Source organism: Crotalus tigris, unplaced genomic scaffold, assembly GCF_016545835.1.
Source record: "Crotalus tigris isolate CLP2741 ecotype Arizona unplaced genomic scaffold, ASM1654583v1 scf7180000023689.1477605, whole genome shotgun sequence".
Classification (NCBI taxonomy): Eukaryota; Metazoa; Chordata; class Lepidosauria; order Squamata; family Viperidae; genus Crotalus; species Crotalus tigris.
This window is the reverse complement of record NW_024100120.1, coordinates 16,625-304,982: the sequence shown is the minus strand read 5'-3', so window position 1 is coordinate 304,982 and position 288,358 is coordinate 16,625. Positions and strand designations below refer to the sequence as shown.

Here is a 288,358-nt window from a genome sequence, read left to right as displayed (position 1 = left end):
CCAAACAAACCCACTGGTCCCAGCATTTTCACCAGTTCCAATTTAAGCTCAAACATTTACCAGGAAGAAAGAACTTTCTGGCAGATGCAATATAACATGCCCCAATATAACAGAGCACGAACCACAGACTCTAGACCAATAATGGCAGAGTCACAACTGGCAGCACCAGTAACCACAAGAACCCAAGCCAAATTAAAACCACAACTGGACAGCCAAACTGGAATTGAATTCAGAAAAAGTGTGGAAACAGATGAATGGTTCCAGAAAAACAAAAATGTGTGCACAATGAGAGACGGGTTGCCTTGGGTAGGGGAAACGTTATATATACCAACAACTCAAAGAGTCACTTTCATGCAGCTTTGCCATGACACAAAATCAGCAGGGCATTTTGGATTTGTAAAAACTTTACATTTAATTAAACGGCAATTTTGGTGGCCATCCATGAAAAAGGACATCGAAAGTTATATAGCCAGTTGTCCAAATGTGTCACGGCAAAGAGGTTGCAAGGGAAATTGCCAGGACTATTGCAAACAGTGGCAAGTCCCTCAGCCCCCTGGAGAGAAATAGCCATGGATTTTATAGTGGAATTGCCAGAAAGCAATGGGAATACTGTGGTCTGGACGGTCACGGACTTGTTTTCCAAACAGGTGCACTTTATCCCTTGCCAAAAGATTCCCACTGCAAAAGCCTTAGCAAAACTTTTCATCCAGCACATTTACAGATTGCATGGGGCACCCCAACGCATCATCTCTGAAAGGGGGGTGCAATTTACGTCTGCATTTTGGAAGGAATTTTTATCCCTCTTAGGAACCACTCAGGGACTGACATCTAGCCACCACCCTCAATCAAATGGGGGGGCTGAAAAAATGAACTCAGTACTTAAGCAATATTTAAGATGTTTTCTTAGTTTCCAGCAGACCGAGTGGGCGGACTTACTCCCTTTTGCAGAAGTTGCCTACAATAATGCAGTCCACTCCAGCACAGGTTACACTCCTTTTCAAATAGCCACCGGTCAAAGTTTCAACCCCATGCCAGAGTTAACCCCAAACGAACCAACGATCCCTTCACTGAAAGAATGGATGGAAAAACTACAAAACACCTGGCCAATAGTTAGAAAAGCACTAGATGAAGCTAGGCAGGCATACAAAGCACAAGCCGATAAAAAAAGGGTTGAGCCTACACCATTCATTATAGGAGAAATGGTGTACTTATCTACAAAATACCTAAAGTCCCTACAGCTCTGTAAAAAACCTGGACCAAAATATATAGGACCTTTTCCAATTAAAAGAATCATAAATCCAGTAACAGTAGAATTAGAATTACCCAAAAATCTCAGGAAATACACCCAATTTTTCATTGTAGCTTGCTGAAAAGAGAGCATCAGTCACCTCTACGGCCAAAAATTCCCCCCCCACCACCACCACCTCCAATCATGGTGGAGGGCGAACAACACTTCGAAATAAAGGAAATCCTTGACTCTAGGAGATATCATGGAGCAACTCAGTACCTAGTTGCCTGGAAACACCTCCCTCCCTCACAAAACGAGTGGGTCCATAAACGTTATGTCAGAGCCCCGAAGCTATTGAAGAAGTTTCACACAGAGTATCCTAACAAGCCTGACTAATTTTTATACCTGTTTTGTTTTCTTTCAGGTGGATCTCTCTTATTTTTAAGGGGGGCCGGATGTCAGAATCCAATTATACTTCATCTCCAGTTATCAATTATAGAAAACCCCATTTCTGCCCTCTCTGGATTCTGCCATAAAGAAAGAGAGGGGGGTGAACAAAGGGGCTTTATGGCCCTCACTTCCTTTGGTACAACTTCAAAGGGTTTGAATGTGGTTAGCACCAAAAGGCCTTATCATAACAAAGGAGGCTATTTACCTTTCATGTAGTTTATCTGAAGTCTCCATCCCGACGGAAGAAAGGAAAAACGGGGTGGGATTGTGATGCCTGAAACTGTCACTGGAAGAGGGGGTTGATTGGGTGGGACTACTGGGGAACCCCTTAAAACCTCGAATGGGAGAGCTTGAACCCCAAGTCCTGTCTAGAACGCCTGCAACCATTTTCTCTTAATAAAGGATCCCTGTTGGAAGACTTATTCCAAGAGTTCTGTCTTCTTAAGATGCAAAGTGGGGTTGGTCCTTACACTATCATAAAATGCTCCAAGCTTCATAGCATCTTCTATGGGCAGAATCCTCACTGCAAAATTCTACACTGCAAAACAATCCATGCTAACCAAAAGACTTGGTCAGATGATGCCATGGAACCAATATACATGGTTAGATATGGAAGTATGCAGGTCTGCCAGGCTGGGTAGGAATCATGCAGAGAGCCACTAATCTAGGGATACTGAATGGGTTTCAAGTCAGGAGACAGCGTTTGAATAGTCTTCATAAAACTTCATTGATCCAGAGAAAAGGATATCAAACCAATGCTACTGACAATAGTCTGGGTCTATTACCTTTCATACATAGAGAGTCTATTTAAGCCAAACAAACAGAAGCCAGGGATATGCCTTTTGCATTATTTTCCATGTATATTCTTTGTTTTAAGTGGATTAATTGGAAGTATTATTGTAATCATGTGTAAATTCCCTATATCATCACTTGATTTTGTGAAATATTTAATAATTTCCAATCCTCTGTAACATCATCCAGAGAAAAAATTATTATAAAGAAAGTACAAGGACAGCGGAAAGAAAAGGAGGATTGTACAAGTTCACACCCACCCCTAGTTTGAATGCATATAATCAATAAATTTGGGTCAATATAAAAGGGAGAAAAAATAACATTGCCATAGATGTATACTGTAGGCCACCCAACCAAACAGAGGAAATAGATGAACTTTTTTTTTTTTTGCTAGTCAGTTAACTAAGGTATGTAGGAAGCACATCACAATAGTAATGGGGGACTTTAATTACCCTGACATCAGCTGAGAGACAAACTCTGCACCAAGTGGAAGATCAAACAGATTCCTGACAAACCTAGCAGACAATTTTGTCTCCCAAAAAGTAGAGAAGGGAACTAGGGTATCAGCCATATTGAACTTAATTCTCACTATCAGAGATGAAATGATAGAAGATGTTGAAACCACAGGAACCTTGGGGGGGGGAGTGATCATGCAATATTGGAATTCAACATTTTGCAAGCACAAGCAACAGAACACAGTCAAACTAGAGTCTTTGACTATAAGAGAGCTAATTTCAACAAACCTAGAGAGACGTTTGGGGAGGATTCCATGGATGAGAATCCTCAAGGGGAAAACAACTCAAGAAGCTTGGGAAATTTTAAAAAGTGAGATTATAAAAGCCCAGTCTAGCACAATACCAATGAAGAAGAAAAAAGCAACTCTCAAATGAAATCAGCATGGCTGCATAAAGAATTCCCTGATAAATTGAAAGACAAAAAAGACAAGTATAAAAAGTGGAAAGAGGAGCACATAACTAAGGCAGACTATCAGCAAATAGCCTGAGCCTGCAAAGATAGAATGAGGAAAGCTAAGGCTCAAAATGAATAAGGCTTGCAACAAAAGTAAAAAATAACAAAAAAGCTTCTTTCAACAAGTAAAAAAACAAGAAAAAAGTTAAGGAAATAATTGCTCCACTAGTGGGAGAAAGTGGCATGAAGGTGACAAGCAACAGGGAGAAAGCAGAACTACTCAATTCATTTTTTGCATCCGTCTTTACACAAAGGGAAAAAAACAGTCCAACATATCAAAAACAGTACTGTAAAAAACAGATTAGCAACACAAGTTAAGATAGGCAAGAAAATGGTAAGTAAGCACCTGCCCAGCCTAGATGAGATCAAATCACAAGGACCAGATGGACTACACCCCAAGGTTCTGAAGGAACTGGCACTGAACTATATCTTTCAAAGATCCTGGACAGTGGGGAACTACCAGAGGACTGGAAAAGAGCTGATGTAGTTCCCATCTTCAAAAAATGAAAAAAATGGATCCAGGAAACTACAGAACTATCAGCCTGACCTCAATACCTGGGAAGATCTTGGAAAAGATAATCAAGCAATGAATCAACAAACACCTAGTGCTCTTCAACATCTTCATCAATGATTTGGACGAAGGGATAGATGGGGAACTCATCAAATTTGCAGATGACACCAAGCTGGCAGCAGTAGCCAACACTCCAGAACACAGGCTTAAGATACAGAAGGATCTTGACAGACTTGAACATTAGGAGTATCTAACAAAATGAAATTCAATGGTGAAAAAAGTAAGGTTCTACATTTAGGCAAGAAAAATCAAATGCACAGGCATAGTATAGATGGTATCTTGCTCAATAATAGCAACTGTGAGAGGGATCTTGGAATCCTAGTGGACAATCATTTAAATATGAGCCAGCAGACAAAGAAGCTATTCTGCAAAACACCTGAAGGCAGGACAAGAAGCAATGGATAAAAACTAACCAAGAGAGAAGCAACCTAGAAGGAGAATTTTTCTGACAGTTAGAACAATTAATCAGTGGAACAACCTGCCTCCAGAAGCTGTGAATGCTCCAATACTGGAAGATTTTAAGAAGAGACTGGACAGCCATTTGTCTGAAATGGTATAGGGTTTCCTGCCTGAGCAGGGGGCTGGACTAGATGACCTCCAAGGTCCCTTCCAACTTGAATAATAACAACAACAACAACAACAACAATAATAATAAGTGGTTGTGGGGCTTGTGTACTCTGAGGAAGATGAGAGCTATGCTAGAGGTTCAAACATATTGGACAGGTCTCATCAGAGGAGTCAGACAAAGAGTGTCTCTCCCATAAAAAATATGGTGAGACGTAAATTTCAGAATGCCATACCGGCACAGATGTCACCCAGGTTAAAAAGGTCCGCACTAGGATGTGAAAGGAATAGAAGTCAATAAAAAAGAATATAAATTAAGGGCTTTTGCAGATGATTTGGTTGTTACTTTATCCCAACCAACTTATTCTGTAATGGAGTTGCTACAATTGATACATCAGTATGGACAAGTTTCAGGTTTTAAAATTAATAATAATAAGACTAAAATATTGCCTAAAAACATGACCAATTTGGATAAGGAGACCCTAGTTAGGCTGACAGATTTTGAGGTTGTTAATAAGGTAAAATATTTGGGGGTTATTTTATCTGTTTCCAATGCAAAATTGTACAAAAATAATTATGAAAGGCTGTGGGTTAAAATACAAAAGGATTTGGAAAATTGGAAGAAGCTGCAATTATCCCTATTGGGGAGAATTGCAGCGATTAAAATGAATGTTTTGCCAAAGTTTCTTTTTTTATTTCAAATGATACCTATCTTAAAGAATGAGACTAACTTAAATGAATGGCAGAAAGGTATCAATAAATTTATTTGGGCAGGGAAAAAACCAAGAGTAAAACTTAAAATTATACAAGATATTTGGGAGAGAGGTGGACTCAAGGTACCGAACCTGAAATTGTATTATGATGCTGTGGTGTTAACATTAATTAGTGACTGGGTTAACTTAACAAATGTAGATGTACTCCTCCTGGAGGGATGGGATTTACTTTTTGGATGGCATGCCTATTTAACTTTTAATAAAAAGATTGATAGGGTTTTTAAGTCTCACATTTTAAGAATTTCTTTACTTCGGGTTTGGAAAAAATATTATAAAAGTGATTCTAGAATTCCATTATGGGCTATCCCATGGCATGTGATAGAAGGGATAAGGAGAGGAGTTAAGATGGATAGTATTTCTTATACACAATTACTTAGATGGGATGGCAAAAATTGGCAACTAAAATCTATGGAAGACTTAATACAAGAAAATATTATTTATTCATGGTTTCAGTATAGACAACTATTGGAAAGGTGGAAGATAGATTGCAATGTGGGTTTGCTCAGAGAGGATGAGAATTTGTTAAAACAAATAAAAGATCAAAGACGAACCCATATTAAAAGAATTTATGGGGTGTTAGTGCAATTGGATTCAGAAGCAGAACTAGTTAAAGATTGTATGGTTAAATGGGCACAAAACTTTGATGAATCGGTTCCATTAGATACTTGGGAGACTATTTGGGTGAGGAATGTTAAATTCACACAAGCCCAAAACTTACGCGAAAACTTTTATAAAATGTTTTATAGATGGCACCTTGATCCACAAAAAATGTCTTGTATGTATCCAAACTTGCAGCCTAAATGTTGGAGATGTGGTTGCTTGGATGCTACTTATTATCATATTTGGTAGTCATGTAAAAATATAAAAGCTTTTTAGATTAAGATATGGTGGAATATTCAAAGAATTTTTAAAAGAAGGATAAAATTTACTCCACAATTGTTTTTGCTGGGTATTGTTTCTGATTGTGACAGTAGAAAAACTATATTATTGTTAAATTTAATTACAGCGGCTAGGTCAGGGGTAGGCAACCCAAAACACTTAAAGAGCCACTTGGACCCGTTTCCCACCAAAAACAAAACACTGGGAGCCGCAAAACCCTTTTGATATCTAAAATGAAGATAACACTGCATATATCCTTTTTTACCTTTATTATAGGTGTGTGTGTGTGTTTCTGTGTGTATCTGTGTGTGTATATATATGTATACGTGTATATATATACACACACACACACATACACAGGTAAAAAAAGGATATATGCAGTGTTATCTTCATTTTAGATGTCAAAAGGGTCTCTCTCTCTCTGTCTGTCTCTCCCTCCCTCCCTCTCTATCTACCCTTGGTCTGCCACTCCTCTTCCCCCGCTCTCTTTCTTTCTCTCTCTCTCTTTCCTCTCTCTCTCTCCCTCCCTCTCTCTTTCTCTCTCTCTCTTTCTCCCCCCCCCTCCTATCTGTTGCTCACCTGGCAAGCTTCAAGCTGTTGTCCAACAAGCAACCTCGTCTCTTTTATGACTCATGGACTTCAACTCCCAGAATTCCTGAGTCAGCCTAGCTGGGCTAGCTAGCTCTCTCCTGCCCTTCCTGCTTCCTGCTTCCTGCAGAGAGGCAGCAAAGGGAGGAGCTCCGCCCAGTAAGCTTTTCAGCTCCTCGGAGAATACTGTGAGTGCACTCTCTTTTACACATACACACAGACACACACACACACAAAAACACAAACACACAGAGAGAGAGAGAGAGAGAGAGAGAGAGAGAGAGAGAGAAGCAGGGAAGCGCAATTGCCTCTCTCTGTCTCTGTCTCTCTCTGCAAAGGCAGAGGAGGCTGGGAGCCACATGGGAAGGCTCAAAGAGCCGCATGCGGCTCCGGAGCCGCAGGTTGCCGACCTGTGGGCTAGGTTGTTAGTAGGGCAATGTTGGAAGAAGGAATCTTTGCCTACTTTGCAAGAATGGTTTCTTAAAGTTTCCTACTTAGCGGAAATGGCAAAGATTTCGGCTTTCTTGAAAGATCAATCACAAGAGAAGTACCTCTTGGTATGGAAAAGATGGATAAATTTTATACAATATAAATATGATATAAAATATTATTTAATTTTTGAATAATTTATATTTAAAGTTTAAGATTTTTTTTCTCCTTTTTCTTGTTTTTTTTCTTTTTCTCTTTTTGTTTTCTAAATATGGGTGTTAAAGTATTTTATAATTTGTTTAATTATTGTAATCAAATTTGTATATGATTTATTTGTGTTTAAAACTTTTTCTTTTAAATTTTAATTAAGCCTGTATTCAGCTCTGGGAAGGTTGGGGGAGGGCTGGGGTGGGTTGGGAGGGGCTGGGGAAGGGAAATTTTTTTTGTAAAATTTTAAAAATTTTCAATAAAAAAAAAAAGGTCCGCACTAGATGTTGGAGTTCCTGGATATCTGGTGAAAAATTGGTTACAGGACTCAGGGCTGTTTGCTGAGCAGCCAGGGCCAGCAGCTGCAGAACTACTGGAAGAAAAGATATTTACCCGTCGCAAATACACAATGATTGAAAACAAAGAAATATTGATCTGTTATTACCGATCAAGTCCAACAAGAAGAGGATATCTAAAACGAATGCACCAGTTCTGGAAAGAACAACATCCAGAATCAGAAATAACAGAACAGAGACTAGCAGATCAATGCTGATTTATAAACGAAATAAAGTATTCACAGAAACAGAATTGGACGAACTGCAAAGGTTTACCCACGGCAAAGAAATCAAAGCCTTGCCAGAAGTAATTCAGAATGTAGAGGCAAACCAGGGGGAGTTGCCAGTGAAGGAATCCAGCAGAACAAAGAACAAAGCCAAACATCAGCAAAATACATCGATCAAGAAAGATACTGAACAAAGGAAGAAGACTAAGGTGGAAATCAAGAAAATAGATGATGGGACTTATCAGAGAGAATACTTAAAAAAGAATAACAACAACAACAACAACCCCCAGTGAGGCACCACCTTGACGTGGTTGTGGGGCTTGTGTACTCTGAGGAAGATGAGAGCTATGCCAGAGGTTCAACCATACTGGACAGGTCTCATCAGAGGAGTCGGACAAAGAGTATCTCTCCCATAAAAAATATGGTGAGACGTAAATTTCAGAATGCCATACTGGCTCAGATGTCACCCAGGTTAACAAGGTCCATGCTAGATATTGGAGTTCCTGGATATCTGGTGAAAAATGGGTTACAGGACTCAGGACTGTTGGCTGAGCAACCAGGGCCAGCAGCTGCAGAACTTCTGGAAGAAAAGGTGTTTACCCATCGCAGATACACAGTGATTGAAAACAAAGAAATAATGATCTGTTACTACAGATCAAGTCCAACAAGAAGAGGATATCTAAAACGAATGCACCAGTTCTGGGAAGAACAACATCCAGAATCAGAAATAACAGAACAAAGACTAGCAGATCAATGCCGATTTATAATACGAAATAAAGTAATCACAGAAACAGAATTGGACGAACTGCAAAGGTTTACTCGGGGCAAAGAAATCAAAGCCTTACCAGAAGTAATTCAGAATGTGGATGCAAACCAGGGGGAGTTGGCAGTCAAGGAATCCAGCAGAGATATACAACTGTTCTCATTTGGAAACCAGGCATCTCTTCCTCAGGAAGAACAAAACCCTCTAACTAAAGAAATAAAAGAATTGAAACAAAGAATAACTGAGCATCTAGAACAGCACAAAAGCAACAGAATAAGGCTGCCTGCAATGAAGCTTGTTCCAAAGAAACAGCTAGCACAAGCATTAAAAGATGCAAATACTGCAATATCAAGTATAAGCACCAATTCACTGCAAAAAACAAACCAACTAATGTACGGCACATCTGCAGTTATAACTGAATACCTGGGATGCAAAATCAACAAAGAAGAAAAACAAACAAACAATGCACCACAAAAATGGAAGGTTAGGCTAGAAAATAAGATCAGCAAATTAAGATCACATGCAAGCAAGCTAGAACAGATGAAAGAAAAGAAGCTGAAGAACAAGAAGACCAAAGAATACCTAATCAAGAAATACCACTTAGAAACATGGAAGATCAAGGAAGCACTGGAAATAATAAAGCAGAAAATAACAGCTATAGCCAGGAAAATCAGTAGATACGAAGCTTGAATTGCAAAATAAAGGCAGAATCTTCCATTTCAATCCAATCAGAAACATTTCTACCAATCCATCAATGGAGAAACTGCAATGAATCAGTCAGTACCTGACAAGGAAGAAACAGTGCAGTTCTGGAAGCAGATATGGGATAACCCAAGAAATACAACAAGGATGCGGCTTGGTTAAAAGAGGTGGATGCAAATAAAACAGAAGTTGAAATGAAAGAACTAGTAATAACAACAAAAATGGTAGAAAAAAAAGCAAGGAAGATCAAAAATTGGTCAGCACCAGGTAAAGATGAACTGCATGGGTTTTGGTTTAAACATCTAACTGTTTTATACCCACTCATTGCTAAGCAGTTCAACAATATACTACAAGAAGGAGAAATTGAAAAGTGGTTAACAACTAAGAAAACCTACCTAATAATGAAAAATCCAGCAAAGGGGGCAAATCCAGGCAACTACAGGCCAATTACCTGCTTACCAACAACTTTCAAATTGCTAATTGGTGTAGTAGCTGATGCAGTACAACAGCGTCTAGTTGAAAACAAGAGAGCAGAAAGGAAACCGCCCCAATAGCAGAGGAACAAAAGATCAACTCCTAATAGACAAAATGATCTTGTAAAAGGAAGACTAATCTGAATGTGGCATGGATTGACTACAAAAAGGTATTTGACTCTCTGCCACATGACTGGATAATCAAGTGCCTAGAAATAACAGGAGTCAGCAGAAACATCAGAAAATTTGTGCAAAGATCGATGGCACAATGGAAGACACAGTTGCAGGTCAATGGTGAGAGATTGGGAGAGGTTAATATCAAGAGAAGAATATTTGAAGGAGATTTATTATCACCACTACTATTTGTTTCCTCTGTCAACAATACTGAATAACTCAGGACATGGCTATCAAACATCAAAAACATCTGCCAGACTATCCCATCTCCTTTACATGGATGATCTGAAGCTGTATGAAAAAACATCATCTGAAATAGAATCGCTGCTCAACACTGTATATATAGCCAAGATATTGCAATGGAGTTTGGCTTGGACAAATGTGCCACACTTACTATCAAACAAGGAAAAATAGTGAAAACTAAAGGAATCAAGATGCCCCACAAAAATAACATTAAGATCTGATGAGGAAGATTACTACAAATACTTGGGTATCCTTCAAGCTGACAACATCAAGCACACTGAAGTCAAGAAAAAGATTAGAGGTGAATACATCAAGAGAGTGAAGAAAATCTTAAAGTCCAAACTCAATGGAGGAAATACCATGAAGGCAATCAACACCTGGGCAATTCCAGTCATTATATACACAGCTGGAATCGTGGACTGGACTCAAGCAGAACTAAAAGCAATGGATAGGAAGACCAGAAAAATAATGACAATGAATCATGCCCTTCATCCATGGAGTGACACTGACAGACTTTATCTACCAAGGGAAATAGGTAGGCGTGGAATGCTTCAAGTACATCAGATGGTTGAAGAAGAAAAAATGGCTTTGGAAGAATATCTGAAGGACAGTGATGAAGATGCACTGAAATTAGTATATCAGGAAGGCTTACTGACTGCTGGAGAGACCAAAATCGCCTACAAGAAAGACCAAATGAAGAACAGAATAGAGCAGTGGTTCTCAACCTGTGGGTCAGGACCCCATTTGGGGTCGAACGACCATTTCACGGGGATCGTCAAACAACGCAGTCTGCCATTTTTCCCCCCTTTCCTTAGCTGTGCTACTCCCTTTTATTTATTGGCTTTTGAAAGCCAATAGAATAGACTCTCTTGAATAGAGTCTAATTCTACTGACTTTCAAAAGCCAATAGGAATTGTCCAGGCTGTCTCTGCCCTGCTGAGCCCGCCAAAAGTCCCATTCTGCAAACAGTGCTGCATCAGTTGAGTAGTCCTCGACTTACAACTGGTTGAGTAGTCCTCGACTTATGACCAGTTGGGGGTCGCGGCATTAAAAAGGTTGAGAACCACTGGAATAGAGGCATGGGAAGATAAAGCACTACATGGCCAATACACTAAAAAAATAGCTGGGAAAGCAGTTAATAACAAGACCTGGCAATGGCTAAGAACAGGAAAATTAAAGAAAGAGACCGAGGGACTAATTCTGGCTGCACAAGACCAAGCCTTAAGGACAAATGCATATAAAGTCAAAATTGAGAAGACAGCAACAAACAGTAAGTGCCACCCTTGCAAACATGCTGAAGAAACAGTGGACCACCTGGTAAGCTGCTACAAGAAGGTTGCACAGACTGACTACAAGCAACAGCATGACAAAGTAGCAACAATGGTGCATTGGAAGATCTGCAAGAAATATCATTTGCCTGTAAGCAAGAACTGGTGGGATCATAAAATAGAGAAGGACATAGAAAATGATAAAGTTAAACTGCTCTGGGACTTCAGAATTCAAACAGACAAGCACATAATTCTCGATAAGAAAGACAAAAAAGTCTGGATAGTGGTCATGGCAGTGCCTGGAGACAGAATGAACTAGAAAAGATAACAAAATACAAAGACCTACAAATAGAAATAGAAAGACTGTGGCAAAAGCAAGCAAGGGTAGTACCAATAGTAATAGGCTCCTTGGGTGCAGTCCCAAAACAACTGGAGCACCACTTGAACACCACTGGCATTGACAAATTCGCTATTAGTCAATTGCAAAAGGCGGCCTTACTAGGAACTGCTTCCATCCTGCGACGATATCTGTAATACCATCAAACATTCATATCTGCCTATCCCAGGTCCTGGGTAAGGACTCGATAGGTAGACAAAATGCCAATCCAGTCTGAACATCTGGCTGACTGTGCAATGATCCATAATACCTTTTAAGTATAGTGAATTCTATCTAACTTAATCGTATTCAGAAGAGGTCAATCTAAATCATCCTTCTAAGGGTAGTAATGCTAAATCCTGGATCATTTAAATTTGAAAACAGAAAGTAGTGCTTTTTTATTTTGTTTTGTTTTTTGTATATAGTTCGGTTCATTGTTCAAAGTCTCTTCAACTAATGTAAAACAGACTGTATGCAGTCAAACCTTATGGCTTCTAAACTGAAGCAGTGATTTAACACTGTCAAAGATCTTGCTTTTATGGGCAATATAAGCAGGATGATATGTCTTCTCCTTATGCTGGCCTCAGGTTCAAGACTGGCTCAAACATCATTCAGTAGACTTTTTAATATTTTTACTTGACTCCATATATTTCATGATCTTCTCTAATATACCAGCTTATGGGGCCATTTGCATTTGTGGAAGAGCACATAATTCAGTGGGGGTTGCTTTACAGAGTACTTAAAAAAAATGGAGCATTTCATTACTGCCTATACCTATGTGAATCCCCTTTTTGTGCTAGAGGATGCTTAATTGCCTTCAGACTTATACAGGGAGTCACAATTAGCAGGCCTGTTTCCACTTACCTTTTCAGTCACCTATCTTAAAATATTAGGGATAATAAAAAGAAAAACTGATGTGCCAGATAAAAATGGAATGAATGCAGTACTCCAAACTGAGAGAAATTAAGGGTAAAATGGAAATTATGTTCCTGATAGACAGGCCTCCACTAATGGAATTTGGATCTTTTACACATGTAAGAGCTGTCAACTTGGTTGTGTTCTCCTAATGTTCCCTAGGCAGACAGCAATCTTCATTTCTTTGGGACTGTTCTTTTCTTTATGATACAGCAACATTTTGGAGTTAGAATTTTGAAATTAAATCTCCTTCTTGTGTAGGCAGGGTGTCCAATTTTATTCTATCAAATGACACAGAAACAAAAGGAACAATCCATTTTTCCTGATAGAAGCAAGCAGATCATAAAAGGTTTGAGATGAGGGTGAGGATACAATTTGCCTAGAGAATGCCTGAGGATCAAGACAAACTGACTTCCCACGGAATGAGTCTGTCAGCTGGCATCTTGCGGTAATTGCTTCCCATGGCAGGACCTTACCAGCCGAGGGAGGGCTGTAAACGTCAAGTAAAGATTCCATTTTTCTTTTTCTTTTTTCTTTTCTTTTCTTTCTTTCTTTCTTTCTTTCTTTCTTTCTTTCTTTCTTTCTTTCTTTCTTTCTTTCTTTCTTTCTTTCCAGTCACTGAATGATAATTGTTTGGTAAGGCTAAGGGAACTTGTGGCCAAGTCAGGAAAAGAGGGGAAAAAAATCCACCAGGGCTGGGACTTTGATTGGCACTCATTAACCTGGGAATTGTACCTCATCATTTGCTCATTCAAAGCAAAAGGGAGAAGGAAGATGCTCTTCTGTTTGGGGAAAGCAAATGAGATCATCCATGCAATGAAAATGCAGAATGTCATGCCTCAAAGCAAATAACTATTCTATTCACACTAAAGGGAACCAAATAATACACACAATCATATAATTTAAATGTTTCCCTTCAAGAACATCTATCTCTTTGGAATTTATTTCTCTTCCAACTCTATTATAGTTTACTTGTTTTGTTCATTAAGAGACCCAGGTCTTATTCTACAGAATGTATTTGGCTATGCTGACCAACCATAGAATAAAAAAAAGGCCAAAAATGCCAATAAGGGCTAATAGGATCCTGTTGGACTGATGAAAACAATTGAGCTGTATACACAGGAGACTTTTTTTAAAAGACATGGTTTTCTGTATTATTTACTGTAATTAGTTAATGTTTCTGTTAAGAAATAGAGCAGTTCCCTTTGGCTTGATTGCAAATAAACCCTTTTATACAGTTTTAACAGTTTTTAACATTATAGTATTATTCAGTTGTAATAGTGGAAATAGCTCCTTTTAAATTTAAAGGTGCCATTGTCCAGAAGATTTCATTGGAATCTGATATGCTGATTTGGAAAACAGCCTAATTCAAATCTGGAGGTCAACCAAACATGAAGGCAGATTTAGAAACCTCTCATGGGCAATCATTGAAAATTTATAGATGAATGTAGCATTTTTTAAGTTTTAAAAAACTTGAAATTTGCAGATGATATAGATTTTCTGAGAACATTATATCTGCCCTGTTTAAAAGGACTGGTTGCAGTTGTTTTATGCTAAACTCATTAAAACATTGGTTGATTTTCAAAAGATGAAATTCCTGCAAATGTTTGGGTGTGTCTGTGCTAGAATTTGATGGTATTGGCAACTTTTGGAGGAAGAAATGATGGACTGAAGATGGCTCTGTGATAAGCGGAGCTGCAATCATGGCAAAGAACAAAGAACCAGTAAGTAGACTCACTTTTCAAACTACTTGGACAAAGAGACAACAGGAGATCACCCACAAATGCTCCGGACAGTTGCTCCTCATACGTCACCTCAAACAGAAACAACAATTTAATAAATAAATAAATAAATAAGGTGACTGTAAGACAGAAGTCTCCAGTAGGTTTTGAGCACTGGGAAATGAGGGAATAGCCATCTTGGTCAAATCATGGTTGACACCTTCAAAAGGATACTAAACTTGCATATTTCCTTTTCTAATTATATTAGAAAATTGCTTATTAACTACTTTTTGCCTATTAGAAACCTTTGGATTGACAAGTCTGAAAATATTATGTGAGTCTGCCTTCAGTCCTTTATGAAAATACTAACTATAAGCTTAAGAACTTCAAACAAAAATTAGACAGTAAAAAACTAATTAAGACTTTGATTTTAGAAAATTATACATAGTTTAGGGCCCAAGTAAATTTTAAATAACATTTTGGAGTTAATTATAAAGATTTCTTCCCTATTTTGATTTTAAAAAAATATAGATAAGATTTTTAAAAATTGGATACTGGAAAAACTAAATAGTTAAAGGAGAAGAACACAAAGCTGACAAATAGTTACAGAATTGCATTAAATATTCTAACACTAGAATTATTAAGCGTGCTTTTCAAAAATGTAGTCAAAAGTTAATATTAAAAATATCAACAGTGACATCCACCATCAATTCTGATTCTGAATGTAGCCAAATTAAAATACAGACCTACTTTAAAATTGATTTTCTATCTGTGAATATTCTGTCAATGTGATAGAAACTTTCTTTTCATCTGTGCTTTTCACACATTTCATTCAGAATAGATGTAAAATTATTTTAAAAAATCAATAATTTAAATCAGTATAATTTTCATGCTACTCATCCTGATAGACATTGTGCCTATGAAACATTGTGCCTGTGATTTGCCTCAATGAGCCATTTGAACCTAAGGACATAAAAGCAGTGGACCTTCTTGAGGTAAGGAAGAATGTCATTTGCTCTGGTGATGTGTTACGTGTCATTTTGCAGCTCCCTTCTCCAGTCACCCACCCTACAATATAAACTGAAGAGACCAAGTGAAACAATATTCTGCTTCACTTTGCCCTTCTTTTTGAAGAAAGAAGGCTGCTGAAGCAAAACAATCCCTTGGAGCATAACAGCCATGGATGAGGACAGAGCCAAAAGAGACTGGCCTCTGTGCCTCTTCTTTTGTTTGCTCAGCAACCATTGGAGGTCTGAACTGACAGCATGCAGAAAGCTTTGGTAATTAAATATCATTTGCTAGAGAATGTCTGAATGATTGTTTTACCTAGGAGAAGCAAAAAAAAAAAAAAAAAGGCAATTCAGAATTCCATTCAGTACTGAAGTCACGTTCAGGACAGAACTTCCAGATGTTCAGCAAAAAGTCTAAAAGGGAGCTGAAATACAGCACAGCTGTAAGCAAGCCCCTAGATTTATTCAAGTATTGTATCACACAGCATACCGTACTTTCAACTTTGCTTCTAATAACTTTGTCATTTTAGCATCATAGATTATTTTAATATATAATTTTAGTAGTATATTAATGCATAGTACATTGATATCTATGTATCAGTATATTAATTACATGTCTTTATATAACACTGCTTTTACTGTATAGATGATTTTGTAACCTAATTATATTTACAATTAGAATAATATGTTTATATTTGTGCTAGTACCTTAAATTTTAGTTTTAGAATAAACTATAGACAGAATGGGATGGCTTTCATTTTAGTACTGAATGTAAATTTAGTTGGTCAATCACCAAAACGAATGATGAAGAGATTATGATGACAAGTAGTGGTGAATACAGACACCCTTAAGCTGTCCCATCTGACCTCTTGAAAACTGGAGAGGGATGAGAATAGAGCTGCAAACAAACCCTATTCTTTCCTCACTCTAATTTCCCAGTAGTGAGCAGGCTCAGAAATGTTGCAAACGGTCCCAGGACCAGACTGGCTGTCACCAACCTTGTGCTCGTGCGCAAGGCGCGAAACAGCCAGCTTCCTATTGGCTGACATTGTCCGGGTTCAGGACTCTATAAAACGCCTGCATGCCTTTTGGCTTTTGCATGGTTGTAAGGAGAAGATTAATAAAGACATTACTTGTTCATCATGTGTCTTCGTCAATTCCCTAAGAACCGAATACATAAAACTGGTGATGAAGATGGGATCCTTGCAAGCAAAAGAAACAAATAGGACTCACCAATAAGGTCCTGAAGACTGGGGAGACGGTGTCCTGCATTCGTGACTCAGCCTGCCAGTACAGCATTGCTGGAAGTGAGCTCGGCAAAAGGACCCTTTCCCCAAATACTAGCTTGCAAGGAGGCAATTAGCAAAGGCCGTAAAAGTTTACGATGTCAAAAATTGGCCACTTGACGGACTTTGATGTCTCCCACCCAGAGAGATGGAATTCATACTTAGCAAGGGTGGAGAACTACTTTAGAGTGAATCAAATCAGGGAAGCGACCTGAAAGCAGCAATTCTTCTGTGCACCTGTGGCCAGGAAGCATTTGACATTGCTGAAAATCTGGTGGCCCCTGCACTTCTGGAGTCAGTAATGTACACTGACTTGAAGAAGATGCTGAAGGAACATTTCCAGCCTAAATTGTCTGTCATCACTTGGAGGCACACGTTCGAGCAGAGAGGCTGGGTGAATCTGCTGCGGATTTCATTGCTGCCTTAAGACAAGTGGCCAGGCCTTGTGAGTTCAAGGACCTGGAAGAGAGGCTGCGATATCGTTTCATGTGTGGCCTACGAAGTAGAGAACTGCAGAGAAGATCTTCGCGAAAGAAGGAGTATCATTTCAAGATGACTTAAGAGAGGTTGCAGCTGAGGAAGCAGTAGGTGGCACTGTGAAGGCTTTGCGGCTCACCAGGAACCTGGGAGCTATGGAGTACTGGGGCACTTCCACCACTCAGGCCACTCCAGCTGCTGGCCTTGGGCTCGAGGGACAGTGCTCCCAAGAGGAGTCCATTGTGGACTCGAGGACTTCCACCCTTTCCAAGGAACTCTGGCTTGGACTAAGAGGGTCCAGCCAGTCAGCATCTGGGTGGGTCACCTGGTCTGCCTAGCGTGGCAGGTGAGCAGGTAGGCCAGGCACACTCACCGGCCATTAGAAGGTCACAGCGGGCCAAGTGCCCACCCAAACATCTTGGAGACTATGTCAGGTTTCTGTCAATACAAAGGGAACCTTGCTAGTCTGTAACAGGATGTTGACTAACACTCAGTACAGAGTGTTATATATCATATATGATTTTGGGTGCATTTTGTTTAGTTAAAATAATTATTTTGAAGAAGGCTCTGCCTATGTGCAGGCCAGTGTTACTCCACTATTCCCGGTCCCTTGAACAAATGTACCTGTGCATACAGCTAAGGTGTGTTTTATCTATGGGGGAGGGGTGTTGTGTCCTAAGCCTGCTGCAGTAGTGAGCAGGCTCAGAAATGTTGCAAACCTTGTGTGCATGCACAAGGCATGAAAAAGCCAGCTTCCTATTGGCTGACATTGTCCAGGTTCAGGACTCTATAAAAGGCCTGCATGCCTTTTGGCTTTTGCTTGTTTGTAAGGAGAAGATCAATAAAGAGATTACTTGTTCATCATGTGTCTTCATCAATTGCCTAAGAACTGAATACATAAAAGTATTCTCTGTATCCTAACCTTGCTAGCAATTTATTCACATACAATACATATACTAATAAAATAACAGAATGTTGTCTATGACTACAGCTATGAATATATACAACTATTATGTGTCATGTCAGAGATGCCTCTGCTAACACTAGGTAGCAAATCATTAAATTTTATAGTCTAATCTCATGCACATTTTTTAAAATATATTCTAAAATAGGCATGATAAATCATTAGTAACTTCTTATTGTAACAGCCCTCCAAAAATCCTTCCCCAAAAAAGAGTAGAAATGCCAAAATATCCAGTTCTACTGGTAATGTCAGGTCATCATCATGCCCCCTGAAGTTCTCAGAGTCTGGCTGTAAAAAAGTAGTGAGGGCCTGCTGTCACCTCTTCTATGCAAATGCCCCTGAGTCATGTTCACTGTACCCTCCCTCCCTTGGACACTGGCAAGTAACACAGAATTGAGTTTCAAATGGGAAGTGGTTATGTAGCCACAATGAATCATTTTGAATACCCTAGATGCATAGATATAATTAATTCAATCCATCAGCCAAAGTTGATAAACATATAAAAGCCACTTTCAAGGTTTCCAGTTTTAAAAAAAAAACTTATCAGGTCTTAGTTTCTATTTCATGAAAATGAAAATCAAAGAGAATTTTAAAATATGGAACTTTAGCAGCAGCATAAACCACTTTATTTTGGATGAGAGACATTCCCTTCCCAATCCACCTGATTTAGCAACTATTACTAGTTTATTTATCAAGTTCAGTTTAGTTGGCTCCCCCAACATTCACTTAAGGATCTATGGTTAAATCATAGTCAGCAAAGACCAAATCTCCTTTTAAATGGCTTTCATAGCCCAAGTCACAATTCTTAGTCCTACTTAGGGTGATTTCTGTCAACCTATGTGTTCTATCTTCCGTTCTTTAGGCATTGAACGAGACAGAATGTCAAAACAGCAAACCAGTTTATTAACTCAGAACAGAAGCAGCCCTAAAGACTACTGCACAGCTATTTATACAGTTAGCCTCTAGGTGACAACCAATAGGTTTAAAGTAACAGTTTCCCGCCCCAAACCTCATTATCAGCTTGGAGACTGCCAGTCTGGCTTTCAGTAACAGCAACTGTTAAACAATACAGCAATGTAGGGCAGACATTAAGCAAGTGATTAAAAACAGTTGTGGCCAATACATTGCACTATCATTAACATCTACACCAACAAATATTACATAAGACTGTGTTTCAGGCTTGTCATACAGAACAAAAGTGCAATTTTATACCACCATGAATTACAGTGTGCAGCTATCATATCCACAATGCCTATACTATGTATCAGTTGGCAATACAGTAAAAATCTGAAGTGTTTGGGAACAAAGAGAAATTGTTTAGTCTAACTGTTGCTTTCTTGCTTTTTGTAATCAGCTTTTGCACCAGGGAAATCTCATGCAAGCATCGGAAATATGTACATGGATGGGCTGTACTGAAGGAGGAAATAAGGGAGTGTACAGGAATGACTGATGTCTTCCTTATGATATAATGGCTCTTTTGTCTTATTTTCATTGGCTAACAAAGTTTATAAAGCAATGCTACTAACTTTCTAAGGTGTGGTACTTCTGGATGTAACTCTGCCAGCATTCCAGATTGTTGGCCACCCAGCTGCTTAATTTGATCAAATAAAGTGCTGCTTGATCAAGAAGTCTCCACTTGCGTTATCTGATTAGATTGATATGATATCTCAAGTTCAAGTAAGGGACTGGGACATTACATTTCTGGCACCTGGAACAGTTCATTTCTCATTGAGACTCCCTGTGAATGAGTTCTGTTGTAACTCAGCAACCTTCAGACATGACATCCAGGAAAACTAGTGGGGCCAGAAAAAAAGGCCAAGAGCGCTCCCAGACTCTTTGTGTCTGGTGACTTTTGAACTGGCCAGCTGCCAGCAGACCTGAGTTTGTCTGAACCCTGAATGTTTTTTTAAAATATATTTTATTGGTTTTTTAATTTTAACAAAAAGTATTTAAGACACGCCGTGGTGTTTGGATAAACAAACATTCCAAAGTTAAAAAAAAAAACATATAAAAACAGCTCAACTTAATACATTCACTATCATCTCCCTATTTCTCACAGATAACATAATAGATTTAATATATTCCATTTCTAGCTTAAGTTTCTATTACTACGCAACCTGTTTTAAAGCTTTATCAATTTAGAATTACCATAATCAAATATTGTTTTACATCAACAAATTATCACTTCAAATATCTCTACCAAGTATATTGAAGTTCTTAATCTCTCTCAGCCCTCTTTTTATCATCAATCTCATTCATTTCTTCTTTCAATGATAACTAACTTAATTAAAAAAGGAACAATGTTAAACCTTAATTCCTTTCAATTCATTACACAAATTTCAAATTCCATTCAATTAATTATCATACTGTCAGAATCCAATTATATTTCATCTTTAAATTATCAAATATAGAAACTCCCAATTCTGCCTTCTCTGGATTCTGCCATAAGAGGGAGAGAAGGGGGAGAACAAAGGGGCTTTATGGCCCTCACTTCCTTCTTTACACTTCAAAGAGCTGAATGCTGAATGTGTGTTTATTGTAACCTCGAAGCGTTAACATACCAAAGGAGGGTAGTTGCCTTTCATGTAGTTATCTGAAGTCCCCATGCAGACGGAAGAAAGAAGAAAGGGGGTGGAATTGTGATACTTGAAACTATCACTGGAAGGGGGGTTGATTGGGTGGGACTACTGGGGAACCCCTTAAAACCTTGAATGGAAGAGCTTGAACCCCAAGTCCTGTCTAGCATGCCTGCAACCATTTTCTCTTAATAAAGGATTCCTGTTGGAAGAATTATTCCAAGAGTTCTGTCTTCTTAAGATGCAAAGTGGGGTGGGTCCTTACATTAGACAGGACTTGCAAAATTAATCCACCTGGAAGGGAGACCCTTGCCGGGGGATTTTGCAAAAAATTTACCATGTCAGACAATGGAGAAAGAGAGGGGGAAAACTCCCTGGAAAGAGAGCCGCTGACCCAGTTGGAACCTTGCCAGATGTTGGGATCTGAGAGGTCAGATTCCTCGGGAGAAGAAGTGGTGGAGACACAGGACCACAAGCCTCGCTGGTCGATGAACGTTGGAAAGAAAAGTGAGTGGAGAAAGGAATCAAGAAAGGTGACCCTGAGACGGGGGACCAAGCAACCAGAATGGAAGCAGGAGATGGAGAAATCCCTGCACGCAAGTGAAGAGGGAGGAAGCTGGGTACCGTACTCAGACTGGATCCTAGAGAAAGCTATTGACCTGATGAAGAGAACTCTCAGCTCCCTAGGAGAGGAGAATACTGAGCCCTACGGCCGCCCCAGTTCCTGGAGCCACAAAGGGAGAGACACCGAGGGGGACGTGGAACCTGCAACCCCAGGGACATCTACTGATCCAGGAGCCCCCACCCCCTACCGGACCACAGATGGCAATCTGGACGGAAGACACTACCACCCACAATGGAGGCACCGATCCATTCCAAGACGTCCACCATTGGAGGTGAAATTCAAAGGGGAGCCAACACGCTTGGGGTTTTTCCTAACCCAAGTACTCAGCTACATGGAGGAATATGGGCAGGACATTCCCAGCGACAAAGCCCGCATCCGGATCGTGCAATCTGCCCTGGATGGACCAGCTGCGGATTGGGTAGTGAACTTGCATGACTCCAATGCCCCAGAACTCAGTAACTTCAACCGTTTCATGTCCTCTTTGAGAAGACGATTTGAAGACCCCCTGGCTGATCGCAAAGCCCGTGAAAGAATAACAACGATGAGGCAAGGCAAACGCCCAGTGGCCGAGTATACACAAGAATTCCGGGCCATTGCCAGCAAACTGAATTGGCCAGAAGACATCCTCCTTGGCCATTTCAAAGACGGACTAAACTATGATCTATATGATGCTTGCCTGCCCCGAGGGGACCCACATCGACTTGAGGAATGGTACGTCTTGGCAGAGGAAGCAGAGATCGACATATTGAAGAGGCACCGCCGAGGAAAACAATGGAGCCGCCCCCCGCCTGAGCTGACACACCAACCGATGAAATCATCGGATACAGCCAAGAAGCAAATGGGGTGTTTCAAGTGCGGAAGAGAAGGGCATCGAGCTGTAGAATGCCGCTCAAAGGCCCCCCAGCACAACCCAGACAGATCCCCAATCAACAAACCCAGAGGGTATTCAGCTAAGCCAAAAGAAACAGCCATGAAAATGATGGAAATTGCAGAAACCCCCACCTCTGCTCACCAAGGGGAAAGGACTCAAGCCTACACCACAGGGACGGTGGATGCCTCAGATGACAGCTCGGAGGGCGAATGAGCTTCCCCCCCACCGACCCACAGACTGTACCATTGAATTCAAGCCTGGGGCAAAACTCCCGAAGCCCAGATTATACTCCATGAGCCCAAAGGAGAAGGAGGAAATGGAAAGATTTATTAAAAAAAACCTGGAGAGAGGTTTCATTGAGCCAGCCAAGCCTAAAGTGGCTGCCCCGGTCCTTTTTAGAGAGAAGAAGGATGGCTCTTTACGTTTATGCGTGGATTATAGGGCCCTGAATACAATCAGTGAAAGCAACCTATACCCGCTGCCCCTCATGAAAGACATGCTGTCACACCTATCGAAAGGGAAAATTTTTTCTAAACTAGACCTAAGGGAAGCTTACTATCGCGTGAGAATCAAGGAAGGGGACGAATGGAAGACTGCATTTAACTGCCCCATGGGGTGCTATCAATTCAAAGTCTTGCCATTTGGATTACAAGGGGGCCCTGCAGTCTTTATGCAATTAATCAATGACGTTCTAAGGGAGCACCTATTTAAGGGGGTCCTTGTTTACTTGGACGACATTCTTATCTTTACTGAAACAAAAGAAGAACACGTCAAACTTGTCAGAGCGGTTTTAAAGAAGCTGCGAGCCGCTCACCTATATGCCAAACTCTCAAAATGCGAATTCCACCAGGAAAGGATAGACTACCTAGGCTATCGCATATCCCCACAGGGCATTGAAATGGACCCGGAGAAGGTCAAAGCAGTACTAAATTGGGCACCACCCCGCACAAGAAAGCAACTACAAAGTTTCCTGGGCTTTGCAAATTTTTACCGCCAATTCATCCCCTCATTTGCACAGATAGCCTTGCCCCTCACTAACTTACTAAAAACGAAGGGAACATCCTCAGTAAAACCTAGCCAGCCACTAACATGGACAATGGAGTGCCAAGCAGCGTTTGAGAGACTAAAGAGACTTTTTTCTGCCGAACCAGTACTAAGGCACCCAGACATGGACAAGCCCTTCATAATACAGGCAGATGCAAGTGATGTGGCAGTGGGGGCTGTGCTATTACAAGAAAATGATGATGCAGTATTGCAACCCTGTGCATATACATCCAAGAAACTCACGGAAACAGAACAGCGCTGGCCCGTATGGGAGAAGGAGGCTTATGGGATACGTTGGGCATTACTCACGTGGCGACAGTTCCTGGAAGGCAACAAAATCCCCTTCCAGGTGTGGACTGATCACAAAAATTTAGAAGCCCTGAAAACTTCCAGGAAACTCAATCCCAAACAAGCCCGCTGGTCCCAGCATTTTCACCAATTCCAATTTAAGCTCAAACATTTACCAGGAAGAAAGAACTTCCTGGCAGATGCACTATCTCGCATGCCCCAATATAACAGCGCACGAACCACAGACTCTAGACCAATAATGGCAGAGTCACAACTGGCAGCGCCAGTAACCACAAGAACCCAAGCCAAAATAAAACCACAACTGGACAGCCAAACTGGGATTGAATTCAGAAAAAGTTTGGAAACAGATGATTGGTTCCAGAAAAACAAACATGTGTGCACAATGAGAGACGGATTGCCTTGGGTAGGGGAAAAGTTATATATACCAACAACTCAAAGAAACTTTCAACATGAGCACTAACTTTCATGCAACTTTGCCATGACACAAAATCAGCAGGGCATTTTGGATTTGTAAAAACTTTACACTTAATTAAACGGCAATTTTGGTGGCCATCAATAAAAAAGGACATAGAAAGTTATGTTGCCAGCTGCCCAACCTGTGCATCAGCAAAGAGGTTGCAAGGGAAATCGCCAGGGCTATTACAACCAGTGGCAAGTCCCTCAGCCCCCTGGAGGGAAATAGCCATGGATTTTATAGTGGAATTGCCAGAAAGCAATGGGAATACTGTTATCTGGACAGTCACGGACCTATTTTCCAAACAGGTGCACTTTATCCCTTGCCAAAAAATTCCCACTGCAAAGGCCTTAGCAAAACTTTTCATCCAGCACATTTACAGATTGCACGGGGCACCCCAACGCATCATCTCTGATAGGGGAGTGCAATTTATGTCTGCATTTTGGAAGGAATTTTTATCCCTCTTAGGGACCACTCAGGGATTGACATCTAGCCACCACCCTCTAGGAGATGGACAAGCGGAACGCTGCCAGTCGGTACTTGAGCAATATTTGAGATGTTTTTTAAATTTCCAACAGAGTGATTGGACGGACTTACTTCCTTTTGCAGAAGTTGCCTACAATAATGCAGTCCACTCCAGCACAGGCTACACTCCTTTTCAAATAGCCAACGGCCAAAGTTTCAACCCTATGCCAGAGTTAACCCCAAAAGAACCAACGATCCCTTCACTGAAAGAATGGATGGAAAACCTACAAAACACCTGGCCAATAGTCAGAAAATCACTAGATGAAGCTAGGCGGGCATACAAAGCACAAGCCGATAAAAAAAGGGTTTAGCCTACACCATTCATTATAGGAGAAATGGTGTACTTATCTACAAAATACCTAAAGTCCCTACAGCCCTGTAAAAAACTTGGACCAAAATATATAGGACCTTTTCCAATTAAAAGAATCATAAATCCAGTAACAGTAGAATTAGAATTACCCAAAAACCTCAGGCAAATACACCCAATTTTTCATTGCAGCTTGCTGAAAAGAGAGCATCAGTCACATCTACGGCCAAAAATCCCCCCACCACCACCTCCACTCATGGTGGAGGGTGAACAACACTTCTAAATAAAGGAAATCCTTGATTCTAGGAGATATCATGGAGCAACTCAGTACCTAGTTGCCTGGAAACACCTCCCTCCCTCACAAAACGAGTGGGTCCATAAACGTCATGTCAGAGCCACGAAGCTATTGAAGAAGTTTCACACAGAGTATCCTAACAAGCCTGACTAAATTTTATACTTGTGTTTTCTTCAGGTGGATCTCTCTTATTGTTAAGAGGGGCCGGATGTCAGAATCAAATTATATTTCATCTTTAAATTATCAAATATAGAAACTCCCAATTCTGCCTTCTCTGGATTCTGCCATAAGAGGGAGAGAAGGGGGAGAACAAAGGGGCTTTATGGCCCTCACTTCCTTCTTTACACTTCAAAGAGCGGAATGCTGAATGTGTGTTTATTGTAACCTCGAAGCGTTAACATACCAAAGGAGGGTAGTTGCCTTTCATGTAGTTATCTGAAGTCCCCATGCAGACGGAAGAAAGAAGAAAGGGGGTGGAATTGTGATACTTGAAACTATCACTGGAAGGGGGGTTGATTGGGTGGGACTACTGGGGAACCCCTTAAAACCTTGAATGGAAGAGCTTGACCCCCAAGTCCTGTCTAGCATGCCTGCAACCATTTTCTCTTAATAAAGGATTCCTGTTGGAAGAATTATTCCAAGAGTTCTGTCTTCTTAAGATGCAAAGTGGGGTGGGTCCTTACACATACCTTATCAAATCATAATATTATAAACAAAAATCACCTAATCAATATAAGCACTTCAAAGTTACATTCTCATGACTGAACATTTTTTTTCAATTCCAGAAAACACACACACACACACACACACACACACACACACACACACACACATATGTTTTCTGAGGTTTTCGCGGGTGTTTGTATGTAGGCCTTTGGTTATTCGGGTTTTCTCCCACGTAAAATTGGTGGGAGAATTTTACGTGGGAGAAAACCCGAATAACCAAAGGCCCACACACACACAAACACACACACACACACACACACACACACACACACACACACATAAATGGAATGAATAAAGCGCGTTCACCAGGAGAGTTTAAAGTTAAAATACTTTAATTAAAGTATTTTACTATATTAAAAGGTTGCCAAGCTTTCGTTGGGAAAACTCCCCAACATCTTCAGGGCTGAGAGACCGTTTCTAACAAACCTTTTAAATAGTTCCATACTTTAATTAAAGTATTTTAACTTTAAACTCTCCTGGTGAATGCGTTTATTCATTCCATTTATAATTTATGCCCGGGAGTCGCATTTTCACCATCATTATTGAATATATATATATATATATATATATATATATATATATATATATATATATATATATATAATCCTTGATACAATCCATAAAGCCAAGTGAACCCTGAATGTTTAAGGAGACTTAACTGAATGTAGGAGGAGATGAGAACATAGGAGAAACTTGGTAATTCAAAATAAACATTCTGGAATTAGGGGGAGGTGGGGAGTGCTGTTTGCATGAATGAAAGAATGAGATGGAAAAAGTCCTATTAGAGGTCTGCTCTGAAGCAACAGGGAGAGTGCTTGTTGAGTTTCAGGCTGGTATCAGGCAGGGTCTTGTCCAATATACAAAGGGGGGCCTAGCTAGCCTCAATCTTGATAAAAAAAAGACCTAAAAACCCTTTAAGGACAAGACAGGAGAAAACAATATGGGGAAAATAATCTTCAAGAGAGCAACGTTGCAAAATTTTGTACACCCCTATTTGGCTAGCTTATCTTTTTAACAACTTAAGCCACAGAAAAAAAGAAAGAAAAGAAAAATTCAAAGAAGAATACGTTTTTTCTCTAATCTGACTCTTTAGATGTACATTCAATTCCTTTTTGTTAGACAATGGTGCCATCTACTGTCGTTGGAAATTATCTCTATTGTCAGATGTGAAGAGAGGAGGCTGAATTTGTTGGGAAAAATTAACAACAACAACAACAACAATAATAAAGTTGGAAGGGACCTTGGAGGTCATCTAGTCCAACCCCCTGCTCAGGCAGGAAACCTTATACCATTTCAGACCAATGGCTGTCCAGTCTCTTCTTAAAAACTTCCAGTGTTGGAGCATTCACAGCTTGTGGAGGCAGGTTGTTCCACTCATTAATTGTTCTAACTGTCAGAAAAATTCTCCTTAGTTCTAGGTTGCTTCTCTCTTTGGTTAGTTTCCATCCATTGCTTCTTGTCCTGCCTTCAGATGCTTTGGAGAATAACTTGACTCCCTCTTCTTTGTGGCAGCCCCTGAGATATTGGAACAATGCTATCATGTCACCTCTCGTCCTTCTCTTCATTAGTCTACACATACCCAATTCCAGCAACGTTCCTTATATGTTTTAGCTTCCAGTCCCCTGATCATCTTTGTTGCTCTTCTCTGTACTCTTTCTAGAGTCTCAACATCTTTTTTATATCATGGTGACCAAAACTGGATGCAGTATTCCAAGTGTGGCCTTGACAAGGCATTGTAAAGTGGTATTAACACTTCACATGATCTTGATTCTATCCCTTTGTTAATGCAGCCTAGCACTGTCTTGGCTTTTTTGGCAGATACATAAATGTTCTCCTCCCTTTTTAGAGAAAAATTGAAAGGGAGGCCTGCTTTTGCCTCAGACCCCAAATTGATGTGTTTTAAATATTTGGCCATCCAGAAAATACTGAGTAACAATCTTCTCTTCTTCATTGACATTTTTGAACCTTCATGCAACTCCCATCCATCATTTCAAATGGGACAAGTCAAATTTTCCAGAGTTGAGGTCTGTGTTGAAATGGCCTTACCACTAGATGTCACAACCTGTCCAGCCATTGTGTACCATCCACAACATTGCCAAAAAACAAAACAAAACACATAACTCCTCCCCCTCTCAACATTCATTTCCTTTGTGTAACTGTGTGCCCTATTTCAATCTCCCATGTGCGTTCTCTCCTCTCAACTTTATGTGAGTAACTTTTTCCCTTTTACTATTAATCTTTCTTTCCAACTTTCATATTCCTCTTATATAGCCAATAGGCTTGAGCTAATCACAGGGGGAGAGAAAGCCCTCCCTCTAGCCTCCACTAACATTCTCTTCTCTATCTATCAACATATATCACAATGCTCTCCCTTCAGTTACTTTGCTAGGACCATAAACAAGTCAGACCAAACCTTTGTCTGCAATTCTATCACTTCATGTTCTAATCAGATTAGTTCAGTGAGCTCAAGAACTGGGCAGGTTTCAAATCAGCTGGTTTCTTTGTCCTAGCCCAGTCCTGAGATAAAAAAAAACCTTATTTTTCAGTGCAGCTTCACAAAAGAAAAAAAACTTAATGAGTTATTCTAAGTTAATGTACTGAAAATTTGCAAAGACTGAAATTAGAGCATCAAACTTATTGAAAACATTTACAAATCTAAGCAAAACAATTCAGAATCATTTTCCTAAGGCTATTCTTTTTGCAGTTGCCATTGGTTACATTATCTATCAGATTAGGTCAGTTCATTTTGCACACACACAATCATTGGCAACTAGGCCAAAAACTTTGAATCAAAGCCTCAGCAGAAAAAAATCCCGACACATTTGCAAGCAAAAGGAGGATGTTACAAATTCTGCATTTCTAAGCTCTGAACACAAAACAGCAGCAGGGAAATAAAATGATACATTTACAAAAAGAAACCATGCTAAACAAGTTTTTCTTTGTTCTTTGTCCCTGAGCAAAATTAGAAGCAAAAAACTACAATCTCAGACTACAATCCCTTTCCTCCTTTCCCTCTTTTCCCTCCTCCTTCCAGGCCAGAGTTAAGAAGAGAGAAAAAAGTTTTAAAATGATCAACCCAAACCTCCCCCCTTCTCCCTTTTTCTGTCTCTCTCTTCCAAAGCAAAGGAAAAAAAAGTAGCAAGGCTGAAAAAAAAAAAACTGCACAGGGATCTTGGCCCCTTTTGAATTTCTCTCACTTATATCATTCTTTCAACAAAATAATTTTCTCTCTTCAGATTCTCATGCAAACACCTTTTACTTAGTCCAGAACAACAACAAAATCTACAATTTACTGTTTCTTCTACAGCCCGGGGTGGGGTGGGGAACTCTCTCTCTCTCTCTCTCTCTCTCCCTCCCTCTCTCTCTCTCTCTCTCTCCCTCCCTCTCTCTCTCTCTCTCTCTCTCACACACACACACACACACACACACACACACCCAACCTCCAGGGGGGTTTCCTTAACAGTCATAGTTTTCATGAGTCCCAGAAGGTTTCTTAAACCTTTTCTTAGGTTTGGGGTGTAATTGAATTTCTCTCTCTAGACTACAATAACCACCCCTTTCTGTTTGGGAATCCCAGTTTCTTCCAGCAATCTCACATTGCAGACAGCTAAATTCCTGCCTTTCAGGCATTACACACACACATTTGCACATTCAGCATATTCACACATTCACTTCCATTGAAACTGCTTGCATAAACAATTTCACATACAGATATTTCATTTTCATGCTTTTTGCAGGCAAACCATTTATTTTTAAATAAGGCCTTTTTGTTTCTTATTATCAGTTTCTTATTATGTGTGTGTGTGTATGTATGTGTGTATGTATGTATGTATGTGTATGTGTATATATATATATATATATATATATATATATATATATATATATATATATATATATTTCAGTAAAAAAGGAAAGCGATCACCAGGAAGTAAAACAGTAAAAAAGGTTTTAATAAATAAAATCAAGCTTTCGATGGCTAACATCTGCCATCATCGTCAGGATACAAGCCAGTCAGTGAGGAAACCTGCTTATAAGCATGGCCACACCTAAACTCTACGCATGGACCTTGTAACAGGTCCAAGCCAACTAATCCTTACTTTACTTACAGCCTTCAGTGATTCTTTCTTTTAGCTCTTACTTACATCCACCTAGCTTTCAATGGCTAGCACCTGCCATCATTGTCAGAATACAAGCTAGCTAGTGAGGAAACCTGCTTACAAGCATAGCCACGCCTAAACTCTACGCATGGACCTTGTAACAGGTCCAGGCTGACTAATCCTTGCTTCACTTACAGCCTTCAGTGATTCTTTCTTATAGCTCTTACTTACATCCACACAACCACCCACTTCCTCCCTCCCTTTAGTTCCTGAGTCATATAGGCAATGTGTGTTTCTCAAAGTTGAAGGGTCCTCTGCACTATTGAATTGATTCTTCTTTCTGTGTTCCTTGGGACGTTTCTCTCCTCCACTCCTCCGGCACGCATCGCACTCATTTGCATTCCACCCCCATAATGGGGCGTAATACTCAAGAATAAGTACCCAATACTCAAGAATAAGAACAACAAGTGTCCCAATCAACACAAAACAAATTCACTACCCCAGTGACTATATCGGCTCCATTGTCCCCAATGGTGCCCCCGCTACAACGCATCTGGTCGCTGGCGCCTTGGAAATGGATAGGAATTCAAAAAAGGCAATACCTACGATGAGCGATGGCAGAATAACACCTTTGCTAGGCGGCCACACTGATCAGAGCCACCGAGACAGAGACATGCCTTTAATGGATGTACAGAAGATCAATACTTACAGCCGCCCCATTATGGGGGTGGTCACGCGCTCCCGGAGAGCGGCGTTACAGAAGACTGAAAGAGAGGCAACCGGATTGAGAGTCGCACCAGGTGGCATGAAGGAGGAGCATGGAGGATGCTATATGCTGGGAACAGTGGGGGGAAATAAAATTGTGGATGAGATTGGTGGCAAGGATTGTGGGGGGATTGAAGGAGTGACAGGATTGAAGAATGCAAATGAGTGCGATGCCTGCCGGAGGAGTGGAGGAGAGAAACCTCCCAAGGAACACAGAAAGAAGAATCAATTCAATAGTGCAGAGGACCCTTCAACTTTGAGAAACACACATTGCCTATATGACTCAGGAACTAAAGGGAGGGAGGAAGTGGGTGGTTGTGTGGATGTAAGTAAGAGCTATAAGAAAGAATCACTGAAGGCTGTAAGTAAAGTAAGGATTAGTTGGCTTGGACCTGTTACAAGGTCCATGCGTAGAGTTTAGGCGTGGCTATGCTTGTAAGCAGGTTTCCTCACTAGCTAGCTTGTATTCTGACAAAAAGGCCTTATTTAAAAATAAATGGTTTGCCTGCAAAAAGCATGAAAATGAAATATCTGTATGTGAAATTGTTTATGCAAGCAGTTTCAATGGAAGTGAATGTGTGAATATGCTGAATGTGCAAATGTGTGTGTGTAATGCCTGAAAGGCAGGAATTTAGCTGTCTGCAATGTGAGATTGCTGGAAGAAACTGGGATTCCCAAACAGAAAGGGGTGGTTATTGTAGTCTAGAGAGAGAAATTCAATTACACCCCAAACCTAAGAAAAGGTTTAAGAAACCTTCTGGGACTCATGAAAACTATGACTGTTAAGGAAACCCCCCTGGAGGTTGGGTGTGTGTGTGTGTGTGTGTGTGTGTGTGTGAGAGAGAGAGAGAGAGAGAGAGAGAGAGGGAGGGAGAGAGAGAGAGAGAGAGAGAGTTCCCCACCCCACCCCGGGCTGTAGAAGAAACAGTAAATTGTAGATTTTGTTGTTGTTCTGGACTAAGTAAAAGGTGTTTGCATGAGAATCTGAAGAGAGAAAATTATTTTGTTGAAAGAATGATATAAGTGAGAGAAATTCAAAAGGGGCCAAGATCCCTGTGCAGTTTTTTTTTTTTCAGCCTTGCTACTTTTTTTTCCTTTGCTTTGGAAGAGAGAGACAGAAAAAGGGAGAAGGGGGGAGGTTTGGGTTGATCATTTTAAAACTTTTTTCTCTCTTCTTAACTCTGGCCTGGAAGGAGGAGGGAAAAGAGGGAAAGGAGGAAAGGGATTGTAGTCTGAGATTGTAGTTTTTTGCTTCTAATTTTGCTCAGGGACAAAGAACAAAGAAAAACTTGTTTAGCATGGTTTTTTTTTGTAAATGTATCATTTTATTTCCCTGCTGCTGTTTTGTGTTCAGAGCTTAGAAATGCAGAATTTGTAACATCCTCCTTTTGCTTGCAAATGTGTCGGGATTTTTTTCTGCTGAGGCTTTGATTCAAAGTTTTTGGCCTAGTTGCCAATGATTGTGTGTGTGCAAAATGAACTGACCTAATCTGATAGATAATGTAACCAATGGCAACTGCAAAAAGAATAGCCTTAGGAAAATGATTCTGAATTGTTTTGCTTAGATTTGTAAATGTTTTCAATAAGTTTGATGCTCTAATTTCAGTCTTTGCAAATTTTCAGTACATTAACTTAGAATAACTCATTAAATTTTTTTTCTTTTGTAAAGCTGCACTGAAAAATAAGGTTTTTTTTATCTCAGGACTGGGCTAGGACAAAGAAACCAGCTGATTTGAAACCTGCCCAGTTCTTGAGCTCACTGAACTAATCTGATTAGAACATGAAGTGATAGAATTGCAGACAAAGGTTTGGTCTGACTTGTTTATGGTCCTAGCAAAGTAACTGAAGGGAGAGCATTGTGATATATGTTGATAGATAGAGAAGAGAATGTTAGTGGAGGCTAGAGGGAGGGCTTTCTCTCCCCCTGTGATTAGCTCAAGCCTATTGGCTATATAAGAGGAATATGAAAGTTGGAAAGAAAGATTAATAGTAAAAGGGAAAAAGTTACTCACATAAAGTTGAGAGGAGAGAACGCACATGGGAGATTGAAATAGGGCACACAGTTACACAAAGGAAATGAATGTTGAGAGGGGGAGGAGTTATGTGTTTTGTTTTGTTTTTTGGCAATGTTGTGGATGGTACACAATGGCTGGACAGGTTGTGACATCTAGTGGTAAGGCCATTTCAACACAGACCTCAACTCTGGAAAATTTGACTTGTCCCATTTGAAATGATGGATGGGAGTTGCATGAAGGTTCAAAAATGTCAATGAAGAAGAGAAGATTGTTACTCAGTATTTGCATAATCTGGCACAGGTTTTGTCTTTTATCTCAGTACAGGCCCAGGCTGCCCTATCACCTGTCTCTGACCATTTATTGCTCTTGGAGAGTGGGTTCAGGTGACCAGTCCTGAGTGGTCCCAACCATGTCAAGTCCTCCTGATCATAACTGCAGTGAGAGTGAAGGAATCAAGGCATGAGTCCATGGAAAGTCCCATCATTCCCTCTCCAGTGACAAGCTCTGCAGCTGGATGGCCTGAAAGTGAAATTTTGACCTGCCTCGCCTGTTGAACTGTTTCCATCTAACTAGGAGAAAACTTTAATGGACTGGACTACCCTGGAACTTGGGTTCATAATATATAGACTGTGTATTGCTACATTTTGTTTTTACTTTATTGCTGCTGTTTTCCCCCCACACTTTCTTCAGACCATGGGCACAATAATTAAAAGAACAAAAGGGAGTTGTGTTTATAACAAGACTATGTATTTCACTTTCAGGCCATTTGTTATGCTTCTGTCAATACAGTAAAGCCCTACCAACAACTTCAAACCTGGACATATGGAAGGACGCACAGACTATATCTCTTGAGAAGAATAACATGAGACTTATGGATAGTGCCAGAGTCTTCTTTGATGCATGTAAACCTATTGACTATAATCAAGCTAAATGGACTAAGTGTGGAGCAATGGGGTGGAAACAGGCCTACTCATTTCACACAAAATACGTTTATACATCCTACCCAACCTGACACAATCGAAGGAAAGAAAATTCAGTACAATTAAAGGAGTCAGAACTTACCAGTGCAATGCTGATTCCTGCAACCCAATGTGCTTCGAGATAACAGACCAGCAGACTTCTCAGCTTTATTTGGACCAGCTATCGATTGAACCGGACACAAATATGGGTTCAACTTGACACTATTATATCACCGTCCCAGAAACATTTTTGAGTTTTTCATTCTTTTTATGATGAACTGGAAACCACAATTGAAATTCTCTCAGCATCAAATAATCTTTTTATTGATCTGGCCCAAAAGAATTGCTTCATCTCTAAATGTGACTAACTGTTATATGTGTGTGGGTACTAAGATGGGTGAACAATGGCCTTGGGAAGCACGTGAAATAAATTTTACTGCCCTGATTAGTCAAAATCCCACTTGAAAAGCCACCAATATATCCAATATGTGGACTCTGACTGCTTCCATCGGGGAAAACCTCTGTCTTAAAAAGAGAAGGTTCTGGTAAAGACCTTGGGGAGACTTAGATATGAACATCTCTTATAGGTGAGCACCTCAGCATCCTTTTGGTGGATTACCACTGACTTGGCCCAACCCCAAAATCCCCTAGCAAACATTCCCCAACAGTCTACATTATGGACCAATCTAACAGATGCCACCCTCAACTGGGCTGCCCCAGACAGACCTACTACATGGCAAGAAGATGGAATATATAAGTTTTATGACTCTTGTTTATATGCTTAATAGAATTATTAGACTGCAAGCTGTATTAGAAATATTACAAATCAAGGGCATTTAGAATAACATAATGTCATTTTGCTTCTCTGTACTACACTTGCACAGAAACCTCCATTAGCCTGAGGCGAGAAGCACATGTACAGAAAGATAAAGAAAATTAATTGGTTCAAATAATACTACAAAAAAAAGTTTTGTGAAAACAAGGGGGGTATGACTTTCCTTTTACGTGCTACTGCCTGTGTGTGGAAGAAATACACCCAGCTTCTTTGGAAACCTGGACAGCTGCCATGGATACAAGCTTGTTTGAAAAAATCTTTGGTGATTGGCAAAGGGAAAATTTTCTGTTTGTGTTAGCTTTTGATGGTCTTTCGGTTTTGCCATCTTTGATTCCTGTTATCCAAAGAACAGTTACTTCTACCATCCTGGAGATGACAGTCATAGCATCCTCTGTAAATAGTGATAAATCCCGTAAGCCAGCCAAGATCCTGATTATCATCACAATAACAAAGGAATATACGTCATTGGTCACCAAGTATCAGAAAACATTCTGTTACAAAATTAAAAGGGAGGAAAATTAAGGGTTCAGAAACAAAGGGAAATTATTTAATCTAACTGTTGCTTTCTTGCTTTTTGTAATCGGCTTTTGAACCAGGGAAATCTCATGCAAGCATGGAAAACATGTACATGGACGGGATGTACTGAAGGAGAGACTAAGAAAGTGTACAGGAATGACTGATGTCTTCTTTATGATGTAATGGCTCTGTTGTCCAATTTTCATTGGCTAACAAAGTTTATAAAGCAATGCTACTAGCTTTCTAAGGTGTGGCACTTCTTGATGTAACTCTGCCAGCATGCCAGATTGTTGGCCACCCAGCTGCTTAATTTGATCAAATAAAGTGCTGCTTGATCAAGAAGTCTCCGCTTGCATTATCTGATTAGATTGATATGTTATCTCAAGTTCAAGTAAGGGACTGGGACCTTACAAATCCAATCAATATTATTATATTATGAACAACCTATGTGCAAAAACAAAAAGTGAGTTCTGCATTTTCTTAGTTTAAGGATTTGCAAACACTAATTTTGACTTCCTTTGGGGTCATGTAATATCCATAACTCTAATCAATGTTTTGTATCTTTTGGAATTCAAGTCTACAAAATCCCATGGACAACTATTATTGTGTCTGTGTGTGCACGCGGTCATGCACGAGCACACATCTTCTTCTTATCTGTGTTTTCTTGAAATAAATGTCAAAATAAACTTGCTTCTCTGATTGGAAATAATGATATGATTTGTTATAAAAGGATTTATTTATGCCAGGATTGGGGAACTATGGCCTTTTTATGACTTGTGGACTTCAACTCCCAGAATTCCTGAATTCTCAGGAATTCTCCACAAATCATAAAGGGGCCATAGTTCCCACCTCTGATTTATGCCATAAAAGGCATAGTCTGTGTTGGCTCTATTTGTTTTGTTTTGTATTATTGAATGAAATACAATGCAATACAATACAATACATGCAATTTCTAAAGTTTCCTTTTGCTTCCTGATCTGACCTATTTTGGAAAATGATTTCTGTAAGTCAGCATAAGATCTAAGTCTTATTTTTTTTGTTGCATATGAGAAACAAATATGCTGTTTAAAATTGGAATTGCCTATATATATCTTCATTTATTCTGAAGCTAGTGAATTTGTGTAAGATTCACTCAAATAAGCAGCATGAGACTTAACTTCCCAAGTGTCAAAATTTTATCTGAAATTACAAACATCTCCTTGATATCTTTAGAGCAACTTGTACTTCCTAATTTAATTATATATATTTTTAATTTTATATTTTTCAATTTTATTTCTAGGAGTAGAAATGGAGGCATCCAGCTGTTCTACATCCTTTCCTGAGAATGCCTCTGGGCTGCACATGGACTCAAAAGCATTGAAAAAAAAAGACTTAAATTGCATTTTGCTTTCTAGCCAACTGACTGTTCAACAGTCAGTGAAACACATAGAAAGTGGACTGACCTTCTGCTTTGTATACTTTGGAGATTGGAAAGGACAGAGCTCATAGCCCACACTTTGGAATGATTATTGAATTTATGTGTTTCTGGTTGCTTCAGAGTTTTGGTGTGAGTGAACCAGTATGTCAGCATAAGTTGCTGCTCCCCTCTTTCGTGTAGTCAGGAGTAAGCACTTTATGTTTTGTATATTCAGCTTGCCAACTGTGGTTCAGCAATAATTTCTTATATTAAATTTCTTGGGTAAGTAACTTACCTTTTGTGATGAGGCTACCATGACAGTATTTGTCATGGTATATCCATTATATTTTTGCAAATCTTGTAATATACCATGACCATAAAATGTAGCACCATTGTTTTCAATTACTTGGAAGTGATTAAGATTCCTTCATGAGAAAACGGTTTTATGAATGTATAGGTATAGAAATGGCTCTTTAAAATGCATTTCACATTTTTAATTAGCTTAATAGATTTATATTATCACAGAATACATGGCCTTCTCTCTTTTGATTTTTCCCCAAGCAATCATTCTGTGCATATCTTGGCTAATACACAACATCCAACCCAAATCACCTGGTGAAGTTCCATGAATGAGGGTCAACTTAAATAGGTCAGCTTGAACTCTGTCTCCCTAGTTTTAGTCCAACACTTTATTTATTTATTTATTTTTAATTTTTATTTTTCCTTTTTCTCTTTACAAACAACGAAATACACAAAACATTTTTTCTTTTTTCTTAACAATACTATGTCCTATATCTCTTACATTTATTTACATTTATTTACATTACTTCTCATACTTTTTATTCCTCAATTCTAACTGTTAAGTCCTGAGAGTAATGAAGAGTGAGGAGGCTCATCTTAAATACAACAGTCTTTATTAGTAACAGCTTTTTCCAATCTGGCAATCTACGAGGCATTCAGCCTCTTTTAACAACCCAGAGACCCGGACATAATGGCAACAATTATCGAGTGCTTTTGCGCCTTGTGCATGCGCACAAGGCCGGCATCACTCAGTCCGGTCCTGGGCAGCTTTTGCAATTGCCCAGGACCTTGCAACGTCCCGAGCCTGCTTTTGCAAGCTCAGGACACAACACCCCTCCCCCTAGAAGGCACATGCCTATCCAATCTCACACAATGTTTCTAGTGAGAGTGTTATGCACTCCATTAATCAAATGCAATGAATGTGGAATACCCGATGTTGAATTGGGCAACGCCCCATCGTTTTGGGAATACATGTATTAGAAACAAAAACAAAATACAATACTGCCCAGTTACTTTTGGCCCCCCCTACACAGTCCCCCTGGAACTGGACTGCAGGTTAACATATTCCCTCAGGTATTTGGGTGGGCGTTTGGTCCGTTGCGACCTTCTCAGACCTGGTGAGGGTACTGGGCCCACCTGTTCACCTACCAGGCCAGGTGAGCCTGTACATTGCTGCCCTTCAACCATAGATGTCCCTGGAGCTGTTGCCTGGCCTGCCTGTTCACCTACCAGGCCCCGCAGGCCAGGACTTTGTTGCCCCACGTACCCGGTCAACCTGCCCATCAGCTGGCTGGCCAGACCCTCTACGTCCAAGCCAGCATACCTTGGAGGGGTGGTAGTCCCCAGGTCCACAATGGACCTTCCTTGGGAGCACTGTCCCTCAGACCCAAGGCCAGCCGATTCTGGGTGCTGGGTATCGGAGTTACCCCAGTGCTCTGGAGCTTTCCCACCTGTGCCTGAGGTGCTAGAGTCAGGAGTCGCCTCCCTGGCCACCCCTTTTCCTGTGGACCTCCTTCTTGGAGCAATTGCGGAGTCGTACTCTCTGTTCACTGTTCCTTTGTGAGATGTTAGGGTACCCCCAGTCAATCTCCCTGTCTGGAGTGTTATCTGTTGAAATTGAATAATGTGGATACCCCCGATGTGACTCCCTGTCTGGAGTACTTGTGGATGAGTGGGGTAACCCTCTATACCCTGAATTCCCATACTGCATATTATCCTCCCCCTCCCCCCCCAGAGCAGAGCCAGGAGCGGAAGGGTGAGAGTTCAGTCTCCAATGCAGCTGATCTATTTGCCTGTGAATGACGTGGCCATCTTCCAGTGTCACTTTGTAAGACAAAAGTCCAGAGGCCTTGCAGACCACAGCTGTCACCCAGAGATGAGCAGGCCCATAGTTATGTGCCCAACCGGATCACCCACTTGGAGTCTCCTAGGTGCCCGTGGTTGTGACACCTGTGAAGCCACCCAGTCAGGGTGCAACCTGTCCAGCTTAGTGATGAGGCAGCGGCCCCAATGGAGTTCAACAGGGCTCTTCCCTGTGGCAGTGCATGGTGTGGTGCGGTATGCAAGAAGGAAATCTGCTAACCTGTGGTGCCAGTTACAGTAAGTCAGTTTCTTGAGGGCATCTTTGGTAGTGCGCACCATTCTCTCAGCCATTCTGTTGGATGATGGGTGGAAAGGAGCCGAAGTCGCGTGCTGGATCATGTTGGCTTGCAGGAAAGCCTGGAACTCATAAGAAGTAAATTGGGGACCATTGTCTAAAACCAGCATATCTGGAAGGCTGTGTGATGCAAAAATGCCTCTCAACACCTGGATGGTCCTGGCAGTAGTGGTGGAGGAAACAGGAACAACCTTTAGCCATTTGGAATGGCTGTCAACAACAATGAGGAAGAATTGCTCTGAAAGGGCCCAGCGTAATCAATATGCACCCTGGACCATGGGAATAGAGTTTCCTCCCACCTGTGCACTGGAGCCTGAAGCATTTCAGGCCAAGACTGTTGACATGCTTGGCACCCACGAACCTGGGCCTCGATGGCTTTATCGAGTCCAGGCCACCAAAGATGGCTGCACGCAAGCATTTTCATCCTTACTATACCAGGATGTCCTTCATGCAGAGAACACAAGATTCTAGGCCTCAATGAGGTAGGGATCACAACCTTGCTACCCCATAACAGGCAACCCTTGAAAGTGGAAAACTCATGCTTCTTTTTCCAGAAACTCTGAAACTCAGTATCAGGGCATTTTTCAGGCCACCCTGACAGCACCCATAACAGCACGCGTGTAAGCATGTGATCAGTGGCGGTTTCTGCAGCCACATCCCTAGCATTGAGGGGACACTCAGGCAATTCCTATATAGACAGAATATTAACTGCTGGAGCAGGATCAGGCTCCAATTGCTGCAGGGGCAACCTACTCAGGCCATCAGCATGACCCCTATCCTTACCAGGTTTATGAATTAAAGTCATATGCTGACAGAAAAATGGACCATCTCAGCATACGAGGAGAAATGATATGTGGGGTCTGTTTGTTTGTTCTAAACAACCCCAGGAGGGGCTTATGGTCAGTATAGACCGTAAATTTGCAGCCATATAAGAAATCATGAAATTTCTTAATGCCGGCCACTATGGCCAAAGCCTCTCTGTCAATCTGAGCATAATTGCGCTCAGTAGAAGACAGAGTCCTGGAATAATAGGCCACAGGGACCTGCATCCCATCAGCCATCAGGTGGCTTAGTACTGTTCCCACCCCCTAAGGAGTTGCATTGTAGGCAATGCAAACAGGCAGTTGCTCATTGAAATGAGCTAAAACAGCATTAGATGTGAGCAAGGCCTTAATCTCCTTGAAGCTTTTGTCATGGACCTTAGTCCACTGCCAAGGAGCCTGCTTGTCCAAGAGCCTGTGTAATGGCTCTGCCACAGCAGCCTTGTGAGGTAGGAAAGCATGGTAAAAATTTAAAAGGCCCAAGAAAGCTTGTAGTTCACCCTTGGATTTAGGGCTTGGGGCCTTTTGTATGGCATGCAATTTATCTTCAGCGGGGTGAATTCCCTGAGCATCTATTTTGAATCCTAAGAAGTCAGTAGAATTGACTCCTATTTTTCATTTTTAAGTTTAAGGCCTGCTCTTCTGAAGTGGAGCAATGCACCCTTAATCTCTCAGCTAAATTTTGTGCTGACTCCCCAGCAATGAGGACGTCATCAAAGTATGGGCAGACCCCAGGAATACCTCGAAGCGTGCTTTCCATGACGCTTTGGAATATGCCAAGGGCTACGTTTACCCCAAATTGCAGTCTCTTGACATTGAATGCCCCTCTGTGGGTTGCAATAGTTTGAGCCTCTGCAGCTGCATCATCAACAGGCAGCTGTTGGTAGGCCTGTGCCAGGTCAAACATTGGAAAGATGCGCCCCCCCCTTAAGGAAGGCCAGAATGTGACTTACCAGAGGAACTGGATAAGCACGCTGTTGTAATGCCTTATTTAGTGTGCACTTGTAATCTGCACAAATAAGTATATCCCCATTAGCCTTTAGAGGCATTACTATGGGGGTTTCCCATGGGCTTGAATCTACAGGTTCTAAAATTCCTTGCTGGAGCAATTTGTCCAGTTCAGCATCTGTCCTGGCCTTGAGGGCAAAAGGAACCCTCCTTGGCTTAATCCTGATGGGCATGATGATTGGGTCTAACCGTAGTGAGACTGGAGGCCCCTTGAAGGATCCCAGCTCTGGACTGAACACATCGACAAACTCCCTGCAGACTTCTGCTAGGCTCTGCATTTGCAAATTGTGCAGCCCTGTGACCTGGATTCCCAGGGCCTCGAACCAATCGAGTCCGATAAGGCTCATGCGTTCTCCCCTCACAACCAACACGTCTAGAGGACCTTCAACATCCTTGTGCTGTACATTAAGGGTGGCCTCCCCCTTAATACACACCTTAGAATTCTGAAAATCTGTTAGTATTATGTTGGATGGTCTTAATTTGGCTCGAAGGCCACTGCTGTTGCAGATTTTTCTAAATGTGTTGCTAGAAATAATAGAGAGAGCAGACCCAGTGTCCAACTCCATGGCTATAGGTACCCCTTGCAACTGTACCTTAAGGGACAGTTTAATGGCTTATGTGTGCCTGTCCTAAAAATACTTCTGGGTGATGCGCAGAAGCCCACCCTATTTTGGCTAGGGACCCTGGTACTTTTCAGATGCAATTCTTCCTGAAGTTGTACCTTCTGGTGGCTCAAACAGATGGCTGCAATGTGGCCTTGCTTTCCACACACTCTGCATATGGCGGAACGGAACCTGCACTCAGCTCTCTTGTGGCTTCCTCCACACCCGAAGCATTTGATGGCTGCAGTGGCCTTGTCCTGATGCTCCTTCTGCTTCCTTCCTGTTGGCAAGTAAAGTTTATTCACCTCATCGTCAGGATCCACATCTGATCCATCTTGGATGTCTTCCTGATGGACAGTTGCTGTCTCAGGAACGCTCTTAGTGGGCCATAGAGACTTTACAGCTGCTTCTTCAGCTGTCACCTCTCTCAGGACATCTTGGAATGAGACATCCTTTCTGGCAAAAAATCTTCTGCTGCAAATCTCTGTTCCTTAACCTGCACACAAAGCGATCTCACAGCCTCTCTTCCAAATCCTTGAACTCACATGGCTTGGCTGCTCTCCTTAAAGCTGCAATAAAGTCTTTACAGATTCACCTGTCCTCTGTTCCCTTTGCTCAAACGTATGTCTCCATGCAATCACAGACAATTTGGGCTGAAAATGTTCCTTTAATAATTTCTTCAAGTCAGTAAACATGACTGCCTCCAGAGGTGCAATGGACACCATGTTTTCTGTTATTTCAAATGCTTCCTGACCACAAACACACAGCAGAGTTGCAGCCTTCAAGCCATCTTCCCTTATCTGGTTCATTTTTCTGGGTGGGAAATATCAAACTCAGAAATGCGACCAATCTTTGCCATTCTGCTGTTACAGACTTCCCTCTCATTCCTCTACCTTCCTATTGGGGGGAAGGGTCTTTCAGCCGAGTTCACCCTCCAGCGACACTGTACTGGCAGGCTTGAGACACTGATTCCAATGCCAACTTCCCCTTCTTCAGGACTTCAAAGTGAGTCTTTGCAGAATCCCATCCTGATCGCCAGTGTTAAGTCCTGAGAGTAATGAAGAGTGAGGAGGCTCATCTTGAACACAACAGTCTTTATTAGTAACAGCTTTTTCCAATCTGGCAATCTATGAGGCACGCAGCCTCTCTTAACAACCCAGAGACCTGGACATAATGGCAACAATTACCGAGTGCTTTCGCGCCTTGCGCATGCGCACAAGGCCGGCGTCACTCAGTCTGGTCCAGGGCAGCTTTTGTAATTGCCCAGGACCTTGCAACGTCCCGAGCCTGCTTTTGTAGGCTCAGGACACAAGACTAACCAATTGTAATACATATCCTATATCTCATAAAATTCTGTAGCTTCTTTGTCCTTTATTTCTAAGGTAAGTTTGTTCATCTCAGCACAATCTAATATCTTACATATAATCATTGCATTTGTTGGTATATTCTCTCTTTTCCAACATTGTGCATATGCAATGCGTGCTGCAGTTATAATATGTATAATGATGTATTGAAGTTGTTTCTCTATTTTTGGGTTGATTATGCCTAATAAAAATATTTCAGGTTTGAGTTCAATTTGTTGTTTTATTATTTCCTGTAACCATCTTCTTATCTGCTCCCAATAGGTCTTTGCTTTGGGGCATTGCCACCACATGTGGTAAAATGTTCCTTCTTTGTTTTTACATTTCCAACAATCCGGGTTCATATTTTTGTATATTTTAGCCAATCTCGCTGGTGCTAAATGCCATCTGTAGAACATTTTATATTGATTTTCTTTGTATGCAGTTGACAACGTTAATTTGTAATTTCTGTTCCATATTCTTTCCCATTCATCTAATCCTATATTTCTGCTTATATTTTAGGCCCATGCTATCATTGGACCATTTACTATTTCTTCTTCCAATTCAATTTCTAATAAGAGTTTGTAGGTTTTTTTTTAAAAAAAAAATTTCCTTGTTTGTCAATATTTTATTCAATTGTTGTGATGTCCGACTTATTCCATACTCTTCCATATCTTTGTTATATTTTGATTTTATCTGTGTATATGGCTACCAATCAATAGTTATTCCCTGTTCTTTTAATTCATCTCTTGATTTTAGCTTCTCTTGGTTGTCTAATAATTCTTTGTACCTTATCATCTTTGTTTTATCTAATGTGTTAGGGTGAATCATCGCCTCCATTGGTGAGATCCAAATTGGAATTTTCATGTAATATTTTTTTTAACTTTTTCCATGTCCAGATTAATGCGTCCCTTATCTGATGCCTGTAGAAATATGTATGAGTTTTCTTATCTATTCCCCATAAGAAAGCATGCCATCCAGCCTGTAAATCATGACCTTCAATTGTTAGAACCCTTTTGTTTTCTAAGTTAATCCAATCGCTGATCCAGAGCAACCCTGCTGCTTGATAAGAGATTTCCCATTTTGGGAGCCCAAGGCCACTTCTACTTCTACTATCCTGTAATGCTTTAACATTTATTCGTGCTTTTTTACCTAACCATATAAAATTATTAATCATTTTATTTAATTCATCAAAAAAAATTTCCCCCAATTTTATTGGAACTGTTTGAAATAGATATAACAATTTTGGTAGAACATTCATTTTAATCACCGAAATCCTTCCTAACAATGATAATTGTAGTTTCCCCCAAATCTTTTTGTATTTGTAGTATCAATTTTTTAATAATTATCTTCTTTTATTGAGGAACATCTTACGGTGAGCCAAATTCCTAAATATTTAATCTTTTTTACAATTTGCAACCCCAATTTTTCTTCTAATCCCCTTTTTTGTTTTTCAGTTAAATTTTTACTAATATTTTAGTCTTTTCTTTGTTTATTTTTAATCCCACCACCATTCCATATTTTCCTATTTCATTCATTAAAATATTACCTCTTTCTAATGGTTCCTCTATAAAGAACACCAAATCATCTGCAAATGCCTGTATCTTGTATTCTTCTGTTTTAACCTTTAATCCTTTTATCTCCTTGTTGTTTTTAATTTGAGTTAATAGCACTTCTAATGTTAGAATAAAAAGTAGAGGTGACATTGGACATCCCTGTCTTACTCCTTTATTAATTTCTATCTTCTCTGTATTTTCCCCATTTATTATTACTCTAGCCTTTTGTATTCTATATATTGACTATCATTTGTTCAAACCTCTCTCCAAATTCCATATTTTCTATCTGTTGAAACATGAATTACCAATTAAGGTTATCAAATGCCTTCTGAGCATCTAAAAATACTAATGCAGCCTGTTTTCGAGGGTGTGCTTCGTAGTATTCCAGGACATTTAGCACAGTTCTCATATTGTTCTTAATTTGTCTGGTAGGTAGAAAACCATTTTGATCTGAATGTATTATTTGATTTAATATTAATTTTAATCATTCTGCCATTATTATAGTAAAAATTTTGTAGTCCAAATTCAACAGCGAGATTGGTCTATAATTTTTTATTTGTTTTGGAATAAGAGTTATGTTGGCTTCTGTCCAGGAGTCTGGTAATTTGGCTTTCTCCAATACATCATTATATACTTCTAATAATATCATTTCCAGATCTTCATACAGGGTCTTATATACTTCCCCTGGTAGACCATCTGGCCCCGGAGCTTTGTTATGTTTTTGCCTTTGTTCTGCCATTCTTAGTTCCATTGCTGTTATTTTTTTATTCAATAATTCTCTTTGTCCTTTTTTTACTTCCGGGAGACCATTGGCCTTTAAATATTGTTTTATATTCTCCTCCTCTGTTTCCTCTTTTTTATATAGAGACTCAAAGTATTTCTGAATTATTTTTTTCTTTTCATCTATTTTATATTGCAGCTCTCCATTTTTGTCCTGTAGTTTCTGAATAATTTTTTTTCCTTTCCTTTTTTTAATTTATAGGCAAGCCACCTCCCAGGTTTGTTTGCATGTTCAAAAACGTCCTGCAGCTTTGATTTTTATAGATGCTGAAAAAGCTTTTGATCAGTTAAACTGGCAATTTTTATTGAAAGTTGCAGAGAAAATGAGTTTTGGGGATAAGTTTTTATATGCTCTCAAGGGTATATATCAACAACAATTGGCTCAAATCATAGTTAATGGGAGGTTAATAGAGGTATTTAAAATTGAAAAGGGTACAAGACAGGGGTGTCCATTATCTCCGTTGTTGTTTGTTTTAACAATGGAAATTTTATTAATTAAAATTCGTGAATCAACTAAAATAAAGGGAATAAAAATAAATAAAAATGATTATAGATTGAGAGCTTTTACAGATGACTTGGTCATGACTTTATCTCAACCGACTTATTCGATTATAGATTTAGTAGAAATTATAACCCAATATGGGAAAGTTTCTGGTTTTAAAGTAAATAATAATAAGACTAAAATATTATCAAAAATATGATTATGAAGGAAAAGGAAATGTTGGTTAAGTTAACAGGTTTTGAAATAATGAAAAAGGTTAAATATTTGGGAGTATATATCACAGCCTCTAATGTAAAATTGTATAAGAATAATTATGAGACATTATGGGCAAAAGTGCAAAAGGATTTAAATGATTGGAAAAAATTACAATTATCTTTGCTGGGGAGAATTTCAGCGATTAAAATGAATGTTCTACCAAAATTTCTTTTTTTGTTTCAAATTTAGATGAATGGCAGAAGGGTATTAACAAATTTATTTGGGCAGGGAAAAAAACCAAGAGTTAAGTGTAAGATTATACAAGATGCACGGAAAAGAGGAGGACTTAAGGCACCTAATTTAAAATTGTATTACGATGCGGTGGTTTTAACTTTGATTAGTGATTGGCTTAACTTAACAGATAAAAATATACTTTCTCTTGAGGGATGGGATTTACTATATGGATGGCATGCGTATTTAATTTATAATAAAAAAGTAGATCAGGTTTTTAAATCTCATATTTTAAGAATTGCTTTATTGCGTGTCTGGAAGAAGTATTATTATAGGTTGAATTATAAAATTCCAAGTTGGAGGATTCCCGTACAGGCAATAAAGGGGGTATCTAGAGGTGTGAATTTGGATATGATTTCTTATAAGGAATTGCTTAATTTGGTAGGGAAGGATTGGCAACTAAAATCTTTAGTTGAGTTGAAACAAGAAAATATTGTATTCTCTTGGTTTCAATATAACCAATTGCTAGTTAAGTGGAATTTAGATCAAAAGGTTGGTATTTCCTTAGAGGATGTGAATTTGATAAAACAGATTAAAGATTAAAATCGAGCACATATAAAGAGAGTCTATAATGTTTTAATACATCTGGATTCTGAAACGGAGTTAGTTAAAGACTGTATGGTAAAATGGGCTCAAAATATTCAAGAACCAATTCTATTGGATACATGGGAGACAATTTGGGTTAGAAATGTAAAATTTACTTAAGCTCAAAATTTAAGAGAAAATTTTTATAAAATGTTTTATAGGTGGCATCTGGAACCACAAAAGTTTTCTTATATGTATCCTAATCTACAGCCCAAATGTTGGAGATGTGGTAGTTTAAATGCAACTTATTTTCATATTTGGTGGACTTGTAGAAATATAAAAGCTTTTTGGATTAAGATTTGGTGGAACATTCAAAAGATTTTTAAGAGAAAGATAAAGTTTATGCCACAATTATTTCTGTTAGGCGTTATTGAAGGTTGTGATGTTAAAGAAATTAATTTGATGTTGAATCTTATAACAGCTGCAAGATTATTGGTTGGGCAATATTGGAAGAAAGATTCTTTGCCCACTATGGAAGAATGGACTCTTAAGGTGTCTAATTTAGCAGAAATTGCGAAAATTTCTGCTTATTAGAAGGACCATTCACAAGAAAGATATATTTCGGTTTGGAGAAGATGGATAGACTATATTCAAAATAAATATGGGAATAAAAAGTTTCATTAACTTTTTGAATCATCGCACAGTCAGCCAGATGTTCAGACTGGATTTGGCATTTTGTCTACCTATCGAGTCCTTACCCAGGACCTGGGATAGGCAGATGTGGATGTTGATGGTATTACAGATATCGTCGCAGGATGGAAGCAGTTCCTAGTAAGGCCGCCTTTTGCAATTGACTAATAGCGAATTTGTCAATGCCAATGGTGTTCAAGTGGTGCTCCAGTTGTTTTGGGACTGCACCCAAGGAGCCTATTACTATTGGTACTACCCTTGCTTGCTTTTGCCACAGTCTTTCTATTTCTATTTGTAGGTCTTTGTATTTTGTTATCTTCTCCAGTTCTTTCTCGTCTATTCTGCTGTCTCCAGGCACTGCCACATCCACTATCCAGACTTTTTTGTCTTTCTTATCGACAATTGTTAAGTCTGGGGTGTTATGTTGCAGGTGCTTGTCTGTTGAATTCTGAAGTCCCAGAGCAGTTTAATTTTATCATTTTCTATGACTTTCTATATTTTATGATCCCACCAGTTTTTGCTTACAGGCAAATGATATTTTTTGCAGATCTTCCAATGCACCATTGTTGCTACTTTGTCATGCCGCTGCTTGTAGTCAGTCTGTACAATCTTCTTGCAACAGCTTACCAGGTGGTCCACTGTTTCTTCAGCTTCTTTGCATAGGCGGCACTTACTGTCTGTTGCTGTCTTCTCAATTTTGACTTTATATGCATTTGTCCTTAAGGCTTGGTCTTGTGCAGCCAGAATTAGTCCCTCGGTCTCTTTCTTCAATTTTCCGCTCTTAGCCATTGCCAGGTCTTATTATTATCTGCTTTCCCAGCTATTTTTTTTAACGTACTGGCTATGTAGTGCTTTGTCTTCCCATGCCTCTATTCTGTTCTTCATTTGGTCTTTCTTGTAGGCCAGTTTGGTCTCTCCAGTAGTCAGTAAGCCTTCCTGAGATACTAATTTCAGTGCATCTTCATCATTGTTCTTCAGATATTCTTCCAAAGCCATTTTTTCTTCTTCAACCATCTGATGTACTTGTAGCATTCCACGCCCACCTATTTGCATTGGTAGATAAAGTCTATCAATGTCACTGCGTGGATGAAGGGCATGATTCATGGTCATTATTTTTCTGGTCTGCCTATCCATTGCTTTTAGTTCTGCTTGAGTCCAGTCCACTATTCCAGCTGTGTACCTAATGACTGGGATTGCCCAGGTGTTGATTGCCTTTATGGTATTTCCTCCATTGAGTTTGGACTTTAAGATCTTCTTCACTCTTTTGATGTATTCACTTCTAATCTTTTTCTTGACTTCAGTGTGCTTGATGTTGTCAGCTTGAAGGATACCCAAGTATTTGTAGTAATCTTCCTCATCTAGACTCTTAATGTTATTTTCGTGGGGCATCTTGATTCCTTCAGTTTTCACTTTTCCTTGTTTGATAGTGCGGCACATTTGTCCAAGCCAAACTCCATAACAATATCTTGGCTATATATACGGACATGTTGAGCAGTGATTCTATTTCAGATGATGTTTTTCCATACAGCTTCAGATCATCCATGTAAAGGAGATGGGATAGTCTGGTAGATGTTTTTGATGTTTGATAGCCATATCCTGAATTATTCAGTGTTGTTGTTGTTGTTGTTGTTATTATTATTATTATTATCATTATATTATTATCATCATCATCAATAGTTTATTATAGTGGAATTTTTATTATATCGTATTGTTTAAGAATTAGGATATTAATTTGTTTATGTTATTATGCTTATTTAGAATTTGTTTATTTTATGTTAAAAGGGAGTTAAAGTGTATTATGGATTTGGTTTTTATATAGTTGGTTAATGTTATTTAGATTATGATTGTCATATTTGTAACCCTGTATTCAGCTCTGGGAAGTGTGGGAGGGGGAGGGGGTTGGGGGGTTGGGGTTGTTTTGTTGTAAACTTTTGTAAAACTTTTTAATAAAAAAAAGTTTTGTTTAGTTACTTTCAGTTCTCTTGCCAATTCCTCTTATTCTACTATATTTAATTTATGTTTGGCCAGAGTCATTTCCTCTTTAATCATTTCATCTTGTGGCTCCCGCTGTAATTTGGATTCTAATTTTTTAATCTCTTCCAAAAGTGTATTTTGTGTCTGCCTTTTCACCTTATTTTTCCTAGCCATATATGCTATTGCTATACCTCTGAGATATGCTTTTGCGGTGTCCCATATAATTTGTAATGATGTTTGTTGTTTAGTGTTCTGTTTAAAAAATAATTCCATCTCTTTTTTAATCCTGTTAATAAATTCTCTTTCCTTTAAAATTTGGGTATTAAGTGTCCACCTTTTATTTATTTTTTTTCTGACCTGTCCACACTATTTTCAGGGGGTTATGATCTGCCCATATATTTGGCATTATTTCTATTGTCTCCACTTCTTGTCCTATTTCCCCGTTCATCCATGCCATGTCCAACCTAGACCATGATTTGTGTAGATTTGAAAAAAAGGTATATTCCTTTTTCATAGGACTCTGTTTCCTCCATAGGTCAAATAAGTTGAATTCCTGTGCCATCTCAAAAAATGTTTTTGGTAGTGTTTTTCGCTTCTTTTTATTTTTCATATTGCTAATATAGTCAATTTTTACATCCATTATTGTATTATAATCTCCTATTATACAAATATTTCCTTGTCCAAATTCTATAAGTTTTTCATGCAGATCTTTATAAAATTCTTTTTGCTTTCATTTGGAGCATAAATTGTCACCAATAACCATGATTTCTGTTCCATTTGTAATTCTAGTATTAATACCCTTCCCTCTGTATCTAGATATTTTAAATTGGCTCTAATTCCTTTTCTGATATAAACTGCTATTCCTCTCTGTTTTTGTTCCATTAGTGATGTATATAATTCTCCTAGTTTCGGAAATTCCAAATATTTTCTGTGTAATTTTTTTATATGTACTTCTTGTAAACATACTATATCTCGTTTAACTAATTTAGTTAATATTTGTTTTCTTTTAGCTGATGCATTTAGGCCATTAATGTTGATTGATACTAATCTAATCTTCCCATCCATTATTTTACTTCTGGGTTTGTCTTGCTCTCAAACCTATTCCTCTTTCTTTCCCTTGTCTTTTTACCTCCTTACTTTCTCTCTTCTTCTATCTCTCTTTTAACTCTAGTTCCTGATCTTCCTGACTTTTGGATCCTAATTCTTCCCTACTGCTATTCTCTTCTTCTTCCGCTTCTAATTGTTCATAAAATTCTCTTGCCTTATCCAAGCTGTCAATTCTAATCCTTCTCTCCTGCCATGTTATCAACATCCCCTTGGGGATTAACCATCTAAATGGAAAGGTTTTTTTAATAAGATGTGCACTAAGAAATCTGTAGTCTCTTCTCGGTTCCCTCACTTTCCTTGGGATTTGTTTTAATGTTTGAATTTCTATGCCTTTATATATTATTGGATCTTCCCTTGTAATCCTGTATATTAGGTCTCTATTTTTTTTTCTGGCAAATCTTATATGTATCTTACATGGTAGTTTATTCCTTCGAGCATAATTTGTGTGGATTCGGTACACCTCATCTATTTCTGGCAATATTTCTTGCCAGAAATAATCCCCTGTCATTTCAATATGATTTTTTGACACTGTCTCCTGCATCTTTAACATTGTTTCTTGAATAGTTAATAGTGTTGTCTGCATGCTTTGCATATTTAATAATACATTTTGCTTCTCTGTCCCCAACATTCCCTGTCCAGGAGGAGATGAAGGTGTCAGCACTAAACCTCCTCCGTTCCCTTCCAACCTCACTTTCTCCGATCTTCTATAATGTGATGTTTCTCTGATCTCTCTAGAATTCCAGGCTTCACTCTATTCCCATCACTTTCACCTCCGTGTTACGTCCTCTCACCAATTCCTTCACTTTTCAAACTTTCTCCTCCTTTCTGCTCTGATTTCACCAGTCTCCAATCCTCTCCAATGTACTGCTTTTCCGCATTTGGCACACAGTCTCTCTATCTATCTTCTCTCCTTCTAATCGTTCCTATCACTTTTACTTTTGCCACTGCAGCACGTCCTCTTGCTGTTTCTTTCCTCCTTTCTCCTCCAACCTCACTTTCTACAATCTTCTACAGCTCGCTGCTCTTCCGCCCTTCTCAGATCGCCATTTTCACTGCCGTTTCAGCTGTCAACTTGCCGATCGTCTTCTGTCCTCCCAGTCACTCCACCTTCCACTCCGTCTCTGTCTTTCATCTCCCGTCCTCACCTTCCACAATCTTTCACCTTCTTCGTTCTGTACTAGAACAACACAAAACTTTTCTTTTCTTTTTATCTCACTCCTGTTAATCCTCTGGCTATTTTAATGCTGAATCACAGCTCTCTCCCACAGGGTCACTGCTTGTGCTAAGGATTCCCTCTTCTATTGAGCTTCCTTGCAACACCAGAACCAACAGACAGGTAGATCTTTTAGACTTTTCTAATACTCTGGAATATTTTTACAAATTTTTAACTCACACTATGACATAGTCCATTAAGAATGTCTTGCTTCTGCATCCTCTGTGGTTAGTCGAGGCCTCGGATCTGCCATCTGTTGAAAGCAGAATTTTTCAAGTTGGATTTAAGGGTTTTCCTCCATCGTAGTGAGTGCTTGCCTCTCACCTCACTACTTCCTAAGGCTTCACCCTTTTCGCACGTAGCCCTCCAGACTCTCCGTGCCCCCCAAAGGTCTCCAAACTTGAAAAAATCAGAGTTGGAGGACAGAGACTGTCCTCTTCCCCCTGGACCACCTCAACATCATCACCGGAAGTCTAGTCCAACACTTTAACCAGTATCCAACAGTGTCTCTCTTCCTCCTTTACTCATCATCATAAACTAATAACAAATAAAATTGATTAAATAAAATGTAATTGTGAATTATGTTATGTATTGAATATATATAAAGTTGTGTTAATCCCTGCCAAAGTGAAACTCACTTAACTCCAACTGCTTGTGAAGCTAAAATGAAACTAACCTTTAGATGACCCTGACTCTTAACTCCAACTGTTTTGGAGGGAAACTTTGAACATTCATTTTGGGGTGGGTTTTTCAAGTATTGTGATTGGTTAAGGCCCTGTGGGGTCAGAGTATAAATTACAGGCAATTGCTTGAAGTTCTCCAGTTCTAGTTTGAGTCAATAAATAATGTTGTAGCTATGCTGGTCTGCTCCTTGCCTACTGAAGCCCACTACACAATAGTGGCGACAAAGGCAGGATGCTGCAGAGGAGAGATGCTGCTAACCAAGAGACTGAAATCACTGGGTGATAGGCTGGGTAAAGAGCCCTTGCAGGCCTAGTTCTCACCCCCCGCCTACCAATAAGCCACACTGGAGGCACGCTGAAATCACTGGGTGTCAGACTAGGTAAAGAGTCCTGGTGGGACCACACTCCCCATTCTGCCTGCCAGTAAGACACATTGGAGGCACAAATATACCTGAAGGATCTGTCCCGAAAATTCCAAAGTGCAGCACAGCTCCAACCGCAGCAGTACAGGCATTAAACAGCATCACAGTGGCCTCCCCAAAATGGCTAAATTGGGAAGGCTCAATGAGTTCAGTATTATTCATCTGGAACAGTGGAGCTCATACATCTCCCAAGTAGACATCTCCAGGCTAACCAGATCACAGACGATGGCCTGAAGGCGGCAACCTTACTATGTGTCTGCAGACAAGCCACGTTTGATATCGCTGAAAACCTGATAGCACTGGCAAGTATAGAGACAGTGGCCTATGCAGACCTCAAGAAAAAATTAAGGGAACATTTTAAGCCGAAACTCTCAGTAATTGCCTGGCGCTATGCATTCAAGCAACGTGAGCAGAGATCCGGGATATGTGCAGCGTAGTTGTGGCAGCCCTTCAACAAGCTTCATGCCAATAAAAGTTCCCTGACCTGGAAGACTGTCTCAGAGACAGGCTCATTTGCGGCCTGCATAATAGAGAATTACAACAGTGCCTATTCACCATGGAGAAACTGACTTTCCAAGACGCATTGAAGAAAGTCATGGCAGAAGAAGTTGCCAGAGGTACAATGAAGACTCTCCAGCCACCTAAAACACACACCAGCCACACAGCGATCTACTAAGAGACCGCAGAAGGCTCGGGGGAGACCAGTGAGCATGATAGTTTGTGGAGAGAGCCACCTAGATGGCCATGCTCCACAAAGTAAGCAACTTCCCCACAGAGCTGTGCAAGCTGCGGGGGACAGCATGAAAGAGCAGACTGCAGATTCTGCACAGCAATGTGCCTGTGGAAAGCAAGGGCACCTTGCCAGACCTTGCAGAGGTCGTCAGTGGGAAATGAAACCTGCAACACAGCAGCACAAGGGGAAATGGCCCCCAGGACAGAACAGAGTTCAATACTGCTCAGGAAAGCATAGCATCCAACACACAGGGGCCCAATGTTCCATCAAAGAAAAGATAAGACTCCAACTAAGACTGCAAGGGGTCCTATGCTCCATGGAGCTAGATACTGAATCGGCCCTGTCCATTATCTCTTCCAGGACTTTCGACCACATTTGCAAACATAGCCGATGGCGGGTTCTTCTTAAATCATTGCGCTTAGTGCTAACAGACTTCCAGAATTGCCGTGTTCCTGTAAGGGGGGAAGCTACCATTAGAGTACAATTCAGAGAGTTCGAGGGTCCCCTCAGTGTAGTGGTCATAGCGGGACTGCACAACAACCTCATAGGAGTGGACTGGTTCGAGGCCATGGGCATCAGGGTGATGGGCATCCATCGAACACAAATAGCTGATCTAGCAGCAATATGCCAACAATATGCTGATGTATTCAGCACAGAGTTGGGACAATACAAAGGGGCACCCATTTCACTCAACCTTGATCCAGCAGTAACTCCAATCTGATTAAAACTGTGCAGAAGTCCTTTTGCATTGAAGCCAAAAATTGATGCGGAACTAGACAAGCTGGTATAGCAGGGAGTGCTCTAACCGGTGGACTGTAGCCAGTGGGGGACTCCAATAGTGACCCCATTAAGCCTAACGGGGATGTCCGCATCTGTGCAGACTACAATTGCACCATAAACAAGGCACTATAACAACATGCTTACCCTGTACCAGTAGTGAGCACATCCTTGTTTTGCTCTAGGGAGGCCAAATCTTCGCTAAGTTAGACCAGGCTTACCAACAGCTACCAGTTGACAACACTACCGCAGAAGCACAAACAATTGTCACACACAAAGGTGCATTCTGAGTGCGCTGCTTGCAGTTTGGGGTAAGCATAGCACCATGGTTGTTCCAAAGTATTATGGAATGAACACTGAAGAACATTCCTGGTGCCTGCCTGTATTTTGATGATGTCCTGATCGTGCAGTACTCCAACGTTTCCATGAGGCAGGCCTAAAACTCAAGAAGGAAAAGTGCCAGATCAGTATGGAATCCACAGAATTCTTGAGTTTCCACATCGATGCTGCTGGAATCCACTCATCTAATGCAAAGCTAAAGGCAATTCAGCAAACCCCCACACCAAAATCCAAGGGGGAGCTACAAGTATTCCTGGGCTTGCTCAATTTTTATCACTCCTTCTTACCACATAAGGCTGCCCTGGCAGAACTGCTAAACAGCCTACTGGACAAAAAAATGCCCTGGGTCTGGTCGCGTACCAAGACAAAGCATTCAAGGTGGTAAAATCATTGTTATCATCGGACTCCGTCCTAGCTCATTTCATCGAAAACCTACCAGTAACACTAGCCTGTGATACTTCACCAAGTGTTTGGAATGGCATCGGTCTCATCAATGACAACAACCGGGGTCATCCAAGAGTTGTGCCGGCTGTTCGCCACACATGGTAATCATGTCTGACAACAGGGCACAATTCACAGCAGGAGAGTTTCAATCTTTCCTCAATGCCAACCTGATTCAGCACATAACATCCCCTCCATTCCACCCCATGACCAACGGTCAGGCCGAACAGCCAGGACCACAAAGGAGGCACTCAAGCAAATGACGACTGGGGACTGGAATCACCACCTGGTGAACTTCCTCCTGTGTCAACACACAACTCCAGTACAGCAACAGGTCACAGCCCAGCAGAGCTGTGGTGGGGCCACCGGCTCACCACGAAGCTCGACTAACTTTACCCAGAGTAGCGGCAGAGACGGCTCAACCAAAGCCTCCCAGGAACTTTCAGCTGGGTGAATTGGTCTGGGCCAGGAACTATGGAAGTGGGGCACCTTGGGTGGCAGCTAGGGAACTAAGATAATGGGGCTCTTGTCATACAAGGTTATTCTGGAAAATGATTGTATGGTCAGATGCCACATTGATCAGTTATGGCATTGGCAGGCCAGGCCAATCCCAGGTGAGTATCCCGAGGTTTTATCAGACACACAAGAGAACTATTTTCCTCCAAATTTGCCTACATCACCCGTGGCCGCCTCCGGGGAAATGGAGGTACAAAGGGCCATAGAGTCGCCGCCACTCACAGGTGACATAAACGGCCATCATGACTCTGTTCAAGTGGAGATGGACTTGAACAGGACTCTCCAATAACATTGTGGTGGTCCACCAGGATCCATGGGCCCCCGGCCTATCTCAAATACTGAACAGACTGAGGATGATAACTATCCTAGGGGAAAGTGTGTTATGTATTGAATATATATAAAGTTTTGTTAATCCCTACTAAATTGAAACCAATTAACTCCAACTGCTTGTGAAGCTAAAATGAAACTAACCTTTAGATGACCCTGATTGTTAACTCCAACTATTTTGTAGGGAAACATTGAACATTCATATTTGGGCAGGTTTTTCAAGTGTTGTGATTGGTTAAGGCCCTGTGGGGTCAGAGTATAAATTACAGGCAATTGCCTGCAGTTCTCCAGTTCTAGTTTGAGTCAATAAATAACGCTGGTCTGCTCTTTGCCTACTGAAGCCCACTACACAATAAATTACATTTTGAATTAAGCTTCTAGAGAGAGCAGACATACAGAAGTGGGGATCTCCTGAATAATCTAATTAAAAATCTAAAAAAAAAAAACATGCACAAAATTGCAACCACAGGTAAAAAAAAGCAAATGGATGAAAAGACTGGACTTGGACTGGACCTGGGGAGAAGAGAGACCTTGGAAATCAAACATTTATTTGGATGCAAAGTTCCGAATTCTGGTGAGTTCTGCTTGTAGCTTAATCAGATTGCAGTGCCCTTGTTCCTTTGTTCTCCTGATGACATTGGGAAAATACCAGCATTGACAAAGTTTCTCAATAGAGAAAACTTTCTTTATATAGACTGAACTGTTTTTCTTCAATATTGACTGCATCGTTCTTTTTACATTAACAGAGCATACATACTCAGACATAATTGCAAAATGAATTACATACAGTTCTGATTGCATGAGTGTTCTTTTTCCCTCTCTCTATCTCTAATGAAAGAAGTGCAGATCTGTTGCAAGGGAGCTTTTACTACCCTTTCTTTTTCTTTCTGCATATTTATAAGGATTCCAGTCTTTACTAACTAAATAAGCATAAATGTATTGAACGCAATTTTTTAAATATATTGAATGATCCTGAGAAAACTGAGTGAACATTTTAAAAAGTTTGTTACAACTATTGTAAAGTTTTACAGCCGGATCATAAATTTTTATTACCTAGATCATAAATTCCCCAGAACTGCTTTTATTATCCCAAACTGCGATAATTATTCTAACTTCTTTTGTGGATTACAAATAGTCAGAGACTGAAAATTTTTTTAACAATATTTTTAAATTTCTAATACTTTTTTAAAAATTGTGGATTTTTGTGGGCTACCTTGTATTATCTATCTATCTATCTATCTATCTATCTATCTATCTATCTATCTATGTGTCTCTCTCTGTGTAATTCTTTTTACACTAAGCTGACATTTATTTTTGTGCTCTCAGCTGAGATACTAATTTTAAAATTCTTTTTTTAATTTTTATAAAAAATTAATTTTTAAATCTTTAATTTTATAGTGCTTTTTCATTTTTTTATAAAATCCTTTTTTAATTTTTTCAATTTTTTATTTCAATGAAACATTTGAAAAAAAATACTTATTTTAATTCTTTTAAAATTCTTAATGATCTAAAAGGAAAAAAAATAAAAAACCACAGAAAAAGGCAGACACTTAAAACAGGGAAGTTATTTATCAATTTTTCAAGACAGAGAACAAAAAGTCAAGAACTCTTGTAAACTATTGTAAACTGATACTTCGCAACACAGAAAATATTACATTTTTAGAAATTTTTAATTTTTAGCAAACAAAGAAAAAATCATGGAGATAGAGACTAACACTATAGTGACTTGTAAAGTGTGCAGTATGTTTCAGCTTATGCCCACAGAAGACCCAAACTATGTATGTATCAAATGTAATCTATTTGAATTACTAGAAGAAAAAGTAAAGGATTTAGAGACAACTATAGCCACTCTGAAACCCAATGAGCAAAGCAAGAAATCCCAACCTAAACAAGAAGACTATACTAATAAAACATAACAGGGAGCAAACAGCTTCTAAAAAAAATGATGACCCCATATATGAAAATAAAGAAGAAAACTGATACACCCAAATCTAACACAATAGGGAACAAACAGCTTCTGTAATAAACGAGCTGAGGAAACATGTTACTCTTAGAAGAAAACAACCAAGAGCAAAGCCCCTATTATCTACCCTAGCCCACTCCAGTAAAACCCCTCTGGAACTGAACAATCACTTTCATAGCCTCCCCCTGGAAGAAAATATACAGATACTCACAAAAGAGCATTCATCAATAGTTTCTAAAAAGAGAGGCACAACCCAGCATTCCTGCGACAGGAAGAAAAATATTCTAGAGTTCTCTAGGGGAAAAAAAGCAAATATTGGTGATAGGAGATTAAATTCTTAGGGGAACAGAAACTATAGTCTGCAGACCAGGCAGTCAATATAGGGAGGTATATTGTCTCCCTGAAGTAAAAAATCAAAGAAGTAGCTGAGTACTTTACTAAAATAATCAACCCCACGGATTACTACTCCTTTCTTCTCCTACATGTGGGGACCAATGACACAACAATGAATCTGAAAACAATAACAAGAACCAGAGAAAAAAGTTAAAGAATTAAGAGCACAAGTGGTGTTATCATCTTTACTTCCAACAAAAGGCCAACATCCAATGAGGGAGCAAAGGATTTTAGAAATGAACCACTGGTTTAAAATCTGCTGTCAACAGAACTTTGGCTTCCTAGACCATGGTCTGCATGACCTACATGAAGTGCTACTGGCAAGGGATAGACTGTACCTCACAAGAAAGAATATATTCGGAAAATGACTGGCTCATCTTATTAATAGGGCTTTAAACTAGAATTGGGGGGGGGCAATCTTCATAGCCTTTAGAACATAATTCTAAACAAAAACCAGTACATAACCAATCACATAAGGAGGTAGAGAGATGATGATGATGATGATGATGACAACGACAACAACAACAACAACAACTTTATTGTCACTTTGAATGTACACCAATCGGCATACATCAAAAGGGTCACCATCTCTGATATACACTCCTTGTTTGTGGCCAGTTCAAGTTTCAGAACATCCATTTTAGTCTCTAGGGAGCAAACAATGGCAAACAGGACAGATGGAAATGGATCTCCATGTGGATTAGCCCTCAAATTAGCTTGTAGTCCTACATGACAACCTCATCTCCTTTCCTTTTTCTGATCCTGTCTCTTCCACCTTTTCCGTAAAGGGGCCTTGCTCTTTTTTGCCTCTGAAGCATGTTGCCACCACCTCCAACTCCTCCAAAAGCCTCTCTCTCTTCCCCTGGGCCTGCCAACAGCCTCATTCAGTTTCTTTGCTCCATAAGCCCTGGGACCTCTCCTCTTCTGCCTCCTTTGGAAACAGCCCTGATTGGCAATAGAATAATTTCAAACAGTGCAATTGACTTTTAATAGTCTCACCAACAGTTCCAAAACAGCTAAAAACTCGCCATACCAGCAAAGACTGTTGGTCATTTGTTACCTTAGTCCCACCACATTGCTCAAACATATTAAAACCTTCCTGATCATGTGCCCTATATCCCTTATATCCCTCCAAAAACTTTTCACCTTTGAGAACCAATGCAGCTGCAGCTGATCCCGGCCCCGCCATCTTAGAACAAAAGAGAAAAAAGACATAAAAGAAAAAAGAAAAACATAATGAAATAGAGAGGGATGGAAACCCAGATACAAAGTAAGTGATATAAGAAACATACCCAAGACACATAATGGACTCAAATGCCTATACACTAACACTCAAAGTTTACACTGAATTTGAAGCATTACTACATGAAAGCAGATATGATATAGTTGCCATTACTGAATCTTGGTGGGATGAAACTCATGGCTGGAATGTACTATTCAAAAGAAACAGACCCAACAAAAGAATAGGTGAAGTTGCATTATATATAAAAGATCACTATATCTCTACAAAAATACACAAAACCAAGGATGAAAACCTCCTAGAAACTATATAGGTCAATATAAAAGGAAAAAAGATTGACATTGCTATAGGCGTATACTACAGGCCAACCAACCAAGCAGAAGAAATAGATGAACTCTTTGCTAATCAATTAACAAATGTATGTAGAAAACATACCACAGTAGTAATGGGAGACTTTAACTACTCTGATATCAACTGGGAGATGTGCTCTGCAGCAAGTGGGAGATAGAACAAATTTCTAACCAACTTAGCTGACAATTTTGTCATCCCAAAATTAGAGGAGGGAACTAGAAGAAAAACTATACTGGACCTAATTCTTACTAATAGAGAAGACATTATAGAGGGAGTTGAAATTATGAAAATTCAACATAATGCAAACACAAGCAATAGAATATAATCCAATCAGTGTCCTAAACTTTAAAGTTAAACTTAAACTTTAAAAGAGCTGGTTTTAACAAACTCAGAGAGCAACATTTCATGGATAAAAATTCTAAAGGGGAAAACAACTCAAGAGTGTGAAACACTGAAAAATATAATCATAAAAGCCCAGTCCAACACAATACCACTGAAAAAGAAAAACAAGAAAACCAAGAAGAAATCAGCATGGCTGCAGAAGTTAAAAAAATGGAAAGGGACATATAACCAAGGCAGAATATTAGCAGATAGCAAGAATCTGCAAAGATGAAGTCAGGAAAGCAAAGGCTCAGAATGAACAAAGATTTGCAACAAAAGCCAAAGTTAATTTAAAAAAAGTTTCTTTCAACATATAAATAGCAAAAAAAAAAAAAAAAAAAAAGATCAAGGAAATAGTTGGCCTACTAAAGAGAGAGGATGAACTGCATAACTCATTCTTTGCATCATATTCACACAAAAAGAAACTATAGCCCAATCTACCAAAAAAAAAAAAAAAACTGTAAAAACAGACTAGAAATAAAAATTAAAATAAGCAAGAAAATGATAAGAGAATATTTGTCTGATTGTGATGAATGTAAATCACCATGACCTGATGGCTTACATCCCAGAGTTCTGAATGAGCTGGCAGATTGTCAGTGTGTAAGAATTTATGAACTGGAATAGCCATAGCAACAAACCAGCCAATGAGAACTGGTTTTGATTAAGACACAGTATTGGCTGTGTGAGTCATGTAATCCAGCCTAGGTCTGGGCATGTCTTAGTCTTCTCTATGTTGTCCTGATCTCCTGAGTTAGTTGTTGTTCTCTACCACATTGCCAAGAACTGAATGAAACTGTATTATCATGTTTGTATATATTTTATAGATAAAATTTTTCTAAACTATGCCTCCTGCTCATTTTGAATGTGTGCTTATTTTTGGGGCTTATTTTTGCAATGGAGAGCTGTAAAACTCTAACAGGTTATTGTTATGTCCTGGGCCTGTGATTGACAGAGCAGGTGCATGAAGCTGCAGTGAGACCCGGGCAGACCATGTGGCCTGCCTGGGCCAGACAGGCTGTCTCCAGCCTATTGAGCATGCGCAAAGCAGGAAAATACGTTGCATTTATTGGCTGATGCTGTTCCCTGCAGAAGGTATAAAATGGGGCGGAGCCATTTTGTGTTGTTCTGTAAAAGCTGAAATAAAGAAGCATCTGTTGTTACTCCTGCCTTGTTTCAATGCCTTATCAACGCAAAGAACAGAACATTCATGACGAAGGTGGGATCGTGCTGCAAGAGAAAAAAGAATAATAGGCTGACTCACCATGGAAGGCCTGAAGTGCTTGGAAGTTCGGCGTTCCAACTTGTGCAACACTGCCTGCCAGTATGAAGACGCTGAAGGAGAGCTCGTCAAGATTCATCCTGGAACCCCTTTGCAAGCTTGAGCAGCACAAGGCGTTGCAAGAGGCCGCCAAGAATCAATCATGGCAAAGATTGGATCTCTGTCTGAATTTGACGTAACGCATCCAGAATGTTAGAGCTCCTAAGTTGCCAGGGTGGAGAACTACTTTAGAATCAACCAGGTTCGGGAGGACGGCTCAAAGCTGCAACATTGCTGTGTGTTTGTGGGCAAGAGACTTTTGACATTGCTGAAAACTTGGTTATTCCAGCACCTTTGGAATCTATCGCTTATGCAGAAGGGAAGAAAATGTTAAAGGAACATTTTGAACCAAAGCTATCGGTGATAACATGGCATCATGCATTTGAACAGCGGGACCAATGTCCAGGAGAGTCTGCTGTGGACTTTATTGCTGCTCTGCGTGAAGCTGCAAGGCCCTGCAAGTTTAAAGACTTGAAAGAACGGCTACGAGATTGACTAGTTTTTGGTCTGAGGAACCGAGAACTGCAGCAAAAGATTGGTGCAAAAGAAGCTGTTTTCTTCCAAGAAGTGAGATCACAACCGAAGAAGCAGCAGGAGGAGCTGTTAAGGCCTTGCGGCTTCCAAGAACTCTTCCTGCTCAGGCTCAGTCCATTAAGAGGTTGCTTGAGAGGTATCCAAACTAGAATCCGAAAATGAGGTCGATCATTTGCAGTAGCCATCGGAAAAAAGGCCCCAAGAGCAAGCTGACAAAGAGTCTGACAAGACAGTTCCATTCCCTCAGTGTTTCGGATGTGGATGCTGCCACAAACGTACCAACTGCCTTTTTCACTCTGCTACTTGCTGAGCATGTGGACAGCAAGGCCACATAGCCACCATCTGTTTGGGTTGCAAGAAAGACCGTCCATCGGAGGAATTGCCTCAGAAAGGTATCAGGGTTGCCAGCCAGAATAGGGTGGGTTTTTGCACGTCCAGAAGAAGCGTATTGAGAACAGGGGCCCACCGGCCATTGAAGAAGAAGTTGCATATTGATGTCAAATTGCAGGGGGTCCCCTTAATGATGGAGCTGGACATAGGCTCAGCTCTGTCAATCATTTCCCAGAACACCCTCAAGCAGATCTGCTGTAGAAGTGGCCAGAGAGTTAAACTCAGGCAGTCAGATCTTATTTTGACAGACTTTCAGAATTCCCGAATCAGTGTGAAAGGGGAGACCACACTCAGAGTGCAGCATAGGAACTTTGAATGGTTTTTGGACATTGTCGTGGTTGAGGGTGACCACACCAGTCTAATTGGACTCGATTGGTTTGAGGCGCTTGGAATTCAGGTGATGGGGCTTGGAATTCAGGTGATGGGGCTACACTGTTTGCAAATAGCAGGTCTTGTGGAAGTTTGCAAGGAGTTTGCTGATGTGATCAGCCCAGAACTAGGGTCGTACAAAGGGCCTCCAATTGCCTTTCGGTTAGACCCCTCCATTGCACCGATTAGGATTAAGCCTCGTCGGGTGCCTTTTGCGCTTAAGCAAAAGATTAATGCTGAGCTGGATAAACTGCTACAGCAAGGCATTTTGGAACCTGTGGATAGTAGTCCATGGGAAACACCCATAGCCATGCCACTCAAGGCCAACAGGGAAGTCCGCATTTGTGCTCACTATAAATGCATGCTAAACAAAGCGTTACAGCAGCACTCTTATCCGGTGCCTGTGGTGAGCCACATTTTGACCTCATTTAAAGGAGGCCGAGTTTTTGCCAAACTCGATTTGACCCAGGCCTATTAACAGCTGCCAGTGGGTAATGCAACGGCAGAGGCCCAAACAATTGTAATGCACCGGGGAACTTTCAAAGTCAGAAGACTACAGTTCGGAGTTAATGTAGCCCCTGGCATTTTTCAAAGCATGATGGAGCAAATGCTCCATAACATTCTGGGAGTTTGCCCATATTTTGACAATGTCCTCATCGCAGGGGAATCAATCAAAAACCTGTCTGAAAGGCTCCAGTCCGTTTTGCTGCGTTTCCACAAAGTGGGGCTGAAGCTCAAACAGGAAAAATGCAAAATTGGAGTAACTTCCACTGAATTCCTGGGGTTTCGCATAGATGCTGAAGGCATCCATCCTGATGAGTCCAAGCTCAAAGCAATTCAGCAGGCCCCAAGTCCCAAGTCAAAGAGTGAGCTTCAAGCCTTCTTTGGATTTCTAAACTTTTACCATTCCTTCCTTCCCCACAAGGCTGCAGTGGCAGAGCCATTACACCGGCTCTTGGATAAACAGGCTCTCTGGAAGTGGACAGAAGTCCACAAAAGGAGTTTTGCTGAGGTCAAAGCATTGTTGTCTTCAAATGCTGTTCTAGCTCATTTCAATGAGCAGCTGCCACTTTGTATAGCTTGCGATGCATCCCCTTATGGAATTGGGGCTGTCTTAAGCCACCTCAAGGCTGATGGGACACAAGTTCCTGTAGCCTACTATTCAAGGACTCTGTCTTCTGCTGAGCATAATTATGCACAGATAGACAGAAAAGTCATTGTGGCAGGCATAACAAAGTTTCATGACTTTTTGTATTGTCGCCATTTCATGGTCTTTACAGACCACAAGCCACTTCTGGGGTTGTTCACAATGAACAAACAAACCCCACACATAATTTCTCCTAGAATGTTGAGGTGGTCAATCTTCCTTTCTGCTTATGACTATTCCCTGGTTCACAAACCAGGTAAAGAAATGGGCCATGAAGATAGCCTTAGTAGGTTGCCTCTACAGCTCTTAGAATCAGATCCTGCTCCGGCCAACCATATCCTGGCTATCCAGGATTTGCCTGAGTCTCCCCTCAATGTAGAGGATGTGGTTGCAGAAACAGCCACTGATAACATGCTAACACACGTGTTGAACTGGGTGCTGTCAGGATGGCCTGACATGTGTCCTGGCACCAATTTCCAGAGTTTCTGGAAAAGGAAGAATGAGCTATCCACCTTTAAGGTTGAGTCCTGTGGGGTAGCAGAGTAGTGATCCCAACCTCATTGAGGACTAGAGTCTTGCAGTCTCTGCATAAGGGACATCCAGGAATAGTCTGGATGAAGGTGCTTGCGCGCGGCTATCTCTGGTGGCCTGGGCTTGAGAAAGAGTTTGAGACCCAGGTACATGGGTGCCACATTTGCCAACAGGCCAGGCCTGAAGTGCCACAGGCTCCCGTGAAAAATGAGAGGCCACACATGCTCCTTGATCGAGGGTTCATATCGACTACACTGGCCCTTTCAGGGGCAATTCTTCCTCATTGTTGTGGACAGTCACTCCAAATGGCTAGAGGTTGTTCCACTACGATGACTGCCAGGACCATCCAGGTGTTGAGGGGGATCTTCGCCTCTCATGGGCTCCCAGATGATCTTATCTCCGACAACAGACCTCAATTCACCTCTTTGGAGTTCCAGTCCTTCCTGAAAGCCAACATAATTCATCATGCTACTTTGGCACCCTTTCACCTGGCTTCCAATGACCAAGCTAAGCGCATGGTGCGCACCACCAAAGAAGCCTTGAAGAGGCTCACTCAAGGGAGCTGGCATCACAGGTTAGCTGATTTTCTCCTTTGCCACCGCACCACACCTTGCACAGCTACAGGCAAGAGCCCAGCTGAACTCCGCTGGGGTCACCTTCTTATTACCAAATTAGACAGATTACACCCAGACCGGGTGGCTTCACAGGTGTCACAGCCGTGGGCACTGAGGAGATTGCAAGTTGGTGATCGAGTTTGGGCAAGGAACTATGGGCCTGGACATCTTTAGGTGAAAGCAGTGGTCTGCAAAGTCACGGGGCCACTGTCTTATGAAGTGGCCTTGGAAGATGGTTGCACGCTGTATCGGCACATTGATCAGCTGTGATGGAGGTTACCTAGTCACCCTTCCGCTCCTGACTCTGCTCTCGGGGGGGAGGAGGACCACGATCACACTCGTGGATCTCAGTCTCTCTGAGAAAGTGGTGTTTTGCATTCTCCAAACAGGAGTTTTGCCAACGAGGCGGCTCCTGACTCTGGCACTGGGTCCATGGGACATTGCACTCATTTATTTATTTATTTATTTATTTATTTATTTATGAGACTTATATACCGCTTTAAGTGCAAGCACTCTCTAAGCGGTGTACACCAGTAAGCAATGTATATATATATTTACATTGCCCCCCAACAATCTGGGTCCTCATTTTACCTACCCCGGAAGGATGGAAGGCTGAGTCAACCTTGAGCCGGTGAGATTTGAACCGCTGACCTGCTGAACACAGTCAGCTAAAGTGGCCTGCAGTACTGCACTCTAACTGCTGTGCCACCTCGGCTCAATCAGCTTCTCATGCCACATCTACCTCAGACCTTGCACCTATGGGACAGTGTTCCCAACTGGGTTCTCCCGCCGATCCAGGGAATTCCACCGCACCAAGGAACTCTGGTTTGGGCTTACCGGACAGGGCCAGTCAAAGTCAAATGGACAAAGAGTTGGGCCTACCGGAACAGGCCAGCCAACAAGATCCAGGTTCACCCACATCAAACGGGTCTCAAAGTCCCAGTCTGCCGAGCCTGGCAGGCGAGCTTGTAGACCAGGCTCTTGCAGCAGCTCCAAGATGATTGGAGTGGGTCAGAGGCCCTCCGTAGTTCCTACAGGATTATGTGAGGTTCCTGTCAGTAAGCGGACAGGCCTAGTATTTCCCTAAAAATAAGAACACTCTCAAAATTTTATTATAATGTTGTTGTGTTTGAGATTTCATTAAATAGTAAGTTGTGTCTTATAATGTGGTGAGTGTCAGAGATTAATAATTGTGTATTATTGATTAATTAACACAGGAGACTAGCAGTATTGTAATATTGTAAAGTATTAAGTATTGCTATGGAGAAGTGACATTGTAGTAGACTAAAATAGCAAGTATCTATTTTTTTTTAACCAAGAGGGGAGGGGTGTTATGTTCTAACTGTGATTGACGGAGCAGGTGCAGGAAGCTGCAGTGAGACCCAAGCAGACCATGTGGCCTACCCAGGTCAGACAGGCTGTCTCCAACCCAACGTATTTTCCTACTGTGCAAAGTGGGAAAATACGTTGCATTTATTGGCTGACGCTGTTCCCTGCAGAAGGTATAAAAGGGGGAAGAGCCATTTTGTGTTGTTCTGTTAAAGTTGAAATAAAAAAGCATCTGTTGTTACTCCTGCCTCGTTTCAATGCCTTAGCAATGCAAAGAACAGAACAGTTATGGGCCCAGATCCCAGCCAGCCCTTGCACACAGGAGACTGGAAAAAAAAAGTTTGAGGCTCAACACGGAGTTGTAATTAAGCTGAAGGGCTGTCTAAATTAAACTAAGAAAGAAAAAGGCTGCTCAGCTGAAGGCTTGCAGGATGGCTGATTTAAAGGTGAGCTCTCTGCCTCGATTGGGACAAAAGAATTATCTTATTTGGGTTGCAAATGGAATGCTTCCTGAAGGCTAAGAAGCTCTGGGATATTGTGATTAATCCACCCCAGGGGCAATTAGCAGCTGCAGATCAATGGAGGCATGATAAGGACTGGCTTACATAATCTTAAATGTGGAAGATGAATAATTTTTTTTGTAATATATTTTATTAAATAAAAAAAATTACTTAATAATTGGTGAATAGTGTGTTGTCTCGGTTACATTTGTAAAACAATCATTAACAATTAATTTTTATAATCCATATTCCACATAATAATTTTAGTTGATTTCCTCTTTCCCCAAAATATCCTCGTTTGCAAACATTGAATTAATACAATTCTTATTATTTTGATAAATAACAATTGAACATATAATTTTTTCCCAATATTCCTAAAAATAATAAACATATCAGTATAATATTTCTTTTCTATTCAGTCATTCTGGTTGCCTTATCATAGATTCTGTTACAATCCTTATTTTAGTTTATTTCTTCCACACAATTCTAGATATTCTTATTGGTGAAGATTTTCTGAAAAATTAATTACATTTACATTTACAAATTTAACTCTATTTTTTCCATATAAGCCATCTCACACATTTACATTTCTTAAGAAATAGATAAAATGATGAAGAGAAAAAGAAAGGAAAGCAAAAGTAAAGAAAACATAAGAAATAATATACTACTTAAAATATATATCCCTCCTAGACTAATATATATTTATTTCCTCAATTTCTTAATCTTTTTAACCATAATTAAGAATATATTTAATCTTTAATCTTTAAACATTCCATTCAATACCTTTAGTCATCTAGTCCTTTAACTCTTATTCAAAACATTTTTTTCATAATTTTCTTAAATTCACATTTAAGTATCTAAAACATTTCCTTTATTTAAATCATTTCAACTTTTTTATTACTCATATCTAGAAAAAGAACACAAAACAGAAAAAAGCATACTATATTATTTAAAGAATTCATCCCTCTTAGATGAATCCCTCTTGGGTATCTCTAGTTTAATGAAGAGAAGGACGAGGGGGGACATAATAGCAGTGTTCCAATATCTCAGGGGCTGCCACAAAGAAGAGAGTGTCAAGCTATTTTCCAAGGTGCCTGAAGGCAGGACAAGAAGCAATGGGTGGAAACTAAGCAAGGAGAGAAGCAACCTAGAACTAAGGAGAAACTTCCTGACAGTTAGAACAATTAACCAGAGGAACAACCTTCCTCCAAAAGTGGTGAATGCTCCAACACTGGAGGTTTTTAAGAAGAGACTGGACAGCCATTTGTCCTAAATGGTATAGGGTTTCCTGCCTGAGCAGGGGGTTGGACTAGATGACCTCTAAGGTCCCTTCCAACTTTTTTATTATTATTATGGATTATCACACAGTCAGCCAGATGTTCAGACTGGATTTGGCATTTTGTCTACCTATCGAGTCCTTACCCAGGACCTGGGATAGGCAGATGTGGATGTTGATGGTATTACAGATATCGTCGCAGGATGGAAGCAGTTCCTAGTAAGGCCGCCTTTTGCAATTGACTAATAGCGAATTTGTCAATGCCAATGGTGTTTAAGTGGTGCTCCAGTTGTTTTGGGATTGCACCCAAGGAGCCTATGACTATTGGTACTACCCTTGCTTGCTTTTGCCACAGTCTTTCTATTTCTATTTGTAGGTCTTTGTATTTTGTTATCTTCTCCAGTTCTTTCTCTTCTATTTTGCTATCTCCAGGCACTGCCACATCCACTATCCAGACTTTTTTGTCTTCTTATCGACAATTGTTAAGTCTGGGGTGTTATGTTGCAGGTGCTTGTCTGTTTGAATTCTGAAGTCCCAGAGCAGTTTAATTTTATCATTTTCTATGACTTTCTCTATTTTATGATCCCACCAGTTTTTGCTTACAGGCAAATGATATTTTTTGCAGATCTTCTAGTGCACCATTGTTGCTACTTTGTCATGCCGCTGCTTGTAGTCAGTCTGTACAATCTTCTTGCAACAGCTTACCAAGTGGTCCACTGTTTCTTCAGCTTCTGTGCATAGGCGGCATTTACTGTCTGTTGCTGTCTTCTCAATTTTGACTTTGTATGCATTTGTCCTTAAGGCTTGGTCTTGTGCAGCCAGAATTAGTCCCTCGGTCTCTTTCTTCAATTTTCTGCTCTTAGCCATTGCCAGGTTTTATTATTATCTGCTTTCCCAGCTATTTTTTTCATGTATTGGCCATGTAGTGCTTTGTCTTCCCATGCCTCTATTCTGTTCTTCATTTGGTCTTTCTTGTAGGCCAGTTTGGTCTCGCCAGTAGTTAGTAAGCCTTCCTGATATACTAATTTCAGTGCATCTTCATCATTGTTCTTCAGATATTCTTCCGAAAGCCATTTTTTCTTCTTCAACCATCTGATGTACTTGTAGCATTCCACGCCCACCTATTTGCCTTGGTAGATAAAGTCTATCAATGTCACTGCGTGGATGAAGGGCGTGATTCATTGTCATTATTTTTCTGGTCTGCCTATCCATTGCTTTTAGTTCTGCTTGAGTCCAGTCCACTCTTCCAGCTGTGTACCTAATGACTGGGATTGCCCAGGTGTTGATTGCCTTTATGGTCTTTCCTCCATTGAGTTTGGACTTTAAGATCTTCTTCACTCTCTTGATGTATTCACCTCTAATCTTTTTCTTGACTTCAGTGTGCTTGATGTTGTCAGCTACCCAAGTATTTGTAGTAATCTTCCTCATCCAGACACTTAATGTTATTTTCATGGGGCATCTTGATTCCTTCAGTTTTCACTACTTTTCCTTGTTTGATAGTAAGTGTGACACATTTGTCCAAGCCAAACTCCATAACAATATCTTGGCTATATATACGGACAGTGTTGAGCAGCGATTCTATTTCAGATGATGTTTTTTCCATACAGCTTCAGATCATCCATGTAAAGGAGATGGGATAGTCTGGCAGATGTTTTTGATGTTTGATAGCCATGTCCTGAGTTATTCAGTATTGTTGACAAAGGAAACAGTGCAATAACAAATAGTAATGGTGACAATGAATCTCCTTGAAATATTCCTCTCTTGATATTAACCTCTCCCAGTCTCTCACCATTGATCTGCAACTGTGTCTTCCATTGTGCCATCCATCTTTGCACAAATTTTCTGATGTTTCTACTGACTCCTGTTATTTCTAGGCCCTTGATTATCCAGTCATGTGGCAGAGAGTCAAATGCCTTTTTGTAGTCAATTCATGCCACATTCAGGTTGGTCTTCCTTTTCTTGCAGTTTTCCAAGATCATTTTGTCTATTAGGAGTTGATCTTTTGTTCCTCTATTATTGGGGTGGTTTCCTTTCTGTTCAGGTGGAAAGAGATTGTTTTCAACTAGATGCTGTTGTACTGCATCAGCTACCACACCAGTTAGTAATTTGAAAGTTGTTGGTAAGCAGGTAATTGGCCTGTAGTTGCCTGGTGTTGCCCCTTTTGCTGGATTTTTCATTATTAGGTAGGTTTTCCCAGTTGTTAGCCACTTTTCAATTTCTCCTCCTTGTAGTATATTGTTGAACTGCTTGGCAATGAGTGGGTGTATAACAGTTAGATGTTTCAACCAAAACCCATGCAGTTCATCTTCACCTGGTGCTGACCAATTTTTGATTTTCTTTGCTTTTTTTTCTACCATTTTTGTTGTTATTACTAGTTCTTTCATTTCAACTTCTATTTTATTTGCATCCACCTCTTTTAACCAAGCCGCATCCTTGTTGTATTCCTTTGGGTTATCCCATATCTGCTTCCAGAACTGCACTGTTTCTTCCTTGTCAGGTACTGACTGATTCATTGCAGTTTCTCCATTGATGGATTGGTAGAAACGTTTCTGATTGGATTGAAATTGGAGGTTCTGCCTATAGTTGCAATTCGAGCTTCATATCTACTGCTTTTGCTGGCTATAGCTGTTATTTGTTGCTTTATTATTTCCAGTGCTTCCTTGATCTTCCATGTTTCTAAGTGGTATTTCTTGATTAGGTATTCTTTGGTCTTCTTGTTCTTCAGCTTCTTTTCTTTCATCTGTTCTAGCTTGCTTGCATGTGATCTTAACTTGCTGATCTTATTTTCTAGTCTAACCTTCCATTTTTCTGGTGCACTGTTTGTTTGTTTTTCTTCTTTGTTGATTTTGCATCCCAGGTATTCAGTTATAACTGCAGCTGCACTGTACATTAGTTGGTTTGTTTTTTGCAGTGAATTGGTGCTTATACTTGATATTGCAGTATTTGTATCTTTTAATGCTTGTGCTAGCTGTTTCTTTGGAACAAGCTTCAATGCAGGCAGCCTTATTCTGTTGCTTTTGTGCTATTCTAGATGCTCAGTTATTCTTTGTTTCAATTCTTTTATTTCTTTAGTTAGAGGGTTTTGTTCTTCCTGAGGAAGAGATGCCTGGTTTCCAAATGAGAACAGTTGTATATCTCTGCTGGATTCCTTGACTGCCAACTCCCCCTGGTTTGCATCCACATTCTGAATTACTTCTGGTAAGGCTTTGATTTCTTTGCCCCGAGTAAACCTTTGCAGTTCGTCCAATTCTGTTTCTGTGATTACTTTATTTCGTATTATAAATCGGCATTGATCTGCTAGTCTTTGTTCTGTTATTTCTGATTCTGGATGTTGTTCTTCCCAGAACTGGTGCATTCGTTTTAGATATCCTCTTCTTGTTGGACTTGATCTGTAGTAACAGATCATTATTTCTTTGTTTTCAATCACTGTGTATCTGCGATGGGTAAACACCTTTTCTTCCAGAAGTTCTGCAGCTAATGGCCCTGGTTGCTCAGCCAACAGTCCTGAGTCCTGTAACCCATTTTTCACCAGATATCCAGGAACTCCAATATCTAGCACGGACCTTGTTAACCTGGGTGACATCTGTATGGCATTCTGAAATTTACGTCTCACCATATTTTTTATGGGAGAGATACTCTTTGTCCGACTCCTCTGATGAGACCTGTCCAGTATGGTTGAACCTCTGGCATAGCTCTCATCTTCCTCAGAGTACACAAGCCCCACAACCACGTCAAGGTGGTGCCTCACTGGGGGTTGTTGTTGTTGTTGTTGTTGTTGTTATTATTATTATTATTATTATTATTATTATTATTATTATTATTCTTTTTTAAGTATTCTCTCTGATAAGTCCCATCATCTATTTTCTTGATTTCCACCTTAGTCTTCTTCCTTTGTTCAGTATCTTTCTTGATCAATGTATTTTGCTGATGTTTGTAAATGTTGCTGTAGATATAAAAAGTAAATCAAGTGGCTTCCAGTTTGTCTCGCGGCTGCCCTGAATGGCTGGGAGACTTGCTCTCTCTCCCCCGTTCAATTTTGTATTGCTGGGGGGCCCTGAAAAGGGCCAAAAGTCACCCCAAAGGAGCGACCAGCAAGGAGGGGCTTTCGCTGGATCGCGGGAGATCAGCAACTCTCCCGTTAGAGCTGGCAATCCCTCCAAACTGATGGACAAAAGGACTGGCCATAGAAATATGACTCATCCCTAGGCTGCTAACAGCCGAAGTCACATTTACCATCTGGCAACTCTAAATTAGCATGGAAGAGACTGGTTAGATCTACCTCTCTTACACTCACGTGCGTGTAAGCAAGGGGTGGAGACCTTAATTGAAGAGTTTAATTAAAAAGAAATAGAGTCTGCTGTGCATGAGTTCTCTCTCTCTCTCTCTCTCTCTCTCTCTCTCTCTCCTCTTTCTCCCTCTCTCTCTCTTTCTCTCTCTCTTTAGTCTCCCTCTCTCTCTTTCCTCTCCCTCTCTCTCTTTCTCTCTCTCTTTCTTCCCTCTCTCTTTCTCTCTCTCTTTCCTCTCCCTCTCTCTCTTTCCTCTCTCTCTTTCCTCTCTCTCTTTCCTCTCCCTCTCTCTCTTTCTCTTTCTCTCTTTCCTCTCCCTCTCTCTCTTTCTCTCTCTCTTTCTTCCCTCTCTCTTTCTCTCTCTCTTTCCTCTCCCTCTCTCTCTTTCCTCTCTCTCTTTCTCTCTTTCCTCTCCCTCTCTCTCTTGTCTCTCTCTTTCCTCCCTCCTCTCTCCTCTCTTTTTCTCTCCCTCTATCTCTCCCTCTCTCTCTTTCACTCTCTCTTTAGTCTCCCCCCTCTCTTTCTCTTTCCCCTCCCTCTCTCTCTTTCCTCTCTCTTTCTCTCTCTTTCCTCTTCCTCTCTCTCTCTTTCTCTTTCCTCTCTCTCTGTCTTTCCTCTCTTTCTCTCTCTTTCCTCTCCCTCTCTCTCTTTTTCCTCTCTCCCTCTCTCTCTTTCTCCCTCTCCTTCTCTCCTTCTCTCTTTTTCTGTCTCCCTCTCTCTTTCCTCTCCCCCTCTCTTTTTTTTCTCTCTCTCCCTTTCTCTCCCTCTCTCTTTTTCTCTCTCCCTCTCTCTCTCTCTCCCCCTCTCTCCCTCTCTCTAATCATCTGCTCACCTGGCAAGCTGGCTTCAGCCTCTTCTCCAACAAGCTGACACACATTATTGGGCTGGCTCTCTCCTGCCCTTCCTGCTTCCTGCAGAGACACAGCAAAGAGAGGAGCCCTGCCCAATAAGCTTGTCAGCTTGTTGGAAGAGCATGAGGCCACTCTGTTTTTTACACACAGAGAGACACACACAGACACACACACACAGAAAGGGGGGGAAAGCGCAAATGCCTCTCTCTGTCTCTGTCTCTGTCTCTTTCTCTGCAAATGGCAGAGGAGGCTGGGAGCCACAGGAGAAGACTCAAAGAGCCACATGTGGCTCCGGAGCCGAATGTTGCCAGCCCATGGTATAGACTGAAGATTATTGATGAATATAGAAAGGTATTTTTTGTTTGATTGATAGAATAAGAACTGTGTTGGTTCAAATATGAGACAGTAGATATTATGGGGGGGAAAGAGAGAAAATTAGTTGTTGTAATCCTTTGAGATTTGTACTGATGATATTCAAATGTAATGGAATTACTGTGCTCAGCCGCCATGCTATTTTTCAAATATGTAAATGTAATATTGGAAAATTAATTAAAAACTTGGGAAAAAATAAAAAAAGTAAATCAATATCTTTTTTAAGGGCATTTGCCCACTCATTTTTATTGGGAATCTTTTTCCTTCTTTTTCTCTCTGCTTCTCTTGTCACTTTTTGTCTCTCCAGTTCTAGTGTTTTCCCTGGTATCTCTGTAGTACATTTTATCCAGTCTTTTTTCTTGTCCTCAAGTTTATTTTGTAGTGTTGAAATTTAAATTGTTTTTTTTTCCAAACCTAGTATTTCTTGTAATTTTTTTTCCACTTGGATTAAATCATACTCCTTTGTTTTGTAGAATTTCATCTTTAAGTCTCTATCCTTGAATTTATGTTCAGTCATCTGTTTTGTCTGTTCCTTCTCTGCAGTATTTTCCTGAGGGGTTTTTGGTATAAAATTGAATTGGAGATGAGTTGATTTACATTTTCAAATTTATTCTGGATTTCTTTGGGATTTGAAATCATTGTTATTTGAATTAGTTGCAACATATCATATATCTCCTCTTGAAAAATATTCATTTTTTCTTGATAAGTATTTCCTATAAGTCTCTGATTTTCTATGTTGACCAAAAATCCAGATATTTTTCCCCTCTGGAAATAGCTTTGGATTCAGAGTTGAATAAATACTTATAGTCCAGAGAGTTCAAAAAAGTTATTCCCCCCCTCACTTTATCTACACAGCTGCTCTCTATTGTTAAAGCTTTGAAGGTCACAAGTAGAGATTAGTTTTTTCCCCAGATTTTACCATGACTGTCATAATCCTCATCCACCAGTAGGTGTAAACACTGGTTCATTTTTCAGATTTTATTCCTCCATGAAAGGTTCAATTCACCTCTTCCATTAGCAAAAGGGTGGGGCAAGAATCCTCCTCCTTCACTCTCTCAGAGGTTTTTTTTTTTTTTCTTGGGCATTTCTCCCCTTCGGGAAAGTTGATAGGTAAGATAGAGAAAATCAGTGTGCTTACGCAATTCAAGCACACTGTTTATGATCAGTTTAAAATAGTGCTTTTGACTTTGGTTGCTCACAGTTGCACTAGACTCTGGAGTTAGTCTAGCCTTTCTCCTGTTGGTTTCTGGAAGGCTTCTCCTGGACTAATTGGGTCAACCACCATCTCTCTGTGGTCCCTGGGACTTCCTTCCTTCATTGCCACTTCTCCAGGGCAGCTTCTGGCCCATTTGGGGTCCCCTAACAGGAAGAAACTCAGCTGGAGGGCATGGAGTCCCAAACCCTCAACTGCTTTGCTGCGCGCAGAACCAGAAGTCAGAAGATGAACAATTTTTAAATGTAGCTGACTTAAAAACTGCAAAATAGGTTTGGCTGAAGTTGAGAAATGTCCATGTGAGTGTGTCAGCATGCAATATAATGCAATTATCGAGGCAATTCTATAGAGCCCGGCTGCTGCCACATGAGAACATAGAAGAGCATTTGCTCCACATGCAGAAACTGTTTGTTGAATTAGAACAGCAGGGAATACAGATTCCTGAGTCTCAGAAGGTGCTGTTGGTCTTAAATAGTCTTGATGAAACATGGGCCGTTTCAGCTGTTTTTGAATGCAGACCAGAACAGGAATTAAGTATGGAAGGACTTAAAGCCTGTTTGATTTCAGAAGAACAGAAAGGCCATTTAGAAGCCACGAGGAGGTATTCCTGAGGTGAGGGTCCAAGGAGCAGAGAGAGCAGAGCATGACTGGCTGTCTGCAGAGATCGGATTAGATCTCAGGAGAGAATTACCAAGAAGAAAGCACAGGAGAAAAAGACATGCTTCATTTGTGGGGCTGAAACTTATTTAAAGAAAGGAAAAAACACAGCAAAAGGACAAGCTGCTGTTGCAAAAGATAGCTATTGTAATAGCAGAGACAAATAGTTAATAGATAGTGGGGCTAGTCAAACAATTGTTAATAATTCTAAGTTGTTTTTCAGATTGAATTCAACTGGAGGAGATGCAGTGGCATTAGCAAATGGCCAGAAGGCAAAAGTCATGGGAAAAGGCAGTGTGCTGATTTCATGTGTGGAGGAAAGATTTAATAATGTATTATGTGTGCCTGAAATGGAGCATAATTTACTGAGTGTCTCCAGTCTTGACAAACAAGGGTTTGAGACCACATTTGTAAATTTCTCATAAAAAGAAATGGAAATATATGTGCACAGGGCATAAAACAGAATAATCTTTATGTGTTGCAGAAACAAAAGGTTCAATGTGCCCAAACATTTGGTAATATGGCACAACATGATTCATGCATTCATCTCTTGCACACAAAGGTTGGCCATGCCAGCTTCAGAATGTTGCATAAGATGCCAAAGTTTGCAGAGGGATTAACCTTGAAAGGGTGTAAGGCATACTTAGAATGTGCAGTATATAAATCATCAAAATCTAAGGTGGTTCCAGTGAGCAAGAAGAGCACAAGGCAAACAACAAGGGTTCTAGAGCTGGTACATGCAGATTTGGTTGGCCCAATGCAAGCCAGCTTGGGAGGAGCAAGGTATGCACTGGTCATTGTAGATGATTTCAGCAGATTTGGTTTCTGCTATTTGCTTAAGAGCAAAACAGAGATGCTGCAGAAGTTCAAACAATGGGTGAGCTTCACAGGAAGAAGATATGGGCAACAGGTATGCCAGCTGCAAACTGACAGTGGTTCAGAATTCATGTCAGCAAGTTTTCAACAGTGGTTGGGGCAGCTAGGAATAAGACATAGATGCACAAATCCATACACAGCAGCTGAGAATGGCATGGCTGAATGATGGAATGGAGTCTTGCAGACCATGAAAGACTCACTGCTGGAGGATTCTGGTCTGAGCAGGTCGTATTGAGGCGAAGGCATATTGACTGCCAATTATTTAGTCAATAGGCTATGGAGTTCCTCTATAAATGATACTCCATATGCTGTGCTATATGGGAGAAAGCTATCTTTGGCACTTTTAAGGGTATTTGGAAGCAATGCATATTCCAAAGGCAATCAGGAGAAAAGGGCAACAAAAGGCTAGAAAGCTCAGATTTATGGGCTATGAGCCTGGCTCAAAGAGCTATCACTTTAGCGATGGAAGCAGAAGGATAGTAATTTCCAGATCTGCTAGCTTTGCAGAACAGAACTGGGGCAGAATTGATGCTAATTCTGGGGATGATCCACTTAGTGACGGTGACTCACTTAGTGACAGTGTCAGTATTCAGGAAGGAGAAGCTGAAAAAGAGCAAGAAAAGGAGTCAGAAGAAGATGGTGACTCTGGTGTAAAGCAGAAAAGGGTTGATAATCAAGAACAGTCAATGCCATGCAGGTCAGAGTGATGGAATAAAGGGATTCCATCTGACAGGTATTCTGCTGGGAAAGTAAAGGTGTGTAATTTGTGGTATGAGCTAAGAAACTATCAGGAAATATTGACACTACCCAAAGTGGAGCAAGTGAAGTGGAAAGAGGCCATGGACAAAGAAATGAAATCCATGGATGAACATAAAGTGTTCACCTCTATGACTTTGCCACAAGATTACAAAGCTGTAGGATGTAAATGGGTATACAAAAAGTAAGTGTTACCCAACAATGAAGTCCAATATAAGCAAGATTAGTGGCACAGGGATTTTTGCAGAAGAAAAATGTGCACTATTATATTTGCACCAATGGTAAAAAAAGTGAAACTGTAAGGTTGTGTCAGAATCCAATTATATTTCATCTCTAGTTATTGACTATGGAAAACCCCATTTCTGCCCTCTCTGGATTCTGTCATACGATGAAGGGGAAGGGGGGTGAACAAAGGGATTTTATGGCCCTCACTTCCTTTGGTACAACTTCAAAGGGATTGAATGTGGATACCACCAAAGGACTAAATCATAACAATGGGGCCATCAGCTTTCATCTACTCCTCTCTGAAATCTCCCTTCCACCAGCAGTGAGGAAAAAGGGGGTGGAAATGTAACACCTGGGATTGTCGCTGGAAAGATGGTGGGGTGGGGTGGGGCTGCTGAGGACCCCTTAAAACCTTGAACCATAGGGCTTGGACCCCAGGTCCTGTCTAGAATGCCTGCAACCATTTTCTCTTAATAAAGGATGCCTGTTGGAAGAAATATTCCAAGAGTTCTGTCTTCTTAAGATGCAAAGTGGGCTGGGTCCTTACATTAGACAGGACCTGCAGAATTAATCCACCTGGAAGGAAGAACCTTGCGGAGGGACTTTGCAAAAATTATCATGTCAGACGGCGGAGCAAGGAAGGGAGAAAACTCCCTGGAAAGGGAGCCGCTGCCCCAACTGAAACCCTGCCAGATGTCGGGATCTGAGAGATCAGATTTCTCAGGAGAAGAGGTGGTGGAGACATGGGACCACAAACCTTGGTGGTCAATGGGCATTGGAAAGAAAGGCGAAAGAAACAGCATGCTTGAAATTGGTGAGAGTACTGATCTTCTTTCTTCTATCTACTATTTGCATCCTTGAAAAAATTCCCAAAGCAAGAAAACCTCCAGAAGTGAATGGAGGGGACTATATCCCCATTCCCTTACAGATGTAAGCAGCGAATTAACATAAAAGGTTGAAAGAGATATACTAAAATTTGATTTAAAATATTTCAGTCTGGACAAACCTAGGAACTAAAAAACTGTCAAGGTTATACCATAAAAAATTCCTGATGGAATTATAAAAATATATAACAAAAATAACTTTTTGATGGAAAGAAAAACTGAAAAAAGAAATAACTGTTGACATCTAGTGGAGAATCAGAGAATAGAACACTAACAATAAGGACTCAGAAATTGGCAGAATGCCCAGAAACAAAGAAAAAGTTATTCCTTTGAATTGCATTCCTTTGAAATAACCTTGAAGACAGCTGGGAACAAAGGAAGATTTAAAAAGTGTTTGAAAGGAAAAACTAAACAAAACACCTGGACTGTTGCTTAATCTAAGAACTGTTTATGGGGGAAAAAAACATTGGCTTTCTGACTAATCTTTTAGGAAGGATTTAAAGTGGCTTAATATACTGAATCTGTAATTTTGACTGACTGATAAATTTGACTGACTGAATTAAAACATTTTTATAATGCATGACATAAAATATTGGGATGATGTACCTAAATAGTAAAATTTAGACAGTGAGATTACTAATATGAAGAAATTATAACTGATAAGAATTGGATTGAATATAGGGGAATCTAAGCGAACAAAAATTATAAAAATAGGATGTATGCTGAACTAATGAGATAATGGTTATGAGAATAATATAAGATGAAAAAAATTTATATGTAGAGATTATTATTTGTATAAATATAAAAAATGCCTATACCTAATCATTTATATATTGAAAATATTAAGAATTATATTTTGGCTAAGGTTGAAGAAGGAAAATACAAATGGGAGAAGGGAAGATCAAAGAAATATATTATTAATTAATATATTAATTATGGAATTATCAAATTTAATCATTATTGACTTAATTATTACTGTCCTTTTTTTCCTTGTTAAAATATAAATCAAGACAACATGCTATACACCAGGCACTGGAGACTGTTATAGTTAAAAACCAATAAAATATCTATTAGAATTACCAGATTCCATTTCTCTCCTATAAAAATGTTATTAACACTTCAGGTGTCTCTCCATTCCCTTTTTCCTTAACATAGTCAGTAATCATTTATTAATATCATTTCTTCTTTTTTCAAAAATCCCTCTTATTCTTCTCTCATTACAAAATAACTATCCTTTCTAACAACAAAAATATTACTCCAAAAAATACATTTCTATTCTATTTTTTTAAAATCTATAATCTATCAGTCAATCAATATCTAAATCAAACTACTTTAATCCCCACCCAAATTTACTATGTCCACAACAAACATATTGATACACAAGCAAACATCTTCTTACTAAATTCAGATATTCAATTAATTATTATTCATTCTGACGTCTTGGTTACCCATCTTAAACCATGAATCAATCCGTATCTAAAAAGCCTTTTAAACCCATTATATAAAGTTTTGGATCACACTCTTAAATCTTATTCTAGCTTTCTTTTTATGCCAAGTAGGTTTCCATAACAGAGCCTCTATATCAACAAATAAGTCTCTTTTTGTGCCTTGTAGTATCATTTGGGTCAAGAAAGAGTGTCCCCTTCCCTGTTTTGAAGACCTGACTCCTTTGTAGATAGTCCCTTGTTGTTTCAAAGGTTCAAGTCTCGACATTTGAATCTGTTGGATAGAACACTCAATTATATCCATTTTTGTAATTAGTAGTTGATTATCCAAGTTATCATAGTTCTCAATTAATTGTATTTGTATATCTGTTTCTGTTGGTTTTAAGATTATGAATGATTTAATTACAGTCATTTTTTGTTCATCAGAAATCTCTTTAAGTTGTGTATAAGATGAAGTAGAATCTTCTTTAATGTTGATTGGTTCTGCTTCTATTGTTTTTTGGTCTGTAGAATGCTCAGATAGAATCTGGAGGTCAGTTTGTAAGTTCAAAGTAGAATTTCTATTTTTTATTTCTATAGTACTCTCTTTTATTTGCAGACATATTTGCTCAGTGGCTTCATAAATTTTTTCCAATATAAATTTACAATTGAATTGTGAATAGGGTTTCTCCATTTCAACAGTGATTAGAAACAGTTCTGTTATCTTTTAGTGGAGGCTGTATTCAAAAAACATTTAGCAGTGTCCAACCCCACAAATGCAGCTGTTGAATTTCTTTGTCTTTTCCCTTTTATGATGATCTGAAGGTCAAAGCCAATCTCAACATCAAACAGGGAAAAAAGACAGTTGCAATTTTAACTTTCTCCACAAGGTGTCCTCAGTAGACTGTAAAATCTCTTCCCAGACACCAAAAAATGATGTTAATAAGATAAAAAAAGAAAAAAAATTCTTCACATGTAGATTAAATCCAGTAGAAACTTCAATAATAGAAGTTTTTTCAAGACCCCAAAATAGATGGAAAAGTCAGAAATAAGAAATAGTCAATTAAAGTTGATTTTCAGTCCATTTAAGCTTCTTTTCCCACACTCACAAATGCCACTTTCTTAAAGCAGGGAAATAAGTAGTTCCAGAAATGCTTTTTACAGGAAGCAAAAAAGAAAAGAGGACTAAGAGAGAGAAAAAAAATCTCACCCAGATCAACCATGGTGGTTCTTGTGCTTAGGTGTTCTTCTGTTCTTCTGGTTACAGCAGTAAAGTGATCGGCCATTTCACTGGCTGATCTTTCCTCCATCGGCCATAAGGAGCATTTCTCAGACTGTGGAAGGAGCTGCTGCCCTTCCATAGTCGATGACGGCCTCCTCAATGGTAGTCGCCCCTCCACGGCAACTTTTCAACCCGATTAAGGGTCTACCTGCAGAAGGAAAGCAGCCGCCAAAGAGAGCAGTCTTTCTGATCGGCTGTAGACACTGCAATCTGGAACCAGAAGTAATTGAAATGGTAATGGTAATTGAAAATAGTAAAGCTTAATACAGGATTTGGATTTATATAGATGCAATGTTATTGATGATTGCTTTGATTGACTTAACTTTATTGAAATACATTAATTTGAATATAATATATTATTAGAGGGAATAGAGAGGGAGTTTTTAATGATTTAATTTGAATTATATATGTATGATATTGCTCTTGGATAATTGATTACCCTGTCATCACGTTGTTTCTTAAGCACTTGTTTGTAAAAAGAAAAAAACAATAAAACTTGTTTTTTTTTTAAAAAAAAATCTATTAAAAAAAAGAAGAGACTGGACAGCCACCTGTCTGAAATAATATAGGGTCTCCTGTTTGAGCAGGGGGCTGGATTAGAAGACCTCCAAGGTTCCTTCCAGCTCTATTCTGATTGATTTAACTGCAGAGGAATAATAATAGTAACTGCATGAAATAATCTTTGTATGCATAGTTGCATGTTCCAACAGATGTACTCTTTATTATTTTATTCTATATTGGATTTACTTCCCCCAATCTCCAAATGCATTTGGAAAAACATCCACAAATAACATGGCCAATTCCTAGCTCAATAAATCTCAATAAATCAGCAGCCTAAGATTCTAAGAGAGATTGGTCATACTCAGAATGTTAACTGACATAAGCTTTGTTTGGATGCTATTAAATCTAAAAACTGGATAAATTCCATGGCTTGTCAACATCAGTCAAAATAACATTGCTTTCCTATAGACGTTTGTGTGTCCAGCATGAATATGTACAGAATAACCCTTAGCTTTCATAAAAACCAGGATTCTCTGATATCAGGATCCCAAATCACTTGGAAGCTATCATTCACATACTATTGAGTGGTTTGGATTAATAATGCCCAAAGAGAGTTCTACATAAAGTGAAATCTGTTAGAGTTTACAGCTTTCCAGCGTGAAAATAAGCCCAAAAAATAAGCACACATTCAAAATGAGCAGGAGGCATAGTTTAGAAAAACTTTATCTATAAAATATATACAAACATGATACATACAGTTTCATTCAGTTCTTGGGAACGTGGTAGAGAACAACAATTAACTCAGGACATCAGGACACAGGGAGAGACTAAGACAAGCCCAGACCTAGGCTGGATCACATGCCTTTTACAGCTAATACTGTGTCTTAATCAAAACCAGTTCTCATTGGCTGGTTTGTTGCTATGCCTATTCCAGTTCATAAATTCTTGCAAACTGACAAAATCCAAAATTACATGAGTAGATGTCTGCAATGAGATTGAAACTTCTTTTTCACAGCTATGGCTGTTCCTGAGCACTGCAGAGCACATTTTGTGGCTGTGCAAAGATGCTACCCTGCCAGACTAATTGTATCTCCTCATTCCAGTAATGGAAATTATTTCATCAGTAAAAGATATTAGCAGGATATTTGTTTTTGACATATAGCTCAGTCACTCATTTGTTACATTGAGCTTTCAGTTTGACACATTAATTGCCTAAAGTGGTTTTACGAGAGATATAGCAAAAGTGAATTTTGAGCTAGGCATATTATAAACCATTCAGTGTGACATGTGCTACATGGATCTGTTCAATCAACATGCCATGTTGAATCAATTAAACCTGCCTTAAATTTTGTTGCAATTCACACTAAGGTGAAAGCTTCATTAAACACTGGAAACCCATACAGATGGTCAAGAAGAATTGAAGAAAGTTAGTGAATGGTAACATCTCTTGAGAGAATTAAGCAAGATCCAAGGCTGAACCTGTATAAGTTATGCCTGATTTCCCAACAAATACCATACAAAGGTACTTAACTATAGCTATTCTTTCCAATTGTTCATAATAATCCACAATTTGTAACAATTAATCAAAGGAGACTTACTGCATTTTTTTGCTTTCAAAATAATTGTTAAATATGTGCAAAGCACTGAAACATGTTTCAGTTTTATTTTTAAATATGTGCATATCACAAAACACTTGCCAGAAGCAAATTAAAGCCAGTGGGGGAAAACATTACTATCAGGGCAAAAAAGCCAGTCTTGAGTGAAAAGAAACAGAAACTATTGACAAGAGAGGCATTGTGTGAATGCAAGAGAAATGAAGTTGTTTTAGAGTACAGTAGTAGTTGTTGTGATAGCTGTGGTCATGGAGGAGGAGGAGGAGGGGGGAGGGGGGAATACTTAGAAATTTCTTTCAAACATACAAGCAAACACCATTTGGTGTCAGCCTTTTTATGGCAATTCCATGCAAGCATCTTAGTAGATGCTGAAAACCTCAAATTCCCTAACTGGTATATGTAATAAGGATCTGCCCTCTTCCAAGATGTTGTATATTCCCACACAGTGGGTTTTACATTATCATTATATTCTCTCTCTCTCTCTCTCTCTCTCTCTCTCTCTCTCTCTCTCTCTCTCTCTCTCTCTCTCTCTCTCTCTCTCTCTCTCTTCCATAATGGAAGGAGAAAATGTTAGATTAGAAAACTTCAATTAAGCCTTTAAAAACACCATCTGCTGAATGCTGACTGGGGTTTCATGTAAACAAAATGCCTGTGCTGGTTACAAACAAATGATCTTATCTATTGTATTGTGTTACAAATTAAAATTAGATTAAGCCACCTACATGATACCACTGCTGAATCTTAAATTTCTTATGGAAACTGAATGTTTGCTGCAAGTGTTCATTCGGTCTGATGAGAGCCTCATTATTTCTGTACCAGCAGTACACACTGGGTATAGCATAATCAAAGCCTGGGGGTACATATTAATTATCCTTTTGAATAGTGATGAAATTTTAAAAAGTTCTCCTTTAGGCTCACATCATCAGCAGATGAAACAAAGCTTTGCACAGCTTGCGAGCAGTGGCTCACATGTGTTTTTACATCTGTTCAAGATATTTCAATTGGAAGCGCAACAAGCCAAGACTGGGATTAAAGGCTGGAATAAAAAAAGGGACAAGGAGTGAGAAAACTGCAGAAGCTAATGATCCATGCCCTGGGCAGTCCAGGAGAAGGTCTCTGGATATAAAATGAATATACCATTATTGTTGTTGATAATGATGATGATGATGATGATGATAATGATGATGATGATGATGATGATGATGCCTCTCCTTCCTCCTCTTCCTCCTCATCCTTCCAGGATTAATTCAGCAGATATTTGTGAGGCTTTTTGACTGGTGATCCAAACAAGATTTCCACCCCAAGCCACAAGGCAAAAAATCTAATCTTTCTAATTAGCTTTTATTTTCTCGTGACCACTTCAGGGATTGACATTTTAGTCCTGCATGAATTCACAAAGAAACTAATTCAAACTGATATTGTTGAAACATGTTTGGGATAGGAGAAGACTTGTTCTCTAGTACCTGAAGATATCATGGGGTGAGGATAGAGGTGCAATTCATATTTATGGGGAAAAAAATAAAATTTTTGGCTTAATTGAAGATGCAATGATATGTAGTCTTCACTGCATTTCAGAGGACAGAGCTTGGACCAGACTTACATAAGAATGCAGTAAGAATATAAATATAAATTTTCTAACCTAATTTTCTAAATATAAATATTTGATCTAACTTACCATTTCAATTGAAAAAAATCACTTTTGACTGGCAGGATAATTTCAAATTAATTTTGATTTTTTTTTCATTCTACTCATGAAGCCAGAAGCTACAGTTTGTTTAGGCCTAGGATTTGTAGAATATTTCTAGATGTTCTGTTGTTCCATCTATTTCTCATATCTGTTTTGTTTTGTTACAATTAGCATAGCAAAAAACTGAGTCTCATCCAGAAAATTGAGGCTCATATTTATTTTTCTTTGTTTTTGTTTTAAATATGCATATTATCTAGTGGAATTAAAGGTATTGAAACAACAATGGGAGCATAAATGCAAATTTTAGTGTTATTGTCTAACCAACAATTCAGTAAATATTTAGATCTTGTTTTTCTTGAGATACTTTCATCAACTGATCATCATCAGTTTCTTCTTTCCAGCTATTTGAATGTGGGATATTTAAACTGAGTATATTGCCTATAAGCATCAACTAATTTTCTCTGTAATATTAGAAGATGATTTCAATGGAGTATAAAAAAGAATAATTGTGGTGTATTGGTCATTAACTTAGTATTTCTAAGCAAGACAGCAAATATTCTGGAGTGTGGCAATCAACGGGTGGAGAAGTAATTCTAGAAATTTGCTTTAGCTTTGAATTGGCCTCATGATAAAAGCTGGCCTTCTTGAGTTGCAGTTCACTTTTAACAGTGCTAGGGAGCATGCATAACTGTTCATTGCAATATTCACAACAATTTCACAGTATTTTCAGTCCATCAATGACAAAGCCACCTGTCAGAACCCACATCTCTCTGATTTCATACTTCCCTTGCTCTCCTCTCATATTTCATAGTTCCCTTGCTCTTTTCTCTGACCCAAATTCCATTCTCTTCTCTCCCTGGGTTCTGCCATACTCTTTGAGGGGAGGGGGGAAGGATCGCAGGTTTATTGCTTTAGCTTCCTCTATCGCTACAATGTAACATTTCGCTTTCCTGCACTATTTCTCTCTGTATTTTCTTCTTTCTTTATTTTTTCCTTTTTTTCCCCTGCATTTTTTCTCTATTGAAGCAGGTCCTGACATTAGACAGGATCTGCAATAGTAGTCAACCAGACCTTGCCGGGAGACTCTGCAAAGTCTATCATGTTGGACACCAGTGCAGAGAAGGAAGAAGCCACCGTGAAGGAGGAACCCTCCGGTCAGAACCCTGCCAGCTGTCCAGCTCGGAGATGTCCTACACCTCGGAGGAAGAGGTGGTGGAGATGCGCAGCATAAGCCCCGCTGGTCCAGGGGTGTAGGAAAGAAGGATGAGTGGAAAAAGAAAACAAGAAGGGTGACACTGAGGTGAGGCAGCCACCAACCAGGATGGATGCAAGAGATGGAGAGATCTCTGCACCCCAGTGGGGATGAGGACGATCATGGGGAACAATCGAGCTGGATCCTGGAGAAGGCCATCGACCTGATGAAATCAACCCTTGCCTCCCTCAAAGATGAAAAGCCCCCCAGCCATACCATAACCTTGGGCTGCAACAAAAGAAATACCGAGGGGGAGTCCGAAGCCAAGGCCCCAGGAACGTCAGGCAGAGCAACCAAGACCGCAGCCATCGTGGCAGCAGCCCCCACACCCCACTGCGTGGCAGCTGCTGATCGGGATGGACAACACCATAGACAACGATGTAGGCATCAATCCATCCAGAAGTTCCCGCTGCTGGATGTGAAGTTTTAAGGAGAGCCACAGCACTTGGGGTTCTTCCTAACCGAAGTCCTCAGCTAAATGGAAAAATACAGCCAAGACATCCCGACTGACAAGGCTCAGATTTGCATCATGTATATAAGAACTTGGAGAGGGTCTTCACTGAGTCAGCTTTCCCAAAAAAGGTAGCGACCCCAGTCCTGTTCAAGGAAAAGAAAGACGGCACGTTGTGCATGTGTGTGGACTATCATGCCTTGAATGCCATAAGCGAAAGCAACCTGTACCCTCTCCCCCTCATGAAAGACATGTTGTCCCATCTATCGAAGGGTAAAATCTTCACAAAACTGGACCTAAGGGAAGCCTACTATCACGTTAGGATTAAAGAGGGGGATGAGTGGAAGATCGTGTTCAACTGCTCTATGGGATACTACCAATTTAAGGTCTTGCCATTTGGGCTGCAGGGAACCCCCGCGGTCTTCAAACAGCTGATCAATGATGTATTGAGGGAGCACCTGTACAAGGGGGTCCTCATCTACCTGGACGATATCCTTATATTTATGGAGACTAAGGAGGAGCACATAAAATTAGTCAGAGCAGTTTTGAAAAAAATGAGAGCAAAGCTGTCAAAGTGCGAGTTTCACAAACAGAGAATTGACTATCTGGGCTACTGCATATCAACCGAAGGCATAGAGATGGACCCTGAAAAGGTCCAGGCAGTACTAGAGTGGGCGCCACCTGCACGAGAAAGCAGCTCCAAAACTTTCTGGGATTCGCTAACTTCTACTGCCAGTTCATCCCTTCCTTCACTCAGATAGCCTGCCTATCATGAACTTATTAAAGACAAAAGGGGGAGGATTGGTAAAACCTTGTCAGCTACTAACCTGGACTATGGAATGTCAAGCCGCATGTGAGAGACTAAAAAGGCTTTTTGCGGGAAACCGTCAGATCCTGTCTAGTATGCCTGTTATCAGCTTCTCCTAATAAAAGTTCCTTTTGGAAGAGCTGCTTCCACGAGTTCTGCTTTCTTGGGATGAGGTATTGAAGCGGGTCCTGACACCACCCCTGACTGTGTTGGAGATAGTGCTGAGCTATTTCACCAATTGTAATATAATGCTACTTAACTCCCATTTTGGAAGACAATATGTAAAGAGAAAAAAGATAGAAACACAACAGAAAACCCCAAAACCACCCAATGAGGATAAAGAATAGTGGGAGACAGTAACTCCACCAAGTGCCCCTATATATTGATTCTGGCTCCCTGAATATGACTGAAATAGATAGCAATAGCACACTTATATACTGCTCCATAGTGCTTTACAGTACCCTCTGGGCAGTTTACAGTTCAGCATATTGCCCCCAACAATCTGATCTTCATTTTACCTACCTCAGAAAGATGGAAGGCTGAGTCAACCTTGAGCCAGTCAGGACTGAATTCCAGGCTGTGGGGAGAATTAGTCTGCAATGCTGCATTCTAACCACTACACCACCACATTCCTGTGTGTTGCTCTCCAATTGTTGAAAACTGTAACTCCCAACACAGCTCAATATTAACCATGATGACAGGGATTGCTTAACATTGTGGAGGAAGAGGTTGGAGGACCATTTAGAGTAAATGGAGCAATATACTCCACTCATCTTTTTCATGACTGGCATATCATATGATTCAAGATTTTATGAGTCATGATTCAAAATTTTATATCAGGTTTGTCAATCTTTTTGAGTCATAAAGAAAGATTCATATTATGGGGCAATTTTTTATGAGAAATCATATTCACAAAGCCTTCAATTTTTCTTATATGCAAAATAAAATTATAATGAAATAAGAGTTCCATACTAAGAAAGATAAGACAGAATCCCAATCCAATCTAATTCATGCTAGAAAAACTATGTACCTTTCTGTTTTTGATCCTTATTGCTGTCATCAACTCCAGACCACAAACATTTGCTGTTGTCATCCATATGCTTGAGAGTCTAGAGCTCACACTCCAAAGTCAATCACTGCTCAGCCCAAACTGACCATAGCTGAGATAAAGGATGAAAGTCAACTAATTGCAACTACCTCTCCCTTCAGTCTTCTAAGGTGAAATAATAAATAACTTTTCCCTTTTTTATTTCTTATTGTTTCATAAACAGCAAATCAAAAAAGGAAAAGTTCTTAGGATATCCCAATACAAAGATTATGTTAAGATATTTAAAATTTAATATCTGGAGCAGTGAAGGGTTGGACAATGTGTACGAACACACAATTATAGACCTAATTTATTGTCCATCGGAACATAAATAACATAAATAACATAACTGTACTCTAACTGCTGCGCCGAGGTGGCGCAGCAATTAGAGTGCAGTACTGCAGGCCACTTTACCTGATTATGTTCAGCAGGTCAGCGGTTCAAATCTCACCAGCTCAAGGTTGACTCAGCCTTCCATCCTTCCGGGGTAGGTAAAATGAGGACCCAGATTGTTGGGGGCAATGTAAATATATATATACATTGCTTACTGGTGTACACCGCTTAGAGAGTGCTTGCACTTAAAGCAGTATATAAGTCTCATAAATAAAATAAAATAAATAATAAAATAAAACCTCAGGACAAAGTCATTGGGTATACAGAAACACAAGGATCTTGTGGAAAAACTTGGTGTAATGTTGTATTTAATGGGTTGAATTATAGCAGCAAGTTAGAAAGCAAAAGCTGGCTCTAATGAAAAGGCGGGAAGTGGTTAATTAAATGAATCATTCTCCTCCTCTCTCCTCTGACCGGAAAGGTCACAATGTCCAATTGAAACACAACTGTTTGCTATAAGAAGCATTCTCTATTCGCCAAAACAGACCTTTCACTTCTCTGTTTTCTCACAAAGATAAGCTACCTATGGATTCCACTCTATTTCTCCATCATCCTCTCTGCTCTGTAGGCAAGTTAAAAGCACGCAGTGGTCTTAAAGGCAGCCAGATTCATAGCCTGGAAAATAAAACACATCCATCAGAGTCCATTATTTGCTTCTTTATTCAGACCCAGTCTTTGGGGTATCTAGCATGAAACTGTTTTACTAAACAATCTGCGTGTACAAGTTGTGCCATCACCCATCTGGATTCTGACATAGGATATCCATTCCATTGAATTAAATATTGCAGTTTCCCTCTGTGCATTCTAAAATCAAGAATCTGCTTAACCTCATAATGTATTTCCCCTCCCCTTTCACTATTGGGGTGGGAGCTGCCGTCCCAACCAGTCGCAACATGGATTCTTTATAAGGTTTTAACAAACTGCAATGAAAAACAGGATGTACTTTCCCCAACCACTTAGTTAGTTCAATTCCACCATTACTGGGTTTATCACTTTCACTATGGGAAAGGGACCTATGTACTACAGCCCTAATTTCTTGTAACTTTTTCTAAGGTTTAGATACTTTGTAGATAAATATACTTTTTCTCCTATCCGGAATGTCTTCTGCATGGCTTATTTCTTATCTGCTTGTTTTTTCTGACTTTCAGCTGCTTTGGCTAGGGCTCTCTTCATGTTATTTCAAGCTTGCTGGAATGAATTCACCCAGTCACTCAGAGTGCTCAAAGAGGGGGCTTCCTGGGGGCATTTGGGCATTGGCATGAACTCCACTCCAGTAGCCAAGTTGAATGGAGTAAATCCAGTGCTACTGGGTACTGCATTGTTGTATGCTACTTCTGCAAATGTCAGTAACTCTGCCCAATTTGTTTGCTTATAATTAATATAGCAATGCAGGTATTGTTCTACTATTGTGTTAGCTCATTTTGCCAATCCATTAGTACTCAGATGAAAAGCCGAGGAGAGGCCCTGGGAAGACCCTATTAGTCTTACAAACTCTCTCCAGAACTTAGCAGTGAACTGAACCTCCCAGTCTGAAATTATCCACTTGGGTAAATGTGTTGTAAGAACAACTTCGACAGTTTCTGAATTGAAGGAAGTCCAATACAAGTGATGAAATGAGCTTGCTTGGAGAACAGGTTGACCATCATCCAAATTGCCATATTCCCCCCACTCTCGGGCAGCTCCACAATAAAATCAATGGCTATCTCCTCCCACAGTTTGAAAGGGTCAGCCACTTTCTGTAAGAGCAATAGAGGTTCCCTAGCAACCTCTTACTAGCTGCACATGTCACACAACTCCCTACATAGTCCTCAATGTCTTTCTTCATCTTTGGCCACCAGAATTGACAGTTTACAAAGTGCAGGGTCTTCAGGAAGCCAAAGTGGCCTGCTTGCTTGGCATCGTGGCCCTGTTGCAGGACCTGCAACCTAAGGCTGTCTGGGACATACAATTTCCTCCCCTTCCATGCCAATTCATCTCTCAGAGTTAACTCTGCCTGCTGTGCTTTGAACCATGCATCAGCATGTAGCTCCTGCTTCAGCTGCTGGGTAAACTCATCAGTGGGGCTTAAGCTTCCTCATTTCTTCTGCTGCTTGGTTGTTGCTTGTGCTGCTAGCTGTCAGTCATGGGTGACAGAGCTTACCACCTCCTGCCTCGAGCTCTTGTACTGAGGCATGTGGGATAGAGCATTGGCTAGGAAGTATTTCTTCCCCAGAATATATTTTAGTTCAAAGTTAAATCTTTTGAAGTATTGTGCCCACCTGACTTGCTTAGGGGAAAGCTTACAGGGGTTTTTCAAAGCTTCCAAGTTCTTATGATCAGTCCATACCTCAAAGGGGTGGTTGCCCCCTTCAAGTAACTGTCGCCAGGTTAGTAATGCCCATCATACTGCAAAAGCCTCCTTCTCCTACACTGCCCATCTCCACTCTATCTTGCTCAGCTTACAGGACGTGTACACACACGGCTGCAGGTTTCTTCCTTTGTTGTGTTGGAGGAGTACAGCTCCCATTGCCACATCACTGGCATCCACCTGGATGATGAAAGGCTTCTCAGAATCTGGATGTTTTAAAACTGGCTCTGCAGCAAACTTCTCAAATGTCCATTATCCTTTTTAACTTCTCAAATGTCCATTATCCAGTTCAAGAGTTGGCTTGGTCAGGGCTTCTCCCCCCACTCCCTGTTTTCAATAACTCAGGAATTGGCAAGGCAATTTTTGCAAACCCCAAAAAGCTTTGTAGTTGCATCCGAGTCTGGGGGGCTCGCCACTCCAATATAGATCTCATCTTCCCTGGGTCCATTTCTATTCCTTAGCTCATGATGCGGTAGCCCAAATAGTCCAATTTGGATTTGTGAAACATTTCGATAACTTAACATACAGTTTAGCATCCAATAGTTTTTTCATAGGAGTTTCACATGTTCTTCCATGGTTTCAGTGTAAATAAGGATGTCAGCAAGGTACACCAAAACTCCTTTGTAGAGATGCTCATGCAGCACCTCATTTATGAGCTGTATGAACACTGCAGGGGCTCCTTGCAGTCCAAATGGCATCACCTTGAACTGGTAACTCCCCATGGGACAATTGAAAGTAGTCTTCCATTCATCACCTTCTTTAATCCTCACTCAGTAATATGCCTCTCTTAATTCCAGCTTGGTGAACAACTTACCCTTGGCTAGGTGACCCAGTATGTTCTTCATCGGGGTAAAGGGTACATATTTTCCACAAACACACCCCATTAATCCATGCACAATCTCAGTGACCCATGTTTTTTTTCTTTAAATAGTACCGGGGTGGCAACACTTGATTTCATGGCTTGGATGAAACCCCTTGCCAAATTCTTATCAATATAAGCTCTTAGCTCTTTCATTTTCTTTGGAGTCATGGAGTACATTTTCAGTTTGGGCAGTTTTGCCCCAGGCAAGATTTCAATCGCACAGTCTGTGGGGTGATGGGGGGGGATTATGTCACATTTCTCCTCAATGAACACCTCCACAAGGTCTCTGGGAACAGTGTGTTCCTCCTCCCCTCTCTCTGATGCTCTCTGGCTGCACTCAGCTGATTTTTCTCAAGTTGCTTTCCTCCCCTGCTGGACTTTCCTCAGACTTGCTTTCTCATGACCATCCATTCTATGGATCTCTTCCAATAAATTCTGGGGCCCCATTTTGCTAACCAGGCTATGCCTAGGATCATCTCTTCAGTCATCTTTGGGGGGCACCACAAAGCAGATGGCTTTCCTGTGTCTCCCCATCTCTAGCTGTACTGGTTCGGTTAGGAAAGAGACAGCCTTTCCTCCAATTAGTGAGACATCTACCTGCTTGAACCTAAAGGGTTTCTTTAACTTCTTTATGCATAACCCCAATTTTGAACTACAGCCTTGTTTATTAGGCAGCAAGAACATCCTGAAGAGGACTTTCACTACTCCCTCCACCTCCCGCTGGGGAGATTTCATGCCTACTTTGACCTCAAGGTGATTTACAAGTCCACTCACCATTGGGTCATCTTCTCCCTCACTCTCACTGTTGTGCAGGATCATTTGAGGTGCCTCTTCAGTCAGAGTTCAATCCCCTCCACTACCCAGAGGGGAGTCCTCAATGACTCTAATTGCTGCACATGATTACTCCTTCCCCTTTTGGGGCAGCTTTTTTGGTTTCTCAGGGGCTGGTGTGGCTAAAGTCGCTCAAGGGGCCAGCACTGGACACATTGCAGCATGATGGCCTTCCTGACCAAAACAGAAGCACAGGATAGGTGCATGCTCTGGTTATCTTGCAGGTGCACTGACAGCAGTTGTTGGCAGCTTCCTTCCAGGCATCACCTCTCTTGGGTCTTCTTGGGATGGGGTCCAGCTCTCTCTCTATACTTGCACAGGATCAAATTCACCTCTACTGCTGCGACCAACTGGTACCAGTCATCAAGCTGATTTGAAATGCCCCCAGCCAGGCATAGCTGGAATAGATCATGACTCAGCCCTTCCCAAAAGAATTGAGTCAGCAGCTGCTCTGGCCAGTATCTCAATCTCACCGTGAACCTGCAAAACTCACGAATGTACTCAATCACTGGTCTGGTCCCTTGCCTGAGTCTTCTGACTTCGATCTCCACCCACCGGTTCTGTGCTGGATCTCCAAAACATGTCTAAAGACTCCCCAGTAATGCATCTGGAGTGACTAGTTTAGGGGCATCCTCATCGTGGAGGATGGTCATACACTCTGCCACCTCAGCTTTGAGGTTAGCCATGATTAAATCTACTTGAGCTGCCTCATCTGAGTAATTATCCCTATAGCGATCAAGGTGTGACCAGACCTGGTTCAGGAAAAATGCCAGCTTCTCCGGGCTCCCGTCAAACATTGCTCTCAATGGGGGTTTCTGAGGTGGTCAGTGGGGAAGTGCTGGCTGAGGAGCTAGTAATCCCCTTATCAATCCATTGCTACCCCAGTTGAGCCCCAGGTTGGGGTCTTGGCTGTGGCCATCCCCCCAATGTCCTGAGATAAGGTCTGCCGCTGACTGTTGCAGTTGCCAGCCAATTTCCCCCAGTTGGGGAGCAGAAACCTCTGGCATGCTGTAGAGTGGTCAATTTGAGCTAAGGCTCATCAGTGCAGTCAATCCAGTGGGCTGATCCACTCCTATCATCACTGCAACTGTAGTGCCCATTGGATACAGGGGCATAAGTACCAGTGCCAATGTCAGGCTAGGAGAGGTACCCACTTATGGTGTCAATCTGGCTGCATGGTCAGCTCTCCTCCCCTGACATCTAGTCCACTGAATTTGTCTCTCAGTTGCTCCATCGACTGAGTGCCACATTGGGTCAGGTATTAATCCACCTATCCCCTCACCTCAGCAGTCCTCAGCTTCCAGCAGTCCACTTCTCCTTCCCACTCAGGTTGAGGGTGATGTGATCGGAATTCAGCTTCCAAGGTTATCTGTACCACCACCCTCCTTTCCATTTCTGGCCAGTTGAATGCAATTGCTTCCCCCACCCATTCCAAGGTCAACTCCTTGTGTTCAACCCAATTGCTTCCCCCATCCATTCCAAGGTCAGCTCCTTGTGTTCAACCCATTCCTTGGGTCAAGTTGTGGGAGGAGGGATCATTCCAGCAGGAGTCCCCCTGGCAAAATTGCCACAGATGGGGTTTCCCCAGGTGATCTCAGCTTCCCTGGGGTTCCACTGGCTGATCCTGAACATGATCCAGACATCTTTTCCTGAGTCTTCACCACCCCTTCCAGTAACTATTGGAGAGGGGCAGGGGCTCAGGACACCTTTTTATGTTGTTAGTTTAAGAGAGCCAGCTTAGTACCAGCCTCTGCCTAAAATCCCCACCAAGAAACACACCTGTCAGAATCCAATTATATTTCATCTTTAAATTATCAAATATAGAAACTCCCAATTCTGCCTTCTCTGGATTCTGCCATAAGAGGGAGAGAAGGGGGAGAACAAAGGGGCTTTATGGCCCTCACTTCCTTCTTTACACTTCAAAGAGCTAAATGCTGAATGTGTGTTTATTGTAACCTCGAAGTGTTAGCATACCAAAGGAGAGTAATTGCCTTTCATGTAGTTATCTGAAGTCTCCATCCAGACGGAAGAAAGAAGAAAGGGAGTGGAATTGTGATACTTGAAACTATCACTGGAAGGGGGGTTGATTGGGTGGGACTACTGGGGAACCCCTTAAAACCTTGAATGGGAGAGCTTGGACCCCAAGTCCTGTCTAGCATGCCTGCAACCATTTTCTCTTAATAAAGGATTCCTGTTGGAAGAATTATTCCAAGAGTTCTGTCTTCTTAAGATGCAAAGTGGGGTGGGTCCTTACATTAGACAGGACTTGCAAAATTAATCCACCTGGAAGGAAGACTCTTGCCGGGGGATTTTGCAAAAATTTACCATGTCAGACAATGGAGCAAGAGAGGGGGAAAACTCCTGGAAAGAGAGCCGCTGACCCAGTTGGAACCTTGCCAGATGTTGGGATCTGAGAGGCCAGATTCCTCAGGAGAAGAAGTGGTGGAGACACAGGACCACAAGCCTCGCTGGTCGATGGGCGTTGGAAAGAAAAGTGAGTGGGGAAAGGAATCAAGAAAGGTGACCCTGAGACGGGGGACCAAGCAACCAGAATGGAAGCAGGAGATGGAGAAATCCCTGCACGCAAGTGAAGAGGGAGGAAGCTGGGCACCGTACTCAGACTGGATCCTAGAGAAAGCTATTGACCTGATGAAGAGAACTCTCAGCTCCCTAGGAGAGGAGAATACTGAACCCTACGGCCGCCCCAGTTCCTGGAGCCGCAAAGGGAGAGACACCGAGGGGGACATGGAACCTGCAACCCCAGGGACATCTACTGATCCAGGAGCTCCCACCCCCTACCGGACCACAGATGGCAATCTGGACGGAAGGCACTACCACCCACAACAGAGGCACCGATCCATTCCAAGACGTCCACCGTTGGAAGTGAAATTCAAAGGGGAGCCAACACGCTTGGGGTTTTTCCTAACCCAAGTCCTCAGCTACATGGAGGAATATGGGCAGGATATTCCCAGCGACAAAGCCCGCATCCGGATCGTGCAATCTGCCCTGGATGGACCAGCTGCGGATTGGGTAGTGAACTTGCATGACTCCAATGCCCCAGAACTCAGTAACTTCAACCGTTTCATGTCCTCTTTGAGAAGACGATTTGAAGACCCCCTGGCTGATCGCAAAGCCCGTGAAAGAATAACAACGATGAGGCAGGGCAAACGCCCAGTGGCTGAGTATACACAAGAATTCCGGGCCATTGCCAGCAAACTGAATTGGCCAGAAGACATCCTCCTTGGCCGTTTCAAAGACGGACTAAACTATGATCTATATGATGCTTGCCTGCCCCGAGGGGACCCACATCGACTTGAGGAATGGTACGTCTTGGCAGAGGAAGCAGAGATCGACATATTGAAGAGGCACCGCCGAGGAAAACAATGGAGCCGCCCCCCGCCTGAGCTGACACACCAACCGGTGAAATCATCGGATACAGCCAAGAAGCAAATGGGATGTTTCAAGTGCGGAAGAGAAGGGCATCGAGCTGTAGAATGCCACTCAAAGGCCCCCCAGCACAACCCAGACAGATCCCCAATCAACAAACCCGGAAAGTATTCAGCTAAGCCAAAAGAAACGGCCATGAGAATGATGGAAATTGCAGAAACCCCCACCTCTGCTCACCAAGGGGAAAGAACTCCAGCCTACACCACAGGGCCGGTGGATGCCTCAGATGACAGCTCGGAGGGCGAACCCCTGGTAAGTGGATGCATCACACCCATCTTCAAAACAGTGACTATATTAATCCCCCCCATGCCCGAAGCTGTGAAGGTGAAAGCCTTAATAGACTCTGGCTGTACCCGCTGCCTCATTAGCCCAACACTAGTGGGGAATCTGGGCATCCCATCCAGGAGACTGGAACAACCAATCTCATTTGGCCAGCTAGATGGATCCATAGCAGGGGGGGTGCCAGCTACCCTAGCCACTTTGCCAATACATCTCTCCCTGGGCAACCATGAAGAGGACTTAACGTTTGTGGTGACCCCAGGTATGGAATGCCCAATGATTCTAGGGATGGAATGGTTGAAAAAATGGAACCCCTGGGTAAATTGGAGGACGACAGAAATCAAATTCCCGAAGGGGGACCCTATGGACTTAAAACCCCAAGGGAGGCTACCAGAATCAAGAATAGAAAAAGCATCCATAGGAGAGGAAAAAAGATTAACAGAAATACCAGAGGAATATAGGGACCTTGCTGAAGTCTTCAGTGAGGAGAGGGCGAATGAGCTCCCCCCCCACCGACCCACAGACTGTACCATTGAATTCAAGCCTGGGGCAAAACTCCCGAAGCCCAGATTATACTCCATGAGCCCAAAGGAGAAGGAGGAAATGGAAAGATTTATAAAAAAAAACCTGGAGAGAGGTTTCATTGAGCCAGCCAAGCCTAAAGTGGCTGCCCCGGTCCTTTTTAGAGAGAAGAAGGATGGCTCTTTACGTTTATGCGTGGATTATAGGGCCCTGAATACAATCAGTGAAAGCAACCTATACCCGCTGCCCCTCATGAAAGACATGCTGTCACACCTATCGAAAGGGAAAATTTTTTCTAAACTAGACTTAAGGGAAGCTTACTATCGAGTGAGAATCAAGGAAGGGGACGAATGGAAGACTGCATTTAACTGCCCCATGGGGTGCTATCAATTCAAAGTCTTGCCATTTGGATTACAAGGGGGCCCTGCAGTCTTTATGCAATTAATCAATGACGTTCTAAGGGAGCACCTGTTTAAGGGGGTCCTTGTTTACTTGGACGACATTCTTATCTTTACTGAAACAAAAGAAGAACACGTCAAACTTGTCAGAGCGGTTTTAAAGAAGCTGCGAGCCGCTCACCTATATGCCAAACTCTCAAAATGCGAATTCCACCAGGAAAGGATAGACTACCTAGGCTATCGCATATCCCCACAGGGCATTGAAATGGACCCAGAGAAGGTCAAAGCAGTACTAAATTGGGCACCACCCCGCACAAGAAAGCAACTACAAAGTTTCCTGGGCTTTGCAAACTTTTATCGCCAATTCATCCCCTCATTTGCCCAGATAGCCTTGCCCCTCACTAACTTACTAAAAACGAAGGGAGCATCCTTAGTAAAACCTAGCCAGCCACTAACATGGACAATGGAGTGCCAAGCAGCGTTTGAGAGACTAAAGAGACTTTTTTCTGCCGAACCAATACTAAGGCACCCAGACATGGACAAGCCCTTCGTAATACAGGCAGATGCAAGTGATGTGGCAGTGGGGGCTGTGCTATTACAAGAAAATGATGATGCAGTATTGCAACCCTGTGCATATACATCCAAGAAACTCACGGAAACAGAACAGCGCTGGCCCGTATGGGAGAAGGAGGCTTATGGGATACGTTGGGCATTACTCACGTGGCGACAGTTCCTGGAAGGCAACAAAATCCCCTTCCAGGTGTGGACTGATCACAAAAATTTAGAAGCCCTGAAAACTTCCAGGAAACTCAATCCCAAACAAGCCCGCTGGTCCCAGCATTTTCACCAATTCCAATTTAAGCTCAAACATTTACCAGGAAGAAAGAACTTCCTGGCAGATGCTCTATCTCGCATGCCCAATATAACAGCGCACGAACCACAGACTCTAGACCAATAATGGCAGAGTCACAACTGGCAGCACCAGTAACCACAAGAACCCAAGCCAAAATAAAACCACAACTGGACAGCCAAACTGGGATTGAATTCAGAAAAAGTTTGGAAACAGATGAATGGTTCCAGAAAAACAAAAATGTGTGCACAATGAGAGACGGGTTGCCTTGGGTAGGGGAAAAGTTATATATACCAACAACTCAAAGAGTAACTTTCATGCACCTTTGCCATGACACAAAATCAGCAGGGCATTTTGGATTTGTAAAAACTTTACATTTAATTAAACGGCAATTTTGGTGGCCATCCATGAAAAAGGACATTGAAAGTTATATAGCCAGTTGTCCAAAATGTGCCACGGCAAAGAGGTTGCAAGGGAAAGTGCCAGGACTATTGCAAACAGTGGCAAGTCCCTCAGCCCCCTGGAGAGAAATAGCCATGGATTTTATAGTGGAATTGCCAGAAAGCAATGGGAATACTGTGGTCTGGACGGTCACGGACTTGTTTTCCAAACAGGTGCACTTTATCCCTTGCCAAAAGATTCCCACTGCAAAAGCCTTAGCAAAACTTTTCATCCAACACATTTACAGATTGCATGGGGCACCCCAACGCATCATCTCTGACAGGGGGGTGCAATTTACGTCTGCATTTTGGAAGGAATTTTTATCCCTCTTAGGAACCACTCAGGGACTGACATCTAGCCACCACCCTCAAGGAAATGGGGGGGCTGAAAAAATGAACTCAGTACTTAAGCAATATTTAAGATGTTTTCTTAGTTTCCAGCAGACCGAGTGGGCGGACTTACTCCCCTTTGCAGAAGTTGCCTACAATAATGCAGTCCACTCCAGCACAGGTTACACTCCTTTTCAAATAGCCACCGGTCAAAGTTTCAACCCCATGCCAGAATTAACCCCAAACGAACCAACGATCCCCTCGCTGAAAGAATGGATGGAAAAATTACAAAACACCTGGCCAATAGTCAGAAAAGCACTAGATGAAGCTAGGCAGGCTTACAAAACACAAGCCGATAAAAAAAGGGTTGAGCCTACACCATTCATTATAGGAGAGATGGTGTACTTATCTACAAAATACCTAAAGTCCCTACAGCCCTGTAAAAAACTTGGACCAAAATACATAGGACCTTTTCCAATTAAAAGAATCATAAATCCAGTAACAGTAGAATTAGAATTACCCAAAAATCTCAGGCAAATACACCCAATTTTTCATTGCAGCTTGCTGAAAAGAGAGCATCAGTCACCTCTACGGCCAAAAATCCCCCCCCCACCACCTCCAATCATGGTGGAGGGTGAACAACACTTCGAAATAAAGGAAGTCCTTGACTCTAGGAGATATCATGGAGCAACTCAGTACCTAGTTGCCTGGAAACACCTCCCTCCCTCACAAAATGAGTGGGTCCATAAACGTCATGTCAGAGCCCCGAAGCTATTGAAGAAGTTTCACACAGAGTATCCTAACAAGCCTGACTAAATTTTATACTTGTGTTTTCTTTCAGGTGGATTTCTCTTATTGTTAAGAGGGGCCGGATGTCAGAATCCAATTATATTTCATCTTTAAATTATCAAATATAGAAACTCCCAATTCTGCCTTCTCTGGATTCTGCCATAAGAGGGAGAGAAGGGGGAGAACAAAGGGGCTTTATGGCCCTCACTTCCTTCTTTACACTTCAAAGAGCTAAATGCTGAATGTGTGTTTATTGTAACCTCGAAGTGTTAGCATACCAAAGGAGAGTAATTGCCTTTCATGTAGTTATCTGAAGTCTCCATCCAGACGGAAGAAAGAAGAAAGGGAGTGGAATTGTGATACTTGAAACTATCACTGGAAGGGGGGTTGATTGGGTGGGACTACTGGGGAACCCCTTAAAACCTTGAATGGGAGAGCTTGGACCCCAAGTCCTGTCTAGCATGCCTGCAACCATTTTCTCTTAATAAAGGATTCCTGTTGGAAGAATTATTCCAAGAGTTCTGTCTTCTTAAGATGCAAAGTGGGGTGGGTCCTTACAACACCAGAGTCGAAAAGTCCTCTAATGTTGTCTTTAATGGGTTGAATTATAGTTCAACCCATTAAAGTTAGAAAGTGAAAGCTGGCTCTAACAAAAAGGTGGGAAGCAGTTAATTAAATGAATCATTCTACTCTGACCGGACAGTCAATATCCAATTGAAATACAACTGTTTGTTATGAGAAGCATTCTTTGTTCGCCAAAACAGACCTTTCATTTCTCTGTTTTCTCATGAAGATAAGCCACCTGTGGCTTTGTTTCTCAATCCCCCCTCCCTGCTCTTTAGGCAAGCTAAAGGCATGCAGTGGTCTTAAAGGCAGCTGGGTACATAGCTTGACACTTGGTTTAAATGCTGTCCAGCTATAAATTGGAGGGGTGTTAAGATATTTAAAATTTAATAGCTAGAGCAGTGAAGAATTGGACAATGAGTAGGAACACACAGTTATAGCTAATTGGTTGAAGAGAGCTGGCCACTACATGAGACAACCTAAGCTGGGCTTCTTCCTGGCTCATGTATTCACTTACATACAAGTGTATGGGAGAACCCTCCCCAGTGAGGAAGCCAGAGTCAGGATCGTCATCCTAGCCCTGGAAGGAACTGCAGCTTGGTGGATGGTTACCATGCACAACTGCAACACACCAGAGTTCCGAAACTTTAATAGTTTCAGACTGCCCTGAGTCGGAAATTCAAAGACCGCCTGGCTGATCAGAAGGCACAGGATCAAATAAAGGCCGTGAGGCAGGGGCATCGACTGGTGGCTGAGTACACAGAGGCATTTCGAGACCTGGCATGCCACCTTAACTAACCTGAAGACATCTTAATCAGCTGTTTCCAGGATGGGCTGAATGATAACCTGTACAATGCATGTATGGCTAGAGGTACCCTGCTTCGATTACATGACTGGTGCCTTTTGACTGAAGAGGTGGAGATCGACCAGCACTGCAGCCTATACTGTTCTGGAAAACCATGGAAACAGTCCCCACTGGAGAAGAAGAAAGAAGCAACAAAAACCTCAGCTGTGCCTCCCCCTCTCAACAGCCTACTTCAAATGCAGCAAAGAGGATCATTGTGCCATGGAATGCCACAGCAAAACTCTGACCAAAAGAGGCGAGCAGCAATCTAGAGGAAAGCTGACCAAGCCCAGCAGCCAACACCAGAAAGACATGGCCCTGAGGAGCGTGGAAGTCATGGAGTTCCATCCAACCCCAAAACCAGGCGTGGAACTCCAACCACTCCAGAAGATGAACCTGGGACACCAGAAAATGATTACAATGATGACCCATTGGTAAGTGGGTTGATCATGCCAATGACCATGCCCATAGAAGTGTTAATTCCAGGCACAGAAGGAAAAGTGATCATGACCACCTTTTAGGATGCACCAGATGCCTGGTCAGTCCAGCCCTGGTCAGGAAATTAGGGGCCCAGTTAAGGAGGTTAAGAAACCCCATCTCCTTCTGCCAACTTGACAGATCTGTATCCCAGCCATGCTAGCTACAGAACCCCTGGAGTTAAACATAGGGAGCCACTCAGTGACTTTAATCTTCATCATGGCACCTGGAATGGAGTGGCCTCTCATTCTGGGGTTGGTGTGGCTGAAAAAATGGAACCTGCTGATAGACTGGAAAGAGGGACGTTTGAAATTTCCCAGAGAAAAGAACCCCTTACCAAGCAAACAAATCTGCCCAGGAAGGAAACAGATCAGGGAAATAATGGCCACTTTGAACAGCAAGGCCATGCAAACTATACCCAGGGAATACTGGGATCTGACTGAAGTTTTCAGTGAAAGGGGTTCAGAGGAACTGCCCTCCCCACCGGCCCATAGACTGTGCTATCAAGATTGTTCCCGGGATGGCTTCCGGTTCTGGTCGTCAATGCTGGCACTCTCCTCGCTGTCCGGTTTTTCTCCTTCAGAAAACCCTGGAAAGCGTTGAAAGTTGCCCTGGAGGGGCAACCACCGTTGGGGAGGACTCCCACTGAATTATGGAGAGGGTCGGCAGCCTCTCCGTTTGATTTGCAGTAACTCCTCAGGACTGAAGAAGAAAAGAGCGGCCATTAATATGGCCGCTCACTTAGTCGAACCAGCCCAAAGCACTAACTAAGCATGAAGAAGAAACTGGAGGAGTTGGGTGAGACCCTATTTTTCCTTTTCTCCCTCCCAACTAATTTCCTGTAAAAACTCTTGAAATACCTTTTCCCCCAGCTTAATTCCGTGGCTTTTACTTACTCTGGGAAAATAAATCTAAGAAACAAAAAAAGAACAATAAGATTAAATGATTACATACCTGGACTTGTAATATCTGGATATCTGGGCTCCCCAAAAGCTCTGTACCTCTACAAAAACTTACTGCTTTACTCTTTTGCTAACTCGGGGGAAAAAAGGGAATACTTTTTTTTCTTTTTTTCCTCTTTCTTGAACCAGACAAAAGCCTATTTTGTATGTTACTGGGGACATCTTGTGGTGAAATTTGGTACAGCAAGTGGAATATTTTTTTTTCTGAGTGGGAGACCTCTGAGACTAAAATTTGTCCTTGACAGCAGCCAAAAGATAAGAACTTGAAACAGTGGAGGTGGACAGTTATTGACTTTTATTAAAAATAGCCTCCACTAAAGGACTATTTGTAAACATTACAGAAATGAGGAACACCACCCACAACTAAATGTTAAACTTATACTCGAAAAAAATCTAGAGGCTACTGAGCTCTAGAATGAAAGACTTATGTGCCACTTTAAAGCCACAAAACACAGCTTTAACCCCACTAGAGGAATGTACACTTCAAAAAGCAACAGTAGAAGGAACTAATAACAAAGTGGATTTTAAAAAATGCCAGCAACAATCTACTCAGAACCTTGACACCCAAACTTTGACTTCACTTAAAGACTTTACAACTACAATAGCAACAGAAATTGAACAAAGCAATGCTAAGATGGAACCTGTAGAGGATTTACAACAACACATTGAGATTCTAGACAATCTAGATGATCCAAAAACAACTACAACATTGAACATGACTGTTCATCTAATCCAGCTGAAACCAGAAGAAGACCAGCCTGAACATATGATAAATATATTAATTCAGATATGGAGATTTAAACCATTTGGCCAACAACTCAATGACTGTGAAGGGATGGGCTTCCTTGATAGGCTGATGATTGGATGGCCTCCCCTGTTTCAAATGATATATGCAGGAAGGAAGGGAGAGCCACTTGAGGATCTAAAAGCTCTTTTATGGAAGCCGGCTTGGCATAAAAGGAAGGCCAGAGTTAGACTTTAAAAAATTGTTTTCTTTGTGTGATACCTAATGGAAGAGCTTTAAATTTTATGTAATGAGCCTAGGAGATTTTAAAAGATATTATTGGATTTAATAGTTAGGTCTATATTTATAAGGAAAATAAATTAGTTACTTAAATAATTGTTTTGAATTATAAATAGAAGATGGATTTAGAGGATAAAGTAAACAATGATATTAAAATGAGAATTAGAATATGATTGTGAAATAAATTAAGAATTTATTGGAACAAATAATAAGTGTATTTTAGATATGATATTATTTTGTATGAATTAAGGGAACTGGGGGCTATCTGAAACTTATATATTATTGGACAGTAAGCCAACTGGATCATTGTAATTGAAACCAGACAGGATCTGGAGATATATAATCTAAAAGTTGCTTATAAATGTTTTAAATGATTGAGTTTAACTAGCAATCTACTAATTTGAATTTGATATAATAACTAAGAGAAACAGAGAGGAAATTTTTGATGATGTAAACTGATATATATAGATGGATGAGCATGTTATTGGACTATGTATTACCCAACCACCATGTTGCTTCCTTAAATATCCGAAGGTTTGTAAATCAGAAAATCAATAAAACTTGTTTTAAAAAAAAGATTGTTCCTGGGATGAGGTTACCAAAGCAAAATCTGTATTTGATGACCCCCAGGGAGTTGAGCAAACTATGTAGTTCATTGACAAAAATCTGGCCCGTGGATTCATACAACTAGCCAGACCCTGGGTGGCCAAACCCATGCTGTTCAGGGAGAAGAAGGATGGGTCTCTTTATTTCTGTATGGACTATATGGGCCTGAATGTGGTATGCATGGAAAATGTGTACACCCTCATCTCATGAAAGATATGCTGGTCCACCTGTCAAAAGGAAAACATATTTTCTAAATTGGACCTGCAGGAGGTATATTATAGAGTTAGGATTAAGGAAGGAGATGAATGGAAAACTGTTTTCAACTGCCCCCTCAGATGTTTTTAATGCACAGTGCTCCCCTTTGATCTGCAAGGGCTCCCACTGTATTCATGCAGCTGATCAACGAGGTGCTCCATGAGCACCTATATAAGGGAGTTTTGCTGTACCTGGACAATATATTAATTTACACTAAATTGAAGGCAGAACATGTGAAGTTGATCAGAGAGGTCATAAATAAACTCTGAGTGGCTAAGCTCTCTACACAATTGTCGAAGTCCACAAAGAGAAAATCGACTACTTAGACTACAGAATTTCACATGACATGTGGAGATGGACCAGGAGAAAGTATATTGGGTGATCTCCCACACCAGAAAGCAGCTACAAAATTTCCTGGGCTTTGCAAATTTCTACTGACAGTTCATCCCCTCTTTTGCCCAGATCACTTCACCTATTGCAAACTTTTTTAAAAAGGGGGGGTTTGATAAACTGAGACCCAGCCAGCCCCTGAAGTGGACTATGGAATGCCAAGAGGCATTTGAAAAATTAAAAAGAACTTTAGAACTTGCTTTGCCTTATTGCTGTCACTATCTCTCAATAAAAGTTCCTTTTGAAACAATGTCTGTTTCAAGAGTTCTGCTTTCTTGGGAGTTGAGGCAGGACCTTACAGATTGGTTGCTGAGTGTAAAGGGGGAATTTCCTTGTTTCCCACCTTTTTTCTGTTGTGCTATGTGTGCTCTCTGTTGATTTACCTCAGGATGTTCCTGCTGTGTTGACTCTGACAATGCTCCTGTTTGCCTATCTTATTTATTGTAAATATATTTCTTTATATAAAACTGGTTCCTCTCGACTCCATCTGGAACCGGCTGCATAATTCCCTGACAGATTGTAAACCAAATTACACCCAAGCAATAACCTTCAACAGTTATATGTATGCATTTATTTTATGCTTTCATATTTACCAGAATCAGAATCAAAATAACAGAGTTGGAAGGGACCTTGTAGGTCATCTAGTCCAATCCCCACCCAAGCAGAAGACCCTACACCATTTCTGACAGATGGCAGTCCAGTCTCTTCTTGAAAGCTTCCAGTGATGAAACTCCCACATCTGAAGGCAAACTGTTCCATTGGATGATTGTTGATACTGTCAGAAAATTTCTCCTTATCTCTAGATTGAATCTCTCCTTTTTTAAATAATATTTTATTAATTTTCCATTTTTACAAATCATAAGTGCTTAATAAATAACGTGTTGTCTGGGTCCATTTTTTACTTAATAATACATATTGAATTTCTAATCTCAACCCCTTTTTTTGCTGCCAGTGATAAACTACATCCCATATTTGAAATTATTCTATGTCTTCTTTTTCTTTATCCTTTAATATCGATCTGTCCATTTCTACACAGTCCGGTGTTTTCTTGATCTTCTCTTCTTCGGGTAATGTTTCTTCATTTTTCCAGCACTAAGCAAATACAATTCTTACTGCTATTAATACATGCAACATTTAGTATATACTTCCTCATCATATTTTTCTAATATTGTACCTAATAAAATAGTTCCAATTTATAACATCTTTTCTATCCAACTCATATCTCAATTATATTTGCAACTGAGGCCACCTTATTGAACCAATACCCTGTTCTTCCAACTCTTATTTCAATTTTGGTTTCTCTTCAGTATTCAAAATGTCTTTATAGGTTACAATTTTCTCAACATTGATTAAGTTTGGGTGAATAAAAGCTTCCCTTGTTAAGAGTCATTCTAATATTTTCATATTTCCCATACCATAGAAAAGTGTGCCATCCTAATTATAAATCATATCTTTCTAAGTGTATACTAATCTTTTAGTGCCTAAGGATTATCTATTTCTTTTAGCTGTATTCAAACACATATGTGATAGTATAAAGCCCCATCCAGTAGGTCAAGTCCTCTATTTTCTTTAATCTAACTCTAGCTTTCTTCCTTTGCCAGATAAATGTCCAAATCAGTGTATTTAGATCATCAAATAATTTTTCTCTGTTTTTATGGGTACTATTTGAAATAGGAAAAACCATTTAGATAAGATATTTCTGAGGGGGAGTTCAACCCATTTATATTCATTGAAAAACTCCAATTTTCCTTCTCCCTCAGTGTCTCTTTTCATTTCTTGTTTCCCAGTTTCTACGATTTCTCTTAAAAGCTCTATAAACTATTCTGTAAAGTCTTCTTCCTTATCTTCAGGTATATTCTGAAATCTTAGGGGATGGGATGTCTTTTCCATTACCAGTATTTTGACTGAGTCTTCCAAGTTTTTCTTTGTCTGCATCAGTCTGTGGTTTTTTTTCCTTTATATCCTCCGTCTTTGGATCAGTTTCCTCTGATTTGTCTTCTATTTTCTGAGTTCCTTTTTCATTCTTTATACTCATTTTCTAATTGTGAGTTTAAGTTAAAAACTTGCTCATTTATCTTATTCAGATTACCTATAATCTCATCATAGTTTCTTCTTGAATCTTCTTTTGTGTGAAACAATTGCCTCTTGAATTAATTGCAGTATAGATTGCATTTCCTTCTGGAAGTTGTTAGCTTTTTCTCTCTGATATATCAGGCTGAGGGTTTTGGAGGCAGATATTGAGGATAGTTTTTTACCACTTTTAGCTAGATATGGAGCACTCATTTTTGTTTCCACCCTCTATTATATTTATCAAGTGCTGGCCTTATCTATCACAACCAAGCCTATAGTCAATATAACAATATACTACTTAAATTTAAATTTAAAATCATCTCATATAATTTTATAGTCTTTCTATTTAGCTTTTATAGTCCAATGTTCCAGAATATAGGTCCACCCCAAAAATAGTGTTTTGTAACAGTTCTTCTATCCAGGAATCCAAAAATTATCAATCAACTGATGTTTGTAATCCAAAAGGTCCAACCACCTTACGATCAGTCCATAAGTCGCCCCCAAGCAAAAGTAACCAAAAGGCAAAAAGTCAAAGGTTAAAGTTCAGTCAATGTTTGTAATCCAAGAGAGTCAGCAAGTTTTAAAACAGTTGTAACTCCCACCATGCAGAGAATAGCCCAGAATGTTTTTCTCCATTGCCAGCTGCTCTCTGTTGAACTAAGAGCTTCACTGAACATCAAAGAGGCTAAGTAGTTATCTAAGTCTGGGCTTTGTGCCAAGTCCACTGTAGACACAACAAATTTGGTGCTTGTACCTCTATTCTACTACTAGATGTCCTTAGATATCCATTTTCCAGCACTTAAAATGAAAATTTCAGCTTTAAAGTCTCTTAAACTTCATCCCAAACTGCTTTCAAAAAGTAAAATCTTAACAGATTTCTCAGTTCTCAAGTTTGTCAAAGCTATGTCTTTATATTACTTCCACTTTATTATTATGTACTTCTCTGTTTTTGTCCCCCAAAAAGAATTGGGTTGCCACTTTCATTTCTCTGAAAAGGTGGGACAAAAATCCCCTTCCTTCTCGTATTTGGAGACTTTCTTACTTTTTGGGAATTTGTTTTTTCCAGGGACTCAAGTATCAAAGTAGTAGAGAAAGGATTAGTATTCTCACCCAGTTCCAAACATGTTGTTTATGAACTGCTGATTAGTGCTTTCTTTTTTCGGTTGTCAGTAGCTTGGGCTGCTAGTTTTTCCCCTACTGGTTTGGAGAGCTTTCCTTGGATCAAATGGATCAACCACCATCAACAAGGGTCCTCTCCTTTTGCATCGCCTCTCCGGGGTGACTTTAGACCCCTTTAGAGCCCCCTGGCAGGGAAAAATCAGCCATGGGGAGTAGGAACCTGCATTCCCTCAGCTGCATTGCTACGACACAAACCGGAAGTCTAGACTGAATCTCTTCTTGATCAGCTTCCATCCGTTATTCCTTGTCTGGCTTTCAGATGCTTTGGAAAACAGACTGATCCCCTCCTCTCTGTGACAACCCCACAAAAATTGGAACACTGCTATCATGTCTCCCCCGGTCTTCACTAGACTAGCCATGCCCAGTTTCTGTAGCTGTTCTTAAGATATTTTAGCCTCCAGTCCCCTAATCATCTTTGTTGTTCTTCTCTGCACTTTTTCTAGTGCCTCAATATCTCTTTTATAGTGTGGAGACCAAAATTGGTTGCAGTATTCTAGGTGTGGTCTTACTAAGACTTTATAGAGTGGTACCTCACGCGATCTTGATTGAATACCTCTATTAATGCAATTTAGAATTGCATTGGCTTTTTTGGCTGCCGCAGCACACTGTTGGCTCATATTTAATTGGTTGTTCACTAAGACTCCAAGATCCCTCTCACAGTTACTGCTATTAAGTTTGGTTTCACCCAATCTGAATGTGTACTTTTGGTTTTTCTTGTCTAAGTGTAAGACTTTACTTTTCTCTACATTGAATTTCATTTTCTTAGATATGGCTCAGTGTTCACGTCTGTCAAGATCCATCTGGATCTTGAGCCTATCATCTAGGGTGTTGGCCAATGGTGGGATTCAGCCAGTTCACATCACTTTGGCAGAACTGGTAGTTAATGTTTTGTTGCCCAAGCCCAGAATGGACTTCTGGAAGCGGCATCCATGCAGAGAATTAGTTGTTCACATATTTGAATCCCACCACTGGGATTGCCAGCTTAATATCATCTGAAAATTTGATTAAGTTCCCCTTCTATTCCCTCATCTAAGTCATTTATGAAGATGTTGAAGAGTACTGGGCCTAGGACAGAACCTTGTGGTACCCCACTGCTTACTTCCCTCCATGTAGATGTAATACCGTTAAGGACTACTTGTTGAATATGGTTTGTCAGCCAGTTAAAAATCCATTTGATGGTAATGCTGTCTATCCCACTTTTTTTAGCTTTCCAAGAAGTAAGTTGTGGTCTACTTAGTCAAATGCCTTGCTGAAGTCTAAGTATACTATGTCCACAGCATTTCACTGGTCTACTAATTTAGTTACTTGGTCAAAGAATGAAAAGATTGGTTTAGCACGACCTGTTTTTAACAAACCCGTGCTGGCTTCTAGTAATAACTTTGTTTGTTTCCAGATGTTTGCAGATCTCTTTTTTTATTATCTTTTCCAGGATCTTCCTAGGTATTGATGTTAGGCTGATTGGTCTGTAGTTTCCTGGATCTGTTTTTTTTTTTTTTTTTTTTTTTTTTTTTGAAGATGGGAACCACATCAGCTCTTTACCAATCCTCTTGTAGTTCCCTGGTTCTCCAGGATTTTTTGAAATATATGGTACAGTGGTTCTGAGATGACATCTGTCAGCTCCTTCAAAACTCTGGGATGTAATCTGTCAGGTCCCGGTGATTTATGTTCATCAAGATCAGAGAGGTGTTCTCTTAACATTTTTTTGTTTATTTTGACCTTTATTTCTAGTCTGTCCTTTTCAGCTATGTTTTTGGTAGATTGGGCTATAATTTTGTTTTGTGTGAAGACTGATGCACAGAATGAGTTAAGCAGCTCTGCTTTCTCTCTTCTGCCTGTTACTTTCTTGCCATCTTAACTCTTTGGTGGACTGACTGTTTCCTTGACTTTTTTCTTGTTATTAATATGTTGAAAGAAACTTTTTTTATTGTCCTTGATTTTTGTTGCAAGTCTTTATTCATTCTGAGCCTTTGCTTTCCTGACTTGATCTTTGCATGTTCTGGCTGTCTGCTGATAATCAGCCTAAGTTATGTGTCCCTCTTTCCATTTTTTTGTACTTGTCCTTTTTATCTTTCTGTTTGTCAGAGAGCTTTGCACAGCCATGCTGGTTTCTTCTTGAATTTCTTGTTTTTCTTTTTCAGTGGTATTGTGCTGGATTAGGCTCATGGTATATCCACTGTAGAGTCAGAAGACCTTCTATATTGCACCAGATAGGCTTTTTTTGGCATATTGTGATTCCCATAGCAGCAAACCCAGTGTTTTCTGACAAAGTAGCATTGCTGGGCTTGTCTTCATTGATCAAAACAGAATTGTAATGAAACGAATATGTTGAGAAAACAGCAAATTATAAAAACCAGATGGCCTCACTTGAATCCATATGTATTCTATTACTGCAGTAGGAGGAGAGGGAAACTCAATTTGCACAGGCGATGAGGAAACTGAATTTTAACCAGTTCCTGAGGACTTGCAGCTTGTCCCATACATTGCTGGGAAGGAAAGACCTGTGATAATGTAGAGCATTGTCCACTTTTTCAGGGCTAAGTAGAAAGAGTACATCAGGGGTAGGGAACTATGGCCCCTTTATGACCCCTTTATGACTTGTGGACTTCAATTCCCAGAATTCTGGGTATTGAAGTCCACAGGTCATAAAGAGACCATAGTTCCCCATCCCTGGTATAGAAAAATCTTTTATCCTACATAGGCCAACCAACACTTTCCCTCTTATCATTTGATTCAATGGCTAGTTCATTGTCAGCATCTCACCAATCCTCACCCCTTCTCTCTCCCTTTTTTTCATATAGGCTTAGTTATCACACTGTTTTATCTGTCTCTCAAAGTTCATGGAATATAACTGTAAGTTCGGGAGGTTCCATACCAGCTTACCTTCAATATGAAACTTCCTAAAAGTCTGGATGTTGAAAGAATCCTATCTACTGTTTCATAGTAACAGCCAAACAATATATATTGAGATGTCAAAACTTTATCAAATAGCATCTAGGATGGAGGAAATTCTAGAGAGAAAGATACCTTTAGGAGATACCTGCCTTGTCAGAGGATGCAGGCCTGGGAACACCTGACTTGAACAAGTATGTTATCACTAACAGAGTGCAATTGATGATTCTTGAATCTCAACTAAAACAGTTGCTTTGGGGAGAATAGTAAGGTAGTATTTATCCAGAGAAAATATTCTCTATGTCTGATATAATATATAGTAGGAAAGGAATGGATATGTGTCTCTACCTGAAATAGAGAAAGAAATAAAAAGACAAAGCCAATTTTATTTATTTATTAAATTTATATGGTTGCTCATCTCACACAAGGTGATTCTGGGCAGTGTACTGTAAAACCAACAATTAAAACCACTTAAAACATCTAAATAATTAAACATAAATAAGAACAAGATCACAAGAAGTTAAAATCAGAATGTTGATTTTGTTGTTGTTGACTATTAATAACAACCAACAACCAAAACAAGTACCCAGGTCTAATAGAAATATACTTTGAGGGCTTTCCAGAAGACCGTAAGGGTTTGGACTAACCTCACCTCAGGAGTGATGATGTTCCACAGGGCAGGTGCCAGGACAGAAAAGGTTCATCTCCTAAATCCTCCTTAATAGACAGTAACCACAACAAGCCTTTCCTGACAATTCTGATATGATGCATATATGTAATTGAGGAGAAGTGGACCCTCAAATAACCTGGCTCCATGCCATGTATGGCTTTAAGGTAAAAACCAGCATCTTGAATTGCACCAAGACATTAAGTTTGAATCACACAGTGAAAAACACAACAAATTGCTTTCAGGGAATCTATTTTGCCAGTTTCAAAAATCTATCTTCGCACATTTTACAATGTGTAAAATTGCTTAGAAAACTGTTATTTTCAAAGATATTTATTGTTGCAACATCTGCATGAAATTACACTCAAGTTCTATTGAGCTTCCATCCAGTTCAAGTAAAAAAATCACAGCTAATTCATATTCCATTGATTTTAAAATAATTTAAATATGGTTCAGATTTAGAACATTTTGTTTATATATAGATGTACGTATGCACATTTTATCAAGTAGATTCATGATGAAATAATTAAAATTCATTTCATTTGACAGAATAAAATAATGATCTAAAAGAAAAACAATGTATTTAGCATATAAAAATGTTATGGAAAAGAAGGATATGCTTACAAATAAATGTTAAGTCACTTGATGCCTTTTACATTAGCTTTCTTCTTTATTTATAAATGAGGTCCCTTAAGGACGTACACAATAGTTATACAAAGACATCTAACATCTTCTAAAACTAGTTATAGAATAGTAAATCACCAACAGTTGAATTATGAATGCTTCATCTACACACTAATCATTATGTAGTGCAAATACGTATCTGATTATTTGATCCTGCTGAAAGAGATTCACAATACCCCCTGTAACCCCCAAACTGCCCCAAAATAACAGGAAACAGCATTTTACAAGCAGAATGCAATTGTAGAATGGTAATTTAGTATCTGTGTAACATCATGACTGATGACGGTTTGGAAGTTGGTTTGTAAATAGTCTGGTTCAGATTTTGCTTGGACAAGTGGTATCAAAGTATTACAAATGTGGCTGTAAGGACCCACCCCACTTTGCATCTTAAGAAGACAGAACTCTTGGAATAATTCTTCCAACAGGAATCCTTTATTAAGAGAAGTGGTTGCAGGCATGCTAGACAGGACTTGGGGTTCAAGCTCTTCCATTCAAGGTTTTAAGGGGTTCCCCAGTAGTCCCACCCAATCAACCCCCCTTCCAGTGATAGTTTCAAGTATCACAATTCCACCCCTTTTCTTCTTTCTTCCGTCTGGATGGAGACTTCAGATAACTACATGAAAGGCAAATACTCTCCTTTGGTATGCTAACACTTCGAGGTTACAATAAACACACATTCAACATTCAGCCCTTTGAAGTGTACTGAAGGAAGTGAGGGCCATAAAGCCCCTTTGTTCTCCCCCTTCTCTCCCTCTATATGGCAGAATTGGGAGTTTCTATATTTGATAATTAAAGATGAAATATAATTGGATTCTGACATCCGGCCCCTCTTAACAATAAGAGAGATCCACCTGAAAGAAAACACAAGTATAAAATTTAGTCAGGCTTGTTAGGATACTCTGTGTGAAACTTCTTCAATAGCTTCGGGGCTCTGACATGACGTTTATGGACCCACTCATTTTGTGAGGCAGGGAGGTGTTTCCAGGCAACTAGGTACTGAGTTGCCCCATGATATCTCCTAGAATCCAGGACTTCCTTTATTTCGAAGTGTTGTTCACCCTCCACCATGAGTGGAGGTGGTGGTGGGGGGATTTTTGGCCGTAGATGTGACTGATGCTCTCTTTTCAGCAAGCTGCAATGAAAAATTGGGTGTATTTGCCTGAGGTTTTTGGGTAATTCCAATTCTACTGTTACTGGATTTATGATTCTTTTAATTGGAAAAGGTCCTATATATTTTGGTCCAAGTTTTTTACAGGGCTGTAGGGACTTTAGGTATTTTGTAGATAAGTACACCATTTCTCCTATAATGAATGGTGTAGGCTCAACCCTTTTTTTATCGGCTTGTGCTTTGTATGCCCGCCTAGCTTCATCTAGTGATTTTCTGACTATTGGCCAGGTGTTTTGTAGGTTTTCCATCCATTCTTTCAGTGAAGGGATCGTTGGTTCTTTTGGGGTTAACTCTGGCATAGGGTTGAAACTTTGACCGTTGGCTATTTGAAAAGGAGTGTAGCCTGTGCTGGAGTGGACTGCATTATTGTAGGCAACTTCTGCAAAAGGAAGTAAGTCCGTCCAATCACTCTGTTGGAAATTTAAAAAACATCTCAAATATTGCTCAAGTACCGACTGGCAGCGTTCCGCTTGTCCATCTCCTTGAGGGTGGTGGCTAGATGTCAATCCCTGAGTGGTCCCTAAGAGGGATAAAAATTCCTTCCAAAATGCAGACGTAAATTGCACTCCCCTATCAGAGATGATGCGTTGGGGTGCCCCGTGCAATCTGTAAATGTGCTGGATGAAAAGTTTTGCTAAGGCCTTTGCAGTGGGAATTTTTTGGCAAGGGATAAAGTGCACCTGTTTGGAAAATAGGTCCGTGACTGTCCAGATAACAGTATTCCCATTGCTTTCAGGCAATTCCACTATAAAATCCATGGCTATTTCCCTCCAGGGGGCTGAGGGACTTGCCACTGGTTGTAATAGCCCTGGCGATTTCCCTTGCAACCTCTTTGCTGATGCACAGGTTGGGCAGCTGGCAACATAACTTTCTATGTCCTTTTTTATTGATGGCCACCAAAATTGCCGTTTAATTAAGTGTAAAGTTTTTACAAATCCAAAATGCCCTGCTGATTTTGTGTCATGGCAAAGGTGCATGAAAGTTAGTCTTTGAGTTGTTGGTATATATAACTTTTCCCCTACCCAAGGCAACCCGTCTCTCATTGTGCACACATGTTTGTTTTTCTGGAACCAGTCATCTGTTTCCAAACTTTTTCTGAATTCAATCCCAGTTTGGCTGTCCAGTTGTGGTTTTATTTTGGCTTGGGTTCTTGTGGTTACTGGTGCTGCCAGTTGTGACTCTGCCATTATTGGTCTAGAGTCTGTGGTTCGTGCGCTGTTATATTGGGCATGCGAGATAGTGCATCTGCCAGGAAGTTCTTTCTTCCTGGTAAATGTTTGAGCTTAAATTGGAATTGGTGAAAATGCTGGGACCAGCGGCTTGTTTGGGATTGAGTTTCCTGGAAGTTTTCAGGGCTTCTAAATTTTTGTGATCAGTCCACACCTGGAAGGGGATTTTGTTGCCTTCCAGGAACTGTCGCCACGTGAGTAATGCCCAACGTATCCCATAAGCCTCCTTCTCCCATACGGGCCAGCGCTGTTCTGTTTCCGTGAGTTTCTTGGATGTATATGCACAGGGTTGCAATACTGTATCATCATTTTCTTGTAATAGCACAGCCCCCACTGCCACATCACTTGCATCTGCCTGTATTATGAAGGGCTTGTCCATGTCTGGGTGCCTTAGTACTGGTTCGGCAGAAAAAAGTCTCTTTAGTCTCTCAAACGCTGCTTGGCACTCCATTGTCCATGTTAGTGGCTGGCTAGGTTTTACTGAGGATGTTCCCTTCGTTTTTAGTAAGTTAGTGAGGGGCAAGGCTATCTGTGCAAATGAGGGGATGAATTGGCGGTAAAAATTTGCAAAGCCCAGGAAACTTTGTAGTTGCTTTCTTGTGCGGGGTGGTGCCCAATTTAGTACTGCTTTGACCTTCTCCGGGTCCATTTCAATACCCTGTGGGGATATGCGATAGCCTAGGTAGTCTATCCTTTCCTGGTGGAATTCGCATTTTGAGAGTTTGGCATATAGGTGAGCGGCTCGCAGCTTCTTTAAAACCGCTCTGACAAGTTTGACGTGTTCTTCTTTTGTTTCAGTAAAGATAAGAATGTCGTCCAAGTAAACAAGGACCCCCTTAAATAGGTGCTCCCTTAGAACGTCATTGATTAATTGCATAAAGACTGCAGGGCCCCCTTGTAATCCAAATGGCAAGACTTTGAATTGATAGCACCCCATGGGGCAGTTAAATGCAGTCTTCCATTCGTCCCCTTCCTTGATTCTCACGCGATAGTAAGCTTCCCTTAGGTCTAGTTTAGAAAAAATTTTCCCTTTCGATAGGTGTGACAGCATGTCTTTCATGAGGGGCAGCGGGTATAGGTTGCTTTCACTGATTGTATTCAGGGCCCTATAATCCACGCATAAACGTAAAGAGCCATCCTTCTTCTCTCTAAAAAGGACCGGGGCAGCCACTTTAGGCTTGGCTGGCTCAATGAAACCTCTCTCCAGGTTTTTTTTTATAAATCTTTCCATTTCCTCCTTCTCCTTTGGGCTCATGGAGTATAATCTGGGCTTCGGGAGTTTTGCCCCAGGCTTGAATTCAATGGTACAGTCTGTGGGTCGGTGGGGGGGAAGCTCATTCGCCCTCTCCTCACTGAAGACTTCAGCAAGGTCCCTATATTCCTCTGGTATTTCTGTTAATCTTTTTTCCTCTCCTATGGATGCTTTTTCTATTCTTGATTCTGGTAGCCTCCCTTGGGGTTTTAAGTCCATAGGGTCCCCCTTCGGGAATTTGATTTCTGTCGTCCTCCAATTTACCCAGGGGTTCCATTTTTTCAACCATTCCATCCCTAGATTCATTGGGCATTCCATACCTGGGGTCACCACAAACGTTAAGTCCTCTTCATGGTTGCCCAGGGAGAGGTGTATTGGCAGAGTGGCTAGGGTAGCTGGCATCCCCCCTGCTATGGATCCATCTAGCTGGCCAAATGAGATTGGTTGTTCCAGTCTCCTGGATGGGATGCCCAGATTCCCCACTAGTGTTGGGCTAATAAGGCAGCGGGTGCAGCCAGAGTCTATTAAGGCTTTCACCTTCACAGCTTCGGGCATGGGGGGGATTAATATAGTCACTGTTTTGAAGATGGGTGTGATGCATCCACTTACCAGGGGTTCGCCCTCCGAGCTGTCATCTGAGGCATCCACCGTCCCTGTGGTGTAGGCTGGAGTTCTTTCCCCTTGGTGAGCAGAGGTGGGGGTTTCTGCAATTTCCATCATTCTCATGGCTGTTTCTTTTGGCTTAGCTGAATACTCTCTGGGTTTGTTGATTGGGGATCTGTCTGGGTTGTGCTGGGGGGCCTTTGAGCAGCATTCTACAGCTCGATGCCCTTCTCTTCCGCACTTGAAACACCCCATTTGCTTCTTGGCTGTATCCGATGATTTCACCGGTTGGTGTGTCAGCTCAGGCGGGGGGCGGCTCCATTGTTTTCCTCGGCGGTGCCTCTTCAATATGTCGATCTCTGCTTCCTCTGCCAAGACGTACCATTCCTCAAGTCGATGTGGGTCCCCTCGGGGCAGGCAAGCATCATATAGATCATAGTTTAGTCCGTCTTTGAAATGGCCAAGGAGGATGTCTTCTGGCCAATTCAGTTTGCTGGCAATGGCCCGGAATTCTTGTGTATACTCGGCCACTGGGCGTTTGCCCTGCCTCATCGTTGTTATTCTTTCACGGGCTTTGCGATCAGCCAGGGGGTCTTCAAATCGTCTTCTCAAAGAGGACATGAAACGGTTGAAGTTACTGAGTTCTGGGGCATTGGAGTCATGCAAGTTCACTACCCAATCCGCAGCTGGTCCATCCAGGGCAGATTGCACGATCCGGATGCGGGCTTTGTCGCTGGGAATGTCCTGCCCATATTCCTCCATGTAGCTGAGGACTTGGGTTAGGAAAAACCCCAAGCGTGTTGGCTCCCCTTTGAATTTCACCTCCAACGGTGGACGTCTTGGAATGGATCGGTGCCTCCGTTGTGGGTGGTAGTGTCTTCCGTCCAGATTGCCATCTGTGGTCCGGTAGGGGGTGGGGGCTCCTGGATCAGTAGATGTCCCTGGGGTTGCAGGTTCCACGTCCCCCTCGGTGTCTCTCCCTTTGCGGCTCCAGGAACTGGGGCGGCCGTAGGGCTCAGTATTCTCCTCTCCTAGGGAGCTGAGAGTTCTCTTCATCAGGTCAATAGCTTTCTCTAGGATCCAGTCTGAGTACGGTGCCCAGCTTCCTCCCTCTTCACTTGCGTGCAGGGATTTCTCCATCTCCTGCTTCCATTCTGGTTGCTTGGTCCCCCGTCTCAGGGTCACCTTTCTTGATTCCTTTCCCCACTCACTTTTCTTTCCAACGCCCATCGACCAGCGAGGCTTGTGGTCCTGTGTCTCCACCACTTCTTCTCCTGAGGAATCTGGCCTCTCGGATTCCAACATCTGGCAAGGTTCCAACTGGGTCAGCGGCTCTCTTTCCAGGGAGTTTTCCCCCTCTCTTGCTTCGTTGTCTGACATGGTAAATTTTTGCAAAATCCCCCGGCAAGGGTCTTCCTTCCAGGTGGATTAATTTTGCAAGTCCTGTCTAATGTAAGGAACCACCCCACTTTGCATCTTAAGAAGACAGAACTCTTGGAATAATTCTTCCAACAGGAATCCTTTATTAAGAGAAGTGGTTGCAGGCATGCTAGACAGGACTTGGGGTTCAAGCTCTTCCATTCAAGGTTTTAAGGGGTTCCCCAGTAGTCCCACCCCATCAACCCCCCTTCCAGTGATAGTTTCAAGTATCACAATTCCACCCCTTTTCTTCTTTCTTCCGTCTGGATGGAGACTTCAGATAACTACATGAAAGGCAAATACTCTCCTTTGGTATGCTAACACTTCGAGGTTACAATAAACACACATTCAACGTTCAGCCCTTTGAAGTGTACTGAAGGAAGTGAGGTCCATAAAGCCCCTTTGTTCTCCCCCTTCTCTCCCTCTTATGGCAGAATCCAGAGATGGCAGAATTGGGAGTTTCTATATTTGATAATTAAAGATGAAATATAATTGGATTCTGACAGTGGCATTATTAGTAAACTGGTAAATAAAATACATGAGAGCCAGTTTGGTGTGGTGGTTAAGGGATCAGGCTAGAAACCAGAAAACTGTGAGTTCTAGTCTTGTCTTAGCACAAAGTCAGCTGGGTGACCTCAGACCTGTCATTTTCTCTCAGCCCCAAGAAAGGGGCAATGGCAAACCACTTCCAGAAAACCTTGTCATGAAATCTGCAGAGACTTGTCCAGGGAGTCTCCAAGAATCAGATGTGATTGAGTGGAAAGGGAAAAATTATTATTTGTTTTGTGAGCCCCTGAAGTTAGCCTTTCCCCTGACCTAATAACATGTGTGATGGATCCATCCCTGGTTGTATCTTCTGAAGATAACTTGATCAGATTCACCTTTATATGGAAAAATTCTTCAGGTTGGCTTCTTTTTGTATAGCTACAGGAATGGATCTATAGATAGAATGCTAGATATATCTGTTTGACGTGGGCAATCAGACTCATAGATTATGAATGCATGAGGATCAAACTATAAAAATCTGAAAAATGAATGCTTGAGTATAGCGTTTATCCCTCACCTAGCCAAATGCATAAAAAAGAATTTATATATCTTTAAATATGCTAACAACTGAACCCCTAAAATATTTGTCATTTTTACTTTTTAAAAAAAATAATGCAGGCATGCATACTTACATGCCAGATTTCTGCCTAAAGCAAATTTTTAATAATAGTATTTCAAGCCTCTAAAAATAGGAGTTTTTGTAAGGACCCACCCCACTTTGCATCTTAAGAAGACAGAACTCTTGGAATAATTCTTCCAACAGGAATCCTTTATTAAGAAGAAGTGGTTGCAGGCGTGCTAGACAGGACTTGGGGTCCAAGCCCTCCCATTCAAGGTTTTAAGGGGTTCCCCAATAGTCCCACCCAATCAACCCCCCTTCCAGTAATAGTTTCAGGCATCACAATTCCACCCCCTTTTTTCTTTCTTCCGTCTGGATGGAGACTTCAGATAAACTATATGAAAGGCAAATAACCTTCTTTGTTATGGTAAGGTTCTTTGGTGCTAACGCTTTGAGGTTACAATAAACACACATTCAGCATTCAGCTCCTTAGTTCTCCCCCTTCTCTCCCTCTTATGGCAGAATCCAGAGAAGGCAGAATTGGGAGTTTCTATATTTGATAATTAAAGATGAAATATAATTGGATTCTGACATCCGGCCCCTCTTAACAATAAGAGAGATCCGCGTGAAAAAAAACAAAACAAGTATAAAATTTAGTCAGGCTTGTTAGGATACTCTGTGTGAAACTTCTTCAATAGCTTCGGGGCTCTGACATGACGTTTATGGAACCACTCGTTTTGTGAGGGAGGGAGGTGTTTCCAGGCAAGTAGGTACTGAGTTGCTCCATGATATCTCCAAGAATCAAGGATTTCCTTTATTTCGAAGTGTTGTTCACCCTCCACCATGAGTGGAGGTGGTGGTGGGGGGATTTTTGGCCGTAGAGGTGACTGATGCTCTCTTTTCAGCAAGCTGCAATGAAAAATTGGGTGTATTTGCCTGAGATTTTTGGGTAATTCTAATTCTACTGTTACTGGATTTATGATTCTTTTAATTGGAAAAGGTCCTATATATTTTGGTCCAAGTTTTTTACAGGGCTGTAGGGACTTTAGGTATTTTGTAGATAAGTACACCATTTCTCCTATAATGAATGGTGTAGGCTCAACCCTTTTTTTATCGGCTTGTGCTTTGTATGCCTGCCTAGCTTCATCTAGTGCTTTTCTAACTATTGGCCAGGTGTTTTGTAATTTTTTCATCCATTCTTTCAGTGAAGGGATCGTTGGTTCGTTTGGGGTTAACTCTGGCATGGGGTTGAAACTTTGACCGGTGGCTACTTGAAAAGGAGTGTAACCTGTGCTGGAGTGGACTGCATTATTGTAGGCAACTTCTGCAAAAGGGAGTAAGTCTGCCCACTCGGTTTGCTGGAAACTAAGAAAACATCTTAAATATTGCTTAAGTACGGATTTCATTTTTTCAGCTCCCCCATTTCCTTGTGGGTGGTGGCTAGATGTCAGTCCCTGAGTGGTTCCTAAGAGGGACAAAAATTCCTTCCAAAATGCAGACGTAAATTGCACCCCCCTATCAGAGATGATGTGTTGGGGTGTCCCATGCAATCTGTAAATGTGCTGGATGAAAAGTTTTGCTAAGGCTTTTGCAGTGGGAATCTTTTGGCAAGGGATAAAGTGCACCTGTTTGGAAAACAAATCCGTGACCGTCCAGACCACAGTATTCCCATTGCTTTCTGGCAATTCCACTATAAAATCCATGGCTATTTCTCTCCAGGGGGCTGAGGGACTTGCCACTGTTTTCAATAGTCCTAGCAATTTCCCTTGCAACCTCTTTGCCATGGCACATTTTGGACAACTGGCTACATAACTTTCTATGTCCTTTTTCATGGATGGCCACCAAAATTGTCGTTTAATTAAATGTAAAGTTTTTACAAATCCAAAATGCCCTGCTGATTTTGTGTCATGGCAAAGCTGCATGAAAGTGACTCTTTGAGTTGTTGGTATATATAATTTTTCCCCTACCCAAGGCAACCCGTCTCTCATTGTGCACACATTTTTGTTTTTCTGGAACCATTCATCTGTTTCCAAACTTTTTCCGAATTCAATTCCAGTTTGGCTGTCCAGTTGTGGTTTTAATTTGGCTTGGGTTCTTGTGGTTACTGGTGCTGCCAGTTGTGACTCTGCCATTATTGGTCTAGAGTCTGTGGTTCGTGCGCTGTTATATTGGGGCATGAGAGATCTGCCAGGAAGTTCTTTCTCCCTGATAAATGTTTGAGCTTCAATTGGAACTGGTGAAAATGCTGGGACCAGCGGGCTTGTTTGGGATTGAGTTTCCTGGACGTTTTCAGGGCTTCCAAATTTTTGTGATCAGTCCACACCTGGAAGGGGATTTTGTTGCCTTCCAGGAACCGTCGCCACATGAGTAATGCCCATCGTATCCCTTATGCCTCCTTCTCCCATACGGGCCAGCACTGTTCTGTTTCCGTGAGTTTCTTTCTTCCTGGTAAATGCTTGAGCTTAAATTGGAACTGGTGAAAATACATGTAATATTAGGTATTCATTCTCTTTTTCATAATTAGATCCTAGTATTCCTAGTAGAAACAGTTCAGGTTTAAATTCTATCTGCATTTTAATCATCTTTTCTAACCATATGTGAATCTTAAACCAATATTTCTTTGCATTAGGGCATGTCCACCAGACATGATAATAAGTCCCTGGTTTTTGTTTACATTTCCAACAAATATTTGATATATTTTTAAACATTTTCTCTAACTGGTGTCATATGCCATCTATAAAACATTTTATATAAATTCTCCTTATATGCAGCTGCTTTAGTAAATTTGATATTTCGATCCCAAAGTTTTTGCCAATCTTCTAAATCTATGGAATATCCAAAATTCTTTGCCCATACTATCATTGTTTCTTTTATTTGTTCTTCTTCCATCTTCCAGTTTAACAAAAATTTGTAAAGTTTTTTAATCAAGTTTTCATCTGTTTTTAGCAGTATTTTATCTAATGGTGTCTGTTCTTTGTAAAATTCGTAGATTTTGTGTCTTTTTCATATCTTGTCTGAATTTGCAAATATTCAGACCATGTTAGGTCAATACCATGTTGCTGAAGAACTTGTCTGTCTTTAAGTTTTCCATCTTTGTCCAAAATATCTTTATAAATAACAAGTTTGTCATAATTAATTAAATTTGGATAAGCAAAAGCTTCCATTGTTGAAAGCCACTCAGGTATTTTCATGTAGATTTTATATTTAATTCTTTCCCACTCTGAAAGCAATACATTCCTTATGGCATGATTTTGAAAATATTTATGTACTTTATTTTTCTCATACCACAAAAACGCATGCCAACCCAATTGCAAATCATGTCCCTTTAGATCAGTGTTTCTCAACCTTGACAATTTTAAGGCATGTGGACTTCAACTCCCAGAATTCCACAGCCAGCCATGCTGGCTGTGGAATTCTGGGAGTTGAAGTCCACATGCCTTAAAATTGTCAAGGTTGAGAAACACTGCTTTAGATAAAGAAGTCATTTATTTCTCAGTGTAAGCCAAAGCAAAATAGCTGCCTGGTAATAAATCTCCAGTCCGGGAGCCCAAAGCCCCCTCTGTCTTTGGAATATTGTAATAATTTAATTTTAATTCTTGCTTTTTTTTCCTTGCCATATAAATCTCATTATTGTAGCATTTAATTCATCAAAAACTTTCTGACTCAATTTAACAGGGACTGTTTGAAATAGAAAGATTAGCTTAGGTAAGATGTTCATCTTAATGGTCGCTATCCTTCCTAGCAATGATAATCAAAGATTTTTCCATTTCTCCAAATCCGCTTTTATTTGTTTTAGTAATCTCTCATAGTTGTCCTCTTCTACTGTTGTATATTTTGATGTTAAATGGATACCTAAATATTTAACTTTTTTAGCTATTTGAAGATTTGTCTTTTTAGCAAGTTGGATTTTTTGATTGTCTGTTTTTTGTTAATACTTTAGTCTTTTTTGTTAATACTTTAGTTTTTTGTTAATACTTTAGTCTTTTCCCTATTTATTTTCAGCCCCACCACTTCTCCAAATTTCTCTATTTTCTGCAAAGGTTTAGTGGCTGTTTCCAGTGGCTCCTCCAAAATAAAAACCAAGTCATCTGCGAAAGCCTGTAATTTATATTTCTGGTCTTTTATCTCCAGTCCTTTGATCTCCGTGTCTTGCCTAATATTCCTAGCCAACACTTCCAGTATAAGAATAAATAACAAGAGAGACAATGGACATCCCTGTCTTGTGCCTTTTTTGATTTCAAAGCTGTCTGTGTAATCTCCATTTAAAAGTATCCTTGCTGATTGTTTATTATAGATTGCTTGAATTGCATTTATAAAGTTTTCACCAAACTCCATCTTTTTCAACTGTTGGAACATAAATTGCCAATTGAGATTGTCAGAAGCTTTTTGTGCATCGAGAAATATGAGTGCCAACTGTTTCCCCGGATGGTTTTCGTAGTATTCCAAAACATTTAAAATGATCCTTAAATTATTCTTTATTTGCCTTTTAGTCAGAAAGCCATTTTGGTCCAAGTGGATAAATTCAGTCAAGAATTTCTTCATTCTTTCTGCCGTTATTGCAGTAAATATTTTATAATCCACATTTAATAACGATATTAGTCTATAATTTTAGATTTGTGTAAGATCAGTATCTTCTTTGGGTATGAGGGAAATATTGGCTTCTGTCCGTGAATTTGGTATTTTTATCTCTGAAAGAGTTTCGTTACGAAGGTCTTTCAAGATTGGGCTTACTATGTCTTGTAAAGCTACATAAAATTCTGCAGGGAGACCATCGGGTCCTGGAGTTTTAACCTTCTTTTGCCTTTTTATTGCCTCTGTGATCTCCAACATTGTTATCTTCTTGTTTAGCATGTATTGCATATTCTCTTATACCTTTGGGAGATTCGCTTTTTTTAAATAGTCCTGTATTGCTTCATTCAAGACCACCTCAGTCTTATAAAGTGTCTCATAGTAAGCTTTAGTAATTTTTTTAATTGCATTGTTGTGGCAATGTAATTGGCCCTTTGAGTCTTGTAGCTTACTTATCAGCCTTTTTTCTTTCTTTTTTCAATTTCTATACAAGCCATCTTCCCGGTTTATTGGCATTTTTAAAAAAAAATTCTGTTTAGATCATTTAATCCAGTGGTTCTCAACCTGTGGGTCGGGACCCCATTTGGGGTCGAACGACCATTTCACGGGGGTCGCCAAACAATGCAGTCCGCCATTTTTTCCCCCCCTTTTCCTTAGCTGTGCTACTCCCTTTTATTCTATTGGCTTTTGAAAGCCAATAGAATAGACTCTCTTGAATAGAGTCTAATTCTATTGGCTTTCAAAAGCCAATAGGAATTGTCCAGGCTGTCTCTGCCCTGCTGAGCCCACCAAAAGTCCCATTCTGCAAATGGTGCTGCACCAGTTGAGCAGTCCTCGACTTACGACCGGTTGAGTAGTCCTTGACTTAAGACCGGTTGGAGGTCGCGGTATTAAAAAGGTTGAGAACCACTGGTTTAATCTGTTGTGCCCTTGTATCCTTCTTCAGTAGGTTTAATTTATGCTTTATTAATTCCATTTGTGTCTTTTGTGGATCATTTTGTAACTCAGATTCCAAGTTACTGAGTTGTTCTTTCAGCCTAAGCTGTGTTTGTTTCTTTTCTTTATTCTTTTTAGCAACATAAGTTATAGCCAAACCTCTAAAGTAAGCTTTCGCTGTATCCCATACATTTTGAATGGAAGTTTCTTTTTTCTTATTTATTTAAAAAATAATTCCATTTCTTTCGTTACTGGTTGTAAAAATTCTTTTTCTTTCAATATAGATTTATTCAATGATCATCTTAATTTCTTCCTAGTTCCTTTCCAAATCATTTTAATTGGATTGTGATCTGCCCATATATTAGGTTCTATTTCAATCTCCTGTATCATAGTCTTTAAATCATAAGACGTCCATATCATATCAGTTCTTGACCATGATTTATGTCTATTTGAATAAAATGTATATTGTGCTTTGTCTAGATTCATTTCTCTCCATGTATCTTGTATACATAATTGATCTTTCATCTTCAAGTAGGGTTTAGGAAGGGTATTTCCCCATTTTTTCCCTTGTTTGTGGCTTTTATAATCCTGTTTTGCATCAGCTATTGCATTAAAGTCTCCAAGTATACAAAGATTTTGATAGTTTAATTCCACTAGTTTGTCATGTAATTGCTGGAAAAACTGATCTTGCTTCTCATTGGGGGCATATATCGCGACCATCAAGATTTGTTTTTGATTCCATGTAATTTCCACCATTAATAGTCTCCCTTCATCATCAACCTAGATTTGTTTTGGATTCATCTTCTCTTTTATATAAAGAGCTACCCCTCTTTTCTTTTGTGATGCCAAAAAGAAATAAAGTTTACCTATTTTTGGTTGTTCTAAAAATCTAAAGTGTTGTCTTTTAATATGCATGTCTTGAAGACAAATTATGTCCATTTTTAATTTTTGTAGTTATAAAATATTTTACTCCTTTTTGATGGGGAGTTAAGACCATTTATATTTGTTGAAAAAAATCCCAATCTCCTCCATAATTTTAGTTGTATCTAGATCTCAATCTTCTAGGAGAACTTATCTGCCTCTGATCTTTGGGCCTTACATTTTCCTCTGATTGAGTCTTTTTGGGTTCTTCCTCCTCTGTTTGTTTTGATGCTCCTGTATCTGTCGTTTCCTCTGGTTTCTTAGATTTGACATTGCCATTTTCCAGAAAAGCTGTCAGAATCCAATTATATTTCATCTCTAGTTATCAATTATAGAAAACCCCATTTCTGTCTTCTCTGGATTCTGTCATACAATGAAGGGAAGGGGGTGAACAAAGAGGCTTTATGGCTCTCACTTCCTTCAGTATACTTAAAAGAGACTGAATGTGGATAGCACCAAAAAGGCCTAATCATAACAAAGGGGGCTATTACCTTTCATATAGTTTTCTCTGAAGTCTCCATCCAGCCGGCAGTAAGGAAAAAGGGGGTGGGAATGTAATGCCTGAGACTGTCGCTGGAAGTAAGGGGTGATTGGGTGGGGCTACTGGGAAACCCCTAAGAACCTTGAATGGGAGAGCTTGGACCCCAAGTCCTGTCTAGAACACCTGCAACCTTTTTCTCTTAATAAAGGATGCCTGTTGCAAGAATTATTCCAAGAGTTCTGTCTTCTTAAGATGCAAAGTGGGGTGGGTCCTTACGTTAGACAGGACTTGCAAAATTAATCCACCTGGAAGGGAGACCCTTGCCAGGGGATTTTGCAAAAAATTACCATGTCAGACAATGGAGCAAGAAAGGGGGAAAACTCCCTGGAAAGAGAGCCACTGACCAAATTAGAACCTTGCCAGATGTTGGGATCCGAGAGGTCAGATTCCTCAGGAGAAGATGTGGTGGAGACACGGGACCACAAGCCTCACTGGTCAATGGGCATTGGAAAGAAAAGTGAGTGGGGAAAGGAATCAAGAAAGGTGACCCTGAGACGGGGGACCAAGCAACCAGAATGGAAGCAGGAGATGGAGAAATCCCTGCACGCAAGTGAAGAGGGAGGAAGCTGGGCACCGTACTCAGACTGGATCCTAGAGAAAGCTATTGACCTGATGAAGAGAACTCTCAGCTCCCTAGGAGAGGAGAATCCTGAGCCCTATGGCCACCCCAGGTCCTGGAGCCACAAAGGAAGAGACACCGAGGGGGACGTGGAACCTGCAACCCCAGGGACATCTACTGATCCAGTAGTCCCCACTCCCTACTGAACCACAGATGGCGAACTGGACGGAAGACACTATCACCCACAACAGAGGCACCGATCCATTCCAAGACGTCCACCGTTGGAGGTGAAATTCAAAGGGGAGCCAACATGCTTGGGGTTTTTCCTAACCCAAGTCCTCAGCTACATGGAGGAATATAGGCAGGACATCCCCAGCGACAAAGTCCGCATCCGGATCGTGCAATCTGCCCTGGACGGACCAGCTGCAGATTGGGTGGTGAACTTGCATGACTCCAATGTCCCAGAATTCAGCAACTTCAACTATTTCATGTCCTCTCTGAGAAGATGATTTGAAGACCCCCTGGCTAATTGCAAAGACCGTGAAAGGATAAAAATGATGAGGCAAGGCAAATGCCCGGTGGCTGAATATACACAAGAATTCCGGGCCATTGCCAGCAAACTGAACTGGCAAGAAGACATCCTCCTTAGCCATTTCAAAGACAGACTAAATTATGATCTATATGATGCTTGCCTGCCCCGAGGGGACCCACACCAACTTGAGGAATGGTACATCTTGGCAGAGGTAGCAGAGATCGATATATTGAAGAGACACCACCAAGGAAAACAATGGAGCCGTTCCCCGTCTGAGTTGACACACGAACCATTGAAACCATCAGCTACAACTAAGAAGCAAATGGGGTATTTCAAGTGCAGAAGAGAAGGGCATCGAGCTGTAGAATGGCGCTCCATAGCCCCCAAGCACAACCCAGACAGATCCCCAATCAGCAAATCCAAAAAGTCTTCAGCTAAGCCAAAAGAAACTGCCATGAGAATGATGGAAATTGCGGAACCCCCCACTTCTGCTCATCGGGGGAAAGAACTCCAGCCTACACCGCAGGGCCAGTGGACGCCTCAGATGACAGCTCAGAGGGGGAACCCCTGGTAAGTGCCCCATGCAATCTGTAAATATGCTGGATAAAAAGTTTTGCTAAGGCTTTTGCAGTGGGAATCTTTTGGCAAAGCGATAAAGTGCACCTGTTTCGAAAACAAGTCAGTGACCGTCCAGACAACAGTATTCCCATTGCTTTCTGGCAATTCCACTATAAAATCCATGGCTATTTCTCTACAGGGGGCTGAGGGATTTGCCACTGTTTGTAATAACCCTGGCGATTTCCCTTGCAACCTCTTTGCAGTGGCACATGTTGGGCAGCTGGCAACATAACTTTCTATGTCCTTTTTTGTTGATGGCCACCAAAATTGCCATTTAATTAAGTATAAAGTTTTTACAAATCCAAAATGTCCTGCTGATTTTGTGTCATGGCAAAGCTGCATGAAAGTGACTCTTTGGGTTGTTGATATAGATAACTTTTCCCCAACCCAAGGCAACCCGTCTCTCATTGTGCACACATTTTTGTTTTTCTGGAACCATTCATCTGTTTCCAAACTTTTCCGGAATTCAATTCCGGTTTGGCTGTCCAGTTGTGGTTTTAATTTAGCTTCGGTTCTTGTGGTTACTTGTGCTGCCAGTTGTGATTCTGCCACCATTGGTTTAGAGTCTGTGACTCATGCGCTGTTATATTGGGGCATGAGAGATCTGCCAGGAAGTTCTTTCTCCCTGATAAATGTTTGAGCTTAAATTGGAACTGGTGAAAATGATGGGACCAGAGGGCTTGTTTGGGATTGAGTTTCCTGGACGTTTTCAGGGCTTCCAAATTTTTGTGATCAGTCCACACCTGGAAGGGGATTTTGTTGCCTTCCAGGAACCGTCGCCACATGAGTAATGCCCATCATATCCCTTATGCCTCCTTCTCCCATACGGGCCAGCACTGTTCTGTTTCCGTGAGTTTCTTGGATGTATATGCACAGGGTTGCAATACTCCATCATCGTTTTCTTGTAATAGAACAGCCCCCACTGCCACATCACTTGCATCTGCCTGTATTACAAAGGGCTTATCCTTGTCTGGGTGCCTTAGTACTGGTTCGGCAGAAAAAAGTCTCTTCAGTCTCTCAAACGCTGCTTGGCACTCCAATGTCCATGTTAGTGGCTGGCTAGGTTTTACTGAGAATGCTCCGTTCGTTTTTAGTAAGTTAGTGAGGGGCAAGGCTATCTGTGCAAATGAGGGGATGAATTGGCGGTAAAAGTTTGCGAAGCCCAGGAAACTTTGTAGTTGCTTTCTTGTGTGGGGTGGTGCCCAATCTAATACTGCTCTGACCTTCTCTGGGTCCATTTCAATGCCCTGGGGGGATATGCGATAACCTAGGTAGTCTATCCTTTCCTGGTGGAATTCGCATTTTGAGAGTTTTGCATATAGGTGGGTTGCTCGCAGTTTCTTTAAAACCGCTCTGACAAGGTTGACATGTTCCTCTTTTGTTTCGGTGAAGATAAGAATGTCATCTAAGTAAACAAGGACCTCCTTGAACAGGTGCTCCCTTAGAACATCATTGATTAATTGCATAAAGACTGCAGGGCCCCCTTGTAATCCAAATGGCAAGACTTTGAATTGATAGCACCCCATGGTTAATTAAATGCGGTCTTCCATTCGTCCCCTTCCTTAATTCTCATGCGATAGTAAGATTCCCTTAGGTCTAGTTTAGAAAAAAAAATTCCCTTTCGAGAGGTTTGACAGCATGTCTTTCATGAGGGGCAGAGGGTATAGGTTGCTTTCACTGATTGTATTCAGGGCCCTATAATCCATGCATAAGTGTAAAGAGCCATCCTTCTTCTCTCTATAGAGGACCGGGGCAGCCACTTTAGGTTTGGCTGGCTCAATGAAACCTCTCTCTCGGTTTTGTTTATGAATCTTTCCATTTCCTCCTTCTCCTTTGGGCTCATGGAGTATAATCTGGGCTTCGGAAGTTTTTCCCCAGGCTTGAATTCAATGGCATAGTCTGTGGGTCGGTGGGGGGGGGAGCTCATTTGCCCTCTCCTCATTGAAAACTTCAGCAAGGTCTCTGTATTCCTTTGGTATTTCTGTTAGTCCCTTTTCCTCTCCCATGGATACTATTCTTGATTCTGGTAGCCTCCCTTGGAGTTTTAAGTCCATAGGGTCCCCCTTTGGGAATTTGATTTCTGTCGTCCTCCAATTTACTCAGGGGTTCCATTTTTTTAACCATTCCATCCCTAGGATCATTGGGCATTCCATGCCTGGGGTCACCACAAACGTTATGTCCTCCTCATGTTTGCCCAGGGAGAGGTGTATTGGTAGAGTGGCTAGGGTAGCTGGAACCCCCCCTGCTATGGATCCATCTAACTGGCCAAATGAGATTGGTTGTTCCAGTCTCCTCGATGGAATGCCCAGATTCCCCACTAGTGTTGGGCTAATGAGGCAGCAGGTGCAGCCAGAGTCTATTAAGGCTTTCACCTTCACGGCTTCGGGCATGGGGGGAATTAATATAGTCACTGTCTTGAGAATGGGTGCGATACGTCCACTTACCAGGGGTTTGCCCTCCGAGCTGTCATCTGAGGCATCCACATGCCCTGCGGTGTAGGGTGGAGTTCTTTCTCTCTGATGAGCAGAGGTGGGGGTTTCTGCAATTTCCATCATTCTCATGGCAGTTTCTTTTGGCTTAGCTGAAGTCTTTCCGGATTTGCTGATTGGGGATCTGTCCGGGTTGTGCTGGGGGGCTTTGAAGCGGCATTCTACAGCTCGATGCCCTTCTCTTTCGCACTTGAAACACCCCATTTGCTTCTTGGCTGTAGCCAATGGTTTCACTGGTTCGTGTGTCAACTCAGGCGGGGAGCGACTCCATTGTTTTCCTCGGCGGTGTCTCTTCAATATGTCGATCTCTGCTTCCTCTGCAAGACGTACCATTCCCTAACTTGGTGTGGGTCCCCTCGGGGCAGGCAAGCGTCATATAGGTCATAATTTAGTCCATCTTTGAAATGGCCAGTTCAGTTTGCTGGCAATGGCCCGGAATTCTTTTTTTTTTTTTTTTTTGTAAAAAAATTTATTTTCAACTTTACAATACATAACAATCTTACAAATACTTCAGATAAAAAATAAAACAAATTGATACACACCACATTCGGTCTTGCCCGCCCATTTTCCCCCAAACCGCATCCCACCTCAAGCCAACTTACTTCGTTCCCTCTTTTTCTTCACTCACCCCCTCTCCTCCTTCACCTCAACCTTTCTACTTACTTCTCACCTTCTTCTCCTCCCTCTTGATGCGGTCCAGGGGAAATGCCCGAGTAGTTCCTCTCTCAAAATTAAAACATTTATATTATATACAATAAGACTATTTCTACTTTATCTGAACTACTTAAACTTCAACCCATCCACCCCCACTCCCCTCCCCCCAACCCCCTCCCCCCTGACTTCCCAGAGCAAAATACAGGATTATGCAAACATATTAAACATAATCTATTTAAGTTTACTAATTATACAATGAACAAAATCATAAAAACCCTTAGCTCTCTTCAAACGTTGACATCATAAGTTTATAAATAAAATCATTACTCATAAAATAAGTGAAACTTTGTAGTTCCATATTTCTTCTGAACATATTCTATCCATCTTCTCCATACATTAAAATATCTCTCTTGTGAATGGTCCTTTAAATAAGCAGAAATTTTAGCCATTTCTGCTAAATTAGAAACCTTAAATACCCATTCTTCTAAAGAAGGCAGAGTATCCTTCTTCCAATATTGACCCACCAGTAATCTTGCTGCTGTTATTAAATTCAACATTAAGATAGCTTCTTTAACATTAAAGTCCACGAAAATTCCCAAAAGAAACAATTGGGGAGTAAACTTAATCTTCCTTTTAAAAACCTTTTGAATGTTCCACCAAATCATAATCCAGAAGGCTTTAATAACTTTACAGGTGAACCAAACATGAAAATAGGTTGCATCCAAGCAACCACATCTCCAACATTTAGGTTGCAGGTTCGGGTACATACAGGACAACTTTTTAGGATCCAAATGCCATCTATAAAACATTTTGTAAAAATTTTCCCTCAAATTCTGGGCCTGTGTAAATTTAACATTTCTAGTCCAAATTTCCTCCCATAAGTCCAACAAGATCAGTTCTTGAATATTCTGGGCCCATTTAATCATACAATCTTTAACTAACTCTGTTTCTGAATCCAATTTTATTAACTCATTATAAATTCTTTTAATATGGGCACATTTCTGATCCTTGATCTGAATTACAAAATTTTCATCTACTAAAGTAATTCCCACTTTCTTATCCAAAGTCCATCTCTGCACAATTTGCAAATATTGAAACCACGATTGTAAAATGTTTTCTTGCCTTAACACATCAGAAGACTTTAATTGCCAATCAGTACCCGACCAAGTAATTAACTCTTTATACGAAATGTTGTCAAAATTCACCCCCTTAGAAACCCCCTGGATTGCTTGTCCAGGGATCCCCCAAATAGGTATTTTATAATTTAACTTATAATAATATTTTTTCCAAACTCGAAGTAAAGCATATCTTAAAATATGTGACTTAAAGACCAAATCTACTTTCTTATCAAAAATTAAATATGCATGCCAACCATATAATAAATCCCACCCTTCAAGAACAAGAATATCTCTATTTGTTAAATTGAGCCAGTCACTTACTAAAGTTAAAGTGGCTGCATCATAATATAATTTCAAATTTGGTGCTTTAAGTCCACCTCTTTCTCGAGCATCTTGTAAAATCTTAAACTTTACCCTTGATTTCTTCCCGCCCCAAATAAATTTATTAATACCCTTCTGCCACTCATCCAAATTAGCATCCTTCTTTAAAATGGGTATCATCTGAAACAAAAAAAGAAACTTTGGTAGAACATTCATCTTCACTACTGAAATTCTCCCCAATAACGATAGTTGTAGCTTTTGCCAATCATTTAAATCTTTTTGAACTTTAACCCATAAGCGTTCATAATTATTCTTATACAATTTTCCATTAGATGTTGTAATATAAACTCCTAAATACTTAACCTTATTAACTATTTCATAACCGGTTGTTTCAGCTATAAAATCTTTTCCCTTCCTAGACATATTTTTCAATAATATTTTAGTTTTATTCTTATTTACCTTAAAACCAGAGACCTGTTCATACTGTGCTAAAATTTCAACCAAATCTTTGACCGAATCTGTTGGATGGGATAATGTCACAACCAAATCATCAGCAAAAGCTCTCAGCCTATAATCAATTTTACTTATTTTTATTCCTTTTAATCTAGATGAATCTCGAATTTTAATAAGTAAAATCTCCATTGTTAATACAAATAACAAGGGGGATAAAGGACAACCCTGTCTTCTACCTTTTCCTATTTTAAATACGTCTGTTAATCCCCCATTAATTATAATTTGTGCCGATTGTTGTTGATAAATGGCCTTGAAAGCAGACAAGAATTTATCTCCAAAATTCATTTCCTCTACAACTTTCAATAGAAAATTCCAATCTAATTGATCAAAAGCTTTCTCAGCATCTATAAATATTAAAGCAGCAGAGATTTGGTTGTTCTTATCCAAATACTCTATTAAATTAACAATTTGTCGTACATTGTTTTTCATATATCTTCCCATTATAAATCCAGATTGGTCAGTATGAATCAATTGTTTCAAAACCTGCATTAATCTATTTGCCAATATCTTTGCAAAAATCTTATAATCTGTATTTAAAAGAGATATAGGCCTATAATTTCTAGGTTGGGACAGATCCTGGTCATCCTTTGGAATTAATGGTATGAAGGCAGTTCTCCAAGATGGAGGTAATTCTGCTCCAGATAAAATATCATTAAAAAGTACCTTTAATGGTTCTATCATTTCTTCAGATAACATCTTGTAATAAATCGCTGTTAACCCATCAGTACCTGGAGTCTTATCAATCTTCAATTGTTTAATTGCAAAAATAATCTCTTCAGAAATAATTAAACCATTAATCCCATCACATTGATCACTCGTAAGTCTAGGAAAATGTGCTCCCTGTAAATATTTTTCTATATCTGAAGTTTGTATACTTTCACTAGCATATAATTTAGAATAAAAATCTAAAAAAGACTTTTTAATCAAATTTTGTTGGTAGACTTCTTTACCTTTATAAATTATTTTATCTATAATTCTCGATTTCTGTTTCTTACATAATTGATAAGCCAACAATCTACCAGGTTTATTTGCATTACAAAATGTATTATGTCTCACATACCTCAAATTAGTTGCCATTTAATCTGCTAATAACATATTAAATTGCTCCTTCAACAAAGTAATAGAAACTTTTAACTCATTGTCCATTGGATTTGATATTAAAATCTTTTCCTTACATTTAATCTCATCTTCAAGATCTTTACATTTCTGGGTCTATTTACATCTGTGAGCATTGTTCATAGAAATCAAAACCCCTCTCATATATGCTTTACAAGAATCCCATACCATTGGCATCGAAGTACCCTTATTCATATTCCAAGCAAAAAAATCCTTTAAATAACCTTTACATCGCTGTATATTCTCTTCATATCTAAATAAATTCTCATTCAACCTCCAAGTCCTTCTAGTTCTTTCTTCTGATGAAATTTCCAACCATACCGGACTGCAGTCTGAAATTATTCTAGGAAATATCTTGATATTCTTCACCCTAGAAAGGAAATCACTAGTAACCAAGAAAAAATCAATTCTAGAATAAGATTGGTGTCTATCCAAAAAAAAAGTAAAGTCTTTTTCCTCAGTATTCTGTTCTCTCCAAATATCTCTAAGTTCCAAATCATCCTTTAAGTAAAAAAAAAACTTTAGGAAGTCTTGCATGGTTAGAAACTTTAAAAGGACCCTTCTTATCTTTCCTTGAGTCTAAAACACCATTCCAATCTCCCATCATAATAACTGACATAATCCAAAGAAGTTAATTTCTGGTGAATCAACTTATAAAAATGTTTTTGTTGTTGATTGGGAGCATATAAACCAACCAAAAGAGTTCTCTTATCATTTATTAGTAAATCAATAATAACATATCTTCCTTGTAAGTCAAAATCAATTAACCTCAGTGAAAGCTCCTTTCTCACATAGATAACTACTCCTCCTTTTTTCTGCAAAGCAGGAGCTATAAAATGTATCCCCAGCCGGGGATTAAACAAATATTTTTGATCTTTAAAAATAATATGAGTCTCTTGTAAACAAATAATATCATTTCTGTGTTGTTTCAAATAATGAAAGATTTTCTTTCTCTTCTGTGGTGGAGCCCATTAACATTTCAGGTTAGAAGCTTTGCCATCCTTGGCAGGATGAAGCCTTTGGAACAAAGCCTCTAGATTTACAGTCGATGATCTCTTTGGCCTTGCTCCTCCCACCGGCTCCGAAATAGACTGTGATAAACTTCCATCATCTGCCTTTTGTTGTTGTTGCTGTTGTTGTTGTTGTTGTTGTTGTTGTCTTTCTCTACGTTTATAAGCAGCACGTGTAATTCTCTGTTCCCTTGGGTCTTCTGTTATTTGCAAATTCTGTTGCATAACTTCAACCAACAATTCTTCTCCCAAAGATGGCATTGAACCTACAGACAACTGTGCTTCTGCCTTGCTCTCATCTTTCTTTGATCTTGGAGATGGTGGTGAACTTGCTTTTAAAATAGTAACATAAAAATCTCTTGCTTTTGAAACTGTATTAAGACGGTATCGTGTACCAGTGTAAGTCACCACTATCCCCACAGATATGTCTCATCTAAATTGAATTTGTCACTCCTTAAGTTCTTCAGCCAAAAAAGCAAATTCTTTTCTTTTTCTAAGAATTTTAGAAGGTATTTCCTTTAAAACTATCACATCCTGAGCTGCAATCTGAAATCTTTGTTTATAGAAGGCCTGTATAATTTCATTACGAAGTGATTTTCTCACAAAATAGACCACCACATCTCTTGGTAATTTCCTCTGTTTTGCAACCCATGAATTAACTCTAAAAATCTTTTCAATATCTTTCAACATTTCTTTGGGATCAATTTCCAAAATAGAGGCCAGTTCTGCTGCAATTTCTTCTCTCAAATTCTCCTTAATATTTTCCTTCAGGCCCCTTATTCTCAAAGCATGTTCCATTTCTCTGTATTGTGACATTATAATATCATTCTGTGTGGCATCCACATTTTCTTCTATTTTTTCTAATCTATCTTGTAATATTTCAACATTACCAACCACTTCATCCACCCTGTCATCAATCTTTTCCACAAGGCCAGCAAGCCCTTGGAGTGCCAAAACAATATCTTTCCTGAGCTCAGTACTTTCTTGAGACAAAAGCTCTGCTGTTTTTTCGAGTGATTTTTCCAAAGTCTTATCTAAGGTGTCTTGTAAGTCCTGAAGTGTAAGTGCCTGAGGTGGGAGCGAAGGTGGAGAAGGTTTAAGTTTGGGTTGTTGTACAGTCTGAGTTACTGGAGAGGCAGTTTAAGTTTTAGAAAGAGAAGGAAGTCCAGGACATTTTGAAGCCATTTTAAAAAGGGGGGAAGGGGTTTCCCCCCCTTCCCTTTTTCAAAAAATAATAATATAAAAACAAAGGAGAAGAAAAAAACAATTCCCCCTTAAAAAAGGGGGAATAAGAATTTTTCCCCCTTTAAAATAAACCAAATCTATTACATTGTTAAAAATTTGTTGCCAGTTTAAAAATAGAAAGTAAAAAATAGAAAGTGAAAGTTCTCAAACAAAGAAAGTGACAAAGAAAGAGGATTCCTCCGCCATATTTCTTCACTCCAGTTAGAATAGTAACAGGAGTAGATGTTAATTCAAACTGAGTTAGGTTTAAAGTAAAATCATCAATTCTTCTCTTCCTGACAGCTCATTCTGCTTTTGAGTTAACTTACTGTTCCCATCAGATAGCAGCAGTGGAGGCAGCGTCTAGCTTCGTTCTCTTCAGAGAACAAAGGCATCCAAGAAAACGGAGCAACACCCAGACTCCGAGGAAGCTCTCACTTCACCTCCCAGAAAAAAAAAACTGGGAAAGCTGCGAGGCTTTACCTCTATCCAGGCAAAAGCTCACCTCCCTCCCTTTGCCCGGGAGGGAAGTTTCAAGCGCAAAAACAGCTGATTGTTGCTGTTTTGCCAGCTTTTATGATTTCACAAGACGGGCAGCTGTCAAACAGCGGCCATCGGCACTGACGCAACCACAGGAAGTCGCAATTTCCCGGAATTCTTGTGTATATTCAGCCACCGGGCGTTTGCCTTGCCTCATCATTTTTATCCTTTTGCGGGTTTTGCGATCAGCTAGGGGGACTTCAAATCATCTTCTCAGAGAGGACATGAAACATTTGAAGTCGTTGAGTTTTGGGGCATTGGAGTCATGCAAGTTCACCACCCAATCTGCAGCCGGTCCATCCAGGGCAGATTGCATGATCCAGATGCGGGCTTTGTCGCTGGGGATGTCCCACCTGTATTCCTCCATGTAGCTGAGGACTTGGGTTAGGAAAAACCCCAAGAGTGTTGGCTCCTCTTTGAATTTCACTTCCAACGGCGGACATCTTGGAATGGATCAGTGCCTCCGTTGTTGATGGTAGTGTCTTCCATCCAGATCGCCATCTGTGGTTCGGTAGGGGGTGGGGACTACTTGATCAGCAGATGTCCCCAGGGCTGCAGGTTCCACTTCCCCCTCGGTGTCTCTCCCTTTGCGGCTCCAGGCGCTGGGGCGGCCGTAGGGCTCAGGATTCTCCTCTCCTAAGGAGCTGAGAGTTCTCTTCATCAGGTCAATAGCTTTCTCTAGGATCCAGTCTGAGTACGGTGCCCAGCTTCTTCCCTCTTCACTTGCGTGCAGGGATTTCTCCATCTCCTGCTTCCATTCTGGTTGCTTGGTCCCCCGTCTCAGGGTCACCTTTCTTGATTCCTTTCCCCACTCGCTTTTCTTTCCAACGCCCATTGACCAGCGAGGCTTGTGGTTTCGTGTCTCCACGACTTCTTCTCCTGAGGAATCTGACCTCTCGGATCCCAACATCTGGCAAGGTTCCAATTGGATCAGCGGCTCTCTTTCCAGGGAGTTTTCCCCCTTTCTTGCTTCATTGTCTGACATGGTAATTTTTTGCAAAATCCCCTGGCAAGGGTCTCCCTTCCAGGTGGATTAATTTTGCAAGTCCTGTCTAATGTAAGGACCCACCCCACTTTGCATCTTAAGAAGACAGAACTCTTGGAATAATTCTTTCAACAGGCATCCTTTTTTAAGAGAAAATGGTTGCAGGCGTTCTAGACAGGACTTGGGGTCCAAGCTCTCCCATTCAAGGTTTTAAGGGGTTTCCCAGTAGCCCCACCCAATCATCCCCTACTTCCAGCAACAGTCTCAGGCATTACACTCACACCCCCTTTTCTTTACTGCCGGCTGGATGGAGACCTCAGAGAAAACTACATGAAAGGTAATAGTCCCCTTTGTTATGATTAGGCCTTTTGGTGCTATCCACATTCAGTTCCTTTGAAGTGTACTAATGGAGGTGAGGGCCATAAAGCCCCTTTGTTCACCCCCTTCCCTTCATCGTATGACAGAATCCTGAGAAGGCAGAAATGGGGTTTTTTATAGTTGATAATTAGAGATGAAATATAATTGGATTCTGACACATACAATCTTTTACTAACTCTGTTTCTGAGTCCAGTTTTATTAACTCAGAATAAATTCTTTTAATATGAGCATGATTCTGATCTTTAATCTGAATTACCAAGTTTTCATCTCCTAATGTTATTCCACCTTTCTTATCTACAGTCACCTATCCACAATTTGTATATATTGAAACCATGACTGTAAGATATTTTCTTGTCTTAATACATCTAAAGATTTTAACTGCCAATCAGTACCTGACCAAATTAATAATTCCTTATATGAAATTTTAACAAAATTCATCCCCTTAGACACTCCCTCAATTACATGTCCAGGAATCCCCCAAATAGGTATTTTATAATTTAACCTATAATAATACTTCTTCCAAACTCGAAGAAAAGCATTTCTTAAAATATGTGATTTAAAAGCCTGATCTACTTTCTTATTAAAAATCAAATATGCATGCCAACCATACAATAAATCCCATCCTTCAAGAGAAAGGACATTTTTATTTGTTAAATTAAGCCAATCGTTTATCAGAGTAAACGTGGCTGCATCATAATATAATTTCAAATTAGGTGCTTTAAGCCCACCTCTTTCTCGGGCATCTTGCAAAATCTTAAACTTTACCCTTGGTTTTTTCCCAGCCCAAATAAATTTATTAATACCCTTTTGCCACTCATCCAGGTTTGCATCTTTTTTTAAAATGGGTAACATTTGAAACAAAAAAAGAAACTTTGGTAGAACATTCATTTTTACCGCTGATATTCTCCCCAACAACAAGAATTGCAATTTTTTCCAGTCATTTAAATCCTTTTGTACTTTTGCCCATAATAATTCATAATTATTCTTATATAATTTTCCATTAGAAGCTGTTATATATACTCCCAAATATTTAACATTTTTCACCATCTGAAAACCTGTAAGTTTAACTAAAATTTCATTTACCTTATTAGACATATTTTTAGATAGCATTTTAGTTTTATTATTATTTATTTTAAAACCAGGAACTTTCCCATACTGGGATATGAGTTCCAACAAATGACCAGCTACTTGAGTCAATTGTACTAAAGTTAAAACCAAATCATCTGTAAAAGTTCTCAATTTATACTCATTCCTGTTTACTTTTATTCCCTTAATTACCGTTGACTCTCGAATCTGAATTAACAAAATCTCCATTGTTAAAACAAATAATAATGGGGATAATGGACATCCTTGTCTTGTTCCCTTTTCAATATTAAAAGTCTCTGTCAATTCCCCATTAATAATAATTTGAGCAGCCTGTTGCTGATATATAGCCTTGATATCATGTAAAAACTTATCTCCAAAATTCATTTTCTCTATCAATGAAAATAGAAATTTCCAATCTAATTGGTCAAAAGCTTTCTCAGCGTCTAAAAATATAAAGGCCACAGGAATCTGATTATTCTTATCCAAATACTCTATTAAATTAAGAATTTGTCTTACATTATATTTCATATATCTTCCTGTTATAAATCTTGATTGGTCACAATGAATCAAATCTTTCATTACCTGCATTAATCTATTAGCCAAATTTTTTGAAAAAATCTTATAATCTACATTCAAAAGAGATATAGGTCTATAATTCTTAGGCTCAGTAAGATCTTGATCCTCCTTCGGGATCAATGATATAAATACCCTTCTCCAAGAAGGGGGAACTTGAGCTCCCAACAAAATACTATTAAAAAACTCCTTTAATGGCTCCATCATCTCCTCACATATAATTTTATAATACATTGTGGTCAATCCATCTGTTCCTGGAGACTTTCCCACCTTTAACTGCTTGATAGCTAAACCAATTTCCTCTGAAGTAATTGAACAATTCATCACATTTTGTTGTACATTAGAAAGTTTAGAAAAATGCACTGATTGTAAATACTTTTCTACTTCTGCAACATGTATATTATCACTAGCATATAATTTTGTATAAAAATCTAAAAAACTTTTTAATCAAATTATATTGAAAAACCTCAGTACCTTTATATTTTACTTTCTCTATAATTCTTGCCTTCTGTTTCTTGCATAATTGATAAGCTAACCACCTCCCAGGCTTATTTGCATTACAAAAAAGTATTATGTTTCATATAACGCAAATTTGTCGCAACCTGGTCTGCCATCAACATATTAAATTGTGCCCTAAGCATATTTATAGCAGCCTTTAACCTATTATCTGTTGGATTCAAAACATAAGCCTCTTCTTTTAATTTAATCTCTTCTTCTAAATCTTTGTGTTTTTGTATCAATTTGCCCCTAAGAACATTATTCATATGAATCAAAATTCCCCTCATGTAAGCTTTACTGGCATCCCACACCATAGTTCCCTTGTTCATATTTAAAACAAAAAATTCCTTCAAATGTTCTTTACATTTTTGTACAAACTCCTCCCGAGTAAACAAATTCTCATTCAATCTCCAGGATCTTCTATTCCCATCTTCCATAAATATCTCCAACCACACAGGGCTATGATCCAACAATGTCCTAGGAAAAATCTTGACTTTCTTAACCCTAGAAAAAAGATCATTGGTAATTAAAATAAAGTCAATCCTTGAAAATGATTGATGTCTATCTGAGTAGAAAGTATAATCTCTGTCATGCCAAACATCAATGAGTTCCAGCTCATCTTTCATATCAAAAAAAGCTTTAGGTAATTTAGATTGAGTAAAAGTTTTAAAAGTACCCTTTTTGTCCTTTCTTGAGTCCAAAACTCCATTCCAATCTCCCATCATAATTACAGATTTATAATCCAACTGAGTTATTTTTCCATGCAAAAACTTATAAAATTGCTTCTGTTGTTGATTAGGGGCATATAGTCCAACGATAAGAAATCTCTTGCCTCGTAATAGTAGATCTATAAAGACATATCTTCCTTGAGGATCAGATTCTATTAATTCAGCTGATAAATTTTTCTTCACATAAATTACAGCACTCCCTTTTTTCCCTGGAGCAATAAAATGTGATCCCAAACGGGAATTAATCAATTATTTGGAGTCCTTTAAAGTTATATGAGTTTCTTGCAAACATATTACATCATTGTTATGTTGTTTCAGATAATGAAAAACCTTTTTCCTTTTCTACAGTGAATTCAAGCCATTAACATTCCATGTCAGGAGCTTTGCCATACCTACCGGCCTGAAGCCTCTGAAGCATAGCTTGAAGATCAATTGTTGAAGATCTTTTTGGTCTTGCTCCTCCCACAGGCTCTGTAGTAATAGTACCTTCTATTGTTTCACCAGTCTTCTGCTGCTTTTCTCTACTTTTATATGCAGCTCTTGTCATCCTTTCTTCTTTTATCTTCAAATTCTGTGCAGCAGGTTGATCTTGTACTTCTCTAACAATCAAAGAGGTTGCTCCTCCAATTGTATGCTCTTCTTCAATTTTACTAGCTTGTGAAGATGAGGGTGAGCCTGCCTTCAGAACAGAGTTGTAAAATTCTTTTGCCTTTGAAACTGTAGTTAATCTATAGCACGTTCCTGCATAATTCACTACTATTCCAGTTGGAATCTCCCATCTGAACTGAATTTGATGACGTTTTAATTCCTCATACAAAAAAGCAAAATCTTTTCTTCTTCTTAAGATTTTTGGAGGTATCTCTTTTAAAATTATAATATCTTGGGCTGCAATTTGGAACCTCTGTTTATAAAAAGCTTGTATAATTTCATTACGTATAGATCTTCTTGAAAAGTAAATAATCACATCTCTAGGTAAATTTCTTTGTCTGGCAACCCATGAATTAACTCTGAAGATTTTTTTCTATCTCATTCTGAATTTCCTCCGGTCTCCATCCCAGATTAAAAGCAATATCTTTAATAACTAACTCCTTTAAATCTTCTTGCTGATTTTCTTTCATCCCTCTAATACGCAACGCAAATTCCATATCTCTATACTGTGAAATAATTAATTCATCCTGTGTCATATCTATCTTGTTCTCAACTTCTTCAACTCTGCTTTCCAATCTTGCTGCGTTTTCAGTCACCTCCTCCATTTTATCATCAATTCTCTCAATATGCATAGCTAAACCTTGAAATGCAAACATTATGTCCTCCCTCATTTCTTTATTTTTTTCCTCCAATAATTCTGCCATAACAGCCCTCTCTGAAGCCATTTTACAATCCAAAAGATCAGCTACCTCCTCTTAAATATCCAAGGCATTCTTTTTTAAAGCTTCTTGTAAATCTTTAAGTGAAATTGCAGGTGGAGGAGAAGGAGGAGGTGTCTTTGGCTTAGGCTGAGAGACAGTCTGAGTCAATGGAGAGGAAATAGAAGCTTTAGGGACCAAAGAAACCAAACATTTTAAAGCCATCCTTGTAACTTCACAATCTTAGGATTCCTGCCTCTATACATAAACTGTAACAATTTCAATAGGCTAAGCCCATTACTCTGATGAAACTTTGTTGCAAAAGTCAGAGAAAGTGAAAGTCTTCAGACAAAGACACAAAATTCCTCTGCCATTTTTTTTCTTTTTTCCCTTCCACACCCTATTTGTTAAAATACTAATTGGAGAAGATATTAATACTTGAGTTAAAGTTGAAATTTAAAATCAAAATACTATTTCTCCTGAATCGCTCTGTCTGCTTCAGAGTTTACTCACAATTCCTCTTGATTTAGCAGAGGTGGAGGCAGCATCTGGCTCTGTTCTCCCATTCCAGAGAACAAAGGCGTCCCAGGATGCGGAGTTGTCCCAGTCTCCGAAGGAGCTCTCACTCTTTCTCTCTCTAAAAGAATTCTAAGAGACCAGAGGAGCTCAACTTCTATCTGGAGAAAGCTCGCTTTCCTCCCTTCGCCCGGGAGGAAAGTTCCGAGCTGCAAAACAGCTGATTGTCACTGTGCTGCAGGCTCTTACACATACCAAGACGGGTGGCTCAAAAAAAAGCCACCATCGGCGTGGCGCTAACCACCGGAAGTCCACCTAGGGTGCTTTTTTTGTCTAAAAGATGATGGGGTGGCTCAGCCAATGCCGCTTTGTGTGGCAGAAACAAGTGATAAAAATTTAAAAGTCCCAGGAATGCCTGTAATTCGTCTTTGGACTTAAGTCTTGGGGCTTGTTGGATAGCTTTTAGCTTAGCTTCTGGTGTGTGGATTCCAGCAGAATCTATCCAAAATCCCAAGAACTCAGTAGAGTTCACTCCAATCTGACACTTTTCTTTCTTTAACTTCAACCCTGCTTTGCGAAATCATTGAAGTACTGCTCTGAGGTGATCTGCTAGTACTGCCGCAGATTCACCTGCAATCAGGACGTCATCAAAATAGGGGCAGATGCCTGGTACATTTTTAAGAATCCGTTCCATAATGCTTTGGAACAATCCTGCGGCAACACTTACCCCAAACTGCAGGTGATGAACTCTGAATGCCCCTCTATGAGTGATGATTGTCTGTGCCTCAGCTGTGGCATCGTCAACTGACAGCTGTTGGTAGGCTTGTGCGAGGTCGAGTTTGGCAAATAAGCGACCTCCTTGAAGTGATGCAATATCTGACCCTGTAGTGCCTTGTTGATTGTGCATTTTTAGTCTGCACAAATACGAATGTCCCCATTTGACTTCACTAGGGTCACTATGGGAGTCTCCCACAGGCTATTGTCCACTGGTTGGAGCACTCCCTGTTGCACTAATTTGTCCAATTCTGCATCAATGTTTGGTTTAAGCACAAATGGCACTCTGCGCAGTTTAATCCTGATTGGCATGACAGCCAGATCAAGATGAAGGGATATGGGTGCCCCTTTATATTGTCCTAAATTAGGACTGACTGAACACATTAGCGTACTCTTGGCATACTGCTGCCAGGTCAGCCATCTGAGTGTGATTTATGCCAGTTACTCAGATGCCCAGGGCCTCGAATCAGTCTCATACTATTAGACTTGTACATTGTCCTTCAACGACCACAGTGTTGAGGGGACCCTCGAACTCTTTGAACCTGACTCTCTTCACCTTTTACTGCAATGTAGCAATTTTGAAAATCTGTCAGAACAAGGCTTGTTGGTTTGAGTTGAACTCGCTTCTTGCCCTGTCTGCAGATATAACTGAAAGTCTTATACAAAATGATAGACAGAGCTGACCCTATGTCGAGCTCCATGGAGCAAAAAACCCTTTGTATTTTGACTTGAAGTCTCAGCTTCTCTTTAAGAGGGTGTTGGGCCCCGTCTGCAGGATGCTTTTCCTCCCAGAACAGTATCTGACCCTGTTCTGCCCCGGGGCCCATTTACCTTTCTGCTGGGCATCTGTAGTCTGAGCATCTCTCTGGCGACCTCTACAGACTCTGATGATGTGGCCATGCTTCCCACAGGCATGGTACACTGCTGTGCAAAACCTGCATTCAGTCCTTTTGTGTTGGCCCCCACAGCTTGCGCAACTTTGAGGACTAGTTGCTTGTGCTGTAGGACGATGCCATCCAATGGTTTCCCTTTATAACCGGTCGATCTCATCATCCTCTACGACATCTTCCAGCTCAGCAGACTCTTGGTGAATGGTCACCTGGCTGGGGGGGGTCTTTTGAGGCCATAGAGCTTTCATCACTCCACCAGTGGCCTCGTCTACCATGATCTCCTTCAAGGCATCTGGGAAGGACAGCTTTTCCATTGCAAATAGGCACTGCTGCAGATCTCTATTCATCAGCCCACATATGAGCCTGTCCCTGAGGTGATCCTCCAGGTCAGAAAAATTGCAATGGCATGATGCTTGCTGGATTGCGGCTACAAATTCAGCTACTGACTCCCCTGCCTTTTGCTGTCTCTGTTCGAAGGCATGATGCCAAGCGATTATGGAAAGCTTGGGTTCAAAATGTTCTTTCAATCTTTTTTTTAAAATTCAGCATACGTTACTGATTTGATGCTGGCTGGCGCCATCAAATTTTCTGCAATATCATATGTGGCCTGTCCACACACGCAGAACAGGGTCACTGCTTTCAACCCATCCTCTCCAACCTGGTTGGCCCGCAAGTAGGTGTCCATCTTGGAGACATAGGAGTTCCACTGCTCTGAGTGGGAGATGTCAAACTCATTGAGTCTGCCCACTTTTGCCCCTGGTGGGTTAATGGTGAGGTCTTGGACACTGCCTTTCTTGCAATGAAGAAAATGAACTGCCTATATCCTGGGAACGGATCCCTCAGGAAAATGTGCCTCCAGTTTGGTTTACTGGCAGGCAGGGTTGGGACATGGTCCCGCCAGGGCTCTGATGCCTGAGCTAAAACCCTGTGACTTCAACTCTAATAGGCATCACTCCTTCAGCAAGATCCCACCTTCATCACCACTGCTACATAGTGAGTTCTTGAAGGCATTGACCAGACCGATCTAATGAAACATGTTTTATTGCAAGAATAACAGAACTGAACTCAGCCAACAGACTGACAGATATTTATACATGCCGCCACTAGGCGGTGACCAATCAGATTTAAAGCTGGTTTACCCGCTCAAATATAAACTTCAGTTTTCTCCAAAACAGTTGGAGACACATTTACCCAAACACATTAATGGTCAATATCAATACATAACATGGGTATTGCTGGGAGACCAAAAAAATATTTAACCATTTCATCTCAACCTTGATATCAGAGATGCCTACAGGGCAAGATCTAAAAAGAAAGATATGTGACAGCCCTAAAAAATGGACAAAGATTTTACTGCATTCTTGTAGCCTCTGTTATGACTTATTTTTAATCACATCTTGTGGATATTTCTTTCAGTGCACAGAAAATGTTATTCCAGCCACTTTCCCAACATATTATTTTCATGTGTCTGGCTTTTTATTGATTTTTCATCTGAAATTATAGTTCTGAGTAGCAACAGGTCAACTGTTGGCTCAGCTATGAATCTTGTACAAGGGCTGAAGCTGGTGAGGAGATGTCCTATTTGTGTGCTGCTATATGCTGAACTTCTTTGTATGTATGGCTTCTAGCTTCTCTATACTTATCTACTTATCTCACTCCCTTATATCTCATGGGAATGTGGAATCCAGAGAGTAAGTTGTGCCTGGTATTAAGTCTTGGCAGCCTTCTTCTACATTTCTGATGACCTAGCATCTTTTTTCATTTCTATCCCAGTAGTCATTGGAAAAACATTATGCTTTGCCTGTAACTGTCAACTGAGATAGAACAGAACCAGATTTAGGATAGTGGGCAAAAGCTAAATGGAACAAGACCAGATTTGGCATTGTGGGGAAAAGCAGCAAAAAAAGTCCAACCTTGAAAATGGAGTAGATTTTGTAAAAGGCTGAAGGGGAAAAAGAGAGAGAATTGGAAGAGGCTATTGGACAATGGCTAAGAATGCTGCTGACTGCTCCATTTTGATCCTCTTCCCTTCTCTGTCCTGGTCACATGACTCAAGGCAACTTGCCCTGTGTTTCCCAATGCCCATATACACACAAACATAAAGATATAAACAAGAGGAGAGCAGAAATCATATACAGAGAGACAAGCCAGTGCTTTCTTATGTAGAAGAAAAGCCAGATGCCTCCTGTGAATAAAAATCTCAAAGGTATTTGCGCTTTACTACCTCCCTTTGAAGAAAGAAAGGAACAAATAATTGAGAGAATATAATTTCTTTTCCTTTAGAAAAAATAAAAGAGGAGGATAGTTTGGAGTGTATGGGTTAGTTGGCATATTCTTCTACCCAAAGGCAAAAAAGAATGAGATATATTAATATCATTGTGTATGTCTAAATAATTCTGAGGTTTTTTTCCTCTTTTTAATTGTTACATGTTCTACAGAACGTCTCATGACAAAAAGAGAGACAGAATAATTCTATCTGACTACAAAAATCCTTGGCTTCTATGGATCCTCATTAAGTTAGGCCATGCAAACCATTGTTATTTCAACTGCTGAGAATCCCAAGAACGAGTGAAAGGTTAATTATTATATTTGTTTTTCCACTTTGGAATGATCTCTTGGCATACATGCAAACAGGATAAATTAGATATACTTCTTAATGAGCTGTAACAGTATCAAACCCATAAAAGTAAAGGAACATTGAAAGGGCTATTTAGAAAAATGAAGGAAATACTTATAGTGTAAGTATACTTTTCTCTAAGAAAATTATCATTCTGGTATTATTGCACTAATGTTCTATGGTGCCTGAGATCCTCTAAACTAAATATGTCAAAGTTAAGATCCTCTTAACTAAATAATCAAAATTCATAAACCTGAAACATTCTGCATACAAGTCATTTGCTTGTAATTTTTGCTCCTACAGATAATTCGCTCCTACAGGTAAATATTTAGTGGTTTGGGTGTCCAAGATTTAGAATCTGTCAAGGCCTTTCTTTCACACAGTTTAAACTCTTGGCTTGTCCTTTAAGTAATTGATCCTAATTCTACTTTGTAAATGACTTTACAAAATCCTTAATGTGGACAATTCAGACAATTACTCATGCCTTGGTCTCTTCACAATTGGATTAATGTGATGCACTCTATATGAGCTTCCCTGAAGACTATCTAGAACAGGGGTGTCAAACTGCCAGCCCGTGGGCTGACATGTCATCCAGAAGCCATGCCCACCCCATTGCCGGCAATGGCAAAACCGTGCCAATACGTTGCGCGATGTCACATGACATCGCAAGTTTGACATGTCTAATCGAGAAGCTACAGCTGGTCCAGAATGCAGCAACACAAGCAGTAACGGAAGCACCACAGTATGTGCAGATGACCCCAATGCTTCATGATCAGCACTGATGACTAGTTGGCTTCCAAATTCAATTCAAAATGCTTAAGCCCTTCACGATATACTGTAGGATGTGACTATCAGAGGAACCACTTATCTTAAATTGTCTCTGCTTATCTAATATGATCAAGCAGAATGAGTGTACTCCAGATCCTGCCAATTAAACATTCAAACCTGGATAAGTTAGGAAGTTGTGGATTATATATTAGATGTATATTTATATCTGAATATATGTGGTTTATGAATGGTGTTCTGCTCTTCTGATCAGTTTTGATCTTTTTGTATGTATTGTCTCATTTTATTTGTAAGCTTCTTGGAGCTGTCATGGATTTGAGCACCTTCAAAATTTGATAAATGAATAAAAAAAAACCCTTGGGGAAAAGAGCTTATTTTGCTACTGTAGAAAAGAATTCTTGATGAAGACAAGAGTTGGGATCAAAATGTAAAGATTGTTTATTCTGTATTGAGTAAAAGGTAAGCAATTTATATAAACTGAAAAACAAAACAAAATATAGAGATTATCTAGCTGTGTCTGCTTTTCTTCAAATTTATTTATTTATTTTGGCATCCAGAATCACATGGTGAGATGGATGGCCATATAAATTGGATAAATAAACAAGCTTTACCTTCTAACCTCCTTATCAAATTTGATTACATTGTATAAAGAATCCAGTGGAAGGATCATAAATAAAAGGATCCAGTAAAATAAAACTGAGATTATTCCTATCTGAGATAGCCCAGATAAGATTGATGACACTTTTAAGGATGATTAAGCCCATTTTTATCCATAGCAGAAAAAATGTATATATTGGACAGATTTTGTTTCCCTTGTAAGATTTGTAAGGAAAAAAAATAAATGATAATACAACTTAACCTGAACTGGAGATACACTATAGAGCACTGGGTTTTTATGTAGTTGTAGGACCTCCAGAAGACATGGCAAAGCAAACAGGGCTATACATTTAAAACTGTATCTGTTTCCTTACACAAAGTTCAGATGTGCAGGTATCTGAGTTTTAGACAATCTTCCTTAGTTGGAAAGCTTTCTCACAATTTCCTAGAAACTACAATCCTGTCCTGTTGCGCTTTGCCTGTTTGGTAATGACTTCTCCCACTTACTCCTTCTTCCTCCTCCTTTGAACAACGCTTTGCTCCCATTGCTACTTTTTCAGTCCCAGATCTCGGTTTATCCAGAGGCTGTGTAGAGGGTCTTTCGAAACAAAGCCCCGCAGCACTTGGATGGGGTGGGAACCATTCCGTTCGCTTTTGGACCAGCTCCAAAATGGGCTGGAAGGAGTGGCCCAAGGACTCCAATCTGGCTTTGCAGCAAGCAAGGGGATTGGAGACACATGAATGCATGCCAATCTGGCATCTCAAAAAAAAAAAAAAAACCCCAGGTATTTTTTCCACGCTGCTAGATTTTCGCTGCCATACTGTTTAAGTTTCTTTAAATATTACTTGATGCAGAATGTGGATCCTTCCCATTCTGCATCAAGTAAACTTTAAAGAAACTTAAACAGTATGGCAGCTAAAATCCAGCAGCAGGGAGAAAAAAAACCCGATCTCATGCACAGGGAATCATTGCACATTTTCCCCCATGCCTCTGCCTGCACTCTCGGTGTGCTAAACCTCATTTCTGGCCTGGTGATTGATTTAGCAAAGGCATGGGGAGAAGGCGGGCAGTGCAGATTCCCAGTGCATATGAGAAATTGGCAAAGGAGGAAGGCAAGCGGCAGCCCCAACAACAAGAAGGGCCGCCAAAAACAGCAGAGTCTCTGTGTGTGCCTGCTACACGCTCACCCGTCAGACGTGCTCTTCATGTCTCGGATCAGCTGCAGCTGAGCAAGGCTGACTCTGGAGGAGGTAGGAGGTGTAGATTCCTGATAGGCACTAGGCTGGCTTCAGTGGCACCAATCTTGCCTAGCCTGCTACTGCGGTGCTTGCACTCAACTTCTTGCTGACTGGCAGAGGCCCTGAGGTGTCCTGGCTTCAAGCCCTCTGGATCAAGGAATATGTGGGCAAGCTGCTGCCTAGATCCTCCTGGGTTTCCATAGGTCCAGCATTCAGGCTGCCACAGGACTGTGGTGTGGGTATAGGTGCCTCCTCTTGGGCACCGATTGCACCTGTGTCAAGAACACCTCGAGTCTCATCACGCTGATCACGCCAGTGCCACTGCTTGCTGCAGGAGGCCACGAGGCTCAGTGCAAGATTGGCGCGATGAGCCTTTCGGCCTCCATCTCCAAGTGATGAAACCGACATGATTGGTGCGATGATCCTCGCAGCATGATGGGTGAGCCCATAGCAGGCATGCATACAGACTCCACTGCTTTCAGCAGCACTTCTGTGCCTGGCTGGCCACCTCAGATTACCTGCAGTGCGCCATGGAGAGCACAGCTTTTTTCAAGTGCCATTTTAACAACCGGTTTGCAGAACTGAAGATACATTATGTATCGGTTCTGCCAAACCAGTACGAACTGACTGAATCCCACCACTGGGCTCAATAACAACCAAATCCCAATTGAGAAATTACATTCATGATTGACTGGGAGACACAAGGAATGGTCTTTTAAAAGTTAGAATGAAAGTTCAGTACTGTGTAGCAGCCAAATTAAGACCTTAGCTTTGAATAATTTAATTGCTGAGAGTACATAAGCATCACCCGTGTGGCTTGCAGATCTAATATTCTAACTGAAGGCTCTCTGTGCTCTTAATGAGAGCTCACTTATTGTTCATTCCATGATAGCTGGAAGTGAATACCTAGATCTTGACTCACTCAATTTATTTATCACTGATTTGTCAACAATAAGAAAGGTTAAGGTGCTTTTAGTGAAAAATAGAAATTTTGTTTTAGCATAGTTAATCTCCACAGCACAGAGGGATGCTATTGCTGTTATATTTCTATGAAAGCCAAATTGGAATATTGTTAAAATGAAATTGCCTAATTTTATAAAGGCTGTACAGAATTTTGGAAAAGATTTCTGCTTGTAAGATAAATTAGGATAAATCTTGTATTTTTCCCTTTGACCCTAATATATCAATATAGCTAGGTTAGATTTTGTGATTTCTGCTGATTATAGTAAATATCTGGGGCTTTATATGCCTCAAAATATTTCTAAATATGTGGAAATAAATATCTTAAAAGTGTTTAGAAAGAGCTGAATTGTTAATAAATGAGTTAAAATTCCTTTACGCGTATGGGAAAATGAATATTATCCCTTGTTTGATTTATGTTCTTAGAAGTATTCCTATGTTGCTACTAAATAAATATTTTTTGATTGATAAATTATTTAGGAAATTTATTTGGAACAATGGACTACCAAAGTTTTCCTTAGCTAAATTGACATTATCATTACCGCAATACAGTACTTGTATACACAATGTAGCCCTATGACTACTACAGCATGGCCACTGCATATCCATAAGATTTTCCCAAGTTAAAATAAACCATTTATATAAAAATGACCCAACTAGATGAAAAATGTATACCAGGCCTTCCTGGATTATAGATCAGTCTACACTCTGCATTCCTTTTTGTACTTTAAAGGAGCTAAACTAGTTACTTTATTGTAAGTCTGATGTATCCTTAATTAATGTTGTGGAAATCATTTGGGTTTTGGTTTTTTTTAGATATATAACTATAATAGTGGGAAAGATAGACAAATCTTTGTCTGCACAACTGTCATCATAATTTCATTTTTCTTTCCACTGCACATGTAAGGACCCACCCCACTTTGCATCTTAAGAAGACAGAACTCTTGGAATATTTCTTCCAACAGGCATCCTTTATTAATGGTTGCAAGCGTTGTAGACAGGACTTGGGCCCAAGCCCTATGGGTCAAGGTTTTAAGGGATACCCAGTAGCCCCACCCCACCCCACTATCTTTCCAGCGACATTCCCAGGCATTACAAATCCACCACCTTTTCCCTCACTGCCAGTGGAAGGGAGACTTCATAGAGGAGTACATGAAAGCTAATGGCCCCATTGTTATGTTTATTCCTTTTGGTGGGGTCCACATCAGTCTCTTTGAAGTGTACTGAAGGAAGTAAGGGCCATAAAGCCCCTTTGTTCACCCCCCTTCCCTTCATCATATGACAGAATCCAGAGAGGGCAGAAATGGGGTTTTCCATAGTCGATAACTAGAGATGAAATATAATTGGATTCTCACATCCTGCCCCCTTAAAAATAAGATAGATCCACCTGAAAGAAAACAAAACAGGTATAAAAGTTAGTCAGGCTTGTTAGGATACTCTGTGTGGAACTACTTTAATAGCTTTGAGGCTCTGACATGATGTTTATTGACCAACTCGTTTTGTGAGAGAGGGAGATGTTTCCATGGAACTAGGTACTGAGTCACTCCATGATATCTCCTAGAGTCTAGGATTTCTTTTATTTCGAAGTGCTGTTCACCATGATTGGAGGTGGTGGTGGGGGGATTTTTGGCCATAACGATGACTGATGCTCTCTTTTCAGCAACCTGCAATGAAAAATTGGGTGTATTTGCCTGAGATTTTTTGGTAATTCTAATTCTGCTGTTACTGGGTTTATGATTCTTTTAATTGGAAAAGACCCTATATATTTTGGTCCAAGTTTTTTACAGGGTTGTAGGGACTTAAGTATTTTGTAGATAAGGACACCATTTCTCCTATAATGAATGATGTAGGCTCAACTCTTTTTTTATTGGCTTGTGCTTTGTATGCCTGCCTAGCTTCATCTAGTGCTTTTCTAACTATTGGCCAGGTGTTTTGTAATTGTTCCATCCATTCTATCAGTAATGGGATCACCGGTTTGTTTAGGGCAGTGGTTCTCAATCTTTTTAATGCCGCAACCCCCAACTGGTCATAAGTCGAGGACTACCCAACCGGTCGTAAGTCGAGGACTTTCCCTGCCCGGGAGTGCTGCACATGCGTGATGTCGCCCCCTGCTCCGGCCAAGGCGTAGCTGGTAAGCGGCAGAGACAGAGCAGGCCGACCACTGGCTGGGCCACCAGCTGGCCTAGCCCAAGGGAGGTGAGGCACCCGCTGGGCCCCACGCGCACCAGCAACCCTCCCTGCCCCCGCTGGCCTTCCACCTCCCATCCCTGGCCCTCTTTTACTTACATTTTTAGTAGTTGCTCAGCAGGGAGGGGTGGAAACTTCCAGACAGCTCACATTCGCTGCAGACAACTTGCAGCACCGTTTGCAGAATGGGACTTTTGGCAGGCTCAGCAGGGCAGAGACAGCCTGCAAAATTCCTTTTGGCTTTTGAAAGCCAATAGAATTAGACTCTATTCAAGAGAGTCTATTCTATTCGCTTTCAAAAGCCAATAGAATAAAAGGGAGTAGCAGGAAAGGGGGAAAAAATGGCGGACTGCGTTGTTTGGTGACCCCCGTGAAATAGTCGTTCGACCCCAAATGGGGTCGCGACCCACAGGTTGAGAACCGCTGGTTTAGGGTTAATTCTGGCATGGGGTTGAAACTTTGACCGGTGGCTGTTTGAAAAGGAGTGTAACCTGTGCTGGAGTGGACTGCATTATTGTAAGCAACTTCTGTGAAAGGGAGTAGGTCAGTCCAATTTGTTTGCTGAAAATTAAGAAAACATCTTAAATATTGCTCAAGTACTGAGTGACAACGTTCCGTTTGCCCATCCCCCTGTGGATGATGACTAGATGTCAGTCCCTGAGTGGTCCCTAAAAGGGATAAAAATTCCTTCCAAAATGCAGATGTAAACTGCACTCCCCTATCAGATATGATGTGTTGGGGTGCCCCATGCAATCTGTAAAAATGCTGGATGAAAAGTTTCGCTAAGGCTTTTATGGTGGGAATCTTTTGGCAAGGGTTAAAGTGCACCTGTTTGGAAAACAAGTCCGTGACCATCCAGACAACAGTATTCCCATTGCTTTCTGGTAATTCCACTATAAAATCCATGGCTATTTCCCTCCAGGGGGCTGAGGGATTTGCCACTGTTTCTAACGGTCCAGGCGGTTTCCCTTGCAACCTCTTGGCAGTTGCACACTTTGGGCAGCTGGCCACGTAACTTTCTATGTCCTTTTTTATGGATGGCCACCAAAATTGCCGTTTCATTAAGAGTAATGTCTTTACAAATCCAAAATGCCCTCCTGATTTTGTGTCGTGGCAAAGCTGCATGAATGTGACTCTTTGGGTTGTTGGTATATATAACTTTTCCCCCACCCAAGGCAACCCATCTCTCATTGTGCACACATTTTTGTTTTTCTGGAACCATTCATCTGTTTCCAAACTTTTCTGGAATTCAATTCCGGTTTGGCTGCCAAGGTGTGGTTTTAATTTAGCTTGGGCTCTGGTGGTTACTGGTGCTGCCAGTTGTGATTCTACCATCATCGGTTTAGAGTCGGTGACTCGTGTTCTGTTATATTGGGGCATGCGAGATCTGCCAGGAAGTTCTTTCCCCCCAGCAAATGCTTGAGCATAAATTGGAACTGGTGAAAATGCTGGGACCAGTGAGCTTGTTTGCGGTTGAGCTTCCTGGGTGTTTTCAGGGCTTCCAAATTTTTGTGGTTAGTCCACACCTGGAAGGGGATTTTGTTGCCTTCAAAGAGCTGGCACCACGTGAGTAATGACCAACGTATCCCGTATGCCTCTTTCTCCCATACGGGCCAGCGCTGTTCCGTTTCCGTGAGTTTCTTGGATGTGTATGCACAGGGTTGCAATACCCCTTCATTGTTTTCTTGTAATAGAAGAGCCCCCACTGCCACATCACTTGCATCTGCTTGTATTACAAAGGGCTTATCCATGTCTGGGTGACTCAGTACTGGTTCGGCAGAAAAAAGTCTCTTTAATCTCTCAAATGCCGCTTGCCACTCCATTGTCCATGTTAGTGGCTGGCTAGGTTTTACTGAGGATGCTCCCTTCATTTTTAGTAAGTTCGTGAGGGGCAGGGCTATCCGGGCAAATGAGGGGATGAATTGGTGGTAAAAATTTGCGAAGCCCAGGAAACTTTGCAGTTCCTTTTTTGTGCTGGGTGGTGCCCATTCTAATACTGCTCTGACCTTCCCTGGGTCCATTTCAATGCCCTGTGAGGATATGCGATAACCTAGGTAGTCTATCCTTTACTGGTGGAATTCGCATTTCGAGAGTTTGGCATATAGGTGGGCGGCTCGCAGTTTCTTTCAAACCACTCTGACTAGGTTGACATGTTCTTCCTTTGATTCAGTGAAGATAAGAATGTCATCAAAGTAAACCAGGACCCCCTTAAATAGGTGCTCCCTTAGAATGTCATTGATTAATTGCATAAATACTGCAGGCCCCCCTTGTAATCCAAATGGCAAGACTTTGAATTGGTAGCACCCCATGGGGCAGTTAAATGCAGTCTTCCATTCATCCCCTTCCTTAATTCTCACGTGATAGTAAGCTTCCCTTAGGTCTAGTTTAGAAAAAATTTTCCCTTTCAAGAGGTGTGACAACATGTCCTTCATGAGGGGCAGAGGGTATAGGTTGCTTTCACTGATTGTATTCAGGGCCCTATAATCCACTCTGAAGAGGACTGGGGCAGCCACTTTAGGCTAGGCTGGCTCAATGAACCCCCTTTCTAGGTTTTTCTTTATGAATCTCTCCATTTCCTCCTTCTCCTTTGGAGTCATGGAGTATAATCTGGGCTTCAGGAATTTTACCCCAGGCTTGAATTCAATGGCACAGTCTGTGGTCGGTGGGGGGGGAGCTCATTCGCCCTCTCCTCACTGAAAACTTCAGCAAGGTCTCTGTATTCCTCTGGTATTTCTGTTAGTCCCTTTTCCTCTCCCATGGATGCTCTTTCTGTTCTTGATTTTAAGTCCCTAGGGTCCCCCTTCGGGAATTTGATTTCTGTCATCCTCCAATTCACCCAGGGTTTCCATTTTTTTAACCATTCCATCCCTAGGATCATTGGGCATTCCTTACCTGGGATCACAATAAACGTTATGTCTTCATCATATTTGCCTAGGGAGAGGTGTATTGGTAAAGTGGCTAGGGTAGCTGGCACCCCCCCTGCTATGGATCCATCTAACTGGCCAAATAAGATTGGTTGTTCCAGTCTCCTCGACGGAATGTCCAGATTCCCCACTAGCATCGGGCTAATGAGGCAGTGGGTGCAGCCAGAGTCTATTAAGGCTTTCACCTTCATGGCTTCGGGCATGGGGGGAATTAATATAGAGGATGGGAGCGATGCATCCACTTACCTGGGGTTCGCCCTCCGAGCTGTCGTCTGAGGTGTCCACCGGCCCTGCGGTGTGGGTTGGAGTTCTTTCCCCCTGATGAGCAGAGGTGGGGGATTCCACAGCTTCCATCACTCTCATGACAGGTTCTTTTGGCTTAGCTGGAGACTTTACGGATTTGCTGGCCAGTGATCTGTCTGGGTTGTGCTGGGGGACTTTTGAGTGGCATTCTACAGCCCGATGCCCTTCTCTCCCACACTTGAAACATCCCATTTGCTTCTTGGCTGTAGCTGATGGCTTCACTGGTTTGCATGTCAACTCAGGCGGGGAGCGGCTCCATTGTTTTCCTCGGCGGTGCCTCTTCAATATGTCGATCTTTGCTTCCTCTGCCAAGATGTACCATTCCTCAAGTTGGTGTGGGTCCCCTCGGGGCAGGCAAGCATCATATAGGTCATAATTTAGTCCATCTTTGAAATGGCTAAGGAGGATGTCTTCCGGCCAGTTCAGTTTGCTGTCAATGGCCTGGAATTCTTGCGAATATTCAGCTACCGGACGTTTGCCTTGCTTCATCATTTTTATCCTTTCACGGACTTTGTGATCAGCCAGGGGGTCCTCAAATCGCCTTCTCAGAGAGGACATGAACCGGTTGAAGTCGTTGAGCTCTGGTGCATTGGAGTCGTGCAAATTTACCACTTAATCTGTGGCCGGTCCATCCAGGGCAGATTGCACGATCCAGATACGGGCTTTGTCGCTGGGGATGTCCTGCCCATATTCCTCCATGTAGCTAGGACTTGGGTTAGGAAGGCTCCCCTTTGAATTTCACATCCAGCGATGAGAGTCTTTGAATGGATCGGTGTCTTTGTTGTTGGTGGTAGTGTCTTCCATCCAGATTGCCATCTGTGCATCTGTGGGGAATGGGGGCTACTGGATCAGCAGATGTCCCCGGGGCTGCAGGTTCCACTTCCCCCTCGGTGTCTCTCCCTCTGCGGCTCCAGGAGCTGGGGCGGCCGTAGGGCTCAGAATTCTCCTCTCCTAGGGAGCTGAGAGTTCTCTTCATCAGGTCAATAGCTTTCTCTAGGATCCAGCCTGAGTAGGGTGCCCAGCTCCCTTCTTCTTCACTTGCGTGCAGGGATTTCTCCATCTCCTGCTTCCATTCTGGTTGGTTGGCCCCCCATCTCAGGGTCGCCTTTTTTTATTTCTTTTCCCACTCGCTTTTCTTTCCAATGCCCATTGACCACTGAGTTTTGTGGTCCCGTGTCTCCACCACTTCTTCTCCTGAGAAATCTGACCTCTCAGATCTCTACATCTGGCAGGGTTTCAGTCGGGGCAGCGGCTCACTTTCCGGGGAGTTTTCTCCCTTCCTTGCTCCGTCGTCTGACATGGTAATTTTTGCAAAGTCCCTTGGCAAGGGTCTCCCTTCCAGTGGACTAATTTTGCAAGTCCTGTCTAATGTAAGGACCCACCCCACTTTGCATCTTAAGAAGACAGAACTCTTGGAATATTTCTTCCAACAGGCATCCTTTATTAAGAGAAAATGGTTGCAGGTGTTCTAGACAGGACTTGAGCCCAAGCCCTATGGTTCAAGGTTTTAAGGGATACCCGGTAGCCCCACCCAACCCCACTATCTTTCCAGCGAGATTCCCAGGCGTTACAAATCCACCCCCTTTTCCCTCACTGCCGATGGAAGGGAGACTTCATAGAGGAGTACATGAAAGCTAATGGCCCCATTGTTATATTTATTCCTTTTGGTGGGATCCACATCCAGTCTCTTTGAAGTGTACTGAAGGAAGTGAGGGCCATAAAGCCCCTTTGTTCACCCCCCTTCCCTTCATCGTTTGACAGAATCCAAAGAGGGCAGAAATGGGGTTTTCCATAGTCGATAACTAGAAATGAAATATAATTGGATTCTGACAGCATATTTATAAACATTTTCTTTGCTTTCCTAATTATTTCATTGACAGCAACTTCAAAAGCAAAGCTCCAGCCTTCTTACTGTACAGGCTGCAATGGAATCTGTCACCCTTAGCAAGCATCCCTGCCATGAGTCATTTATTGCAACAAAAGGCACTGTGTTAACGACATGGATCATCATCAGTCAGCCTTGATGCAGGAGGTATCAAAACCACTGCTGGAGAACAAGGATAACGTGGTCTTTTCCTTTTCTTTTGTTTGAAAAGAAGAGATGGCAGGGGCTGGGAACAAAGTCATCAGCAAACTGGTTAATAATATTCTTCTTTGCAGTCAGTCCCTCTGTCAATACCATTACCTTTCAAAGTTTTCCTTTGGCTTTTTTAAAAATAATTCTTGATCATTTATTTTCCTCATAAATATCTAAACAAATAACTTGTATCAAAATTTCCATGTTGAGCAGTAAAAAGTTGCTTTTGGTTGAAGAAATACAGATACAAACAATATAGTCTTTAATGTGCTTCAGATATTGAAGAGCCTTTATATGTAGATCACTATAGCCTTGATGGTACAGAAGAAATAATGTTACCCCTGGATGTACTATGTTGATAAACAAATAACTCAACATATGAGTGGAAGAATAATCTATTTTAAAACATTTTTTAATTGGATCATAAAGCAGGATTTTAGCATTCTAACATTCATTTTACAGTCAGGATGCACTTTTATAACATTGGAGGAAGCAAGAAACATTATCCAAGCCTTAGGGCTTGCATATGGAAGAGTGTAAAAGCATATAAGTGGAGAAGATATCATTTGAGGGGAATATATGTATTCATAATATACTGCATGTTTCTAATCTGTTCAATAACTAGTGTCCTCTGATCACATTACAAAGACTGTTTAAAATATTAGAACAATGCAAAGCAAGTTGCTGACTATAGGGGTGGTGCTCATCTCTGTTTCAAGGCCATTGAGCAAGCACTGTCCAAAGACATTTCTGCAGTCATGTGGCCAGCATGATGTCATGGAGCTCTCTTACCTTCCCATCGAAGTGGTACCTATTTATTTACTTGCATTTGTATGCTTTCAAACTGCTAGGAGCTGGGGTGAAGACAGGAGCTTAGTCTGTCACATGAAGCTTGGGTCTCAAATCTGGGCTGCCCAGCATCTTAATCACTGAGTCACCATGTACATACATTTACATATATGTATACCAAAATAGCTATATTAGTCTCCTTTTAACTCTTAGTCAGCAAAATCTAAATTTACAGAAATAGTTTTTCGCAGTAGCGACTTGAGCCTGCAAAATGCTCCTAGATTGGGCCTGAAAGGCAAAAGTAATCATAACAGTAGACAATGTGCTCTATTAGACACTTACTATGTATCCTCCCCGGTTTCAGCTGACTTCAGTGAGGAGAACCTTAACCTCTGTTAGTACAGCTGCCTAACATGCAAGCTGCCCAGGTTCGAATGGGTATGGCTAGCTGATGAGAGCCAAATAGCTCGAAATAGCTATACTAGTCTCCCTTTAACTCTTTGTCAACAAAATCTAAATTTACAGAAATAGTTTTTCGCAGTAGCGACTTGAGCCTGCAAAACACTCCTAGACTGGGGATGAAAGGCAAAAGTAATCATAACAGTAGACACATACTACCATAACTATTAGACACATACTATGTGTCCTCCCCGGTTTCAGTTGACAGAAGAATCTGTGGCCTAGAGATTAATACAGCTGCCTAACATGCAAGCTGCCCAGAAGGGTATGGCTAGCTGATGAGAGCCAAATAGCTCGAAATAGCTATACTAGTCTCCCTTTAACTCTTTGTCAGCAAAATCTAAATTTACAGAAACAGTTTTTTGCAGTAGCGACTTGAGCCTGCAAAACGCTCCTAGACTGAGGCTAAGAGGCAAAAGTAATCATAACAGTAGGCCAGGTGCTCTATTAGACACTTACTACATATACATATATAATTTTTCTCTGCTAATAATGGGCTTATGCCATCTCAATTCTGAATAGAAAAAAATAGGCTGCCTATTTTTTATTCAAATATGTATTTTTTATTTTTTGAAAACACGTCCTGAATGCATGAACTGCAGCTTGATATATTTGTTAAATTTGTCCCTTTGCTTCTTTTGAGCATCTGATACATCCCATTTCTTCAACACCTGTACTGCCTGCTCCATCCAGGTTTCATATTCTTCCTCCCCCTGTGGCACTGGTTGTGTTATATCTTCAGTTCTTTAGGCATTGAATGAGGCAGAGTGTTGAAACAGCAAACAAATTTATTAACTCAGAACAGAAGCAGCCCTAAAGGCTGCTGCACAGCTATTTATACAGTTGGCCTCTAGGTGGCAACCAATAGGTTTAAAGTGAGCCCCAAACCTCACTATCAGCTTGGAGACAGCTAGTCTGGCTTTCAGTAACAGCAACTGTTAAACAATATAGCAATGTAGGTCAGACATTAAGCAAGTGATTTAAAACAGTTGTGGCCAATACATTACACTCCTTCTCCCTAGATGGCTCAAACTCTCAATTGCTGGACATAATCCTGCAGATATTTAGGCGGCCTTCTTGATAATTCTGACTAGGTGTTGCAGGGGTCTCCCGGTCTACCCACTTGCCTGCCCAGCTGCGTAGACCAGGACTCTGAGGTCCAGGGAAATCAGGCTGACTCGGGTCCCTTTGGCTGGCCAGTCCCAGTCAACCCAAACCAAAGTCCAATTGTGCAGCAAAGTTTGCAGGGCTGTCCCTCAGCGCAGTTTGCCAGTCCTGTTCAGCAGATACTGTCTGTCTGTCCAGGGGAAGCTCTCCTACAGCCTTTTCCCCGTCTCCTTGAGTAAGAGTTCATAGTGCAAGCTCCTCTGTTGGGCTGCTGTTGAACGGCCCTTGTGTGCAGCCCTCTTGAGAGGCCTGAGCCAGCAACTGGTTCGCTAGGCTCCGATGCGAATGTACCGGCGAATGACTTGCCCATCTTCCAGGACCACCTCATAAGAGAGTGGTCCTGACACCTTAACAACCACGGCTGCCACCCACAAAGGACCTTGCCCGTAATTCCAGGTCCAAACCCAGTCACCCACTTGCAAATTCCGAGTTGCCTTTGGCTGAGCAGAGTCCAAGGCAACCCGGTTGGGCTGCAGTCTGTCCAACTTGGTGATCAAACGTTGGCCCCATCTGAGTTCAGCAGGGCTTCTGCCTGTGGCCGTACAGAGAGTTGTGTGTTGGCAAAGAAGAAAATCTGCCAGTCTGTGGTGCCAATCCCCTGTGACAACCCGTTTTAGTGATTCCTTGGTTGTGAGGACCATGCGTTCCGCTTGGCCATTCGAGGCCGGGTGAAAGGGAGCCAACATGGTGTGCTGTATTAGATTTGCCCTGAGGAAAGACTGGAATTCAGAAGCGGTAAATTGAGCCCCATTGTCTGAGACTAACACGTCTGGAAGTCCATGTGTTGCAAAGATTCTGTGCAGTTCCTGGATGGTCCTGGCAGTAGTCATAGTAGGAACTGGTGTGATCTCTAACCATTTAGAATGGCTATCTACCACTATTAGAAACAGCTGTCCCTGAAAGGGCTTGGCAAAATCGATGTGGATTCTTTTTTTTTTTTAATAGAAAATTTTTTATTTTCCATTTATTCAACATATACAGCAAAATTCACTTTACAAAATAACCATAACCATAATCATAGGTGATGCTTACTCCTTCCCCCCATGCTGCATCCACCCTCTCTAATACCTTCCCTACTTCCCTCCTCCTTCTCTCCTCCCCACCTACTCTCTTCCTCTCCCCTTTTCCTCTTGCCATCCTACTTCCTCCCTTCACCTTCCTCCCCTCTCATCCCTCTCAAATACAGGAATACAGCGTAGGGGAAGTGCCCAAGCAGCACCTCTCTCGTAAATTACCATATCTATATTATCCTATCCTACCTATTTACCCACCCACCCACTCTCCAACCCACCCAACCTCAAACCCCCCCTCACTTCCCAGAGCAGAGTACAGGGTTATTAATAACAAAATTAACAATATACAATAAAAAAAGAAAAAAAAAGAAAAAAAGAAAAAAATCATACTTAGCCCTTAACTCCCCTTAAATTACATCATCATAAACAAATCTCTTATAAAACATTTACTATAAAATTTATTCATAAAATAAATGAAACTTTGTAGTCCCATACTTCTTCTGAATATAATCTATCCATCTCCTCCATACAATAATATATCTTTCTTGTGTGTGATCCTTTAAATAAGCAGAAATTTTTGCCATTTCTGCAAAATTAGAAACTTTAGATATCCATTCTTCTAAAGTAGGCAACGAATCTTTCTTCCAATATGAATCTACTAGTAACCTTGCTGCAGTTAATAAATTCAACATGAAAATAGTTTCTTTGTCATCTAAATCAGTGGTTCTTAACCTTTCTGAATGAATCGCCCCCTTGAGCCAATGAGGAAGTTGTCATCGCCCCCTCCCCCAACATAACCTCTCAATCACAATATAGGAAATAATTCTTCAATTTATGCAAACACTTGTTTTCTTTTCTTTAAAATTGTCATCAGGACATATCGATGCAAATAATTTATTTCCAGTCTTTTTCCCATATCTCAACCATATGAAAAATTTTGGTGCCACCTGTCACTTTATTCCCAAACTTCGTGATACATGTATTTCATTATTATCTTATTTATTCAAGACACTTAAATGTAATGACCACTGAAAACAAAATTCAATTGCAAGAAATGCCCGAAAAGAAAAACAGTAATATTTAAAGATTGAATTACAAGTGAAATTTAAGACGCAAAAAGAAATATAAAAAGGGTAGAGGCTGCTGCGCAACGCGCATGAAGATAAGCAATGCATATTCACATACGTATGGCGTTCTGTACTGAAGCTAGCTGGAGGAACATTTGAAAACACAATTCAATCCACTAATGGCGAGCGATCTGATGTCACCCCTTTTTGTTCCATTGCCCCTCTGAAAAATGGAATCTCCCCCTGGGGGGCAATATCGTCCAGGTTAAGAACCACTGATCTAAATCCACAAAAATACCCAATAGGAATAATTGAGGAGTAAACTTTATCTTCCTTTTAAAAATCTTTTGAATGTTCCACCAAATCATAATCCCAAAAGCCTTTACTTTTTTACAATTCCACCAAACGTGAAAATATGTCGCATTTGTATTACCACATCTCCAACATTTGGGTTGTAAATTAAAGTACATACAAGATAATTTTTTAGGATCTAAATGCCACCTATAAAACATTTTATAAAAATTTTCCCTCAAATTTTGGGCTTGTGTAAATTTAACATTTCTGATCCAAATTATCTCCCATAAGTCCAATGGGATCGATTCTTGGATATTCTGAGCCCATTTAATCATATAGTCTTTAACCAATTCTGTTTCCAAATCTAATTCTATTAAAGCATTATAAATTCTTTTTATATGAGCCTGATTCTGATCTTTAATCTGAATTATCAAATTTTCATCTTCTAATGTTATTCCCTCTTTCTTATCTACAGTCCACCTATCCACTATTTGTAAATATTGAAACCATGACTGTAAAATATTTTCTTGCCTTAATACATCTAAAGATTTTAAATGCCAGTCCAAACCTGACCAAATTAATAATTCTTTATACGAATTTTTTTCAAAATTCATCCCCTTAGAAATTCCCTCAATTTCATGTCCAGGAATCCCCCAGATAGGTATTTTATAATTTAACCTATAATAATACTTTTTCCAAACTCGAAGTAGAGCATTCCTCAAAATATGTGATTTAAAAGCCCAGTCAACTTTCTTGTTAAAAATTAAATATGCATGCCAACCATACATTAAATCCCACCCTTCAAAAGAAAGAATATCCTTATTTGTTAAATTAAGCCAATCACTTATCCAAGTTAAGGTGGCTGCATCATAATATAATTTCAAATTAGGTGCTTTAAGTCCTCCTCTTTCTCGGGCATCTTGCAAAATCTTAAATTTAACCCTTGGTTTCTTCCCAGCCCAAATGAATTTATTGATACCCTTCTGCCATTCCTCCAAATTTACATCTTTTTTTTAAAATAGGTATCATCTGAAACAAGAAAAGAAACTTTGGTAGAACATTCATTTTTACAGCTGAAATTCTCCCCAACAATGACAATTGCAATTTTTTCCAGTCATTTAAATCCTTTTGTACTTTTGCCCATAATAATTCATAATTATTCTTATACAATTTTCCATTTGAAGCCGTTAAATATACTCCCAAATATTTAATCTTTTTCACCATCTGAAAACCTGTAGATTTAACTAAATTTTCCTTATCGTTAACTGACATATTCTTAGATAATATCTTAATCTTCTGATTATTAACTTTAAAACCAGAAACTTTCCCATACTGTGTTATAAGTTCTAATAGACAATCAACTGCTCGAGTCGGTTGTTCCAAAATTAAAACCAAATCATCCGCAAAGGCCCGCAATTTATACTCATTCTTTTTTATCTTTATACCCTTGAGTACTGTTGATTCTCGAATCTGAATCAGCAAAATCTCCAATGTTAAAACAAATAACAATGGAGATAATGGACATCCTTGTCCTGTTCCCTTTTCAATATTGAAAGTCTCAGTCAGTCCCCCATTGACAACAATTTGATTAGATTGTTGCTGATATATAGCTTTAAGTGCATATAAAAACTTATCCCCAAAATTCATTTTCTCTACCAATGAAAATAAAAATTGCCAATCTAATTGATCAAAAGCTTTCTCAGCATCCAAAAATATAAAAGCCACAGGGATCTGATTGTTCTTATCCAAGTACTCAATTAAGTTAATAATTTGTCTTACATTGTATTTCATATATCGCCCTGTTATAAATCCTGATTGATCACTGTGAATCAAATCCTTCATAACCTGCATTAATCTGTTTGCCAAAATTTTTGAGAAAATCTTGTAGTCTACATTTAACAAAGATATTGGCCTGTAATTCTTAGGCTCTGTAAGATCTTGATCCTCCTTCGGGATCAATGATATAAACGCTTTTTTCCAGGAAGGGGGGACTTGTGCTCCCAACAAAATACTATTAAACAGTTCCTTTAATGGCTCCATCATTTCTTCAGATAAGATTTTATAATACATTGACGTCAATCCATCTGTTCCTGGAGACTTTCCCACCTTTAACTGCCTAATGGCTAAACCAATTTTCTCCACAGTAATTAAACAATTCATCCCACTTTGTTGTTCCTCAGAAAGTTTAGGAAAGTGTGCTGATTGTAAATATTTATCTATATCTGTTCCCTTTATATTATCACTTGAATATAATTTTGTGTAGAAATCTAAAAAACTCTTTTTAATCAAGTTATGCTGAAAAACCTCAGTACCTTTATATTTTACTTTCTCTATAATCCTAGCCTTCTGTTTCTTTTGTAATTGATAAGCCAACCATCTCCCAGGGTTATTCGCATTACAAAAAGTATTATGTCTCATATAACGCAGCCACCTGATCTGCCATCAACATATTAAATTGTTCCCTAAGCATTTTTATAGAAACCTTTAACTTATTATCATTGGATTAAGAACAAGCGCTTCTTCTTTTAATTTAATCTTTTCTTCTATTTCTCTACGTCTTTGTAACTTTTTATCCCTAAAAACTTTATTTAAATGAATCAAAATTCTCCTCATGTACGCCTTACTGGTGTCCCAAACCATGGGCATCGATGTACCCTTATTCATATTTAAAGCAAAAAACTCCTTCAAATACTCTTTACATTTTTGTACAAACTCTTCCCGAGTAAACAAGTTCTCATTCAGTCTCTAGGGTCTTCTATTCCCATCTTCCAAATGTAACTCCATCCACACTGGACTATGGTCAGACAAGGTCCTAGGAAAATTTTTTACCTTCTTAACCCTAGAAATAAAATCATTAGTAATCAAAAAAAAAAATCAATCCTTGAAAATGATTGGTGTCTATCCGAATAAAAAGTAAAATCTCTATCACTTGTGTTCCTTTCTCGCCAAATGTCAGTAAGTTCCAACTCTTCTTTCAAATCCAAAAAAGTTTTGGGTAATTTAGTTTGAGTAAAACTTTTAGAAGAACTCTTTTTATCTATCGTTGAATCCAAAACTCCATTCCAGTCACCCATCAAAATTACAGATTTATAATGCAGCTGAGATATCTTCCCATGCAAAAGCTTGTAAAATTGCTTCTGTTGATGATTAGGGGCATATAATCCAACAATGAGAACTTTCTTGCCTTGTAATAGTAACCCCACAAAAACATATCTTCCTTCCAAATCAGCCTCTTATTAATTTAGCCGATAAGTTTTTCTTCACATAAATTACAACACCCCCTTTTTCCCTGGAGCTGGAGCCATAAAATATGATCCCAAACGAAAATTTATCAAATATTTTGAATCCTTTGAAGTTATATGAGTCTCTTGCAAACATATTGTCATTATTATGTTGTTTCAAATAGTGGTAAACTTTTCTCCGTTTCTGCGGTGAGTTTAAGCCATTAACATTCCAGGTTAGGAACTTTGCCATCTCCACCGGCCTGAAACCTCTGAAGCATAGTCTGAAGATCAATTGTCAAAGATCTTTTAGGTCTTGCCCCTCCCACAGGCTCTGTAGTAACCATTCCTTCTATTTTATCACCACTCTTCTGCTGCTGCTCTTTTTCTTTACGTTTATGGGCAGCTCGTGTCACCCTTTGTTCTTTTATCTCAAAATTCTGTGCAGGCAACACCGCTTGTTCCATAACCATCCATGAAGAGACTCCTGCCATAACAGACTCTTCAGTTTTCCTTGTTTGTGAGGGTGAGGACGGTCCTGCCTTTAAAATAGAATAATAAAAATCTCTTGCCTTTGAAACTGTAGTTAATCTGTAACGTGTTCCATCATAATTCACTACTATTCCTCTTTGAATCTCCCATCTGAACTGGATTTGGTGATGTTTTAACTCATCAGACAAAAAGGTGAAATCTTTTCTGCCTCTTAAAATTTTTGGAGGTATTTCATTTAAAATTATCACATCTTGGGCTGCAATTTGAAACCTCTGTTTATAAAAAGCCTGTATAATTTCATTGCGAATAGATCTTCTGGAAAAATAAATGACCACATCTCTTGGTAGGTTTCTCTCTCTAGCAACCCGTGAGTTGACTCTAAAAAAAATTTCTATCTCATTCCCAACTTCTTCTAGTCTCCATCCAAGATTAAAAGCAATATCTTTAACAATAAGCATCTTTAAATCTTCCTGCATGTTTTCTTTCAATCCCCTGATGCGCAATGCAAACTCCATTTCTCTGTATTGTGAAATAGTTTGTTCATCCTGTGTAGATTCAATCTTGTTCTCCACTTCCTCCATTCTAGATTCCAGTCTTGTTGCATTTTCAGTGATCTCCTCCATTTTATCATCAATCCTTTCAATATGCAATGCAAGACCTTGAAACGCAAATAACATATCCTCTCTGATTTCCTTATTTTTTTTCTCCAATAATTCTTCTGTAATAGCCCTCTCTGCAATTATAAGATCTTTTACCTCCTCTTTAATATCCAAAGAATTCATTTTTAAAGCTTCTTGTCAGTCTTTAAGAGAAATTGCAGGAGGAGGGGAGGGGGGGTGACTTTGGTTTAGCCTGAGAAACAGGTTGAGTCATTGGGGAGGAGATAGAAGCTTTAGGAACTGAGACCAAATGTTTTGAAGCCATTCTCTTAAATTCAAAGGAGCAAAATTCTTGCCTCTATAATATCACAGTTCTTTAAATAATAATAATAGTAAAAAAAGAAAAAAGAAAAGGGGAACAAGATTCTTGCCTCTGTATTTGAAACATAAACTGTAACCAACTTTTAACTTTGTTGCAAAATCAAACAAGAAAGACAATCACCATTTTGCCTTTCACTTTCCCTTTCTTCTTCAAAAGGGAAAGTAAACAATAAAAAGGGAGAAGATACTTGCAGGAGTTAAAGTCACAATCAATCCTAAATCCACTTTCTCCTGGTCTGCTCCGTCTGCATATAAATACTCACAAAGCCACCGAAAAAAGCAGATGTGGGAGCGGCATCTTGCTTTGTCCCAGAACTTCGGGACAAAGACATCCTGGAGTGCGGAGTTGGCTTCCGAGGGAGCTCTACCCTCCGATCCCCAAAATTATAGGGGATCCAGGGGAACTCTTCCTCTACCTGAGCGGCTCTTCTCTTCCCTTTCTCCCAGGGAACAGATTCAAGCCGCGGGACAGCTGATTGTCAAAGTCCCGCCGGCTTTTACACGATCCGGGAACGAGTGGCTTCTAAGAAAGCCGCCATCGTCACGGCCTGATCCACCGGAAGCCCCAAAATTGATGTGGATTCTTGATCACGGTGTGTGAGTGTCCTTCCATCAGTGGACAGGTGCTTGCGGCATCTCCGGTCTGGATTGCTGGCACGTGTAGCAACCATGTACTTCGGCCTCGATGGCTTTATCTAGCCCTGGCCACCAAAGGTAGCTCCTCGCAAGTCCCTTCATCTGGACTATTCCCAGATGACCCTCGTGCAGAGACTCTAGGTCCCTGGGCCTTAAAAAAAACTCGTGATTATGACCCTACTTCCCCAAAGGATGTACCCCTTATGAGCTGAAAGCTCATCTTTTCTCATGAAGAAACTCTGAAATTCTGGCCTTGGACATTTCTCCAGCCATCCTGTGTGTACCCAGTTTAGCATACAACTCAGTGTTTTGTCAGCTACTGTCTCAGCAGCTATGTCCCCAGCATGAAGGGGAGATTCCGGCAAATCCTGGATAGTCAGGATGCGTGCAGCTGGAGCTGAATCTGACTCCACATGTGGCAGGGGCAACCTGCTCAGGCCATCTGCATGGCCCATTTCCTTGTCCGGTTTGTGAATCATCCTGTAGCTGTAGGCTGATAGGAAGATAGACCACCTCAGCATTCAAGGAGACAGAATCTGAGATGTCTGTTTGTTTGTGGTGAACAACCCTAGGAGTGGCTTGTGGTCCATGAAGACCATGAACTGGCAGCCATACAAGTAGACATGGAACTTTTTAACTCCAGCCACAATGGCCAGAGCCTCCTTGTCAATTTGTGTGTAGTTGTGCTCTTCGGATGATAGGGTCCTGGAGTAATATGCGATGGGCTTCTGCCTGCCATCAGCCATTAAGTGGCTTAACACAGCCCCAACCCCATACGGGGATGCATCACATGCAATGCAGATAGGCAACTGCTCATTGAAATGAGTGAGAACTGAGTTCGATGACAGCAGTGATTTGACTGCTTGGAAGCTACTCTCATGGACACTGGTCCACTGCCACTGAGCTTGTCTATCCAAGAGCCAATGTAACAGCTCTGCCACTGTGGCCTTGTTTGGGAGGAAAGCATGGTAAAAATTCAAAAGGCCTAGGAAAGCCTGAAGCTCTCCCTTTGACTTCGACCTTGGGGCCTGCTTGATTGCTTTTAATTTGGATTCCGCCAGATGAATGCCTTCAGCATCAATGCAGAAACCAAGGAACTCGATTGACTCTACCCCAATCTTGCACTTTTTTTTTTTTTAGTTTAAGTCGTGGAACCACTGAAGGATGTCCTTAAGCCATTCAGCCAGAATCTCAACTGATTCCCCAGCAATGAGGACATCATCGAAGTAGGAGCAAACCCCTGGAATTCCCTTGAGCATGTGCTCCATCACTCCCTGGAACAGCCCTGGGGCTACACTCACCCCAAACTGTAGGCGCTTAATCTTAAAAGCCCCCCCATGGGTGATAATGGTCTGGGCTACCGCCAAGGCCTCATCCACAGGCAGTTGTTGATAGGCCTGTGCCAAATCTAATTTGGTGAACATGAGGCTCCTTGCAATGACGCCAAAATATGGCTGACTACTGGCAGAGGGTATGTGTGTTGTTGAAGTGCCCTGTTGAGGGTGCACTTATAGTCAGCACATATTCGCACTTCCCTGTTGGCTTTTAATGGCGTTACTATGGGGGTCTCCCACACCCCACTGTCTACAGGCTGCAATACCCTTTGTTCCACTAGATTATCCAGCTCTGCATCAATTTTGGGTTTTAACGTGAAAGGCATTCTACGAGGCTTGATCCGTATTGGTGTTACCATAGGATCAAGGTTGAGGGTGATTGGAGGACCCTTGTACTCCCCTCGACTAGAACTGAAAATATCCGTGAACTCTTGGCAGACTGCAGACACTTGTGTTCGGTGAATGCCAGTTACTTGAATGCCCAATACATCTAACCAATTGAGCCCTATGAGGCTTGTGCATTGGCCTTCCACCACTATGACATCTAGTGGCCCCTTGAACCCCTTGAATTCCACCAGAGGTGTGGCTTCACCTTTGACCACCACTCAGGAGTTTTGGAAGTCTGTGAGTAGTAGATTAGATGGCCGGAGCTTGGCCCATCTGTTGCTACGATGGCATAGGTGCCTGAATGTTCCTTGTGAAATGATGGACATGGCTGAACCCATGTCCAGTTCCATCTTGCATGGAACTCCCTGAAGCTTGACCTGTAGTCTAAGCTTCTGTTTTAGGGGGTGATGGGTACCAGTGCAGAATACACTCCTTCGGCTGGAGCAAAACCCTACTTGGTGTTGACCCAGGGCCTCCGCAGCCCATGCATCTAAGGAATGGAACTGCCCTCTCAGCTGGCTGTGGTCCCTTCTCCAGGTGCTCTCATAGGTGGTCAACTTCGTAGTCTGAGTCAGTGTCTTCCATCCGCTCAGTGTTCTTGTGGTGGACAGCTTTGTTGCTTGGCGCACTTTTGGAGGGCTGCAGCACTTTAACGGCCCCTCCGGTGGCTTTGTCTGCCATGACCTCCTTCAAGCAAGAGAGTCTTTTTAGCAAACAGTTTTGTTGGAGCTCTCGATTCCAGAGTCCGCAGACTAAGCGGTCTCGTAGTCTCTCCTCTAAATCCACAAAATGCAGAATCAGGATGCTTGACGAAGAGTGACAATGAATTCTGTTGCAGACTCACTGGGTTGTTGCTCCCGCTGCTCAAAAGTGTGCCTCCACGTTATAACAGATAACTTGCGCTCGAAGTGGTCTCAGAGCTTTTTTTTGAAGTCCACTTAGGTGACCGACTCGAGCAGTGCTGGGGCGACTAGGTTCTCTGCAATGTCAAAGGTGACAGGGCCACACACACAGAGGAGTGTTGCAGCCTTCAATCCATCTTTGGCAACCAGGTTGGCACAGAGGTAATTTTCAATGTGGGAGATGTAGGACACTATCTCTCCAAGTGACTTACGTTGAATTCTTCAAGCTTCCCAACCTTCGCCATGGTGGTTTGTTTCTTCGTTCAATGCCTTGCACTGCTGGCTTCTGTGTAGGCCCTAGGACAGATCCTTAAGGTGTGGTGGTCTCCAGCGTGGCTTGCTGGCAGACCGAGGGGGAGGGACGTAGTTCCTGTCAGGCTCTGTGCTGACCTCACCCCCTAGTGACTTCAAGCTCTCTCAATGAAGCAGCACATCCCACCCTCATCGCCACTGTTATATCAGTTACTTCTTTCAGTAAAGCAACTGTTAAAGAATACAGCAATGTAAGTCAGACATTTAGCAAGTGATTTAAAACAGTGTGGCCAATACATTACAGGTTGTATCCCTGAAAAGATACATAGTTTCTTGTACCCAGCCCCAGCAGAGTATTTTCCAGTCAGGGTTTGGATGGGTGTCAGGTTCCACATGGCTTGGGCAGATCCTGCTGCCCCTATGGTAATCAAAGTACATGTCTCCTCTTGGGGGCCCAATGTCTTTGCTTAAGATGTGGTCCATGCAGTCGGGTATATCACTCTTGCCCTGATATCCTCAGTCAGTTGAATGATCTTAATCCCAAAGCATTCTGGAACCTTTTCTTCCACTTCAATAGCACATAAGAATGAGAGGAGTCCCGGTCCACTTTTGTGTCTATCAGGGACCATGGCCCTCACTGCCTGTAGAATTTGCACTTCTGGCCAAGCATTCCCAGGGAAGTCAATTGCTATGCTCAACTTTTCCTCACTGTTCTGATCCTCACAACATTTAGTGACGGTGGTGGAGTCCATTTTGCTCACTTGGTTCATATCCCTTGATGGGACCACCCCCCCTTCTGGAGAAAGGACAGAAGGAAATCCCAGATGAGCTCTCTCTTGTAGCGTTTACCCCAAAAGGGGAGCTGGAGTCTGGGTTCTCTTGCCCCTTTTGGTATGGGTGCTGGTCCACAGTGGCCCCTAACCTAGGCACCTCTGCTTGACTGGGACACATGATGAGATGGTGGTCAGTCTCTCTCAGCAGACAGGTCATGTGCAAGGAAAGTATTCAGGTGGCTGATCAGCCCTTCTTCTTCTTCCTCTTCCTCTTCCTCTTCCTCCTCCTCCTCCTCCTCCTCTTCTTCTTCTTCTTCTTCTTATTATTATTATTATTATTATTTATTCTTATTCTTCTTCCTTATTCTTATTCTTCTCTCTCTCTCTCTCTCTCTCCCTCCCTCCCTCCCTCTCCCCCCTCAGGCTTGCCCCACAGAAGCCTGTCCTCTTCTATTCCCTTCTCTCCCTCAGGCTTACCCCCCCCACCGCTACAAATGTTTGGACGTGGTGAAAAGTAAATGTCAAAGTATTTTACTCACAAATATATATGAACAGGTTCATAGTCCTTAATATATATTAATATAGGTGTTTTTGGGGAGACAGAGTATTAGAAATTAAATGAGAGAGATGGATGTAATATGTTCAGACTAAGCCAATTCAGTCCTGAAATTCCATTTTAATGAATTCAATTTTCATTTCTTTTTGAGTTTGGAAGATATTCAAAAGTTTGATAATTTACTCTTTATCAAGTTGAGATTTTCTGTGGAGATCTGCATTGTCTTCTTTATTGACTATTATCATTTAAAATTTAGGATAATTCTGTTAGTGAATAAAATGATAATAGTTACATAATTTAATAGCGACATTACACTAGATGAAGCGAAATTTGAACAAACTATATGCAACAGATAGTAGTAGAGGCAAGTGTTGCAGTGTTAGGGAGCTTGTAAAAGTTGAAGTTCTGATCTATGGAAATAGAATTATTTCCATAATTTAAATGACTGATGATGTACAACTATTGTAATATAACAATGGTTATTAAATGGTTATTAAAAGTAGGTTATCTTTTTTAAATGATGGAATACTAGAAAGGTCTGCTAGTATATCAATACTATTCTTCTGCATAAATGCACATAGCCATAGAATATTTCTTAAAATGTCAATTAAAGTTAATTGATTTTAAATTTAAAAAATAAAAAAGGATTAGGAAATAGGTGGGTCAATCTATCATTCCTCTATATTTCTGTTTGCCTCTCTTGCTTTGCAGTCATTTCTAGTAATAATTTTCCCATGAAAAAAAGATAAGAAAACATCAAAAACTCCTGATATCCTATTCATGTGAACAGTTTATCAACAGCTTTATTACTAAGAGTTTGGTAGCAATAGTTAGCTACTCTTTTGTGAGCTAGGCAATCACAACTTGATTTCTGATTAAATCATTTGTATACTTATAATAAGAAGATTTGGGTTCTTCTTTCTTTCCAGATGGACCTATTCCCTAAATCAACTGAAAGTTTAGCCGAACTTTTCAAGCATAAGTAACCATTGCAGCTTTCAAGATGACAACTATAACATGAATTACATATTTGGCCTTTATTCCAGACTTACATTGGGCCAAAGCCGAAAGGACGCTCAGCTGTGGATATATCTGGTGGTGAAAGGAAAGTCCGATGCTGTAAAGATTTTTTCTCCATAGGAACCTGGAATGTAAGATCCATGAATCAAGGCAAGCTAGACATAGTCAAAAAAGAGATGATAAGACTGAACATCGACATCTTAGGAATCAGCGAACTAAAATGGATAGGAATGGGTGAATTTAACTCAGATGACCATCAGGTATACTACTGTGGGCAAGAATCCCTCAGAAGAAATGGAGTAGCCTTCATAGTCAATAAAAGAATAGGAAAAGCAATACTGGGATACAATCCCCAAAATGACAGAATGATCTCAATTGGAATCCAAGGCAAACCATTCAATATTACAGTAGTCCAAATCTATGCCCCAACCACTGGTGCTGAAGAGGATGAAATTGACCGGTTCTATGAAGCCCTACAGCACCTTATAGAATTAACACCAAAAAATGATGTCCTTATCATCATGGGGGATTGGAATGCTAAGGTAGGAAGCCAAAAGATAACCGGAATAACAGGCAAGTTTGGCCTTGGAGTACAAAATGAAGCAGGGCACAGGCTGATAGAATTTTGTCAAGAGAATACGATGGTCATAACAAACACTCTTTTCCAACAACCCAAGAGACGGCTCTACACATGGACATCACCAGACGGTCAACATAGAAATCAGATTGACTATGTGCTCTGCAGTCAAAGATGGAGAAGCTGTATACAGTCAGTAAAAACAAGACCAGGAGCTGACTGTGGCTCAGATCATGAGCTTCTCGTTGCAAAATTTAGGCTTAAATTGAAAAAAGTAGGGAAAAGCACTAGGCCACTCAGGTATGAACTAAATCATATTCCTGATGAATATACAGTAGAGGTGACAAATAGATTTAAGGAACTGGATCTGATAGACAGAGTGCCTGAAGAACTATGGATGGAAGTTCGCAACATTGTACAAGAGGTAGCAACTAAAACCATCCCAAAGAAAAAGAAATGCAAGAAAGCAAAATGGCTGTCTGAGGAAGCTTTGCAAATAGCTGAGGAAAGAAGGGAAGCGAAAGGCAAAGGAGAAAGAGAAAGATACACCCAATTGAATACAGAATTCCAGAGATAGCTAGAAGAGATAAGAATACCTTCTTAAATGAACAGTGCAAAGAAATAGAAGAAAACAACAGAATAGGGAGGACCAGAGATCTCTTCAAGAAAATTGGAGATATGAAGGGAACGTTTCATGCAAAGATGGGCATGATAAAGGACCAAAATGGCAGAGACCTAACAGAGGCAGAAGAGATTAAGAAGAGATGGCAAAACTACACAGAAGAACTATACAAGAATGAGCTTAACATCCCAGATAACCACAATGAGATGGTCACTGACCTCGAACCAGACATCCTAGAATGTGAAGTGAAATGGGCCTTAGAAAATCTGAGCAACAACAAAGCTAGTGGAGGTGACAGTATTCCAGCTGAGCTATTCAAAATCTTAAAAGACGATGCAGTAAAAGTGCTACACTCAATTTGCCAGCAAATTTGGAAAACTCAACAGTGGCCACAGGATTGGAAAAGGTCAGTTTACATTCCAATTCCAAAGAAAGGCAATGCCAAAGAATGTTCAAACTATCGCACCATTGCACTCATTTCACATGCTAGTAAAGTTATGCTTAAAATCCTACAAGCTAGACTCCAGCAGTATGTGGATCGAGAACTACCAGAAGTACAGGCAGGATTTCGAAGAGGCAGAGGAACTAGAGATCAAATTGCCAACATACGCTGGATCATGGAGAAAGCTAGGGAGTTCCAGAAAAACATCTACTTCTGCTTCATTGACTATGCAAAAGCCTTTGATTGTGTGGATCACAACAAATTGTGGCAAGTTCTTAAAGAGATGGGAGTACCAGACCATCTCATTTGTCTCTTGAGAAACCTATATGCGGGTCAAGAAGCAACAGTGAGAACCGAACACGGAACCACTGATTGGTTCAAAATTGGAAAAGGAGTCCGGCAAGGCTGTATACTGTCACCCTGCCTATTTAACTTATATGCAGAGCACATCATGAGAAAGGCAGGGCTAGATGAATCAAAAGTTGGAATTAAGATTGCCGGGAGAAATATCAACAACCTAAGATATGCAGATGATACCACTCTAATGGCAGAAAGTGAAGAGGAACTAAAGAGCCTCTTGATGCGGGTGAAGAAGGAGAGTGCAAAAGTTGGCTTGAAACTCAACATTAAGAAAACCAAAATCATGGCATCCGGCCCTCTCAATTCCTGGCAAATAGATGGGGAAGAAATGGAGGTAGTGACAGATTTTATTTTTCTGGGCTCCAAGATCACCTCAGATGGGGACTGCAGCCAAGAAATTAAAAGACGCTTGCTCCTGGGGAGGAAAGCTATGGCAAATCTAAACAGCATACTAAAAAGCAGAGACATCACCCTGCCAACAAAAGTGCGTATAGTCCAGGCCATGGTTTTCCCAGTTGCAATGTACGGCTGTGAAAGTTGGACCATAAGAAAGGCTGAGCGCAAAGAATTGAGGCCTTTGAACTATGGTGCTGGAGAAGACTCCTGCGAGTCCCTTGGACTGCAAAGCGTTCAAACCGGTCAGTCCTAGAAGAGATCAACCCCGACTGCTCTTTAGAAGGCCAGATCCTGAAGTTGAAACTCAAGTACTTTGGCCACCTAATGAGAAGGAAGGATTCACTGGAGAAGAGCCTAATGCTGGGAAAGATTGAGGGCAATAGAAGAAGGGGACGACAGAGAATGAGATGGCTGGATGGAGTCACTGAAGCAGTAGGTGTGAATTTAAATGGACTCCAGAAGATGGTAGAGGACAGGAAGACCTGGAGGAACATTGTCCATGGGGTCGCGATGGGTCGGACACGACTTCGCAATTAACAACAACCAGACTTACATTAAATTTTAAAACAATTCTCTTTAGTCTATTACTCATATTACTTTACTTTCAAGCTTTTTAAATTTCAAAATGTATTTGATTACAGATTATTTTAATAGATTTCTTTCCTTCATCTTTATTGTCATTTTCAAGATGAAACCCTTGTTCATTTTTTGTTTAAACTTGCTTTAAAACATTAAGAATAAAGTTTTATGAAGATTATTCCAAAGAAAAATTTTATTTGGTATGCATGTAAAAACATGTATGTAGAAGCCTGCCCATGTTTACAAAAACTGTATACTTTAAAATTTGTAAGATTCTAAAATGAAAACGTATGAGCATACATTGTAATAAACATTGATTTAATTAACAATGCAATTTTCAATGCCCTACTTCAATTACACAGGCTAGGTGGCATGATTTTAAAAGCCATATAAGTGAAGGCCATTTCAGACATCCTTTAATACAGCAGTCTCAAACCTTTCTGGCTTTGTGAACCGGTGGGGTGGGTTAGGGGATGGTTCCGTGTGAGTGGTGGGCAAGTGCATGCAACTTTGTATAGCTCCATTTGCGCAAGTGGCAGACACATGTGCCTACCACTTGCATAAATGGAGCTGTGTGCACACGTGCACTCACAAGCCACTTCCATAGCTCGATTCTTAAATTGACTATGTAAGATATCTTAATATTTATTTTTTCTATTATTCTTTGATTTTAATTACAGTAATAAGCACACTACAAATTAAGAGAAAGAGAAGAGAAGAAAGAATGAAATGTAAGAATCTAAAGAAGTGACTCCCAATATTCATCACAACAAGCATAAACAAATTTAGTAATTCTTCACCCCATATAACATTACATCTTAGGATGTCTTTTCATCCCATACCCCATCCCTTATCTATAAGCATGTCCATAAAACATTTTCAATCTTGTTGTCAGCACAAAGTCCACAAAGGGTTTCCAGAACTTTGCAAAAAAAGAAGTCTTATTTTATCTTTGATCAAATACACCACTTTTATATTATCCCTTTTACTTTAAACAGTCTTAATCATAAATCAAATCAACATGGTTATAAGATATGATTTCTCTTCACTTCTTCTTTATCCCACTGCACAGATTTATTCAAGGCTTTAATAGGCCTCTTTTGTAGATCCAATAAGAAAATGTTTTCCAGGTCACTCTATTTATATTTCCCTTTTTAATTTTTAATTCTTTAGCCAGTTTTTTTATATCCAATAAAGTTTTAAAAAGAGAGCAAGTGTGGTCTAATGGTTGAGGTACTAGGCTAGAAATCAGGAAACTTCCTGATGCCTACACAGAGTTCGCAGCAGATTTTTTTGTTTTGTTTTGTTTTTTGGCACCCTAGAACAGAAATATCTATTGCTGCCTAAGATTGAATTCTCAACCTTCCTAATGGGGTGGGGGTGAGCATCTTCCCCACTAGGCCACCACACGGCTCATGGGATATAAATAAAGGTAAAGGTAAAAGTTTCTCTGTCCAGTCGTGTCCAACTCTAGGATATGGTACTCATTTCCATTTCTTAGCCGAGGGAGCCATTCTTGTCCAAAGACATTTTCCATGATCATGGGGCCAGCATGGCTATTTGCTGAGGTGCATGGAATGCTGTTACCTTCCCACCAAAGTGGTACCTATTAATCTACTCACATTTTCATGTTTTCAATACTATGAAGATTGCTTGTGTTAGGACTACCATGATGCTTCTAGTTTGCTTACAGTTGTGAGGGGGGAGGGGAAGGTTTGGAATGCACCGGTGGATTCTATCCAGGTGGGAACCAAGGTCACCAAAGAAATGTTATGGCAGAGACGTTCTTCTCATAACAACTGTCTGAGGATTGTTACCTGACATGTCAGAAAGGGGAGGGAAAGTTTTACCCTTTTAATTATCCTTTTTCCCACCATATTACCAGAGCTGGTTTTCAACACTTTAGTGCTGGTATGCTGTACCCAATAAAGTTTTGCATTAGAAATCTAAATGACTCTGGTCTATTTACTTCACTGGGATCCTTACCCAGAACCTTGACATTTAAACTGCTAGGTGGACAGGAGCTGGGGCAAGAAGAGGAGCTCACCCATTGCACAATGCTTGGGTCTTGAACCTGGGCTGCTGGCTTTCCAGCTGACAAGCCCAGAAATTTTAACCACTGAGCTAAAAATGACATTTCCTTTCCCAAATTTCCTTTCTCAGATCATTCTCTTGCCCTGTCATTTGTAATTTCACTTTTGGAATTTTTCTGCCTTATTAGATAAAATTGATTTCACATCTGTCATTCCTTTGAGGTGGCCAGGGAAAAGTTTATAGAAATATATCTTAATAGGAATGCTGGATGCTGTTTTAGGTAATAGATAATATTAAGCTTGGCTGTGTAATGTAACCTAAAATCATAAAGATGTGTTCATGCTATGTAGAAACCATTTTACAAGAAGTGCCAACCGAAAGTCACAAATGGTGTAAGATATTATACGTGTAGGGGAGTGTGGTTTTCTGCACATTGTATAAACTTCCCTTTTTCCTATGTGTGTTGTCTCAAGATATGAACTTCTCTTTTTAGTATGTTAAAGGTAGATAAGAAGTCATCTATTAGTTTAAGTGTGGGCGGCAAGCTGTATAAAAATGACACCCTCAGAGTAACTCAGGGTTCAGAATCTGTCATGTGAATGCTCTGAACCATTGTGCACAAATAAAGCCTGTTTTCTCCAACCCTTCGTGGTCTTGTCTTCTGATGTAAGTATTGTGGTTTTTCCACAACACCTTCATTAACATATTTGGGATAGAAGCAAACATCATTAATGACAATATTGAAATGGTAATTATTAATTTCTGATTCCATTCTTCAAAGCTCTGTTTTAATGTTTCTAATGTTATAATGTTTTTTGTCATTTCTTAAGTTCCAGTATTAACTGACATCAAAATAGACGTATATTTTTTCCTCTTCTGCTTAGACTCTTCAGTTCTCTCAAGTATCCAAAAGGATGGGGACATTGTTTACTACTCTTAAAAAGACATGCCCATTCAGTATCATCTTTAAGATTGCCCTGAAGGGTCAGATCAGTTACTTATTGAAAATTTTGCTTCTTCTGATTTTGACATTCATTTACACTGAGGATTTGAGCATTTACTAGGCTCTTCCCACCATCCATATGGAGCTAAAAGTCTTTGTGCCTTATGTGAGATGTTTGATTCATAGTTTACAGTATATATCATGAATGCAACTGAATCCTCACCCTTTGCAGAAACATGTGTAAGATCTTTTCATTTCTTTTTTTTTTAATTGAAATGAGCACAGTAACCAGAATACTTTTCCAGTCTGCTATTAAATCTTCTGGAAACCTGCCCTGCTGATGTTGCCTGATTTCCTTTTTATAGCTTTCCCTGATTTTGCATTAAGGCAAGTCCACTTTTGGCCTGCAAGCTTTAGTTAATGTAGGACTTGAGTGATGAAATTGGAATTCTGAAAGGAGCTAGAGCAGTAAAAAGCAAATTGGTACCTTGTAAGGACCCACCCCACTTTGCATCTTAAGAAGACAGAACTCTTGGAATAATTCTTCCAACAGGAATCCTTTATTAAGAGAAAATGGTTGCAGGCGTTCTAGACAGGACTTGGGGTTCAAGCTCTCCCATTCATGGTTTTAAGGGGTTCCCCAGTAGTCCCACCCAATCACCCCCCACTTCCAGTGACAGTTTCAGGCATCACAATCCCACCCCTTTTTTCCTTTCTGCCGGCTGGATGGAGACTTCAGATAAACTACATGGAAGGTAAATAGCCTCCTTTGTTATGATGAGGCTTTTGGTGCTATCCACATTCAAACCCTTTGAAGTTGTACTGAAGGAAGTGAGGGCCATAAAGCCCCTTTGTTCACCCCCCTCTCTTTCTTTATGACAGAATCCAGAGCGGGCAGAAATGGGGTTTTCTATAATTGATGAAGTATAATTGGATTCTGACATCTGGCCCCCCTTAAAAATAAGAGAGATCCACCTGAAAGAAAACAAAACAGGTATAAAAGTTAGTCAGGCTTGTTAGGATACTTTGTGTGAAACTTCTTCAATAGCTTCAGGGCTCTGACATGACATTTATGGACCCATTCGTTTTGTGAGGGAGGGAGGTGTTTCCAGGCAACTAGGTACTGAGTTGCTCCATGATATCTACTAGAGTCAAGGATTTCCTTTATTTCGAAGTGTTGTTTGCCCTCCACCATGATTGGAGGTGGTGGGGGGGGATTTTTGGCCGTAGAGGTGACTGATGCTCTCTTTTCAGCAAGCTGCAATGAAAAATTGGGTGTATTTGCCTGAGATTTTTGGGTAATTCTAATTTTACTGTTACTGGATTTGTGATTCTTTTAATTGGAAAAGGTCCTATATATTTTGGTCCAAGTTTTTTACAGAGCTGTAGGGACTTTAGGTATTTTGTAGATAAGTACACCATTTCTCCTATAATGAATGGTGTAGGCTCAACCCTTTTTTTATCGGCTTGTGCTTTGTATGCCTGCCTAGCTTCATCTAGTGCTTTTCTAACTATTGGCCAGGTGTTTTGTAGTTTTTCCATCCATTCTTTCAGTGAAGGGATCGTTGGTTCGTTTGGGGTTAACTCTGGCATGGTGTTGAAACTTTGACCGGTGGCTATTTGAAAAGGAGTGTAACCTGTGCTGGAGTGGACTGCATTATTGTAGGCAACTTCTGCAAAAGGGAGTAAGTCCGCCCACTCGGTCTGCTGGAAACAAAGAAAACATCTTAAATATTGCTTAAGTACGGATTTCATTTTTTCAGCCCCCCCCATTTCCTTGTGGGTGGTGGCTAGATGTCAGTCCCTGAGTGGTTCCTAAGAGGGATAAAAATTCCTTCCAAAATGCAGATGTAAATTGCACCCCCCTGTCAGAGATGATGCATTGGGGTGCCCCATGCAATCTGTAAATGTGCTGGATGAAAAGTTTTGCTAAGGCTTTTGCAGTGGGAATCTTTTGGCAAGGGATAAAGTGCACCTGTTTGGAAAACAAGTCCGTGACCGTCCAGACCACAGTATTCCCATTGCTTTCTGGCAATTCCACTATAAAATCCATGGCTATTTCTCTCCAGGGGGCTGAGGGACTTGCCACTATTTGCAATAGTCCTGGCGATTTCCCTTGCAACCTCTTTGCAGTGGCACATTTTGGACAACTGGCTATATAACTTTCTATGTCCTTTTTCATGGATGGCCACCAAAATTGTCGTTTAATTAAATGTAAAGTTTTTACAAATCCAAAATGCCCTGCTGATTTTGTGTCATGGCAAAGCTGCATGAAAGTGACTCTTTGAGTTGTTGGTATATATAAGTTTTCCCCTACCCAAGGCAACCCGTCTCTAATTGTGCACACATTTTTGTTTTTCTGGAACCATTCATCTGTTTCCAAACTGGAATTCAATTCCAGTTTGGCTGTCCAGTTGTGGTTTTAATTTGACTTGGGTTCTTGTGGTTACTGGTGCTGCCAGTTGTGACTCTGCCATTATTGGTCTAGAGTCTGTGGTTCGTGCGCTGTTATATTGAGGCATGCGAGATAGAGCATTATCCATTATCATTTTCTTGTAATAGAACAGCCCCCACTGCCACATCACTTGCATCTGCCTGTATTACGAAGGGCTTGTCCATGTCTGGGTGCCTTAGTACTGGTTCGGCAGAAAAAAGTCTCTTTAGTCTCTCAAACGCTGCTTGTAATGTCCCACCCCACTTTGCATCTTAAGAAGACAGAACTCTTGGAATAATTCTTCCAACAGGGATCCTTTATTAAGAGAAAATGGTTGCAGGCGTTCTAGACAGGACTTGGGGTTCAAGCTCTCCCATTCGAGGTTTTAAGGGGTTCCCCAGTAGTCCCACCCAATACCCCCCTCTTCCAGTGACAGTTTCAGGCATCACAATCCCACCCCTTTTTTCCTTTCTGCCGGCTGGATGAAGACTTCAGATAAACTACATGAAAGGTAAATAGCCTCCTTTGTTATGATGAGGCCTTTTGGTGCTATCCACATTCAAACCCTTTGAAGTTGTACTGAAGGAAGTGAGGGCCATAAAGCCCCTTTGTTCACCCCCCTCTCTTTCTTTATGACAGAATCCAGAGAGGGCAGAAATGGGGTTTTCTCTAATTGATAACTGGAGATGAAGTATAATTGGATTCTGACATCCCTGTTATCTTGGCAAGTGATCACTAGCCTACCAATTTGTTTTCTTGGATAGTCCAAATATCTTCCATTTGTTTTATTCCTGGGATATGTTTTATCCTAAAGAGTGGACTATTTAAAAATATACACATAGATAGGATTTAATGGACCAGAGCATCAGCTGTGAAGGAAAAGAAAAACAATCAGAACATACTTACAAAATTGTACTTTCTAAATGCTTTAGTTATATAAAACTAAATTTGACCTGATAATTTGCAAACATGGAAATTGCATTGAGCAGATAGAGGAATATTATCATGTTCAAACTGTTCAGCCATAAGTAGAATGTATTAATATATTTTATATCGTATTTTGAACTTGTTATTCACAAAAAATTATTGTGCAGGTTTTCATTAGATCTGGTGAACTATGTTCATGAAGTTTATTGTTAAAGTTATGCATGCACTCCAGATTTTGCTAAACTACAACTCCCAATATCTATTATTATCTGCAATATGTATAAGGCATGTTTGGGTTCAGAGATATCTGAAATGAAATAGCCTCATCTTGTTATAGAGAACGCTTCTCATATTATCATTTTAAAGATATTAGCATGTGCTAGGCATTTAATCCATATGATATCACTGTAGCTTTTTTGAAAAAAGAGTACTTTGCTCAGATTCTAGTTTTCTTTTCATATTAGATGGTTGTTCTGCCCTTGTGTTTCCTTCACAGCAACCAAAGAGTAATCCTCAGCATAATCATTAATCACATCTTAACTTTGTATAATCATCTTGAATAATCTATTGTAGATAATTCTTCAATTAATATTAACTTCCTTCCTTTTTTAAAAATAACCAGGTTCAAGAATTGCAATCAATTTGTGAAAACCTAACAAAACAGTTTTATCTATTTAATAATAACAACAACAACAAACAACAAGCAACAACAATCATAATTATAATCATAATCATAATGTTGGAAGGGACCTTGGAGGTCATCTAGTCCAAACCCCTGCTCAGGCAGGAAACCCTATGCCATTTCAGACAAATGGCTGTCCAGTCTCTTCTTAAAAACTTCCAGTGTTGGAGCATTCACAGCTTCTGGAGGCAGGTTGTTCCACTGATTAATTGTTCTAACTGTCAGGAAATTTCTCCTTAGTTCTAGGTTGCTTCTCTCTTTGATTAGGACAATGCACTTTTCTGAAACCTGTTTACATGCCTCTTTTAATATCTGATTTTATCATTATTTGAATTCTTGTACGACAAATCTTTCCTTCAGGGTTTTTTTCTAAAATACCATAGATATTGGATTAAAATGATGTTTTCAAACAACTACCATGTAAGCAAGGCTTCCTTGTTTAATCTTGCTTTGATTTTTTTTCAGCCAAATAATTAATTTGGAATTTTTAACAGGATTATTAACTCCACTTCTATATCTTAACAAATCCCACCCCCACCCCAACAGTATTCCTTCTGGACTATTGACTCTTAGTCATTCTTTATAGAAATCTTACAGATTTGGAACTATAAGAAATATAGCCTCCTTAGAACTAAAACAACTAAAACAGCTTTATGGCACATGTAGATCAAAAGGATAAATGAAGGGAAAAATGAGTAGAAAAGACAATGGAGCATAGTAGGGAATTGTAGAAAGGAGTGGTTTTTTCTTCCTTTTATTTTTCTTTCACTACTAATGACATCACACACACACACACACACACACACACACAGTCAATTATGTATATTTTAACGGGGAATAATCTTACAAGTGTGTGAGTGCATGTGTGTGTGTATGTAAGGGCTTATCTTCCTAGCTGCACAGCATTCCAATATTTAAAAGATTTACTTAATTTTAATGTGTGAATCACATGAAGTTGATATGCTCAGAACTATTAATAAACTGTTTATTTGCTCTGCCAGGAGCACAGCTGACAATTTGCCCCAAATCAAGACAATAGGATATGAATTGTGTCATGAGGGAAAACATTGATTAGAACACAAGTGTCAAATTCGATCGTGTCACGTAATGTATCATGATGTATTGTGATGTTTTTTGCCTTTGCGGAGCTGGGGTGGGCGGAGCCTGCATGTGATGCATCCACCCATGGGCCACCAGTTTGACACCCCTGCATTAGAAGGACATTTAGAAATCAGTGCCTCTTATTAAAGGTACCTCTACATAAGGGCTTGAATCAGAGCTGGTTTTAAACCTGCACAATTTCCTCAGGAATCTGTGGATTGCATTCAGATTAAGTTAACTGAATTTTGCGCCCAAAAATTTAATGGGGCTTATGTCATCACTAGCTTGTGTAATCCTCTTAGGGTGAATACAAATTAATGCATTTCAACAGAAAAATGTTTAGATTGCAAAATACAAGTTTAGGGCTGGAGCAATTCTTTCTGAATGAGTTTACATTTGTGATCTATTTAGTTGACTAGATTTACATGAGAGGAAAAACCTTCCTGTCTCCATTATCTTGGGTTGAAGATAAGAGTTGTAGGTTGCTCTCAGAATCCAATTATATTTCATTTCTATCTACCTACTCTGATGAAAAACCAATTCTTACTCTATTCTGGATTCTGTCATACTACGAAAGGGGAGGATGGAAAGCATGGGGGGTTTATGACTCTCACTTCCTTCATTAACTACAAAGTGACTGTTTGTAGATTCTCATCGAGAGAACTAACCATAACAATGTGGCCATTGCCTTTCATCTCACTCCCCTTTGCTGGCAGTGAGGAAAAGGGGGTGGGAAATACAACACCTGGGATCTGGGAAAAGAGGATGAGTGATCGTGACGGAACGGACTGATGGATTAAATTGCCCGGAAGAACTGTGGGGTGGGGGCTACTTGGGAACCTTTTAAAACATTGAATGGTGGGAGAGGATTCCCCAGATCCTGTCTAGCATGCCTACAATCAGCTTATCTTAATAAAGATCCCTGTTGGAAGAGACATTCCAAGAATTCTATCTTCTTAAGATGTAAGATTGAGGTGGGTCCTTACAGTTGCAGACATTGCTGCAAACTATGAGTGCCCTTTCCATTCTGCTTGCATCCTTTATATCCAGTTGTGTTTCTTATTCATGAAGCTTTTTTATTTCCATACACGAAATTTCTATTCTTTCCTCACATATCCTTTCTATTTATCCTGTTTTCCTACTTTTTTTTTGTTGTTTCTACTGGCAGGAAGGAAAGAAGTCTATGTGGCTGTATCTACTTGCATCTAAGATAGGTTGGCATATGGAGTGTAATCAATTAATTCTGTAAATGGAGTATTTTATATTACAAACACTTTGTTTTGAAGTTACTAAATCTTTCTTCTTCTCTCCTTCTCTTTCTTCCTTGCCTCTGTCCTGATCTTTTCTTTTTGCTGTGATGGTTATAGACACATGCATAAAAATGGGCTCATTCATTTTGGTAAGATGGATTTCAGTTTCAGCTGGTAATACTACAATGGCAAAATGGGGAATTTGGTAGGATATGGACATTATTTTTATAATATGTTTAATATATATGTTTATAATATATTTAAATTTAATTAAATATATATATTAAATTATATAAATTTAATACAACTTTCCTTTAGTAAGGAGTGCATTAGAGCACTGTTTCACAACCTTGGCAATTTTAAGAAGTGCGGACTTCAACTACTAGAATTCCCCAGCCTGGGAGTTAAAGTCCACACTTTAAGTCTTAAAGTTGCCAAGGTTGAGAAACACTGCATTAGAGCATTTTAAGTTAAGGCTCTTTCTTTATGATACATATTGGGGGTATACCATTTGCTGCACTTTATTACATGTTTAATAGTAATCCAAACTAATATTTGGAATCTCTGTGTTTGTTTTCTGTAGCTGTGGTCTTACACATTACATGTGTTTTATAAGCATGCTATATGTTGTCTGAACATTTTTTTTCACTCTAATTATTTTGGTTGATTCTCTAATGCAAAATCACAAACTTTGCCTTTGGATCAGAAGGTCTAGTAATTTTTTTAAAAAAAACTAACACACCTTAGAAAAGATTGAAAACCCATGCTTTGATGTGCATTTTATTAATATACCCCACTAATACATTGTGAGTTTTGTTTTTCCTTCAAGTATCCAATAAAACCTTTAAGAGGTATCCAATCCTACTGGAGACTTGTACAACTCCTTGAGTTAATTTGTAAATTCTGCAGAAGATGCCTTGAATAATTTATATTTACAAGGATAGGGAAATCAGCTGGAAACTATCTATATTTATCCATGTTTAGGGGCAATAGGAGCAGGCTGTAGAGGCAAATGTTTTCTGAAAAGGTAGCCCTGAAGTCTCAGAAGGTGACACAAAAAGTATTGTGAGCCAAAGATGGAGGAGGATGTTTATTGAAAAACTACCTTTGAAACCTGAAACAGTAAAATCTTCTGTGTGTTGGTTATCTATTTAAAAGCTGAAAAGATCATCAACTCTTACTTTTTCTTTTATTTTTCTTCTATGAATAATAAAACTTCCACGCTTGGACTTCAATGTAAAGAAAAGACATGAGAAAGAGCTCTGCTGCCACCTTCTGTCTATTAGCTAACAATGCAGGCTGATTCTTGGTGGAGTGAATTTATGAATAGATCTTAAGTTTCTTTTACGAGACTGCTTCAACGCTGTCTATGTTTACAGAATTGCAGGTATCCAGGGTCAGATTGACTCAGCCTGTAGGATCACAGGTTTCTGGAAATTATTTCAGAGCAATACCTTGGAATGACAGATTTTTTTTAAAAAAAATCATCTCTGTAGTCATGAAAAGGGATCATAATTCTTGATGTTACACATGATCTACATACAGTTTCAGAGTCAACTCTTTGCATCTATTATATTGCAACAAATAACTCTGCTGAATAAGTGCTGGGAATCAGTGTAGGTAAAGTTAGTTTTTTCAGATGCAGGCCCTTACACTATGAATGCTAAAATCAGCATTTACAGTACCAGGAAGACTAGGAGAGATAGGGACAGCTTGTTGAAAGGGGGATACACTTTATCCTGAGTAACTATAATTAAATGCTGTAAAAGAAATCAATACAAAAATAATATTTATTGGAAAATGTACTTAAGAAAACAGGAAATTGTTGATACATCATAACAAGACAATGAAAATATAATATGAAATTCATATTTCACAGTGAATAAAGCCTACAATATTGATAATAAAAGAAAGTAATTTCAATATAATTGACTAAAACTATAATATGGCAAGTCAAAGCATAATCAAGGACAAAAGATATTTTAGTTCAGGAAAAACAGCCAACATGCTAACCGTATTGCTAGCGTAAGATGTTAAGCATTATAAGAATTTAAACATAATTTTAAAAGCAAATTATATCTATTATTACAATAGAAAAACTTAAATAATTCAAATGGAACTGCCAAGAATGCTGATAAGAGAGAGATTTTTTTAAAGAAAAGTTTTATGAAGTTTCTATCTGCTAAAGTAATTCAAAGGGAAGAATAATTTGCTATTTCATCTGGGGAGGAGTAGAAATCATTAAATTCAAAGGAATTCAGCTATCTATTGCTCTCCATTAAAGGGAAAAAAGCTCCCTTTTTCTGTATCTGCATTTTTATTAGATGTATCAACATATCTGTACAATAACCATAGCAACCTATGACCTGATGACCACTATATTTGTGATATCATGCCAGTGGTGAGATTCAGCCGGTTTGCACCACTTTGACAGAACCAGTAGCTAATTTTTTGCTGCCCAGGCCCAGAATGGACTTCCGGAAGTGGCATCCACACAGAGAACCAGTTGTTCACACATTTGAATCCCACCACTGTATCATACCCAAACTTCATAGTCAATGGATACTCCATCTTTTTGGGATTATCACTCATTATTGATTAAATTTTAGGGTATACTAATTCAAGTGGACACTAGCATGGGTTCTTTACTAATTCCTTCAATCTAGTTCTTCTTAATTGGTTTTCTCACATCTGGATTGCCTTTCACTAAAATAAAGAAAAAAATGTCCCTCCCAGATACTATTCTGGTATCTAATCCTATTTCTCTTCATCACACTTACTAGATTTGATCATACTTTTCACCTAAATCTCTGGAATCTTCTCTTTAAGCATAATTGGAAATAAATAAAAAATGTTTCTATGATATGGAATTAAAACAATTAACATAAGTAAAAAATTACTGTCAGTTTACACAAATTCTTTTTTTTTTAAAACACATTTTATTAGTTTTTTTAAATTTCTTAAGAAAAAATACTCAAGACCCACTGTGGTGTTTGGGTGGTCAAACACTCAAAAGTAAAGACATATATAAACAGCTCAGCACAATACATTTCGCTATCCCCTCTCTATTTCCCTCGAATAACATAATACATTTAAAATATTCCATTTCTATTTTAAATTTCTATAACTGCTAGACCTGTTTTATAACTTTATCAGTTTACAATTACCATAGTTTAGCTTTAAAACAACAAATTATCAATTCTAATTCTTAATCTCTCACATCCCTCATTTTATCACCAATCTCATATGTTTCTTCTTCCACAACACAGTAAATATCCTAATAGCAATAAAGTATTAATCAACCCTATACATGTATAATCCCACAATCAATCCATCTCTTTAAAATAACAAAATAATATTAAACCTTAATTCATTCAAGTTCATTAAACAGAATTCAAATTTTCTCCAATTACTTATCATGCCTTATCACATCTTTGTTGTCATACAAAAAGGTCATCTTACTAATTTAAAACACTCCATTGATTATTGAAACCATCCAATCTAAATAGTCATCATTTTTTCAATCCAATACATAATGATTTTCATCAAAACAAATTCATTTTTATAAAGCAAAATTAATCAATGTCATTTTGCAAATAACTGATGTTTCTTACATTCTGTAAAAGTAAAATTTATTTTTTCTGTATCAGTTATTTGACAAAAGTCATAAAATCACAATTACACAAAATTAAGAATATTTAAGTAGAATCAGTACAAATCCTAATGTTATTTCTGACTCTTAGTTTTACAATGTTTAGTATGTTCTGTATGGACAAATGAAGGTTCTTTATTAGGAGTTAAATTAATAATGTTAATTGCTCTTTTTAATTATGGGAATTACAAATGACTTATTTCTGTGATTTATTTTCCATTTTTTTCTTAATCTGGATGTCACTTTTATTCTAGTGGTTTTGAATGTTTCCATTTAATAAAAAAAGAACCCCAGTATCATGTCATGGGCACCCTCTTGTGGTCACCACAGAAAGACTTTCAGATATATTTCAGTGAACCCTGGTGAAGCCATAGTTCCATGCAGTCTTTTCCACTTCAGACTTAGTTTGGTTCAGGGTTCATTGGGACTGTGTTTCTGATACATTCTCTCTGCCCTTGTTGAAAGTATCATTAAATTGGATATTGATTCAAGCTTTTTTCTGTCCAGATTTCAATAATTAATCATGTTTCTTGTCATAAAACTGACCAGACTAGAATTCACTGTCCCATATAGGTAAGACTGCACACATTACAGAAGATTTTAATTCACTACTATATCATCATAGTTACCCAAGTTTCCCTATGTAGTTGTTGTAGTAAAACCACAGAAAGATAAACTCCAAGAAATTACGATAAAGGTTTTATACAACTTTGTCATATATATGAATTGATAAAGCAAGAGAAGAACAGAACATCATATGAAAAAGTCAAGCAAGGCAAGTGGGTATTAAAAATTAAATCTTATAATAGAGTAAGACATACAACTCAAGGTAAGACAGATCAACCAACAAAGTTTCCCCATAGGATAAGATATACAAATCCTTTTGGAATTGGGTTCGATTCATGTTAACAGGGAAGTATATAAGCAAGAAGTCTTTCACGCAATGGTTTTTAGAGGAAAGTTATCCAGGTTGACAATGCATACTGCACTACATTCTGAAAGAATAAACATAGGGATATGCATCAAAAAATGCATAAATTGAAAACATTGCATTGGACACTTGAGCTGGATGAATACACATTTTAGACATTTGCACTGCATGTACGTTTGCTAGCTCATAGCCATCTTCATCTTTTCCATAAAATCTATATATTTAGCACTGTGGATAAATACTTGACAAGTAAAGATAGTTTAAATTGCTTAAATTAAATAATCAACTGCAACATGTTGCTTAGGAGAGCCGTGGTGGTGCAATGGTTAGAATGCAGTACTGTAGGCTAACTCACTGCTCACTCCAGCAGTTCGATTCTGAATGGCTCAAGATTGACTCAACTTACCATCCTTCCAAGGTCAGTAAAATGAGGACCCAGATTGTTGGGGGCAATATGCTGACTCTGTAAACCACTTAGAGAGGGCTGTGAAGCACTATGAAGCAGTATATAATTGCTGTTGCTATTGCTAGTAATACACAACTGTGTCTCTATTCCCAGCTTGAGACAAAAAAAACCCCACTACATTTTCAGCTTCCTGCCCATCCTTATTTCATGTAATGTGGAGGATAACAAGTATGTCAATATGTATATTGTAGTTTTCTAAATGAAAAGAAAAAAGATACTCCTTCAAATGTCCACTAAAATCTGTGACTACCTGAACTAAAGACCAAGTATTCTGCACATCAAAACCCAATCAGATCTTCACATCAATTGAGAAGTAAGAACTGATACTTTATATACAACACCACACAATTTATTTTCTGGAATGGTTTGTGGACCTGATTTTAATGTTGATAGTATATAAACAAGATATTTCATCTATTCCCTGGTACCTGATAACTGTATAATATACATTGTTTGTTATAGTAATTTTAATATTTTGCAATTATACAAAATTTAAAGTCTTATTTAAATTGATTCCAATAAGAAACCTATATGACATGTTCATATCATTATTTTTTTTTGCAGGGTTTTACTTAATAAAAATGCCTTTATTGAAATGAGAATTAGGGATTATAGTGGTGAATTATATTATAGATAATATGACAGCTGTTGGAATATTCATGAGCAGGAAGAGTCATGTGGTAACTCAGTCAGCCAATGTGAAGAAAGTGCTACTGAGTCTGTGCAAAAGGGTATTGAGTTAGGAGCTGGATTTTCAGTCTCAGGTTTGTGTCTGTATCTCTCTGTAAGAAGTCTTCATTAAGCTATGTTGCTGTAAAGAAGAATGTATGGTATTGTAAATATTTTGATATAAATATAAAGAAGTTATTTTGAATCAGCTAAATGCAGTCAACTGTGAGAGCTTCTGATTTATTTTTTCACCAACAGAGAAATTAAAATTCTCTAACTGTAGGGGTGAGAGACAGGCGAAATTTGTGTGCAGAAAACTGCCACCCCCAACGCTTGTATCTTTTCCCTGCATCTATCTCCCCCCCCTCACATCACCATAGTGACGTGAAAGTGCGCAGGTCTGTGTGACCTTGCCAGTTTGATAAGGCTGGCTGGTGAACAACAAGTTTCCCTGTTTATGGCCTCTAGCTTTTTACTCTTGAGGATTGGTAAAGGATTTTAGCCAATGAAATGCTATTGCTATGCAGTATCTTTTGCTATTTGTAAATCTCTATTAAACAATAAAGGCTGCGTAGAAAGTGGCCATTTCTTTGCACCCTTCAATGACTAAGGACTGATTACTACAGCTGGCGCCCTCAGCAGGGACATTTTGTTTTGGGACCCCTACAGGAATAAGCAGCTGCCAACATACTTACCATCGTCTGGAACTGACCCCTAAGTGAATTTTCGTCTTACGAGACCCCTCAGTGAGTAAGTATGGGCTGCAAGTTATCTCAGCCCCCGCAAAAGCAAGGACAGGCATGGAGGAACTCAGATTCCTCCTCTAACCTGGGGCAGACACAAGGAAGCTGGTGGGCTGAGATAGGAAAACAGTGTTCTTTGAATCCTGAGCATCGGACGCTTAGGCTAAAAGATAAGAGCATAAATTACATCTTGAACCTTGGGCTTTAGTATAAACATCTATAATGTTCAGTTCTGTCAGAAAAGGAAAGAAAAAAAAATGGACCCAAATACTTCAAAAGGGCAATTAACTATCAGCCCCCTTCTGCTTGCAACTAAGTAAAATTTATTCCTTCTAAAAACATCTTTAATTGGATTTTCAGCTTCTTCTGAAGAGGCTAATTCTTTGTTGATTAGTTAAAGTCATAAATCAAAATGTACTCCCTCAGAGTGCTTTGAAAGTTTGCAATATATTAAGTTAGCCGTCAGACAAATGTCTGGTTGTATTTTGTGTTATGTGTAAGGACCCACCCCACTTTGCATCTTAAGAAGACAGAACTCTTGGAATAATTCTTCCAACAGGAATCCTTTATTAAGAGAAAATGGTTGTAGGCATGCTAGACAGGACTTGGGGTCCAAGCTCTCCCATTCAAGGTTTTAAGGGGTTCCCCAGTAGTCCCACCCAATCAACCCCCCTTCCAGTGATAGTTTCAAGTATCACAATTCCACTCCCTTTCTTCTTTCTTCCGTCTGGATGGAGACTTCAGATAACTACATGAAAGGCAACTTCCCTCCTTTGGTATGTTAACGCTTCGAGGTTACAATAAACACACATTCAGCATTCAGCTCTTTGAAGTGTAAAGAAGGAAGTGAGGGCCATAAAGCCCCTTTGTTCTCCCCCTTCTCTCCCTCTTATGGCAGAATCCAGAGAAGGCAGAATTGGGAGTTTCTATATTTGATAATTTAAAGATGAAATATAATTGGATTCTGACATCCGGCCCCTCTTAACAATAAGAGAGATCCACCTGAAGAAAACACAAGTATAAAATTTAGTCAGGCTTGTTAGGATACTCTGTGTGAAACTTCTTCAATAGCTTCGGGGCTCTGACATGACGTTTATGGACCCACTCATTTTGTGAGGGAGGGAGGTGTTTCCAGGCAACTAGGTACTGAGTTGCTCCATGATATCTCCTAGAGTCAAGGACTTCCTTTATTTCGAAGTGTTGTTCACCCTCCACCATGATTGGAGGTGGTGGGGGGGGATTTTTGGCCGTAGAGGTGACTGATGCTCTCTTTTCAGCAAGCTGCAATGAAAAATTGGGTGTATTTGCCTGAGATTTTTGGGTAATTCTAATTCTACTGTTACTGGATTTATGATTCTTTTGATTGGAAAAGGTCCTATGTATTTTGGTCCAAGTTTTTTACAGGGCTGTAGGGACTTTAGGTATTTTGTAGATAAGTACACCATCTCTCCTATAATGAATGGTGTAGGCTCAACCCTTTTTTTATCGGCTTGTGTTTTGTAAGCCTGCCTAGCTTCATCTAGTGCTTTTCTGACTATTGGCCAGGTGTTTTGTAATTTTTCCATCCATTCTTTCAGCGAGGGGATCGTTGGTTCGTTTGGGGTTAATTCTGGCATGGGGTTGAAACTTTGACTGGTGGCTATTTGAAAAGGAGTGTAACCTGTGCTGGAGTGGACTGCATTATTGTAGGCAACTTCTGCAAAGGGGAGTAAGTCCGCCCACTCGGTCTGCTGGAAACTAAGAAAACATCTTAAATATTGCTTAAGTACTGAGTTCATTTTTTCAGCCCCCCCATTTCCTTGAGGGTGGTGGCTAGATGTCAGTCCCTGAGTGGTTCCTAAGAGGGATAAAAATTCCTTCCAAAATGCAGACGTAAATTGCACCCCCCTGTCAGAGATGATGCGTTGGGGTGCCCCATGCAATCTGTAAATGTGTTGGATGAAAAGTTTTGCTAAGGCTTTTGCAGTGGGAATCTTTTGGCAAGGGATAAAGTGCACCTGTTTGGAAAACAAGTCCGTGACCGTCCAGACCACAGTATTCCCATTGCTTTCTGGCAATTCCACTATAAAATCCATGGCTATTTCTCTCCAGGGGGCTGAGGGACTTGCCACTGTTTGCAATAGTCCTGGCACTTTCCCTTGCAACCTCTTTGCCGTGGCACATTTTGGACAACTGGCTATATAACTTTCAATGTCCTTTTTCATGGATGGCCACCAAAATTGCCGTTTAATTAAATGTAAAGTTTTTACAAATCCAAAATGCCCTGCTGATTTTGTGTCATGGCAAAGGTGCATGAAAGTTACTCTTTGAGTTGTTGGTATATATAACTTTTCCCCTATCCAAGGCAACCCGTCTTTCATTGTGCACACATTTTTGTTTTTCTGGAACCAATCATCTGTTTCCAAACTTTTTCTGAATTCAATTCCAGTTTGGCTGTCCAGTTGTGGTTTTAATTTGGCTTGGGTTCTTGTGGTTACTGGTGCTGCCAGTTGTGACTCTGCCATTATTGGTCTAGAGTCTGTGGTTCGTGCGCTGTTATATTGGGGCATGCGAGATAGTGCATCTGCCAGGAAGTTCTTTCTTCCTGGTAAATGTTTGAGCTTAAATTGGAATTGGTGAAAATGCTGGGACCAGCGGGCTTGTTTGGGATTGAGTTTCCTGGAAGTTTTCAGGGCTTCCAAATTTTTGTGATCAGTCCACACCTGGAAGGGGATTTTGTTGCCTTCCAGGAACTGTCGCCATGTGAGTAATGCCCAACGTATCCCATAAGCCTCCTTCTCCCATACGGGCCAGCGCTGTTCTGTTTCCGTGAGTTTCTTGGATGTATATGCACAGGGTTGCAATACTGCATCATCATTTTCTTGTAATAGCACAGCCCCCACTGCCACATCACTTGCATCTGCCTGTATTATGAAGGGTTTGTCCATGTCTGGGTGCCTTAGTACTGGTTCGGCAGAAAAAAGTCTCTTTAGTCTCTCAAACGCTGCTTGGCACTCCATTGTCCATGTTAGTGGCTGGCTAGGTTTTACTGAGGATGTTCCCTTCATTTTTAGTAAGTTAGTGAGGGGCAAGGCTATCTGTGCAAATGAGGGGATGAATTGGCGGTAAAAATTTGCAAAGCCCAGGAAACTTTGTAGTTGCTTTCTTGTGCGGGGTGGTGCCCAATTCTATACTGCTTCTGGTCCATTTCAATGCCCTGTGGGGATATGCGATAGCCTAGGTAGTCTATCCTTTCCTGGTGGAATTCGCATTTTGAGAGTTTGGCATATAGGTGAGCGGCTCGCAGCTTCTTTAAAACCGCTCTGACAAGTTTGACGTGTTCTTCTTTTGTTTCAGTAAAGATAAGAATGTCGTCCAAGTAAACAAGGACCCCCTTAAACAGGTGCTCCCTTAGAACGTCATTGATTAATTGCATAAAGACTGCAGGGCCCCCTTGTAATCCAAATGGCAAGACTTTGAATTGATAGCACCCCATGGGGCAGTTAAATGCAGTCTTCCATTCGTCCCCTTCCTTGATTCTCACTCGATAGTAAGCTTCCCTTAAGTCTAATTTAGAAAAAATTTTCCCTTTCGATAGGTGTGACAGCATGTCTTTCATGAGGGGCAGCGGGTATAGGTTGCTTTCACTGATTGTATTCAGGGCCCTATAATCCACGCATAAACGTAAAGAGCCATCCTTCTTCTCTCTAAAAAGGACCGGGGCAGCCACTTTAGGCTTGGCTGGCTCAATGAAACCTCTCTCCAGGTTTTTTTTTATAAATCTTTCCATTTCCTCCTTCTCCTTTGGGCTCATGGAGTATAATCTGGGCTTCGGGAGTTTTGCCCCAGGCTTGAATTCAATGGTACAGTCTGTGGGTCGGTGGGGGGAAGCTCATTCGCCCTCTCCTCACTGAAGACTTCAGCAAGGTCCCTATATTCCTCTGGTATTTCTGTTAATCTTTTTTCCTCTCCTATGGATGCTTTTTCTATTCTTGATTCTGGTAGCCTCCCTTGGGGTTTTAAGTCCATAGGGTCCCCCTTCGGGAATTTGATTTCTGTCGTCCTCCAATTTACCCAGGGGTTCCATTTTTTCAACCATTCCATCCCTAGAATCATTGGGCATTCCATACCTGGGGTCACCACAAACGTTAAGTCCTCTTCATGGTTGCCCAGGGAGAGATGTATTGGCAAAGTGGCTAGGGTAGCTGGCACCCCCCCTGCTATGGATCCATCTAGCTGGCCAAATGAGATTGGTTGTTCCAGTCTCCTGGATGGGATGCCCAGATTCCCCACTAGTGTTGGGCTAATGAGGCAGCGGGTACAGCCAGAGTCTATTAAGGCTTTCACCTTCACAGCTTCGGGCATGGGGGGGATTAATATAGTCACTGTTTTGAAGATGGGTGTGATGCATCCACTTACCAGGGGTTCGCCCTCCGAGCTGTCATCTGAGGCATCCACCGGCCCTGTGGTGTAGGCTGGAGTCCTTTCCCCTTGGTGAGCAGAGGTGGGGGTTTCTGCAATTTCCATCATTCTCATGGCCGTTTCTTTTGGCTTAGCTGAATACTTTCCGGGTTTGTTGATTGGGGATCTGTCTGGGTTGTGCTGGGGGGCCTTTGAGCGGCATTCTACAGCTCGATGCCCTTCTCTTCCGCACTTGAAACATCCCATTTGCTTCTTGGCTGTATCCGATGATTTCACCGGTTGGTGTGTCAGCTCAGGCGGGGGGCGGCTCCATTGTTTTCCTCGGCGGTGCCTCTTCAATATGTCGATCTCTGCTTCCTCTGCCAAGACGTACCATTCCTCAAGTCGATGTGGGTCCCCTCGGGGCAGGCAAGCATCATATAGATCATAGTTTAGTCCGTCTTTGAAATGGCCAAGGAGGATGTCTTCTGGCCAATTCAGTTTGCTGGCAATGGCCCGGAATTCTTGTGTATACTCAGCCACTGGGCGTTTGCCCTGCCTCATCGTTGTTATTCTTTCACGGGCTTTGCGATCAGCCAGGGGGTCTTCAAATCGTCTTCTCAAAGAGGACATGAAACGGTTGAAGTTACTGAGTTCTGGGGCATTGGAGTCATGCAAGTTCACTACCCAATCCGCAGCTGGTCCATCCAGGGCAGATTGCACGATCCGGATGCGGGCTTTGTCGCTGGGAATGTCCTGCCCATATTCCTCCATGTAGCTGAGGACTTGGGTTAGGAAAAACCCCAAGCGTGTTGGCTCCCCTTTGAATTTCACTTCCAACGGTGGACGTCTTGGAATGGATCGGTGCCTCTGTTGTGGGTGGTAGTGCCTTCCGTCCAGATTGCCATCTGTGGTCCGGTAGGGGGTGGGAGCTCCTGGATCAGTAGATGTCCCTGGGGTTGCAGGTTCCATGTCCCCCTCGGTGTCTCTCCCTTTGCGGCTCCAGGAACTGGGGCGGCCGTAGGGTTCAGTATTCTCCTCTCCTAGGGAGCTGAGAGTTCTCTTCATCAGGTCAATAGCTTTCTCTAGGATCCAGTCTGAGTACGGTGCCCAGCTTCCTCCCTCTTCACTTGCGTGCAGGGATTTCTCCATCTCCTGCTTCCATTCTGGTTGCTTGGTCCCCCGTCTCAGGGTCACCTTTCTTGATTCCTTTCCCCACTCACTTTTCTTTCCAACGCCCATCGACCAGCGAGGCTTGTGGTCCTGTGTCTCCACCACTTCTTCTCCTGAGGAATCTGGCCTCTCGGATCCCAACATCTGGCAAGGTTCCAACTGGGTCAGCGGCTCTCTTTCCAGGGAGTTTTCCCCCTCTCTTGCTCCATTGTCTGACATGGTAAATTTTTGCAAAATCCCCCGGCAAGGGTCTCCTTCCAGGTGGATTAATTTTGCAAGTCCTGTCTAATGTAAGGACCCACCCCACTTTGCATCTTAAGAAGACAGAACTCTTGGAATAATTCTTCCAACAGGAATCCTTTATTAAGAGAAAATGGTTGCAGGCATGCTAGACAGGACTTGGGGTCCAAGCTCTCCCATTCAAGGTTTTAAGGGGTTCCCCAGTAGTCCCACCCAATCAACCCCCCTTCCAGTGATAGTTTCAAGTATCACAATTCCACTCCCTTTCTTCTTTCTTCCGTCTGGATGGAGACTTCAGATAACTACATGAAAGGCAACTTCCCTCCTTTGGTATGTTAACGCTTCGAGGTTACAATAAACACACATTCAGCATTCAGCTCTTTGAAGTGTAAAGAAGGAAGTGAGGGCCATAAAGCCCCTTTGTTCTCCCCCTTCTCTCCCTCTTATGGCAGAATCCAGAGAAGGCAGAATTGGGAGTTTCTATATTTGATAATTTAAAGATGAAATATAATTGGATTCTGACATTATGTGTGTGTGTGTGGCCACTCAGAACATTATGCTTGGGCTTGGAATGGTGAGAAAAATGGGAGATGATTAGGGCCCTCAAACCACTTTTTGGTTGAAATCACCCTGTCATTTTTCTCGCTTCTTGCAGGACAAGTTATATGTCTAAATAAATGTTGTTGTAACAGTATTTGTGTATATACGTTTGTCTGTGTCGTTCTGTGTTATTCCAAGACTTGGAAGAGGCTCAAAGCCCTCTGTGATAACAACAATACAAAAAGGCCTTGCTAAGAATATATGGTTTGCCTGGAGAAAGTATGAAATGAAATAATTGTATGTGGAATGGTTTTATGCAAACAGTCAGTATGGAACTGAATGAGTTAATTTGCTGAAGTGTGTGTTAGCCTTCAAAACCCACCCATTTTCTCCCTAACTGTGAAAATAATAGTAAATATTTGTATGAGAAGAATTTCATGGAGAATGTATGAGAGAATTTATTGAAAGATGTATATGAAGGAGATTAAACTATTTTTTGGTGGTGAGATTTCTCCCCCCCCCCAGTCTCTTTCGGCTGGCTGCGTTGCTTAAAGAGCCAGAGACAGGAAGGAGGGGGGGGAACTTTTCGTTTAAAAAAAAATTTCCTCTGCTTGGAATTGTAATCTAAGAAGAGTGGAGTGAATCTGAAACTTGACATTCACCTATGCAGTTTCGGCAAATAATTTTTTTTATTCAAAAGAGAAACAGTAAATGTTGGACAATATTTTTTATAACCAACAACCAAAAGAACTAACTGAATTACATTGTTATAGATTTATACATATTTAACCTATTTATATAAAAATTATTTCCATCTGAATGGACTTTGCTTAAATTGAAGCACCAAAGATACAATTTAATTGGCTTTCAGAAAATATAAAATGATTTAGGATTGCAATAAGTCCCAGAAAAAAATATAGTTGCACAAATTGATGACATCATGAATACTCAATTTGTGGATAGAATTTCACACTTTTGATTTTTTCCTACTAGTAAATTACCTAATGGAGTATTAACTGTAATAGAAATGCAGAAAGTATATTGAATTGAATAATATTTACCTACCATATCCCATCCCAAAATGTTTTATTTTTTATCCAGGTGGTTGCTAAAATGATAACCTTAGGACGCACAAGAACTTGCCGTCGGAAAAGGAACTGATTTAATTAATATTGTTTTCAAAAATAACTTATCTCTTTAATGTGCTTTAACTGACTATATAGGCTGTATTTCATATCATTTGCCTAATGATCTTTGACTTGCTTGTTTAATGACTTTTTCCTTTCCAGTCCAGCCACTGCTTTCTCTTTCTCCCTTGCCACAAATTATTGCTTTTTCTGATGGAGGGTGAATGAGAGGAGCAATTGCTTACAAGGATGATACCTGGAAAGTGTCCTACACTGCAATGCAACGCTTATCACAATGCTCAGAATTATTTTAGCTTTTAAAACCTTTTCTCAACAGTCTTTTAACTTAATCTCTGACTCTCATTATGTGTGCCAACTTACTTTTACTCCTTCAGGTGCTTACATCACACCCAGGATTGACCCCAATCTTATGACTTTGTTTTTAACTTTGCAGCAGCTGCTCCATAACTGAAAGCATTTATAGTTTTGTTTCTCATATACACAATCACTCCTCCCTTCCTGGGCCTAATTTTTTTTATGTCTTTTTTATGTCTTTTATGTGGTTTTGCCTCTAATCAACTATGACAAATGGACGTTATCCATGTTCTCTCTTTTTGGCTTCCTAGAAATGTATATTCATAAATAGGTATTTAGGAACAATTTCCCCCACCTCTATGAGGGGAAACAGCTTCACATGTTATTTTTCATCTTTTTTTGGCCGCTACAGCCCTGGGTAAACCCTCTTCCCTAAAAACTGACAATGGGCCAGCCTATTTTTCAGTGGCCTTTTTACAATTTTATACAACCTGAAATATTGTTTTTACTCATGGTCTTCTCTATAATTCCACGGGTCAAGCTATCGTGGAACATGCTAATTGATCTTTCAAGGACTGCCTTCACAAACAAATAAAAAAGGACGGATTATCTAGGATACCCAATTTGTCGTGGGTAATACAACAGGTTCAAAAAGTATTATTTACATCACACCAATTGAATATTTCCATTCCAAATTTGACTGATTATCAGAGACACTCTTAACAGAAAACAAGCTTGCCTCCACCTCCGGCATATCGGGCATTACCAGACAAAGCATGGTTGGGACCAGTCCCTCTGATCACTTGGGGACGGGGCTACGCTGCTGTGCTTGCTCCAACAGGACCTTTGTGGATTCCAGCGCATTGTGATCACCCAGCCAGGGATGTCGTGCCACTAGTCCCTGGACCCAGTCCTAGAAATGGCAAGGGTGACTCTACAGATGGCACAGCAAGTAATCTAATCCTGACATGCCAGGCAGCCAGTGATGTGGGGAGATGTAAAGAACTTGATCCCCAAGAACCTGTGTGCTGCCATTTTTGTGGTTTTAACTGCAAATTTCTTATCCATCATTTGTTTATGTCTGATCATTAACATCTGTCCTTTGACAACTGTAACTGTCATCCCATTCAAACAATCATTCGAACAACGAATGAAGCAAAATCTAACATCACACAAAATGACTTCTTTTGTTTATCTGAAATGTATGACATGGAAAATTTGCTTTCTACATGTTTAGTCTTTGTTTGCACCCCTTCTGCAGTAATTCAAAACTTCACTGACTCTGGGAGGTTATTGCTTAAAAAACCTCACTTTCATCGCATTGACTCACCTGCTTTAAACTGCACAGCTTCAATAGAGACTTCCTTTCATTTTGGACATGCTTGGCTACTGCAAGGAGGGTTTTTTATGTGTGGTCAAGAAAGTTTAAATTATATTCCTGCTAATATTAGTGAAGCACAATGTTGCCTCAGCCAGCTGATTCCTGTTTTGCTTTCCAAACAACAAGTTCACATGAACCATTCTTCACGTGATGTCACACTAGACAACACTTATGACTCTGAGACAACCTTACTTTGTAGCATTGGCTATATCTCTAGTGGGCGTGCCAGGACTTGCTGTTCGTGCTCACCTCAACATTAATGCTATTACATGAAATTTGGCAAAAACAATTAATACTACTTCTTCAACTATTTCATCGATCAACCATGAACTGCAAAATTTGAGAACTATTTTGCAAAATCATGCTGCAATTGATTATTTGCTTTTACACCAGCATTTGGGTTGTAAACGTTTTGAGGAAATGTATTGTTTCAATATTTCTGATAATTCATGAACCATCCAGCACCAGATTTATATTTTATACAATTTGGCCTTTGATTTTAAAATTGGTACCTTAGGATCTTTATGGGTGCTGTTTATGTAATGTATTTCTTTCATTTTGCAATATATGTATTAGAGCTTTAAATCCCAGTAGATTCTCTCTCACATTGCCTCAGGGTCAAGTTTTGGCCCTATATTAACAACTGCAAGGATGCTCCTCCCCTGATTATAATCCTTTTATTAACCCCGCTTATGGCGATATTTTGTCTAACAAAACAAAAAGGAGTGAGATGTAGGGGTGAAAGACAGGTGAAAGTCGTGTGCAGAAAACTGCCGCCCCAACGCTTGTATCTTTTCCCTGCATCTATCTCCCCCCCCCCTCACATCACCATAGTGACGTGAAAGTGCGCAGGTTTATGTGACCTTGCCAGTTTGATAAGGCTGGCTGGTGAACAACAAGTTTCCCTGTTTATGGCCTCTAGCCTTTTACTCTTGAGGATTGGTAAAGGATTTTAGCCAATGAAATGCTATTGCCATGCAGTATCTTTTGCTATTTGTAAATCTCTATTAAACAATAAAGGCTGGAGCTTCCGGTACGGGGTGACGGCGATGGCGGCTACTTAGTAGCCGTCCAGCTGGGAAGGTGTCAGAACCACGGAGCGCAGCGCGTATCAGCTGGCCTGCGGTTCGGAATCCCCTTCCCGGGCAAAGGGAAGGGGTAGAGAATGCAGGAGTAGAGGTAGAACCCCTGAACCCCCTCTGGATTTATTCCTAGAGGGGGTGGAAGGAGTGTTCCCTCGGAGCTCCTGCTGATCTCCGCCTCCCAGCTGTTTTTGCTTCTTTGGAAGCAAAAGAAACTGCCGCCTCTATCTCCGCGATTACAGTGTCTTGGTGAGTAACTTTTGAAGCGGACAGAGCGGTTTAAAGGATTCTTTTTTTAGTCTAGTGTTTTATTTCTTTCTTTTAGTTAGTTTTGGCTATCTTTCCTTTGTTCTTTCTTGCTGGCATGGAGAGAGAAAATAAGATGGCGTTTTGAAAGTGTTGGAGTTTTTTTTTTCTTTCTTTGTCTCTTTGTTCTTAAAGTACTGGACTTAAATGACTGTTTCTGATCTCTTTGTTCCTGGTTTTGGATTTTTCTTTTGATTTTTTTCCTTTTTCTTTTTTGGACTTTTAAGGATTATAGTATTTTTGCCTTTTTTTAAATTCTGTTTCCCTCCTCCCTTTTTTGGGGGGGGAGAAGGGAAGAGAGAACTGTATTTCATAAAATGGCTTCAAAGAGACAGCCGCCTTCTATAACATCTAAGGTGGTTTCCTCTCCCACAACTCTAATTGCACAACAACCACAACAACAACCCAAACATGTACCACCGACCTAGTCACCACCCTCCCCTCCTTTGCCAGGCCTGTCAGCACAAGAGATTAAAGGTATAATGGGAGATGCTGTATCCCAAATCAGAGATGAAATGAAGCAACTTGTTACACAGATTAAATCTGAAATTAAAGAAGAGTTAAGTGGGATGAAGGTCTCATTAGAAGACAATAATACCATCTTGCGGCAAGATATAGTTGCAGCTGTATCAGGCTTGGCTACGGTGGTGGTGAAGCTGGACTCGAGAGTGGATCCCCGGTTCGAAACCGGGTGGAAACACCGGGCTGATATTTTTAGATGCTGAAAAAGCCTTTGGTCAACTGAATTGGCATTTTATGTTAAGAGTAATTGAAGAGATGAACTTTGGTGAAAAGATATTACAAGCTCTTACGGTAATATATCAAAAACAAACGGCACAACTTATTGTCAATGGAGGTTTGTCAGAGGTTTTTATAATAGAGAAAGGTACTAGGCAGGGATGTCCATTATCACCATTGTTGTTTGTTCTAACACTGGAATTACTGTTGATCAAAATTCGAGAGTCGCAGGAAATTAAAGGAATAGAAGTTAACAAAAAAGAATACAAGTTAAGAGCTTTTGCGGACGACTTGGTGGTTACTTTGTCGCAACCTACCCATTCTGCAGTAAAGCTATTACAGTTGATCCATTATTATGGTTTGGTTTCGGGTTTTAAGATTAATGTTAATAAGACTAAAATCCTACCTAAAAATATGACTATTCAGGAGAAGCAGACTCTGGTTAACTTGACGGGTTTTGAAATTGTTAATAAGGTAAAATACTTGGGGGTGATGTTATCTGTTTCTAATGCAAAATTATTTAAAAATAACTATGAAAGGTTGTGGGCTAGTGTACAGAAGGACTTGAAGAATTGGGAGAAGTTGCAATTATCTCTCATGGGAAGAATTGCAGTGATAAAAATGAATATTCTACCCAAGTTTCTTTTTTTGTTCCAAATGTTACCGATTTTGAAGAATGAGATTAATTTAAGTGAATGGCAGAAAGGCGTCAATAAATTCATTTGGGCAGGGAAAAAGCCAAGGGTTAAGTTTAAAATCATGCAAGACTTCCGTGAGAGAGGTGGACTCAAGGTACCAAATTTGAAATTATACTATGATGCGGTGGTTTTAACACTAATTAGTGACTGGGTAAATTTGACAAATCTTGAGATACTCCATCTAGAGGGATGGGATTTACTTTTTGGGTGGCATGCCTATTTAATATTCAATAAAAAAGTGGATTGGGCTTTCAAATCTCACATTATAAGAATTTCCTTACTTAGGATTTGGAGAAAATATTATAAAGATGATTTTAAAGTACCATTATGGGCTATACCTTGGCATGCGATAGAAGGAATAAAAAGAGGTGTTAAAATGGACATGGTGTCTTACAGACAGCTACTCAGATGGGATGGACAAAATTGGCAGTTAAAATCACGGGAAGAGTTAGCACAAGAAAATATTATTTATTCTTGGTTTCAATACAGGCAATTAGTAGACAGATGAAAGGTGGATTGTAAGGTGGGTTTTCTTAGAGAAGATGAAAATTTTATTAAGCAAGTGAAGGATCAAAGACAAACTCATATTAAGAGAATTTATGGGGTTCTAGTTGAATTGGACTCAGAAACGGAATTAATTAAAGATTGTATGATTAGATGGGCGCAGAACTTTAGTGAACCAGTTCCATTGGATACCTGGGAAACCATTTGGGTGAGGATTGTCAAATTTACACAAGCACAGAATTTAAGGGAGAATTTTTATAAAATGTTTTATAGATGGCACCTTGATCCACAAAAAATGTCTTTCATGTACCCTGACTTACAGCCTAAATGTTGGAGATGTGGTTGTTTGGATGCTACCTATTATCACATTTGGTGGTCGTGCAGAGAGATAAAAGCCTTCTGGATTAAGATATGGTGGAATATTCAGAGAATTTTTAGAAGGAGGGTAAAATTTACTCCACAATTATTTTTGCTAGGCATAGTTACTGATTGTGATACAAAGGAGGTTATATTGATGTTAAATTTGATTACAGCCGCAAGGCTGTTAGTAGGACAATACTGGAAGAAGGAATCTTTGCCTACAATGCAGGAATGGTTCCTTAAAGTGTCTTATTTGGCGGAAATGGCAAAGATTTCGGCTTTTTTTAAAGGAACAAATGCAAGAGAAATTTTTAGCTGTTTGGGATAAATGGATAAAATTTATACAATTTAAATTGGATATAAAAAAATATCACATAGCTTTTTCATAACTTTTATTTTTATATATATATACATATATCTCAGTGTTATATTTTCTTTTTATATATATATATATATAACTTTTTTAATTCTTTTTTAATTAAGCCTATATTCTGCTCTGGGAAGCTCAGGGGGGGAAGGGGGTGGGTGTTTTGGGGGGGGTCAGGGAAGGGGAGTTTTGTTATGTCATGTTTAGCTTTTTTGTATATGTTGTTTTTCGTTTTTGTATTGTTATTTTGTTTTTTTGTAAAAATTTATAAAAATTTTCAATAAAAAATAAATAAATAAAGGCTGCGTAGAAAGTGGCCATTTCTTTGCACCCTTCAATGACTAAGGACTGATTACTACATCTAACAGGTTATGGGCCCAGAGCTTCTGCTATATTTGAGTGTAAAGAAGAGCAAGACTTAAATTTTGAGGCTTTAAAGGCATGTTTGCTTAATGAAGAAGAAAAGCAATATTTTAGGAACAGCCATGAGGAGGAGAAATTCCTGAGGTCCAGACTGCAAGTCTCTGGAGAAGAAACAAGGAGCAAATGGGACCAAGTTGCATCAAAAGAGAGATTTTGCAAGCAGAGAGCTCAGCAAGAAAAGAATTGCTACATTTGTGGAGCAAACAACCATCTGAAAAGGAACTGTTTGCAGAGGAACAATTTGCAGCAAAGGACATTTGTGCAAGCAAAAAAGACTGTTTTGCAAAAGGAACATTTTGGTGTTGCAAATGTTTGCTCTAGCAACAACAGAGACAAGTGGTTAATAGATAGTGGGGCAAGTCAAACAATTGTTAATGACTCTGAATTATTTTGCAGGTTTGTTCCAGTAGCACAAGAAGCTGTGGCTTTGGCAAATGGCCAGAAAGCAAAAGTCATCAGAAGAGGCGATGTAAAAATTCCATATTTGGAATCAAAGTTTACCAATGTGCTTTGTGTACCTGAGATGGAACATAATTTGTTAAGTATGTCTAATTTAGACAAACAAGGTTTTGAGATCATTTTTGTAAATGGGAAGTGTCTCATCAAAAGGAATGGGAATATTTGTGCAGAAGGCATAAAGGAAGATAACCTATATGTATTGCTGGGACAAAAGGTTCAGTGTTCCCATATATTTAAGAATGTTGCAGAGCATGATTCGTGCGTTCACCTTCTACATAGAAGACTTGGCCATGCAAGCTTTAAAGTTTTGCAGCAAATGCAAGATTTTGCAGAAGGGCTATATTTGAAGGGATGCAAAACATATTTAGACTGTTCCGTATGCAAAGCATTGAAGTCAAAGGCATTCCCAGTTAGTAAATATAGCACAAGACAAACAAAAAGAGCTCTAGAGCTGGTCCATGCAGATCTGGTGGGACCTATGCAAGCCAGTTTGGGAGGAGCAAAATATGCACTGGTAATTGTTGATGATTATAGCAGGTATTTGTTTTGCTACTTGCTTAGAGGTAAGACAGAAGTGCTACAACAAGTCAAACAGTGGGTAAGTTTTGTAGAGAGAAGGTACAGACAACAAGTGTGTCAGTTGCAAACTGACAGAAGTACTGAATTTATGTCAACTAAATTCCAACAATGGTTGGGGCAGTTGGGGATAAGACACAGATGTACAAATCCTTACATGGCAGCAGAGAATGGTGTAGCTGAAAGAAGGAATGGTGTTTTGCAAACAATGAAAGATTCATTATTAGAATATTCTGGTATGAGCAGGTCATATTGGGGAGAAGCCATATTGACTGCCAATTATATAGTTAACAGGCTGTGGAGTTCCTCCATTAATAATACTCCATATGCCATTCTATATGGGAGAAAGCCATCACTGGCACATTTGAGAATTTTTGGAAGTACTGCATGGGTACATATTCCGAAAGCAATCAGAAGAAAGGGACAGCAAAAGGCAAGAAAGCTCAGGTTTGTGGGCTATGAGCCAGGGTCAAAAGGATATCGCTTTAGCGATGGAAGTAAAAGAATTGTAATTTCAAGGTCTGCTAATTTTGCAGAACAAAATTGGGACAGAATTAATGCAAATTCTGGATATGTCTCACTTAATGATGGTGATCTATTTAATGACAATAACTCATCTAATGATGGAAAAATTATTATTGAAGATGTCAATGTTCAGGGAGGAGAGGCTGAACAAGACATGAAGCCAGAAAGACTTGAGACACAGGAGCAGTTAATACCATGTAGGTCAGAGCGATGTAACAAAATATCCACCTGACAGGTATTTTGCCAGCAAGGTAAAGGTTTGCAATGTGCAGTATGAGCCAAGAAGTTATAAAGAGGTGTTGGCATTACCAAAAGCTGAACAAGAAAGATGGAAGGAGGCCATGGATAAAGAGATTAAATCCATGGGATACCATGAAGTATTTAAATCAGTGACTTTGCCACAGGGAACCAAAGCTGTGGGTTGTAAGTGGGTATATAAGAAAAAGGTATTGCCAAATAATGATGACTAAACCATTGGGTGGTGTTCACTATGGAGAATGTATTAAGTCAATAGGTCTGATGTCTCTTCCTGTCATGAAGGGAGGAGTGTTGGAATATTCATGAGCAGGAAGAGTCATGTGGTAACTCAGTCAGCCAATGTGAAGAAAGTGCTACTGAGTCTGTGCAAAAGGGTATTGAGTTAGGAGCTGAATTTTCAGTCTCAGGTTTGTGTCTGTATCTCTTGGTAAGAAGTCTTCATTAAGCTATGTTGCTGTAAAGAAGAATGTATGGTATTGTAAATATTTTGATATAAATATAAAGAAGTTATTTTGAATCAGCTAAATGCAGTCAACTTCTGGTTTATTTTTCACCAACAGAGAAATTAAAATTTTCTAACAACAGCTGTTTCCAATTTTTCACTGTTGTAAGATGAAATAAATTTGGCACCTTGCCTTGTATATTAGGAGAAAGAAGGAAGGGAGGGAGGGAGGGATGAAGGGGTGCACCTTCTTTCTCAAAATTAAATACATCACTAAAGACATACATGATTTAAATTTTCAGCAATCTGCGATTCTTTACCATCAAAAAACAACTAAGTGTGCATAGGGAGGAGGAATTGGGAACATTAGAACTTTTGCAGGTTCCTTTCTTTTTCTTCATTGTTAAATACTGTAGCTCACTTAGGGAATCCCTTGGATATTCCTGAAACAAACATCTGGAAAGGAGATGGGAACAGACATTCCACTCTGCCTCTTCATCCCCAACCTTTTTGAATCAAGCAAGGTCTGCAATTGTATTAAGTTGAACATGTAAATTTCCTGATGCTTTAAAGGGTTTGGAAATGTTTTCAGCTCAAATACTTTCCATCTTAATTGCAAAATTTTCTATTGCAAACCAAGAAAGTTGGAAGTGGAAGGATTGTCTTTCCTGAAATAATAAAGAACCTTGATTCCTGATCATATTATATCACAGAGTCCTCACTCACATTGGGCTAATTTTTAAACTTGTTTTAGTTATAGGATTTACTATTATGGGTTTAATTTCATTCCCAAATCTTACAGTACCTAGAAAATTCTGAGGAAAATAATGGAAACATTTCTTAAGGCTCGGAAGAAAGACTTTGGAAAATCTATTACTATTCTAGTAAGAGACAATTAAAGCAACCCCTTTTTGCTAAATTAGGCTGTAATGTATCAACTTCTCTTTCCACAGTCCAAAGAAGAAACAGTTTGGTGATAACATCTGTATGCAAAGGCCCAGCTAATGGACTTCATGGATATCTATGGTGTAAAGAAACAGAAGAAGAAAAACACATGGACATATAATAAGAAAAGTATTTTAAAAATCTAAATTCTTTTAAAAGCAAGGATAAATCCAGCAATCTCACCATTAGCATCATCATCCCATGCTTTTTACTCTAACGAAATGTCAATGGTATCTTCAGATTCAGGAAACAGATTCAAAACACGATAAGTATTGTTTCACAAAGGAAGGAATCTACTATCATGGTTAATATATGTCTACAAATAACTGAAAAGATTAAAAATGATAAAGGGGGGGGAACCTGGAAAAAAATGACAGAATCTGAAAATCTTATACAAAAACAAGACCATTTATTAGGTGGCATCTATAAACATTGAAATACAACATGGAGAGAGAACAAATAAAAATTGCATGATAAAATGAATGCAAAATTTCAAGAAGTAATTGCAGTGCATCAGTGTGAAGAATTGTGGAAAATGAATTTATATTTATTATTCAAAATAAATTTATTACACTATTAAAAAGAATAAAATCTATTGTCAAATTTTCTACAAGTTTTAAAACTTGCCTTTTTATTTTTAATATAATCTTTATTTTTAAAAGAACAATCTTATAGAAAAAATATTAAAAGAAGAAAAGTACAGACTAAAAATAGGAACTAAGAAAAAGAGGCAGAAAAAGGGGGAAAATCTATATTTTATACTTATCAATAGTCCCTAGTTTATCAATGAATTCACAATTGTATTATGAACAATGCAAAATATTGTAAATTACAAGTAATCCTCAACTTAGCACAACTGAGCCCAAAATTTCTGTTCTAAGTGAGAGAGTTGTTAAGTGAATTTTGCCTCATTTTATAACCTTGCCACAGTTGTTAAGGGAATCACTGCAGTTGTTAAGTTAGTAACATGGCTGTTAAGTAAATCTGGCTTCCCCATTGCCTTTGCTTATCAGAAAGTCACAAAAAGTGATCATATGACCCCGAGACATTGCAGCTATAAATAATATTCAACTATCAATAAATATGAGACAGTGACTAAGCATCTAAATTTTCATCACATGACATGGGGGATGCTGGAATGGTTGCAAGTGTGAAAAACATAAGTCAGTTTTATCAGTGCTGTTGTAACTTCTAAGGATCACTAAATGAACTGTTGTAAATCAAAGACTCTACAATAACAAATATTGCTGCACCTTTTTTCCTGCCTAAACCTTTTTAAAGACTCTCTGCCTAGTTGCATGATCAAAAAAGGTGTTTCTTCGCTACCAGTTTTCCTCATAGTCCACAACTCCCATTCCCCTCCCCTTCTGCTTGGCACAATGGCAGACAGTTCTGTACATCAATCAAGGTGGAGGAGGAGTGATTTCTGACACTCCTTGCCAGCTTCCTACAAGCAACATCAATGGGAAAGTCAGCAGGAATTTGGAAGTCATTCATATTCCCACTGGGTTTTGTTTTTTTGTTTTTTGTTTGCCCAGGGTCCTTCTGTTTCTCTGTTTAGATAAGGTATTATCTCTGAAAGTATGACCCAGTGGGGCATGGGCTGTCTGATATCAATGTAAAAGTAGAAAATTGTCCCTTACATTATTGTTGCAAACCAACTGCTGCTATTTCTTAAATATTACAAAATTAATTTCTACTAGCAACAAGTAAAAATATGAAAAGTTGACTATGCTTTCAGGATTTGTTTTTTAAAAAGAAAATACTGGTTTTTTTGTCTACATAAATAAGAATATTTTTTAAAAAACTGGAACTAATTTTTAGCAAGAAAAGAAAAGGGGGAGTGCAAACTGGTTTAAAGTATTGACTAACGGATATTTATACATAGGGAAGTTTACATACTAATACATGTTAAAAGCCTCACTGTTTTCTCAATGCTTTAGAGTCTTCACTTGACAGATGTTTGAAAAGGTGTGCCAGTTAAAGATTGCATGGTCAAATGGGCTCAAAATTTTGATGAGCCGGTTTTATTAGAAACATGGGAGATAATTTGGGTGAGGAATGTTAAATTCACGCAAGCTCAAAATCTACAGGAAAATTTTTATAAAATGTTTTATAGATGGCACCTTGATCCACAAAAGATGTCTCGTATGTATTCAAATTTGCAACCTAAATGTTGGAGATGTGGTTGTTTGGATGCAACGTATTATCATATTTGGTGGTCATGTAAAAGTATAAAAGCTTTTTGGATAAAGATAAGGTGGAATATTCAAAAAAATTTTAAGAGAAGGATAAAATTCACTCCACAATTGTTTTTGTTAGGTATTATTGTTGATTGTGATGATAAAAAAAATTATTTTAATGTTAAATTTAATTACAGCGGCAAGGTTGTTGTTAGGACAATATTGGAAGAAGGAATTTTTGCCTACTTTGGAGGAATGGTTTTTTAAAGTCTCTTATTTATCTGAAATGGCAAAAATTTCAGCTTACTTGAAAGATCAATCGCAAGAGAAATATCTCTTGGTGTGGAAAAGATGGATAAACTTTATACAGTACAAGTATGATATTAAAAGATATTATTTAGTTTTTGAATAATTTATGTTTAAAGTTTAAAGTTTAAGATAATAAGTTTTTTTATTATATATATATATTGGACTTTTTTAATTATATATATATATATATTGGATTTTTTTTTAATGTAATTTTTGTTTGAGGTTTACTTCAGTTTAAATGTTTTGTATTCTTAGTTCTAGCTAACCCTGTATGCAGCTCTGGGAAGAGGGGGGGAGGGTTTTGGGAGGGTAGGGAGGTAGTGGGAGAGAGATTTTATTGTAAAATTGCAAAAACTTTCAATAAAAAAGAAAAGGTGTGCCAGGACCTAATGTCAGAATCCAATTATATTTCATTTCTATCTACCTACTCTGATAAAACCCAATTCTTACTCTATGCTGGATTATGTCATACTACGAAAGGGGAGGAGGATAAGCAGGGGTTTTTTAATGACTCTCACTTCCTTCATTAATATCAAAGTGACAGTTTGTGGTACCAGAAATACCAGAGGAATACATAGATCTTGCTGAAGTTTTCAGCGAGGAGAGGGCAGATGAGCTTCCCCCCATCAACCCACTGACTGTGCCATAGAATTCAAGCCTGGGGCAAAACTCCCGAAGCCCAGATTATACTCCATAAGCCCAAAGGAGAAGGATGAAATGGAAAGATTCATAAAGAAAAACCTAGAAAGGGGGTTCATTGAACCAGCCAAGCCTAAAGTGACCTCCCCGGTCCTCTTTAGAGAGAAGAAGGATGGTTCTTTATGCTTATGCATGGATTATAGGCTCCTGAATACAATCAGTGAAAGCAACCTATACCCCCTACCCCTCATGAAGGACATGTTATCACACCTCTCGAAAGGGAAAATTTTTACTAAACTAGATCTAAGGGAAGCCTACTACCATGTGAGAATTAAGGAAGGGATGAATGAAAGACCAAATTTAACTGCCCAATGGGGTGCTACCAGTTCAAAGTTTTGTCATTTGGATTACAAGGGGCCCCCACAGTATTTATGCAATTGATCAACAAGGTACTAAGGGAACACCTATTTAAGGGGGTCCTGGTTTACTTAGATGACATCCTTATCTTCACCGAATCTAAAGAAGAACATGTCAACCTAGTCAGAGTGGTTTCAAAGAAACTGCGAGCCACCCACCTATATGCCAAACTATTGAAATGCGAATTCCATCAGGAAAGGATAGACTACCTAGGTTATCGCATATCCCCACAGGGCATTGAAATGGACCCAGAAAAGGTCAGAGCAGTATTAGAATGGGCACCACCTCACACAAGAAAGCAGCTGCAAAGTTTCCTGGGTTTTGCAAACTTTTACCGCCAATTCATTCCCTCATTTGCCCAGATAGCCTTGCCCCTCACGAACTTACTAAAAATGAAGGGAGCATCCTCAGTAAAACCTAGCCAACCACTAAAGTGGACAATGGAGTGCCAAGAGGCGTTTGAGAGATTGAAGAGACTCTTTTCTGCTGAACCAGTTCTGAGGCACTCAGACATGGATAAGCCCTTTTGAATACAGGCGGATGAAAGTGATGTGACAGTGGGAGCTGTACTATTCGAACTCAGTACTTGAGCAATATTTAAGATGCTTTCTTAATTTCCAGCAGTCAGACCTACTCCCTTTCGCAGAAGTTGCTTACAATAATGCAATCCACTCCAGCACAGGTTACACTCCTTTTCAAATAGCTATGGTCAAAGTTTCAACCCCATGCCAGAACTAACCCAAACAAACCAGCAATCCCATCACTGAAAGAATGGATGGGACAATTACAAAACACCTGGCCAATAGTTAGAAAAGCTCTGGATGAAGCTAGGCAAGCATACAAAACACAAGTAGATTTAAAAAAGGGTCGAACCCACACATTTCATTATAGGAGAAATGGTGTACTTATCTACAAAATACCTAAAATCCCTACAACCCTGTAAAAAACTTGGACCAAAATATACAGGGCCTTTTCCAATTAAAAGAATCATAAACCCAGTAACAGTAGAATTAGAACTACCCAAAAATCTTAGGCAAATACACCCAATTTTCCACTGCAGTTTGCTGAAAAGAGAACAGCAGTCACCCTTACGGCCAAAAATCCCCCCACCCCCAATTATGGTGGAAGGTGAACAATACTTCAAGATAAAGGAAATCCTAGACTCTAGGAGATATCATGGGACTACTTAATACCTAGTAGCATGGAAACACCTCCCCGCCTCACAAAATGAGTGGGTCCATAAACGTCAAGTCAGAGCCCCAAAGCTATTAAAGAAGTTTCATATAGAGTATCCTAACAAGCCAGATTAATTTTTATACCTGTTTTGTTTTCTTTACAGGTGGATCTCTCTTATTTTTAAGGGGGCAGGATGTCAGAATCCAATTATATTTCATTTCTATCTACCTACTCTGATAAAAACCCAATTCTTATTGTATGCTGGATTCTGTCATACTACAAAAGGGGAGGAGGATAAGCAGGGGGGGTTATGACTCTCACTTCCTTCATTAACAACAAAGTGACCATTTGTGGATTCTCTTTGAGAGGACTAAACATGACAATGCGGCCATCTGCTTTTCATCTTAGTCCCTCTGAAGTTTTACTCTTTGCCAACAGTGAGGAAGAAGGGGTGGGGGGAAATCCAATGCCTGGGATCTGGAAAAGAGAGGATGAGTGATTGTGCTGATGGAGCAGACGACGGATTGAATTGCCCAGAAGGACTGTGGGTTGGGGGCTGCTTGGGAACATTTTAAAACATTGAAGGGTGAGAGAGGATTCCCCAGATCCTGTCTAACATGCCTACAATCAGCTTCTCTTAATAAAGATCCCTGTTGGAAGAGATATTCCAAGAGTTCTGTCTTCTTAAGATGTAACGTTGAGGTGGGTCCTTACACCTAAGCTCTTAAGTAATTGTTAAATAACTTGCAGACCTTTTATTTTTTTTCTTACAGACTGATAAACCTAAAATGCTTTCATTTCCCCCTTTCTTTTGAAGGCATCAGATTCATATGATAATATTGTACAGCTCACCATTCTGAAGAAAAGTGTGGTGTGATTCAGAGTTTTGTCAAAGGCAATTCAAAGAAAATCTATACAAAGACTGTTTCTGTCTTCAAATGGGGCTACCTGGTAAACATTATAAAGACAGTCTATTTTCTTTTTGTTGCAGGAGTAACTAAGGGAAGTAGTTCTCTTTAGACAGAACAATTTATTTCTAACAGTAGTTCGATTCCAGGAATCACTTCTTAAGTCCAAGAATCCAAGTGTACCACTTCCACCATCAGTAAGGTACAATCTGCCACTGTTGTTCTGGTATTTTGATATTTGCTCTTCACAGACTTATGCCATGATAAGGCATAAAAAAATACACCCAAAGACAAACTACATAATTGTCCCAAAGGTGTTTTTTTCAAAAGGCAGCTGGACTTCAGTTCTTCAGAACTGAAGAAGCTTCTTGGATGAAAAGCAAAACATTTTTTAAAGGAAAAAATGAAGAAAGTTCAGTTGCCTTTTAGAAAAAGACCTTTGGGACAACCATGACCTGGATGATTGAGAATCTCCATAGACTAATTACATGGTTCTTTACAAAAAAAATGATTCCACTTAAGACTTTATTATATGTCTGTCACCCATTTATATCAAGCTCAAGTGACTTGAGCATGATCGTGCAGACAAGGACTCAAGGAAGCATTATCAGATCACTGGGAGAGAAGTTACTAAACTAAGTAAGAAGATACAAAGAGAGAGAAAAAAGAGGGGGAAAAGGAGCAGGAAGTTAGATAAGGAAGATAGAAAGAATAAAGGAAAAGAAGAAACTGGAATAAGGAGTAAAACACCAGGAAACAGGAGTGTAGTGAATGAATGGCTACACATGGAGTCGGAGGCAGCCGGCAGCAGAGAACAACAGATCTAGCTCAGGAGCTCAACTAAGCAGCCCAACGCTGGAAAAGAGGCAACTGAGAGCAACAAAATGGCAGCTGAACAGCAGACAAGAAGGGAGACAGTTGGAGGCAGCGAACTGGTGGGTCACAGTATATTCAGGAATAGCCTAGACCCATACTCCAATCTAGGCAGCCTGGCTCAAGGGGGCAGCCAGGCATCCCAACCCAGGGCCCAGCAAACTGGAGGCAGCTTGACTGCCACAGCCCTTTCCCTGTGTCCTTCCAGCCTTGCAGCCCACCCTAGTGACCTGTCCCAGGAGGAGGACTTGATCAACATTCCCTCCCCAGAGAGATCAGCAGCCCTCCCCCCACTAGCCTGGCAGCCTATCTGGTGGAGGACAATGGGCCTGGAGCAACAACAACGGGAACCAGTGGCTATAAGAAATTGGTGGTGGCAAAATCTGTGGAGGGGAGAAAGGCAGTAGCAGAATCAGTGAAGGGGAGAAATGCAGCAGCAGCAAAAGAGGCACATCAAGTTAGAAAGCTCTGATCTCTAAAGCTGAGTGGCTGGCTGAGTGGAGCAGACCAGACAGCAGAGTTGAGCTGACCAGAAAGCTAAACGGAGGCCTTACCAGAGCAGAGACAACACAAGGTCAGAGCAGCAAACAAGGGAAGTGAAGGCAACAATTAAGTTTGAGGTCCCAAAAGGAAGGGAGGAAAGACCCCAGTAGAGGATAAAAATAAATACAGGACAGAAAGTAAAAGCTAAATAAGTAGGCAAATAATAAGGAAAAGAGAGGAACATTAGAAATCAAGGACTAATAGAGAGGCAAATCTTAACAAGGCAAATCTTAAATAATAAGTTAGGGAGGAATTGGAGCTCAATTTTTTAAAAAAAACAGATGGAAGAAAAGGATAAATAAAACTAACATAATAGTAAAAAAGTTAAATAAATAACAAGCTAGAAAAACGAGCACAAACAGGCAAAAAAAAAAAAAAGATTTAAAAATAGGCATAATTACCTAGAACAGAGATGGAAGAAAAAGGCTAACAGCAAAGCATATCCACCAACCAAAAAAGAGGGATTTTCAAACAATAAATTCATGGAAAGGGTGACTGATACTATTGTGGTATGCAATACATGTTCCATGTATGTGCTTATGCCCAAAGACCACCCAAATTATACATTCATTAAATGTAAACTATGTGAACTACTAAAGGAAAAAGTAAGGGACTTAGAAGCAACTTTAGCCAAATTCCAGCCTACTCAGGAAAACTATACCCAAACTGAACCAAATAATGAACAAATAACTCCCAGAGGATTTGACCCTACTGATAAACCCTTGGAGGAAGACAAATGGAGGTATGTCACACATAGAAGGAAAGACAATAATCAAAGAGAGAAGCAGCATACTGCCCAATCTAACTCAACCCGAAGCAGCCCCATTAAAACTGAGCAATCAATTTCTCCCCTAGATGGAAATACGCAGACCCACAACCTCCCCCTTAAAGAAAACATGCGGACACCTAGCAAAGAAACAACACTAAATATCCCTTAAAAGGTCACATCAACACATACTTTAGAAAACAGAAAAGTGCCCCAGACTCTACCCCCCAAAAAGGAAGGCGAGTGTTGATATAGGAGATTCTATCCTCAAAGGAACAGAATCAGCCATCTGCAGACTGGACATACAATCCAGAGAGTTATGTTGTCTCTCTGGAGCAAAAATCAAAGATGTGGCTGAGAACCAAAATAATTAGGCCCACAGATTACAGTAGGGCTACTTAACTCATTCTTTGCATCAGTCTTCACACAAAAAGAAATCACAGGTAATCCCCAATTTACAAGCATTCATATAACACTTGTTCGAAGTTATGTGATAAGTGCCCGCTAGTGCTTATGAGCAAGTCCCAAAATTATAAATATTGCAGCACTAAGGCAGTCATTCACCCTTACGAGTGACCACAGAGGCTCTGCAACACTCAACCTAGCACCAGGCCTTCAATACTCACACTGCAAAGATTGAGATCCTTTGTTTTCTTGGCTGCTTCAGGCCTTCAGTGCATTTGCAGAGAATGGAGGCCTAAAGTAATGCAAGATCATACAAAATCAGTGGGGTGAGATCTCACGCTATTGATCTCATGTGATCTCATGGTACGTTTGCCTCTGTTTTCTGCAATAGAGAATAAAACCAAAGCTGGGAGATGCTTCTGCGTGCCTCTGCAGGCTGGAGTGGGGCATTGGAGGCCTTTTCCAAGCCACTGCCACCCAGATCTGAGGCCAGGGGATGCTTCTGCAGTCCTCCGGCAGCCCGATCCAGGCATTGGAGGCCTTCTCCAGGTTTCTGCCACCTAGAAATGGGCCACCAGAGGGCCATGGAAGCATACTCTGGCCTCAGATCCAGGTGACAGCAGCCTGGAAAAGGCCTCCGATGCCCTGATCCAGCCTCCAGAGGGCCGCAGAAGCATCCCCTGGCCTCAGGTCCAGGCGGCAGCAGGAACCGTGGCAGGAAGGAGATGGATCTTTTTCAAGGTGAGTCTGGCATAGCAGGGAGGTAGGGGAAAGCATGAGGTATCTTAGTGGGTCAGGGAGAGGGGGGCCTTGGGGGCCTGTTCCATCACTAGTCCTCCATGGCCTTCCTCAACCTGAGATACCTCATGTTCACTTAACAAGCCATGTGTGTCTTAACGAGCAAGGGAGTGATCTTGTTCAAGGTATGAGATTCACTATCACCAGTTTTTGAGTTACGAGTGGAATGAACAGGCTCCATTACACTTGTAATTCGAGGACTACCTCTATAGCCCAATATAGCAAAAAAACTACTGCAAAAGACAAACCAGAAACAAAAATTAAAATAAGCAAGAAAATGATAAGAGAACACCTATTTCACTTTGACAAATATAAATCACCGGGACTCAACAGATTACATTCTAGAGTTCTGAAGGAACTGGTAGATATTATCTCAGAACCATTGCATCATATCTTTAAAAATCCGGGCGCACCAGGGAAGTACCTGAGGATTGGAAAAGGGCTGATGTCGTTCCCATCTTCAAGAAAGGAAACAAAAACAGACTCAGGAAACTACAGACCAAACAGTTTAACATCAATACCTGAGAAGATCCTAGAAAAGATAATCAAAGAAACAGATCTGGGAACAACTAGGAGCAAACAAAGTTAAAATTGGTAGCCAGCATGGGTTTGTTAAAAACAGATCATGTCAAATCAATCTTATTTCATTCTTTGATAAAGTGACTAAATTAGTAGACCAGCGAAATGTCATTGACATGGTATACTTAGATTTTAGTAAGGAATTTGACAAAGTAGACCACAACCTACTTCTTGGTAAGCTAAAAAGAGGTGGAATAGACAACATCACCACCAGATGGTTTTGTAACTGGCTGACAAACAACGAGTAGTGCTCAATGGTACTACATCCATATGGAGAGAAATGAACAATGGAGAGAAGTGAGCAGGCTCCATCTTAGGCCCAGTACTCTTCAATATCTTCATAAAAGACATAGATGAGGAAATAGAAGAAGACTTGATCAGATGACACTAAACTGGCAAGAACAGTCAACACCCCAGAAGACAAGCTCAGGATCAAAAAAGATCTTCACAAATGTGAACAATGGCCCCTATCCAACAAAATGAACTTTAATGTGGAGAAAAGCAAAGTTTTACATTTAGGCAAGAAAAAACAAAAATATAAATACAGATTGTCAGTGTGTAAGAATTTATGATGCCAGGCAATTACTGAGAGTGGGGGTCCAAGGAGCAGAGAGAGCAGAGCAGTAGGCTGCATGTCTACAGAGATCGGATTACATCTCAGCAGAGAATTCTCAAGAAAAAACAACAGGAGAAAAAGAAATGCTTCATCTGTGGGCTGAAACTCATTTAAAGAAAGATTGTTTATAAGGAAGAAAAACAGAATATGCACAAGCTGCTGCTGCAAAAGTTAGCTATTTTAATAGCAAATACAAATGGTTAATAGACAATTGGGCTAGTCAAACAATTGTTAATAATTCTAAGTTGTTTTCCAGATTGGATTCAACTGGAGGAGATGCAGTGGCCTTAGCAAATGGCCAGAAGGCTAAAGTCATTGGGAAAGGCAGTTTGCTGATTCCATGTTTGAGGAAAGGCTTAATAATGTATAACGTGTGCCTGAAATGGAGCATAATTTACTAAGTGTCTTCAGTCTTGACAAACAAGGATTTGAGACCACATTTGTAAATGGGAAATGTGTAAGGACCCACCCCACTTTACATCTTAAGAAGACAGAACGTATCTCTTCCAACAGGCATCTTTATTAAGAGAAAATGGTTGCAGGCGTTCTAGACAGGATCTGAGGAGTTCTGTCCCATCCTTCAATGTTTTAAGTATTCCCAAGCAGCCCCCCACCCCACAGTTCTTCCAAGCGATTATCCTCATCCTCTCTTTTCCCAGACCCCAGGCGCAGCATTATTCCCCCCTTTTCCCTTACTGCCGGCAAAAGGGAGACTTCAGAGAGCAGTAGATGAAAGGTGATGGCCATATTGTTATGGTCAGTCCTGTTGGTGATAATCAACATCCAGTCCTTTTGAAGTTTAAAGAAGGAAGTGAGAGCCATAAAACTCATCTCCCTTCCCCTTCATAGTATGATAGAATCCAGAGAGAGCAGAAATGATTTTTTTCCATAGTAGATAATTAGAAATGAAATATAATTGGATTCTGACATCCTGCCCCCTTAAAAATAAGAGAGATCCACCTGTAAAGAAAAAAACAGGTATAAAAGTTAGTCTGGCTTGTTAAGATACTCTGTATGAAACTTCTTTAATAGCTTCGGGGCTCTGACATGATATTTATGGACCCACTCATTTTGTGAGGCGGGGAGGTGTTTCCATGTTACTAGATATTGAGTTGCCCCATGATATCTCCTAGAATCTAGGATTCCCTTTATCTCAAAGTGTTGTTCGCATTTCCACCATGATTGGAGGTGGTGGTTGATTTTCTCTTTTCAGCAAACTGCAGTGAAAAATTGGGTGTATTTGCCTAAGATTTCTGGGTAATTCTAATTCTACTGTTACTGGGTTTATGATTCTTTTAATTGGAAAAGGCCCTATATATTTTGGTCCAAGTTTTTTACAGGGTTGTAGGGATTTTAGGTATTTTGTAGATAAGTACACCATTTCTCCTATAATGAATGGTGTAGGCTCAACCCTTTTTTTATTGGCTTGTGCTTTGTATGCCTGCCTAGCTTCATCTAGTGCTTTTCTAACTATTGGCCAGGTGTTTTTTAATTGTTCCATCCATTCTTTCAGTGATGGGACCGCCGGTTCGTTTGGGGTTAGTTCTGGCATGGGGTTGAAACTTTGACCGGTAGCTATTTGAAAAGGAGTGTAACCTGTGCTGGAGTGGACTGCATTATTGTAGGCCACTTCTGCGAAGGGGAGTAGGTCCATCCAATCAGACTGTTGGAAATTTAGAAAGCATCTTAAATATTGCTCAAGTACTGAGTTCGAATGTTCTATTTGTCCATTCCCCTGAGGATGATGGCTAGATGTCAGTCCCTGAGTGGTCCCTATGAGGGATAAAAATTCCTTCCAAAATGCAGACGTAAATTGCACTCCCCTATCAGATATGATGCGTTGGGGTACTCCATGCAATCTGTAAATATGCTGCACGAAAAGTTTCGCTAAGGCTTTTGCGGTGGGAATCCTTTGGCAAGGGATAAAGTACACCTGTTTGGAAAACAAGTCCGTGACCATCCAGACAACAGTATTCCCATTGCTTTCTGGTAATTCTGAGGTAGATGGAAAATTGCCATTAAGAGAAATGATAAAGTACTTTTGAATTATATTTTAATTAACAGAGGTGATGTTTTGAAAGCATTAACTAATACTATAAACTGGCTGAGTGTGATGACCTGTGTGCAATTCTATGAAGAAACATTTTTACAAGAAGTGCCAACTGAAAGTCACAAATGGTGTAAGATATTACACGTGTAGGGGAGTGTGGTTTTCTGCACATTGTATAAACTTCCCTTTTTCCTATGTGTGTTGTCTCTTTTAGTGTGTTAAAGGTAGATAAGAAGTCATCTCTTAGGGGGAAAGCACCGGGTACGGATGGGTTAACAGCTGTTTATTATAAAGCTTTAATGGAGGAGATGATTCAGCCATTAGGTAATCTTTTTAATGATATTTTACAGGGTCTAGAGATTCCTCCTTCATGGCGTAGTGCTTTTATATCACTGATTCCAAAAGAGGATCAAGATCTTACTTTACCAAAGAATTATAGGCCTATATCTCTTCTAAATGTGGATTATAAGATATTTGTAAAAATTTTAGTAAATAGGCTTATGAGGGTTGTGCATCATCTTGTGCATAAAGATCAATCTGGGTTTATAACTGGAAGGTATATGAAAAATAATGTTAGACAAATTATTAACTTATTAGAATATTTAGACAAGAACAACCAAGTCCCTGCAGGGTTGATATTTTTAGATGCTGAAAAGGCTTTTGATCAATTGAATTGGCATTTTATGTTAAGAGTAATGGAGGAGATGAATTTTGGTGAAAAGATAGTACAAGCTCTTACGGTAATATATCAAAAACAAACGGCACAACTAATTGTTAATGGAGGGTTGTCAGAGGTTTTCACAATAGAGAAAGGTACTAGGCAGGGATGTCCATTATCACCGTTGCTGTTTGTTTTAACATTGGAAATATTGTTAATTAAAATTCGAGAGTCGCAGGAAATTAAAGGAATAGAAGTTAATAAAAAAGAATATAAGTTAAGAGCTTTTGCGGATGACTTGGTGGTTACTTTGTCGCAACCTACTCATTCTGTAGTAAAGTTATTACAATTGATTCATTATTATGGTTTGGTCTCGGGCTTTAAGATTAATGTTAACAAGACTAAAATTTTATCTAAAAATATAACTAGCCAGGAGAAGCAGACCTTGGTTAATTTGACGGGTTTTGAAATTGTTAATAAGGTAAAATATTTGGGGGTGATGTTATCTGTTTCTAATGCAAAATTATTTAAAAATAACTATGAAAGGTTGTGGGTTAGGGTACAGAAAGACTTGAAGAATTGGGAGAAGTTGCAATTATCCCTTATGGGAAGAATTGCAGTGATAAAAATGAATATTCTACCCAAGTTTCTCTTTTTGTTTCAAATGCTACCGATTTTGAAGAATGAGATTAATTTAAGCGAATGGCAGAAAGGCCTTAACAAATTTATTTGGGCAGGGAAAAAGCCAAGGGTTAAGTTTAAAATTATGCAAGACTTCCGTGAGAGGGGTGGACTCAAGGTACCGAATTTGAAATTATACTATGATGCGGTGGTTTTAACACTAATCAGTGACTGGGTAAATTTGACAAATCCTGAGATACTCCATCTAGAGGGATGGGATTTACTTTTTGGGTGGCATGCCTATTTAATATTTAATAAAAAAATGGATTGGGTTTTTAAAGCTCATATTTTAAGAATTTCTTTACTTAGGACTTGGAGAAAATATTATAAAAGTGATTTTAAAGTACCATTATGGGCTATACCTTGGCATGCGATAGAAGGAATAAAAAGGGGTGCTAAAATGGATATGGTGTCTTATAGACAGTTACTTAGATGGGATGGACAAAACTGGCAGTTAAAATCACGGGAAGAGTTAGCACAAGAAAATATTATTTATTCTTGGTTCCAATATAGGCAATTAGTAGATAGATGGAAGGTGGATTGTAAGGTGGGTATTCTTAGAGAAGATGAAAATCTTATTAAGCAAGTGAAGGATCAAAGACAAACCCACATTAAGAGGATTTATGGGATTTTAGTTGAATTGGATTCAGAAACGGAACTAATTAAAGATTGTATGATCAGATGGGCGCAGAACTTTGGTGAGCCAGTTTCATTGGACACCTGGGAAACCATCTGGGTCAGAAATGTCAAATTTACACAAGCACAGAACTTAAGGGAGAATTTTTATAAAATGTTTTATAGATGGCACCTTGATCCACAAAAAATGTCTCTTATGTACCCTGACTTACAACCTAAATGTTGGAGATGTGGTTGCATGGATGCTACTTATTATCACATTTGGTGGTCGTGCAGAGAGATAAAAGCATTTTGGATTAAGATATGGTGGAATATCCAGAGAATTTTTAGAAGGAGGGTAAAATTTACTCCGCAATTATTTTTGTTGGGTATAGTTACTGATTGTGATACAAAGGAGGTTATATTGATGTTAAATTTGATTACAGCTGCGAGGCTGTTAGTAGGACAATTTTGGAAGAAGGAATCTTTGCCTACATTGCAGGAATGGTTTCTTAAAGTGTCTCATTTGGCGGAAATGGCAAAGATTTCGGCTTTTTTAAAGGAACAAACGCAAGAGAAATTTCTTGCTGTTTGGGATAAGTGGATAAAATTTATACAATTTAAACTGGATATAAAAAAATATTATATAGCCTTTTTATAATCTTCATTTTTATATATATATATATGTTTTAATGTTATATTTTCCTTTTTTATAAATATAATTTTTTAATTGTTTTTTAATTAAGCCTATATTCTGCTCTGGGAAGCTCGGGGGGGCAAGGGGGGATGTTTGGGTGGGGGGTGGGGAAAGGGGGTTTTGTTATGTAATGTTTAGTTTTTTTTGTATATGTTGTTTTTTGTCTTTGTATGGTTTTGTTCTTTTTGTAAAACTTGTAAAACTTTTTAATAAAAAAAAAAAAGAAGTCATCTCTTAGGTTAAGCATGGGTGGCAAGCTGTATAAAAATGACACCCTGGGAGTAACTCAGGGTAAAGAATTTGTCATGCGAATGTTCTGAACCATTGTGCACAAATAAAGCCTATTTTCTCCAATCCTTCGTGGTCTTGTCTTCTGATGTAAGTATCGTGGTTTTTTCCACAACAATTATCTGGCGACTGTGAAGGGACAGCAAGGGGCTGTCTGGAGGGCACACCCTGGTGCCAGGGGCCTGTAGTGTTAGGGGGAACATCCCAGGCGCCATCGGACCTTTTATTCCGAGGGACTTCCCTGTGACACAGGACTCCAGCATTGGCGGTCGGCCACTCCAAGAACCACAGGTGAAGGGTAAGGAGACCAGGCAACTTTCCAGCCAGCTAGAGGACAAAGGATTTGCCTGCAGGCAAGTATTGAAAGGGAAATAAGGAATCCCTCCCTGTAAACAGGGATGGAGGAGAGGACTGATCACCCTCTCTTTGGAATAAGGTGGGAGGATTGTTGTGTGTGTTTGCAGTGAGTGAGTGGCGCTCAAAATTCCCATCGGTGACCGTGAGTGTCCGGCTCCTTGGGTCTAGCGTGTATAAGTGAAAAACCCCAGTGTAATCCCGAGTGGAAGGACCCCTTACCTTCCTCTCATCCCCTTTCCTCATTTGTCTTGTCTGGTGCCCTGGGAGACTCATGGGGGGTGGTGAAAGTGTACCCCTTATTCCGTTGGGGTGAATGTCAAAGCATCTTAAGTTGGCCTATGGGGCTCAGGATTATAGTATTAAGTGGAGCAGGCATAGGTTGAGGACCTTCTGTGAGGTAGATTGGCCCAGCTTTAACATAGGCTGGCCAAGCACAGGGACACTAGATCCATTCATTGCTCTAAAAGTACATCAGTTAGTGTTCCACCCCATGTTAGGGCACCCAGACCAGGCACTCTATATTGATGTGTGGCTTGGCTTGTTGCAAAGACCTCCAACATGGATCCAGAAATGCAAAACTGTCCCCTATGTTAAAAAGTTTAAAAGATAGAAAAAGCTGGGGACAAGCCATAATCCAACCAGATGTCCAGGATCAAGGGACCCAAACTGGACCTTCAGCAAGAGGTGCTGAGGTGGGCCAAGACAGAGGAGGAATGGATGGGACTGAAAACAGAAGACAGAAAAGTGGGAGGATTGATAGCCAAACAAACGAGGGAAAAGACTGAGGAAGTGTCTTTGAATGCTCCCCTTAGACAAGTAGATCAATTGGTTGTCAGTAAGGACGATCCAGCAGAAACAGCCACAGCTCCTCTATTCCAACATATGCTTTTGTTACTTCAGACCTTCTTACTTGGAAATTTCATTATGGCCCATTTAGTGAAAAAACAAATGAAGTGGCCCGAAAGACTTTTGTGAATAGAGAAAAGGAGGAGGAAAAGAAAAAGGATCAGAAAATGCAAAGGAAAGCTGAATTGCTGGCAGTTGCTATGATGGGGGTGTCAAGGGGAGGTGGCAGAGGTAGAGGACAGGGAATGGTGTTAGGATGAAACCAGTGTGCCATATGTAAGAAGGAAGGACACTGGAAGGGTGAATGTCCAGAAAGAGAAAAGGATGAAGAAAAAGGAGAGGGAAGAGGCAGGTTTGAGAAGAGCTACAGAGGTGGCCCAGGGAGAAGCCAGGGAGGGAGAGAAAGAAGAAGAGGATTTTCAAGAACTCCCCTCATAGGCCTGGCAGAAGCAGAAGAGTGGGACTGAGACTGATTGGGTTCAGCCCTCCTCCCAGAACCTGTGGTCAGTTTAACAGTAGGAGGCAAACCTACTCCCTTCCTTGTGGATACTGGAGCCACCCAATCAGTCCTAACCCAACCCCTAAGCCAAGCCTCCCCTCACTCTATCAACATACAAGGAGCAACAGGAAAAAATATTGCAGCAACCCTTTTTGGAGCCCTTAAGTTGCACTATGGGAGGAAAAATAACCCATCAGTTTGTATATATGCCAATTCCTTTATTGGGAAGGGATCTGCTTTGTAAACTAAGGGCACAGATCTCCTTTGAAGAGGATGGCACAATGGCATAAAATATGGAAAGGTGATGATGGAAGTACCCTGTGCAGAGGAATGGAGAATGGTGATGCTGGCACAAATGATAGAGAAAAATGCCAGATGGGAAGAATTTGATGTACCATATTTGTGGGCAGAGGACAACCCCCCTGGTTTTGCAAAGCATCATCCACTATCTGCCAGCTGCCTGTACTGAAAAATAGGAAAGAGTTAAGAGGATTTTTAGTTGCGCCTGGCTTCTACCAAATATGGATCCCTACCTTTAGTTTAATAGCAAAATCCCTATATGAGGCCACAAAGGGGGGAGATAAAGAACCATTGCGATAGGAATAGCAAGAAAATAACAGCTTCACCACTCTCAAGGAGGCTCTAATGTGCGCCCCTAGTTTAGGTCTACTAGACTTGGAAAAGTTATTTCAACTGTTTGTAGATACAAAGCAAAATGTGGCAGTAGGAGTTCTCACCCAGAAAATAGGAACCTGGCATCACCCGGTCGCTTATCTATCAAGACAGCTTGACGATGTAGCTAAGGGTTGGCCAGCTTGCCTTAAAGCAATTGCTGGAACAGCGTTGTTAACACAGGAAGCTAATAAATTGACTTTTGGGCAGAAATTAGATATCCACACACCGCACGCCCTTAAAGCTGTTTTGGAAGCAAAAGGACATTTGTGGCTGACCAACCCATGCATGCTAAAGTATCAAGCCCTAATAATACATAATCCAATGGTTACATTAATTCAATCAAACTCACTGAATCCAGCCACACTGCTGCCTGAATCAGACTTGGAAACCACACATAGTTGCATACAAGCCATTGAATAAACTTACGCTAGCTGCCCAGACATGAGAGATGTCCCCCTGCTTGATCCAGACTTTGCAATATACACAGGTGGAACTAGTTTTATGCAAGAAGACATTCAAAAGGCAGGATGTGCTGTGGTGACTTTGGAGGAAGTATGGGAAGCTGAGCCACTTCTGCCTGGTACAAATGCTCAGCTAGCTGAACTGCATGCATTAACTAGAGCTTTGGAGTTGGCAAAAGGAAAGTGCATTAATATTTACACAGACTTTAAGTATGCATTCCTAACAGTGCAAATCCATGGAGCCTTATACAAAGTAAGAGGACTTATAATTTCAGGGGGAAAGGATGTTAAGTATGGACCACAGATATTGTGTCTGCTGAATAGTGTGTGGGAGCCTAAAGAAGTAGTTGTAATGCATTTCAAAGGGCATCAAAAGGGAGCATCAGATATTCAATTAGGAAATAATAAGGCAGACTGGGAAGCTCGCATTGCTGCACAAAAGGCACCTGCTGAACATACAAATTGTCTAGCTTTATGGACCCCTAAAGAACAAGAGCAGGTAAAACCCAACTACTCTCAGGAAGACTTGAAACAAATTGAGGTGCTGGAAGCAAGGCAGGAAGATGGTTGATGGATTTTGCCAGAACAGCGAGTCTTTATCCCAGGATATATGGCATGGGATGCAGTCCAACAGGTTCATAAGCAACTGCACCTGGGAAAGACAGAGCTGGCAAATGCCCTGAAGAGAGAGGTTTATATTGACAAAATACACAGTATTGCAGCAAATGTTTGTGCTAGATGTGAGATCTGTGCAGCCAACAACCCAAGTCAAGGACCCCAACTGCCTCAAGGATATCAGCCCAGAGGAAATTATCCCTTCGATTCCTTGATGATTGATTTCACTGACATGCCATGCTCAGGTCCCAATAAAGCAATGCTATTCATAGTATGTACATACACTGGATGGCCGGATTGCATCCCTACAAGGAAGAAGAAGAAGAAGAAAGAAGCAACTGAGGTCGCAAAAGCCTTGCTTCATATTATTATTCCCAGGTATGGGTTGCCATCTAAAATCTCTTCAGATAATGGTCCTGAATTTATTCACAGAGCCACCCAAAAGATAGCAGCTATGCTAGGAATAACATGGAAGCTTCACTGTAGTTTCCATGCTCAATCAGGAGGAAGGATGGAGAGAATGAATAGGACCATTAAGGAAAAGTTGGCAAAAATATGTCAGAAAACTCAGCTTAAGTGGCCAGATGCTTTAAATATGGTCCTGGTTGCGGTAAGGTATGGCCCACAAAGGGGGCTGCTCGTGTCTCCCTTTGAATTATTGTATGGCAGAGTCCCCAACTTACTCAAACCAGGTGTCCAGAACTCTGAACAAGTGGCAGATACTGTTAAATTAGAACAGCTGCAGGCTCTTAACACTATAGTCCAGTGGCTACACCAATATGTTCTAACCCAAAGACCCCATGTCTTGGTTACACTAACACATAATATACAACCGGGACAGGAGGTCTGGGTAAAGGATTGGAAGAGGGAAGTCTTAAGCCCAAAGTGGAAAGGGCCATATACTGTTGTTATGTGTTCTCCCCTTGCTGTTAAGGTGGCTGAAATCAAATCGTGGATCCATTGGTCCCAAGTTAAATTGGCCGCCCCCAACCAATGGAAAGTGAATAGTGACCCAATTCAACCCCTTAAACTATCCCTGCATCATAGAAGAAGGAGCCTCTCCGCTTCTGGTGACACTCCGGAAGCTGTACCCCTGTGAACGGGAGAGGTGAAGAAAACCCCTGCAGGTGTTACTCCAGAAGCTAACACCCATCGCACGGGCAACAAAAATTCCCTGCCCTGGAAGCTGCAATCGCATCACTAGTATTAGGCTTCTCTAAGCATGGAACCCAGCCAAAGGATGAGGGAAACTGCTTGTATTAGAAAGGGGCTCATGCCAACTATTTGGGTGATTGTGGTGTTGCTGATTAGTATTGTCATTAATTCCCTGTTAGCCATAGCCCAGTTTATGGCCTTGTGGGATGAGGGGGGAGTATGTAAAACTGAGTGCTCCAGATGGAGACCCCCCCAATATATGAAACTCCCCAATAATCTCAAGATTTAAGTGAAGTTTCAAAGGGGGGAAATGAGGTAGATGGAAAATTGCCATTAAGAGAAATGATCAAGTACTTTTGAATTATATTTTAATTAACAGAGGTGATGTTTTGAAAGCATTAACTAATACTATAAACTGGCTGAGTGTGATGACCTGTGTGCAATTCTATGAAGAAACATTTTTACAAGAAGTGCCAACCGAAGGTCACAAATGGTGTAAGACATTACACGTGTAGGGGAGTGTGGTTTTCTGCACATTGTATAAACTTCCCTTTTTCCTATATGTGTTGTCTCAAGATATGAACTTCTCTCTTTTAGTGTGTTAAAGATAGATAAGAAGTCATCTATTACGTTAAGCATGGGCGGCAAGATGTATAAAAATGACACCCTGGGAGTAACTCAGGGTTCAGAATCTGTCATGCGAATGCTCTGAACCATTGTGCACAAATAAAGCCTGTTTTCTCCAACCCTTTGTGGTCTTGTCTTCTGATGTAAGTATTGTGGTTTTTCCACAACAATTCCACTATAAAATCCATGGCCATGTCCCTCTAGGGGGCTGAGGGATTTGCCACTGTTTGTTACAGTCCAGGCAATTTCCCTTGCAACCTCTTGGCAGTTGCAGACTTTGGGCAGCTGGCCACATAACTTTCTATGTCCTTTTTCATAGATGGCCACCAAAATTGCCATTTAATTAAGTGTAATATTTTTACAAATCCAAAATGCCCTGCTGATTTTGTGTCGTGGCAAAGCTGAATGAATGTCAGAATCCAATTATATTTCATCTTTAATTATCAAATATAGAAACTCCCAATTCTGCCATCTTTGGATTCTGCCATAAGAGGGAGAGAAGGGGGAGAACAAAGGGGCTTTATGGCCCTCACTTCCTTCAGTACACTTCAAAGAGCTGAATGCTGAATGTGTGTTTATTGTAACCTCGAAGTGTTAGCATACCAAAGGAGAGTATTTGCCTTTCATGTAGTTATCTGAAGTCTCCATCCAGACGGAAGAAAGAAGAAAGAGGGTGGAATTGTGATACTTGAAACTATCACTGGAAGGGGGGTTGATTGGGTGGGACTACTGGGGAACCCCTTAAAACCTTGAATGGAGAGCTTGAACCCCAAGTCCTGTCTAGCATGCCTGCAACCATTTTCTCTTAATAAAGGATTCCTGTTGGAAGAATTATTCCAAGAGTTCTGTCTTCTTAAGATGCAAAGTGGGGTGGGTCCTTACAATGAATGTGACTCTTTGGGTTGTTGGTATATATAACTTTTACCCCATGCAAGGCAGCCCGTCTATCATTGTGCACACGTGTTTATTTTCCTGGGACCATTCATCTGTTTCCAAACTTTTCCAGAATTCAATTCCGGTTTGGCTACCCATTTGTGGTTTTAATTTAGTTTGGGCTCTGGTGGTTACTGGCGCTGTCAGTTGTGATTCTACCATCATTGGTTTAGAGTCGATGCCCCGTGTGCTGTTATAGGGGCATGAGAGATCTGCCAGGAAGTTCTTTCCCCCCGGCAAATGTTTGAGCATAAAGTGGAATTGGTGAAAATGCTGGGACCAGCGGGCTTGCTTGGGGTTGAGCTTCCTGGGTGTTTTTAAGGCTTCCAAATTTTTGTGGTCTGTCCACACTTGGAAATGGATTTTATTGCCTTCAAGGAACTGGCGCCACGTGAGTAATGACCACCGGATCCCATATGCCTCTTTCTCCCACACAGGCCAGCGCTGTTCCATTTCAGTGTTTCTTTGATGTATATGCACAGGGTTGCAATACCACTTCATCATTTTCTTGTAATAGTACAGCTCCCACTGCCAAATCACTTGCATCCACCTGTATTACAAAGGTCTTGTCCAAGTCTGGGTGCCTCAGTACTGGTTCAGCAGAAAAGAGTCTCTTCAATCTCTCAAACGCCGCTTGGCATTCCATTTTCCATTTTAGTGGCTGGCTAGGTTTTACTGAGGATGCTCCCTTCATTTTTAGTAAGTTCGTGAGGGGCAGGGCTATCTGGGCAAATGAGGGGATGAATTGGTGGTAAAAGTTTGCAAAACCCAAGAAACCTTGCAGTTGCTTTTTTGTGTGAAGTGGTGCCCATTCTAATACTGCTCTGACCTTCTCTGCGTCCATTTCAATGCCCTGTGGGGGTATGTGATAACCTAGGTAGTCTATCCTTTCCTGGTGGAATTTGCATTTCGATAGTTTGGCATATAGGTGGGCGGCTCACAGTTTCTTTAAAACCGCTCTGACTGACTTCCGGTGGATAAGCGCTGGCGATGGCGGCTACTTTGTAGCTGTCCTCCTGAGAAAGCGTTAGAACCGCAGAGAACAGCAGGCATCAGCTGTTCTGCGGCTCAAATCCTCCTTCCCGGGCAAAGGGAGGGAGGGGAGTATCACCTGAATAGAGGTAGAGCCTCTGAGACCCTCAAGGAAGTTTTCTTTTGGGGGTGAAAAGAGTGCTCCCACGGAGTTCAGGTTGTCTCCGCCTCTCAGCTGTCGTTGTCCCTTGGGGACAAAGCAAGACGCCACTCCCACCTCCGTGCTTAAAGAAACCTGGTGAGTTATTTTAAAAGCGGACAGAGCTGGATAAAAGATTTTATTTTTTTTTTTATCTTATTTGGACTTTAAGTTTAAAGATTGATTTTTACTTCCCTTTTTTCTTTTTTCTTTTATCGAGAGGGAAAGTAAAATGGCAATTGGAAAGTTTTTTTTTTCTTTTTTTTTCTTGAAGGGAGCGGAACGGAATAGAATGGACTAGATTGTTCTTAAAGGTTTTTTTGAGCTGGATTTGTGTTTCAGGAAGATTACTTTCCCTCTTTGTCAAATTCCTTTTTGTTATTTTTTTAAGGGGTTTTTTTTGTATTTTTTCTATATTTTTTTTTAAGAAGGAGGAAAGAAGAAACAAAACTTTTCTTTTTGAAAATGGCTTCAAGGCAGCAAGTAACATCTACAGTACCTTAGGTGGCTTCTTTTCCTGCGATTTTACCAGTACAACAACCTAAAGCTACACTCCTTCCCCTCCTCTGCCATCAGTAACGGTAAAAGACATGCAAGATGTAATGGGAAATGCTATATCTCAAATTAGAGGGGAAGTGAAAGAGCTTTTAGTAGAGAATAATATTATTTTGAGGCAAGATATAGTTGTGGCTCTAAAAGGACTTGCTTCTGTGGTTGAGAAGCTGGATTCTCGAGTGGAAGAAGTGGCAGATAAGGTGGAGGTTCTGGAGGATAAATTTGAAGGCATGGAAAAAAAGATGGAAATTTCACAAGATGATATTGTTATGTCTCAATATAGAGAAATGGAATTCGCTTTAAGAATCAGGGGGCTAAGAGAAGATATGCAACAAGACCTGAGAGAGATTGTAGCTGTCAGAATCCAATTATATTTCATCTTTAATTATCAAATATAGAAACTCCCAATTCTGCCTTCTCTGGATTCTGCCATAAGAGGGAGAGAAGGGGGAGAACAAAGGGGCTTTATGGCCCTCACTTCCTTCAGTACACTTCAAAGAGCTGAATGCTGAATGTGTGTTTATTGTAACCTCAAAGCGTTAGCACCAGAGGACCTTATCATAACAAAGAAGGGTATTTGCCTTTCATGTAGTTATCTGAAGTCTCCATCCAGACGGAAGAAAGAAGAAAGGGGGTGGAATTGTGATACTTGAAACTATCACTGGAAGGGGGGTTGATTGGGTGGGACTACTGGGGAACCCCTTAAAACCTTGAATGGGAGAGCTTGAACCCCAAGTCCTGTCTAGCATGCCTGCAACCATTTTCTCTTAATAAAGGATTCCTGTTGGAAGAATTATTCCAAGAGTTCTGTCTTCTTAAGATGCAAAGTGGGGTGGGTCCTTACATTAGACAGGACTTGCAAAATTAATCCACCTGGAAGGAAGACCCTTGCCGGGGGATTTTGCAAAAATTTACTATGTCAGACAATGGAGCAAGAGAGGGGGAAAATCCCTGGAAAGAGAGCCGCTGACCCAGTTGGAACCTTGCCAGATGTTGGGATCCGAGAGGCCAGATTCCTCAGGAGAAGAAGTGGTGGAAACACAGGACCACATGCCTCGCTGGTCGATGGGCGTTGGAAAGAAAAGTGAGTGGGGAAAGGAATCAAGAAAGGTGACCCTGAGACGGGGGACCAAGCAACCAGAATGGAAGCAGGAGATGGAGAAATCCCTGCACGCAAGTGAAGAGGGAGGAAGCTGGCACCGTACTCAGACTGGATCCTAGAGAAAGCTATTGACCTGATGAAGAGAACTCTCAGCTCCCTAGGAGAGGAGAATACTGAGCCCTACGGCCGCCCCAGTTCCTGGAGCCGCAAAGGGAGAGACACCGAGGGGGACGTGGAACCTGCAACCCCAGGGACATCTACTGATCCAGGAGCTCCCACCCCCTACCGGACCACAGATGGCAATCTGGACGGAAGACACTACCACCCACAACAGAGGCACCGATCCATTCCAAGACGTCCACCGTTGGAGGTGAAATTCAAAGGGGAGCCAACACGCTTGGGGTTTTTCCTAACCCAAGTCCTCAGCTACATGGAGGAATATGGGCAGGACATTCCCAGCGACAAAGCCCGCATCCGGATCGTGCAATCTGCCCTGGATGGACCAGCTGCAGATTGGGTAGTGAACTTGCATGACTCCAATGTCCCAGAACTCAGTAACTTCAACCGTTTCATGTCCTCTTTGAGAAGACGATTTGAAGACCCCCTGGCTGATCGCAAAGCCCGTGAAAGAATAACAACGATGAGGCAAGGCAAACGCCCAGTGGCTGAGTATACACAAGAATTCCGGGCCATTGCCAGCAAACTGAATTGGCCAGAAGACATCCTCCTTGGCCATTTCAAAGACGGACTAAACTATGATCTGTATGATGCTTGCCTGCCCCGAGGGGACCCACATCGACTTGAGGAATGGTACGTCTTGGCAGAGGAAGCAGAGATCGACATATTGAAGAGGCACCGCCGAGGAAAACAATGGAGCCGCCCCCCGCCTGAGCTGACACACCAACCGGTGAAATCATCGGATACAGCCAAGAAGCAAATGGGGTGTTTCAAGTGCGGAAGAGAAGGGCATCGAGCTGTAGAATGCCGCTCAAAGGCCCCCCAGCACAACCCAGACAGATCCCCAATCAACAAACCCGGAAAGTATTCAGCTAAGCCAAAAGAAACGGCCATGAGAATGATGGAAATTGCAGAAACCCCCACCTCTGCTCACCAAGGGGAAAGAACTCCAGCCTACACCACAGGGCCGGTGGATGCCTCAGATGACAGTTCGGAGGGCGAACCCCTGGTAAGTGGATGCATCACACCCATCTTCAAAACAGTGACTATATTAATCCCCCCCATGCCCGAAGCTGTGAAGGTGAAAGCCTTAATAGACTCTGGCTGCACCCGCTGCCTCATTAGCCCAACACTAGTGGGGAATCTGGGCATCCCATCCAGGAGACTGGAACAACCAATCTCCTTTGGCCAGCTAGATGGATCCATAGCAGGGGGGCTCCAGCTACCCTAGCCACTCTGCCAATACACCTCTCCCTGGGCAACCATGGACATAATGTTTGTGGTGACCCCAGGTATGGAATGCCCAATGATTCTAGGGATGGAATGGTTGAAAAAATGGAACCCCTGGGTAAATTGGAGGACGACAGAAATCAAATTCCCGAAGGGGGACCCTATGGACTTAAAACCCCAAGGGAGGCTACCAGAATCAAGAATAGAAAAAGCATCCATAGGAGAGGAAAAAGGATTAACAGAAATACCAGAGGAATATAGGGACCTTGCTGAAGTCTTCAGTGAGGAGAGGGCGAATGAGCTTCCCCCCCCCACCGACCCACAGACTGTACCATTGAATTCAAGCCTGGGGCAAAACTCCCGAAGCCCAGATTATACTCCATGAGCCCAAAGGAGAAGGAGGAAATGGAAAGATTTATTAAAAAAAACCTAGAGAGAGGTTTCATTGAGCCAGCCAAGCCTAAAGTGGCTGCCCCGGTCCTTTTTAGAGAGAAGAAGGATGGCTCTTTACGTTTATGCGTGGATTATAGGGCCCTGAATACAATCAGTGAAAGCAACCTATACCCGCTGCCCCTCATGAAAGACATGCTGTCACACCTATCGAAAGGGAAATTTTTTTCTAAACTAGACTTAAGGGAAGCTTACTATCGCGTGAGAATCAAGGAAGGGGACGAATGGAAGACTGCATTTAACTGCCCCATGGGGTGCTATCAATTCAAAGTCTTGCCATTTGGATTACAAGGGGGCCCTGCAGTCTTTATGCAATTAATCAATGACGTTCTAAGGGAGCACCTGTTTAAGGGGGTCCTTGTTTACTTGGACGACATTCTTATCTTTACCGAAACAAAAGAAGAACACGTCAAACTTGTCAGAGCGGTTTTAAAGAAGCTGCGAGCCGCTCACCTATATGCCAAACTCTCAAAATGCGAATTCCACCAGGAAAGGATAGACTACCTAGGCTATCGCATATCCCCACAGGGCATTGAAATGGACCCGGAGAAGGTCAAAGCAGTACTAAATTGGGCACCACCCCGCACAAGAAAGCAACTACAAAGTTTCCTGGGCTTTGCAAATTTTTACCGCCAATTCATCCCCTCATTTGCACAGATAGCCTTGCCCCTCACTAACTTACTAAAAACGAAGGGAACATCCTCAGTAAAACCTAGCCAGCCACTAACATGGACAATGGAGTGCCAAGCAGCGTTTGAGAGACTAAAGAGACTTTTTTCTGCCGAACCAGTACTAAGGCACCCAGACATGGACAAGCCCTTCGTAATACAGGCAGATGCAAATGATGTGGCAGTGGGGGCTGTGTTATTAGAAGAAAATGATGATGCAGTATTGCAACCCTGTGCATATACATCCAAGAAACTCACAGAAACAGAACAGCGCTGGCCCGCATGGGAGAAGGAGGCTTATGGGATACGTTGGGCATTACTCACGTGGCGACAATTCCTGGAAGGCAACAAAATCCCCTTCCAGGTGTGGACTGATCACAAAAATTTGGAAGCCCTGAAAACTTCCAGGAAACTCAATCCCAAACAAGCCCGCTGGTCCCAGCATTTTCACCAGTTCCAATTTAAGCTCAAACATTTACCAGGAAGAAAGAACTTCCTGGCAGATGCACTATCTCGCATGCCCCAATATAACAGCGCACAAACCACAGACTCTAGACCAATAATGGCAGAGTCACAACTGGCAGCACCAGTAACCACAAGAACCCAAGCCAAATTAAAACCACAACTGGACAGCCAAACTGGAATTGAATTCAGAAAAAGTTTGGAAACAGATGAATGGTTCCAGAAAAACAAAAATGTGTGCACAATGAGAGACGGGTTGCCTTGGGTAGGGGAAAAGTTATATATACCAACAACTCAAAGAGTAACTTTCATGCACCTTTGCCATGACACAAAATCAGCAGGGCATTTTGGATTTGTAAAAACTTTACATTTAATTAAACGGCAATTTTGGTGGCCATCCATGAAAAAGGACATTGAAAGTTATATAGCCAGTTGTCCAAAATGTGCCACGGCAAAGAGGTTGCAAGGGAAAGTGCCAGGACTATTGCAAACAGTGGCAAGTCCCTCAGCCCCCTGGAGAGAAATAGCCATGGATTTTATAGTGGAATTGCCAGAAAGCAATGGGAATACTGTGGTCTGGACGGTCACGGACTTGTTTTCCAAACAGGTGCACTTTATCCCTTGCCAAAAGATTCCCACTGCAAAAGCCTTAGCAAAACTTTTCATCCAACACATTTACAGATTGCATGGGGCACCCCAACGCATCATCTCTGACAGGGGGGTGCAATTTACGTCTGCATTTTGGAAGGAATTTTTATCCCTCTTAGGAACCACTCAGGGACTGACATCTAGCCACCACCCTCAAGGAAATGGGGGGGCTGAAAAAATGAACTCCGTACTTAAGCAATATTTAAGATGTTTTCTTAGTTTCCAGCAGACCGAGTGGGCGGACTTACTCCCTTTTGCAGAAGTTGCCTACAATAATGCAGTCCACTCCAGCACAGGTTACACTCCTTTTCAAATAGCCACCGGTCAAAGTTTCAACCCCATGCCAGAATTAACCCCAAACGAACCAACGATCCCCTCGCTGAAAGAATGGATGGAGAAATTACAAAACACCTGGCCAATAGTCAGAAAAGCACTAGATGAAGCTAGGCAGGCATATAAAACACAAGCCGATAAAAAAAGGGTTGAGCCTACACCATTCATTATAGGAGAGATGGTGTACTTATCTACAAAATACCTAAAGTCCCTACAGCCCTGTAAAAAACTTGGACCAAAATATATAGGACCTTTTCCAATTAAAAGAATCATAAATCCAGTAACAGTAGAATTAGAATTACCCAAAAATCTCAGGCAAATACACCCAATTTTTCATTGCAGCTTGCTGAAAAGAGAGCATCAGTCACCTCTACGGCCAAAAATCCCCCCCCCACCACCTCCAATCATGGTGGAGGGTGAACAACACTTCGAAATAAAGGAAGTCCTTGACTCTAGGAGATATCATGGAGCAACTCAGTACCTAGTTGCCTGGAAACACCTCCCTCCCTCACAAAATGAGTGGGTCCATAAACGTCATGTCAGAGCCCCGAAGCTATTGAAGAAGTTTCACACAGAGTATCCTAACAAGCCTGACTAAATTTTATACTTGTGTTTTCTTTCAGGTGGATCTCTCTTATTTTTAAGAGGGGCCGGATGTCAGAATCCAATTATATTTCATCTTTAATTATCAAATATAGAAACTCCCAATTCTGCCTTCTCTGGATTCTGCCATAAGAGGGAGAGAAGGGGGAGAACAAAGGGGCTTTATGGCCCTCACTTCCTTCAGTACACTTCAAAGAGCTGAATGCTGAATGTGTGTTTATTGTAACCTCAAAGCGTTAGCACCAGAGGACCTTATCATAACAAAGAAGGGTATTTGCCTTTCATGTAGTTATCTGAAGTCTCCATCCAGACGAAGAAAGAAGAAAGGGGGTGGAATTGTGATACTTGAAACTATCACTGGAAGGGGGGTTGATTGGGTGGGACTACTGGGGAACCCCTTAAAACCTTGAATGGGAGAGCTTGAACCCCAAGTCCTGTCTAGCATGCCTGCAACCATTTTCTCTTAATAAAGGATTCCTGTTGGAAGAATTATTCCAAGAGTTCTGTCTTCTTAAGATGCAAAGTGGGGTGGGTCCTTACAGTAGCAAATGATTTCACTGTGGTTCTGGACAGAGAAAAAGAGGTAATATCTAGGGAAACTGAAAAAATATTTAGAGTTAACTCCTGGGTTGCAAAGCAAAGAAATTTGCCAAGAGATGTGGTAATTTATTTTGGGAAAAGATCTCTGCGTAATGAAATTATACAAGCTTTTTACAATAAGAGGTTTCAGATTGCTGCACAAGATGTTATAATTCTAAAGGAGATTCCATCTAAAATTTTAAGAAGAAAAGAGTTTGCCTTCTTAGCTGATGAACTTAAAAAAAGGTTGATGCCATTCAGATTGGAGATTCCGATTGGCATAGTGGTGAGTCATGTGGGGACGCGTTACACACTTAATACTGTTTCTAAAGCAAAGGAGTTTTATATGTCGGTCCTGGGAGCACGCTCATCACCACCTATGATGATGAAAGTTTTGGATGGTAAGGAGGCAGAACAGCAGTCTGAAGAAGTAGTATTGATGGAAGCTGGAAAATTACAGGCTGAGTGGTTGCAACAAGCAGGGATGAAAGAGCAAAGGATGACCCGGGCAGCCCACAGACGTAAGGAGAAGGAACAACAGAAGAAAGATGTTAAAGAAGTTTTACAAGAATCTGTTTCTGAGCCTGTGGGAGGAGCAAGACCCAAGAGTTCTGCAGTACATTCTTCAATGGCAGATCTTCAAGCAGTCTTCTCCAGGCTTATGGCCAAGGGAGATGGTAAAGCTCCTGACATGGAATGCTAATGGCCTCAATTCCCCTCAGAAGAGAAAGGAAATATTTCACTATTTAAAGCAACATAACAATGATATTATTTGTTTGCAGGAAACACATATTATTTCTAAGGATCAAAAATATTTAGTTAACCCCCGACTGGGATCTCATTTTGCATCTTTTGCTCTTGGGAAAAAAGGGGGTGTAGTTATTTATGTTAAGCAAAATTTATCAGCTTGTTTAGTAGATTCTGATCCTCAAGGGAGATATGTCATGATTGAAGTGGGACTGTATGGTAAGAAAGTACTTATAGTAGGTTTGTATGCACCAAACCAACAACAGGAACAATTTTACAGACTGCTACATCAAAAATTGACTTTGCTGGACTATAGATCTGTTATATTAATGGGAGACTGGAATGGTGTTTTAGATACACAAAGAGAAAAAAAAGGATCTTCGATTTCTTTTAAACAGGCTAAATTACCTAAGGCTTTTTTTTTATTTGAGAGAGGACTGGGAGTTGAGAGACTATTGGCGTGAACACAATTTGGAGGAGAGAGACTTCACCTTTTTCTCGGATAGACACCAATCTTTTTCAAGAATTGATTTTTTTTTTTATTACAATGGACTTATATTTTACGGTAAAAAATGCTAAGATTTTTCCTAGAACATTGATGGATCATAGTCCAGTTTGGATGGAATTGGTTAATGAAAAAGAGGAGAGGAGATTTTGGAGGATGAATGAAAATTTATTTAGACAAGAAAAGAATGTTCAGAAATTAAAGGAGCAATTAAAGGAATACTTTGCTCTAAATATGTATAAGGGAACTTCAATGCCAATGGTTTGGGATGCAGGTAAAGCTTACATGCAGGGGGTCTTGATACAAATGAATAAGGTTTATAGACAGAACCAGGTGCAGAAATGTAAGGAGTTGGAAGAGGAGATTAAATTAAAAGAAAAAGCCTTAATTGTGAATCCTACAGATGAGAAGATTAAAGAATCTATAAAATTGATTAAATCACAATTTAACATGTTGATGGCTGACCAAACTGCAACCAACTTACTGTATATGAAACATAATACATTTTGCAATGCTAACAAACCAGGGAGATGGTTGGCTTATCAATTGCGAAAGAAGCAGAGTTTGAGGACTATAGATAAAATAAATTACAATGATAAAGTGGTATATCAGAAGGAGCTGATTAAGAAATCTTTTTTAGACTATTATAAAAAATTATATATGGGAATGAAAGTACAGGCTTCAGATATAGATAAATATATACAAGATGCTCACTTCCCCAAATTAACAGAAGATCAGAAACAAGAAATTAACGGTTTGATTACCACTGAGGAAATTGAGATAGTAATTAAAGAACTAAAATTAGGTAAAGCACCAGGTACTGACGGACTGACATCTATTTATTACAAAACCTTGGTAGAAAAGTTGAAACAACCTTTAAGAGAACTTTTTAACAATATATTACAGGGTTCAGAGACCCCCTTGTCATGGGGCAGAGCTTTCATATCTTTGATTCCAAAAGAAGACCAAGATCTCACATTACCAAAGAATTATAGACCCATATCTCTTTTGAATGTAGATTATAAGATTTTTTCGAAAATTCTAGCTAATAGACTTATGAGGGTGTTAAAACAATTAATACATATGGATCAAACGGGTTTTATAACTGGAAGGTATATGAAGAATAATGTTAGACAAATTATTAACTTAATAGAATATTTGGATAAAAACAACCAAGTTTCTGCAGGATTGATATTTTTAGATGCTGAAAAAGCTTTTGATCAGTTAAACTGGCAATTTATGTTAAGATTAATTGAGGAAATGAATTTTGGAGAAAAAATTTTACAAGCTCTTCGTGTTATTTATCAAAAACAAACGGCACAACTTATAGTTAATGGAGGTTTGTCAGAGGTGTTTTCAATTGAGAAGGGGACCAGACAGGGTTGTCCATTGTCACCACTGCTGTTTGTTTTAACTTTGGAAATTTTGCTGATTAAAATTCGGGAATCACAGAAAATAAAAGGAATAGAAGTTAATAAAAAAGAATATAAATTAAGGGTTTTTGCAGATGACTTGGTTGTTACTTTATCTCAACCAACTTATTCTGTAATTGAACTGTTACAACTGATACATCAGTATGGACAAGTTTCGGGTTTTAAAATTAATAACAATAAGACTAAAATATTGCTTAAAAATACAACTAATTTGGATAAGGAGACTCTAGTTAGGTTGACAGATTTTGAGGTTGTTAATAAGGTAAAATATCTGGGGGTTATCTTATCTGCTTTTAATACAAAACTGTATAAAAATAATTATGAAAGGCTGTGGGTTAAAATACAAAAGAATTTGGGAAATTGGAAGAAGCTGCAATTGTCCCTATTGGGGAGAATTGCAGCGATTAAAATGAATGTTTTGCCAAAGTTTCTCTTTTTATTTCAAATGATACCTATTTTAAAGAATGAGGTTAATTTAAATGAATGGCAGAAAGGTATCAACAAATTTATTTGGACAGGGAAAAAACCAAGTGTAAAACTTAAAATTATACAAGATATTCGTGAGAGAGTTGGACTCAAGGTACCAAATCTGAAATTGTATTATGATGCTGTGGTGTTAACATTAATTAGTGATTGGGTTAACTTAACAAATGTAGATGTACTCCTCCTGGAGGGATGGGATTTACTTTTTGGATGGCATGCCTATTTAATTTTCAATAAGAAGGTTGACAGGGTTTTTAAGTCTCATATTTTAAGAACTTCCTTACTTTGGGTTTGGAAGAAATATTATAGAAGTGATTCAAGAATTCCATTATGGGCTATTCCATGGCATGTGATAGAAGGGATAAGGAGAGGAGTTAAGATGGATAGCATTTCTTATATACAATTACTTAGATGGGATGGTAAAAATTGGCAATTAAAATCCATGGAAGATTTAACACAAGAAAATATTATTTTTTCATGGTTTCAGTCTAGACAATTATTGGAAAGGTGGAAGATAGATTGTAAGGTGGGTTTGCTTAGAGAGGATGAGAATTTGTTAAAACAAATAAAAGATCAAAGACGAACCCATATCAATTTTTTTTCTTTTTCTAATTTCTTTTTTTTCTTTTCTTTTTTCTTCTTCTTCTTGTTTCTTTTCTTTTTCTCTTTCTGTTTTTTAAGTATTGGTGTTAAAGTATTTTATGATTTGTTTAATTATTGTAACCAAATTTGTATATGGTTCATTTGTGTTTAAAATTTTTTCTTTTAAATTTTAATTAAACCTGTATTCAGCTCTGGGAAGGTTGGGGGAGGGTTGGGGTGGGTTGGGAGGGTTGGGGGAAGGGAACTTTTTTTTTGTAAAATTTTAAAAAATTTCAATTAAAAAAAAATAAATAAAACCGCTCTGACTAGGTTGACATGTTCCTCTTTTGATTCGGTGAAGATAAGAATGTCGTCTAAGTAAACCAGGACCCCCTTAAATAGGTGCTCCCTTAGAATGTCATTGATTAATTGCATAAATACTGTGGCCCCCTTGTAATCCAAATGGCAAGACTTTGAATTGGTAGCACCTCATGGGGCAGTTAAATGCCGTCTTCCATTCATCCCCTTCCTTAATTCTCATGCGATACTAGGCTTCCCTTAGTTTAGTAAAAAAATTCCCTTTCAAGAGATATGACAACATGTCCTTCATAAGGGGCAGTGGGTATAGGTTGCTTTCCCTGATTGTATTGAGGAGGCTATAATCCACACATAAGCGTAAAGAGCCATCCTTCTTCTCTCTAAAAAGGACCGGGGCAGCCACTTTAGGCTTGGCTGGCTCAATGAAACCTCTCTCTAGGTTTTTTTTAATGAATCTTTCTATTTCCTCCTTCTCCTTTGGGCTCATGGAGTATAATCTGGGCTTTGCCCCAGGCTTGAATTCAATGGCACAGTCCATGGGTCAGTGAGGGGGAAGCTCATCTGCCCTCTCCTTGCTGAAAACTTCAGCAAGATCTCTGTATTCCTCTGGTATTTCTGGTAGCCCCTTTTCCTCTCCCATGGATGCTGTTTCAATTCTTAATTTTGGTGGATCCCCTTGGGGTTTTAAGTCCATAGGGGCCCTTTTGGGAAATTGATTTCTGCCATCCTCCAATTCACCCAGGGGTTCCACTTCTTTAACCATTCCATCCCTAGGATCATCGGGCATTCCATGCCTGGGGTCACTACAAACGTTATGTCTTCCTCATGTTTGCCCAGGGAGAGGTGGATTGGTAAAGTGGCTAGGGTAGTTGGCACCCCCCCCCTGCTATGGACCCATCTAACTGGCCAAATGAGATTGGTTGTTACAGTCTCCTTGACGGAATGCCCAGGTTTCCCATTAGTGTCAGGCTAATGAGGCAGCAAAGGCAGCCAGAGTTTATTAAGGCTTTCACCTTGACAGCTTCGGGCATGGGGGGAATTAATATAGTCACTGTCTTGAGGATGGGTGCGATGGGTCCACTTACCAGGGGTTCACCCTCCGAGCTGTCGTCTAAGGCATCCACCAGCCCTGCGGTGTAGGCTGGAGTTCTTTCCCCACAATGTGCAGAGGTAGGGGATTCCACAGCCTTCATCATTCTCATGGCATTTTCTTTTGGTTTAGCTGGAGACTTCCTGGATTTGCTGGCTGGTGATCTGTCTGGATTGTGCTGGGGTGCTTTCGAGTGGCATTCTACAGCCTGATGCCCCTCTTTCCCGCACTTGAAACACCCCATTTGCTTCTTGGCTGTAGCCGATGGTTTCACTGGTTCACGTGTCAACTCAGGCAGTGAGCGGCTCCATTGTTTTCCTTGGTGGTGCCTCTTCAGTAGGTTGAACTCTGCTTCCTCTGCCAGGACGTACCATTCGTCAAGTTGGTGTGGGTTCCTCGGGGCAGGCAAGCATCATATAGGTCATAGTTTAGTCCATCTTTGAAATGGTAAGGAGGATGTCTTCTGGCCAGTTCAGTTTGCTGGCAATGGCCTGGAATTCTTGCGTATATTCAGCTACCAGGAGTTTGCCTTGCCTCATCATTTTTATCCTTTCACGGGCTTTGTGGTCAGCCAGGGGGTCCTCAAATTGTCTTCTCAGATAGGACATGAAAAGGTTGAAGTTGTTGAGCTCTGGGGCATTGGAGCCGTGCAAGTTCACCACCCAATCTGTGGCCAGCCCATCCAGAGCAGATTGTACGATCCGGATACGCGCTTTGTTGCTGGGGATGTGCCACCCATATTCCTCCATGTAGCTGAGCACTTGGGTTAGGAAAAATCCCAAGTGTGTCAGCTCCCCCTTGAATCTCACGTGAAGCGGCGGGAGTCTTTGAATAGATCGGTGCCTTCGTTGTTGGTGGTATTGTCTTCCATCCAGATTGCCATCTGCGTGTTGGCGGGGAGTGGGGTCTACTGGATCAGCGGATGTCCTCAAGGCTGAAGGTTCCACTTATCCCTCAGTGTCTCTCCAGTTGTGGCTCCAGGAGCTGGTGTGGCCTAGGACTCAGAATTCTCCGCTCCTAGGAAGCTGAGGGTTCTCTTCATCAGGTAGATAGCTTTCTCTAGGATCCAGCCCAAGTACGGTGCCCAGCTCCATTCCTCTTCGCTTACATACAGGGATTTCCCCATCTCCTGCTTCCATTCTGGTTGGTTGGCCCCCCATCTCAGGGTTACCTTTCTTGATTTCTTTTCCCACTCGCCCTTCTTTCCAATGCCCATTGACCACCGAGGTTTGTGGTTACGTGTCTCTGCCACCTCTTCTTCTGAGGAATCTGATCTCTCAGATCCTGACATCTTGCTGATTTTCAGTTGGGGCAGCAGCTCCCTCTCTGGGGGGGGGTTGCAGATCCTGTCTAATGTAAGGACCCACCCCACTTTACATCTTAAGAAGATAGAAATCTTGGAATATCTCTTCTAACAGGCATCTTTATTAAGACAAAATGGTTGCAGGCGTTCTAGACAGGATCTGAGGATTTCTCTCCCATCCTTCAATGTTTTAAGTGTTCCCAAGCAGCTCCCCACCCCACAGTTCTTCCAAGCGACAATCCTCATCCTCTCTTTTTCCAGACCCCAGATGCTGCATTGTTCCCCCCCCTTACTGCCGGCAAAAGGGAGACTTCAGAGAGCAATAGATGAAAGGCGATGGCCATATTATTATGGTCAGTCCTCTTGGTGATAATCAACATCCAGTCCTTTTGAAGTTTAAAGAAGGAAGTGAGAGCCATAAAACCCCTGCTCATCCCCCTTCCCCTTCATAGCATGACAGAATCCAGAGAGAGCAGAAATGATTTTTTTCCATAGTAGATAATTAGAAATAAAATATAATTGGATTGTGACCAAATGTTTCATAAAAAGAAATGGGAATGCATATGCACCAGGCATAAAACAGGATAATCTTTATGTGTTGCAGGCACAAAAGGTTCAATGTGCCCCAAAATTTGATAATGTAGCACAGCATGATTCATGCATTCATCTCTTGCACAGAAAGCTTGGCCATGCCAGCTTCAGAGTGTTGGAAAGGATGCCAGAGTTTGCAGAGGAATTAAACTTGAAAGGGTGTAAGGCATACTTAGATTGTGTAATATGTAAATCATCAAAATCCAAGATATTCCCAGTGAGCAAGAAGAGCACAAGGCAGACAACAAGGGTTCTAGAGCTGGTACATGCAGATTTAGTAGGACCAATGCAAGCCAGCTTGGAGGAGCAAGGTATGCACTGGTCATTGTAGATGATTTCAGCAGAGATACTGCAGAAGTTCAAGCAATGGGTGAGCTTCACAGAAAGAAGATATAGGCAGCAGGTATGCCAGCTGCAAACTGACGGGTTCAGAATTCATGTCAGCAAGTTTTCAACAGTGGTTGGGGCAGCTAGGAATAAGACATAGATGCACAAATCCGTACACAGCACCTGAGAATGGCATGGCTGAAAGACAGGATGGAATCTTGCAGACCATGAAAGACTCACTGCTGGAGGATTCTAGTCTGAGCAGGTCATATTGGGGTGAAGCCATGTTGACTGCTAATTATTTAGTCAATAGGCTGCCTCCAGAAGTTATGAATGCTCCAACACTGGAAAAAATTATTAATATTTTATTAATTTTCTATTTTTACAATGAAATGCCTAATAGACAACATGATGACTGAGTCATTAGTGATTCCGTGGTTTCAGGCATCACAATCCCACCCCTCTTTCCTTTCTACCGGCTGGATGGAGACTTCAGAGAAAACTACATGAAAGGGAAATAGCCTCCTTTGTTATGATAAGGCCTTTTGGTGCTATCCACATTCAAACCCTTTGAAGTTGTACAAAAGGAAGTGAGGGCCATAAAGCCCCTTTGTTCACCCCCTTCTCTTTTTTTATGACAGAATCCAGAGAGGGCAGAAATGGGTTTTCTATAATTGATAACTGGAGATGAAGTATAATTGGATTCTGACAGTGGTATATGTAGGCTTCTTTAAACTAAATCCAATGTTACACCCTCCAGTACATCCTCTCTTCTTCTAGTAATAGACATTTTTCCACAGTAGGCAAATACAATTCTTATTGTTATAAGTAAATATACAATTGCCTATCAACATTTGTTACATTTTTCTAATAGTGTCTGTTATGTATTGAATATATATAAAGTGTGTTAATCCCTGCTAAAATGAAACTAACTTAACTCCAACTGCTTGTGAAGCTAAAATGAAACTAACCTTTAGATGGCCCTGACTGTTAACTCCAACTGTTTTGGAGGGAAACTTTGAACATTCATATTTGGGCAGGTTTTTCAAGTATTATGATTGGTTAAGGCCCTGTGGGGTCAGAGTATAAATTACAGGCAATTGCCTGCTGTTCTCCAGTTCTAATTTGAGTCAATAAATAACTTTGTAACTATGCTGGTCTGCTCCTTGCCTCCTGAAGCCCACTACACAATAGTGGCAACGAATGCTGCAGAAGAGAGAGCTGCTGCTAACCAAGAAACTGAAATCACTGGGTGATAGGCTGGGAAAAGAGCCCTGGCAGGCCTACCAATAAGCCACACTGGAGGCACGCTGAAATCACTGGGTGTCAGACCAGGTAAAGATCACGCTCCCCTCCCTGCCTGCCAGTAAGATACACTGGAGGCGCACATATACCTGAGGGATCTGTCCCCAGGATCCCAAAGTGCAGCACAGCTCCAAACGCAGCAGTACAGGCATTAACCAACACCACAGAGGCCTCCCCAAAATGGCTAAATTAGGAAGGCTCAACGAGTTCAATATTATTCATCCAGAACAGTGGAGCTCATACATCTCCCGAGTAGACAACTATTTCCAGGCTAACCAGATCACAGTCGATAGCCTGAAGGCGGCAACCTTACTATGTGTCTGTGGACAAGCCATGTTTGATATCGCTGAAAACCTGATAGCACTGACAAGTATAGAGATTGTGGCCTATGCAGACCTCAAGAAAAAATTAAGGGAACATTTTGAGCCGAAACTCTCAGTAATCGTCTGGCACCATGCATTCGAGCAACATGAACAGAGATCCAGGGAATCTGCAGCAGAGTTTGTGGCAGCCCTTCCCCAAGCTTCGTGCCAATGCAAGTTCCCTGACCTGGAAGATCATCTCAGAGACAGGCTTCTTTGCGGCCTGCATAATAGAGAATTACAGCAGCACCTATTCGCCATGAGAAACTGACTTTCCAAGATGCATTGAAGGAAGTCATGGTGGAACAGGTTGCCAGAGGGGCAATGAAGACTCTCTGGCCTCCTAAAACACACACCAGCCCCACAGCGATCCACCAAGAGACCTCAGAAGGCTCGGGAAAGGCCAGTGAAAGTGAAGAAATCAATCATTTGTGGAGAGAGCCACCCAGATGGCCACACTCCACAGAGCAAGCAACTTCCCCACAGAGCTGAACAAGCTGTGGGGGACAGCATGAAAGAGCAGAGTGCAGATTCCGCACAGCAGAATGCCATGCCTGTGGAAAACAAGGGCACCTTGCCAGAGTTTGCAGAAGCCATCAGTGAGAAACGAAACCTGCAGCACAGCAGCACAAGGGGAAATGGCCCCCAGGACAGAACAAAGTTGAATACTGCTAAGGAAGGCATAGCATCCAATACACAGGGGCCCAATGTTCCATCAAAGAAAAGATAAGACTCCAACTAAGACTGCAAAGGGTCCCATACTCCATGGAGCTAGATATTGCATTGCCCTGTCCATTATCGCCTCCAGGATTTTCGACCACATTGGCAAATGTAGCCGATGGGTCCCATTCAAATCATCGAGCTTAGTGCTAACGGACTTCCAGAATTGCCATGTTCCCATAATGGGGGAAGCTACCATTAGAGTACAATTCAGAGAGTTTGAGGGTCCCCTCAGCATAGTTCTCATAGAGGGACTGTGCACCAACCTCATAGGACTGGTTCGAGGCTCTGGGCATCAGGGTGATGGACATCCATCAAACACAAATAGCTGATCTAGCAGCAGTATGCCAACAATATGCTGACATGTTCAGCACAGAATTGGGACAATACAAAAGGACACCCATTTCACTCAACCTCAATCCATCAGTAACTCCAATCTGATTAAAACTGCAGGGTTCCTTTTGCATTGAAGTCAAAAAATGATGCGGAACTAGACAAGCTGGTACAACAGGGAGTGCTCTAACCGGTGGACTGTAGCCAGTGGGGGACTCCAATAGTGACCCCAGTTAAGCCTAATGGGGACATCCGCATCTGCGCAGACTATAAGTCAGCGGTTCTCAACCTGTGGGTCGCAACCCTTTTGGGGGTCGCACGAGCCTTTCACAGGGGTCGCCTAAGACCATCAGAAAACACATATTTCCGATGGTCTTAGGCAGGGCTTGTCAACCGCCTTCTCTCCATCCCCCCTCCGCTCCACCTCACTTGTTTGTGGAAAATATGCTGCTTGGTGGCAGTCTGCACGAACTCTACCAAATGTGCCCTGCAGGGGGTGCATGAAGAGCGCAGGCGCAGAGCAAGGCCCCGCCCTCCCCAGAGACTCATTGTGCAGCAACCGTATTGACTTCTTCTCATGCATGCAGGTCAGCAAAGGGGGAGCCGCCGGAGCACCCAACTCCTGTGCCTGTCAGCTGGCGACCCCCAAACTTGCGCTTGTCAGCTGGGAGGTCTTCTTTGCCACCCCACCCGTCCTCGTCTCCTCCTCCACCCGTTCATGTTGAGTCCGCCGGGGCTTGACAGGGAGAGAGGGAGGGAAGAAGGAAGGGACTGCTCCTCCTCTCCTAAGCTTTGATCGGCTTCCCAAGGGCGCCACAATCCTCACGAAAGCAGCGGGGGGGGGAGAATCAAAGGGGGCAAGAGAGCTCATGGCAGGCTCAAAGTAGCACCTGTCAGCATTGATGACGAGAAATTGCCCACAAACCCAGGGAAGGGGTGGAGAAAAGGAGCCCTCTTTGGGAGGAAACCTCCACCTTCTTCTCCTTGGCTTTGCACTCTTCTGTTTCTCAGCAGCCGGGCTGGCAAGCCTCTCCTGGCTGAAACTTCCTTTCCTTCCCTCCCCCTTGGTCTCTTCCTCCTTCCCTCCCTCTCCCATTGTTCCTTCCTTCCTTCCTTTCCTTTGCCTCACTCTTTGTCCCTCCTTCCCTCCCTCTCCCCCTTGTCCCTTCCTTCCTTCCTTCCTTTTGCCTCCCTCTTTGTCTCTCCTTCCCTCCCTCTCTCCCTTGTCCCTTCTGTCTTTCCTTCTTTCCCTCTTGTCCAGGATCGGGGCGAGTCTCTACAGCTGATCCGTGCTTCTGCAGCTGTAGCTGCTCTCCTTGGCTCCTGCCCAGCAAACTTGCTCATTAGAAAACATGTGCTTGCTATTTTAGCAGAAGCACGAATCAGCTGTAGCCTGGCGCTGATCCTGTAGCTTCTGCTAACTTAGCAAGCAGCATGCCTTTTGGCGCAGCTGAGCAAGTGAGCTGGGTGAGCTCTCTTCTGTCTCTGCCTATGCACAGGCAGGTTTGCCAGCAGTAAAGCCCCCAGCCATGCTTGCAGCCTATCCCCCTCCCCTTGTCCCTTCCTGGGCACGGAGGGGGGGAGGAAGGAAGGGACAAAGAGGGAGGGAAGTAAGGAACAATGAGAGAGGGAAGGAAGGGAGGAACAATGGAAGGGAGGGAAGGGAGGAAGGGACAAAGAGGGAAGGAAGGGAGGGAGGGAGGGACAAGGGGAGAGAGGGAGGGAAGGAGGAAGAGACTAAGGAGGTGAAGGAAAGGAAGGAAGGGACAATGGGAGAGAGGGAGGGAAGGAGGAAGAAACTAAGGGTGGGGAAGGAAAGCAAGGAAAGAAGGAAGGAAGGAAGGAAGGAAGGAAGGAAGGAAGGAAGGGACAATGGGAGAGAGGGAGGGAAGGAGGAAGAGACTAAGGGAGGTGAAGGAAAGGAAGAAAAGAAGGAAGGAAGGGACAAGGGGAGGGAAGGAAGGCAGGCACCCACCCCAGTCCCATCCCAGAGACCCACAGATTCCCCCCACAGGCACTCTGCAACCTGAGTGATCAGCTGGCCATGCCCCCTGGCCATTGATCACGTGACCCTGGGACACTGTGAATGTCATAAGTATGAATCAGTTGTCAAGCATCTGAATGTAAATCACATGACCCTGGGGATGCTGCAACAATCATAAGTGTGAAAAATGATCATTAATTCACTTTTCCAGTGCTGTTGTAACTTCTAACAGTCACTAAGTGAATTGTTATAAGTTGAGGACTACCTATACTTTCCTATTTTTTCCTCTTTTTTGGTCAAGTTTTTGATACCCCCCCCCCCGGCCAGCTGGATGGGGGTTGGGAGTCACCACAACATGAGGAACTGTATTAAATGGGTTGCGGCATTAGGAAGGTTGAAAATCACTGCTATAAGTGCACCATAAACAAGGCACTACAGCAACATGCTTACCCTGTACCAGTAGTGAGCCACATCCTCCCTTTGCTCCAGGGAGGCCGAATCTTTGCTAAGTTGACCTCGCCCAAGCTTACCAGCAGCTACCGGTAGAAGATGCTATCGCAGAAGCACAAACAATCGTCACACACAGAGGTGCATTCCAAGTGCGCCGCTTGCAGTTTGGGGTAAGCGTAGCACCAGGGTTGTTCCAAAATATTATGGAACGAACGCTGAAGAACATTCCTTGCGTCTGCCTGTATTTTGATGACATCCTGATCGCAGGGGAATCAGTAGCAGTCTTGGCGGAATGTCTCCGTGCAGTACTCCAACATTTCTGCGAGACAGGCCTAAAACTCAAGAAGGAAAAGTGCCAGATCAGCGTGGAATCCACAGAATTCTTGGATTTCCACATCGATGCTACTGGAATCTATCCATCTGATGCAAAGCTAAAGGCAATTCAGCAAGCCCCCACACCAAAATCCAAGGGGGAGCTACAAGCATTCCTGGGCTTGCTCAATTTTTACCACTCCTTTTTACCACATAAGGCTGCCCTGGCAGGATTGCTACACTGCCTACTGGACAAAAAATGCCCTGGGTCTGGTCATGCACCCAAGACAAAGCGTTCAAGGCAGTAAAATCATTGTTATCATTGGACTCCATCCTAGCTCATTTCAACGAAAACCTACCAGTAACACTAGCCTGTGACACTTTGCTATTTGGCAGACATGTCAAACACAAGCCCCAGGGGCCAGATGCGGCCCATGAAGTGGTTTCATGTGGCCCACAAAGCCATCCTGGAAACAGTGAGGGAATAGCCCCCGCTGCCTTGGTCCTGGCCCAGGCTGGCCAGGAGACAATGTACAATTTTGTGGTGGCCATCTATGCTGAAATGCATTCAGTCTTAGCTCCACAAGGCCGTCTAGAAACAGCAAGGAACCAGCTCCTGCTGTGTCTGCCCTGCCCCCTGGGTGCATGCTGGAGAGATGTCACACTTTGTGAGGAATGAAGAAATGGACCAGCCTTGACGCTTGCCCCAGTCCCACCCCCTTCTGCCAGAGACCCTCAGATCTGTCCCACTCCTGCCCAGGCCCCCATAGGCACCCTTGACACGAATGATGTAGAGCTGGCCATGCTCACCCAGTAGGCCACACCCACTCCATCCATGCCCACCCAGTAGGCCACACCCACCCGGTCCCCCAAGGGCAACCGCAATGCTGATGCAGCCCTCAATTAAATTGAGTTTGACACCCCTGCCATACAGCATTGGGGCAGTACTAAGCCACAGGATGCCAGTTGGTAGAGAGGCCCCCATCGCAAAGTGTTCTAGAACATTATCATCGGCTGAAAGAAACTATGCCCAGATAGACAACGAAGCCCTCACCATGGTGGCTGGCATTAAGAAGTTCCACAACTTTTTTTATATACAATATTTTATTAAGTTTTATAAGATTAGGGAAGGGATAGGGTCAATATAGGTATTGGGATTCAGGGTAGGGTTCAGGGATGGGATTGGGATAGGGGTAGGTACAACAATGGGGTTGCCCCCAAAAACATTTCCAAGCTTTAGCAAGTAGACTATTGTCTGGGTATATATGTTCAATGACAGTAATTAATGTAATAGTAAATAGCTATAGTCAATAAGGATAACAATAATCATAAAGAGTATCAATTAATCAGATATCATTTATCTTATTAAATATCACAATCATTTCTCACTAGTTCATTTTGGTAACCATTGGTAAAAAATTTCCCATGTTTCAAAATAGACTGAGTCTTCTTTCTCTTTAAGCCCTAAGAGTTAGTTTGTCCATTTCTGCATATTCTAAAATTTTCCTGATTATAATCTCATCAGATGGTATATTTTCATTTTTCCAATATTGGGCAAATGCTATTCTCGCAGCTGTCAATATGTGTAATATTAAATACTCATTCTCTTTCCCATATTTGGATCCTAATATTCCTAACAAAAACAGTTCTGGTTTAAATTCTATCTGTACTTTAGTCATCTTTTCCAACCATGTATGAATCTTAAACCAAATTTTTTTTGCACTAGGACATAGCCACCAGATATGACAGTAGGTACCAGGCTTTTGTTTACATTTCCAACAATTATTCGAAACATTTTTAAACATTTTCGCTAGTCTTACTGGTGTCATGTGCCATCTATAAAACATTTTATACAGGTTTTTTTTATATGAAGCTGCTTTAGTCAGTTTAATGTTTCTATCCCATAACTTTTGCCAATCTTCTAAGTCTATAGAATATCCAAAACTTTTGCCCATACTATCATTGTTTCTTTTACTTGTTCTTCTTCCATCTTCCAGTTTAGCAGAAATCTATAAAGTTTCTTAATCAAGTTTTTATCTGTTTTCAAAAGTATTTAGTCAATGTAAGGACCCACCCCACTTTGCATCTTAAGAAGACAGAACTCTTGGAATAATTCTTCCAACAGGCATCCTTTATTAAGAGAAAATGGTTGCAGGCATTCTAGACAGGACTTGGGGTCCAAGCTCTCCCATTCAAGGTTTTAAGGGGTTTCCCAGTAGCCCCACCCAATCCCCCCTACTTCCAGCAAAAGTCTCAGGCATTACATTCCCACCCCCTTTTTCTTACTGCCGGCTGGATGGAGACTTCAGAGAAAACTACATGAAAGGTAATAGCCCCCTTTGTTATGATTAGGCCTTTTTGGTGCTATCCACATTCAGTCTCTTTGAAGTATACTGAAGGAAGCGAGAGCCATAAAGCCCCTTTGTTCACCCCCTTCCCTTCATCATATGACAGAATCCAGGGAAGGCAGAAGTGGGGTTTTCTTTAGTTGATAACTAGAGATGAAATATAATTGGATTCTGACATCCAAATTCTATCTGTTCTTTATAAAATCCCATTGTCTTTACATCTTTCTCATTTCTTGTTTGAATTTGCAAGTAAGGCCACCATGCTAAGTCAATACCTTGTTGTTTTAGGTCTTGCCTGTCTTAAGTTTTCCATCCTTATCCAAAATGTCTTTGTAAGTAACAAGTTTGTCAAGGTTGATTAAATTTGGGTAAGCAAAGGCTTCCATTGTTGAAAGCCACTCTGGTATTTTAATATAAATGTTTTATTTTATTCTCTCCCATTCTAGAAACAGTACATTCTTTATAGCATGATTTTGGAAATATCTGTGTATTTTATTTTTCCCATACCACAGAAAGGCATGCCAGCCCATTTGTACGTCATGTCCCTCTAGGAAAAGTAGTCTTTTATTTCTCAGCCTTATCCATTCTTTGAGCCATGGTAAAATGGGTATCTGATAATATAGTCTCCAATCTAGGAGTCCAAATCCTCCACTGTCCTGTAACATTTTCACTTTAATTCGTGCTTTTTTCCCTTGCCATATAAATCTATGACCACCCACTTCAATCCACATCTTAAGAAAGCAGAACTCTTGGAAACGGTTTCTTCGAACAGGGACTTTTATTAAAAGAAATTGATAGCAGGCATGATAGACAGGATCTGAGGGATTCCCTTTCAATTCGATGTTTTAAAGTGTCCCTAAGCAGCCCCCCACCCTGCAGTTTTTCCAGGTGATTCAAACTGGCAGATTTCTAAGTGTTAACTCCAGGAAAGATAATATCAATCCGGCTCTGTTGGCACGATCATTCAACATCTCCTCACACAGATCCTGGATGCGGCATCTCCTCCCCCCCCCCTTCTCTCACTGGCCGGTAAGGAGGAGAAGTTCAGAGGGGCATAGGATGAAAGGCAAATGGTTACATTGTTATGGTTAGCAGACCCAAAGTGAATCAACAAAAGGTTACTTTGTAGTGAATAGAGAAAGTGAAAGTAATAAAAAAACCATGCATACCCCCCTCCCCCTTAGTAGTATGACAGGATCCAGGAGAGAGTAAGAATTGGTTTTATATCAGAAAAGATAGATAGACACAAAATATAACTGGATTCTGACAAAATCTCAATATTGTTGCATTTAAATAATCAAAAAAAAATATTTTCCAATTTTACAGGAATTGTTTGGAATAAAAAGAGTAGTTTTGGCAGGACATTCATCTTCACTGTTGCTATTCTTCCTAGCAGTGACAGTTGGAGGATTTTCTACTTTTTCAAGTCTAGTTTTATTTGTTTCAACAGTCTTTCATAATTATCTTCTTTTAGTGTTGTACATCTTGATGTTAAGTAAATTCCTAAATATTTAACTTTTTTTACTATTTGCAGATTTGTCTTTTTTGTGAGTTGGGTTTTCTGTTTGTCTGTTAAATTTTTTGTTAATACCTTAGTCTTTTCTCTATTTATTTTCAAACCAGCCACTTCTCCAAATTTTTCTATTTTCTGCAACGGTTTAGTAGTTGTTTCTAGTGGCTCCTCCAAGATGAAAACCAAATCATCTGCAAAAGCTTGTAATTTATATTTTTGCTCTTTTATCTCCAGTCCTTTAATTTCCATCCTGCCTAATATTTCTAGCCAGTACTTCCAATGTTAGTATAAATAGCAGAGGGGATAATGGGCATCCCTGTCTTGTACCTTTTTTTAATGTCAAAGCTTTCTGTATAATCTCCATTTAACATTATCCTGGTTGTTTGTTTATTGTAGATTGTTTGAATTGCATTTATGAAAATTTTGCCAAAGTCTATTTTCATCAGCTTCTGGAACATAAATTGCCAATTTAAGTTGTCAAAGGCTTTTTGCACATCAAGAAATATCAATGCCAGCTGTTTCCCTGGATGATTTTCAAAATATTCCAGAATGTTTAAGATGCTCCTTAAGTTGTTATTTATTTGTCTTTTAGGTAAAAAACCATTTTGGTCTGTGAGGATAAATTCAGTCAGGACTCTCCGTTCCCCAGGTCCGATTTTCATCTGCTGGTAGGTCCGTTTGGACCAAATGCTGCCCCAGAGAGGATGAAACTTTGGGGACCATGGGCCAGTGGTAGCCAGCTCGCTGAAGCCAAAGCAGCCCCTGAAATCAGCAGAAGAAAGGCGGACTGCATTTATGAAAGATGAAACATATAAGTTACAAGCATTTGCTGATGATTTAGTGTTTATCTTGGAAGAACCTTTAGAGATGATTCCTAAACTATGGGGAAAGATAGAAGAATATGGAGAAATGGCAGGACTAAAAATAAATAAAGAAAAAACAAAGTAATAGTAAAGAACCTCACAGATAAACAAAAAAGTCAAATACTAGAGAAAACAGAGGTACAAATAGTGAAAAAAGTTAAATATTTAGGTATTCATCTTTCAGCTAAGTGTTCGTCAGTAAAAGAAGACAATTATACAAAATTATTGAAGCAAATAAAGCTAGACTTGGAAAGATGGAAAAATCTGCAGCTGTCAATATTAGGAAGAATTGCTACAGTAAAAATGAATGTGTTGCCGAAGATTTTATTTCTATTTCAAACGATTCTGATAAAACTTGAGAGAAAATTCTTTCAAGATTTAAATTCATTGGTTTTGAACTTTATTTGGCAGGGGGAAAAGCTAGAATTAAGATGAAAACATTACAAGATGCTAAGGAAAATGGAGGTTTTGGGTTGCCGGAATGAACGTTGTATTACCAAGCATCTGTGTTAACATGGGTGAAAGAGTGGATAACACTTAGAAATAAAAGGTTATTGTATTTAGAGAGACATGATTTACAATTGGGGTGGCATGCTTTCTTAAAACAGAGTCCATAAGTACTTTCAAAATCATTTTATAAGAAATGCCTTGTCAACAGTATGGGGAAAAATTAAAGCTAAAATATATTTTAAAATTCCAGGGTGGTTATCAACAATGGAGGCATTTATAAATCCGAACTTGGTAGACTTTGAAAAAATATGGACATATAAAGATATTCTAGATATTGATGGGAAATTAAAATCTAAACAAGAATTGGAAAATCAGGGAATTAACCTGTCCTAGTGGGCACATTTACAGATACAAAGTAGATATGAAAAAGATGTAAAAATGTATGGATTTTACAAGGATCAAACTGTGTTTGATAAGATTTTGTTAACCTCAGATGAGAAATTAATCAAGAAAATGTGTAACTTTTTGTTAATTTTAGATATGGAAAGTGAACAAGTGAAAGAAACAATGACAATAAAAAGAAAATCTATATAAAATGTTTTATAGATGGCACCTACCGCCAGCAAAATTAGCAAAAATGTTTAAAAATATGTCAGATAGATGTTGGAAATGTAAACATAACACATGCACGTATTATCACATTTGGTGGACGTGTGGTAAGGCAAAGGCCTATTGGAGAAAGATACATATGTGGTTAGAAAAAATATTGGGTGAACAAGTGGATTTTAAACCTGAACTTTTTTTACTAGGTATTATGCCTGAAAAGACTAATAAGCAGAAATTATATTTAATCTTACACATCACTACAGCAGCGATAATAATTTTTGCACAATACTGGAAGAATGAGAGAGAGGTTTCATTGAGCCAGCCAAGCCTAAAGTGGCTGCCCTGGTCCTTTTTAGAGAGAAGAAGGATGGCTCTTTACGTTTGTCTGTGGATTATAGGGCCCTGAATACAATCAGTGAAAGCAACCTATACCCTCTGCCCCTCATGAAAGACATGCTGTCACACCTCTCGAAAGGGATTTTTTTTTCTAAACTAGACCTAAGGGAAGCTTACTATCGCGTGAGAATTAAGGAAGGGGACGAATGGAAGACTGCATTTAACTGCCCCATGGGGTGCTATCAATTCAAAGTCTTGCCATTTGGATTACAAGGGGGCCCTGCAGTCTTTATGCAATTAATCAATGACGTTCTAAGGGAGCACCTGTTTAAGGGGGTCCTTGTTTACTTGGACGACATTCTTATCTTCACCGAAACAAAAGAGGAACATGTCAACCTTGTCAGAGCAGTTTTAAAGAAGCTGCGAGCCACCCACCTATATGCCAAACTCTCAAAATGCGAATTCCACCAGGAAAGGATAGACTACCTAGGTTATCGCATATCCCCCCAGGGCATTGAAATGGACCCAGAGAAGGTCAAAGTAGTATTAGATTGGGCACCACCCTGCACAAGAAAGCAACTACAAAGTTTCCTGGGCTTTGCAAACTTTTACCTCCAATTCATCCCCTCATTTGCCCAGATAGCCTTGCCCCTCACTAACTTACTAAAACGAAGGGAGCATCCTCAGTAAAACCTAGCCAGCCACTAACATGGAGAATGGAGTGCCAAGCAGCGTTTGAGAGACTAAAGAGATTTTTTTCTGCCGAACCACTACTAAGGCACCCAGACATGGACAAGCCCTTCGTAATACAGGCAGATGCAAGTGATGTGGCAGTGGGGGCTGTTCTAATACAAGAAAATGATGATGGAGTATTGCAACCCTGTGCATATACATCCAAGAAACTCACGGAAACAGAACAGCGCTGGCCCGTATGGGAGAAGGAGGCTTATGGGATACATTGGGCATTACTCACGTAGCGACAGTTCCTGGAAGGCAACAAAATCCCCTTCCACGTGTGGACTGATCACAAAAATTTGGAAGCCCTGAAAACGCCCAGGAAACTCAATCCCAAACAAGCCCGCTGGTTCCAGCATTTTCACCAGTTCCAATTCAAGCTCAAACATTTACCAGGGAGAAAGAACTTCTCACATGCCCCAATATAACAGCGCATGAACCACAGACTCTAAACCAGTGCTTCTCAACATTTGTGTGATGGCGACCCCCATCACACAAATGTTCTGCGCATGCGCCGGGCCGCGCGCATGGGGGCGGGGGCCCCACGCGCGGTGCGCATGCACCGCGCCCCCATGCGCGACACGCATGTGCGATGCCCCCCACGTGCGGCGCGTGTGCACGGCGGTGCCCCATGCGCGGCGCGCGTGCGTGGCGCCCCCATGCGCAGTGCCCCTGCATGGCGGCGCCCCCATGCGCGGCACGCATGCGCGGCGGCACCCCCATGCGCGGCACGCATGCGTGGCGGCACCCCCATGCACGGCATGCATGCGCGGTGGCGCCCCATGCGTGGCGCGCATGCACGACACCGTGGAAAATGGCGGATCGCCGCCTTTGGCGACCCCCGAAAAATGGGCGATCGACCCCAAATGGGGTCGCAACCCATAGGTTGAGAACCGCTGCTCTAAACCAATGATGGCAGAGTCACAACTGGCAGCACCAGTAGCCACAAGAACCCAAGCTAAATTAAAACCACAACTGGACAGCCAAACTGGAATTGAATTCAGAAAAAGCTTGGAAACAGACGAATGGTTCCAGAAAAACAAAAATGTGTGCACAATGAGAGACAGGTTGCCTTGGGTAGGGGAAAAGTTATATATACCAACAACCCAAAGGGTCACTTTCATGCACCTTTGCCATGACACAAAATCAGCAGGGCATTTTGGATTTGTAAAAACTTTACACTTAATTAAACGGCAATTTCTGTGGCCATCAATAAAAAAGGACATAGAAAGTTATGTTGCCAGCTGCCCAACATGTGCATCTGCAAAGAGGTTGCAAGGGAAATCGCCAGGACTATTAAAACCAGTGGCAAATCCCTCAGCCCCCTGGAGGGAAATAGCTATGGATTTTATAGTGGAATTGCCAGAAAGAAATGGGAATACTGTTATCTGCATGGTCACTGACTTGTTTTCCAAACAGGTGCACTTTATCCCTTGCCAAAAGATTCCCACTGCAAAGGCCTTGGCAAAATTTTTCATCCAGCACATTTACAGATTGCACGGGGCACCCCAACACATCATCTCTGATAGGGGGGTGCAATTTACATCTGCATTTTGGAAGGAATTTTTATCCCTCTTAGGGACCACTCAGGGACTGACATCTAGCCATCACCCTCAGACAGATGGACAAACGGAACGTTGTCATGCAGTACTTGAGCAATATTTGAGATGTTTTTTAAATTTCCAGCAAAGTGATTGGACGGACTTACTCCCTTTTGCAGAAGTTGCCCACAATAATGCAGTCCACTCCAGCACAGGCTACACTCCTTTTCAAATAGCCAGCGGTCAAAGTTTCAGCCCCATGCCAGAATTAACCCCAAACGAACCAACGATCCTATCACTGAAAGAATGGATGGAAAAACTACAAAACACCTGGCCAATAGTTAGAAAAGCACTGGATGAAGCTAGGCCGGCATACAAAGCACAAACCGATAAAAAAAGGATTGACCCTACACCATTTATTATAGGTGGAATGGTGTGCCTATCTACAAAATACCTAAAGTCCCTACAACCCTGTAAAAAACTTGGACCAAAATATATAGGGCCGTTTCCAATTAAAAGAATCATAAACCCAGTAACAGTAGAATTAAAATTACCAAAAAATCTCAGGCAAATACACCCAATTTTTCATTGCAGCTTGCTGAAAAGAGAGCATCAGTCACCTCTACGGCCAAAACATCCCCCCACCACCACCTCCAATCATGGTGGAGGGCAAACAACACTTCAAAATAAAGGAAATCTTTGACTCTAGGAGATATCATGGAGCAACCCAGTACCTAGTTGCCTGGAAACACCTCCCTCCCTCACAAAACGAGTGGGTCCATAAACGTCATTTCAGAGCCCCTAAGCTATTGAAGAAGTTTCACACAGAGTATCCTAACAAGCCTGACTAACTTTTATACCTGTTTTGTTTTCCTTCAGGTGGATCTCTCTTATTTTTAAGGGGGCCAGATGTCAGAATCCAATTATATTTCATCTCTAGTTTTCAATTATAGAAAACCCCATTTCTGCCCTCTCTGGATTCTCTCATAAAGAAAGAGAAGGGGGTGAACAAAGGGGCTTTATGGCTCTCACTTCCTTCAGTACAACTTCAAAGGGATTGAATGTGGATAGCACCAAAATGCCTTATCATAACAAAGGAGGCTATTTACCTTTCATGTAGTTTTCTCTGAAGTCTCCATCCAGCCGGTAGAAAGGAAAAGGGGTGGGATTGTGATGCCTGAAACTGTTACTGGAAGAGGGGGGTGATTGAGTGGGACTACTGGGGAACCCCTTAAAACCTCGAATGGGAGAGCTTGGACCCCAAGTCCTGTCTAGAACGTCTGCAACCATTTTTTCTTAATAAAGGATTCCTGTTGGAAGAATTATTCCAAGAGTTCTGTCTTCTTAAGATGCAAAGTGGGGTGGGTCCTTACATTGGAATGTGCAGAGATGGACAGATTAACTATGAGGTTGAAAGATAAAGAAGATACAGACTACTATCAAATTTGAAACTTATTTTATTCTTGGCTAGAGAAAATAATGAAGGATTAGGAATTGAACATGTATTAGCATAGCAAACTCCAGACAACTTGTTGATTGGAAAAATTAACATATGTTGACGAAAAAAAATCAATAAAATTTTTACAAAAAAGAAAGAAAGAAAGCAGCGCAGATTGATAGCATATAGCTGAGCTGGGTGAGAACACTCTCTTCTTTCCTGGTGAAGTTGGATTTTTTGTTAAATAGCCTGCTTGTAGCCTGAGAGCAAAGCTTTTAGGGAGGGGGTGGAATTTCCTTTTTCCCCCTGTATACAAGCGGCGGTTTAAGCTATTTTGCATTTCACAACAAACTCTCAACACTGTAATGCTCTCTGAGACTTAATAGAAACTTGAGAAGCTTGCTTCTTTTATGGACACCTTTTTTCTCTGCTTTAAGTTGGAAAGCCACTGCAATTTTACTTGTTACTTTTAAAACCCAACAAACTTCCCCCCCCCTCTGGACATCTTTCTTTTTTTTTCTACCTAAGTGCTGAGAATGGATACATTGTATCCCCAGTGGTTACATTGAAAACTTTTTCTTTTTTTTCTCTCTCTCTCTTTGTCTGCTGTTTATTCAGACTAGAAGCTTGGCTCTATGGCCAGACATGCTTATCTAAGACCTTGAAGCTTGTTGAAAAAGAAAAAGGAGGCTTTTTTCTCTTTTGGTTTGACTGTACAACACAGACTATTCCTTGTAGATACATGATATTTTGAGTCATCTCTCTCCTTGGACTATAAACATTTTGCCAAGAAGAACTGAATACCAAGGAACTTTTTTTTCCTTCTTTTTTTTCCTGTCTTTGAACAGGACCTGGTGGATTATAAATTGGATATTTTTCCCTTTTGCTTTTTGTTTTTTCCTATTTCCTTTTTTCTTTTTTTGAATCTTCTTTTTAATATTCCTTTTTAGAGGGAGAGTTTTTCTCCTCCCCTTTTTTACTATTACTGTTTTTGTTCCCCTTTTTTTGCATTTTCCTTGTTGACATTTTTAGTGGGGGGTTTTTTGGAACTATTATTTCCTTTTCAACTTTTTGTGGTTTTCCCTCCTAGCAATAGGAGCTTACTGGATTACAATTGGCCATTGGGCCACCTGGTGGATTACAATATAAGACACTAACTTAAAGATGAGCACTTCAAACTTGACTAAACTTGGGAGAAAAGGGTCTTCTGCTCCTACTTCGATTTCTGCAAGTCCAGTCTACCAAAAATCAATCACAACAGTGTTACAGCAAGAAAAAATGGATGCCCAACAAAAGGATACTGTCAGAATCCAATTATATTTCATCTTTAGTTATCAAATATAGAAAACCCCAATTCTGCCTTCTCTGGATTCTGCCATAAGAGGGAGAGCAGGGGGAGAACAAAGGGGCTTTATGGCCCTCACTTCCTTCAGTATACTTCTAAGGAACTGAATGTGTTTATTGTAACCTGAAAGAGTTTGAATGTGGTTAGCACCAAAAGACCTTATCATAACAAAGGAGGCTATTTACCTTTCATGTAGTTTATCTGAAGTCTCCATCCAAACGGAAGAAAGGAAAAAAGGGGTGGGATTGTGATGCCTGAAACTATCACTGGAAGGGGGGGTGATTGGGTGGGACTACTGGGGAACCCCTTAAAACCTCGAATGGGAGAGCTTGAACCCCAAGTCCTGTCTAGCACACCTGCAACCACTTTTTCTTAATAAAGGATTCCTGTTGGAAGAATTATTCCAAGAGTTCTGTCTTCTTAAGATGCAAAGTGGGGTGGGTCCTTACATTAGACAAGATTTGCAAAATTAATCCACCTGGAAGCGAGACCCTTGCTGGGGGATTTTGCAAAAAATTACCACGTCAGACAATGGAGCAAGAAAGGCGGAAAACTCCCTGGAAAGAGAGCCGCTGACCCAGTTGGAACCTTGCCAGATGTTGGGATCCGAGAGGTCAGATTCCTCAGGAAAAGAAGTGGTGGAGACACGGGACCACAAGCCTCGCTGGTCAATGGGCGTTAGAAAGAAAAGTGAGTGGAGAAAGGAATCAAGAAAGGTGACCCTGAGACGGGGGACCAAGCAACCAGAATGGAAGCAGGAGATGGAGAAATCCCTGCACACAAGTGAAGAGGGAGAAAGCTGGGCACCGTACTCAGACTGGATCCTAGAGAAAGCTATCGACCTGATGAAGAGAACTCTCAGCTCCCTAGGAGAGGAGAATCCTGAGCCCTACGGCCGCCCCAGCTCCTGGAGCTGCAAAGGGAGAGACACCGAGGGGGACGTGGAACCTGCAAACCCAGGGACATCTACTGATCCAGTAGTCCCCACCCCCTACCGGATCAAAGATGGCAATCTGGATGGAAGACACTACCACCAACAACGGAGGCACCGATCCATTCCAAGACGTCCGCCTCTGGAGGTGAAATTCAAAGGGGAGCCAACACGCTTGGGGTTTTTCCTAACCCAAGTCCTCAGCTACATGGAGGAATACGGGCAGGACATCCCCAGCAACAAAGCCCGCATCCGGATCGTGCAGTCTGCCCTGGATGGACCGGCTGCCGATTGGGTGGTGAACTTGCATGACTCCAATGCCCCAGAACTCAGTAACTTCAACCGTTTCATGTCCCCTCTGAGAAGACGATTTGAAGACCCCTGGCTGATTGCAAAGCCCGTGAAAGGATAAAAAAGATGAGGCAAGGCAAACGCCCGGTAGCTGAATATACACAAGAATTCCAGGCCATTGCCAGCAAACTGATTTGGCCAGAAGACATCCTCCTTAGCCATTTCAAAGACGGACTAAATTATGATCTATATGACGCTTGCCTGCCCCAAGGGGAACCACACCAACTTGAGGAATGGTACATCTTGGCAGAGGAAGCAGAGATCGACATATTGAAAAGACACCGCCAAGGAAAACAATGGAGCCGCCCCCCACCTGAGCTGACACACGAACCGGTGAAATCATCGGCTACAGCCAAGAAGCAAATGGGCTGTTTCGAGTGCAGAAGAGAAGGGCATCGAGCTGTAGAATGCCGCTCCAAAGCCCCCCAGCACAACCTAGACAGATCCCCAATCAACAAATCCGGAAAGTCTTCAGCTAAGCCAAAAGAAACAAATAAATTGCGGAACCCCCCACTTCTGCTCAACAAGGGGAAAGAACTCCAGCCTACACCGCAGGGCCAGTGGATGCCTCAGATGAAGAGCTCGGAGGGCGAACCCCTGGTAAGTGGACACATCACTGTTCCATCCAGACAGTGACTATATTAATTCCCCCCGAAGCTGTGAAGGTGAAAGCCTTAATAGACTCTGGCTGCATCCGCTGCCTCATTAGCCCAACACTAGTGGGGAATCTGGGCATCCCATCGAGGAGACTGGAACAACCAATCTCATTTGGCCAGTTAGATGGATCCATAGCAGGGGGGGGGGTGCCAACTACCCTAGCCACTCTACCAATACACCTCTCACTGGGCAAACATGAAGAGGACATAACGTTTGTGGTGACCCCAGGCATGGAATGCCCAATGATCCTAGGGATGGAATGGTTAAAAAAATGGAACCCCTGGGTAAATTGGAGGATGACAGAAATCAAATTCCCGAAGGGGGACCCTATGGACTTAAAACCCCAAGGGGGGCTACCAGAATCAAGAGTAGAAAAAGCATCCATAGGAGAGGAAAAAAGATTAACAGAAATACCAGAGGAATATAGAGACCTTGCTGAAGTCTTCAGTGAGGAGACGGAGAATGAGCTCCCACCCCACCGACCCACAGACTGTACCATTGAATTCAAGCCTGGGGCAAAACTCCCGAAGCCCAGATTATACTCCATGAGCCCAAAGGAGAAGGAGGAAATGGAAAGATTCATTAAAAAAAACCTAGAGAGAGGGTTCATTGAGCCAGCCAAGCCTAAAGTGGCTGCCCCGGTCCTTTTTAGAGAGAAGAAGGATGGCTCTTTACGTTTATGCGTGGATTATAGGGCCCTGAATACAATCAGTGAAAGCAACCTATACCCGCTGCCCCTGCGAATTCTTTAACTAACCTGCATATTAGTGACTTTTTTGTTGTTGAATTTCATTGGCTAAATCTTCAATTGAAGGTTGGTACTTTGTACACTTCAGGCCCGAGGAAGCGCTACTAACTTCATCTGTCAATCTGTTTCTTTTGTTGGTTTTGATATTATTTAATGCTGAGAATAAGGTCTCACAAAAGTACATAGAAGGGAAAATTGTGAGTAAAGCTGTTGCTATATTTTTCAGGGTGCTGTTCCAGGCACTCAGTGTCTGTTCCAGGCACTCCAAATTTCCTGTTCGTAGTGGCACTCATCTTGATTCTCCAAGCGGCCCCTTTCCAGATTCTCAAGCTTTGACCTCAAGTCGACAAACACCTGAGCCCAGATGCTGTCTTGAAATTCTGCAAGCTGCATCTCCAAATCATCTATTTGCGTCCATTGGAAACCATTTAATTCCAAACTATTGTAGACTACTACATCAGGATACTTAATTATTCTCATGGTCTGTTCTAGGCTTCTAAATTGACTAAATCTATCAGTAAACTGGTCAAGTAACAAGTCTAAAACATGCTGGCACTTCATATGCAAGAGTTCCACTTCATTTCGTACAGCTGCATTGGCCTTCTCAAAATGCTTTTGTTCTCGAGGAAAATACTTATACGTTTTAGTTTCTACATCTTGCTTGAAAATTTTTACTTTACTTTTAAAAGCTTTTAGGTATCCAAACATAACATCAATACTTTTGCCAAAACCTTGTAACTTTAAGTTCAGTTCATTAACATGAACAGAGAGATCTGTAAAAAACATCAGGGTGTTGACCCACTTATCATCATTGAGCTGAGGAAAGTTTCCCAGATCCTTATCTTCAAGAAATACCTTAATTTCTTCAAAGCACTCCACAAAGCGCTCAAGAACCTTGCCTTGGCTCAGCCATCTTACATTATTGTACATCAGCAGTCCACTGTAGGTGGAATCAACCTCCAGTAAAAGTGCTGAAAATTCTCGCTTGTGAAGAGGGCGAGCAGCTATTAAATTAACTACTTTTGTAACAACTGACATTAAGTCATTTAAGTCAGTGAATCCTGCCTTGGCACATAAAGCCTCCTGATGGATAATACAATGAAAAGGCACAATCGGATGTCCAATAGCTTCTGTAAACAATTTCACAAATCCAACTTTTTTCCCCACCATGTTTGGGGCACCATCTGTCGTCACTGACACAACTTTAGAGATATCAATGCTTAGGTCACAGAATGTTTGCATAACAACCTTACATATTTCGCTTCCTGATGTACTTGTTGGAACTGATACTAACTTTATCAACTCTTCTCTCATTGTGTGACTATCAGAATATCGACCAATAATGGCCAACTGAGCATGTGACATGACATCAGTAGTTTCATCAAGACAGATGGAAAAATATTTGACTGGATTATTTTATTCTTTTATGATTGTTTTTAACCTTGTACGCCGCCCTGAGTCCTTTGGGATTGGGCGGCATATAAATATTTGTAAATAAATAAATAAATAAATTTACAATTCCTTATGTCTCTCTTTAATTGATGTTGTACATTTGTGTTCAGTCTCATTATTCGGTCTTTTATGATATTTCTACTGAGTGGTAACTCAGATATTCTCTTAATAATTGCATCTTTATTCTGCATATCGTGAAATAGAAGTGGCGCACATCTTAGGAGAGTTTCTTTAATAAATTCTCCCTCATTAAGTGCTTTTGCATGCTGAGCTATGGAGTGAGCAATGCTCAAACTTGCAGATGTTAAATTTGTACAGCCTTTTATAAATTTAAGGATGGAGTTAGATTGGCTCTTATAAAGGTGTAGCTTCCTGGAAATGTATTCTTCCTTTCATCCTCACTTTTTTCCAAGAGCTGGGAATGATTAGTTTCAAAATGTCTATTTATATTCCATGTTCTGCTTACTACCGTTTCAGTACATAGAACGCAAAATGATCTGCCATTTTTTTCTATAATACCATACATCTCGCTCCATGTCTCTTGAAAGGGTCGGCCACTGCTACTACCACTCCCTTTACTTAACCTTTGTTTTTTATTTTTTGGGTGCTCCATCAGTGGGCCAGTGACAGCAGATAGAATTATAGATAGCTTGTTAGCCAATTAGGGGTTAACTAGCCTAACACAGCCTCCCCCTCACTTATCTCAGTTATTGTGGGCAATTACAAGTCCATGGCACCCCAATAGTTGCTGCTAATGGTGCTCACAGGTCCCCCTTACTGTGTGGCACTCACTAATTGCGGCCTGACTGGAGAAAGGCGCGCACTGTTCCTGCGCTCCTCTCCTGGGGGTCCTCCCTAACGTACTCTCAGCCATGCTGATGAAGTGTGTGCGCACGGCACGCACGCCTTACCAGCAGCCCCTGCGCTGATAAAGGGGCTGTGCCTGTGCTTGCCTGTCAGTTGGTGGCGGCGCAGGCTGAAGTTTGCGGCGGGGACACAGTGAATGAGTGAGTGTGCGTGGGGGAGATCACACGTCCCGCCCCCCGTTCCTCCAGCACAGAGCGTATTTCTTTCATCCTTCCTGGATCCAAGGCCGTAGTGGTACGGTTGCTCTAGGGGGGCTGTAGTCATAATGGGAGAGTTTTAGTGGGTTCGAGTCCCACATAACCTGGTGACCCGCCAGGTATCCGTGGGGATTTCTCTTCCGTGGTGAAAAAAAAAAATTCTTTCATCCTCGGCATGCAGGAGCCGATGATGAATTGCATAAAATCGCATGAAATCCTGCGCGTGTCACCCCAAATGGCTACGCGTGTCAGCACTGACACGCGTGTCATAGGTTCGCCATCACTGGTGTAGGCTCAACCCTTTTTTTATCGGCTTGTGCTTTGTATGCCTGCCTAGCTTCATCTAGTGCTTTTCTAACTATTGGCCAGCTGTTTTGTAGTTTTTCCATCCATTTTTCAGTGATGGGATGGTTGATTCGTTTGGGGTTAATTCTGGCATGGGGTTGAAACTTTGACCGGTAGCTATTTGAAAAGGAGTGTAACTTGTGCTGGAGTGGACTGCATTATTGTAGGCAACCTCTGCAAAAGGGAGTAAGTCCGTCCAATCACTTTGTTGGAAATTCAAAAAACACCTCAAATATTGCTCAAGTACTGAATGACAACGTTCCGTTTGTCCATCTGTCTGAGGGTGATGGCTAGATGGTCGCTAAGAGGGATAAAAATTCCTTCCAAAATGCAGACGTAAATTGCACTCCCCTATCAGAGATGATGCGTTGGGGTGCCCCGTGCAATTTGTAAATGTGCTGGATGAAATGTTTTGCTAAGGCCTTTGCAGTGGGAATCTTTTGGCAAGGGATAAAGTGCACCTGTTTGGAAAACAAGTCCATGACCGTCCAGATAACAGTATTCCCATTGCTTTCTGGCAATTCCACTCTAAAATCCATGGCTATTTCCCTCCAGGGGGCTGAGGGATTTGCCACTGGTTTTAATAGTCCTGGCGATTTCCCTTGCAACCTCTTTGCAGATGCACAGGTTGGGCAGCTGGCAACATAACTTTCTATGTCCTTTTTTATGGATGGCCACCGAAATTGCCGTTTAATTAAGTGTAAAGTTTTTACAAATCCAAAATGCCCTGCTGATTTTGTGTCATGGCAAAGCTGCATAAAAGTGACCCTTTGGGTTGTTGGTATATATAACTTTTCCCCTACCCAAGGCAACCCGTTTCTCTCATTGTGCACACATTTTTGTTTTTCTGGAACCATTCGTCTGTTTCCAAACTTTTTCTGAATTCAATTCCAGTTTGGCTGTTCAATTGTGGTTTTAATTTAGCTTGGGTTCTTGTGGTTACTGGTGCTGCCAGTTGTGACTCTGCCATTATTGGTTTAGTGTCTGTGGTACGTGCGCTGTTGTATTGGGGCATGCAAGATAGTTCTTTCTCCCTGGTAAATGTTTGAGCTTAAATTGGAACTGGTAAAAATGCTGGGACCAGCGGGTTTGTTTGGGATTGAGTTTCCTGGGCGTTATCAGGGCTTCCAAATTTTTGTGATCAGTCCACACCTGGAAGGGAACTGTCACCACATGAGTAATGCCCAATGTATCCCATATGCCTCCTTCTCCCATAAGGGCCAGCGCTGTTCTGTTTCTGTGAGTTTCTTGGATGTATATGCACAGGGTTGCAATACTCCATCATCATTTTCTTGTAATAGAACAGCCCCCACTGCCACATCACTTGCATCTGCCTGTATTACGAAGGGCTTGTCCATGTCTGGATGTCTTAGTACTGGTTCGGCAGAAAAAAGTATCTTTAGTTTCTCAAACGCTGCTTGGCACTCCATTGTCCATGTTAGTGGCTGGCTAGGTTTTATTGAGGATGCTCCCTTCGTTTTTAGTAAGTTAGTGAGGGGCAAGGCTATCTGGGCAAATGAGGGGATGAATTGGCGGTAAAAGTTTGCAAAGCCCAGAAAACTTTGTAGTTGCTTTCTTGTGCGGGGTGGTGCCCAATCTAATACTGCTCTGACCTTCTCTGGGTCCATTTCAATGCCCTTGGGGGATATGCGATAACCTAGGTAGTCTATCCTTTCCTGGTTGAATTTGCAATTTGAGAGTTTGGCATATAGGTGGGCGGCTCGGAGCTTCTTTAAAACCGCTCTGACAAGGTTGACATGTTCCTCTTTTGTTTCGGTGAAGATAAGAATGTCGTCCAAGTAAACCAGGACCCCCTTAAACAGGTTCTCCCTTAGAACATCATTGATTAATTGCATAAAGACTGCAGGGCCCCCTTGTAATCCAAATGGCAAGACTTTGAATTGATAGCACCCCATGGGGCAGTTAAATGCGGTCTTCCATTCGTCCCCTTCCTTAATTCTCATGCGATAGTAAGCTTCCCTTAGGTCTAGTTTAGAAAAAAAAATTCCCTTTCGAGAGGTGTGACAGCATGTCTTTCATGAGGGGCAGAGGGTATAGGTTGCTTTCACTGATTGTATTCAGGGCCCTATAATCCACGCATAAGCGTAAAGAGCCATCCTTCTTCTCTCTAAAAAGGACCGGGGCAGCCACTTTAGGCTTGGCTGGCTCAATGAAACCTCTCTCTAGGTTTTTTTTTATGAATCTTTCCATTTCCTCCTTCTCCTTTGGGCTCATGGAGTATAATCTGGGCTTCAGGAGTTTTGCCCCAGGCTTGAATTCAATGGTACAGTCTGTGGGTTGGTGGGGGGGGGAGCTCATTTGCCCTCTCCTCACTGAAAACTTCAACAAGGTCTCTGTATTCCTCTGGTATTTCTCTTTTCCTCTCCTATGGATGCTTTTTCTATTCTTGATTCTGGTAGCCTCCCTTGGGGTTTTAAGTCCATAGGGTCCCCCTTCAGGAATTTGATTTCTATCGTCCTCCAATTTACCCAGGAGTTCCATTTTTTTAACCATTCCATCCCTAGGATCATTGGGCATTCCATGCCTCCGGTCACCACAAACGTTATGTCCTCCTCATGTTTGTCCAGGGAGAGGTGTATTGGTAGAGTGGCTAGGGTAGCTTGCACCCCCCTCTGCTATGGATCCATCTAACTGGCCAAATGAGATTGGTTGTTCCAGTCTCCTGGATGGGATGCCCAGATTCCGCACTAGTATTGGGCTAATGAGGCAGTGGCTGCAGCCAGAGTCTATTAAGGCTTTCACCTTCAAAGCTTCAGGCATGGGGGGAATTAATATAGTCACTGTCTTGAGGATGGGTGTGATGTGTCCACTTACCAGGGGTTCGCCCTCCGAGCTGTCATCTGAGGCGTCCACCGGCCCTGTGGTGTAGGCTGGAGTTTTTTCCCCTTGGTGGACAGAAGTGGGGGGTTCCGCAATTTCCATCATTCTCATGGCAGTTTCTTTTGGCTTAGCTGAAGACTTTCCGGATTTGCTGATTGGGGATCTGTCTGGGTTGTGCTGGGGGGCTTTGGAGTGGCATTCTACAGCTTGATGCCCTTCTCTTCCATACTTGGAACACCCCATTTGCTTCTTGGCTGCAGCCGGTGGTTTCACTGGTTTGTGTGTCAACTCAGGCGGGGAGCGGCTCCATTGTTTTCCTCAGTGGTGTCTCTTCAATATGTTGATCTCTGCTTCCTCTGCCAAGATGTACCATTCCTCAAGTTGGTGTGGGTCCCCTCGGGGCAGGCAAGTGTCATATAGATCATAATTTAGTCCGTCTTTGAAATGGCTAAGGAGGATGTCTTCTGGCCAATTCAGTTTGCTGGCAATGGCCCGGAATTCTTGTGTATATTCAGCCACCGGGCGTTTGCCTTGCCTCATCATTTTTATCCTTTCACGGGCTTTGCGATCAGCCAGGGGGGTCTTCAAATCGTCTTCTCAGAGAGGACATGAAACGGTTGAAGTTGCTGAGTTCTGGGGCATTGGAGTCATGCAAGTTCACCACCCAATCTGCAGCCGGTCCATCCAGGGCAGACTGCATGATCCGGATGCAGGCTTTGTCGCCAGGGATGTCCTGCCCGTATTCCTCCATGTAGCTGAGGACTTGGGTTAGGAAAAACCCCAAGCGTGTTGGCTCCCCTTTGAATTTCACCTCCAACGGCGGACGTCTTGGAATGGATCGGTGCCTCCATTGTTGGTGGTAGTGTCTTCCATCCCGATCACCCTCTGTGGTTTGGAAGCGGGGTGGGGACTACTGGATCAGCAGATGTCCCCTGGGCTGCAGGTTCCACTTCCCCCTCGGTGTCTCTCCCTTTGCGGCTCCAGGAGCTGAGGTGGCCATAGGGCTCAGGATTCTCCTCTCCTAGAGAGTTCTCTTCATCAGGTCAATAGCTTTCTCTAGGATCCAGTCTGAGTACGGTGCCCAGCTTTCTCCCTCTTCACTTGCGTGCAGGGATTTCTCCATCTCCTGCTTCCATTCTGGTTGCTTGGTCCCCCGTCTCAGGGTCACCTTTCTTGATTCCTTTCTCCACTCATTTTTCTTTCCAATGCCCATTGACCAGCGAGGCTTGTGGTCCCATGTCTCCACCACTTTTTCTCCTGAGGAATCTGACCTCTCGGATCCCAATGTCTTGAAAGGTTCCAATTGGGTCAGCGGCTCTCTTTCCAGGGAGTTTTCCGCCGTTCTTGCTCCATTGTCTGACGTGGTAATTTTTTGCAAAATCCCCCAGCAAGGGTCTCGCTTCCAGGTGGATTAATTTTGCAAATCTTGTCTAATGTAAGGACCCACCCCACTTTGCATCTTAAGAAGACAGAACTCTTGGAATAATTCTTCCAACAGGAATCCTTTATTAAGAGAAAATGGTTGCAGGTGTTCTAGACAGGATGTGGGGTCCAGGCTCTCCCATTCAAGGTTTTAAGGGGTTTCCCAGTAGCCCCACCCAATCCCTTCTACTTCCAACAACAGTCTTAGGCATTACATTTCCCACCCCTTTTCCTTACTGTTGGCTGGATGGAGACTTCAGAGAGGATTACATGAAAGGTAATAGCCCCCTTTGTTATGATTAGGCCTTTTTGGTGCTATTCACTTTCAATCCCTTTGAAGTTGTACTGAAGGAAGTGAGGGTCATAAAGCCCCTTTGTTCACCCCCGTCCCTTCCTTGTATGACAGAATCCAGAGAGGGCAGAAATGTTGTTTTCTATAATTGATAACTAGAGATGAAATATAATTCAATTCTGACAGTCTGGCATTTCTTTAGATAAAAACTCAACACAAGATTCAATATCTGTCCAATATACTTGCGATGAAGTCAAAAACACCATTGAAAACTGTTATTTCCTGTGATGTTTGATTCAGACCATTCTTTGATACATTGAAAACATGTTTGGTGAAAAAATTCTGCACTTCTTTGATAAACTTTTCCGTTATGCTCGGATTTGATTCCTCTAAGTCTGATAATTTTCTTTTTATAACTAAAGGAAGAAATTTTTCTTCAAATCGAGTTTTATATTGAAGGATAATGTCATTCAAAATAAGACTAACTTCTGTAGCTGAAATGTGTTCACCTTCAATCTTTTGAACCATTTTGTGAAAAATAGATGCTTGATTATGTACAAAATACATTAATATCTCAGTTATTTCATTATTGAAAAATGATTCCAGGATTTTAGGATATTTGTCTAAACTTAAAAAATATGAACGGAGAGGCTCAAATAATTGTAGGTGTTAGAGCAAGCCATCTAACTTTGAATATCCTAAAAGTTTTTTGTATTGAACATTCGCTTCTTCACAAAATTGTTTTAAAGTAGCCACACGAACAGTAAAACAACTAAAATACAAATAAATTGTAGTTATTATTATTTCTACATCAATTGGCGTGGCACATGACGCCGTGTTTATTGCATTTGACAAAATATCTGGATTACAACCTATTCCTAGTATTTTCTTTTGGAGTAAATCTTGTAATTTTACATACACATTATTCACCTCTTTGTGTCTTCGCCCACCAAAATTTGTGTTTGTATTATCAGCTGTTAGTGCAACAACTTTGGATTTCAAATTGTTTTCATTTATTACTCTGTATAGATGGTTTGACAAAATTTCAGCAATTTCGCCCTCAATGGATTCTAAATTTAAAATTTTTACATGAACGCCCTTGGTAACATTAAAATATCTTACTAGTATTGGATACAATTTAGTTTCATTATGATTGGATGCATCAGATAAAGCTGTTACAAATGCTGCAGTTTTCTAGTATTCTGTAAGTATTTTGTCACAGTAATTTTTAAATACTGATTTAATAATAGCCTCGTATTTTGTCCTGGCACATGAAAATTTAGCATCATGAAACTTTTTCAATAATTTAGTTGTACAATCCATACTACAAAAACTTTGATTGTGAATTATGGTATGGTATGGAATGCAAATGCAAATTGCAGCTAACAGTTTTTCATCTTCAGAATACTTTGAAGTTTTAAAAGAACTTGTTACTTTACAACTGGAAGCAGATGCATCTGATGATTGCTTATGTTTCTTGGTGGTCAAGTGTTTTCTAATAGCTGCTCTGCCCCCAACTGCAATACAAAATTCTCCACTGCAGATATTGCAGAAAACAATGTTATCCTTCTTTGATGTGATGAATGGAAATTCATTCAATTTATTGTTGAAATGGCATTTCCTCTTTTTTGATTTTTCCATCCCTAAATGGAAGTTAGTCTCCTCCAGGTATCTTTGGGACTAACTAGGAGATGGTGTAGTTGGGTAACAGGGAGGGGTGCAAAGTTCCTGCCAATTCACCTTTGCTGCAGACAACTTGCATATGCAAAGTTTGCCAGACGGGTGTTTTGGCATGCTCAGCAACAATTCCTATTGGCTTTCAAAAGCCAATAGGGGGAGTAGCACAGCTCATGCAAAAGTTGAAAAAAAACCATCAAAAAAAGGTGCCGGAACACCGTTCTGAGTGTTCTATGAGAGAAAAAAAGCCCTGCAGATTAGTCTTCAACTATCGAAAAGGAGGACATGTAGGAGGACGCTTTTCGAGGGAGGACAGAACTTACAAAAGGAGGACTGTCCTCCCTAAAGGAGGATGGTTGGTCACCTTAGAAATACTCTACCCAAAGGCTTTTTAAAAATGAAAGAAGTATTGTCTATTCAAGAGAGAGAGGAATCCAGAAAAAAATCACAATACACATTTTACCCAAATAGACATAAATCATGGTCTAGAATCGATATGATATGGACATCTTGTGATTTGAAAATGATAATACAAGAGGTTGAGATAGAAACCAATATTTGGGCAGACCATAACCGAACAAAAATGATCTGGAAAGGAACCAAGAAAAAACTAAGATGGTCTCTGAATAAATCTATACTGAAAGAAAAAGAATTCTTACAATTAGCAACAAGGGAAATGGAATTTTTCTTCAAAATAAACAAGAAAGAAGAAACCTCCCTCCAAAATGTGTGGGACACAGCCAAAGCATATTTTAGAGGCATGGCTATAACTTATACTGCTAAAAAGAATAAAGAAAAGAAACAATTACAGTTAAAGTTGAGAGAAGAACTCAAAAAACTGGAACTTGAGCTACAAATTGACCCACAAAAGAAAGTTCTTAAGAAACAAATGGAGATTGTTTAACTCAATTTAACAAATAGAGATATTCTTGTTCTTGAAGGGTGGGATTTATTATATGGTTGGCATGCATATTTAATTTTTAATAAGAAAGTAGATTTGGTCTTTAAGTCACATATTTAAAGATATGCTTTACTTCGAGTTTGGAAAAAATATTATTATAAGTTAAATTATAAAATACCTATTTGGGGGATCCCTGGATAAGCAATCCAGGGGGTTTCCAAGGGGGTGAATTTTGACAACATTTCGTATAAAGAGTTACTTACTTGGTCGGGTACTGATTGGCAATTAAAGTCTTCTGATGTGTTAAGGCAAGAAAACATTTTACAATCGTGGTTTCAATATTTGCAAATTGTGCAGAGATGGACTTTGGATAAGAAAGTGGGAATTACTTTAGTAGATGAAAATTTGGTAATTCAGATCAAGGATCAGAAATGTGCCCATATTAAAAGAATTTATAACGAGTTAATAAAATTGGATTCAGAAACAGAGTTAGTTAAAGATTGTATGATTAAATGGGCCCAGAATATTCAAGAACCGATCTTGTTGGACTTATGGGAGGAAATTCGGACTAGAAATGTTAAATTTATGCAGGCCCAGAATTTGAGGGAAAATTTTTACAAAATGTTTTATAGATGGCATTTGGAACCTAAAAAGTTGTCCTGTATGTACCCGAACCTGCAGCCTAAATGTTGGAGATGTGGTTGCTTGGATGCAACCTATTTTCATGTTTGGTGGACTTGTAAAGTTATTAAACCCTTCTGGATTATGATTTGGTGGAACATTCAAAAGGATTTTAAAAGGAAGATTAAGTTTACTCCCCAACTCTTTCTTTTGGGAATTTTCGCGGACTTTAATGTTAAAGAAACTATTTTAATTTTGAATTTAATAACAGCAGCAAGATTACTGGTGGGTCAATATTGGAAGAAGGATACTCTGCCTTCTTTAGAAGAATGGGTATTTAAGGTTTCTAATTTAGCAGAAATGGCTAAAATTTCTGCTTATTTAAAGGACCATTCATAAGAGAGATATTTTAACGTATGGAGAAGATGGATAGAATATGTTCAGAAGAAATATGGAACTACAAAGTTTCACTTATTCTATGAGTAATGATTTTGTTTATAAACTTATGATGTTAAAGTTTGAAGAGAGTTAAGGGTTTTTATGATTTTGTTCATTGTATAATTAGTAAACTTAAATAGATTATGTTTAATATGTTTGCATAATCCCGTATTTTTTTCTGGGAAGTCGGGGGGGAGGGGGGTGGGGGGTGGATGGGTTGAAGTTTAAGTAGTTCAGATAAAGTAGAAATAGTCTTATTGTATATAATATAAATGTTTTAATTTTGAGAGAGGAACTGCTCAGGCATTTCCCCTGGACCGCATCAAGAGGGAGGAGAAGAAGGTGAGAAGTAAGTAGGAAGGTTGAGTGAAGGAGGAGAGGGGGTGAGTGAAAAAGAGGGAAAGAAGTAAGTTGGTTTGAGGTGGGATGCGGTTTGGGGGGAAATGGGTGGGCAAGACCGAATGTGGTGTGTATCAATTTGTTTTATTTTTTATCTGAAGTATTTGTAAGATTGTTATGTATTGTAAAGTTGAAAATAAAAATTTTTGCAAAAAAAAAAGAAACAAATGGAGATAATAAAACATAAACTAAACTTGGCCGAGATGGATAGAATGGCACAGCAGATTAAACAGATTAGACAGAATGTTTTCAAAAATGCTAATAAGCCGGGAAGATGATTAGCATACAGACTGAAGAAAGAAAAAGAAAAAAGAATGATAAATAAGCTACAAGATTCAAAAGGAGAGTTACACTTCCACAATGATGCAATGAAAAAAATCATCAAAGCCTATTACGAGACACTTTACAAGGCAGAGGTAGTTCCTAAAAAGGGAATACAGACCTATATGTAAGAAACTGACTTACCAAAAGTCCCGGAGAATATCCAAAACATACTAAACGAGAAAATATCAACAATGGAGATTATAGAAGCTATAAAAAGGCAAAAAAAAGATAATATTCTGGGCCCAGATGGACTTCTGCAGAATTTTACGTAGCACTACAAGATACATTAAGCCCAATGTTGAAGAAATTGTGTAATGAAATCTTTTCAGAGACTAAAATACCAAATTTGTGGACTGAAGCTAATATTACTTTGATACCTAAAGAAGACACTGACCCCACACAATATCATTACTAAATGTGGGCTATAAAAAAATTTTCCATGACTTATATGGACGAACCTTCACCATCTTTACAGACCACAAACTTCTGCTTGGTCTCTTCACAGCAGACAAACAGACACCGCAGACCCTGTCACCATGAATGCTACGATAGTCCATTTTCATGGCTGCATACTCGTACCGACTAGTCCACAAGCCGGGTAAGGAAATGGGCCACGCTGATGCTCTCAGCTGACTGCCTCTACCGCAGACTGATCCAGCCGCAGCCCCAGCTTGTTGTATTCTGGCGATCCAGGACCTGTCTGAAGCACCCCTACATGCAGCTGAAATCACCATGAACTGGGTATTAATGGGATGGCCAGAGACCCAGCCAGGCCCTGAGTTCCATCACTATGCTTCTCAGAAAAATGAACTGTCGGCCCACAAGGGATGTGTGTTGTGGGGCAGCAGGGTCATCATTCCACCCAGTCTTCACTCCAGGGTGCTGAATTTCTTACATGAAGGACATCCAGGAATTGTTTGAATGAATGCTCTAGCCAGGAGCTACTTGTGGTGGCCAGGCCTGGACAAGGACATTGAGAATCAAGTAAGGAATTGCCAGGCCTGCCAAGAAACCTGACCGGAGATGCCACAAGTACCAGTGCACCGCTGGGAGACCACACACGCCCCATGGTCTCGTGTGCACATTGACTTTGCGGGCCCCTTACAAGGGCAGGTATTCCTAATTGTAGTAGAAGTTATTCCAAGTGGTTGGAAGTGGCACTGGTCTCATCGATGATGACAACCAGGGTCATCCAAGGCACTCAAGCAGATGACGACTGGAGACTGGAATCACTGCCTGGCGAACTTCCTCCTGTGTCAATACACAACTCCCAGTACAGCAACAGATCACAGGTGAGTGGAGCTGAGGTGGGGCTGCCGGCTCACCATGAAACTCGACCAACTTCACCCAGAGTAGCGGCAAAGACGGCTCAACCAAAACCCCCCAACAACTTACAGTTGGATGAATTGCTCTGGACCAGGAACTATGAAAGTGGGGCACCTTGGGTGGCAGCTAGGGTAACTAAGATAATGGGGCCCTTGTCATACTAGGTTATTCTGGAAAATGATTGTATGGTCAGACGCCACATTGATCAGTTACGGTGTCGGCAGACTGGGTCAGTCCCGGGTGAGGATCCCAAGGTTTTATCAGACACACAAGAGAACTGTTTTCCTCTGAGCTTGCCTACATCACCCATGGCCACCTCTGGGGAAATGGAGGTATGAAGGGCCGTAGAACTGCCGGTGACCTAAACGGCCATCACGACTCTGTTCAACTGGAGATGGACAATATTCCACTTGAACAGGACTCTCCAATAATATTGCAGTGGTCCACCAGGATCTACGGGCCCCCGGCTTATCTCAAAGACTATGAATATTGAACAGACTGGGGATGATAATTATCCTAGGGGAAAGGGGTATTATGTATTGAATATATATGAAGTTGTGTTAATCCCTGCTAAAGTGAAACTAACTTAACTCCAACTGCTTGTGAAGCTAAAATGAAACTAACGTTTAGATGACCCTGACTATTAACTCCAACTATTTTGGAGAGAAACTTTGAATATTCATATTTGGGCGAGTTTTTCAAGTATGGTGATTGGTTAAGGCCCTGTGGGGTTACAGGCAATTGCTGCAGTTCTCCAGTTCTAGTTTGAGACAATAAATAACATTGTAACTATGCTAATCTGCTCCTTGCCTACTGAAGCCCACTACACAATAGTGTCAATAATACCAGTTTACTAACCAAAGCATAACTTAATTGCATTTGCATTCAATATCCATTTGTTCAGTCAATATCCTATTTTTGCTTTTTTTCAATTTTAATTCCCCATCCATGTTCAAAATATCCCAATCATTTATAATTTCAGAAGAGGTTATATTTGGGTAATTAAAAGCTTCCTTTATTCAAAGTTCTTAACATGTTCTTATTTCCCTTTTCACACCAAGATATGATATTCTGATTACAAATCCTATCTAGTTATAATAATACTTCTATTTCTAGTAATTTATTCTTAACCATATTCAAACGTCTAATTGATAATATAAAATCCCCTTTAATAGGTCAAAGCTTCTATTTCCTTCAAACACTGGAAGTTTTTAAGAAGAGACAGGACAGCTATTTGTCTGAAATGGTATAGGGTTTCCGGCCTGAGCAGGGGGTTGGAAGATAACCTCCAAGGAACCCTCCAACTATTATTATTATTATTATTATTAATATTATTATTATTATTATTGTTGTTGTTGTTGTTGTTGTTGTTGTTGTTGTTGCTGTTGCTGTTGCTGTTGCTGTTGTTGTTCGCCTTCTGATAAATGGGAATTTGTAACTGATTCATTGTTGTTGTCCAAATTCTAGGAGAATGCAGAGAACATGCTTTCAAAACTCCAAACCTGTAAGAACCCACCCCACTTTGCATCTTAAGAAGACAGAACTCTTGGAATAATTCTTCCAACCGGCATCCTTTATTAAGAGAAAATGGTTGCAGGCGTTCTAGACAGGACTTGGGGTCCAAGCTCTCCCATTCAAGGTTTTAAGGGGTTTCCCAGCAGCCCCACCCAATCACCCCCTACTTCCAGCGACAGTCTTAGGCATTACACTCCCACCCCCTCTTCCTTACTGCCGGCTGGATGGAGAATTCAGAGAAAACTACATGAAAGTTAATAGCCCCATTGTTATGGTGAATCCTTTTGGTGATACACACATCCAGCTCCTTTCTTCAGAGAAAACTACATGAAAGGTAATAGCCCCATTGTTATGTTTAGTCCTTTTGGTGATACACACATCCAGTTCCTTTGAAGTGTACCGAAGGAAGTGAGGGCCATAAAGCCTGTTCACCCCCTTCCTTTCATCGTATGACAGAATCCATAGAAGGCAGAAATGGGTTTTTTTATAATTGAAAACTAGAGATGAAATATAATTGGATTCTGACATCCAGCCCCCTCAAAAATATGACAGATCCACCTGAAAGAACACAAAACAGGTATAAAAGTTAGTCAGGCTTGTTAGGATATTCTGTGTGAAACTTCTTTAATAGCTACAGGGCTCTGACATGACGTTTATGGACCCACTCATTTTATGAGGCAGGGAGATGTTTCCAGGCAACTAGATACTGAGTCGCTCCATGATATCTTCTAGAGTCAAGGATTTCCTTTATTTCGAAGTGTTGTTTGCCCTCCACCATGATTGGAGGTGGTGGTGGGGGGATTTTTGGCCGTAGAGGTGACTGATGCTCTCTTTTCAGCAAGCTGCAATGAAAAATTGGGTGTATTTGCCTGAGATTTTTGGGTAATTCTAATTCTACTGTTACTGGGTTTATGATTCTTTTAATTGGAAAAGGCCCTATATATTTTGGTCCAAGTTTTTTACAGGGCTGTAGGGACTTTAGGTATTTTGTAGATAAGTACACCATTTCTCCTATAATGAATGGTGTAGGCTCAATCCTTTTTTTATCGGCTTGTGCTTTGCATTCCTGCCTAGCTTCATCTAGTGCTTTTCTAACTATTGGCCAGCTGTTTTGTAGTTTTTCCATCCATTCTTTCAGTGATGGGATCGTTGGTTCATTTGAGGTTAATTCTGGCATGGGGTTGAAAATTTGACTGGTGGCTATTTGAAAAGGAGTGTAACCTGTGTTGGAATGGACTGTATTATTGTAGGCAGCTTCTGCAAAAGGGAGTAAGTCCGCCCACTCGGTCTGCTGGAAACTAAGAAAACATCTTAAATATTGCTTAAGTACGGAGTTCATTTTTTCAGTCCCCCCATTGGATTGTGGATGATGGCTAGATGTCAGTCCCTGAGTGGTTCCTAAGAGGGATAAAAATTCCTTCCAAAATGCAGACGTAAATTGCACCCCCCTGCCAGAGATGATGCGTTGGGGTGCCCCGTGCAATCTGTAAATGTGCTGGATGAAAAGTTTTGCTAAGGCCTTTGCAGTGGGAATTTTTTGGCAAGGGATAAAGTGCACCTGTTTGGAAAATAGGTCCGTGACTGTCCAGATAACAGTATTCCCATTGCTTTCAGGCAATTCCACTATAAAATCCATGGCTATTTCCCTCCAGGGGGCTGAGGGATTTGCCACTGTGTGTAATAGTCCTGGTGATTTCCTTGCAACCTCTTTGCAGTCGCACATTTTGGGCAGCTGCCAATATAACTTTCTATGTCCTTTTTTATGGATGGCCACCAAAATTGCCGTTTAATTAAGTGTAAAGTTTTTACAAATCCAAAATGCCCTGCTGATTTTGTGTCATGGCAAAGCTGCATGAAAGTGACTCCTTGGGTTGTTGGTATATATAACTTTTCCCCTACCCAAGGCAACCCGTCTCTCATTGTGCACACATTTTTGTTTTTCTGGAACCATTCATCTGTTTCCAAACTTTTTCTGAATTCAATTCCAGTTTGGCTGTCCAGTTGTGGTTTTAATTTAGCTTGGGTTCTTGTGGTTACTGGTGCTACCAGTTGTGACTCTGCCATCATTGGTTTAGAGTCTGTGGTTCATGTGCTGTTATATTGGGGCATGCGAGATAGTTCTTTCTCCATGGTAAATGTTTGAGCTTAAATTGGAACTCGTGAAAATGCTGGGACCAGCGGGCTTGTTTGGGATTGAGTTTCCTGGGCGCTTTCAGGGCTTCCAAATTTTTGTGATCAGTCCACACCTGGAAGGGGATTTTGTTGCCTTCCAGGAACTGTCGCCACGTGAGTAATGCCCAACGTATCCCGTATGCCTCCTTCTCCCATACGGGCCAGTGCTGTTCTATTTCCGTGAGTTTCTTGGATGTATATGCACAGGGTTACAATACTCCATCATTGTTTTCTTGTAATAGAACAGCCCCCACTGCCACATCACTTGCATCTGCCTGTATTATGAAGGGCTTATCCATGTCTGGGTGCCCCAGTACTGGTTCGGCAGAAAAAAGTCTCTTTAGTCTCTCAAACGCTGCTTGGCACTCCATTGTCCATATTAGTGGCTGGCTAGGTTTTACTGAGGATGCCCCCTTCGTTTTTAGTAAGTTAGTGAGGGGCAAGGCTATCTGGGCAAATGAGGGGATGAATTGGCGGTAAAAGTTTGCAAAGCCCAGGAAACTTTGTAGTTGCTTTCTTGTGCGGGGTGGTGCCCAATCTAATACTGCTCTGACCTTCTCTGGGTCCATTTCAATGCCCTGGGGGGATATGCGATAACCTAGGTAGTCTATCCTTTCCTGGTGGAATTCGTATTTTGAGAGTTTGGCATATAAGTGAGCGGCTCGCAGTTTCTTTAAAACCACTCTGACAAGGTTGACGTGTTCCTCTTTTGTTTCGGTGAAGATAAGAATGTCATCCAAGTAAACAAGGACCCCCTTAAACAGGTGCTCCCTTACAACGTCATTGATTAATTGCATAAAGACTGCAGGGCCACCTTGTAACCCAAATGGCAAGACTTTGAATTGATAGCACCCCATGGGGCAGTTAAATGCAGTCTTCCATTCGTCCCCTTCCTTAATTCTCACGCGATAGTAAGCTTCCCTTAGGTCTAGTTTAGAAAAAAAATTCCCTTTCGATAGGTATGACAGCATGTCTTTCATGAGGGGCAGAGGGTATAGGTTGCTTTCACTGATTGTATTCAGGGCCCTATAATCCACGCATAAACGTAAAGAGCCATCCTTCTTCTCTCTAAAAAGGACCGGGGCAGCCACTTTAGGCTTGGCTGGCTCAATGAAACCTCTCTCTAGGTTTTTTTTTTTTTATAAATCTTTCCATTTCCTCCTTCTCCTTTGGGCTCATGGAGTATAATCTGGGCTTCGGGAGTTTTGCCCCAGGCTTGAATTCAATGGTACAGTCTGTGGGTCGGTGGGGGGGGAGCTCATTCGCCCTCTCCTCACTGAAAACTTCAGCAAGGTCTCTATATTCCTCTGGTATTTCTGTTAATCCTTTTTCCTCTCCTATGGATGCTTTTTCTATTCTTGATTCTGGTAGCCTCCCTTGGGGTTTTAAGTCCATAGGGTCCCCCTTCGGGAATTTGATTTCTGTCGTCCTCCAATTTACCCAGGGGTTCCATTTTTCAACCATTCCATCCCTAGAATCATTGGGCATTCCATACCTGGGGTCACCACAAATGTTATGTCCTCTTCATGTTCGCCCAGGGAGAGGTGTATTGGTGGAGTGGCTATGGTAGCTGGCACCCCCCCTGCTATGGATCCATCTAACTGGCCAAATGAGATTGGTTGTTCCAGTCTCCTGGATGGGATGCCCAGATTCCCCACTAGTGTTGGGCTAATGAGGCAGCGGGTGCAGCTAGAGTCTATTAAGGCTTTCACCTTCACAGCTTCGGGCATGGGGGGGATTAATATAGTCACTGTTTTGAAGATGGGTGTGATGTTTCCTCTTACCAGGGGTTCGCCCTCCGAGCTGTCATCTGAGGCATCCACCGGCCCTGTGGTGTAGGCTGGAGTTCTTTCCCCTTGGTGAGCAGAGGTGGGGGGTTCTGCAATTTCCATCATTCTCATGGCCGTTTCTTTTGGCTTAGCTGAAGACTTTCCAGATTTGTTGATTGGGGATCTGTCTGGGTTGTGCTGGGGGGCCTTTGAGCGGCATTCTACAGCTCGATGCCCTTCTCTTCCGCACTTGAAACACCCCATTTGCTTCTTGGCTGTAGCCGATGATTTCACCGGTTCGTGCGTCAGCTCAGGCGGGGGGGCTCCATTGTTTTCCTCGGCGGTGCCTCTTCAATATGTCGATCTCTGCTTCCTCTGCCAAGACATACCATTCCTCAAGTCGTGTGGGTCCCTCGGGGCAGGCAAGCGTCATATAGATCATAGTTTAGTCCGTCTTTGAAATGGCTAAGGAGGATGTCTTCTGGCCAATTCAGTTTGCTGGCAATGGCCCGGAATTCTTGTGTATATTCAGCCACCGGGCGTTTGCCTTGCCTCATCATTTTTATCCTTTCACGGGCTTTGCGATCAGCCAGGGGGTCTTCAAATCGTCTTCTCAAAGAGGACATGAAACGGTTGAAGTTACTGAGTTCTGGGGCATTGGAGTCATGCAAGTTCACCACCCAATCTGCAGCCGGTCCATCCAGGGCAGATTGCACGATCCGGATGCGGGCTTTGTCGCTGGGAATGTCCTGCCCATATTCCTCCATGTAGCTGAGGACTTGGGTTAGGAAAAACCCCAAGCGTGTTGGCTCCCCTTTGAATTTCACCTCCAACGGTGGACGTCTTGGAATGGATCGGTGCCTCCGTTGTTGGGTGGTAGTGTCTTCCGTCCAGATTGCCATCTGTGGTCCGGTAGGGGGTGGGGCTACTGGATCAGTAGATGTCCCTGGGTTTGCAGGTTCCACGTCCCCCTCGGTGTCTCTCCCTTTGCGGCTCCAGGAGCTGGGGCGGCCGTAGGGCTCAGGATTCTCCTCTCCTAGGGAGCTGAGAGTTCTCTTCATCAGGTCAATAGCTTTCTCTAGGATCCAGTCTGAGTACGGTGCCCAGCTTCCTCCCTCTTCACTTGCGTGCAGGGATTTCTCCATCTCCTGCTTCCATTCTGGTTGCTTGGTCCCCCGTCTCAGGGTCACCTTTCTTGATTCCTTTCCCCACTCACTTTTCTTTCCAACTCCCATTGACCAGCGAGGCTTGTGGTCCCGTGTCTCCACCACTTCTTCTCCTGAGGAATCTGACCTCTCGGATCCCAACATCTGGCAAGGTTCCAACTGGGTCAGCGGCTCTCTTTCCAGGGAGTTTTCCCCCTCTCTTGCTCCATTGTCTGACATGGTAAATTTTTGCAAAATCCCCCGGCAAGGGTCTCCCTTCCAGGTGGATTAATTTTGCAAGTCCTGTCTAATGTAAGGACCCACCCCACTTTATATCTTAAGAAGACAGAACTCTTGTAATAATTCTTCCAACAGGAATCCTTTATTAAGAAGAAGTGGTTGCAGGTGTGCTAGACAGGACTTGGGGTCCAAGCTCTCCCATTCAAGGTTTTAAGGGGTTCCCCAGTAGTCCCACCCAATCACCCCCCCTTCCAGGTATCACAATTCCACCCCCTTTTTTCTTTTTTTCCGTCTGGATGGAGACTTCAGATAAACTACATGAAAGGCAATTAATCTTCTTTGTTATGGTAAGGTTCTTTGGGGCTAACTCTTTGAGGTTGCAATAAACACACATCCAGCTCCTTAGAAGTATACTGAAGGAAGTGAGGGCCATAAATCCCCTTTGTTCTCCCCCTTCTCTCCCTCTTATGGCAGAATCCAGGGAAGGCAGAATTGGGAGTTTCTATATTTGATAATTAAAGATGAAATATAATTGGATTCTGACAAAAGCCTTCTTCTCTGTCTGAGACTGTGTTGCACCTTCTTCTTCAATTTCCAACAACATATCTTTGTGAAACAGGGTTTTCCAGTTTGTTGGTTATCGAGTCTAAATACAGAAATAGATTTGTTGTGGAAGATGATCTTCGCTGTGCTCGTGCAAAGACTGCCCCAAGAATTTCTGATCTGGTGAAAAATAAGCAAACTCAACCTTCACACTGATGTTGGCTTTTTACGCATAATGTTGAAAAACGTAGCAATGTAGTTTACTGTTGTTATATTAAGACTGTTACCCATGCTACACCATGCTTCAAGACAAAATTTCATTGTTTTGTAATTAAAAATAAATATTTAACAATATATAATTACATATTGTTTTTGTGATTAGTCACTATGCTTTAATTATGTTCAATGCATCCTGCATATCAGATATTTACATTGCGATTCATAACAGTAGCAAAATTACAGTTATGAAATAGATACGAAAGTAATTTTATGGTTGGGGGTCACCACAACATGGTCCCACATTTAAAGGCAGGGTAAACATGCATTAAAATACATGCAGCGGCGGCACAAAATTAATGGTGGCCGGGGCTGTCTTTCTTGCCACGCCCACTTGGTGGCCACACCCACTTGTGGCCACACCCACTTGGTCACGCCCCCGGCACCCGGCGATGTATAAGTGGGTTTCAGGTAATTTTATGGTTGGGGGTCACCACAACATGGGGAACTGTATTATGGGGTCACGGCATTAGAAAGGTTGAGAACCACTGCCTTAGAATGAAGGATCTCATTGCAAGACAAAGCACTTTTATATTAGCAAGAAACAGAAACAATAATAATTCCAGCTAGCAATGAACCATTGTGGGACTGCATACAAAAGGAAATAAAATATATTTGTATTTCATTATGTGAAATGGGAGTGAAATATTCTAATTGAAAGGAAATACTCCAGAACATATTCACTAGAGACAAGATTCCTAAAATTCAGTGGTTTCCAGGGGTAGTTTGCTTTTGGGGTTTTTTGTATTCATGAATCTTGCTTTAAATACATCACTAAAACATTTTAATGTTACTACTTTCCTTAATATTATTGGATCTTTTATTATAGTAATGCGGATTTGAGGATCACTAGGGTGGGGAGAAAAGAGAATAAACCTGTCAAGGTAATTATAATTTAGTAGCTGACCAGCAGAGATGATATACAGAGAGTGAGTCAGCAAAGTATTTGGGGGGTAGTATCCCTTTAAGAGACTGTCTGAGGGAAATGACAGTTGGAATCTTTAGCTCACTTGAACTGTTTGCACATAACTGACTGCCTTTCCTTTTTTATGTTCCCTGAATGTTGTTGTTTCATATTGTATGTTCTTTTGATAAACCACTGTCAGATATTTGTGCTCCTGTGTTATCACATGAAGAAAAAGAAAAGAAAAAGGCTGCAATAATTTATATTTTTAAACAACAAAACCTTTGCTTTTTTTCTATGAAGATATCAATTAGAAGTAGGGTTTACATTAACTCACTCTTCTCAAGAAATAGACCAAGAATTTACTCATCTTCCACAAAATATACCATATAGAGCAGGGGTGTCAAACTCAATTTCATTGAGGGCCGCATCAGCATTATGATTGCCCTCAGGGTGCTGGGTGGGTATGGCCTACTGGGTGGGCATGGATGGAGTGGGTGTGGCCTACTGGATGGGCATGGCCAGCTCTATGTCATTCACCTCAAGGGTGCCTGTGGGGGCCTGGGCAGGAGTGGGACAGATCTGAGGGTCTCTGGCAGAAGGGGGTGGGACCAGGGCAAGCACCAAGGCATAGTCCATTTCTTCATTTCTCGCAAAGAGTGACACCTCCACAGCATTCACCCAGGGGGCGGGGCCAACACAGCAGGGGCTGGTTCCTCACTGTTTCCAGATGGCCTTGTAGAGCTAAGACTGAATGCGTTTCAGCATAGATGGCCACCACAAAATTGTACATTATCTCCCAGCTGGCCTGGGCCAGGGTCAAGGCAGCGGGGGCCATTCCCTCACTATTTCCAGGATGGCTTCACATGCCACATGAAACCACTTCACGGGCCGCATCTGGCCCCTGCGCCTTGTGTTTGACATGTCTGATATAGAGAAGTGATGTTAGTTAAGAACAAGGCATCAAGTGGACAAATTTAGCCTGGAAGTATTGCATCTATCCAGCTGATATTTATTCTGGAATAGTGATGAGATTTTTGTCATCATTCCAGATGAAATGTATAATGTATTGGCAACAACTATTTTAAA

At 40.8% G+C, this 288,358-nt stretch overlaps 1 long non-coding RNA gene and 1 pseudogene across 2 annotated transcripts; one reads left to right on the top strand and one right to left on the bottom strand.

Moving 5' to 3' along the window:
• Positions 1-38,970: 38,970 nt before the first annotated feature.
• Positions 38,971-41,922, bottom strand: LOC120297779 (annotated as a pseudogene).
• Positions 41,923-65,841: 23,919 nt separating this feature from the next.
• On the top strand, positions 65,842-211,604 carry LOC120297782. Of its 2 annotated transcripts, none has more exons than XR_005553883.1 (3): positions 65,842-67,005; positions 81,147-81,395; positions 209,558-211,604. It is a non-coding gene; the product is annotated as an uncharacterized LOC120297782 (long non-coding RNA). The 2 variants fall into 2 exon arrangements; XR_005553884.1 differs by lacking the exon at positions 209,558-211,604 and adding an exon at positions 83,031-83,385.
• Positions 211,605-288,358: the final 76,754 nt, after the last annotated feature.